Source organism: Eschrichtius robustus, chromosome 2 (assembly GCF_028021215.1).
Source record: "Eschrichtius robustus isolate mEscRob2 chromosome 2, mEscRob2.pri, whole genome shotgun sequence".
In the NCBI taxonomy this organism is placed as follows: domain Eukaryota; kingdom Metazoa; phylum Chordata; class Mammalia; order Artiodactyla; family Eschrichtiidae; genus Eschrichtius; species Eschrichtius robustus.
Window position 1 is genome coordinate 176,613,782 of NC_090825.1, and position 260,235 is coordinate 176,874,016.

The window sequence follows — 260,235 nt, forward strand, 5'->3', positions numbered from 1 at the left end:
GTTCTGGAATCAAGTCAACAGGACTGAAATGTGGAGGGTGAGGAGCCTGGCACTGGGGAAGTCTGGGAGACCGATCCGTGATGTGGCTACCAACTGGCTTCAGGCTGGTAGAAGGCAAGAGACAGGAGAAACTGGTATTGCCACCTCCAGGGACTGGAAGAGCCATAGCGTCTTTGTGATTCAAAGTGGCTGATTCTTGGTTGCCTCCAGAGATGGGGAGCTCACCCCTTATGACCCAAATAAACCCTGGACTCAAATCTATCCCCCTAGAGTCAGGCACAGCTCCATGCCCCATGCCCACACCATGGGGGCCTCCCTCACCCAGGCCAGCCCTTGTTGCTTTGGGCACATGACGCTGTCTCCTTTTAAGACTGTCGTCCAGGGCTTCCCTGGTGGCACAGTGGTTAAGAATCCACCTGCCAATGCAGGGGACACGGGTTCGAGCCCTGGTCCGGGAAGATCCCACGTGCCACAGAGCAACTAAGCCCATGCGCCACAACTACTGAGCCTGCGCTCTAGAGCCCGCAAGCCACTACTACTGAGCCCGCGTGCCACAACTACTGAAGCCAGCGCGCCTAGAGCCTGTGCTCCGCAACAAGAGAAGCCGCTGCAGTGAGAAACCCGCGTACCACAATGAAGAGTAACCCCCGCTCGCCGCAACTAAAGAAAGCCTGTGCGCAGCAACGAAGACCCAACACAGCCAAAAATAAATAAATAAAACTAAATTAAAAAAAAGAGACTGTCCTCCAGTCTCAACACCTCTGGTTTCTCTGGTTATTCATTCCAGGGAAGGGCCTCCCAGAGTGTGAGACAAGGACCCCTGGGGGTCCTGGGGAGGATGTCGATGTTTCTCAGACACCAAGTATCATGGTTTTGCAGAGAGAGAAAGCAGACCCCTTCGACCTCCTCCCATCTCTCTGGCTGCATCAAGGAGAAAGTCTCCATGGGGTGTTGGGGTGTCTTAAGCACAGGCTCGTGGCCTTGCTGAGCAGAGCAGGCAGACTTCCATCGTGGGCCTGGGGCCGCTGAAGTGGCTGGTGTGACTCTAATGGTGCTGCTGGGTTTCCGCTGTGGCTACTTTGACGCTGCATTTCTATTTTGGGCAAGTGATGATGGTTTGCCATATATGGTTGGCCCCCAGTGACCCTGCTGAATGCTGGCTGCAGGGTCCCCAGCCCCTTGGTCCAAAGCAGCGCCCGTGGCTGGGAAGGTGGGGCTGGGGCACACCCTGGGATGATCCCACAGCCAGATCCATGGAGCACAGGGAGCCTGAGGAGCAGGAAAGCTCCCTGCAAACGCTGCCAGCATCAGTAAATTACACCACCACAGAGAAAGACGTCCTCCCCCTTGCTCGCCTCCTACCTGCTTCCTTCACTGGGAATAACCCTTTGCCAGTTGGAGGGTCCCCTTCTGGAATGTTCCCCTTGGACTTACTGTCTCCTGTGTAACGTGAATGGGATTGTGCAGTTTGTATTGTATCACATTCCAGGTAAGTGGTGGTTGTTTTTGACAACCAGAGATTTTAGCATTTTAATACACATAGTTTCCTAGTTTTTGTTGCATAATATTGCATGATATTGAATATCTGTAATTCTTGTAACTGGGCCTCTATTGCCAGAAGTCACATGACATCTTAGAGGCACAGACAGCCTTCTGGGGTACCAGAAAATTAAATTCTGGGCATCTTGCTTCATCACGCTGCTGAGATCAGCTTCATCCTTGTCCAAGCGGAGTCCTCCACTCATAGAAAGAGTTGTAAGGGAGATCGCAGGGCGACAGCTGAGAGCCAGGCCCCCAGGCCATCAAATGCTCATCAAGTTGTCCTCTGAGCTGGAAGCTGGTGCTGCCTGGCCCTACAGAGGAGGAAACTGAGGCTGGGAGGGGGCAGCACCTGCCTCTGGCACAGCTGGGTTGGCGCTGTGGAGGCCCCACTCTTATCGTCCAAGGATGGCTGCTCTGCCAGGAGGCCTCCAGTTCCAGATGATTTTTTTCCTGTGGCCCCAATTTTCCCTTAATGTCGTTGATGATGATAAGGATATTCATAGTGGTTGACATTTTGAGGGCTTTCTTTGCTCCAGGCACCAGCAGCCCTCTCCAGGGGCCAGGTACTGAAATGAGATCCTTGTTGTTAGAGGAGTTGACTGAGGGCGTTGGAATCCCAGTCAGAAGGGTCCACAGTGTTGGCTGGGCTCTGTGGCTTGCTTACCTCCCCGGACGGGAAGCTCACTCTCCTTCCCCTCCCTGTGACCGCGCGGCACTGGCTCCACGCTCCAAGGTGTGGGTTTCCGGAATGGGCAGGGGTGCGCGCCCCGCAACGCCAGGCCTGGGAGCGGCGTGCAGCCCGAGAACGCCGCCGGCCCCCGCCCGGGCCGTGCAGGAGGCGCCTGGGGCCTCGGAGGCGGGGCGGGGAGGGGCCGCCGGCGGCGGCGGCGCGCTAAGCAGACCGCAGGAAGACCGGCGCTAGGACCCGCGGGGGCCTCCCAGGCCGCCGCGCCTCCCGATCCCCCGCTCCTCAATCCCAGCCTTCCCCCCCAAAATGAGGAAGCGGAGCAACTTGCTCCAAGTTGTGCAGCCGGGGCCGCCTTGGGGTGCGCAGCCGGGGCGCGGGGGCCCTCCTGGGGGCGGGCGCGGGGTGCGGCCCAGGGGCGACCCCTGAACAGGTGAGCGCGCCGGTGGGGATGGTGGGGAGAGACGGTGGGACAGTGGAGGGACCCCAAGGGCTCGCGGGTGGGGTTATGCCGGGCGAGCGCGGGAGGGGCCGGTGTGCGAGCGCGAGCGTGCGCGTCCGGGGCGCGCGGCCGGTACGCGGCTGGGGCGGGGGTGGTTAGATGCGACCAGCAGCGGGGTGGGGTGGGGTGGTATTTTTGTGGGTGCGGGTGTGCGCGTCTGCAAGCCCCTGGGTGTGTGTATCCGCGGGTCCACGTGGAGGGATGTGCGCGTGTCTCCGAGCTGCATGTGCGCGGCCCTGCGTGTAGCTCTGCGTGCCCGAGTGGCCCAGCGTCTGGCGCCCAGGTGTCCAAGTGTGGGTTTGTGGTGGGGGGGGCCGGTACACACGTTTCCGAATGTCCGAGAGTCTGTGCGTGTGTTCACACGTGTAGACGTGTGTGCACAACTGTCTCTAGGAGAACCTGCTTTTGCTTGCATACCCGCGTGCCTGTGGTTACCTGTGTCCACCTGTGTGTTTCTGTGTGTTCTCGTGTGTACGTGGATCAGTATGCGTGTGAGTACACGTAGGGCTGGGGATTTCTGGGGGCATATATTCGAGGAGCAGAGACTCACCCCTCCCAACCTGTCCCACTGCCCAGCCACCTGGTGGGGTCCATGGGGGAAGCAGGGGGAGGAAATGCCCGGGCCCCAGCAGCAGTGAGGGACTTTGTGTGTCTGTCCTGGGTCGGCGTGGGGTGGGAGAGGAGACAGGCTCAGCTGGCGGCCACAGGAGCCCAGCAGGGCTGCACTGCTCTGGTCCCCACCCCCTCCAGGGTCAGAGATTCTTAGGAATGACCTTGAATCATCCTCTATTTCCTTGTCCTGTCCCTGCCTACTTACCAGAAAAGAGGAAGAACCAGGCTCCATTAGGTGGCTCCAAGCTCCCCACGCACTGTGTGGGCTGCTGGGGCCTGAGTCAGCCCCTGGCCACTTGCTCTGTGCCTGCCTTGTGCCTCAGTTTCCCTTTGGGGATGATGGCGGGGCCAGGCTCCATGCTAAGGAACTCTCCCAGGGAAAGACCACCTCCCCAGAGGGGCTTGGGGAGCCCCTACAAGCCTGGGGAGGCCGGCTGGCTGTCACCTCCACCTGGCCTGGGCTGGAAGCGGTAGTCATGGCCCCTGGGGCCCCAGCCTCGCTTGAATCTGGGCTCTCCAGCTGGTCTCTGCCCCCTCCCCAGGGGAGCCCTCGCTTCCTCCACGCCTGGCACCCCTCACCCATCTCAGCCAGGATGCCAACGGTGAGTATCCCCAACTTGGGTGCCTGTGCCCCGGCCCTTCCTCTGCTCAGTCCACAGGAGCTCCGCTCCATGGGGAGTGGGAGGTTTACTCTCTGACCCGTGGCCCCTTGGCGGTGTCTGCCAATCTTCCTCTATCACTTGGTGTTGCTCTTCTTTCACCCTTTCCTCCTGCCCTCCTGCCCTGGGCCCCTGCTCTGTCACTCTGATATGTCCTCTGCTCGCTGCTCCCTCGCCCTCTCTCCTCTCCTCTCTCGCTGTGTGCTGTTTGTGGTCTCTGCCTCAATCCAGTCTTTCTCTCTCCTCTGGGCCTCTCTCTCCCCTCACCCCCGCATCTCTCTCATGACCCCTTTCCCCCTCTCGGCACCCCCCCCCCCCCCCGCTAGAGGCGCTGGGCCCCAGGCACCCAATGCATCACCAAGTGTGAGCACACGCGCCCCAAGCCCGGGGAGCTGGCCTTCCACAAGGGTGACGTGGTCACCATCCTGGAGGCCTGCGAGGTGAGTGGGGAGGGGGGGTGTGCTTGGGGAGAGGGGACTCCGCCAGGAAACCACCCCACCGACCCCACCTGGCTCCCTTCCCGAAGAACAAGAGCTGGTACCGTGCCAAGCACCACGCCAGCGGGCAGGAGGGGTTGCTGGCGGCGGGCGCACTGCGGGAGCGCGAGGCCCTCTCGGCGGACCCCAAGCTCAGCCTCATGCCGTGAGTCGTGGGGAAGAGACCGGGACCAGGGCGGGGTCAGCGGGGCCCGGCCAGCCATGCCCAGCCCGCCTTCCCGCCGGCCGCAGGTGGTTCCACGGGAAGATCTCAGGCCAGGAGGCTGTGCAGCAACTGCAGCCGCCCGAGGACGGGCTGTTCCTGGTGCGAGAGTCCGCGCGGCACCCGGGCGACTACGTGCTGTGCGTGAGCTTCGGCCGTGACGTCATCCACTACCGTGTGCTGCACCGCGACGGCCACCTCACCATCGACGAGGCGGTCTGCTTCTGCAACCTCATGGATATGGTGGAGGTGTGGCCGCCACAGGCCCGGGACCCCAGAGCCCATGCCCCCCCATTGCGGAGATGGAGGGATGCCAGGCTCCGCCCTACCCCAACGGCTGGCTGGACATGGGACCCCAGAGGTGTCTGCTCCCCAACGGGGAGAAGGAGGGGCTGGTCTCCATGGGCCACCAAACCCTACAGTTGGTCTGAGTCCTCCAGGTCCCACCTCCAGAGACTGGGGTGACTCCTCTGGGGACACCTAGGAACCTCCAATTTGACACCAATGCCAAGACACTCCCCATCCTCCTGTTTCCTGCTAGTCTGCATCCTTTCCTGTTCCCATGGAAACCAGCCTAAAGAGTCCTGTGGGAACGAACCCCCTCTCCTCCTCCCCAGCTCCCACCCACCCCATCCAGAGATCCCTCCCTAGGAAGGGGATGGGATGCAGGGGTTCCCTCACCCACGGGGTGGGCTCATGGCTGCCTCTGCCCTGCCCCACCCTGCAGCATTACAGCAAGGACAAGGGGGCCATCTGCACGAAGCTGGTGAAACCCAAGAGAAAGCAGGGCACCAAGTCAGCGGAGGAGGAGCTGGCCAAGGGTAGGGGGCCCCGCCCTTCCTTTCAGTGTTAGCCTGGCCTGGGGAGGCAGGGCCCTGGGGCCTGGGCACACGGCCAAGGCCACATCACCTGAGCAGGTCGCTGTGCCTGGCTCTGCAGGCAGAAGACCTGGGCTGCCCTTGGGCCGGGCGGGGCACAATATTGATCTGGTTCTCACACCTGCTGCTTCCCCCCACCCTGACCCCTGCCCCTGTTCCCATCATCCCTGAGCCAGAAACCCTGGGCAGATCCTCGACGCCCCCCACCCTCCCACATCCTCTCCATGGGCAAGTTCTAACACCTGTTAAACCTGGCCCCTCCCCAGGACTTCCAGTGGTTAGGACTCTGCGCTTCCACTGCAGGGGGCAAGGGTTCACTCCCTGGTCCTTCCGGGAACTAAGATCCCGCAAGACGCCCGGCACCGCCAAAAAAAAAAAAAAATCCGGCCCCTCCCTGCCTGGCTGCCCCTGCTCTAGCCCAGCCTCAGACCGTCCAGTCGGACCGCCTCTTTCCTGAGGGGGGAGTCCCCCCCTTCCTCCCAAACCCTGTGGCCTCAGAGGCAGCTGTCTACCGTGAAAATCACCCGTATCACTCCCCTGCCTAAAGGAGGGAGTTCAGGCAGCTCCACTGCCTTCCAGAACCTTCCCCTGTGGCTGAGCTATCTTTCCTGCTTCATCTACAAGGCCCTTCCTCTATTCCACAAGCCCCTGGGGTTGTGTGACTCCTCGTTTCCTCTCATGCCTCTGTACTGTTGTGCCTTCTATTCCTCTCACCTGAAATGCTTTTCCAGCCCTTGAGTAGTGAAATCCTCCATGCTCAGAGCCAATGTGCCCTACCGTGGCCACCCCTTTTGAACCTGGTGATCGTGGCTGTCTCCTTGGAAGCGTCTTGGGGATGGCACCTGGGTGGAGGCTGGTGTCACCGTGCCTGATTGTACTCAAGGGCTCGTGATTTGGAGAGGGGCTTTGGGGAGGAAGAGGAGGAGACCTACAGAATCTGCTGGGGGCGGGGGGAGGGGGAAGAACACAGGGGTGCTTGAGAGAAAGATGAGGGAAGCTGGAACACAGATGATGACTTAGAGCGCTGGAAGATTCTGGAAGGTTCCAGAACCTTTACCAGAAGGTTCTGGAAGCTTTACCAGTCTCTGTTGTATTTTTTGGCCCGTGTGGGTGTCCCTGGGTGGTCGGGGATAAAGGATTGTAAAGAAAGAGCCCACAGGGTCCTTGGAAGGACACAGTCTCCAGATGGAACAGAGAAGTGCTCTGTTGCTTTTGGCCGCCCGATAACTGGTACCAGGAGTGCAGAGCCTCAGACACGCCCTTGGGCCACTGCTGGGGACGTGTGCTGTGGGAGACACGGCCTGGTCTCCCGCCAGGTGGAGCTGCCGTGGGAGGGGCTGGCACCTGGCAGCCCTCTGACCGGGTCTCCCCCCGACAGCCGGCTGGTTACTGAACCTGCAGCATTTGACGTTGGGAGCGCAGATCGGAGAAGGAGAGTTTGGAGGTGAGCGGGGGGCCTGGCAGGGGCTGAAGGAGGGTGGGGGGTGGGGGTCCCAGAGATGAATTCACATCCTCATTTGATACCTACTTGCTGTGCGGCTGAGGACCCAAGGGGTCCTCTCTGTGAAAGGAGGTTCACGACAGCTGGGGCCAGGAGAAAGGTAGTTCAGGCAGGCACCCAGCGGGTGTGAGTCCTTCACAACCCCGGGCTCTTGCGCACGCTGGTCCCTCTGGTCCCTCTTTTGTTTTGTTGTTGTTTTTTTTTCCGGGCCAGACTGCACGGCATGAGGGATCTTAGTCCCCTACCGGGATGGAACCCCCGCCCCCTGCAGTGGAGGCGCTGATTCTTAACCACCAGATTGCCAGGGAAGTCCCTGGTCCCTCTGTTTTGATGCCGTTGCCTGAAGTTATTATCCTGGAAGGCCCCGGGGCCTAGATCAGAGCTCACAGACCTTCTCTGGGAAGGGCTGGAGTGTGTATTTTCCATCTGTCACATCTGCTGAGCTCTGTCCTTGTAACAGGAAAGCAGCCACAGGCTGCAGGGAGGTGAACAGGCATGGCCGTGTGCCAATAGAACTTTATTTATGGACCCTGAAATTGAATTCTGTGGAATTTTCATGTCAAAAAATATTCTTCTCTTGATCTTTTTTCAACCATTTAAAAATGTAAAAACCCATTCTGAGCTTGCGGGCCTTGCAAAAACCCACGATGGGACTGGATTGGGCCCGAGGGCTGGAGTTTGCAGACTGGTTTAGGTGATTCTCTTTGCTCAGGGATCTGGAGCTTGTAGGGGAGGGGTTTCCAGGCCTGGGGACCCACCACTGCATCAGCATCCGTGGGGGTCAGTGCGAGTGGGTATGTCCCTGTGTCTGTCCAGTATCTGTGGGGTCCTGATCTCCTCCCCCACCGGCCCCCAGCCGTCCTGCAGGGTGAGTACCTGGGACAGAAGGTGGCCGTGAAGAACATCAAGTGCGACGTGACAGCCCAGGCCTTCCTGGACGAGACGGCGGTCATGACGTGAGTCCTGGTGAGGGGAGGGCACCCTGGGGCGGGGGTCCAAGCCACCTTCACCCCACGCCCGCCTGCCCCCAGGAAGATGCAGCATAAGAACCTGGTGCGTCTGCTGGGTGTCATCCTGCACCAGGGCCTCTACATCGTCATGGAGCACGTGAGCAAGGTGGGGGCAGGGCCCGAGGGTCGGGCGGGGTGCGGCGGCCGAGCAGCCTCCAGCAGCCCTCACCCCACCCGTGTCTCCCACACAGGGTAACTTGGTGAACTTTCTACGGACGCGGGGCCGGGCCCTTGTGAACACCCCCCAGCTCCTGCAGTTTTCCCTGTGAGTGGGGCTCCCGGGGGCAGGGAGACCGAGGCACGGAGCAGGGAGGAGCCTGGCCTTGGAAGTCTGTGGTCCAGGCACCCGAGCCCCGTGCCCACCACCCCTCCACTCCAGGCACGTGGCCGAGGGCATGGAATACCTGGAGAGCAAGAAGCTGGTGCACCGAGACCTGGCTGCCCGGAACATCCTCGTGTCCGAGGACCTGGTGGCCAAGGTCAGCGACTTTGGCCTGGCCAAAGCCGAGCGGAAGGGGCTGGACTCCAGCCGGCTTCCAGTCAAATGGACGGCACCCGAGGCTCTCAAACACGGGGTGAGCCCCCCTTACCCCCCAGGGCCCTAGCTCCACTGTGCGACCCTGGGCCTGTCTCTTGCCTCTCTGAACCTCCAAGGGAATGGCTCCGCCTCCCTGGTAAGCCCTTGGCCCATAATTGTTCCTTTTAGCCCCAGTCTGGGCCTTGGTCTCCTCATTTCTGAAACAGTCTTGGGCTCAGCAAGTGAGAGCAAGAATAACCTCGTTCTTGCACTGAGTCTGGGTTGGGGGGTGGGGCGGATTCAGAGGCAGGAGCCTATTGGGAGGAGACCTGGGACTAAAGGTCAACCCAGGGGGACTTCCTGGAGGAAGCAGGGGCTGGGGCAGAAGCCCTGAGGGGTCCCTCTCCCCCTGATCTCCGGCCCCACAGAAGTTCTCCAGCAAGTCGGACGTCTGGAGTTTCGGGGTGCTGCTGTGGGAGGTCTTCTCATATGGCCGGGCTCCGTACCCCAAGATGGTGAGCAGGGGCGGGGGGGCGGCGCTGGGTCCCCCGCAGGTCTAGGGGTCGTGATCCTGACCCCCAGCCCGCACCGGCGTGCCCTCTGCCCGTAGTCGCTGAAGGAGGTGTCAGAGGCCGTGGAGAAGGGGTACCGCATGGAGCCCCCCGAGGGCTGCCCGGGTCCCATCCACGCCCTCATGGGCAGCTGCTGGGAGGCTGAGCCCGCTCGCCGGCCGCCCTTCCGCAAACTGGCTGAGAAGCTGGCCCGGGAGCTGCGCAGCGCGGGCGCCTCGGCCCCCAACGGGGGGCAGGATGCAGACGGTCCCACCTTGCCCCGCAGCCAGGAGCCCTGACCCTGCCTGCGGGGCCTCGGGCCCCAGAGGACTGAGACAGTGGGGGGCACAGGGTGGGGACTCGGGCCAGGCCTGAGGAGGGGCAGGGCCAGCGAGCTGCCTGCCCGGCTCACATCACAGGGTCAGGCTGCGTTGGGGTGGTCTCTGGGCAGCCCTTGGGCACCACGGCCCCAGGGAAGTGAAGGATTAGCGCCTGGATAAAGACTGGTTCCAAGGACTGGGTGTCTGAGTCTCTCTCTGCTGCCACTCTGGGGGCCCCGTCACTCACCGGGGGTGATCTGCCTGCGCAGTTGTCTGCCCACTGAGGGGTTCACCCCGCTAGGACCTTGCAGCCCAGAGGGGCATATATTTCCCCTGGGATGGGGCCAGGAGACCCCCAGGCCAGGGATCATAGCCACCCGTGGAGCCACTTGCCATCACCCACGGGTCCGCCACTTCCTTTGGTGGCAAGGACCCCACCGTAGCCCTCAGGGTCCCAGGTGCAAAGGACAGTGGGAGAGTGCCAGCGGCTGCGGACATCCAAGTCCCCTGTCCTGGCATCCTCTTCTCCCCAGCCTTGACCCTTGTCCCCTCCTGGGGCACTCCGGTGTGGCTACGTCCTCCACCTGTCACGACCCAACAGCCTCACCCGGTGACTCCAGGGAACACTCGCTGAAAAAAGCCAGCCACACGGCCTGTGCCAAGGCCCTGCCCCTCCCGTCCACTCTCGAGCGGGGGCTGGGGGCTCCAGGCTTGCACCCCCAGGTTCGAATCCTGACTCGACCCGTAGCTGTGTGGCCCGGGCTTGCCGTGAGCCACTGCGTCAAACTGAGGGCATGTCTGGGATGGGGGATGTTAGTGCTAAACTCGGGGTGTCCTGGGCAAACTAGAGGGGCAGCCCCCCTCCATGGGCCCCCAAAGCCTCCTCTATGATCAGGCGTCTTTTCCGGGGAGACGTGAGGACCCTGAGGGCTCACACCAGTGAAGGACTGAGAGCACACAGCTGGTGCTCAGCTATTACTGTGGCTGTCAGCCATCCTCTCTCTGATGACACTCCCAGACAGCCAGCCTCTAGGCCGCCTGGAGAGGGGGTCTCTGGCCAGCTCGGTGTGGGCCCCTCCCCAGGACCCCCTGAGCTGGTGAGGGGACACCAGGCCACAGCACGGCCTCCCACCTTGACTGCCCCACCCCTGCCTGAGCAGAGCCTGAGAAATGTCTCAAGGTCACACTGACCTCCTGCAGTTCCCCCCCTGAGCCCCGCCTACCCTCTGGCCTCAGTTTCCCCACCAGCACCCGAAGGGGTTTAGCGATTCTTCCTGGGGGAGAAAATGAAGGGTGGGAGGCCGGAGGGGCTGAGAGTGGCCTGGCCCCCGCCTAATCCAGATGGAAGGGGCTGCCTGTCACCGTGGCCCCGCACCGCCCTGGCCTGCCCCTAATCCGGCGCTCTAAGCTGACACAGCGTCTGGACCTTCAGCCGCATCCTGCTAAATCGCCAAAGCCCCCTGCGCCTAACACCCAAATCCCTCCTGCGCCTCTTAACCCACCCGGGGCCAATTCGCTAATTGGGGCCTGTGAACAGAGCAGCTCTTTAGCGTTTCCAAGTGATGAAGCGGTTAGGGGAATTACCTGCCCCCACTCCACAGGGCCCCAGCCCACCGTACAGGCGGGGCAGCTGAGGCCTGGAGAGGCCCCAGGAGCCTCTGGAAACACTCGCCGGCCCTCCGGCCTGGGCTCAGGGCTTCTGGGGCCTCCTTGCCTGGCCGACCCCTTGGGTATCAAGCCCCCTGCCCACCGGGCCGTCCCTCCTCGTCCAAGGCCGCTCGCCCCTGCCCCCGACTTCTCCAGGGCCTGCACCCCTTTGCTGCATGTGAGTGTGTCTGAGCGTGTGCACTCATGCCGTGTGTGAGTGCCTGTCTCCATCTCTTTCTCCGTGTGTGCCTTTCCCCTACAAAGCCAACACTCCCTACATTCCCTTATCTCTACAAAGCCAGCAGAGATGAGATAAGGACTTATCTCTGCTTCCTCTGCACTCACTCCCTAGTCCATCCATGGGCCTGGGTCTCCCGCCCTCCTCCGCCCCTGGGACAAACTTCCTCTGTCCTCCTCCTGGGCCTCATCCTGCCCCCTCTCAACCCCGGTGCCCCTCCTCTCTGTTTTCAGGGCACCCCCTCCCCCGGCCTGAGCCCCCAGGCTCCTTGGACTGGGGAGGGGGGTTGGCAAACCAGTCTCAGGGGCTTCCCAAGGTCCTGCTCCGGCTCTCAGGCCACCGCCTGAGGGACAGTCCCATCATCCACCTGTCCCAAAAACAGGACCTGGGTATACCGGTCCTCTTCCCTCCTCCTCAGACTTTCTCCCTCCAGATCTCTCTCCCGCCTCTCCCCTGACCTTGCTCTGACCAGGCCTCTAGCATCCTCCTGGCCTCCCATCTTGCACGCAATAGCTACTCATGCAAAATGCCATCTGTGCCCCTCCCATGCTCCACAACCTCCCATGGCTCCCCAGTACCCACCCCTTCACACCCAGTCTTGTCAGAATTTACAGCCTGGTACTCCATCTCCCACTCTGATCACCTTCATTGAAAGAGCAACCTTCCCTCCCCTGCTTGAGTTTTCTCACCAGGCTTCTGACCACCTGACATGCTATATTATATAGTTACAGATTATCTGGCTGTCTGTCTCCTCCACTAGGATGCCAGTTCCAAGATTTGTGTCTGTTTTGTTCACTGCTGTGAACAGTACCTGGTATACAGTAAGCTCAATGAGTGTTTACTGAGTGACTGAAAAGTGAACTTCTATTCATACCTCAAAACCCAGCTAAAATGCCCCATACTCCTTTGCCCTGCACAGTGCCCAGGGGGCCAACTGGAATTGCCTTCACCTCTGGGGACCTCAGCTTCCCTAACCCCTGTTGACATCTGTGAATCTGAGAGGTTCTTTTTCTCACACCAGATGATTAAAAAAAAAAGAGCCTTAACAGTGGACATTCATTAAGCACTCGCTGTATGCCAGTCACTGTACGATGCTCTTTCCTTTCATCAGTTCATTGAATCCCTGTGAGAGCCCCATGGGGTAAGTCCTGTTATTGCCGTTTTACAGCTAGGGAAACTGAGGCCCAGAGAGGGGGAGGCTCTTGTTTATATCCTACAGCAAGGGGTGGCAGACCCAGGCTAATGGTGTCCCTTCAACCCCTGGAGCCCGGCCCTCCCTCTGTGGCTCAGAGCAACCAGCACCTGGGCGGGAGGGGCCCCCTCAATTAATCACCTCGTTAATCCTCCTTCCCACCCGACCCCAACCGCCTCGAGTCTGGCTGGGCCAGGCCAGCAGCAGACGGAGCTGGGCCGGCAGGGGCTGTCAGAGGACCTGCTGGGAGCGGTGAGCACTGGGCAGGTGGGCACAGGTGGGCCTGGGTGGGAGTTGGGGGCACAGAGAGCCCCCCAGGGCAGAAGACTGGGGGGTAAGGAAGTGTTCTTAGGGCAGTGTCCCAGTTCCTGCCTTCCTGGGGGTCCTAGACACAGAGACAGAGAGATAAAGGGAGACAGAGGCAGTCAGGGAGAGCTCCAGAGGGAAAGAGAAAGAGAGGCGGGGAGACAGAGACGCAGAGAAAAATGATCAGAGAGAAGGAAGTGGAGACAGGGTCAGATGATCCGACATGGACAGAGAGGCTGGGGAGGCAGAAGGAATGCAGGACCCACTGGAGGGAGGAGCCCCTCCATATCTTACCCCAGACCCAGCAGGGGCCGGGGGCTCCCCCGCCCTCCCCAGCCTCAGTCCCTCCCGTGTCTCACCGCCATCTGTCCTGCCGCCGCCCCGCCAGGTGGGGGTGAGGAGGAGCCATGTTCCTGAGCCCGGGCGAGGGGCCAGCGGCTGAGGGTGGGCGGCCAGGGCCTGGCGAGGAGGCCCCCAAGAAGAAGCACCGGAGGAACCGCACGACCTTCACCACGTACCAGCTGCACCAGCTGGAGCGGGCGTTCGAGACCTCCCACTACCCGGACGTTTACAGCCGCGAGGAGCTGGCCGCCAAGGTGCACCTGCCCGAGGTGCGCGTGCAGGTGAGGGGGCCCCCTGACAACCCGAGGAGGGAGCCGGTGCCAGGTATGAACCCTCCCAGTGCATGGGAAGGCTTCCCGGAGGAGGGGACGTGGGACTGGGGCCTTGATGTTTGACTAGGAATTTGCCAGCTAGAAAGGAGAAAGGGCATTTTTCTAGCCCTCCAGAGCAATGTGTGTGAAGGTGTGGAGGGGTGAAATAGGAGGCATTTCCACAGAGCTGGGTGTTGAGGCAGGCGGAAGCAGAGGCAGAGAAGGAGCTTGGGAAGGGCCTCAAATGCCGAGCTCAGTGGCCGGAACTTCATGCCAAGGGCCAAGAGAGACCAGGAGGGAGGCCAGGGAGCCTGAGGGGGCCTGGGCAAAGGGAAAGGCAAGGAGAGCCTGGATTCAGAAGACTTTGGGGCTGATTTGACGGGGGCCAAGAGGCAGAGATCCTGCTCTCAAAACAGCCGTCTCCTTGGGGCAGGTAACACAATATGTTGGCACTGCAACAGGTGGGGGTCAGGTTAGACAGCAGGCAGAACCCCGAGAGGCTGCGAGACCCAGAGCAGGAAAGAGTGGCCTCGCCTCACCCCACAAGCCCTGACCCAGGAGCACCTCTCTTGCTGCTTCCAGGTGTGGTTCCAGAACCGCCGGGCTAAGTGGCGCCGCCAGGAGCGTCTGGAGTCAGGCTCCGGGGCCGTGGCAGCCCCGAGGCTCCCCGAGGCCCCAGCACTGCCCTTTGCCCGCCCTCCCGCCATGCCACTGCCCCTGGAGCCCTGGCTGGGCCCTGGGACCCCAGCCGTGCCAGGACTCCCGCGCCTCCTGGGCCCGGGTCCAGGGCTGCAGGGGTCCTTTGGGCCCCACGCCTTTGGTCCAGCCTTCACGGACGGTTTCACCCTGGAGGAGGCGTCCTTGCGACTGCTGGCCAAGGAGCACGTGCAGGCTCTGGACAGGGCCTGGCCATCAGCCTGAACGTGGTGCCTGCCCGGCCTTCCCTCCTCAGCCTGTCTGTGGCCACCCACGCCGGGTCCCCCACCCCACCCCCACCTCCTTACCCTGCCTTGCAGGGTAACTGGCACCCAGTTTCAAGAAGGAGGTGGCCAGAGGATCCCTGGCCAGGGGGATGGGTCCCTGGCCCGGTCTCAAGGGAGTCTGTGCCCTCGTGGGGCCTCAGTCTCCTCATCTGTCAAGTGGGTGTGGGTGGGCTGGATTCTGAGGTTCTTAGACTGCAATCAGGAGCCAGTGGGATGTGAATTCTGAGTTGATGAGTCTAAATCCCTCCGCCTGCCGCCCTCTCTCTAAGAAATAACAAGTAACAGCAGTAGCAGTTCATGTTCAACCCGCCCCCTTTCACTGTGTGCTCCCAGTGTGCCCATTGCTTTACCCCACGAGGTGGGCATGGCCACCAGCCCCATTTTTCAGGGGAGGAAACTGAGGCCCAGAGAGGGGAAGCCAGTTTCTTGAGGCCACACAGCCAGTAGGGGGCGGGGCTCTTTTTAAACTCACTGCCTGACTCCATCACCCCAGGCCCCATGCTGGACCCAGGCTGGGTGCTAACAGGGGACTCTTTGCTGAGGCTGGGCGAATACTGTCTGTCCCTGATCCTCCCAGCTACCACGGTGTGGCTTATGTCCCCACTGGCCACAGCCCCCATCATGTCTCCCAGCCCACTGGGGTGGGGGTGGGGTCGGGGCCCTGGTGACAAGGCCAGCATTTGTTCCGTCCAACCCATGTCTCCCACGTGGCGGTCCTCACCTCCCTTCAGCCAGGGGATACAGGGCAGGACCCGCCCAAGACTGTCCGGGTCCGGACTGGGCTGAGAAGCGGGCTCCTGATCCCTCACCCAGGCCTCTGTTGAAGAATCTCAGAACAACCACCACGTCTGGAAGGGGTTACAGTGTGTGTGTATATATAGTAACAGCTTTACTGAGGTAAGATTTCCATAAAGTTAATTACACGTGCTTAAAGCATACCACTTGGTAAGCCTTGACGTCTGTGTACACTCCTGGAAGCCTCGCCACGGTCACGTGACGTGCACACCCCTTCAGCTGCCTCGTGCCTCCTCAGTCCTCTCCCTCCCACCCACCCCCGCCCCTCCCCACACGACCATTCATCTGCTTCTGTCACTGGACATTCACTTGAGTCTTCTAAGGTTCTATAGAAATGAAACCACACAGGATGTCTTCTTTATTAGGTTTCGTCTGGTTTCTTATGCCGAGGACAATTATTTTGAGAGGCGTCCAGGCGGACCCCCTTTTCTTGGTGAGCCCTATTCCGTAGTAGGGGATACACGTCTGTTTATTCATTCCTCTGGTTTGCTCTGGGGTTGGTTCCAGTGTGGGATGATTATGAATTAAACCGCTGTGGACGTTTGTGTACATGACCTACACCTTCATCTTTCTTGGGTAAATACTTGTATATGGATTTTAGCCATTCTCAGGTGTGACACGGCATCTCGCTGAGGGTTTACTTTGCTTTTCCCTCATGACACATGGTGCTGAGCATCTTTCCATGTGCTCATTTGCCATCTGTGCATCTTTGGTGATATGTCCGAATCTCTTATCCATTTCTATATACTAACAGTAAGCACTTGGAAAAGGAAATATTTACATGTTTAAGATACCCTTTAAAATAGTATCAAAACCATCAAACACCTCGGAATAAGTTGGACAAAAGACGTACAGCTGCTTGACACTGAAACTCAAAATATTGTTGAGGGAAACAAAAGAAAACGTGAGTGAATGAAGGGATATGATATACCCGTGGAGTTGGAAGGTTCACAAGGTGTCAGATCTTCCCCAAATGGATCTACAGAGTCAACGCAATCCCAATTAAAATCCCAACAGATCTTTTTTTTTTTTTTTTTTGGTAGAAACTGACTAAATGATTCTAAAATTTATATTAAAATACAAAGAACCTAGAATAGCCAAGGCAATCTAGAAGAAGAACGATACATTTGGAGGACTTACACTATTAGATATCGAGACTTTTGGAAAGCCGCAGTAATTAAGGAAGTGTGGTTTTGGCCCAAGGATGGACAGGCAAGTTGACTGATGGAACCAAAGAAACAGATCCACATGTGAACGGTTGCTTGATTCACACCAAAGGCATCCCTGCACATTGGAGAAGGATGACCTCTCCAGCAAAGGGACCTGTATATGGAAAATACTGAACCTTGATCCCTGCCCCACACCATACACAAACGTTAAATGGATCATTAAGTGTGAAAGGCAGAACACGAAAGCTTTTAGAAAAAAACTGTAGGGGAATGTCTTCAAGACCTTGGCACTTGGCAAAGATATTATAAACGGGAAGTAAGGAACATTAAACAGCAGAAAGACCGGACTTTGTAAAAGTTAAGAACTTCTGTACATCAAAATATACCATTAAGAGAGAGCATAGGCAAACCACAGAGGGGGAGAAGATATTTGAAATATTGACCAGCAAAGGACCCATAGCCTTGGCAATTAGAAAAAGGACAGACACACCAATAAGAAAAAGACAACCATTTTTTGGTTTAATGGGCGAAAGACACTTCGGTAAAGAGTCAATCCAAATAGTCACAACCTTATGAAATGGTATTCAGTGTCAATTGTCATTAGAGAAATGCAAATTAAAACCACAACAGAATATGCCCTATATGCCCATCAGAAGGTCTAAAATTAGACAGTATTTTGTGCTAATGGAACAATTTACACTTCACAAAACTTCGGCCGCATCCACCCAAGATGTTGTTCTGTTTGTACAACAGAAGACTACACGACAAGGACAGACAAGGACCATATACAGAGCTGGGCTGCCAACAGGGACGAATCTCACCAACGTTGCTAAGCGAGTGAAACCAGAACAAAAAGAGGACGTACCGTAAGCTTAGACGTCTGTGAAATTCAAGAACAGGCAAAGACCTCACCTGTAGGCTCTTCACAAAGCTAAACATAGAATTCCCATACGACCTAGCAACTCCACATCCAAATATACACTCCAAAGAACTGAAAGCATTTTCCCCCTCAAACAACAAGAAATCTCGAGATGGGCAATTCAGGGCTGTGGGTGCCGGTGCCCCTGTTCTTGGTGGCATTTGTCCTCACGGTTGCAAGGTGGCTTCTGTTCATTCAGATATTGCAGCCGTATTCCAGAGAGGGGAAAGACGGAAGGACAGGCGCAAAATGCATGTGCCAGCTTTGTCTTTTTTTTTTTTTTTTTTTTTTTTAATGTGGAAAACAATTGCTTTCCCAGAAGCACCACCCATGGGGCATCTGCTAACTCCGCGTTGGCTCCTCAGCTGTGGGGTGTGTCCATGAGGGAGATTCAGTGACAGGGTTGTCCCCAGTTTCCACAAGACATAGGGAAGCAGCCTGTTTGCAGTGGGAAGCAGGGTTAGCTCAAGACAAGGAAGGGGAGGGCATGAGGGATGAGTAACCTCGGCTGCCACCTTCCTGGGCTTCAGTTTCCTCAACTGTCAAATGCGGTTGCAGCAGCTGTCTGGCCTCAGCAGGAAAGTGAAGAGGAAAGCGTTTGGAAATACCCTAGGGAACATTTGCACCTGCTTTCCTTTGCACATGCGTGTACATGGCCCCCTCCCTCCCTTTGTTCATGCCCCCGCTCAGATGTCAAATCCTCAGATAGATCTTCCCAGACATCCCTGGCTACAGGTGCAGCTCTTGTCTCTGTAGGTCCCGTGTTCTCCTTTCTATCCCTCCACACACGTATCACCCCTGAGCCTATGACATATTCACTCATGCATTTACCTGTATTCTGTGAACCTCCAGCCCCACCTGCCTCACCTCATATGTGGTCTTAGTGGGTTCAGTGCTGCATCCCCCCGGCACTGAGCCTGTTGTCAGTGCGTAGGGGTTACTCAATGAATATTTGCAAAATCAGTGAACTGAGGAGGCAGGCTGTGGTACTGGATGTGTCCAGCAGGTGGCAAGGCCTCATCACAGGTCGCCCTTCTAGGCTCATCCAGAAGGTACCTGGATGAAAGCCATCCTAAGATGTAGGACAGGTGTCTTGATCTTCTGGACCAGTGCCAGAGAAATACAACATGGACTATGTGTCAGTTTAAATCTAGTAGCCAGGTGGATGGAAACAGGTGACATCAACGTTAACAATGTATTTTATTGAACCCAGCATATCCCAAATATCATTTCAATGTGTCATCACTATAAAAAGCTATTGGGGGCTTCCCTGGTGGTGCAGTGGTTAAGAACCCACCCGCCAATGCAGGGGACATGGGTTCGAGCCCTGGTCCGGGACGATCCCACATGCCACGGAGCAGCTAAGCCCGTGCGCCACAACTACTGAGCCTGCGCTCTAGAGCTCACGAGCCACAACTACTGAGCCCACGTGCCACAACTACTGAAGCCCATGCGCCTAGAGCCTGTGCTCTGCAACAAGAGAAGCCACCGCAATGAGAAGCCCGCTCACCGCAATGAAGAGTAGCCCCCAGGCTTCCCTGGTGGCGCAGTGGTTAAGAATCCACCTGCCAACGCAGGGGACGCAGGTTCGAGCCCTGGTCCAGGAAGATCCCACATGCCATGGAGCAACTAAGCCCATGAGCCACAACTATTGAGCCTGTGCCTAGAGCCCCTGCTCCACAACAAGAGAAGCCACTGCAATGAGAAGCCCATGCTCCGCAATGAAGAGTAGCCCCAGCTCACCACAACTACAGAAAGCCCATGCGCAGCAATGAAGACCCAACGCAGCCAAAAATAAATAAATTAAATAAATAAATTAAAAAAAAAAGAGTAGCCCCCGCTCGCCGCAACTAGAGAAAGCCCGTGTACCAGCAACAAAGACCCAATGCAACCAAAACTAAATAACAAATAAATAAATAAAAATCATATTAAAAAGCTACTAATGAGATTTTAAAAAGTATTTAGTTAGTTAGTTAGTTGTGCCGGGTCTTAGTTGCAGCGGGTGGGCTCCTTACTTGTGGTAATGAGATATTTTGTATTCTTTTTTGTTCCTGAACAAAGGCCTCAGAATCTGGTACCTATTTTATAACACTCACAGCATAGCTCAGCCCGGAATAGCCACATTGGTTTTCTTTGGCTGTGCCTTGCGTCATTGCGGGGATCTTAGTTCCCTGACCAAGGTCGAACCCACACCTCCTGCGTTGGGAGTGCAGAGTCTTAACCACCAGACTGCCAAGGAAGTCCCTGGAATAGCCACATTTCAAGACTCAATAGCGCCGGCTGTAGTGGACAGTGCATTACTGGAAAAAAAGATGGCAGATGAAACCTCAGGCTTGAAGGCTGTCTCTGCAGATACTGGGCCGAGCCAGGGCTCGGAGGGAAAGCTGCTTTGTCTCTCCCTGTGCCCTTCTTCCCCTGTGTTGTAATGTGGATCTGCCTGTAATGCCTGTGTCTCAAACCCAATGTGTTGAAGAGGTCCCTGATGATATGACCCACTTTGGTGGGTGGTGGGTTCCCCATGGGTGACCTCACCAAGTCACTGAAATGGACGATAGGGTGAATTTGTCTCATGGATGATGTTGATGAGCACTTAATTTTTTTTTTTTTTTTTTTTTTGGCCGCGCTGCGTGTCTTATGGGATCTTAGTTCCCCGACCAGGGATCAAACCCTCGTCCCCTGAAGTGGAAGGGCGGAGTCCTAACCACTGGACAGCCAGGGAAGTCCCAATGAGCACTTGAAATAATTAATCCCAGGACCATGGCTCTCTCCATGTCCTGTTAAGGGATATAACAAATTTCCTCCTTAAAAGGGTAGTTTGAGTTGGGCATTGTGTTTCTCGTAGCTGCAAATTACAACCCAACACTACTGAAGATTTTATCCATCACCTAAAGGAATTGACCCAGAATGATGCATCCAGAGAGGGTTAGAAGAAATCAGGTTTGATAAAAAGCTACTGGGAACCCCATTTATCTGCTGAATGAAAGGATGAAAAGACAATTGATATGGTCATCACCAAAACAATACGTTTCTTAGGCAGAGGGCATTGGATTCCTTCAGTGAATCTCTGCACATCAACTTTGATTTAAAAATTCAACATATTCGTTTAACTTTGAATCACTGCATAATTTTACATTTGCCCAAATTTGGAATCACAACTTTGTTCTTTAAGTATGATGAAATAAAATTTATATTTTAAGGCAGGATGAGAAAACTTATAAAATTCTCTCTATGTCCATTTGGGCCTCCTCCCTCCCTTCCATCTGCATTACACATGAACCAGACCTCCTCAAAGAAGGAAACGCCTGCTCAGTCTTAAAGATCAATTTTTTTCTTGCTTCTGACACTATCAATGTAACTTCTTAAAAGAATAGTGTTCTTTCCCAACTCTGTAGAAGGTCGTGATGACTTACTACTCGCTTTGTATGTGCTTGCCTAGACTATGTGTCTTTGGTGAACTTTGTATAAAATGTCAGTATGTCATTTTGATGAACGATCTTTTGTCTTGAAAACGTATGTGACCGTGCCTTCAACTTTAACAGGTGGAACAATCCTCAGAGCTTCTGAGAGTCTGTCTCCTGGGTTATAATCCTTAGTTGGGCTCGAATTAAATTCTTTTTTCTTCTTAACTTGATTGTTAATTGAATTTTCATTGCCAACTACATAAAAATTCAAAACTTTAATTTGGTAAACGTCACCATACACAGGTAAAAGAACAAAATGAAACAATATTTCCAGCTTATATAGTAGGGAGGATGATATTTATAAAGAGTTGTTAAAATCAACAAGAAGATGCCAATACTCTGATAAAATATGAAGCATCGGTTGGGGAATTTAGCTAATACATATAGGAAAAGATATTCAGCCTCACTAATAATCCAGGAATGTGCAATAAAATGACGGCATACCATTTTATTAGCAAAAGCTGTTTACAATTGCAAACCCTAGTGGTAAAGGGATAAGGTTTTTGGTAAACAGGTACAAGCATTTGAGAAAGCAATTTGGTAAAATGTATCATAAGGCCTTAAAATGATGAGTAGGTACATATGCAAATGACTCAGCAATTTCATTTCTAGGCATTTATCCTACAGAAAATCAAAATGTGGTTTTTTAAAAAATTTTTATTGGCGTATAGTTGATTCACAATATTGTGTTAGTTTCAGGTGTACAGCAAAGTGAATCAGTTATACATATACATATATCCACTCTTTTTTAGATTCTTTTCCCTTATAGGTTATTACAAGATACTCAGCAGACTTCCCTGTGTTATACAGTAGGTCCTTATTAGTTATCTATTTCATACATAGTAGTGTGTATATGTCAATTCCAATCTCTCAATTTATCCCCCCTCCCTTACCTCCTGGTAACCATAAGTTTGTTTTCTACATCTGTAACTCTATTTCTGTTTTGTAGATAAGTTCATTTGTACCCTTATTTTAAGATTCCACATATAAGTGATATCATATGATATTTGTCTTTCCAAAATGTGGTTTATACACTATTAGCGCAAGTGTGCAAAAATGCATATACAGGGATAGTCAGTGTATCCCTTCCCTTCACTTGCAATGAATTTCCGGTCTTCAGTTCTAATTCCCTCCTACGAGTGCACCACTCATGAAGTGACTGCTTAAGCATGCAAATCTGATGATGCAATTGTTTAAAATTGATCCTATGTGCTTCTGGGTAGAGTTCACACTCTTTAGCCTAGCAGGAAATGCATTTTATCTACTTGAAATCCTCCAAGCTTGAAATGCTCCTGGCTCATTCACTCCCCTGTGCCCTGGCACATGTTTTTCTCTGACTCGAGTCTCCCTCTCTGTTCATAAGGGTGTCACTAGAAAACAGATGGCACCCTTCAAGAGAGTGATGGAAGAACGAACGTTCCCTGAGAGGACTATGTGCAAATACGTGGATACATTTAAAGAAAGCCAACAAAGGATTCTGCCGCATTCTGCAGTGGGCAAGAGTGGGAGCGGTTACCACCTTTGACCTGAAGGGGAAAAAGAGGGACTAAATCATGGAACCCAGCAAGAGCTCAACATGACAGCAGCTGAAGCTTTCACTAGACCAAGAGCCATGGCCAAACCATGACCCAGCATGGAGGGAGACAGGAAGACATATCTCTTAATTGTTTCCCCTCCCTTCTGATCTTGTGCTGCGGCTCCCAGTTGTTCAAAGCCAGATGGAAGTCAGGAGGCAAATGACCTTGGTTGGTGTGATCCAGAGAAGTCAGTTTCCCAGGGTAGAGGGTGGGGCAGAAACATGTGTACGGTGGGTTTGGCGGGGCAAAAGTTTTCTACTTGGCTTCAAAAACTCAGCTCAAACTACATCTCCTTTGGGAATCATTCCCAGATCTTTCAAGACTGTCAAGTTCAAGTTTCTTGTGCAAGCTTCTTCTCATCCAGCCTTTTGCACGGTGGTGAAAGAGTTTGTTTATTTGCCATGCTCCATTCATTAGACTACAAAATTTCAAAGACCGTGTGATGTAGTTGAAAGAGGAGATTTTGAATTCTATAGACTCAGAATTAATTCAGCACTCTGCCACTTACAAAGGCTTTGCTTTTAGACGTACTTCCAATTCTTCGAGTAAAATGCTGGTCATGATGATACTCACCCCATGGGGCTGTTGTGAGGACTAGACAGCAAAAGTTTCTTTAAAATAACTCACGTGACTGAGGAGATTCTCAATGAGTGAAAGTGTATTGGATATGTTCTATTGATGGCTGGGCATAAATTTGGGATTAACCTTCCTATGTTTGGAGAAAGTCAAATCTTACAAAGCCAGTCTGACTGGAAATCTTCCCATGTGGCTGAGTGGTGCAATCAAAACAGCAGACAGGCTTCCCCTCCTGAGGGGTTTTCATGAACCCAGGACCACAGCCCTAGCTGCACACAGAGTGGGGAATCAGAGCAAGAGAAGTTCTGACAATAAAAATGTCTTACTAGCAGCCAGTGAAGTATCCATGGATCACAAAGATAATGATAGTGGCTCTTAATCTTTGCACCTAGAATGATATTTCATTGAGTTCAAAGTACTTTCTAATTTCCGTTTTTGTGTCTTCTTTGGCTCATGGTTTATTTGGATGTATGTTATTTAGTTGCCAAATATTTGTGGGTTTTCCAGAGATCTTTTTGTTATTGATTTTAAACTTAATTCCTTTGTGATCAGAAAACATCTTGTATAACTTGGATCCTTCTGAAGGTATTGAGATTTGTTTCATGGTCCAGAATAGTCTATCTCTGTTCTGTGCACAATCGGGAAGAATGTGTATTCCTCTGTTGTTGGGTCTAGTGTTCTATAAATATCAGTCAGGCCAAAGTTGTTGGTAGTGTTTTCCAAGTCTATATCTTTGCTGATGTTCTGCCTACTTGTCCTATTAATTATTGAGAGAAGGGTGTGCTGGTTACTTTTTTGTGTCTCCTTGGCTAGGTTATGGTACCCAGTTGCTAGGTCAAACATCAGTCTAGATGTTGCTGAGGTCATTTTTCGATGTGATTAACATTTAAGTAAGTTGACTTTGAGTGAAGCTGATTGTCCTCCATAATGTGGGCGGGCCTCATCCAATCAGCTAAAGGACTTGAGGAGAATACAGGCTGAGGTCCTTGAAGGAAGAAGGAACTCTGCCTCCAGACTGCCTTTGGGTCTTCATCTGCAACATCAACTCTTCCCTGGGTCTCCATGCTGCCTGCCTGCCCTGAAGACTTGCCAGCTCCCACAATCACGTGAGCCAATTCCTTAAAATCAATCCCTCTCTATATCTCTGGAAACCTTGACTGATGCAAGGAGTACTGAAATATTCTCAAACTGTAATTGTGGATTTATCAATTTCTCCTTGCAGTTCTATCCATTTTTGCTTCATGTATTTTGAAGCTCTGTTATTAGGTGCATAAATGTTTTGGATTGTTATGTCTTCTTGATTAATTTGAACCTTTTATCATTATGAAGTGACCTTTATCCCTCATAACATTCTTTGCTCTTAAATTGACTTTGATAATAATATAGCCAATTCTACATTCTTTTTTTTTTTTTTTTTGCAATTTTTTTTGGGGGGCCACACCCCTTGGCTTGTGGAAATCTTAGTTCCCCAACCGGGGATTGAACTCGGACCCTCAGCAGTGAGAGCGTGGAATCCTAACCACTGAACCACCAGGGAAGTCCCCAATTCTACCTTCTTTTGACTAGTATTGACATGCTATATCTTTCCATTTCCTGTATTTGGTCTTCATACTTAAAGCACATTTCTTGAAGCCAGCATATTCTTGGGTCAACTTTTTTCTCTGACAATCTGTGACTTTTTTTTTTTTTTTTTTGGCTGTGCCACCACACAGTAAGCGGGATCTTAGTTCCCCACCAACCAGTTATCAAACCCAGGTCCTTGGCAGTGAGAGCACAGAGTCGTAACCACTGGACTGCCAGGGAATCCCAACAATCTCTGACTTTTAATTGAGGTATTTATACCAGTAACATTTAATGTGATTTTTACCTTTTTTTTCTTTCTAAATTTTTATTTTATTTATTTTTTATTTAATGTTATTTTTAATATGGTTATATTTGAGTCTATCATCTTGCTATTTATATGCTACTCACTCCATCTTACCCTTTTCTCTCTTTTCCTGCCTTCTTTTGGAGTAATTGAGTATTTTATTATTTTATTTATTTATTTATTTATTTGGTTGTGCCTGGTCTTAGTTGTGGCTTGCTGGCTCCTTAGCTGTGGCATGTGAACTCTTAGTAGTAGCATGCATGTGGGTCAGTTCCCTGACCAGGGATTGAACCCATGTCCCCTGCGTTGGCAGGCAGATTCTTTTTTTTTTCTTGGCAGGTGGATTCTTAACCACTGCGCCACCAGGGAAGTCCCTGTAACTGTGTTTTGACATTTTGTTTGTTAGCTACTTTAGGACTTAGAGTACATGTCTAACTTGTTACAGTCTATCTTCACTTGATATTATAGGACTTTATGTGTAGTATAAGAACCTCACAATTGCGTTATACATTTCCATTTCTCCCCTTCCTACCTTTAGGATATTTTTGTCATGATTTTACTTTTCCGTGTGTTATAACCCCCTCAATATGCTGCTATGATTTTTGATTAAGCAAGGCTGAGAGCTGAGGACCATTGGTCAGCAGCATTCCCAGCTGCAGGAGGAACAGGTCCTTCAGTCCTGAAGGAGGGATCTGAGCAGCATATCTTCTGTGTCATGGACTAAGACTGGGAAAGTCAGTCTGAAAAAGCTGGGTTGGAAAATTGTTCAACACATCGTCTTAGACCATTGGGGATGCTCGAACAATTACCATAGATGGGGTGGCTTAACCACCCATTTGCTTTTCACAGTTCTGGAGGCTGGAAGTCTGAGGTCAGGGTGCCACCATGGTCAAGTTCTGATGAGGAACCTCCTCCAGGTTTCAAACAGCTGACTTCTCCTGTGTCCTCACGTGGTAGAAGGGGAGAGGGAGCTTTCTGGGGTCCCTTTATAAAGGCGTTATTCTCACTAATGAGGGCTCTACCCTCATGACCTAATCACCTCCCAAAGGCCCTGCCTCCTAATCCTATCCCATTGGGGATTTGATTCCAACTTACACATTTTGTGGGAGCACAAACATTCAGTCCATAACACACATCACGTTTATTATTGAGTTGGCTTGGGCCATATATCACACAAATTCATACAAACAGCAGAGTCTTCTAACCTGATGTTTATTCTATCTAAACCAAAGCCACTGGAAGACTAGATTCCAGTCTAGGCTTGAAACAAGTAAAATGTAACTTTAGAGAAAGGATCCTAATCCATTTTCCCCAAGAACCTGTTGATCATATGGCAAAGTCACAATCAGAACGTTTATAATTATATAGCACATAAACACCATCAAGTGCCAGTGGTCATCAGTTGTAGCGGAGGAAGCATTGTCAACTTCTCTCCATTATCTGGGGACTTCATTTCTTCTCTAACATAAAACATGCTGTAGGGACTTCCCTGGTGGCGCAGTGGTTAAGAATCCACCTACCAATGCAGGGGACACGGGTTCGAGCCCTGGTCTGGGAAGATCCCACATGCTGCGGAGCAACTAAGCCCGTGTGCCACAACTACTGAGCCTGCGCTCTAAAGCCCGTGAGCCACAACTACTGAAGCCCGCGCACTCTAGGGCCCGTGCTCTGCAACAAGAGAAGCCACCGCAATGAGAAGCTCACGCACCGCAACGAAGAGTAGCCCCCGCTCACCTCAACTAGAGAAAGCCCGCGTGCAGCAACGAAGAACCAATGCAGCAAAAAAAAACAACAAAAACATGCTGTAGAGGAGAGGACTTGGGATATTGCAGAGACAGCGTTATAGAGAGAGAAAAAGAGTGAGAGAAGTAGTATCAGGGAAGAGAGATAACACATTATGGCTTGGTCCAATAGTAACAATAATAATCATTTAAATATATAAAAATATTTATATAATTTATTAATAAATAGCTATTGTTTTATCAGTGGATAACATTTACTATATTATATAATATATAATTTAATTATATATTATATTGTTTTAAGAATATATTACCAACCTATACTATATTAATTATGGTAGTTTTATTATTTAACAGAATATTATTAACATAAATCAATATATTAATATTACTAATAAATACACATTATCATTAAAACAATTTTACTAGGTATATAATGGATTATACACTTATTAATGTGTTAATAAATAATACTGGTTATTATTATTGTTTTATTGGCAAAGCTACGTCTTGGGCGTGGCGCTGAATATACCGCATTTCCTCCCTTATTTAAGAAAAAGCAGCTCATGCGCCCGAGCTTCTCAGGGAGCGCGCGTGTGCGCCTGGGGCCGGAGGAAGTGCTCAGCTGCAGGTGGCACCTCAGTCCTGCGGAGACACCGCCCGCCCGCAGAGAGCGCTGTGACTAAACTCGCTGCCCCCAGAGGGACGGGGACCCTGGGTCACGCCCGGAGCCTTCTGGGACTTGTAGTTCACGGCCTCGTGGCGCGCAGGCGCACTGCCGGGTCCGTCCTGGGTGCGCGTCCGGGGGCGGCGACAGCGGCGTGAGTTAACTGGGGCGCCAACGGGGGGCGCGGGCGGGCGGGGTGCTGACGGGTCCCCGGGACGCTCTGCACCGAGCGCTTCCGCCACGGCGGGACCCGGGCAGGACCCGGCGGCGCCGGAGCGCTGCCCCACACCTGGGGCCGCAGCACCCGGAAGCGCTTGTCCGGGTCGCGCAGCCGCGCTGGGATGCAAACCCCGAGCCTGGTCCCCGCTCCTGTGCGGGTAGTTAGGCGGGCGGGGGTTGGGACGGGGTCTGGGGCGGGGTCCCGGGCGGGAGGGGTGGCCTGGGGTGTTCCCCTTGGGTTTGCTCCACCCGTCACTCTGCAGGCGGCAAAGGAGAGGCGGAGAGGTCGAGCAGCTTGCCTGAGGCCGTCCAGCACCCAGAATGGCAAAGGCCGAACCCTGCCCTGTGAAAGTGCCCCTGGATGACAGGTCCGTGAGGCAAACTCTGTCGTGAAGTAAATGGAGTTTCCAGAGGCCGGACGTTACAGGGAAACGAGGTAAACCGAACGCCCAGAATCCAGAGTGTAGACTCATTGCGCACTTGGGCAGGGTTCTCACCTGGGGTGGTTCTGCCCCCCGGCGGACACGGGGCGGTGTCTGGGAACATCTGTGGTTATCATGACTGGGGGACCTCCTGACATTGAGTGGGTGGGGGCCAGGGATGCTGCTCAACACCCTACAGCGCCCAGGATGGACCCTCAGAGAACGATCCAGACCCAGTGTCGCCCGTGCCAAGGGGTCTTACACCTTAGCATTGTGATTCTAGTGATAAGGTATCAAGAGTCCACTCCATTGATTCCTGACACACCTGCTCAGGAATGAGCTGACCATTCTGCCAGTGTCCCAGCAACAAGCTCACCGACCTCTCCCCTTCCCTGGGGTTGATTGCACTTTTCCCTGCCAGGAAATCCTCATCAGCCCTTTTCCTGTGGAGAAAGGATGAGTTTCAGTGGTTTGAAAACTGAAAGGGAAGACCCTGAACCAGGTGCCACAGGCCTGGGTGAATGAGGGTCTAACGGGATCACTGACATCAACCACGAGGGAGGGAGGGTCCTGCGAACCACCCAAGGGTGGGAGAGGATTGGTCTGGAAGACCTAGGAAAGGATAGGGGGTCCTGGACCCATTGCCATCAGCTGCAGTTTAAAGTCCCAAGAGCAGAGAGATCAGGGTGTCACAGGGCTCTGCTCCCTCTGAAGGCTCCAGGGGAGGGTCCTTCCTGCCTCTTCCAGCCTCTGGTGGTGGCCGTCATGCATCACTCCAGTCTCTGCCTCTGTAGTCACATGGCCTTCTCCCTGTGTGTCTGTCTCTCTTTTAAGGACACCAGTCATATCGCTTTAGGACACTCTCTGCCCCAGTATGACCTCATCTTAACTAATTACATCTGCAAAGAGCCTGTTTGCAAATAAGTTCCCATTCACAGCTACTGGGGGTCAGGACTGGAGCGTATCTTTTAGGGGACGTGATTTAGCCCATGACACTCTTAGCAGCAGATGTTCCCCCTGGGTAAAAGTATTGTGTGTCCTCGAGGGGCATCTGGTGCAGTTTGGGGGCATGGCTCGGCACAGCATTGTGCACCCACAGTTCCCACCACCCACGTGGAATGAGTCAGAGCCAGCTCTCGGGAAGAGAATTTGCATCAAATCCCCTCTGGTCCCTCATCTCGGAAGCTCAGCGAAAGCTGCCGTCAGTTTTAGATTTTTAAACTTTTCTATTTTATCTCGATTGTATTTCGAGAAGCTGACTGCACATCATGTTTTCCTTGATACTGTTCATAATTCCAGGTCCTTGCTGGAGGTAACCGTGATATCGTTTGGTGTCTATCCTTGCTGGCTTTTTGCTGTATATTTACACGTGTGTGTGTGTGTGTGTGTGTGTGTGTGTGTAGTTAGATTATGTCTAACTCTGGAGCATTCCATCACCCCAAAAAGAAACCCCGTCCCCATCAACAGTCACTCCCCTCCCCCTTCCCAGCCCCTGACAACCAGGAACCCACTTTCTGTGTCTGTGGATCGGCCTGTTCTGGACATTTCCCATCAATGGAATCACACACTGTGTGTCCTTCTGTGTCTGGCTTCTCTCACTGAGCATCGTGTTCTCAGGGTCCATCCACATTGTAGCGAGTGTCAGTGCTTCACTCCTTCTTATGGCCGAATAGTCTTTCATTGTGTGGATGTGCCTTATGGCGATTATCCATTCCTCACTTGATGGACATTTGGGTTGTTTCCACCTTTCACCTGTTGTGGGTTATGCTGCTGTGAACATGGGTGTACAGGTTTTTGTGTGGATGAGGTTTTTTTTCTTTTCTTTTGAGTAGATACCTAGGAGTGGAAGTGGGTCTTATGGCAAGTCTAACCATCTGAGGAACTGCCAGACTGTTTTTCACAGTGGCTGCACCATTTTACATTCTCACTAGCAATGGGTGAGGGTGCCCCATCCTTGGTAACACTCATTATTGTCTGTCTTTTGGGGGTTTTGTTGTTGTTGTTGTTTTAGACAAAGGGGTAATGTGCTATTAAAATTTTATTATAGCGCAGTTTTATTTCTTTGCGGGTGAGCTCTTTACATTTTCTTATTACACCTCTCTTTTTATTTATTTATTTATTTATTTATTTATTTATTTATTTATTTATTTATTTTTATTGGAGTCTAGTTGCTTTACTTGTCTGTCTTTTTGATCCTAACCATCCTGGTGGGGAGATGAGATGCTATCTCAATGTGGGTTTGATTTGCATTTCCCTGATGACTGGTGACCATGAGCATCTTTTCATGTGCTTATTAGCCATCTGTATGTTGTCTTTAGAGAAGTGTCAATTCTTTTTTTTTTTTTTTTTTTTTTTTTTTGGCCTCACCCTGTGGCTTGTGGGATCCTAGTTCCCTGACCAGGGATCAAACTCAGGCCCTCGCAGTGAGAGCTCGGAGTCCTAACCACTGGACCGCCAGGGAATTCCCTTCTTTTTTTTTTTTTTGGAAGTGTCTATTGCCAGGGTGGTACGGAGCGTTCCCGTGTACCTTCACACAGCTTCCCCTTGGGCAGTGTTCTTAGCCTTTAAAAAAAATTATCACCCCCTTTTTAGGCATTTTTTTCCCCTAATCAACCTTTCCCATGAAATTCTTTTTTGGTGGGGGGAGACTACTATTTTTTAAAACTTTAAATTTTTAACGAATTACGGACTCATAAGAAGTTGCAAAGACAGGGCAGAGTCCCATGTAGCCACTGTCCAGCCTCCCCCTCGGTGGCAGCTCATATAACTATAGAAACAGAGGGCAGGGGTTCTCGCTGAAGTCACTTAGCAGGGTTTTGGCCAAAACTGTGCAATGCAGAGACAAACTCGGGAGCCCAAAGATGGAAGCCTAGTTGGGACGAGGGATCAGAGGGGCCTAACGTTTGGTCAAGGACAGAGTCCTGTCACTGTGCAGAATTCCAGAATCAGCACAGCCCAGATCCACCTGGAGCTCTCCCGCTGGAAGGCAGGGGGTCCCCTGGGTATGTGGGGAGCTCAGAATTCCCCACGGGCATTCAGGGCCCCGTGCTCCTGCTTCTCATAAGGCGGGGCAGACCCATCTAGATCCTTCCTGCTACAGCACGGAGCAGTTTGGGCAGTTTGGCCAAGAATCCGGGAGGAGAGAGGAGGGCGGAGAGGGATTCGGCTGTGGGGAGGGAGAGGTGAATCTGATTGATGCAGAGCCTGGGGATGGGGGTTCTGAACTGAGCCTTCCAAAACGTGGGCCTGGGAAGTCCTACTGGGTTGAATTGTGTCCCGCGCCCCCAAATTCACGTCCACCCAGAAACTCAGAATGTGACCTTTTTTGGAAACAGTCTTTGTAGGTGTCATTAGTTAAGATGAGGTCATCCTGGAGTGGGGTGGGTGGAGGGGGGGGTCCCTAAGCCGATGGCTGGTGTCCTTATAAGAAGAGGAGAGAGACGCACAGAGACAGAAGAAGGGGAGGCAGAGACTGGAGTGATGGGGACACAAGTCAAGGATGCCTGGAGCCCCCAGAAGCTGGAAGAGGCAGGAAGGACCCTGCCCTGGAGCCTTCAGAGGGGGCGTGGTTCTGCCGCACCTGAATCTCAGGCTTCCGGCCTCCAGAACTGAGAGAAAATAAATTTCTGATGTTTTAAGTCCCCCAGTGTGTGGTCATTTGTTACAGCCGCCCCGGGACGCTAATACAGAGCACTTCACAGTAGAACTTGTGTGCTTCCAAGACCTTCTGTATCTTCATCCAGAAAATGGAGCCATTAAGGCCCCTGGCCTGTCCTGGCTTCCATGACCATCCTCTGTGGCGGGGGTCATCTCAAGTGGTGGAGGGGATTCTGGGGTCTGGGGACAGGCTGGGTCTGGTGTTCACTCTGCCTTTCCTCTCCCGCAGCCCTTCCTGCCCGGGAAGCTGCTTTTGCCCAGGAGGGTGGAGAGGATGGCTGCTGGGTGCCTGCTCCCCTGGCCCCAGTGGGGCTTCCTCTTCCCCCGAGAGGCACCCAGTATGTCCAGAGGGAACACACCTGTCAGAAGCGGAGTGCCCTTGCTTTGTGGGAAAGGTGGGAGAGTTCACCATGAGCGTCTGGGTCCAGGCACTCGGTCTCCTCCTAAGTGTAGGGAGAGGTGCACTGTATCCCCAGAGGAGGGCTGTGCTTCCTTCCCAGGGCCTGGAGCATCTCTGCTCCACCTGAAAACCCTGCAGTTTCTCCCATAGGGCAGGGAGGGCCCCCCCCGCCAAGGTGCCATCCTCCTTAAAACATATGTTTTAAAATTGTGGTGAAATATACATAACATTAAATTTATCACCTTAACCATTTTTCCTCTTTCAAAAAAATTTTTATTGTGGTTAAATACATATAAAGGTTACCATCTTAACCATTTTTAAGCGCACAGCTCAGTGGCTTTAAGTACATTCACACTGTCGTGCAGCCATCCCCACCATCCGTCTCCAGAACTTTCTCATGTTCCCAAACTGAAACTCTGTCCCCAGGAAACACCGACTCCCCGCCCCCCTCCCCCAGCCCCTGGAACCCACCATCGACTTCCTGTCTCTGTGGATGTGACTCCTCTAGGGACCTCCTGTGAGTGGAATCAGACAGTATTTGTCCTTCTGTGTCTGGCTTATTTCACTGAGCATAATTATTCTCCACATCAGAAAAACAGGGCTGATCCACAGTTCGGTTTCAGGTCCCCTAGGGAAACAAGCCCTTTCTCGTGGACGTTTGCAAGTCTCCCAGATGGTCCCCGCAGCATCCGTGAGATTTCTCATAATTAGAAATCTTGGTCAGGTGTCCTGGATCTGCTCTGGTCCTTGAGTCGAAGTCCTGGTTTTTGCGCCTGGACCCGCTCTCAGGTCAGCCTGGCTGAAACGGCCCACACGGACACGGTCAGGTTTCAGCCCGGAGCTTTGCAAAAAGCAAAGAAGTTGTGTCCCACTAAGACTTTTTTTCCCACCTTTCCCTGATTGGAATGATCTCTCTGTTATGAAATTATAATAATATATTTATATCATTTATTATAATAATCAGAATAATGTATTATAATAATACTATAATGCTTATAATTATTATAATATAAATATATTATTGTATTTAATAAATGCATACCAATAATATTTCACACTAATTTTTTATTACGCATCCTGTGTTAAGAGCCATACAATACAGAGCCATTGACATTTTTTTCCTTGCAAATTCACTCAACCCTTGCAGTGATTCAGCAATTGCAGGGTTAACAGTAAAGCCGCCAGCTGGAATGCAGGGGGCCTGGGGGAGGTTGTAGCAGCTGCAGCCACTGGGGGAAAAAGGCTGTTTTTTTCTGATAGGAGGAACAGGCAACAGGGACACTGAATATGTTTTGTCCACTTCCACGCCGCCCCCTTTGGGAATGTCTGAGCCCTTGCTCCTCCTGGAAGAGGGGAAAGACCAAAGGCATCACCAGTACTTGCTTTTTTTTTTTTAAATCCCCTCATTTTAGCCCAAATGGCCCAAACCTGCCAGGGGATCCAGCACTCCAGCACACCCACTTTCCTGAGGTCGGGTCTGTCACTGTCAAATTCCACAGGTAGCTTTTCCTTCTCAGGACAGCCAGCAGCCCAGCCAGCCAGGTACCATGCATCTGTCATCCCCCACCCCTTCATCCTCCTCCCTTCCCCAAACTCGGCTCTCCCCGAGTATTTCAGGGAGCAGGTGAGTCTGGGGCAGGTAGCAAACCCCACTCCTTACCCCTCTGTGCTTTGTGACGTGGAACTCCAACTCATGGCACCAAAGAACCAGTATCTACGGACCTCAGGTTTTGGATGAGGGTCTCCCTGGTCAGACAGATTGCTCAGTGTGGCTTCTAGGCTCTCTGGCTCTGCGGGCAGCAGAGGCCACGACCCACGTGAACTCATGAGCCCTCATGACCACCCTGTGAGGTTGTCCAGGAAAAGTCAGTAATAGACCCTCCATCGCATGACCCTGGAGCAGCACAATCACGAAGAAGCAGCAGGAGCTTCTCAAGTGGGAAGGTCATACTCACGGATCCAGAAGTTAGAATCACTAGTTCAACAAGAAATGGGGAAAGCATTCCCGGCCGACCCGCGTGCTAGTGGTCCGTGCTGCATTTACTGCGGGCCCGGCGTCTGTCTGTCCCTGGGCTGTAAGCCAGAGACAGGTGCCCACCAGGCACTAGTGGAGTCTGACTTCTGGGTTCTGCTCCATCTGAACTCCCTCCTCTGGACGTTGGTTGGGCAACCCCCCCTTTTTTTCCTTTTGGCCATGCGGGATCTCAGTTCCCCGACCAGGGATCGAACCCAGGCCCTTGGCAGTGAAAGCGCTGGGTCCCAACCACTGCGCCACCAGGGAACGCCCGTAGCCAGTTTATTCTTATCACAGCTCTGCAGGGCAGAAGTCCAAATTCAAGGTGTGGGCAGGGCGGGTCCTTCCGGAGGCTCCAGGGCAGCAGCGGTTCCCGCCTTTTCCAGCTTCTAGAGACGCCGCATCCCTGGCTCGCGGCCCCTCCTGCATCCTCACAGCCAGCAGCGCAGCATCTCCCGTCTCTGCCTCTGACCCTCCCGCCTCCCTCTTATAAGAACCCTGTGATGGCACTGGGCCCCCCAGGGAACCCAGGGTCATCCCTGTCTCAGGGGCCTTAATCCCACCTGCAATGTCCCTTTTGCCACCTAAGGTGACAGGCACAAGTTCCAGTGATTAGGATGTGGACATCTTTGGGGACCTTTAATTCTATGGGCTGAACCAACCCACAAACCCTTTGCTTTGTGATGTGGGTGAAAACACTGCAAACCGCATTTCTGCTTTGCCAGAAGCTTCTGCCAACTGGAGGGGGGATGGAATCTGGAGGAGGGAGAGGGATCGGCCCCTCATTGCTTGCGTGGTTTAGGATGTCTTTGTTACCTCTGTGCATGAATAGTATCCCAGCGTGGCCTAAATATCTTGCATCACCCCTCCTTTCCCTCAGATGGCCACACGTGTTACTCTGCTCTCTTGTGGCAATGGGTGTTTGGTGAAGAATTCAGAAACCAGCCTCATTTTTCACCTTAATACATGAAATGACGTGTTCTTTATGTGTGAGGCTCACAGGCTAGATCTCTGAACACATTATGGCAAACAGACAGGAGTGCTTGAGGGCCATGCCAGGACCCGATCTTAAGGCAGACTTCTAAATTCCATGCTGATTTATTGAAACTCGGTATGCATTATTAACCCATATTTTTAAAAGTATATATTTCATTCTTAATAGTTTATAAATCCAATGAGTAACTTATTTTTGCCTTGAAGCTTTTTTATATGTTAATTCTCTAAACACTCATTTTTATGAAAGCATCTAAAACCTTTTTGAAAACCGTAGAAAAGAAATTTTTATTTTATTTATTTATTTTTTTGGCCATGCCCCACGGTTTGTGGGATTTTTAGTTCTCCGACCGGGGATTGAACCCGGGCCCTCGGCAGTGAGAGCTCAGAGTCCTAACCACTGGACTGCCAGGGAATTCCTAAAAAAGGAATTTTTAAAGTTCTGTCTGTAAATAAAATGACAAACGATATCAGAGTTTGGGCATCCACTTAATGTCAAATGAGAGAATGTTTTCTAAAAGAAGCAGGCATATTAAATGCAGTAGGTGTTTAGCCCCCATCTAGTAAGTGTATTAAGAGTTCTTAGGTCCATCCTAAATTTATATAAGCTTTTTTTGTTGTTGTTTTATATAAGTTAAAGTAGGAATTCAGGGACTTTCCTGGTGGCGCAGTGGTTGAGAATCCCCCTGCCAATGCAGGGGACACGGGTTCCATCACTGCAGGGGGGAGATCCCACAGGCCGCGGAGCAACTAAGCCCACGCACCACAACTACTGAGCATGTGCTCTAGAGCCCGTGCTCCCCAACAAGAGAAGCCACTGCAAGGAGAAGCCCACGCACCGCAACGAAGAGTAGCCCCTGCTCGCCGCAACTAGAGAAAGCCTGCGCGCAGCAACAAAGACCCAACGCAGCCAAAAAAAAAAAAAAGTAGGAATTCAGTTGTCTCAAGGATATCACAGCCTTAAAAAAAAAAAAAAAAAACCGTTTAAAAAAATACTGTGGCAAAATACACATAACATGAAATTTACCACGTACTTATTTATTTATATTTTTACCAGCTTAACTATTTTAATTTTGGCCGCACCGCACAGCTTTAGGGATCTTAGCTCCCCAACCAGGGATAGAACCGGTGCCCCCTGCTTTGGAAGCCCTGAATCCTAACCACTGGACCACCAGGTAATTCCCCCATCTTACCCATTTTTAAATGTACAGCTTGTAACAGGACTGCTTCTCCCAGAGAGCACACTGAGGTCCAGACAGATCCAAACCTTGGCCCTAAAAAATGTGTGCTGTAAAGTTACTTGATATATATTTATTATAATTATTTATGGCTGCATTTAACAAACTTTTCATTCAATTTGATGCTATTTACACCATTGCTGTGTAAAGGAAGCTCACGACAGAAAAAGTTGCACCAAAAATAACCTTCATCTAATTTTGATCTACTTAAGAGTTGTGTGATCATCCACTCTTGCTGAGAAGATTCGAAGGCCAACGTGCTTGGATGGCTCTGATACTTAAGGGTCGCCAAGAGGCTAGGAATTTAAAGTGTTTCTAATTATTAAAAAAAAAAAAAAGTGGTATTAAGTACTTTCGTACTGTTATGAAATACCAGACCCTTGTCGTTTTCAAAATTCCCTGGGGATGCACTAAAAACCTGATCAGACATAAACTTCCTTGTAGTGTAAAATGTACACCTGAGAACTGTGGCATCTCACACCTGTGGATGTGCTGATACCAGTCCTGCGCGGGGCTGTGGCCTCCGGGTCTGACTTCCCACGGGGGAAAGGTCCCTGGGGCCTTCGGTTGCTGATCTCAAGCCCCAGTGGTGGGGGCGGGGACGAAGGGCGGGGCCTCCCCGTGTCAAGGGTCACACATTAAAATCAAGCCAAACGCTGACAGGCAGAATGTGACGTCACTGAGCGTCTTCGTTCTCAAACAAATATATGTTTCCACGGTGACCTCGCTGCCGGGCCGACTCCTGACCCCGGAGGTCACTAGACCCGCTCCTTCCCCCGTCCCATCCTGTCCAGTCCCGGCTCCGGACAAGGGGCGTGGAAACTGAATCAGGACTTCCCGGTCCGGGAGGAGGACAAGGAGGGGCCGCCGAACTGTGGGAGGACGCCGGGTTCGGCCGCCCGAGAGCGGGTTCTGCTCGGAGCCCACGTCCCGCGCGGGCGGGTCGGTCCGCAATGTGTCACGAAGGCCTGTCACTCAATAACCAGAGGGCGGGCCTGGGAGGAATGTCCAATCAGATGCGACGGGGCGGTGCCCGGGGAACAATCAGGCGCTCACAGGCGGGGCTCAGAGAACTGTCCAATCAGGGGCTCCAGGGGCGGGTCTCGGGAAACCGTCCATTCAGGGGCCCGGGCAGTAGCAATGCCCGAAGCACTGTCCAATCAGAACGGTGAGGCGCGAAGCATCTCCCAATCAAGAGCCAGGTGGAAGAGAGTGCCAGGAGCACCGTCCAGTCAGAGCACGCTCCCAGCCCGTGAGCGGGTAGTTCTCGGCCAGTCGTGGCGCTCCTGCGCACCTGCGCCGCGCGGGCCCAGGTGTCCGGTCCCCGTACCTCTCACCTGCGCGGGCCGCGGCAAGGACGCCCGGGAGGGCCGGGAGCCCGGCGGAGATGGTGAGTCCGCGGGACCGGGGCCCGAGACCGGGAGGGGCTTTTACGAACCGTCCGGAACCGGCTGGAAGCGGTCGCGGGGTGGGGTCCCGGCGTCCTGTCCGGTCCCCGCTTGTGGGACCGGTGTCTCAGGACTATCTGGGTGACCTAGATGTGCACAACTGCCCTCCTCCCGGGGGTCCGGGAACATCAGCCCCTGGTCGTCTCCTCCCAGCCGACAGCCTGCGGGGGCGGGCGGGGAGCCTGGGGAGACCTGCTTGGGGGCCCGGGGCTGGGAGGGCGTCTCCTGGTAGGTCCTCCGTCCTAAATGACTCCAGCCCCAGTTCTCATTCCCTGGAGGGACACTACTTGTCAGCTGACCGGACGCCTGAGGGGAAAAGACGGAAATGATTCCTGCTCCCTGGGTTCTCACAAGTGAAGGGAGAAAAACTAACGCAAAGGTCAAGGAAAGCCCACCGTGAGGTGGGGCAGCACCCCTCACCCCCTCCCACCCCCCAAGCCAAATGCACTGGCGACACAGCGGGGACACAGCCAGTGTCCTTTGTTCAGGGAGCACGTTAGTGAGCAGTGGGGGAGGGGTGCCCCTCGTGGTAGCGTGGCTGCACTTGACCCTGAGTCATCTGTGTCTGGGTACCAGTTCAACACAGCCCCTCCCTGGGTTTTTCACCTTGAAAAGATGTATTCACTTACTGGAACCTCAGATTTTCAGCAAGTGTAAAATACATTGAATTAGTACAGCAGGAAACATAAGATAAAGTATTTTCAAAGGAGTGAGTTTCAGGGGAAAAAAAAAATGTCATACATTACGTTTTGTTAAACATTCTTTTAAAATCTCCTCCAGTCTGTAGTAAGTTTCTCAGGCCTGTCCCTTCCTGTACAGCTGCAGAGAAGTGAATACAGTACCACATAGCGTGGTAGGTGAAATTGGTGAATTTTAAAGATTCACCAAAAATACCAGTTATTTAATTTGTGACAGTAGATGATACTGTTGTTTTTTATTATCTGCGATACACTTTGCTTAAATCTGCAGTAAACTGGGTATTGTCCATGGAAGAGGTGGGAATACACGAATGTTACTTAGATAGCAGTTTGTCCTGTCCCATGTGTGGAAGCGTCTATCATTTCTGCTTGGCTCCCCGTGGGTACCCTGTGGTGAATCAGGTCTCCCCCGCCCCGTAGACACAGGCCTGCTTCGGGCTCTGTTCCTTTCTGTAGATTTAGTCGTCCATTCCTTTGCCAATTCCGTCCTGTCAGGAGTTCCTGCTGCTTTGTAACCCTTGCAGTGTGATAGACGGATTCCTGCCTGGTTCTTCAGAGTACTTTGCCTGTTTGGGGGCATTTGTGTGTAAAGTTGGTATTTGTCAAATCCTAAAAAACATCTGGTTTGGCAATTTTATGGAATTTTATAAAGACTGTCTTGGGAGGGTTGATATCTTGGTAACAGTGATTTCTTTTTAGGAACATGTGCCATCTTGTCATTTATTTCATTTTGCTGTGTTATTATCCTTCATGTTTTAAAATTTTTGTTAGGTTCTTTTTATAGCCTTCATTAAACTGATTTTGTACTACTTCAATTTGGTTTTTACCATGGTATGTGTTATCTTTTTTTTTTTTGAGTAATAATTTTTATTGGAGTATAGTTGATTAACAATGTTGTGTTAGTTTCTGCTGTAGGTGTTATCTTTTCCTTTTTTTAAAATTAATTTTTATTGGAGTATAGTTGCTTTACAATGTTGTGTTAGTTTCTACTGTACAGCAAAGTGAATCAGCTATACATATACATACATCCCCTCTTTTTTGGATTTCCTTCCCATTTAGGTCACCACAGAGCACTGAGTAGAGTTCCCTGTGCTATACAGTAGGTTCTCATTAGTTATCTATTTTATACATAGTATCAATAGTGTATATATGTCAATCCCATTCTCCCAGTTCCTTACCCCCACCTCTCCCTTGGTATCCATATGTTTTTTCTCTTTGTCTGTGTCTCTACTTCTGCTTTGCAAATAAGATCATCTATACCATTTTTCTAGATTCCAAGTATATATGCGTTAATATACAATATTTATTTTTCTCTTTCTGACTTAACTTCACTTTGTATGACAGTCTCTAGGTCCATCCACATCTCTACAAATGACCCAATTTTGTTCCTTTTTGTGGCTGAGTAATATTCCATTGTATATATGTACCACATGTTCTACATTTAGGTTGCTTCCATGTCCCGGCTATTGTAAATAGTGCTGCAGTGAACATTGGGGTGCATGTATGTTTTTGAATTATGATTTTCTCTGGGTATATGCCCAGTAATGGGATTGCTGGGTCATATGGTACTTCTGTTTTTAGTTTTCTAAGGAACCTCCATACTGTTCTGAATAGTGGCTGTATCAATTTACATTCCCACCAACAGTGCATGAGGGTTCCCTTTTCTCCACATTTATTGTTTGTAGATTTTTTTTAAGTTAAGTGTTTTTAAAATTAATTAATTAATTTTTTTTGGCTGCGTTGGGTCTTCGTTGCTGTGCGTGGGCTTTCTCTAGTTGTGGCGAGCAGGGGCTACTCTTCGTTGCGGTGCATGCTTCTCATTGCGGTGGCTTCTCTTGTTGCAGAGCGCAGGCTCTAGGCATGTGGGCTTCAGTAGTTGTGGCTCGCAGGCTCTAGAGGGCAGGCTCAGTAGTTGTGGCGCATGGGCTTAGTTGGTCCACGGCATGTGGGATCTTCCCAGACCAGGGTTCGAATCTGTGTCCCCTGCATTGGCAGGCGATTCTTAACCACTGCGCCACCAGGTAAGTCCTGTTTGTAGATTTATTTTTTAAATTAATTAATTTATTTTTGGCTGCACTGGATCTTCGTTGCTGCGCACAGACTTTCTTTAGTTGCGGTGAGCGGGGGCTACTCTTCGTTGCGGTCTGCGGGCTTCTCATTGTGGTTGCTTCTCTTGTTGCATAGCACGGGCTCTAGGCGCATGGGCTTCAGTAGTTGTGGCTTGCAGGCTCAGTAGTTGTGGCTCGCGGGCCCTAGAGCACAGGCTCAGTAGTTGTGGCACATGGGCTTAGTTGCTCCGCGGCATGTGGGATCTTCCCAGACCAGGGTTCGAATCTGTGTCTCCTGCATTGGCAGGCGGATTCTTAACCCCTGCGCCACCAGGGAAACCCTGTTTGTAGATTTTTTGATGATGGCCATTCTGACCGGTGTCAAGTGATACCTCATTGTAGTTTTGATTTGCATTTCTCTGATAATTAGTGATGTTGAGCATCTTTTCATGTGTTTGTTGGCCGTCTGCATGTCTTCTTTGGAGAAATGTCTGTTTAGGTCTTCTGCCCATTTTTTGATTGCGATGTTTGTTTTTTGATTGCGATGTTTGTTTTTTTGATATTGAGCTGCATGAGCTGTTTGTATATTTTGGAGATTAATCTTTTGTCCGTTGCTTCATTTGCAAATATTTTCTCCCATTCTGAGGATTGTCTTTTCATCTTGTTTATGGGTTCCTTTGCTGTGCAAAAGCTTTTAAGTTTCATTACGTCCCATTTGTTTATGTATGTGTTATCTTTTTAAAGTGAACTTTCCAACTTGCTGTTGCTATTAATTAGAAAGGTAATGAAATTTATTTTTATGTTGAATTTTTATCCTGAGATCTTGTTCAGAATCTTATTGTACGATTATCTTTGTGTTCTGTTAGTGTCATACATGTGCAGCTGTTGAGTTAGGCATTAAGACAAGTGTCTCCTGGCATTGCACATTTGCACATTTTCCAGATTGGATTGCTAATGTAATGTTGACTAAGAGTCAGGTCAGCTGTCCACACTTCATTTGTACCTAATTGTCTTGGAGAAAACAGTGAACTTCATACCATTTATATGTTCTTTGGTCTCGTTTGAATATTCTTTTGTCCATTTTCCTTTATCCAGTCGTCCACATTACCATCTATTCCCCACTGGTAAGAGTGTTTTTTTATGTATGACTGTTGAATATTATCAAATGGCTTTCAGCAACTCTAAGATGATTACAGGTAAATCCCGTGAATTGATTTTAGAGTTTTCTGTTGTATCATATAACATCAGTGCAGGAAAATGCATGTGACATACGTACAGTTGACAGAAATATGTAAAAAAAAAGTAATCCTTTGTTAAATGAAACTCAGCCCTAAATGTAGATAGAACAAGCTTTCTTAAAAGACTTGAAATGAACGCCAGTGGCAGGCCCCTCTGCCACTCTCCAAATATGACCAACATGTTGAGTATGTTGAATTACGTGAAGATATATATAATTATATATAATTATGTGTGTATGTATATGTATATATTTGTGTTTTTGATTTTTAGGTGCCAGTTTGCAGTCTTATCTCAAATGGTTATTTTACTGTTCTCCCTTACTCTGCCCTACAGCCATTCATTCATATATATGTATATCGATATCAACGTGTATATACACACACGTGAAAATCTCTGCCCCCTCTTTCTCTCTCTCTCTATATGTATATATCTATATCTATATATCTATATCTATCTATCTATCTATCTATCTATCCATCTATCTATATGTCTACCCCTCCAAATCCCCTTGCTCTGCCACATTTTCCTTAGTAATTATATTTGATTTGCTTATTTACTGCTTTCCTCCAAAAGAATTTAAGATTCACGTGGTTCAGAATTTTTGTTTTGTTAGTGCTGTAGCCCTAGTGCCTGCAAGTACTGTAACCTAAATAAATTTTACTAAATGAAAGAGCCAGAGGTCAGGTCTTCAAACAAAGCGTTTTTGCATGGGCACGGGGCTTTGGCAGGAGAAGCAGTGTGAGATGTAAGGATGGAATAGGATGTTTCTGTTGGCTGCTCTCCACAGCGCCCGGCAGAAGCTAGCTTATCTCCTCATCACAGTGGGAAGTAACAGTCACACTAGCAAAACAACTGTGAGGTGTGTGTGAAAGAAGGACAAGTGTGCCAAGCTGGCACGATGTTATTAATTCATTGTTCTGCGTTTCCTCTGCTGTGAACTCGTTTTAATCATGTCTGCTTTACAGAGTTATTATAAGTATATATGAGCTAATGTGTGCAAAGCTGTTTGTCTTTCTCATATAATGTGTGCTCAATGGCACATTTAAAAAATTAATATTGTAATATAACAAAAAATTTTTACAAAAGGAATGAAAAAAATCCCACAAAAACAAAAAAATAAGATAAAAAATTAATATTGTAAAGTGTTAAATATTTGATGGTTTCAAGCTAGGTGTGTTGGGAGTCCCTGTCTTAGTCAGCTGGGGCACCTGTAAGCTGGGTGGCTTATACACAGCAGACCTTTGTTTCTCACAGTTCTGGAGGCTGGAAGTCCAAGATCAAGGCACCAGCAGATTCGGTGTCTGGTGAGTGCTTCCTGGTCCATAGGTGGCCGTCTTCTCACTGTGTCCTCACACGGCAGAAGGGTCCAGGGAGCTCTCTGGGGTCCTTTTTATAAGGGCGAATCCCATTTCTGGCCACCTCCAAAAGGCCCACCTCCAAACACCATCACATTGGGGATTAGGTTTTGACCTGAATTTTGGGGGGACACAAACCTTCAGTCTGTAGCAGTCCCCATGACCACCCTAGGTTCAGAGATTCACTAGGAGGCCTCCCAGGCTTTGGTGTATAGTCTGCTCATGGCTGTGATTTCTGACTGCAAGAATAAAGCAAAGTCAACAGGACTGGGTACCTTTCTCCCTGCATTGAGACTGTCCTAAGCCCTTTTTGTCTTGTCTGCCTTAGAGTCCCAGCTAAGTCCCTGCTGGGCAATCAGCCTCTGAAGGTCATCTGAAATAGGTTTTCAAAAGAGCTTTTTAGCAAACTGAAAACTTCTACCTAAAATTCCAAAAGTGTATCTTTACTTAAAGATTGCCTGTCTTTTCATTTTGTTTACCACTTTTTTAAAAAAATAAATTTATTTATTTATTTATTTATCTATTTATTTTTGGCTGCGTTGGGTCTTCGTCACTTCGCGCGAGTTTTCTCTAGTTGCGGCGAGCAGGGGCTGCTCTTCGTAGCGGTGCGCGGGCTTCTCATTGCGGTGGCTTCTCTTGTTGCAGAGCACAGGCTCTATGCATGTGGGCTCAGTAGTTGTGGCTCGTGAGCTCTAGAGTGCAGGCTTGGTAGTTGTGGCGCATGGGCTTATTTGCTCCACGGCATGTGGGACTTTCCTGGATCAGGGCTTGAACCCATATCCCCTGCATTGGCAGGCAGATTCTTAACCGCTGTGCCACCGGGGAAGTCCCTGTTTACCTCTTTTTGAACCTCCAGTGGATAAGTCATAGTAAAAAATCATTTATGGAGACCTGATCTTGTTTCTGATACTTAGGGTTCAAATTCCAACCCAGGCACCAGTTGGAAACAGCAAGGAAGCTGTGTCTTATTTTTCTTTGCACTGATGAGGATGATCTCTCTAGCATTTATAAAATGACAAGCAGATACCATTAGTATCCAATTTTTACCATCCAAGCAGGTGCAGTAGCCACAAAACAAAACCATTTTAAGTAAAGGAAAAAAAAAATCCCTCCCCCCCTTTTTTTCCCTCATTGCAGTCAAACCTTGTGTTCATTTCCGAGGACTGCCATAACAAATTACCACAGTGTGGGTGTTCTCTCACATTTCTGGAGGCTGAAGTCCGAAATGAAGGTGTTGGCAGGATCATGCTCCCTCAGAATTCTCTAGGGTCCTGGCTTCATTTCCTGTCTCTTATAGCTTCTGTATCCCCAGGCGTTCCATTGCTTGTGGCAGCATGATTCCAGTCTCTGCGTCCATCTTGTTCCTCTGCTGCCTTCTCTGTGTGGCTCTGTCTTCACATGGCATTTTCCCCGTCTCCTATGGACACCAGTCATTGGATTAGGGCACATCCTAATGACCTCATCTTAGTTTGATTACATCTGCAAAGACCTTATTTCCAAGTAAGGTCACATTTATAGGTATCAGGGGTTAGGATTTCAGCCTATCCCCATAAACGTATTTAGCGTTTACAGGGATAGCGTTATAGCTGGGAAGATCCTTCCTGGCTGGCACATGTGGGTGGGCCAGGAGGCCCAGCAGCTAGGCTGAAGAAAGGCTGGCTATCCCCTCCCCTTTGGTTTGTCTAAAATTTTGCTTCAGCTCTAGGAACTGATTTAACTTTTTTTCTCCTGATGCAGTACAATCTTTTAACATTTTTTGCCTATCCAAAGCTCACTTTTGGGAACTTGGGGGCCCTTTCTCCTCCTGCCTGGAAGAGAGAGCAAAAATCAAAGGTGTTACCTGTGCTGAACTTTGATTTTCTTCTCACTTGGCCTGCATGTCCACAGGCAGCTGGTATATCCAGTGAGCCAGCCCTCCTGGAGTTGGATTGCTTATTTTTACCTCAGTCAACATTTTTTTTTTTTTTGGGCCCCGGCACGGCTTGTGGTATTTTAGTTCCCCGACCAGGGATGGAACCCAGGCCCCAGCAGTGAAAGCGCCGAGTCCTAACCACTGGACAGCCAGGGAATTCCCATACCTCAATCAACTTTTAGCCTCACACCAGACAGTTCAGCTGCCCTTTCATACCCCGGATGACTCCATAGCCACCCTGCCCCAAAGGTTTGCCATCCCCTCCCCCTTCACCCTCCCACTTCCCAGACAGTGCTTTTGTCATATTTTAGTGAATCGGGGTTGCTCTAGCAAATCCCAGTTCTAATGTGTCTGGTGTCCCCAAGGCCACCCCTAGGTCCTGCAGATAAGACTCACGTGACAGCATATAGTTGGAGTCATGACTATGATTTGTTAGAGCAAAAGAACACAGCAAAATCAGGAAAGGGAAAAGGCACATGAGGAGAAATCTGAAGGAAACCAGATGCAGGCTTTTAAGAGTCCTTTCCCAGTGGAGTCACACATAACACACCTGATAGCCCCAGCGATGAGTTGTGACAGCGTGTGAAATACCGTCTACCCAAGGCTTATTGGGGACTCAGTTCCCCGGGGGTTTTTATCAGCTCACAGCTGATCATGTGAGCATCCTCTGCCCAACATGGACCCAAAGCCCAGACTCCCAGGCAAAAAGCAGTTGCTCAGCACTAACAGTGTTGTCTGCACAGTCAGAGACAGGGAGTAATAATAAGGGTGATGTGAAACCTTCAGAAATTAAAGTTCCCACACACTGGCCAAGGCCAACCTTGCCAGCAGTCATTGCCAAGGATAAAGTTAAGGTTTGCAATGTCAACTCCTTTCCTGCACACTACGTAGAGCAAACACTACAGATAACTGTATGGAGAGCATCTCAGCTCCAGAAGCTCCAGAAGCTCCTGTTGTTCCCTGTACAGTAGGGATATTCCTGTTATGCTGCTACTCTGTTGAATATTTACTAAGTACTGGCATCAGGATTATTACATGAGAGTGTTTTCTTTCCCCCGCTCATGGACGTCAGTGGGTTGATGAACTTTTAAAAAACCATGGCTTAAGGGAGGCATGCAGCTCAGTGGTCCCTGTGCTTAGGGGTTGGCCTGACACGCTCATGTGCCCACCAGGGGAGGGACGTGGACGTGAGAGAAACTGAGAGTGCAGCCTCTAGGATGGTTTGTGTGGAATCACTGTCTCCTGGAATTCGAGGCAAGAGAGTGTTTCCTTCGTAGGAAAGCACTGCTGAATGCTCTATGTATTTTATACTCAAGGCTAAATTTGCTGTCAGATGTTTTCTTTTTTAAATTAATTTCTTTTTGTCTGCATTTGGTCTTCGTTGATGCGCACGGGCTTTCTCTGGCTGCGGCGAGTGGGGGCTACTCTTTGTTGCAGTGCGCGGGCTTCTCATTGCAGTGGCTTCTCTTGTTGTGGAGCACGGGCTCTAGGCACGCAGGCCTCAGTAATTGTGGCTTACAGGCTCTAGGTGCATGGGCTCAGTAGTTGTGGCGCATGGGCTTAGTTGCTCCACGGCATGTGGAATCTTCCTGGACCAGGGCTCGAACCCGTGTCCCTTGCATTGGCAGGCGGATTCTCAACCACTGCGCCACCAGGGAAGCCCACTGTCAGATGTTTTTGATGTTAAAGTCCTTTGCAAAGTAGGACTCTTAACCTTATCCTCAAGGTCAGCAAGAGTACTCTTTTATGGGTCTGGTAGAAGAGCTGTTTTGGCATCATGTAACTGTGTGTGTGTGTGTGTGTGTGTGTGTGTGTGTGTGTGTGTGTGTGTGTGAACTCAGAACTGGTGGGCAGCAGCACTGGCTCAGGAGTGTAGGAAACGTATGCAGTTCTAACTTCCTATTTTCATGAAAGTACACAGAGGAAAAGAGTAGAAACTGAGCTGGTGATAACTATTACACAAAAATGTTAAAATTAATACTTCTTCAAAAGAAATATTTCATTCAGCCAGTTGGACTGTCCTGATGGCCTGGAGTTCTTTAAGACAGTATGGCTTGGATGGACCTAGAGTCTGTCATACAGAGTGAAGTAGGTCAGAAAGAGAAAAATACCATACGCTGACACATATATATATGGAATCTAAAAAAAAAAAAAGGTTCTGAAGAACCTAGGGGCAGGACAGGAATAAAGATGCAGACGTAGAGAATGGACTTGAGGATACGGGGAGGGGGAATGGTAAGCTGGGACGAAGTGAGAGAGTAGCATGGACTTATATACACTATTGAATGTAAAATAGATAGCTAGTGGGAAGCAGCTGCATAGCACAGGGAGATCAGCTCGGTGCTTTGTGACCACCTAGAGGGGTGGGTTAGGGAGGGTAGGAGGGAGATGCAAGAGGGAGGAGATATGGGGATATATGTATATGTATAGCCGATTCACTTTGTTATACAGCAGAAACTAACACACCATCGTAAAGCAATTATACTCCAATAAAGATGTTAAAAAAAAAAAAAAAAGACAATATGGCTAGCAGGCCCTTGCAGCAAGTTGGGTTCCCACAGACCCATGGGCCTCTCATATTTGGTGGCGGAAAGAGAAGGAAAAGTTCCCAGTCCTTCATTGTGTTTGTATTCCTTAAACCTCATGCAGGTTGACCTTGGGCTTCACGTGCTTATGGATGTTGTACAGTAAGAAGGAGCTAAAGTCGCTTGTGTCACAAGGGATTGATGGGTCTTAAAATGCAAATATTATTTCATTTGTATAGCATTTTTTTCGTTTCTCCAATGTGGTCTAAACCCTTTGGTTAGAGAAGAATAAGACTTGAATGGTCACAGTAAAAGTGTAGAGATAAGTTCAGTGTGTTAGTGCTCTTAAATGTATGAGGATAATCTATGAGTGTGGACATAAAGTAGGAGGTGTGATGACTGGATCACAGAGTAGATGTTAGGTGACCATGGAATCTTGTTTGAACTTCCTGTGACTTGAGTCCAGTTGCTCAATGCTGTGAGTCTCACCCATGCTCCTGCACATACCTTGGGTGTTTCAGAACTCGGTGGTCTTTGAGGATGTGGCCGTGGACTTCACTCTGGAGGAGTGGGCTTTGCTGGATTCTGCTCAGAGGGAGCTCTACAGAGATGTGATGCTGGAAAACTTCAGAAACCTGGCCTCAGTGGGTAAGAATGACATCATTCCTTCACTTAGTCGTTTAGAGACAAGCATTTCTGGCACATCACTGTTCCAAGAATTGGACTGTGGAAAGGGAATACGTTAACTAATAAGACAGACATGGTCATAACCATCATAGAGCTAGAATCTAGTAGTTTCTCCCCATGAGACTGAGAATCTATGTATTAAGCTGAGTTTTTCTTTCTGTTAAGAAAGCTCCCTTAGCATCATTGGTGGATATAGATTTCATGGGGCCTTAGGGGGCCCCAGTGAGGTCTGTTTTTGAACCTTATGAGAATTTTACTGTGTTTATTAAAGTGCTTACCATTTTGACCCCTTATACTTGTTATTGATGAAGTCTTGACATAGCTAAACTCCTCAGTGTCCTTTTTGGCTAACAGGTACCTCCTTTCGTGTAAGATTTGTTCCCTTTTTGCTTTCAGATGATGAGACTCAATTTAAGGCCAATGGGTCAGTTTCTGAGCAGGATATTTATGGGAATAAAATATCCAAGGAGCATAAAATATCAAAGTTCACTGGAAATAATTCCTTGGCCTCCATCTTAGGAAAAATTTGGGAAGAACTCAGCCTTGAAGATCAGCACACAGATCAAGGGAGACATCCGAGGTGAGTTGCACTCATGAGAGAAAGCAGTATTCCAGGAGGGAATCTTAGTATGTCATAAAGTTTAAAAAGCAAACAAACAAAACACATGTAAGCCTAGATCAAATTTGTTTATTCATAGAGATTTTCATGATGATTTTTTTTCTTAAATGCGACATTGATTTTGAATGATAGAAACAGCTGGAAACAATCAACAGAAGAGCCCATGTTTAAGAAATATTGTTTTTGTAATGGTTGTGGTTGAGCCCCCTTCTGTGGCATTGAGTTCATTCCACTTTAAAAGAATTCAGATAGGGCTTCCCTGGTGGCGCAGTGGTTGGGAATCCGCCTGCCAGTGCAGGGGACATGGGTTCGAGCCCTGGTCGGGGAAGATCCCACATGCTATGGAGCAACTAAGCCCATGCACCACAACTACTGAGCCTGCGCTCTAGAGCCTGCGAGCCACAACTACTGAGCCCATGTGCCACAACTACTGAAGCCTGTGCGCCTAGAGCCTGTGCTCCACAGCAAGAGAAGCCACCGCAACGAGAAGCCCGCGCACCGCAATGAAGAGTAGCCCCCACTCACCGCAACTAGAGAAAAGCCCTCGCGCAGCAATGAAGACCCAACGCAGCCAAAAATAAATAAATAAATAAATTTATTTTAAAAAAAAGAAGTCGGGGAGAAAATCTATCCATCCACTGAAATTGGTGAAAATGTAATTCTCGTACTTACTAATAAATCATTATTAATCAAACCATTGATAACATGCTTCTCATTTTTAACAGAAATCATGTGGTGGAGAGACTCCATGAAAGTAATGATCAATGTGGGGAAGGCTTCAGTCAGACTCCAAATCTTAACCTGTACCAGAAAACTCTTACTGGAGTAAAAAGGTATGAATGCAGTATAGATGGAAAAGCCTTCACGCATCATTCATCCCTCAAGAGTCACATCGCTGTTTGCACTGGACACAAACCGTATCAATGTCAGGAATGTGGGCAGGCCTACAGTTGTCGTTCACACCTAAGGACGCATGTGAGAACCCACAGTGGAGAGAGACCCTATGTGTGTAAATTATGTGGAAAAACTTTTCCTCGTACTTCTTCCCTCAACCGGCATATAAGGATTCATACTGCGGAGAAAAGCTATGAATGTCAGCAATGTGGGAAAGCCTTCATTGATTTTTCAAGTCTTACTAGTCATGTGAGAACTCACACTGGAGAGAAGCCATATAAATGTAAGGAATGTGGGAAAGCTTTCAGTTATTCCTCAACTTTTCGAAGACACATGATAACACACACTGGAGAGAAGCCCTATAAATGTATGGAATGTGGGGAAGCCTTCAGTTATTCCTCAACTTTTCGAAGACACGTGATATCGCACACTGGGGAGACACCACATAAATGTAAGGAATGTGGGGAAGCCTTCAGTTATTCCTCGGCTTTTCGAAGGCACATGATAACACACACGGGGGCGAAGCCCTATGAATGTAAACAGTGTGGGAAAACCTTCATTTATCTCCAGTCCTTTCGAAGGCATGAAAGGATTCACACTGGAGAGAAACCCTATGAATGCAAGCAATGTGGAAAAGCCTTCATTTATCCCCAGTCATTTCGAAGGCATGAAAGGACGCATGGTGGAGAAAAACCCTATGAATGTAACCAGTGTGGTAAGGCATTCAGCCACCCCTCATCCTTTCGAGGACACATGAGAGTGCACACTGGAGAGAAACCTTACGAGTGCAGGCAGTGTGGAAAAACTTTCAACTGGCCCATATCCTTGCGAAAACATACGAGAACACACACTAAAGAGAAACCCTACGTATGTAAGCAATGTGGGAAAGCCTTCAGTTTGTCCGCTTGCTGTCGAGAGCACGTGAGAATGCATCCTGGAGGCAAATCATATGAATGCAAGCTCTGTGGGAAAGCTTTCAGTTGCCACATCTCCTTACAAAGACACATGAGAAGGCACACTGCTGAGAAGCTTTATGAATGTAAGCAATGTGGGAAAGCCTTCAGCTGGCCTGAACTTTTGCAACAGCACGTGAGGACACACACTGCAGAGAAACCTTACGAATGTAAGGAATGTGGTAAAGTCTTCAAATGGCCCTCATCTTTACCAATACATATGAGAATGCACACTGGAGAGAAACCATATGAATGTAAGCAGTGTGGGAAGGCCTTCAGTTGTTCCTCATCTTTAAGAAGACATGTGAGGATACATACTACCAAGAAACACTACGTATGTAACTCGGGAAATCCTCCTGCAAATGAATTCGTGCACAGTGCTTCAGAAAATTCACATCAGGAGAGAAATCTTACAAAAGTTGTAAACCTGGTATTGCCTTTATGAGTCCTTCATCACTAAAGTGGACCCATAGAGAGTGTATTTCCAGTTCTTTTGCAAATAAACATTTAGATGAAAATTAACTGTTGAGGTGCTCTTTTGGCTACAGTACGTAAATTTTGCAGGAAGTGTTTTTTCTTATGTTTTAGAAAATAAAACATTTATCTTTACAGTTTGTTGGACTCATGGGTGATTTGAAGTGTATTTTTAATATATAAGTAGTTTTAATATGTTAGTTCTTTAAATTGTCCTTTAAGAGGTTATTGGAACTATGACACTGTGGTATTTGTTTGGATTTTCCTACTGGCTTAGTGTGGCAGATTCTGGATTGTCAACCATTATATGTTTTCCACCATGGATTGAGAGAATCTTTGTTTATGTAGGCCAGTGGAGCCTTATTCTGTTTTTCTTCTAAATAATTGGCAGAAATTTGTAATTATGCAGAGTTCTTCCAAGTGTACAGTCTCATGTGAATTGTTACTTTCAGCTTTTGCCCTTTGCTTTGTCCTTGCTTGTGATAGCGAATTAAACAGTGGGTTTTAAGAGACTCTTGTGATGTGACCATGAGATACAGAGTTCTGGATTGTGTTATGTCAGCATTGGTAATGTTAGGAGCTACAGTTCCCAGAATCCCTTCCCTTTATGATTCTGTGTTCGAATTTACCAGTAGCCTATTGGCATGAGATTTGGAAGGCAGAAATGAAGCCATTACTAAGTTTTTGCAGCCACATTAAAGTATCAGAGAGAGATGCATAGGGGCTACTTGGAAACCAGCTTTCAGCCCATTTTCCTGATTGTTGGCCTTACCAATCAAGAGTATCATCAAAAGAAATGCCAAGTACTTGATTTCTATTTTTCTCAGAGTTATAGGCTTCCATAAATACCTCCAAGAGCTTGGTGTCAGGGATTCAGTCATGTGGTCAGGCACTCACAATTTGGATTTTCCTACAAACCCTAACATGTCCTGCAGACCACTAATTCAGACTCATGTTTAGTGATCTCTGATGCTGTGATTCCACTCTTCTCTAGATGTTAACATATTTTACAAGGTCTAATTTGTATAGCAAACTCTTTGTTCTCAAAACTTTTAGTGACTCTCTGATTCGTGATTCTACCACAAAAGCTACAATGTTGCAGGAAAACAAAACAGTGCATGGGACTTTATTAAGGTATTGTATTTTCTTTTTTCTTTTTTCTTTTTTTTCCCAGCTGCGCCATGTGGCACTCAGAACTTCCCCGACCAGGGATCAAACCTGTGCCCTCTGCAGTGGAAGTGCAGAGTCTTAACCACTGTACCACCAGGGAAGCCTTACTGTATTTTTAAATGCACTGACTCAGTCCTACGTGAGAACAAACATCTTCCTCGTAAGTTTGGGGAGATGTCTGTTAGAGCTGAATGCAGTTCCTTGATATGGGTTTAAATATTATGTTTGATTCTAAGTCACTAAAAACAGTGTTTTATTTTCAAGAAAAATCTTTTGTAGGTATGTCTTAGAAATGTCTTGTTTACTGTGTTTCCAAATCATTTGTATACTAACTGTATTAGTTTCCTAGGGCTTCTGTAACAAAGCACCACACAACTGGGTGGCTAGGGCAACAGAAATTTTTGTCTCACGGTTCTGGAAGCAGAAGTCCAAAGTTAAGATGTTGGGAGGACCATGCTTCCTCTGAAAGTGCTAAGGAAGGATGTGTTCCAGCACTCTCCTAGCTTCTGTTAGCTCATTGGCTTGCGACAAGCGTAACTAATTTTCTCATGGGGGCTTCCCTGGTGGTGCAGTGGTTAAGAATCTGCCTGCCAACGCAGGGGACACAGGTTCGAGCCCTGGTCCGGGAAGATCCCACATGCTGCGGAGCAACTAAGCCTATGCGCCACAACTACTGAGCCCACATGCCAGAGCTAGTGGAGCCCGCGTGCCTAGAGCCCGTGCTCCGCAACAAGAGAAGCCCGCGCACTGCAACAAAGAGTAGCCCACGCTCAGCAACGAAGACCCAACGCAGCCCCCCCCCAAAAAAAAAATCTTCTCATGGCTTTCTACTTGTGCATGTCTGTCTCTTCATATGGCATTCTTTTTATAAGGACACCATACATATTGGGTTAGGGCCCGTCCTAGTATGACCTCATCTTAACTAATTATATGTGCAACAACCATATTTTCAAATAAGGTCATGTTCTGAGATACTGGAACTTTTAACATACGAATTTTGGGGGGAACACAGTTCAACCCGTAATACTAACAAATGTTATTATTTTTCATGTACTGAGAATATGTTAAAGTATTCCATTGCAATTATGGATTTTAAATCAACTAATATTGTTAATTTAAGCATTATACAGTCTGAGACAGTATTAGCTGGCATATACAAGTTAAGGTGTTTAGTCATATAAACATTTTTATTGTTACATACTTCAACATGTCATTAAATGGATTGCTTATTCATTGTTAATAATAAAAGCTTAAATAATGGTTTTGTCAATGGTCTCTAGCCAAAAGCCACCAGGACCACATTGGTTTGATCAAAGAAAACTGGATGTATTGAGTTAAAGCAATTTGAATGAATGCATAGACAGTGGGATGTACCAGTCAGAGATTGTTTGAAAGAATATATTTTCCGATTTGGGCTGGTGTTTGGTGAACGTAGAAAGCGTAAGTAATTGGGGTTGGCTAAAACTAATTGGTAGAACAGAAGCAGTCAGTTATTTTTCTTAAAGAGCAGTTGATGTCTAACCTCTAATTTTTTTTCCATGCTAACTTAGGTTTTCATAGCACTCCGTAGTTTGATGTGATTTGACAATCATCTGTACCTCCTTCCCTCCTATCATTCAGATGATGACAAGCACGGGGAGCACAGAGTTGCCCAAACTCATGTAGCTCATAAAAATGGAATGTCAGGTTTGAAGGTTTTAGTTCTGCTTAATCTTTATTGGGAAGTGTTGGACATTTAGAACACTGGAAGGCAAGTGTGATTTCTGAATTTTAGAAAAATGGCATCAAGTTTTACAAAAAGACTCCTAACAAAGGAAGGCTTTCCTTTTATGAGATGTGGATAGGACAAGAATACAGGCAACAAGCAGGTCAGTGATTATGGGTGGGGCATTTGAAAACAGATGGGCACCTGTGTTCTTTTCAGGGTGATGGCGTGTTCATTTTGACTGTGTTGGTGTATCTCTGCACTTATAAGAACTCATGGCACTTCACTTAAAGTAGTGAATTTTACTGCATGTATATTAAAAATAATAGAAAAACAAAGCCTTCGTTTGCTAAGGGAATTTTAAAACTCCTGAACCTTGACACCCACCTCACCCCCATCTTGGGATCCTCAGTAAACGCTGAAGGACCTGGAGGGGGTGGGGAGAAGGACTTGGGGCCAAACAGATTCTTGGAACACGGTGTAAAGTTAGGAAACACCCGCAAGGACCACGTCTGTCCTTAGCCTTGCACAACAGGAGAGAAGTGAAAGGGCTCCTGGAATCTTTCTCCGAGTTTATGCCAGGTTCCTCCAGTGAGATCTCTGGGAATGCTCTGGTCTGAACCATAAAAGTGCCCCTACAGTTCTCCCCAACAGACCCGCCTGGGGGCCTCTTAATCCTTGGGCATCAGCGTCATGTCTTTCCTGGGCCTGTCTGGAGGCCATCCAGCTCTAAAATTGCATCAGGCCGGGTCCTGTGAGTTCTTGCTGGGAGACATCATGAGGGTTCTACACTCCCGCTCGTGGAACGTTGCGGCAGCCGCATGGGGCTGGGAGATGACAGAAACACAGCAGTAGCAGAACCTGCGACAAAGCGACAGACGGCCTGTGGCCACAGCAACCCCCGCTTCCTCAGGATCATCAGCTCAGCGCCCACAAGCTCCAAGGCGCACACCAATCTCAAAACCTCCAGGGACGTCAAAGGGACCTCCAGCCATGGCCTGCCCGTCGGCGCGCACGCGCATACACCCACTGCCCCATGATCATCCACCACCGGAGGATTTAGGTTGCAGGTGCGCCAATCCCGCTCAAACTTCTTACTTCCGGTCGCGCCTCCCCCCCACCTCCCCTCTGGGTCGCGCCCCGCCGCGTCGCATGCGCACTTCTACCAATGCCTGCGCTCAGCGTAGTCTCAGCCTCTGTGGCCTGTGGGAAATGGAGATCTCAGAAAAAGACGCCACAGACGCCCAGAGCCCCGCTCCCAGACTCCTCCCCGCATGCAACGCGACCGCCTCTTAAACGCTGCTGGAGACACCCGGGATCGCAGACTTCGCAGAAGTGCGCAGGTGCTCGTGGGTGGGGCGACTGAGAGGCCGCCCAGGGAAAGATGGAAGTCGGGTCACCACCTCTTGCGCAGCAGCAAGACTTATCTCTGTGGCCTGGAGATGTGTAGTCCGCGCCCATCCTCGGAGTCTCCGGGAGGACATTGGGGCCACCCAGGGCGGACAGAGTGGAGTCTTCGGGCACATGAGACCAGCAGAGAGCGCTGCCGAGGGGACGACAGTGCAGGACACATGGCTGCCAGTCGACAAGATAGACACCATTGCTGCCCGCATTGAGTTTCCAGTTGGAAAGCAAAGTGACAAAGGGTAAAGGTAGTGATGAGTGTGTTGCTGGTAGAATCCTCAGCAGTGTGGGGGGCTGGAACATCATAACCCAAGCCACATCGGGCCCCTGACACTTCTTCCACAGGTTGGGTTCTTGTGGTTCTTAGGGAGAGAGGCGTTTTGTACTGTGCAGGTTCAGGAAGCGTGTAGTCCCTGTACCAGGAGGAGAGATAACAAGTGAAATAGATGACGTATCAGATGTTGGTTAGTCCTAAGTAAAGAGAGCTGTTGGGGAGTGGGGGAGTCGCAGAGGCTGTAGGCTGTGTATCTCTGGGAGTGTATTAGTTTCTCTGGAGACATCATCTTTGCCAGTGTGTCTGAATTTGTGTGTCTGTGTCTGAGTGTGTCCACGTGTATGTCCCAGTGACAAAGTTTGTGTGATTTTGTCACGCCACCACATGCATTTGTCTGGGAAGGTTAAGGTGTTTGAGTGGTGGTTCCTGTGTCCTGACAGGAGTGCCGATTGTCTGTGCATCTCACTGCATGGATGACTGTAGTGTTTCTCTGTCTCTGGGTTTTCCCCAGTGTGTGTACTGAAACTTTTGAGATCTACTCTCTTAGCAACTTTTAAATACACAGTACAGTATTATTAACTATAGTCACCTTGCTGTTCATTACATCCCCATGACTTTGTGTGTGTGTGTGTGTGTGTGTGTGTGTGTGTGTGTGTGTGTATTCATTGCTGCAATTCCATCATGTAGAACAGGACCTGGTACATAGGTGATCAATAAACGCTTGTTGAATGACCAGGTTCAGATACTTATATATTCACACACAAACAATGAGGGTTTTGTTCAAAGCTCATAACAGACCCATACAGTTCTCACCCCCTTCCCATGTGGCAGAGTGATGTCCCTTGGCACTCAAAACAAATCCCAAAGGAGGGTCTTTCAGCTGACCTGGTGAGGGAAGGGACCTCACCATGATGAGCCCTCACCGTGCATAACATTCAAAGGCACTCACCATAAGAAACTGCCAGGGGGACATCACCACCACATGATAAGAGCCTGAGGCCCTGAGAGTCAAGGGCCAACATCCTTTGTCAAGGATGCTCCAGCCAGCCACTCTGCTTTAGGTCTCTTCCAAGAACAGGCCCCTCACTACCTGACGATACAGAGGGTTTTGGTTGTCCGTTTGTTTTCAGGGAGGAACTGCATTGGGGCTGCCAAGCTGTGCAATCCCTCTTTAGCTGTCATATTCTCTACTAAGTCTCTCAGCATTCGCTGTGGTTTCCTTAGCACCTAGCTGCCTTCCCAGTGGTAGCCATGGTCGGGGAAGGAAGGGAGGTTGAAGCCTCGGGAAACCTCCCAACCCCTCGCCTGGCCTCAGTACATGGTTACCGGCTGGAAGCGGAAGTGAGGTCCAGGGAGGCCGGACTAGAAGGCAGAGATTTCCGCTACCTTCGGCCCTGCCTGGCGTCCTTTTGGGCTTTTCCGGAAAACCAGAGGCCGCAGCTTCCAACACGGGAAGGATAATCCACTTGAACCTGGGCAGTCGACAAAGGTCAGAACGGCCAGCAGCCTCTGGGGGCAGCTGGTGGGGCGTGGAGGCCGCGTTGTGTGCTGGAAGCAATGAGGGCCTGGAATCTAGTCTCTGCGGGCTTTCTTCCAACTGCATTTTTCAAGGGGCTCAGGTTCCCTGGGGTGGTGTCCCAGGAAGTGAGTGAACTTGGAGGACAAAGGGGAGGGCTCTTCAAAGCCAGCCTGGAGCCTCCGAATGACTAAGGAGCCAGAGTCCAGGTGGCTCTAGGTGTGGACTGCGCATGTGCAGCCCTGAGCCCCAGCCCCGATTGCTCCTGACCCGTGGTGGTCGACTGCGACACAGGGGCTGTGATTGCGCATGCGGCGTCTGTGGGCCCAGCGTCGAGGCGGTGGTGAGACTGTGGTAGGCGTGGTGACCCTGACTTGCTGCTGAGCTGAAGATGATCGAGAGCCAGTTCCTCTGCCCTTGGCCCAAAGTTTGTTAGTAACTGTCCTGGGCCCTGGTTGCCCTTGTTTTCTGTTCCCGGTCACTGCCACATGGCACTGCTTAGGGGAAATAGTCCCAAAATGGAGACAGGTGTGGATCCCTTAATGAAGTCTCTCAGCAAAAAGACACAGAAATGGGCTTGGGAAAAGAATTTGAGAGCTGAAATGGACTTATAATGCAGAAAAATCCCGTCACTGACCGCAGTTTTCCTTGCAACTACCGGGAGATTTCCAAGAGCTTGTATAGGTATCATTCTGCTCATAGGGAAAGGCACATGCTAGGGTATAACTGTGCAAATGACCATATTCCTTTTGCAAACTAGGGGGCAACTCTGATTTCCGGGATACAAAACTCTCATTGGACTATACTATAATAGCAAAATGATAATGCCAAATATATAATCCAATTTACAGTTCTTTCAAAAGAATTATAAACAGCCCCACTCTGTGTCCCAAATAAATGATGGGACACTGATGACAGAAACCCTGTCCAATTCCTAAGTACATGTCACATGAGCTAAAGCTTTTAATTATTGCAAATTGAACCATGAGTAGGATTTTATTTTATTTTTCAAATTTTATTGAAGTATACTTGATTTACAATGTTGTATTACTGCTGTACAGCAAAGTGATTCAGTCATATATATATATTCTTTTTCATATTCTTTTCTATTGTGGTTTATCACAGGATATTGAATATAGTTCTCTGTGCTATACAGTAGGACCTTGTTTATCCATCCTATATATAATAGTTTGCACCTGCTAATCCCAAACTCCCCATCCTTCCCTTCCCCACCCTCTCCCCCTTGGCAACCACAAGTCTGTAGGATTTTATTTTTATGGAGACTCATTATTCTACTTCCCTTGAGTATTTCCTTTAGTAGTGTTTACTTAAGACGCTAGATGATGGAATTATAAGTTAATGAACACATCCTCACTCACTGATGCCCCTGCCTTTCAGAGGAAAAAGAAAATACAGACTACACCCTCCTGCTTTCCCTATTATCTCTCTTATCATGGATTATTTTCTACCAAGACACATATTTCCATCTTTGATGCCAAATGAGAACTGCAAGGACTTGTTTCCTGCTTCTGCATTGAGAGTCTACCATGTGTGCCATGATTGGGCCTAATTTTGTTTTGAGCTTAGAATGGCTGGTGTATTAAGGAGGTTCAAAGACTAACATGCAGTGAAGAGCATGGTCTCAGGGCTAGAAGGTTTTGTTTTGAATCCTGATCCTGTCTTTACCACTTGCTAGCTTTGTAATCTGTAGGCCCCAGTTAACTCACAAAAGGAGATTAGAGTATCTACATTATAGTTTTGGAGGATTACCTCAATTTACGTTAACTGAACTAATTTATGGGAAACAAAACAGTGGCAGATATATAGTAAACATACTAAAATGTTCACATAGTGAGAAAAAAGAATCAGCCCTTGAGAACGGGGATCTACCTGGCCTGGTCTTCACTCCTAGGCTGTGGTGTTTTGCTGAACAGAAACTTTTTTTTTTTTTTTTTTTTATTTCTTGGCCATGCCACGTGGTGGCATACAGGATCCTAGTTCCCCGACCAGGGATCGAAACTGCGCCCCCTGCAGTGGAAGTGCAGTCTTAACCACTGGACCACCAGGCAGGTCCCTTAAACAGAAACCATTTTTTTAAAAATAAATTTATTTATTTATTTATTCATTTATGGCTGTGTTGGGTCTTCACTTCTGTGCGAGGGCTTTCTCTAGTTGCGGCAAGCGGGGGCCACTCTTCATCGCGGTGCGCGGGCCTCTCACTATCGCGGCCTCTCTTGTTGCGGAGCACAGGCTCCAGACGCGCAGGCTCAGTAGTTGTGGCTCACGGGCTTACTTGCTCCGCGGCATGTGGGATCTTCCCAGACCAGGGCGCGAACCCGTGTCCCCTGCATTGGCAGGCAGACTCTCAACCACTGCGCCACCAGGGAAGCCCAAACAGAAACCATTTTAAACAACACTGTCATCAGACAAGGCCACTGGGTGTTATGGAGTAAGGCACAAGCAAGAGCACTCTGTGATCATGTCATCACACAGGATCAAAAGAATTATGCAAATCACAAAAATGATGAAATTTTCTCCTAGTCTAGCTAACAAAACTGACTTGTTTCCTTACAAGTTAATTTTAGCCCCATTCCCTTCTTTTTGCCTTCTAAACAAGAAATATTAAAATTCCCAGTCAGGGACTTCCCTGGTGGCGCAGTGGTTAAGAATCCGCCTGCCAATGCAGGGGACACGGGTTCGAGCCCTGGTCCGGGAAGATCCCACACGCCGTGGAGCAACTAAGCCCGTGCGCCACAACTACTGAGCCCACGCACCTAGAGCCCATGCTCCGCAACAAGAGAAGCCACTGCAATGAGAAGCCTGCTCACTGCAACAAAGAGTAGCCCCTGCTCACCGCAACTAGAGAAAGCCCGCGCACAGCAACGAAGACCCAATGCAGCCAAAAATAAATAATAAAATAAATAAATTTTGTTTTAAAAAAAAGTCCCCAAGAGCTGTCTCAGACTTGATGATTCATTAGGACTGATAGGATTCAGGAAAGCCATTATATCATGATTATGGTGAAAGGATAAGATTAAAAGCAGCAAAGGGAAAAGGCATATATATAGTGAAGTGGAGGAGAAATCAGGAGCAAGCTTCCAGTTGTCTTCTCTCAGCACAGTCACGTGGACAGCACCCAGCAGTGATAGTGACAACATGTGAACTGCTGCCAATCGCAGAAGCTCACCTGAGCTTTGGTCTCCAGATTTTTATTGGGGGGTCATATAGAACCCACATAACTGAGCTTAGCCACTCAGTCTCCAGCTATTTTCCTCAGAGGTCAAATGGATACAGCTTCACCTATGGCCTTATGCATACAAAACAGGCATTCACCTTAAGTCACACTGTTAGCATAAACTATCTAGTCAAACTGATAAAAAGTGTGGCCCAAGACCTCAGGCAGACAAAACAGTCTTACCGGGCAGAATATTCCAAGGACTCAGAACTTATTTCCCAGGAGCTGGTCAAGGACCAGTGCGTTCTTTGAAAAGTGTGGAGATTGAGCAACCAAAGCCTGCTGAGTTAATACTTTACTGCACACTTCCTGGCAACAGCCAACCTGGTGCAAAGCTTCTTTGAAGTGTCTCCCCAAATCATCTGAAATAAGTCTGATTCCCATATGTTCTTTCTAACAGAATTTCTGAGATGTCCTGTTGTTCTTCATGCTATGTGGTCACCCCACTGCATATAAGTCAACAAACCCAATTTTGTTCAACTCCAGGTGTGTTTCTCTTGGGTTCTGGTTGGTGGGCATTGATATAGCCAATATATAAGCTTTTATTCTTATGAATGAATAAGTTGCTTTAATGGGAAACTATTATAAGAAAATTCACATGAAAAAAATTTAAGATAGTTATGTACTATAATCTCAGAACATGTTTGAAAAGACAAAAATTACATTACTGATTTGATAATACATAACTGTATTGGAATATTTTAACATATCCTCTCTCAGTACATGAAAGATAATGTTTTAAGTATACAGCAAACATAAAACCAGTTTTACTTGGATTTTTCTAAGAAATATGTACAGAACCTTGTGTCGGACTTAAAAATATGTATCTTATTTTGCAAGCATGAAAATTTTAATTATTGACCACATATTAAGTTCATTGTTTAGAGACTGCATTCAGCTGTGAATAACAGAAAACTCACACAATGTGCTTCATGCATCTGTACAGTGCCCATCTCTCATGTGGAACTGTCTGGAAACAAAAAGTACAGGGTAAATGCAACCACTCAACAATGCAATCAGGAAATAAAGTCCTATGTGTTTTCTGACATCACAACTGTAACTTTCAGGATAGAGTTAGGGACACAGGGCCACTAGATATAAGAAGATGTTCACTACACAAATTAGACCCAACACAAATATGGTAAGAACTGGAGAAAAGAGAGAATGTCAGAGAAGGTCATCAACCAAGAAAGTATAAAATCAGTGGTGTGGGTGGACATGTTGGAGTTTGCAGGAAGATCCAGATTGTGGACTGGAACATAATAATAATTAGAAACAAATAAAACTAACATTCCACTAGTTACATATTTTAAAATACACTCAGGGGGACTTCTCTGGCGGTCCAGTGGTTAAGACTTCACACTTCTACTGCAGGGGGTGCGGGTTTGATCCCTGGTTGGGGAAATTAAGATCCCACATGCCATGCGGTGTGGGGGAAAAAAAAAAAAAATATATATATATATATATATATATATATATACACACACACACACACACACTTCAAAAGATCTATGGGTCCAAAAGATTTCATAGTGTAAATAACCTTTATATAAGCAATTCATGATGAAAACACTATATACCAAAAGGTATGTAATTTGGCTGACAGGGTATGTAGTGGGTAGAATGGTGCCTTCCCCCTCCCCCCCGCCAAAGATATGTCCACTTAGAACCTGTGAATGTGACCTTATTTGGAAAAAGAGTCTTTGTAAATGTAATAAGGATCTCAAGATGAGATCATCCTAGAGTGCGCCCTGAATCCAATGACAGGTGTCCTTACAAGAGAAGGGGATAAAACACATGGAGGAGAAGGTGATGTTGATTAAGACAGAAATTGGGCTTCCCTGGTGACACAGTGGTTGGGAATCCGCCTGCCAATGCAGGGGACACGGGTTCGAGCCCTGGTCCAGGAGGATCCCACATGCCGTGGAGCAGCTGGGCCCGTGCACCACAACTACTGAGCCTGCGAGCCACAACTACTGAAGCCCACGCACTTAGAGCCCGTGCTCCGCAACAAGAGAGGCCACCACTGTAGGCCTTCCCACTCAACGAGGAGTGCCCCCTGCTCGCCGCAACTAGGGAAGGCCTGTGCGCAGCAACGAAGACCCAATGCAGCCAAAATTAAATTAATTAATTTTAAAAAGACAAATTGGAATGATGCACGCTTGTGTCTACTGGGACTTCCTGGCAGTCCAGTGGTTGGGACTCTGTGCTTCCACTGCAGGGGGTGCAGTTTCAATCCCTGGTCAGGGAACTAAGATCCTGCATGTCTCAAAGTGTGGCCCAAAAAATTAATTAATAAATAAATAAATGATGGCGTCCACAAGCCAAGACACCAGGGACTGCTGTAGCCACTGGAAGTTTGTAGAGCACGTGGATCTGATTCTTCTTCAGAACGCTCATGAGGAAGCAACCCTAATAACACCTTGATTTCCAATTTCTAGTACCCAGAACTGGAAGAGAATACATTTGTTTCTTTAAGCCACCAACTTTGTGGCAATCTGTTAGGGCAGCCCTGGCAAAGTAGTACTTAAAGAATTATTATCTCCTAGCTGTTATTCTCAGAAAGAACTGGAAATAATGTGATAGGGATCTACTTTAAGAATAAGGCACTATGTGTGAAGAAAGCCAACAGTGTATCCAAGACCTTTGTAAGTATTTTCCAATGCTATGCAATTTGTTGTGCACAATACATGTAAACTGCAGGCAGGCCTTCCATCATTGGAACTGGCATGGAGTTTCCCTCCTGAGTGAGTTTCCATGTGTTTTTTTAAGGATAAGGGAGTATAGAAGGCTTTCCCACACTGCTGACATTCAGAGTTTCTCCCCAGTGTGAATTCTCACATGTCTTTGTAAGGATGAAAGCCTACTGAAGGCTTTACCACATTCCTTACATTCATAGGGTTTCTCTCTACTGTGAGTTCTCAAATGTCCTCGAAAAGATGACGACCAACTGAAAGCTTTCCCACATTGCTTACACACATAGGGTTTCTCTCCAGTGTGAATTCGCACATGTGTTCTAAAGTATGAAGGACTACTGAAGGCTTTCTCACATTTGTTACACGCGTAAGGTTTCTCTCCAGTGTGAGTTCGCAAATGTCCCTTAAAGGATGAAGGAGAACTGAAAGATTTTCCACACTGTTTACATTCATAAGGCTTTTCTCCAGTGTGTGTCCTCATGTGAATCCTAAGGTCTGAGGGCCAGCTGTAGGCTTTCCCACATTCCACACATCTATAGGCTTTCTCTCCAGTGTGCATCCTTGCATGTATGATCAGGTAAAAAGAATGAAGGAAGGCTTTTCCACATTCCTTACATTCATAGGCTTTTTCTGCACTGTGAACCTTCACATGTTTTCTAAGAGAAGAGGGAGAAGAGAAGGATTTCTCACATTCTTTACAAGCGTAGGGTTTCTCAACAGTATGAGTTTCTCTATGTGTCCAAAGGTTTGAGGGAGATCTGAAGGTTTTCCCACATTTTTCACATTCATAAGGCTTCTCTCCAGTGTGAGTTCTTATATGGACTCTAAGTTTGGAGAAATATATAAAGGCTTTTCCACATTCTTTACATGCATAGGGTTTCTCTTCAGTGTGAGCTCTTATGTGTGCCCCAAAGGCTGAGTAAGAAATAAAAGTTCTCCCACATTCCTTACATCGATAGGGTTTTTGTCCATGTTGAGATGATGCTATGGGACTCTTGAGGGATGAAGAATCCATGATGGGTTTTTCAAACTTATTGTATTCATAGGATTTTACTCCAGTAGAAAGTCTCTTATGTACAATAAGATTGGAAATCTGGTTGGTTTCTCCACATTGATTACTTTCATTATTTTCTGAGGGTATCTCCACCACACACCATCTGTTAAAAATAGGAATCATATTACTAATGATCTGTTAACAATTCATTATGGCTTTTAATGATTAATATGATTACACTTTTACCATTTTCAGTGAATGTGTATGTTTCTTGCCCTGTTAGAATTGTTTCAAAGTGATATAAGCTGAGTGCTCTGACAGAGGGCTCAACCTGAGGTACCATTTTCACTGTTTTTTAAATATGGGATTTTGTTTCCTGACAATTGTTTACAACTGAACTATGTCTCAATCAACCAACATCTGTATCATGTTTATAAAATTGTCTTGTGAAAATTCTCTGTGAACACTTAAGATCTGACATATATCTACACACATATTAATATCATGGCACTCTCTCCTGAGACCTACTTTCTCTAATGTATGTGTCACTCACCTCAAATGTGTTCTCTGGTTCTTGTGCTGATCTTCAATGCTATGGCATTTCCAGTTTTCTCCTAAAATGAAGAACCAGGAATCATTTCTTCTGAAACTTACTATATTCTGTTCATTTCATATTTCTTCCCCAAACATTCACTGTAAAGGACTTAACCCATTGATTTTAATTTGAGTGCCATAATATGAAAAACAGTAACAAGTTTACTTTCTTTGGAACGAACTGGTGGGATTAAGGCAAGAAAATAAGTAGGAAACATGTACATTTCTTTCCAAGAGCAACCCAAGAGATAAATTTTATAAGGAAAAATGCACTTTTGAGTAAAAAACGAATTGGAGGAGTTTTGGCTACTTCAGGACTTTGACAATAATAAGGATAAGAAGGCAAAATGGTGGGCAATTTACTGGAAATACTTCCATGAAGATTGAGACTTCTGGTGACATAAATGCCCTATTGTCAGGAAGCAACATAGGACAGAATTGGACAAAATGCATATGCCCAAATATAAACTTTAAAAGAGGAAATATGGAAGGTCTTTCAATGTGGGCAAGGCCATTCGTGAGGATGAATGAAAAGTCAAAAAAAAGGGAAGCTAACATATCTGCAAACTTCAACTTCCACAGAAAGAAGAGTAATTTCTTTTTCTAATTAATATTTCCAAATGTAATGTTCCCCAACAAGGGCTGTTCCTCTTAAGGAACAGTTATAACCCTTACAGAGGCTAAAAACATTAATGAGAAAGTAGTAGGTTTCATACATACATGAGAAAGCTGTTAGACTGTATGCTCCATAGTAATGTGACCATGTCTGTCTTACTTAGCAATAAATTCCCACTGTTCAGCCCAAGTTCTAGAGCAAGCTCAATAGCTTGGGGATACCTGTCCTCTAGAGAGTCAGTAAAGGAATGATGTCATCCTTACCCACTGAGGCCAGGTTCCTGAAGGTCTCCAGCATCACATCTCTGTAGAGGTTCCTCTGAGCCGGATCCAACAAAGCCCACTCTTCTGGGGTGAAGTCCACAGCCACATCCTCAAAGACCACTGACTCCTAAAACATCCAACAAATTCTGGTTTAACAAGGTACCACTCTCCACCTGTGTGTGCAGAAGGAAGGGGGAGGCTGACAGCATTGGGGAACCGGGACTGAATTCACAGCAAGTTCATCCATGGTTCTGTGGTCTCCCATCAACTCTAGGGCTCTGTCATCATCTCTTCCCCTCTCTTCAGCGCTGACTTGCTCAGAGATGCCAGCCTGCCTCACAGATTTAACAGCATCTCCAATGAACCCATCTCTCTAGTTTGACTCTGGCTCCTTCCACTCTTCCCCTCCATCTGAAGGGTCCAGAACAGTCCACAATACATTGGAGATATGGAAGAAATACTGTACAAATAAAACAATTATTTTGTCTTTAAAAACATCAGTTCCTTGTAATGAAAATAATTTCATCTTCTTCGTGGTCCAGTACAGGCCAAAGCACGATATGAAACCAAGTCAGGCCTGGATGAGGTTTTAATGAATTAAAACACAGTGAGGGTCCGTGGGCATTTCTTGCTTGCCCCCTCACCAACAATTTGATTCTCAAGAGGACTGATTATGCCCAACCTTCAACCCAGGCCCTGAGATGGATATATTTCCTTGGAAAATTCCATCATAAACTGGCAGGTCCACCTTTATGCAAAGCATTAATATTTACATATCTGTCTCCTGTTCTTTTATAAAACAGCACCTTTTCCTGTCTCTCCATGCTCTCCAGGAGGCAGTCAGTGTATTGACAAGTTGGAGCCCAGCCAAGAGAAGGGAAGCCTAAGACTTCAGACCTCACCACAGTGCCTGCATTCAGGGGCCTGAGTGCTGATAATTATGAGTGATGTCAAAATTATGGGTGGTGCCTCTTCCTCAACTGATGTTACTGATGTCACAAGACACCAGAACAGCCTTGCCTTCCCCAGAAAAGAGTGCCCTGGTCCTTCCTGCCTGTGAAGAGGCAGTTCTGAGCCCACTGTAGAAATGAATTAATTGAAGTCCAGAAGGGTTTGGCTGTGAATCTGCCCAGATCATAAAAGGTATAAAGGGATCAGGTGGCACCTTCCTCCAGAAGGACATCTGCTCCCACTGAAAAGCCAGAGGCACTGACTTATACACCAGCCTCCTAGGGGCACTACACACAGCAGTCATTTCTGCACCCTGTGGCATGCAGACAGGCATAACTGCCCAACCCCTGAGCATGGAATCTGATGGCTCACACGGTCCCCCAACAGCCTGGCTTTTGAGGAAGTGCATCACTCCATCAGCTTCCACACGCAGAGGTGTGAACATAGGCTGCCACACTCCAATGCAGGGGATACGATTTACCTGTTCAATAAACAGCAGCAGAACTAGAATGCTCCAGAATGGGAACACTCTCTTATGAGGCTGGTAAGTAAAGTCAGCTGCTTTGGGCATCCCTAATTACTAATTACCAAGGTACTCTGGTATCTAGCACTGTCTCGAGACAAACTTTTATCCACAGATAAAATTCAACTAACTCTTCCACTACTGTGTATCAGGTGACAACCCTAACCCTAACCCTAACCCTAACTCTAACCAAGGCCCCCTGCATTGGGAGTGTGGAGTCTTAACCACTGGACCACCAGAGAAGTCCCCGTATTGAAATTTTAATAATTTTCATTTTGCCCACTAAATACAAGTACACAGATCGTTTCAGTACATAACCAACATAATTACTGAGATAGTCTGTATTATTTTTGTCATACTTAATGCTAGAAATCTGGTATGGATCTCACACATGGACCCAACTCAATTTTGATAGCTGTACAAGAGCTCAACAGCCATGTGTGGCCAGGGGTGCTCTAGTGGACAGTGCAGATCTAGACTCTGCCTGTCTCCTGGAGAGGACAGTGGAGACTAGAAAAATGGAACATTCTCTTCACATCAGACATCCTTGGGCTCCTTCTCCTGGCAAAGCCCTCTGTCTCAGGCAAGTTGCTTCTCTATACACCTGTAGCTCTGACTCATTCATTTGCTGAAAATCTATTTAGGTGATAATTCCTACTACATGCAGTTATAGAGATACAGCACTTGAGAAACATTCTGAACCACATGGATCTTAAAATCTCACGGTGGAAGACAATAAGTAAGTTGAATATTATCTAGATGAAGGGGTAAGTGCTGTAGGTAAAATACAGGACAATGAAGGCATTTGGAACTAGGAGCATGAGCAAAGGGACTGGGGCAGGGTGAAATCATAACAGTGACATAACCATCTGGGTAACACTGGAAATGGATACTGTGGCTTGGTTTTTTGTTTGTTTGTTTTTAATGCCACTGCATTTTTAAACTATAAGGATTAGAAGCAGAATGTCATGATTTCACAAAATCTCTGGAAAGGTTTCAAGTGCTTGTTAACTTCACCATGTCCCATTGGAGAGACACTAGAATCAAAGTGTCCCCAGCCAAGAGCAGAAGCACCATCTACTCCCAGAAAAAGAAAGAAAGAACAGTACCAATGGGCTAAAAATGAACTCAAGAATCTGGAAAAAGAGAAGTAGAATAAAAGAAGAAAGCACAGAATGAAATGTGAAGTGCAAAATGAACGATATAAAAGGGAGGCTAAAAACACATCTCTTGGGAATTCCCTGGCGGGCCAGTGGTTAGGACTCTGTGGTTTCACTGCCAAGAGCCTGGGTTCAACTCCTGGTTGGGGAACCAAGATCCCACAAGCTGTGCGGTGAGTCCAAAACAAAAAACCGTACAAAGCACATCTCTTAGAACTAATCAGATTGCAACCTCTGACAATTTTTTTCAAGAAAAACAAAGCATGGGCAAATAAAGTTACAAATGAAAAAGCAGGCATAATTAGGGGTGTTCTAGGGATTAAACACGAGAGGAGGGGAATGGTCTAAAAATTTTAAAATCTGAGTACTTCCATACTACTCAGTAGTCGAAAGTAATTTAAAGATAATAAAAGGGTGTTTTCAAACATTCACAAAAAGGAAACAAAAATCCCAAATTGTTTTACAGGCTAGTTTTATTAAATATTAACGAGATCAATAATTCTATGTGCAGAAAACAATTCTTTTTCAGAGACATGCCAGGAGCAGAAGAGTACAAATGAAAAAAACTATCATTAACAAACACAGGTGCAAAATTCTATTAAAAATTAGTTCCCTAAATAATGAGTAATGTGCATAATCAAGCACAACCAAGCTTTTTTTTTTTTTGCCGAGCCATGGGCATGTGGGATCTTAGTTCCCCGACCAGGGATCGAACCCGTGCCCCCTGCAGTGGAAGCATGGAGTCCTAACCACTGGACCGCCAGGGAAGTCCCACAACCAAGCTCATTTTATTTTAGGAATGCAATAATGTTTAAAAATTAATCCATTTTATAACACCAGGAACTCTACTCAGTGCTCCGTGGTGACCTTAATGGGAAGGAAATCCAAAAAAGAGGGGATATATATACACGTATAACTGATTCACTGTGCTATACAGCAGGAACTAACACAACATTGTAAAGCAACTATACTCCAATAAAAATGAAAAATAAATAGATTTTTTTTGTAGTTTTCAGTATACAAAAGTTAATCCGTTTTACTATATTAATAGAAATGCAGAAAAATCATAATTCGTTGTCCTCAAATCCAAAACAATGACTAGCATTAATGGACATAAAAATTTAATACATCAGAACTAGAAGGAACACGGCTAACTAGGGAAGATGGTGCATAAAAACACTTACTGCAATGTTAAAGGAAAAATCTGAAATAGTAAAACAGCTCTCTTGTCAAGAAGACAAGACACACAGAGTACCTTATTCTACACTGGACTGGAGGTCCTGGTGAATCATTTAAAAAGAAAAGAAAAAGGTAAAATGACAGAACAAGAAAAAAGCTGAAGTATCATTATTTGCAGGTAAGATTTTGTAAGTAAAGATTCAAAGATTTTACAGATCAATAATTAAAATCTATGCTTGCACCTAACAAAGACACTAAGAAAAATGCTCAAAAATGAGTTTACTTCTATGTACCAGGAACAGTATTTTTTGTTTTAAAGATAGCATTTAAATTAGCATCAACATTACATGCAGAACAAGTCTAACAAAGGTTTTGTAAAACATGACGAAAACAGTAAAACATTATTAAAGGAAATTAATGGAGAGACATACCAAGACCGTGGATCGCTAAGTTCAATACTGTAAAGGATGTAGGTCCACCCTCGAATTCATCTACAGGTTCAATGTAATTGCAACTCATTCTTTGTACTTGAAATGCTGATTCTAATCCTAGTTTTTTACATGCGAGAAACACAATCCCATGGGCACCAGAATCCATCCATTTCATGAAAAATACCTTGAATGTCTAAAGTGCTATACCCTCCCCCCTGTGGTTGCGATAAACGAATGAGAAATTAAAAGATCCCCTCGTTTAAAGCCTCATAGTTTAGAAAGCTTGGTGAGTCAGTAAAGAAAAAGCAGGGGATACAGGGGGACCCCCCTACCCCGCGACCAAGGGCGGGGACTCTGGCCGGGACCCTGGGGGAGGGGCGTGGAGACCCCGGCCCGCGTCAGCTTCCAGCTGGTTCCTGCCGGTTCGAACCAGCCCCTCCCAGTCTCCGAGCCGGTCAGCGCACTCACCATCTCCGCCCCGCTCCGGACTCTGCCGGAAGTCCTTCCCGCGGCCTCGCGGCCCCGCGACCTGAGCAGGTGAGAGCGATGAGGAAGATTAACCTCGGGCCGCGCGGGGTAGGGGCGCACCAGCACCACTGCCGGCCGGGAACGACCCCGACATGGGCTGGGAGCGTGCCCGCCCCCCGGCCCTGATTGGACAGTGTTCCGGTCCCCGCGCCCGGATTGGATAGAATTGGGATCCCCGCCCTCTGATTGGATGGTTCTCCAGGTACTCCCTCCCCATGGGGACTCTGATTGGGTAGTTTCCCGAGGCGCGCACCCTGATTGCACAGCGCTTCGGGCACCGCCTTTGGAGCCTCTGAGGATGGTGCTACAGACCACGGTGCCCCTGATTGGGCAATTTGAGTGTCTGCACTGACCCTGCCTGGGAGATGGGCGGGGACAGGGATCACGTGGAAGAGCCGGGCGGAAACGTGGATTCTCAGCTTCTGCCCTGTCCTTGTCCGGCCTTCTACCCTGGACGCGAAACTGCCTGCGCTGGATGTGGCCTCCGAGCGGAACTCGCTCCCGGCTGGTCGGACTTGGCGTCAGCCCGCAGCTCGACGGTCCCTCTTCGTCCTCCTTTCTGGTCTCGGATGTCCTGACTCAGTTTCCACGCGGAGCACCCCGTGTCTGGAGGCGGGACTGGACAGGACGCGGGAGGCTGGTGACTTCCAGGGTCAGGGGTGGACCTGGGGCGTTAGGGACCACGACCTCTAGTATATCAGCACCTACACTGAAAATTGATATCATTGTGTCTGAGTTTTCAGGGAAACCGTATTTTTTCCACTTTGGTCTCAAAATCTGATTTTTTTTTTTTTTTTTAATGCACTTAGATCTGATTCTGGTTTGCTTCTATAAGATTTCATTTCTATCATTTTAGCGTTATGATCAGATTTTTTCTTGTCAGTGTTCCCATTTATATTCTTTGTCCTTCCCTCCGTTATTTTCTCTGTTTTTTTTCGTTTGGCCGCGCGGCTTGCAGGATCTTAGTTCCTGGACCAGGGATGGAACCCATGCCCCCTGCAGTGGAAGCGCCCTGTCCTAACCACTGGACTGCCAGGGAATTCCCTTCCCTCCGTTATTTTGTTTAAAATCTGTGTGGAGGCACCCCTCCTCCCCCAGCGTCTATTGCTATAGGTCTGCAGGGGTCCAACACCACCCTCTCTCCATTCTGCAGATCTAATCCATCAATTAAAAAATCAGTGACATTTTCCCTGTAAGAAAACATCCCCTCCTCCCTCTCCCCACAGTCGGGCACCTCGTGTTCTACTCCTTGGTCTCAGTGTAAAAGTCTCTCTCTCACGTGACCTTTTGGGAAGCTGCCCGGAAGCATTATCTCTCCTTTTGTTAATTGCTCTAATAGGAATCTTGCATTTATACTCCTCATTTTCTGTGAGTTTATTTGGTGCTTATTGTCTGTCTACCCGACATAATTTCAGCACTATTGGAAAGAAGTCTATGGCCTTATTTCACAATCTTAGCTGCTAGACACACTGCCATTATTATTATTATTATTATTAAATTTTCTCTGATCGATTTTAGGCAATGACTGCCGGGCCAGGCTGCTACTCATTGAAGGTGTTTGAGAGCACTAAGTGAAGAGGAACTGATATCAGTAGAACTTCCGACCTTAAGGAACAACCAAACCAAACAAATATGTCTATTTTCCCCTCAATTATTTATCATTGCTTTAATCTGTTATAAGATCATGTCAGAATAGACACTGAGCCCTATAAAGGATAGGAATAAATATTGTGATTGGAGGTGATAGCATTGCTTTCTTGAGAAACTAAAGATGAAACAACTATAAAACTGTTAGAACTATTGGCAATTTACTAGTTACTGATTAAATATATACGATTTACATAATAAAATACATTATTGGATTAAAATTGCATTTTCTGGGAAACTATATATTAGATATTGCAGGATAGGCTTAATGCCATGTGCAGGATCCATATAAGAACATTTTAAAGTGTTTCCTGATGAAGTGACAAAGGTGTCACCTTCATGGATCTATAAACAACATTGTTGGATTGAAGACTCCTCAGTTCAAAGATGCAGATCTCTCTAAACCCAGCCATAAAATTTAGAGAAATTTCCAACCAAATTTGCATCAAGAAGTACTTTATGCCTCATAATAAGATAATTGTAAAAGAATTTCTGAAAGTAGTGCAAGGAGTAGGTAGGCAAATGTAAATGAAGAATGAGGAAGAACTTCTGATCAGATCACCAGTTAAAATAACGAATGAGTACAAATAATTGAAATGGCCCTCAGAAACAAGGAATTATCTGACTCAAAATAACAATAGTGCCATTGTTGAGAAATCTTGGAATGAACATATACGCCCTTGAGAGTCTATAAACATACACAAGAATATAATAAAATACTGTATGTGATGATTTATGGCAAGAGATGATTCAATCTCAGCCCTCTTTCTACTACATCCAGATAAATTCCAGATGGGATATAGATTTAAACTTAAAAAAAGAGGGACTTCTCTGGAAGTCCAGTGGTTAAGACTCCACGCTTCCTCTGCAGGGGCACGGGTTCTATCCCTGGTTGGGGAACTAAGATCCCACATGCCGCAGGACATCTAAGCCTTCGTGCTCTAAAGCTCACGCGCCACAACTAGAGAGAAGCCCATGCCGCAACAAAGAGCCTGGGCGCTGCAGTGAAAGATGCCGCATGCCACAAGGAAGATCCCACGTGCCGCAACAAAGACCCAATGCAGCTAAAAAATAAAACTAAAAACATCAGTAAGTATTTCTGTATACTTAGGGAGTGAAAGTCACGACATCCAAAGAGAAACTATAAATAGAATGATGACAAGATTTGAAAAAAATAAAGTAAAAACGTCATAAATGATAAGATGAAAGACATACTAACTTGGAAATGTTTTCAATGCTGTCATAGCAAAAAATGCAATATCATTAATAGTTGTTTTTTTTTTTTTTGTCTGCATTGGGTCTTCGTTGCTGCGCGGGGGGCTCTCTGCAGTTGGGGCGAGCGTGGGCCACTCTTCTTGCGGTGCACGGACCTCTCACTGCGGTGGCTTTTGTTGCAGAGCATGGGCCCTAGGCGCACGGGCCTCAGCAGTTGTGGCTGGCGGGCTCTAGAGCGCAGGCTCAGTAGTCGTGGCGCGCGGGCTTAGTTGCTCCGCGGCATGTAGGATCCTCCTGGGCCAGGGCTTGAACCCGTGTCCCCTGCATTGGCAGACAGACTCTTAACCACTGCGCCACCAGGGAAACCCTAATTAACCGTTTTAAAAGCGCTTATAAATCAGAAGCAAAATGTTAAAGTCCAAGAAAAATGTGCAAAGGCTGTACACAGAAACTTACAAAATCATAAATTACAAAATGTCCTGTAAAGATAACGAAAATAGATTAGTTCCTTAGGCCCAGGATGGATTGTAGGAATAGATACACTTACTAACCACTAAAATTACCATTTTGGTTTCCTTGAAGCGTATTGTTGGGGAAAGGTCAAAGAGATGCTTCTAGAGATGTTCCTTAAGATAGTAAGCCTGAAACAACACCTCACTCATGGAAGAATTTCAGAAATTAGTATTGCCATCAATATACTGAGAGATGCAGCGACTTTTTTTTTTAACTACCTTTTCTTAAATTTGAATGTTTGGTTGTTATAAAAGCTATGGAGGTTGAGTTTGGAATATCACAATCTTTTTTTTTAAGGTTTTAATTTTATTGAAGTAGAGTTGATTTACAATGTTATGTTAATTTCTGCTGTACAACAAAGTGATTCAGTTATATATATATATATATATATATATATATATATATATATATATATATATATATATATATATACATTCTTTTTCATATTCTTTTCCATTATGGTTCATCACAGGATGCTGAATACAGTTCCCTGTGCTAGACAATAGGACCTTGTTTATTTTATCACTGATACATTATTATTGACTAAAGTCCTTGCAGGCTAGTGCTGGAGTTCCAACCTCAGCCACATGTATTTTAATTGGCAAACAACCTGATACCCTATGAACCACATACACCCAAATCTGGTCATATGATTTAAAACCTATTTGCAACAGAACCATCTCGTCATCCTTCTGGGCAACACCTTGGACTGTTGGGAGCTTCTAGATTCAGCCACCCATAACGGAGGTTTTAATTGTGCCAGTTAAGTCCAGTAATGGCAGTTTCAGAGAGGCTGCCATCACCTTTGCTAGCTGTGCACCTAGCACAGGTATTTGAAAGGTATTTGCAAGTCAAGCTCCCAGGCCCACAGTTGCCATCGAATTCTGCAAGTGGCTCAGCCTCTATGGCTCTACCATAGAGCCACAAAAATTGAATGCACATCAACCCAAATGGGTATCCACTGGGAAAGGATATCCCAGTGCCATATCACCCTGGGCAACATGGCCCTAGAACCAAGCTCTCAGGAAGCTGCAGGATTCATCATTTTAAAAGTATGTTTATGGGAGTTCTCTGGCGGTCCAGTGGTTAGGCTCCGTGCTTCCACTGCAGGTGGCACGGGTTCGATCCCTGGTAGGGGAACTAATATCCCACATGCCCCATGGCGCGGCCAAAAAAATAAAAGTATGTCTAATAAAAAACGAATCTAGACTTAGATAAAGAGAATCTTTATTCACAAAGATTGTTGCAACAGGGCCGAGGCTCGGATCTCAGCGATGTGTCAGCCTCTCCAGCCACACAGAAAAGGGCTTTTCTCGTCTGTGTGAGGAGGGGAGGAGGGAAGTTGGGCGAGTGAGGGCGGTGCGTGGACTGCGGGTCAGTGTGGCTGGACTGGACAGGGCTCCCTGGGTGGACTATTCTCTGGAGAAGCTGACCAAGGGCTTGCTCTGAACCTCAGGGTTGCTCAGAAGTGGGGAGACCCAACGGTACCCCCCTCCGGTGGGGAGGGAGCCTGATGCTGTGGGGTAAGAAATGGGACACAGAGAACTTGGTCAAGCCCAGATATACGGGCGGGTCAGGAGGGCGGTAGGTGTCAAAGGTCACACGTCGAACCCGGCCGGCCGAATCCTGCCTTACAGGCGGACGTTTCTTTGTTCTTAAAGAAAGGGCACAGACCCATGGTGACCTTTGACCCCGGGTCGACCATTGACCCTGGAGGTCACCAGGCTCTCCCGGCCCATCTTGTCCAGTCCCGACTCTGGACAGGGGTCTCTCCGCAGGGAAACTGAGTCAGGACGTCCCGATCCGGGTTCGCCTGCCCGGGAACAAGTTCTGCTGGGAGCCCACGTCCCGGGCTCGAAAACCGCACTTCCGCCCGGCTTAGGGACCTGACCAACGTCCCAGCTTATCACTGAGGCCTTAGGGACTATAACACTGTCCAATCAAGGGAGACGGGGGCGGGGCCCGGGAAATAATCAGAAGCGCTAGGGTGGAGCCCGTGAAACTGGGCGGAGGGACGGGGAGGGTCTGAACAACTGTCCAATCAGACCCCGGAAGCTTGTCCGAGCACTATACATTCAGAGTCCTCAATAGGGTGAGTGCCTGGAATACCGTCCAATCAGAGCGCCGGTTCCCGGAGAACAATCCAATCAAGGATTACGGGGGCCGGTTCTGGAGTCCTTTACTAAAGGGCGCCGGGGGCGGGTCACTGAGTAGCGTACACTCAGAAGCCCCGGTGGGGGAGTGCTTGGAGCACCGTCCAATCAGAGGGCGGAGGCCCGGAGCTCCGTCCAATCAGGGTCGGGGGTGGGTGCCCTCCCAACCCTCCCAACCCTCCCAACCCTCCCAGCCCTCCCAGCCCTCCCAGCCCTCCCAGCCCTCCCAGCCCTCCCAGCCCTCCCAGCCCGCGCAGGCGTCGCTCTCGGCGGATGTCGGCGCGCCTGCGCACCTGCGGGGCGCGGACCCAGGTGTCCAGTCTCTGTGGCTCTCGCTGGCCCAGATCGCGGGGCCGCGGGAGGACGCCCTGGACACCCAGGACCTGCGCGGAGATGGTGAGTGCGCCGGCCGGGGCCAGAGACCACGAGGGGCTGATTAGGACCGGTTGGGAGCTGAGGCAGGCCCGGGTCTTCCGCGCCCGCTCCCCTGGATTCTGACCCGAGTCTCCCTCTCGGCCGCGGGGTGCGGTCCCGGCGTCCTGTCTTTCCCGTCCTCTCGTGGTGGTGCGGGGGAGTCCCGACCCGAGTATGCGTCCCTTGGGGGTCCCAGGGAGGACCGGGTGACCCGGGCAGTGGTCAGGGGCGGAGGTGAGGGAACCCGCCGTGACCTGACAGATAAAGTCAAACCCTTATTGGGTAAGGAGAGACTTTATTCCCGTTAAAAAACAAAATTCAACTGAGTACATTTTGAAGCTCTTACTGGCTGTATTCAACAATTCATGAATCTGGCAGCTTCCCATCCAGCGTGTCTATAAGGGCGCTGCCAGGAGCTGCACGGAATGAAAGTCTTCCATAGGCAGAGGGAGCGGGACAAAGAAAGTAGCGAAAGTTGATTGTGGCCAGGTTACTCTACGGAGCGCAGGGGTCTATCAGGCAGATCACTTCACTGTGCTGACCAGGTAATTCCTGACTGACTGGTTTCAGATTCCGTTTCTGGAAGAGGCTGAAACTGTAATTAAGTCTCTGGTGATTTGGGACTTAGCATAACCGATTCCGTTTGGGGCTGTGGTCTTGTTTTTAATATTCCAAAGACTTGGAATAGGAACAGGGCTCGGATCCCACAAATGTGCCAGGGTCTCAGACTAAACATAAAAGGGCTGTGGGTGAGGAGGGTGAGAGCAAGGCTGTTTGACAGAATGGGGCGTTCCTGTGGTCAGCGCATTCTCAGCCCGGGGTCGGGGAGGGGGGCCGGGGGGAGGGTTTGCTCTGCAACTCAGTGCTTCTCAGTGGGGTCGGGGGAAGGGAGTGGTGACCCAAAGTCAGGGGCCTGTGGGTAGACAGGAGCCTAAGTAAAATTTGGGTAAGAAATGGGCAATTGTGAACACTGTGTCAAGCCAGTGTCAAATAAAACTCCAAACTTCCTAAAGGCAGACTTTCATTCAAATGAGTTCCTGCAGGGGGAGAAGGGTCTGCTGCATGAGGCACAGGGGGCTCTGCAGGAAGGGGGACATCTGACCCCAAGATCTGCAGGCGTCTCAAGAGTTGGGCAAAGAGAGTTTTTCTCTTACACAGAGGAGTAAACAACACCAGGAGGGACCAGGTGTGATGCTTGGATAGCAGATCCCTGAGGCCAGCCTGTTCTTAGGGGTCTATTTGCTGGCTGCGGTGAGGCCAGGTCAGGGGGAAGGAGAGGAGCTGAACCAAACTTTGGCCAACAAGCATTTGTTCTGCTTGGTCAGTGGGGGGAACAGTTCCGCTAATCACTGATGAGGTGGAGATGGGGCTTTGGGGGGACTGCGTCTGGCCTTGTCCTGGATAAACAAGGGGCCTCCGTGTGAGTCTTATCTGAGTCAGGTGGGGCACGGGGGCGGTTTCTTGCAGGCTGCTGTTTTCCAGAAGACCAAAGGGTGGGGGGTCCTTTCAGCTTCCATCGAAGTTTCCAGGAGCACAGGGCTCAGGGAAGGTTCAGCATTGTCCCCTGACACCTGTGGGCTGCCTCCTCTGGGTCCAGCTCGGCACTAATAGCTTCCCCTAATCCAGCTTCCGGTTTCAGCAAGTGTAAAATTCTGCATTCTTTCTGCCTGGTTTCTTCTTCTTAGTGAGGGTAGTAAGCATCTCAGGTCTTTGCCCTTTCCTGCTGACTTGTATTACTCTGGGCCTTTGGGCCTTAACCAGAGATGCCTCTGGGGAGAAGTGTCTCAGTACAGAAAATGTTTTCTCTTCCATTAGAATTTCAGGAAATGCAGGCAGTCCCACCCCTTCATGTGAAATGGGTGGAGAGATGGATTTAAAAGATTCAGAGAAATTGTAATGACTCTTCCATGCAGGGTGCAGAGTTCTGACACTGTCTGAATCTGGTCCACTAACTGTTATTACCTGGACAACAGAGATGAATGGAAATTCTGTGCAATGTGACCAGGGCTATTGAGACTTGCTTACTTCTGATTAGATGAGTTACAGCTTGTCATCATGAGGTTATTAGTGAACTGATGCCTATCTTCTGAAAGGGATGAGCAGTAACCAGTTGCTCAAACCATAAAAGTGCCCTAGAATTTCCCTCTCCTACGTTATCCATGAACACAGGAGGAAGCAGTGGTCCTGCAGGTTCTCATTTACACACTGAGACAGGGGTCTTTGTCTCCTGTAAATGACCCACGGGGCTTGAAGCAGGTGCATCATCTGGGGTGGGACAAGCTGAGCCTGTGAGGGAGGTGAAGGAAGGTGCCCTGGGGTCTTGCCCCACCCCGCCTCCCCACCCCCACCCCCCCATTGCAGGTGGCCTCCAGACCAGAGAACCACCACAGAAGGAGGTGTTTATGGCACGAGCATGGGGTAGGGGATCCACCTGCAGAAGGGCTGGGGGTGGTTTGTCAGCTGAGGTTGTGTTGCCCTCACCTGTTTGCTGATCTTTGCTTTTGGCCTCATCCAAGGAGTTGATGAATTGAGTGTGATGTGTGCACCCTGAGTGAGTCTGTGAAGGTCAGACGTGGAGAAGGCTCCTTGGGCTCAACTGCTGCTGAGAGGGTTGATGAATTGGAGAGCTTCTCTGGGTCAGAACTTCAACTTGAGTGTTTTCTCTTGGGTGAGAATTGAGGTCCACAGGAGGGGGCATTTCCACACTGAGCTCTGGCGCTCGGTCCCTCCCCCTGCCCCGGGGGCGCCCAGCCAGGCTGTGTGTCAGCAGGGGGATCCCAGCCCCCCAGCTCGGATGGCTTTAACCTTCTGACTTGGGGTTTCCTTGTGCACCATGGGCAGCAGGCTGCTGATCTGAGTGGCTCACACTTGGCTGCTCTTCCCTTTTGTTTCCTTGATGGAACCTTGTGCCCTGTGACTCAGTGTGAGTACTGAAGACTTTTGTTCCATTACTGGAAGGTGTAGATTTTTATTCCCTTGGTCGGTTGGTGGCACTTCCCAGTGAGCGACCCCCAGGGTGCCGATCGTCCTGGTCTTTTTGGTATTCTTTGCAGCTTTACACCTGTCCCTCATCACCAAGCAGCGTTTTGATTTTGCTTCTGCTGAATCTGCAATAAGTGAATATGACCCGTACCACACCAGTAATGGCACACAGAATGCTTCTACGTGGTTCTTGGCCCCAGTTTGTTTCACACGTGCTGGTTTCAGAGGAGGGGAGTCACCAGGTGGTATCCTCCATCCATTTCTGTGGGGCTTGGGTTGTCTCATGGTTAATTTTGATTTATCAGCAGTGCTATTATTTATACTCCTTGATTTTTGTCTCCAAATGCCAATGCAATATAAATTTTTTACATGTGGAAGGAAAATTGTAGGATTGTAGATTATGGATATTTTCAAAATACTAGGAAGTGTGGATGGAGGGCTAGAGTCTAGTGTTGATTCTACGCCATTTCCAGCACTTGGAGTATTACTGACCAGGGTTCTTGGACTTGAATCAACAGAAATTGATAAGAGGCCAGACAAGAAATTCCAATCAAGGCTTTACTGGGGCTCCTGCTGCAGCACTAGGGAGCGAAAACAAGTAACAGGTTTCCTTGCTCACTCTCTGAGTAGCGGGTGGGGGTGAGCTGGGTTCTCTTATATTGGATGGGGGGGGGGGTCTAGTCCAGCAGTTGGGCCTGAGGGGTGGCTTGGGTGGTGTGCCCACCCCCTTGGTGGTGCTGTGTGCCAGGCGCATGGGCAATACCCTGCTTTTGCTTCGGACTCCTCAGAAGTGGCAGTTGGATTTTTGGTCTTTTTGTATCTTGTTGTTTCTAATTTGCCCCAAGCCTGCGTGCAGTTATTTTTAGTCCCTTATAGTTTCTTTGTATTTTGCTGCTGGAGGAGAGGGTTGTCCAGTTGCAGGCACTGCAGCAAAGCTTCCCAGGTTCCAGCCTGGCTCAGGAGTATCCAGCTTAATTTTGTCCATCGTAATATGTGAAGTGGGATCTCCTTGTGATTGTATATTGGTTTTTACTGATAACCATTGGGGTTGAGCACTTCTTATAAGTGGTGTTCATCTTCTGTGAAATAGTTTTCAGTCATTTCCTCACCTGTAATTCATTTGTATATTTACTGATTTATTATACTTTCTTTACATACTCTGGACATTCAACCTTTTTCATTTCTCGGTATGGCAAATATGTTCTCTCAGATTGTGGTTCATCAGTTCTCTCTATTCTATTTGATGGACACGTCTTAACTTTAATACACTTGACATTCTCCATCTTCCTTTGTAGCTTACTCTATTTTTCCTCTATAAGAAAAATCCCCCGATTGTCAAGTCATAATGCATTTTCCTGTAACTTCTCAATGTGTTCTACTTTCGTCTCTCATAGTTAAGCCCACAGTGAATTGGTTATTGTACATGCAGTTATAAGGAAAAAGATTTCTTATTCCCCTGTAGATATCCAGTGGTCACTGCCCCATCAAAGTGTCATCATCTGGCCCCTGCCCAGCATCAAGTGCTCTGGCGTAGATCCACGTGCTGAAAACATGTGGGTCTGTTTCAGTGCATTGTGGTTTTTTTCCATTGGTGTATTTGTCCATCCCTCTGTTAACACCATCCTGTCCTAATCACTGCAGCTTAAGAAGTTTCAATGTCTGTTACAGAAAATCCCACCACCTTGTTCTGTAGAAAGTCTTGGCTATTTTAGAAGTTTGTCTTCCATTTCAGTTTTTAAAAGTAGTTTTTCTTAAGTTCACACAAAACAGAAACAACCCCCAGAACAAAACCCAAAGCAAACCTTCAATGGAATTGAAGATTCAATGGAATTTTCTTAAACTCTTGACCTGTTTGGGAGAAGCTGACGTCATGGTGACATCAAGTCTCCTTACTGAGAATGTGCCCATCTCTCCAATTATTTTACTGTGGTGTTGTTTGATAACATTTTGGACTTTATCCACAAATCAGTTTATATCCTTAATTAGACATAATTTAGGACTTAAAGAAAATTAGTTTTTGTAGCAATTAGTTTTAAAGGTCTAATATTTAAATTTTTTACTTTTTTTTTTTTTTTTTGGCCGCACCATGCAACACGTGGGATCTTAGTTCCCCAACCAGGGATCGAACCCTCACCCCCTGCATTGGAAGCATGGAGTCTTAATCACTGGACTGCCAGGGAAGTCCCCAAAATTTTTACTTTTCAATTGCTTGTTTCTAGTGATTCAAAATACACCAAGATTTATTTTTATGAGTTTGTATACTGGAAACTTACTAAAAATCTGATTCTGTGATTATTTTCGTATTATTTTGGGGCGTGACATACACAAACATTTGAGCAATGAATAAAGGTAAATGTTTTCTTCTATTACAATATTTTTTTCCTGGTGAAACTTACTCTATTAGTTTCCCCTATTAACAGTTTTTTAAAATCAAGCATGTACTACAGGTCAGCATTAGAGAGATTTCTGTGTCTATTATTATTGAGAGATCAGAGTGATAAATACATTTGAATACTTGAAAAGATTCTCTGAAAAGAAACAAAACTTGAAATGTGGTTTTATGACAAACCATTTAGAAGACCTCAGTTATTAAACAACTAAAAACACAGAACACAGATTTCCCTGGTGGTCCAGCAGTTAACACTCTGCGCTTCCAATGCTGGGGACGCGGGTTCAATCCCTGGTCGGGGAACTAAGATCCCACACGCCACGTGGTGCAGCCAAAATAAATAAATAAATAAATTAAAAGTTAAAAAATAAAAACACAGAAGATAAACAGGCATTTACCAACCTCATTGTCTCCAGCATGTGACATGTGACATAGTAAGGCATCTTTTGCTCCCACCCTGGTATATGCAGGTTAAGAGACAGGCTTTAAATAGGAACCAGCACTTCTGCTCAAATGCATTGGGCAAATTTGTTTTTTATATTCTCCCATTCCCCACACCCTGAAAGCTCTCATGATGAAGCACATCTTGACCCAGAGCAACCCAGTGGTGTACACAGATATCTGTTTAGTAAAGAGGAGCAGTTCCCTGTTGAACAGTAGGAAGGAATGACAAGAAGATTATGTAAAAAAGTTCCAAGACTGGTATTTCAGTTGCTCTCAAGAAATTTATGCTTCAGTGATAAGGAGATAGACGAGATGAAGACTTGATTGACGATGAGATTCCAGTAACATGGATCCTGCGGGGGAATAATTGTTCATCTGTATTTTGCTCCATTGGGATGAGAGTTAAAAGCATTTCATACGCCTTAAAAAAAAATCACATCCACTAGAATAAGATCATTTAACTTAATACTGATTATTTATTATTTCCCATATTTGTCCATTTTCAAAGCTCAACAGGCTCCATAAAGTACAATAGGCTCCATAAAGTACATAGAAGAGTAGAGTGACCTACTCACCTGTTAATTAAGGCAGATGTGTGAAAATAGTGTACTAGAACTACATCTTTCATTAACTGTCAGCTTGCAACATACATTTATTTATTTATTTATTTATTTATTTATTTATTTATTTATTTATGGCTGCATTGGGTCTTCGTTGCTGCACGCGGGCTTTCTCTAGTTGCGGCGAGCGGGGGCTACTCTTCGTTGCGGTACGCGGACTTCTCACTGCAGTGGCTTCTCTTGTTGCGGAGCACGGGCTCTAGGCACGTGGGCTTCAGTAGTTGTGGCTCACGGGCTCTAGAGAGCAGGCTCAGTAGTTGTGGCGCACGGGCTTAGTTGCTCCACGGCACGTGGGATCTTCCCGGACCAGGGCTCAAACCCGTGTCCCCTGCATTGGCAGGTGGATTCTTAAACACTGCGCCACCAGGGAAGTCCCTCATGAAGCATTTTGAACCCAGTTTCCATTTTTCTTTTTTTTTTTTAAAGATTTATTTATTATTTATTTATTATTATTATTTTTTGGCTGCGTCAGGTCTTAGTCGCGGCATGCAGGATCTTTCGTTGCGGCTCTCGGGCTCTTCGTTGTGGCGCTTGGGCTCCTCTCTAGTTGTGATGCACAGGCTCTAGGGCGCATGGGCTCTGTAGTTTGTGGCACGTGGGCTCTAGTTGAGGCGCATGAACTTAGTAGTTGTGGCTCGTGGGCTCTAGGGCGCAAGCTCAGTAGTTGTGGCGCGTGGGCTTAGTTGCCCCGCAGCATGTGGGATCTTAGTTCCCCGCCAGAGATCGAACCCGCGTCCCCTGCATTGTAAGGTGGATTCCTTACCACTGGACCACCAGGGAAGATCCCCCGTTTCCTTTTTAAAGGACGCTCTTTCCTTGCTTTCAAGTCTGAGGGCAAATCATCACATTTAGGGCCAGTTGTGTTTAAAGACTTACGAGATGATAGAAGATATATGTTGGTCTCTGCCCCTGGCTCCTGACACCCCTCTAATCTCCTGGGTGATAGAAGTGCCTTTTGTTCTAATGCGGTGCCTCTGGGCTCTTGGATGCCTCCTGGATGAGGTCAGGTCACTGGAAAGACAAGCCACAATAAGAAGCTTGGAACTGTCAGCACCACCCCCCATTCTCTTAAGGGAGAAGGGCTGAAAATGGAGTTAATGACCATTCCTGCCTCTTTGATGAAACCTCCACAAAATCCCAGTTGTATGGAGTTCAGAGAGCTTTCGGGTTGGTGACCAGGGGGAGGTGTGGGGAGGGTGACACCTAGAGAGGGCATGGAAGCTCCGTGCCACTTCCCACATTCCTCACCCTACTCCTCCCTTCATCAGGATGTTCGTCTGTATCCTTTATCGCATCCTTTATTAAACTGGTAAACGTGGGTAAGCGCTTCCCTGAGTTTTGTGAGCCACCTTGGCAAATTAATGGAACCCCAGGAGAAGGGGTCGTGGGAACCTGTGATCTATAGCTGGTAGGTCAGAAGAAGCACAGGTGACAGCCTGGTCTTGAGACTGGCGTCTGAAGTGTGTGTGTGTTCGGGGGTTGGGGTCAGTCTTGAGGGACTGAGCCCTTAACCTGTGGGATCTCTCCAGGTAGAGTGTGTCAGAACTGAGTGAAAGCATGGGAAACCCAGTTGGAGTCACAGAGAATTGCCTGGTGTGGGGAGAAACCGCCACACACTGGAGACCAGAAGTGTCTGAAGTGAAGTGTTCTCTGTGAAGGTAAAGAGACACACAGGGAAGAAACACACAGTAGGGAAAACTGTTTTATTTCCCAGCACAGAAGAAGGAAAAACTAGTTTTCCCTCTACGAGGCTTCACCACCACATCATCAACCCAGCGCATCCCCGGGGAGGTTCTCCTTGCTGACTCCGTGTATCTGCCAGCTCTCGATTCTGGGCTTTTGAAAGTGGTTCTTTTTGTCTTTTTTCTTACTTGATGGGGCTGTGATAGGAGTTTCAACAAGGATGATAAGGCTTATGGATGGTGCAGGGTAATGGGCAGACTCTTCTCCAGGAACTGTCCTTGGTGGATACAGACAATACCTAGGTAGTGGCAGTTCCTAAATGAGCCTGGCTGACCTGCTCTGCTTTAGGCTGGCACGTGGAGGAGTCTGGGGCCATGTTTCTATTCAGGAAACCTCCATTATTAAGGTGGCTTTGGAATCACCATTTTCACTCTGTTGTATTGAAAGGAGACCAGGGACTTCCCTGGTTGGCACAGTGGTTAAGAATCCACCTGCCAATGCAGAGGACACGGGTTCGAGCCCTGGTCCGGGAAGATTCCACATGCCGTGGAGCAACTAAGCCTGTGGGCCACAACTACTGAGCCTGCGCTCTAGAGCCTGCGAGCCACAGCTACTGAGCCCACATGCCACAACTACTGAAGCCCGCACGCCTAGAACCTGTGCTCCGCAACAAGAGAAGCCACTGCAGTGAGAAGCCCGCGTACCGCAACGAAGAGTAGCCCCCACTCGCCGCAACTAGAGGAAGCCCACACGCAGCAACGAAGACCCAACGCAGCCAAGAATAAATAAATAAAATAAATAAATTTATAAAAAACAAACAAACAGAGTTACAGGTGTAGAAAACAAACTTATGGTTACCAGGGGGTAAGGGGAGGGAGGGATAAATTGGGAGATTGGGATTGACATATACACATTACTATAGATAAAATAGATAACTAATAAGGACCTACTGTATAGCACAGGGAACTCTACTCAATCCTCTGTAATGGCCTATATGGGAAAAGAATCTAAAAAAAGAGTGGATATATATATATGTATAACTGATTCACTTTGCTGTACACCTGAAACTAACACAACAGTGTAAATCAACTATACTCCAATCAAAATTTTAAAAAGAAAAAAAATTTTTTTTCCTTGTGACGAGAACTCTCAGGATTTACTCTCTTAGCTTTCATGTATAACATACAGCAGTGTTAATTATATTAATCATGTTGTACATTACATCCTAGTGCTTATTGAACTTGTAACTGGAAGTTTGTACCTTTTGACCACCGTATCCACTTTCCACTCCCCCAGCCCCTTGCCTCTGGTAACCACAAATCTGATCTCTTTTTCTATGAGTTTCTTTGTTTCTTGAAGTATAATGGACCTACAGCACTTTGTTAGTTCCAGTGCACGAAATAGTGATTCACTATTTCTGTACATTACAAAATGATCACCACTGTAAGTCTAGTTACCAACTGTCACCATGCAAAGATATAATATTATTATTGATTATATTCCCTACACTGTACATTTTATCCCAGTGACTTATTTATTTTATAACTGGAAGTTGTTACCTTTTTAAAATTATATTTATTTATTTATTTTTGGCTGCGTTGTGTCTTCGTTGATGCGCACGGGCTTTCTCTAGTTGTGGTGAGCAGGGGCTACTCTTCATTGCGGTGCGCAGGCTTCTCACTGCAGTGGCTTCTCTTGTTGCGGAGCACGAACTCTAGGCGCATGGGCTTCAGTAGTTGTGGCTCGCGGGCTCTAGAGTGCAGGCTCGGTAGTTGTGGCGCATGGGCTTAGTTGCTCCGCGGCATGTGGAATCTTCCCGGACCAGGGCTCAAACCCGTGTCCCCTGCATTGGGGCAGATTCTTAACCACTGTGCCACCAGGGAAGCCTGGAAGCCGTTACTTCTTAATCTCCCTCAACTATTTCAGTCATCCTCTCAACCCCTTCCCCTCTGGCAACTGCTATTTGTGCATCTATGACTCTGTTTTGTTATCTTTGTGCATTTGTTTTGTTTTTTAGATTCCACATATAAGTGAAATCATATGGTTTATGTCACAAATGGCAAGATTTCATTATTTTTTATGGCTGAGTAATATTCCATTTTATATATATATATATATATATATATATATATATATATATATATATATATATATATATATATATATATCTCCATATCCATTCATCTATCGGTGGACACTTAGGTGGCTTCCATATCTTGGGTATTCTAAATAATGCTTCAGTGAACATAGAGGTACCTGTATCTTTTCCAATTAGTGTTTTTTGTTTTCTTTGGAAAAATACCCAGAAGTGGAATTGCTGGATTGTGAGGTAGTTCTATTTTTAATTAAAAAACATTTTTTTTTATTGGAGTATAGTTGATTTGCAATATTCTGTTAGTTTCAGGTGTACAGCAAAGTGAATCAGTTATACATATACATATGTCCACTTTTTAAAAAAGTTCTTTTCCCATATAGGCCATTACAGAGTATTGAGTAGAGTTCCCTGTACTATAGAGTATATTTTTAATTTTTTGAGGAAACTCCATACTGTTTTCCATAGCAGCTACATGAATTTACATTCCCACCAATAGTGCACAAGGGTTCCCTTTTCTTCACATCTTCACCAACACTTGTTACTTGTTTTCTTTTTGATAATAGCCATTCTGACAGATGTGAGGTGATGTCTCATTGTGGTTTTGTTGAGCATTTCTCTGATGATTAGTGATGTTGAGCACCTTTTCATGTGCCTTTGGGCCTTCTGTGTGTCTTCTTTGGAAAAATGGCTGTTAAGGTCCTCTGCTTATTTTTCAACTGAGTTGTTTGTTTTTGTATGAGTTGTATGAGTTCTTTATATGTTTTAGATATCAACCCCTTACTAGACATACCATTTGCAAATGATATGTCATTTTTCCAGTCAGTAGGTTGCCTTTTCATTTTGTTGGTGGTTTCCTTCACTGTGCAAAAGGTTTTTAGCTTGATGTAGTCCCATTTGTTTATTTTTGCTTTTGTTTCCCTTGCCTGAGGAGACATATCCAAAAAATATTGCGAAGACATGTCCAAGAGCATCCAGCCTATGTTTTCTTCTAGAAGTTTTATGACTTCAGGTCTTACATTTAAGACTTTAATCCATTTTGAGTTTGCTTTTGTGCATGGTGTGAGAAAGTAGTCTGGTTCTATTTTTTGTTTTTTTTGCATGTAGCTGTCCAGTTTTCTACTTATTAAAGAAGCTATCTTCCCCCGCACCCCCACCCCGTTGTATATTCTTGCCTCCTTTGTCATATATTAATTGACCAAATAAATGTGTGTTAATTTCTGGGCTTTCTATTCTGTTCCTTTGATGTATGTGTCTGTTTTTGTGCCACTGCCATACTGTTTTGATGCCGGTAGCTTTGTTGTATAGTTTGAAATCAGAGAATATGATACCTCCAGCTTCATTCTTCATTCTGAAAATTGTTTTGGCTATTTGAGGTTTTTTGTGTTCCCATACAAATTTTGGAAGTGTTTGTTCTAGTTCTGTGGAAAATGCCATTTGTATTTTAGTAGGGATTGCCTTGACTCTGTAGATTGCTTTCAGTAGTATGGTCATTTTAACAATATTTATTCTTCTAATCAATGAGAACAATAAATCTTTCCATTTGTTTGTGTCATCTTCAGTTTCATCGGTGTCTTATAGTTTTCTATGTACTGTTCTTTTACCTCCTCAGATTTATTCCCAGGTATTTTATTTTTTGTTGCAATTGTAAGTGGAATTATTCTTAATTTCTCTTTCTGATAGTTTGTTGTTAGTGTTTAGATACTGAACAGATTTCTGTATACTCATTTTATATCCTGCAACTTTACTGAATTCATTTAATCTAATAGTTTTTTTGTGTGTGTGGCATCTTTAGGATTTTCTTCGTATAGTATCAGGTCACCTGCAAACAGTGACAGTTTTACTTCTTTCTTTCCAATTTGGATTCCGTTTATTTCTTTTTATTGTCTGATCGCTGGGGCTATGACTTCCAATACTATGTTGATTAAAAGTGGAGAGAGTGGGCATCCTTGTCTTGTTCCTGATCTTAGAGGAAACGTTTTCAGCTTTTCACCATTGAATATGATATTGGCTCTAGGTTTGTCATATATACCTTTATTATGTTGAGGTATGTTCCCTCTATACCCACTTTGTTGAGAGTTTTTATCATACACACATGTTGAATTTTGTCAAAAGCTTTTTCTGAATCTACTGAGGTGATCATATGATTTTTAATCTTCAATTTGTTAATGAGTTCTATCACATTGACTGATTTGCAGATATGGAACTATCCTTGCATCTTTGGGATAAACCCCACTTGATCATGGTGAATGATACTTTTTTTTTTTTTAAGATGGTGAGTTCCATATTTTTAAATTAATTAATTAATTTATTTATTTATTTTTGGCTGTGTTGGGTCTTCGTTTCTGTGAGGGCTTTCTCTAGTTGTGGCAAGCAGGGGCCACTCTTCATCGTGGTGCATGGGCCTCTCACTATCGTGGCCTCTCTTGTTGCGGAGCACAGGCTCCAGACGCGCAGGCTCAGTAGTTGTGGCTCACGGGCCTAGTTGCTCCGCGGCACGTGGGATCTTCCCAGACCAAGGCTCAAACCCGTGTCCCCTGCATTAGCAGGCAGATTCTCAACCACTGCACCACCAGGGAAGCCCTGAGTGATCCTTTTAACATATTGTTGATTTTGGTTTGCTAGTGTTTTGTTGAGGATTTTTGTGTCTATGTTATTAGTGATATTGGCATGTAGTTTTTCTTTTTGTGTGTAGTGTCTGTCCGATTTTGGTATTAGGGTGATGCTGGCCTCATATAACGATCTGGGAAGCATTCCTTCCTCTTCAATTTGTTGGTATAGTTTGAAAAAGATAAGGATTAACTCTTCTTTAAATGTTTGGTAGAATTCATCTGTGAAGGTATCTGGTCCTAGACTTCTGTTTGTCAGGAGGTTTTTTTTTGTTTGTTTTTTGTTTTTAAATTACTGATTCAATTACATTACTAGTAACTGGTCCACTCATGTCTTATATTTTTTTCTTTCTTTTTTCTTTAAAAAAAATATTTATTTATTTATTTGGCTGTGCCGGGTCTTAGTTGCAGAATGCAGGATCTTTGTTGTGGCATGTGGGATCTTTAGTTGCAGCATGTGGGATCTTTTAGTTGCGCATGCAGGGTCTCTAGTTGCAACACGTGGGATCTATTTTCTAGTTGCTCATGCAGGTTCTCTAGTTGCAACACGTGGGATCTATTTCACCAGGGATCGAATCCAGGCCCCCTGCATTGGGAGCATGGAGTCTTAGCCACTGGACCACCAGGGAAGTCCCTCTTATATTTCTTTCTGATTCAGTCTTGAGAGATTGCACATCTAGGAATTTATCCATTTTTTTTTATTAGTGTGTAATTGTTTGTCATAATCTCTTATGATCCTTAGTATTTCTGTAGTTTTGGTTATAACTTTTCCTCTTTCTTTTTCGATTTTATTTATTTGGGCTCTCTTTTTTTTTTTTTCTTAATGAGTGGACCAAAGGTTCATCAATTTTGTTTATCTTTTAAAAGAAGCAGCTCTTCATTTCACTGATCTTTTTCGTTGTTTTTTTTAGTTTCTATTTCATTTATTTCTGCCCTGATCTTTATTACATGTTTCCTTTTACTAACTTTGGGTTTTGCTTGTTATTCTTTTTCTAGTTTCTTTAGGTGTAAGGTTAGATTGTTTATTTGAGGTTTTTCTTGTTTCCTGAGGTAGGATGTATCACCATGAACTTCTCTCTTAGAACTGCTTTTGCTGCATCCCATAGATTTTTGGAACATTGTGTTTCTATTTTCACTTATCTCCAGGTATCTTTTTATTTTCTCTTTGATTTTTTCAATAAACCATTAGTTGTTTAATAGCATGTTGTTTAGCCTCCACGTTTTTGTGGGGTTTTTGCTGTTCTTTTCTTATATGTATATATATAAGAATATATTTCTCATACTGTTGTGGTTGGGAAAGATGCTTGATATGATTTCATTCTTCTTAAATGTATTGAGACTCGTGGTCTAGCATGTGATGCATCCTGGAGAATGTACCATGTATACTTGAAAAGAATGTATATTCTGCTGCTCTTGGATGGAATGTTTTATATATAAAAACTATAGTATGTGTGTGTGTGTGTGTATAATTTAAAGTTCATCTGACCTAATGTGTTGTTTAAAGCCATTGTTTCAGTACTGATTTTCTGTCTGGATGATCTGTCCATTGATGTATGTGGGGTGTTGAAGTCCCCTGCTATTGTGTTACTGTCAATTTCATTCTTTATGTTTGTTAATATTTGCATCATATATTTAGGTGGTCCTATGTTGGGTGCATATATATATTTACAAATGTTACCTCTTCTTGTTGGATCAATACTTTTATCATTAAATAATGTCCTTCTTTGTCTCTTGTTACAATCTTTGTTTTAAAGTTTGTTTTGTCTAATTATTGCTATTCCAGCTTTCCTTTTGTTTCCATTTGTGTGGAATCCCTTTTTCCATCTCCTCACTTTTAATCTGTGTATCTTTAGATCTGAAGTGAGTCCCTATGGGCAGCATATATATGGGTCTTGGTTTTGTATCCATTCAGCCACTCTATGTCTTTTCTTTTTTTAATGATTTTTTTCTCTCTAACTGATATTTCTTCATTTAAAAAAATTTTTTTTAATCTCACCAGAATGTCATTCTTTTTTGTTCATTTTGTTAATTTTTTTAAATTTTATTTTTTATACAGCAGGTTCTTATTAGTTATCTATTTTATACAAATCAGTGTATATATGTCAATCCCAATCTCCCAGTTCATCCCACCATCCCCCCCACCACCACTTTCCCCCCTTGGTGTCCGTACGTTTGTTCTCTACATCTGTGTCTCTATTTCTGCCTTGCAAACGGTTTCATCTGTACCATTTTTCTAGATTCGACATATATGTGTTAATATACGCTATTTGTTTTTCTCTTTCTGACTTACTTCACTCTGTATGACAGTCTCTAGGTCCATCCAAGTCTCCACAGATGACTCAATTTCGTTCCTTTTTATGGCTGAATAATATTCCACTGTATATATGTACCATATCTTCTTTATTCATTCGTCTGTCAGTGGGCATTTAGGGTGCTTCCATGACCTGGCTATTGTAAATAGTGCTGCAATGGACATTGGGGTGCATGTATATGCCCAGTAGTGGGATTGCTGGGTCATATGTTAATTCTTTTTTCAGTTTTTTTCAGTTTTTTAAGGAACCTCCATACTGTTCTCCATAGTGGCTGTATCAGTTTACCTTCCCACCAACAGTGCAAGAAGGTTCCCTTTTCTCCACACTCTCTCCAGCATTTGTTGTTTGTAGATTTTCTGATGATGGCCATTCTGACTGGTGTGAGATGATATCTCATTGTAGTTTTGATTTGCATTTCTCTAATGATTAGTGATGTTGAGCATCCTTTCATGTGTTTGTTGGCAGTCTGTATATCTTCTTTGGAGAAATGTCTATTTAGGTCTTCTGCCCATTTTTGGATTGGGTTGTTTGTTTTTTTGATATTGAGCTGCATGATCTGCTTGTATATTTTGGAGATTAATCCTTTGTCAGTTGCTTCATTTACAAATATTTTCTCCCATTCTGAGGGTGGTCTTTTCGTCTTGTTCATGGTTTCCTTTGCTGTGCAAAAGCTTTTAAGTTTCATTAGGTCCCATTTGTTTATATTTGGTTTTATTTCCATTTCTCTAGGAGGTGGGTCAAAAAGGATCTTGCTGTGATTTATGTCATAGAGTGTTCTTCCTATGTTTTCCTCTAAGAGTTTTATGGTGTCTGACCTTACATTTAGGTTGCTAATCCCATTTTGAGTTTATTTTTGTGTTTGGAGTTCGGGAGTGTTCTAATTTCATTCTTTTACGTGTAGCTGTTCAGTTTTGCCAGCACCACTTATTGAAGAGGCTGTCTCTTTTCCATTGTATATTCTTGCCTTCTTTATCAAAGATAAGGTTACCATATGTGCATGGGTTTATCTCTGGGCTTTCTATCCTGTTCCATTGATCTGTATTTCTGTTTTTATGCCAATACCATATTGTCTTGATTACTGTAGCTTTGTAGTATAGTCTGAAGTCAGGGAGTCTGATTCCTCCAGCTCCGTTTTTTCCCTTCAAGTTTGCTTTGGCTATTCGGGGTCTTTTGTGTCTCCATACAAATCTTAAGATTTTTTGTTCTGGTTCTATAAAAAATGCCATTGGTAATTTGATAGGGATTGCATTGAATCTGTAGATTGCTTTGAGTAGTATAGTCATTTTCACAATACTGATTCTCCCAATCCAAGAACATGGTATATCTCTCCATGTGTTTGTGTCATCTTTGATTTCTTTCATCAGTGTCTTATAGTTTTCTGAGTACAGGTCTTTTACCTTCTTAGGTAAGTTTATTTCTAGTTATTTTTTCTTTTTGTTGCAGTGGTGAATAGGATTGTTTCCTTAATTTCTCTTTCCGATCTTTCGTTGTTAGTGTATAGAAAAGCAAGAGATTTCTGTGCATTAATTTTCCTGCAACTTTACCAAATTCACTGATTAGCTCTAGTAGTTTTCTGGTGGCATCTTTAGAATTTTCTATGTATAGTATCATGTGATCTGTGAACAGTGACACTTGTACTTCTTCTTTTCCAATTTGTATTCCTTTTATTCCTTTTTCTTCTCTCATTGCCATGGCTAGGACTTCCAAAACTATGTAGAATAATAGTGGCAAGAGTGGGCAAACTTGTCTTGTTCCTGATCTTAGAGGAAATGCTTTCAGTTTTTCACCATTGAGGATGATGTTTGCTGTGGGTTTGTCATATATGGCCTTTATTATGTTGAGGTAGGTTCCCTCTATGCCCATTTTCTGGAGAGTTCTTATCATAAATGGGTGTTGAATTTTGTCAGAAGCTTTTTCTGCATCTATTGAAATGATCATATGGTTTTTATTCTTCAATTTGTTAATATAGTGTATCACATTGATTGATTTGCATATATTGAAGAATCCTTGCATCCCTGGGATAAATCCCACTTGATCATGGTGTGTGATTCTTTTAATGTGTTGTTGGACTCTGTTTGCTAGTATTTTGTTGAGGATTTTTGCATCTGTATTCATCAGTGATGTTGGTCTGTAATTTTCTTTTTTTGTAGTATCTCTGCCTGGTTTTGGTATCAGGGTGATGGTGGCCTTGTAGAATGAATTTGGGAGTGTTCCTTCCTCTGCAGTTTTTTGGAAGAGTTTGAGAAGGATGGGTGTTAGCTCTTCTCTAAATGTTTGATAGAATTCACCTGTGAAGCCATCTGGTCCTGGACTTTTGTTTGTTGGAAGATATTTAATCACAGTTTCAATTTCATTACTTGTTATTGGTCTGTTTATATTTTCTACTTCTTCCTGGTTCAGTCTTGGAAGGTTATATCTTTCTAAGAATTTTTTTTTTTTTTTTTGGCTGTGTTGGGGCTTCGTTGCTGCGCGCGGCCTTTCTCTAGTTGGGGCGAGCAGGGGCTACTCTTCGTTGCGGTGCGCGGGCTTCTCATTGCAGTGGCTTCTCTCGTGGAGCACAGGCTCTAGGCCTGCGGACTTCAGTAGTTGTGGCGTGCGGGCTCCGTAGTTGTGGCTCACGGGCTCTAGAGCACAGGCTCAGTAGTTGTGGCGCATGGGCTTAGTTGCTCTGCGGCATGTGGGATCTTCCTGGACCAGGGCTCAAACCCGTGTCCCCTGCATTGGCAGGCGGATTGTCAACCACTGCACCACTAGGGAAGCCCCTCTTTCTAAGAATTTGTCCATTTCTTCCAGGTTGTCCATTTTATTGGCATAGAATTGCTTGTAGTAGTCTGTTATGATGCTTTGTGTTTCTGCAGTGTCTGTTGTAACTTGTTTTTCATTTCTAATTTTATTGATATGAGTCCTCTCCCTCTTTTTTTCATGAGTCTGGCTAAAGGTTTATTAATTTTGTTTATCTTCTCAAAGAACCAGCTTTTAGTTCTGTTGATCTTTGCTATTGTTTTCTTTGTTTCTACTTCATTTATTTCTGCTCTGATCTTTATGATTTCTTTCTTTCTATTAACTTTGCATTTTGTTTGTTCTTCTTTCTCTAGTTCCTTTAGGTGTAAGGTTAGGTTATTTATTTGAGATTTTTCTTGTTTCTTGAGGTAGGATTGTATTGCTGTAAACTTCCTTCTTAGAATTGCTTTTGCTGCATCCCATAGGTTTTGGATCATCGTTTTTTCATTGTCATTTGACTCTACCTATTTTTTGACTTCCTCTTTGATTTCTTCAGTGACCTCTTGGTTATTTAGTAGTGTATTGTTTAGCTTCAGCTTCCATGTGTTTGGGGTTTTCTACGTTTTTTTTCCTGTAATTTATTTCTAATCTCATAGAATTGTCGTCAGAAAAGATGCTTGATAACGACTTCAGTTTTCTTAAATTTACCAAGGCGTGATTTGTGACCCAAGATATGATCTATCCTGGAGAATATTCCGTGTGCACTTGAGAAGAAAGTGTAACCTGCTGTTTTCAGATGGAATGTCCTATAATATCAATGAAATCTATCTGGTCTGTTGTGTCATTTAAAGCTTGTGTTTCCTTATTAATTTTCTGTCTAGATGATTTGTCCATTGGTGTAAGTGAGGTGTTAACGTCCCCCACTATTTTTGTGTTACTGTCGATTTCCTCTTTTATAGCTGTTAGCATTTGCCTTATATACTGAGGTGCTCCTATGTTGGGTGCATATATGTTTATAATTGTTATATCTTCTTGGATTGATCCCTTGATCATTATGTAGTGTCCTTCCTTGTCTCTTGTAACAGTGTTTATTTTAAAGTCTATATTATCTGCTATGAGTATTGCTACTCCAGCTTTCTTTTGATTTCCATTTGCATGGAATATCTTTTTCCATCCCCTCACTTTCAGTCTGTATGTGTCCCTAGGTCTGAAGTGTGTCTCTTATAGGCAGCATATATATGGGTGTTGTTTTTGTATCCGTTCAGCTAGTCTGTGTCTTTTGGTTGGAGCATTTAATCTATTCACATTTAAGGTACTTATCGATATGTATGTTCCTATTACAATTTTCTTAATTATTTTGGGTTTGTTTTGTAGGTCCTTTTCTTCTCTTGTGTTTCCCACTTAGAGAAGTTCCTTTAGCATTTGTTGTAGAGCTGGTTTGGTGGTGCTGAATTCTATTAGCTTTTGCTTGTCTGTAAAGCTTTTGATTTCTTTGTCAAATCTGAATGAGATCCTTGCCGGGTAGAGTAATCTTTGTTGTAGGTTATTCCCTTTCATCACTTTAAATATGCCGTGCCACTCCCTTCTGGCTTGTAGAGTTTCTGCTGAGAAATCAGCTGTTAACCTTACAGGAGTTCCCTTGTATGCTATTTGTCCTTTTTCCCTTGTTGCTTTTAATAATTTTTCTTTGTCCTTAATTTTTGTCAGTTTGATTACTGTGTGTCTCAGCGTGTTTCTCCTTGGGTTTATCCTGCCTGGGACTCTCTGTGCTTCCTGGACATGGGTGGCTATTTCCTTTCCCATGTTAGGGAAGTTTTTGACTATAATCTCTTCACATATTTTCTTGGGTCCTTTCTCTCTCTCTTTTCCTCCTGGGACCCCTTTAATGCAAATGTTGGTGCATTTAATGTTGTTCTAAAGGTCTTTGGCTGTCTTCATTTCTCTTTTCTTTAATTTGTTCCTCAGTAGTGATTCCACCATTCTGTCTTCCAGGTCACTTATCCGTTCTTCTGCCTTGGTTATTCTGCTATTGATTCGTTCTAGTGTATTTTTCATTTCAGTTATTGTATTGTTCACCTCTGTTTGTTTGTTCTTTAATTCTTCTAGATCTTTGTTAAACATTTCTTGCATCTTCTTGATCTTTACCTCCATTCTTTTTCCGAGGTCCTGGATCATCTTCACTATCATTCTGAATTCTTTTTCTGGAAGGTTGCCTATCTCCACTTCATTTATTTGTTTTCCTGGGCTTTTATCTTGTTCCTTCATCTGGTACATAGTCCTCGGCCTTTTCATTTTGTCATTCTTTCTGTGAATGTGGTTTTCACTCCAAAGACTGTAGGATTATAGTTCTTCTTGCTTTTGCTGTCTGCCCTGTGGTGGATCCACTCTATGTCTTTTGATTGGAGCATTTAGTCTATTTACTTTAAAGTGATTATGGATAGGTATGTACTTATTGCCAGTTTGTTAATTGCTTTCTGTTGTTTTTATAGCTTTTATTTTTGTCTTTGATTCTTCTTTTGCTCTCCTGTGATTTTATGACTATCTTTAGTGTTACGTCTGGATTACTTTCTCTTTTGTGTGTATCTATTATAGATTTTTAGTTTGTGGTTACCATGAGGTTTATACATAGCAACCTCTCTATATACATGATTACCTTAAGTTCTAACAGCCCTGCATTTTTAGTCCTCCCCCTTGTGTTTAATTTTTTTAAATTAATTAATTATTTATTTATTTTTGGCTGCGTTGGATCTTCTTTGTGGTGCACAGGCTTCTCACTGCGATGGTTTCTCTTGTTTCAGAGTGCAGGCTCTAGGTGCGCGGGCTTCAGTAGTTGTCACTCGCAGGCTCTAGAGCACAGGCTCCATAGTTGTGGTGCACGGGCTTAGTTGCTCCGTAGCATGTGGGATCTTCCGGTACCAGGGCATGAACCCGTGTCCCCTGCATTGGCAGGCGGATTCTTAACCACTATGCCCCCATGGAAGTCCTTTAATATTTTTTGTGTCATATTTTACATATGTTGTTTTCTGTTTCCCTTAACTACTTATTGTGGATATAGATAAATTTACTACTTTTGTCTTTTAACTTTCCTACTAGGTTTGTAAGTGGTTGATCTACTACCTTTACTTTATCTTTGACTTTACCAGTGAAACTTTTCCTTTCTGGTTTTTATATTTCTAGTTGTGGTCTTTTCCACTTAGAGGAGAACATCACGAAAAGGTGATGTTCTGACAGATACTTTTCCTGAGTCTATTGAGGTGATCATATGGTTTTTGTTCTTTATTAATAAGGTATATGATACCAATGCTTTGTTTCTTTGGACCAAACTTTTTAGTCCTGGGATAAATCCCTCTTGGTGATGATGTTGAATACTTTTTATATTCCTCTAGATTTGGATTGTGGATATTTTGTTGAGGAATTTTTTTGTCTATATTTATATGGAATACTGCTCTGTAGATTTCTTTACATGTGATGTCTTTTTCTTGTTTTGGTATCAGGATAATACAAGCCTCATAGAAGGGGTTGGGAAATGTCTCTCCACAATTCAATTTTGTATATGGATCACCTATTACTCATGCTATTCAGCATCTTTTCATATGGTTACTGGCCATTTGTATATCTTCTTTGGAGAATTGTCTATTCACATTTATTGCCCCATTATTTAACTGTATTATTTGTCTTTTATATTCTTATCTTTTATTTTTTTTATTGTTGTCATATGAGTTCTTAAAATATATTTCTGATACAAGCCTCTCATCAGGTGTGTGATTAGCAAACCCAGTTGCAACCCTAGTTGAAGTAACCTTGCCTACTTTGTAGCTGATGTTGTGGGGATTTTTTTTTCCTTCAGATTTTGAGACCATATTTTTTGTTTTAAAAAATCTCTAATTTTTAATTTTGTAATTGTCTCTTTATATCATCAGCACAGTGTGGTCCCATGTTTCTTTTTTTTTTTTAATTTTATTTATTTTTGGCTGTGTTGGGTCTTTGTTGCTGCAGGCGGGCTTTCTCTCGTCGTGGTGAGCAGGGGCTACTCTTTCTTGAGGTGTGTGGACTTCTTATTGCGGTGGCTTCTCATTGCAGAGCACAGGCTCTAGGTGCACGGGCTTCAGTAGTTGTAGCATGTGGGCTCATAAATAAGGTTAGGGTTAGTTGCGGCATGTGGGCCCTGGAGCACTCAGGCTTCAGTAGCTGAGGCACGTGGGCTCAGTAGTTGTGGCACACAGGCGCAGTAGTTGTGACACATGGGCTTAGTTGCTCCACAGCATGTGGGATCTTCCAGGACCAGGGCTCAAACCCGTGTGCCCTGCATTGACACTTAGATTCTTAACCACTGCACCACCTGGGAAGTCCCCAGTATTTCTCCAAAAATAATAATTAGGTTCTTTTTTCTCCCTGTTAAAGTCAATTTGACTCCATTACCATTAGATCCTTCAACAGCTCGTTTGTGGGGCCTCTTCCTTGAATTCCGAGCACTCTGTTATTTATTTGAGAGGCTTTGCTGGCTTGACAGATTCCTGAGGAACCAGGCCTTTTCTTACCCAGTGGATGTGCCAGGCCCTGGGCCCTGGACTGCCTGTATACCCCTAGTGTCCATCTCATCCTGGCAGGGAGTTGTATCTCTGCCTCTGTCGGATATGAGGGGGCTAGACCAGACTCCCTGCTGCTGTTGCCTTCAAGTTAAGCGTTATTCAGATCCAGCAGCACTGACGTTCTGTTTCTGGTTCTTGGAGGTGACAAGGTAGTAATAACTTTTGACCAAGCCAGGTATCCATTTCCATGTTATCTGAATGATGATTTCATTTTTCAGCCTTTACCATATCTTAGGATATACTCTTCCAGTAAAAACAATTCTTTCTAATTATGTGTGTGTGAGTATTTATCAAGTATTGCTGTTACACTTTGCTTCAGTTTCCAGCACTTACCATCACTGAGTAAAATGCATTTGATTGGCTTGTGTGTGTTCATTTCCCACAAGAGTGTAAGCTCAGGAGTCCTAGGAATTGAGTCCAGTTCCCGACTGTCAGCCTCCCCATCCTCCCACACACGGGGGTGAAGAGGGAGCCTTGCTGACACAGAACCTGTGGCTGTTTCAGGACTCGGTGGTCTTTGAGGACGTGGCTGTGAACTTCACCGTGGAGGAGTGGGCTTTGCTGGACCCGGCTCAGAGGAAGCTCTACAGAGACGTGATGCTGGAGACCTTCAGGAACCTGGCTTCCGTGGGTGAGGATGGCTTCCTCCTTGCACTTAGTCTTTAGGGAACAAATATTTCTTACAATTGTCCTTTCTTATTAGGGACAAGGATGGGAACATGTTAGAAAAAAGACAGACACAGTCCAACCTTTCATGAAACCTTCTTAGGGTCAGGTAGCTTTTCCATGAAACGAAGTTTACTGTATTGATTGACTTTTTGTTACTCTTGATCACTGAGGGTCCCGAATTTTATAAATGTGAGCGTAGTCTGCAGTGTCACCTAGGGCAATGGGAGCAGCGTTATGGTTTTCACCCTGTGAAAGTTACACTGTGATCAGTATACATTTGACGTGATAATTTTGCTGCAATTAAACCCACACTTACCCATTGTCAGTGACTTGAGGACCAGAGAATTGGCCCATCTCATGGATGGCTTGTTGTCCTCCATCCTCCCCATGAGGAGCTTTTCTCCACGAGCAGGACAGCAGCCACACACCATCCGATCTCCCAGTGGCAGCTGGGTCAGTGGAGATAGGCTTCGTCTAGGGCCTCTGTGCCTGTGATCACCAGAAGGGCACACCTCTCAGGAGGAGCAGGTTCTGGATAAGGGAGCGGTATTTGGACATACCTGTTAGAAACATGACTCTGTCTTTGAGAAGGTGACGTTTGTCATTAACCTGGCTTCCCTCTTGGAGTTTTCATCCATCCTTGCCCACTTGGAAAGTCTTTCTGTAGCTCCTCTTACAAAGGGAGCATTTGGGAATGTGCATTTTACCCAGTTCCGTCCTACTTTACTTCTCTGAAAATATTGATCTCGACATCAGTCTCCATTCTTTTTGAAGTATCTCTTAGTGAACAAGCTGCCACTTTGACTCATTTTTAGTACGATGGCCAAAGTTCCAAATAGCCAGGGTCCTCAGAGTTTTTCTTTGTTCCCATGTCCATTTTTCCTTATAAAATTTGTTTACATTTTTGGGTCAGTAAATGGAAAGAAATCTGCATATGGTATCTTTTTTTCTTTCCTTTATCCCACCATTTCTTTCCCGAGAATTTAGTTATGCTACCAACTGTTGCAGGTTCTTGCCCTCAAGTTAAAACCAGTGGATCAAGTCCTCAATGGGATATTTTGGAGAATGAACTATGCAGTGAAAAGAAAATAGTAAGATGCACAAGAAATGATTCCTGTTCTATTTTTGGAGAAAACTGGATATTTCATAACATCCGAGGTCACCAAACCCAGGAGAGGGATTTCAGGTGAGTGGCACAGCTACAGGGGAAGGTGGATCTCTGCAGACTGTTAGACTAACTTGAAACTAAAGAAAAGGTATAAACCTAGCTAAACAATTTTGTACTTAGAAAATTTTCACAAGAGAATACTTTCATAAATGTGAGGTATCTGAAACATAATTCAGTTGGAAACAACGACCAGGAAACCCTGTATGTAAGAAACACAGAACGTTATGGCTCTATCTGAGCCCTCAGCCAGAGCATTAAGCTTGTTACATGTTGTCACAATGCAGATAGTGCCTACAACATACCCATTCCTTGAAAATGGCAAATACATAGTGAAAATAATAATGAAAGACCATCAACAAATCATTAATGAAGAAATCAGTTATAATCATTAATCCCTAATACTGTTCTTCCCATTTTGAACAGAAATGGTTTGGTGGAGAATCTCTGCAAAGGTAATGAAGGTCATCAATGTGGAGAAACCCTGAACCAGATTACACATCTTACTGTGCATAAGGGTTATCCGACTGGAATTCAGCCCTATAAATGTACTAAGTGTGGAAAAGCCTTCAGGGATCGTTCTTTCCAGAAGAATCATCAAAGATCTCACCCTGGACACAAACATTATCCATGTGAAGAATGTGGGGAAGCCTGCAGCTGTGTCTCGTGCCTAAATCCTCCTGGGGAAACAGACATTGTAGAGAAGCCCGAAAAACATCAGGATGCTGGGAGAGCATCTAAGAGATATGTGAAGAGTGGCAGTAGTAAACAGTCTTCAGAGTGTAAGAAATCTGGAAAAGCTCTCACTTGTCCTTCATCCTTTAAGGGACGTGAGAGAGGTCACCATGGACAGAAAATCCATGTGTGTAAAGTATGTGGGAAATCCTTTATGTATTATTCCTACCTTGCACGGCATGTGAGAACTCACACTGGAGAAAAGCCCTATGAATGTAAGGAATGTGAGAAAACCTTCCGATATCCTGCATCCCTGGGAGGACATGTGACGATACACACTGGAGAGAAACCTTACGTGTGTAAGGAATGTGGGAAAACCTTCAGTTGTCCCAAATACTTCAGAAGACATGTGAAAACACACAGTGGCATGAAGCCCTATGAATGTACGGAATGCGGCAAAGCCTACAGTTGCTCTTCATCCCTTCGTGAACACGCACGAACACACAGCGAAGAGAAACCCTATGAATGTCAGCACTGTGGGAAAGCCTTCAGGCATCAGCGATATTTTAAAAAGCATGTGAGAATGCACAGCGGAGTAAAACCCTATGAATGTATGGAATGCGGGAAAGCCTACAGTTGTTCCACATCCCTCCGGGAACACAAGAGAACGCACACTGGGGAGAGGCCCTTCGAATGCCAGCACTGCGGGAAAGCCTTCACTCGCCATGCCTCCCTTCGAGGACACATGAGAACGCACAGTGGGGAGAGAGCCTACAGATGTACACAGTGTGGGAAAGCTTTCTGTTGGCCCTCGTCCTTACGAAAGCACGTAAGAATGCACAGTGAGGAGAAGCCCTACGAATGTCAGCAATGTGGGAAAGCCTTCTGGTACCCCGCAAACCTGCGAGGACACATGAGGATACACGCTGGGGAGAAACTCTGAATCCAGGGACCGTGGGAGAGACTTCATTCTCTCTTCAGACTTGTAATGTGAGCAGCACACTGTAGAGGAAACTTATGAAAGGGAAAATGTGGGAAAACCTTCAGCACTTCACTTATTTTGTACATGAAAACTCAGAGCACAACAGAAATCTTTTAACAGAGATAAATATGGTTTTGCCTTGGTAAGTGCCTCATCCTGAATAGGGATCCCAGTGTACTAATTTCTAGCTCATGTTGCTGATCTGAATACTTAAGATAATAATTATCCCTCTATGTCTACTTCATCTGTACTACTTATATTTTGTTATCTCCAACTTTAAATAATCATACAGTCATATAAAGCTTGCCTCATTTCCATTACAGTGTCTTTTTTTTTGACTGCCCTGCTCGGCTTGTGGGATCTTAGTTCCCTGACCAGGGATCGAACCCATGCCCCCTGCAGTAGAAGCACAGAGTCCTAACCACTGGACTGCCAGGGAATTCCCATTATGATGTCTTTTGAACCCAGGGGTGATAAGTGGTTTTCAGTTTTTGTTTTTTTTCATGTGTAACTTGGTATAATTTTTAGATGAAAAGTTTCTGATTCTTACTTTGCATTATCTTCCTAGTATGTGATCATGATATGAGGTCTGTATTGTTGAAATGTCTTTCCTGGTCCACTGTTACAGATACTGGAATTATCTGACTCAATATTTACCCTCCCCTTGCACCTTCATTACTGAAAGGTGTGTCTTCCAAATTGTTTGTTGCTAGCAGATACCATATCTGTGTTTCTCACAGAAATTAGTAATTGTGGAAGATCTTGGAAAATAACATTCTCATCTGATTATGTTTGTAATTTGGCCTCTGTTCATGTCCATGATCTTGGTTGGAAATTGGACATGATAATTGAGTCAAGAAGAGCAACTTGCTGGCATGAAGATGAAAGCTCCTGTCCAGACAGTTCTACTGAATTGTGTTGTCAGCTTGGGTAAGGTGAGAAACTGTATATCCAGAGTCCTTCTGTTAGTGGTTCTGAGTTAAAGTTCTTAAGGTTAGGAAGAAGCATGAGGTCTGGAAAGCATAAGTGTGGAAACCATGATTCTCAGGTCTTCTGTACCATCAGGAGACAGAGATGCATGGCAACCTGGTGAGCCTGAGTTCCAGCACCGTTTTCTGAGTTCTGGCTCTGCCCATGTGGAACAGTCCCAATCAGACACGTTTGATGAACCCAACCCTGTGGATTTCTGACTACAGAATCTGATCCATGATGGGGGTTTATAGAGGTTATGTGTGGAAGCCAGGACCCCTAGAAAATGGAAGAGAAAAAGTTGGCATCTGGTTTGATAACTTACTTGACTGACCTGGCTGGTGATCACGAGCTCCTACCTGGTTGCCCAACAAGCCCCTGTGCACTGGTCTGTCTGTATATGGTGGTTCCAAACCCTGGGAAGAATGATTTCTTCACTGTGCCTTCCAGATCTCATACGAGTTAAGCTGTTGGTGAATTGTAACCTGGAATCGTAAAGACGGGGATCCTGGGAAACATAACCTCCCGGCCTTACCCTCAGTGAAACAACAATTCAGCAGAAACATATCTACCTTTAGATTTCATTGACCTTTCACAGTAGTACCAAGAAATGTAGCACAGTGGGGATGAGAGGGATATGGAGATGGAAGTTTCATTCATTCATTCATTCATTCATTCATTCATTCCAGGGAATATTATAGCAGAAGAGTAAACTATTTCAGATAACACTGGAAGTTGATACCTAAATGTATTATTAAAATATATACAAATCCTTAACCCTGCTGGTCCAGTGGTTAAGACTCCATGCTCCCAATGCAAGGACCATGGGCTCGATCCCTGGTCAGGGAACTAAGATCCTGCGTGCCACATGGCGCAGCCCCCCCCCCCAAAATACATACGTATATACTGACTTCAGTAGTGTGTCCTCCCCTGCCCCACCACCGATTTCATGTCCACCTGGCATCACTGACACAACCTGATTTGGAATAAGGTCTTTGCAGATGTAATCAGGATGTGGTCATATTGGATTGGTGTAGGTCCTAATACAATGATGTGTATCCTTATAAAAAGAGGGAGATTTGGGCACAGAGACCTGCACAGGAGACAGACACGTCTTCACCATGTAAAGACAGAGCAGAGATTGGTGTGATCTCTGTACAAGCCAAGACATGCAAATGATTGTTGGCAACCTCCAGAAGCTAGAAGATATGCCTAGAACAGGTTCCTCCTCAGAGCCTCCAGAAGTAGCCAGCCCTGCTGACCACTTCATTTCGTACAGCCAGCCTCCTAAACCATGAGAAAATAAGTTTCTGTTGTTTAAGCCGTCATGTCTCCAGTGCTTTGTTAGGGCAACCCAAGCAGACTAATGTAGTTCCTAGAGAGGGAGTGGGCCTTGGATATTTGAAGGACAGCCAGAGGCCAGTGTTTCTGGAGCAGAATGAGCTGGTGGCAAGAACAGCAGAGGTGAGAGGAGAGCAATGGCGGTGGGTAGGCACATCATGTCCTGATGCACTGACCTGCCGTGGTGCACTGACATTGGCCATGAGTGACATAGAGCCTAAAAGTGGCCAGATGAGGCAGCTTTACAAAGTCCCTGTGTTACCTTGAGAATAGACTCTAGGATGTTGTCACTTAAGGTAGTGGATCAGATCGGGTTGGTAGCAGTGGCAATGATGTGCCAGGTTGGAGCCCGGATGTAATTTGAAGTTAGAGCCATCAGAATTTCTTGATGGCTTGAAGGTGGGGTGAGAGGAAGAGTCAAGAGTGGCTCTATTTTGTGCAGGAAAAACTGGCATGATGATATTGCCATCAACTGACATGTAGCTCATGAGCAATGGAGAAGAATATTGGTGGAGTGTAAGCAGTTGAACTTGGAGTGTGCTGAGATGAAGCTGAGATCAGGGCATACTAAGGCAGAAGATAAACATATGAGAATTTTATTAGATTTTATTACAATTTTAAAAATATTTTAGGGATTTCCCTGGCGGTCCAGTGCTTAAGACTCTGAGCTTCCACTGCAGGGGGTGCGGGTTCGATCCCTGGTCTGGGAACTAAGATCCCACATGCCCCGTGGTGTGGCCAAAAAATAAACATAAAAGCAAGTTTTAAAAAATAAAAACATATTGTAAGAGAATGTTATTACAAACATTGGTCCCAATGGCAAAAATGTGAAAAAAAAAAAGCTGCTAACAGTTGAATCGGTACATGAAAATGGTATAGTCCTACAAGTATAAAAATAGATTAATAAAAGTACATAAATTACCAAGCTGTGGACAGCAAAACATTTTTGAATAAAAGACACTTGATACGGACTTCCCTGGTGGTCCAGTGGTTAAGAATCCACCTTCCAATGCGGGGGACGCGGGTTCGATCCCTGGTTGGGGAACTAAGATCCCACACGCCGAGGGGCAGCTAAGCCCGAGCGCCACAACTAGAGAAGCCCATGCGCCATAACGAAGACCCAGCGCAGCTAAAATAAAAAATAAATAAAATTTAAAAAGTGGACTGTTAAAGCTAATTAAAAAAAAAAGACACGATATAAAATGATACATACCATTTGATTCTATTTACATACAATATAAAACAGGAAAAATTATTGATGAAACTAAAAGTAAATGAAAGGAAATGATTTTTTAAAGTTTGGGGTATTGGTAACTGTGAGAGGGCGGGATGGGGCTTCTGATGGGGCATAAACCCAAGTGGGGTGTGGGGGGTGTGACAGCAGCCTCCCTGTCTTGTATGGATTGTGACATCATGTGTTAAAAAAAAGGAGACATCAGGCCCAAAATGTAGTCACTTGTGCTGAATCCCATGTCAGCAAGCCAAAACTTACTACCTAGCCAAATTGCACTTTCAATCTTTCCCAGGAGTGTGACCTTTAACCAGTCGATCTGGGTTTTCCTGCTCAGCACTAGTGAGGTAATCCCCTTGATAGGCCCCCTCCATCCCCCTTAGGAGGGCGGCATTGCCTGAAACCATGCATTCTTTGCTAATAATTTCCTTTTCACTTTTGAAAACCTTTCCTCTTCTGAAGCTCAATGGTGCGCCTTTCTACTTGCCAGATGGGACCCTGCCCAGTTCATCAACTGTTCAATAAAGCCAATTTGATCTTTAAATTTACTCAGAGAATTTTTGCTATTTAACAGATTTGGTGGCAGCAGTGGGATCAAAGGACTTTCCAATGGTATTCAGAGATGACCAGAAACAGAGGCGTGGGGGACTTCCCTGGCGGTCCAGTGGTTAAGACTCTGTGCTTCCACCGCAGGGGGCGCAGGTTCATCCCTGGTCAGGGAACTGAGATCCCACATGCCGTGTGCCATGTGGCGCGGCCAAAAAATAATTAATTAAAAAAACACACACACACAGGTGTGGTACCAGCAAACCTTTTTTCGAGTTCACTGTCTTTCTCACCATTTCTGAGGGCTGTGGATAAGTTCCTCTCCTTTCTGAGCTCTGCTCTCTGCTCTACTCCCAATCAAATTGACTTTCCAGTCAGGGGTTAGTGGGTCAGCTTGAGCTGGAAGATGGTTCCATCCAGAACCCTAGTCCCTAGTTCTTAGTTCAGTCTGCAATCTCCTGCTTGCTTGGAATCCCTTTCGCAAGTTGCACCCTGCATTTCCCCTTTACTGGAGTTGCTGATACAGTCCTTTCCCCAGTTGCAGTCTATTGACCCCATTTGCTGGAATCTCCTTATTTAGTCCATGCTGGGATTTTTTTTTAATTTGGCCATGCCCTGAGGCATGCTGGATCCTAGTTCCCGACCAGGGATTGGACCTGTGTCCCCTGCAGTGAAAGTGCAGAGTCCTAACCATTGGACTGCCAGGGAAGTCCCCCATGGTGGGAATTGCTGGTGGTGTACACAGACTTCTGCAGTAGTGTATCTTGGTTGCTGTTGGTTTGTTTTGGTGAACATGTTTATCTTGTTTTGTGTAGATAAAGGCTACTGCTAACATGGATCTCAGAAACCAAAAAGCCACAAAAATTGGTGGTCACAGATCAAGAATTTAAGAGCTGTTAGAACACTTGCCACCTAACTCAAAGACTCCCATGTTGGGAGAAGTTGGTCACAGAACGGGTTGGAATGGCACAAGGTCCCTTGCCAAACTCAAGAAAATTTCTATGCAGTGTGGTACATTGTAAACTACCACAGTTTCCAACTGAGTGGCCTGTCCCTTTTAGGTATTAGTTTGACTCCAAGTGACCGAAAGTATAAGAAAGAAGTAGAAGGAGGGAGGGAGGGAGGAAAGATACATACATACATACATACATACATACATACATACATACATACATACATAAATAAGATCCTTAAATCCACATGGTTAATAAGCATGCCACCTTCCAGTACACCTGTTAGGAACTGTGGTCCCAGAAGCTATAAATATCTGTAAAAATGGCAAAATCTTACTGACAACAACCTACAAATTTTGTGTCCTGAGAACATGGCTTGGGAGCCCCAAAATATGGCCAAACCGAAATGTATATTAATCTCCATTTGCAGCTAGGGTCCTACCAAACTGCTGCCATTCCTCAGGGAAATTAAAACCTAGCGTTACAATGGCTGTTATAAGGAACATTCCAATTAGATAAGATCATTTAAGAAGTGCACTTAATAAAAAATTTTAAAATAATAAAAATTTTTAAGAATTAAAAAGAAAGTGCACTTAAAAGTGAGGGCTTCCATGTGAAACAAACAGAATGGGATACCTATTTTAATTGGCATGTAGGGGCCTCCAAAAGTCAAAAAAATTTCTTAAAAATTCATTACAAAAGGCTAATAGAAAATTAAAGCTATAAGAGGTACCTAAAACAAAACTCATAAAGACAACATTGAACATAGTGGTTATTTTGACAAAACATAATGTCTACCTTTTATAATCTCTTATTATCACAAGCAGACCACTAGAAAAAATATTCGTTCTTTTAACAGAAAAACCAATTTTTACTTTTGCACTAACTTGTCATATTAAAACTTGTTCACCTAAATTTATTCCAATTTTAGCCAGTCCCGACGACACAAAAAAATCCTTTCTAAAGATTCCTTTTTTTCACAAAACTTTTACAACTTTCTATGTCCATTTTACTTGTCCTTTGTTTTCTTTCCCATTTAGAAATAACTGGCTTTAGGACAAAGTCACTTCGTTTTCCCTTAACAAAATGCATTTCCATTCCTTATACATTTTTCTTTTAATTTTCTTTTTTTTTTTTATAAATTTATTTATTTATTGGCTGTGTTGGGTCTTCGTTGCTGTGCATGGGCTTACTCTAGTTGCGGCGAGCATGGGGCTACTCTTTGTTGTGGTGCACGGGCTTCTCATTGCGGTGGCTTCTCTTGTTGCAGAGCACTGGCTCTAGGCGCGCAGGCTTCAGTAGTTGTGGCGCACGGGCTTAGTTGCTCCACGTTATGTGGGATCTTCCCGGACCAGGGCTCAAACCCATGTCCCCGGCACTGGCAGGCGGATTCTCAACCACTGCGCCACCAGGGAAGTCCCTCTTTTAATTTTCTTGCATACAAGGATGTCTTCCTTATTAATCTTAGTAGTTTTAGAAACCTTAATTTATAGTGAAATTAAGAAGTAAGCAATCGTGAACTGTTTGTTATACCAATATTTCTTTTCCAATGCAGTAAAAAGTATCTTACTAATAGATCCAAATATCTTTTGTTTTCTATAATAAGGCAAAAGTAGGTAAACTTAGACTTGTTTAGTATTGAATAACTAATGTTTCAGTATTTTATCTTACTCAGAAATGACATAGACATTCAATGAATTCCCATCATTCAATTTAACGTAGCAAACTCTAAGGGTGTAAATTACCCCCTCAACATTGGTAAGCTATTCTAAATAGATCTAGCATAAAACAATTATCACTTAAAACTTCACATAGGGAAGATGGCGGACTAGGAGGACGCGGAATTCGCGTCTCCGCACAACTAGGGCACCTACCAGGCACCAGTGGGGGACCACAGACACCTAAGGGGATGGGAGGAACCCCCAGTGACTGGTTGTTTCAATTATATTTTTATTTCTCCTAATATATTTTTTATCTTTCTAATTTTGTTTTATTTTTTGTTATTGTACTGCTCCCTTTTTTTTTTTTTTTCTTTTTTCTTTTTGCCACACCACGCAGTTTGCGGGGACCTTGGTCCCCAGGCCGGAGGTCGGGCCCGAGCTCCTGTGGTGGGAGCTCCGAGTCCAAACCGCTGGACTAACAGAGAACCTCAGACCCCAGGGAATATTAATCGGAGTGAGGCCTCCCGGAGGTCCTCATCTTAGCACCAACACCTGGCTGTATCCAACTGCCTGCAAACTCCAGTGCTGAACGTCTCAGGCCTAACAACCAGTAGGACAGGAATACAGGCACTAGCAACACAAGAAACAAATAGATAAACTGGACCTTATCAAAAGTAAAATCTTTTGTGCATCCAAGGACACTATCAAGAGAGTGAAAAGACACCCCACAGAATGGGAGAACATATTGGAAATCATATATGCGACAAGGTTTTATTATCCAGAACACATTAAACAGCCATGCATATCAATAATAAAAATGCAAACAACCCAGTTAAAAAATGGGAAAGAAGTTGAATAGACTTTTGTCCAAGAGTGATATACAAAGGGCCAATAAACAGATGAAAATTTTCTCCACATTGCTAATCATCAGGGAAATGCACGTCAAAACCACATGAGATAACCACTTTGCACCTGCTAGGATGGCTAGAATCATGGCCAGAAGTGTTGTCAAGGAGAAAAGCAGCGGCGGCTGCTCTAGTGGCAGTAGCAGTAGCGCCGGGTCCAGAGAGTGGAGGTGCTCCTAGAGCAGCGGCAGTTCTGACTACAGCGCCGGGACGAGTCCGGTTCGTGTTCGTCCGTGGAGATCTCTCTCATCTCGCTCGGCTGCGGGAAATCAGGCTGAAGCGACTGAGTCCGCGATGGAGAGAGAAAAGGAACAAATCCGTAAACTCTTTATTGGTGGCCTGAGCTTTGAAACTACAGAAGAAAGTTTGAAGAACTACTGCGAACAATGGGGAAAACTTACAGATTGTGTGGTAATGAGGGATCCTGCAAGCAAAAGATCAAGAGGATTTGGTTTTGTAACTTTTTCATCCATGGCTGAGACTGATGCTGCCATGGCTGCCAGACCTCATTCAACTGATGGGAGAGCGGTTGAGCCAAAACGTGCTGTTTGCAAGAGGGGAATCTGGAAAGCCAGGGGCTCATGTCACTGTGAAGAAGCTGTTTGTAGGTGGAATTAAAGAAGATACTGAGGAATATCATCTTAGAGATTACTTTGAGGCATATGGACAAATTGATACCATTGAGATAATTACTGATAGGCAGTCTGGAAAGAAAAGAGGCTTTGGGTTTGTTACTTTTGATAAGTATGATCCTGTGGATAAGACTGTGTTGCAAAGAAGTCAGCAACTGCAGTTGCCGCCGTTCTGTCTTCAGCTTCACGATGTTTCCCTTGGCCAAAAACGCACTAAGTCATCTCCGAGTTTGAGGCATTCCGCAAACAATGGCAAGGCAGAGCCACCAGAAGCGGGCACCTAATTTCCATGACAAATATGGTAATGCTGTATTAGCTAGTGGAGCCACTTTCTGTGTTGCTGTATGGGCATATACAGCAACACAAATTGGAATAGAAGGGAACCTGTCCCCTGTTGGCAGAGTCACCCCAAAGGAATGGAGAGAACAATGATCATCCCAGCTGGTTTAATACTGAATTGTTTCAAAATCAACTCATAATTGATGCCAAGTAAAAGCATTAAAATATGGCGTGATTGAAGAAATAAAGTACATTTGAAAACCTCAACAAAAAAAAAAGAAAGACTGTGTTGCAGAAATACCATACCATCAATGGTCGTAATGCAGAAGTAAGAAAGGCTTTGTCTAGACAAGAAATGCAGGAATTCCAAAGTTCTAGAAGTGGAAGAGGAGGCCACTTTGGTTTTGGAGATTCTTGCGGTGCTGGTGGCAATTTTGGACCAGGAAGTAACTTAAGAGGAGGACCTGATGGATATGGAAGTGGTCCTGGATTTAGGGATGGGTATCCTGGGTATGGAGGAAGACCTGGAGGTGGCAATTTTGGAGGTGGCCCAGGTTATGGAGGAGGAGGAGGAGAGTATGGTGGTAGAGGTTCTGGATCTGGCAACCAGGGTGGGAGCTCCTGGGGTGGGTGTGGTATCTATGGAGGAAGAAATTGTGGAAGTGGAAATGACAATGATTTTGGAAATTATAACCAGCAACCTTCTAACTACGGTCCAATGAAGAGTGGAAACTTTGGTGGTAGCAGGAACATGGGGGGACCATATGGTGGAAGAAACTATGGTCCAGGAAGCAGTGAAGGAAGTGGGGGTTATGGAGGGAGAAGCCGATATTGATCTTCTTCCTATTTACCGTGGGCTTCACTGTATAAATACAAGAGGATGAGAGCCCAGAGGTAACAGAACAGCTTCAGGTGACTGAAATAACAATGTTAAGGAAACTCTTATCTCAGTCATGCATAAGTATGCAGTAATATGGCAGAAGACACCAGAGCAGATGCAGAGAGCCATTTTGTGAATGGATTGGATTATTTAATAACATTACTGTGGAGGAAGGATTGTAAAAAAAAAAAAAAAAAAGTGCCTTTGAGACAGTTTCTTAGCTTTTTAATTATTGTTTCTTTCTAGCAGTCTTTGTAAGTGTAGAAGCATTCCTTGTTTGATAATGTTAAATTTGTAAGTTTCAGGTGACATGTAAAACCTTTTTTAAGATTTTTCTCAAAGTTTTGAAAAGCTATTAGCCAGGATCATGGTGTAATAAGACATAACATTTTTCCTTTAAAAAATTTAAGTGCGTCTGTAGAGTTAAGAAGCTGTTGTACATTTATGATTTAATAAAATAATTCTAAAGGAAAAAAAAAAGAAATGTTGTCAAGGATATGGAGAAATTAGAACCCTGTACATTGCTGGTGGGAATGTAAAATGGTGCAGCCACTGTGGGTAAGAGCTTGGTGGTTCCTCAAAAAGTTAAACATGAAATTAACCCTGTGAGCCAACATTTCCACTCCTGCCTATACTGAAACAGATGCTCAAATACGTGTACGTGAATGCTGGTTGCAGCACTATTCACAATAGCCAAAAGGTGGAAATGTCCTGAATGTCCATCAGTGGCTGATGGAAATGTCCCGAATGTCCATCAGTGGCTGAATGGATAAACAAAGTGTAACCTGTACATAGGATGAGAATAATAGTCATAAAAAGTAAGGGAAGCTCTGACACATGCTGCAACATGAATGAAACCTTGAAAATATGCTGAGGAAAAAAGCCAGACACAAAAGACCAATATTGTATGATTTCATTTAGGTATATACAATGTCCAGACTAGGTAAATCCAAACACAGAAAAAAAAATTTTTTTAAAGAATTTTTTTGGCCATGCCTCGCAGCTTGTGGGATCTTAGTTCCCCCACCAGGGATTGAACCCAGGCCCTCAGCAGTGAAACTGCAGAGTCCTAACCATTGGACTGCCAGGGAATTTCCAGACAGAAAGTATTTTAGTGGTGACCAAGAGGTAGGGTTATCATGGCTATAATGGCCTTATAATTTGTTTTTAAACGAGTATACAGTTCACATACCATAACGTTCACACTTTTAAGTGTAAAACTCAGTGGCTTTTTGTACATTGCACAGCTGTCCAACCATCACTATACAGTGTGAAAAAGGAAATATAACTTTTACATTTCAAAATTCACAGAGACTGACTAAAAGCTGATCTGACATAAATTTCCCTGCAGTATAAAATGCACACCTGAGAACTGTGACATCTCAGTGGCTGTGCTGAGACCAGTTCTGCAGGGAGACTGGGACCTCAGGGTCTGACTTCCCATGGGGTAAAGCTCCCTGGGCCTTGGGTAGCTGACCTCAAGCCCCAGCGGTGGGAGCTTGGACTAAGGGCAGAGCCTCCTGCTGTTAAAGGTCACACATGGACCAAGCCTGACCCTGCGTAGCACATGGTGGTGTCATTGAGTCTTTGTTCTTAAAGGGCACGTTTCCACAATGACCTTGCCCTGGGCCACACCTTGACACTGTAGATCACCAAGCTGATGAAAGAAATTTTCACCTATTGAGGTATGGGGAAGTTATTCGGGCTTATACATGATTTAACTCGAATCTTATGCTAACTAAAATGGCCTGTTTGTGACCTATCAAACACATTGTCTGCTTTAATTATTTTTTGTTGTTGTTGTTTTTTAATTAATTAATTTATTTATTTATTTTTGGCTGTGTTGGGTCTTCGTTTCTGTGCGAGGGCTTTCTCCAGTTGCGGCGAGCGGAGGCCACTCTTCATCGCGGAGCGCGGGCCTCTCACTGTCGCGGCCTCTCCCGTTGCGGAGCACAGGCTCCAGACGCGCAGGCTCAGTAGTTGTGGCTCACGGGCTTAGTTGCTCCGCGGCATGTGGGATCCTCCCAGACCAGTGCTCGAACCCGTGTCCCCTGCATTGGCAGGCAGATTCCTAACCACTGCGCCACCAGGGAAGCCCTGCTTTAATTATTAAAGGGCGCATTGACCAGAACAAAAGATGTCCGTGTTAAAAATAAAGACTAGATGTCTCCCTTCCTGGGACACCAATGCTGGTCCTCCTTCGATGATGACTCCCTTCCCAGGTGCCAAGGCCATAGCTACTCGTTGCCTCTTGCTGCAGCCTATGTGCTGATCTGTTTGTTTTTTGCCGTTTTTTAAAAAAATATTTACTTATTTGGCCGCACCGGGTCTTAGTTGCAGCACGCGAGATCTTCGTTGTGGCATGCGGGGTCTTTAGTTGCAGCATGTGGGATCTAGTTCCCTGACCAAGGGTTGAACCCACGCCCCCTGCACTGGGAGCACGAAGTCTTAACCAGTGGACCACCGGGGAAGTCCCTGATCTGTTCGTTTTTGGAAACTTGAAGGAATGTTTCCCTGCCTTGTTTGCTGTTAAGAGTTCTGACAAGATAGAAAACGGTGCTAAAAACCATGCTTCTCCTGAGCAGGTCCTCTGAGTTATCTGAGAGGCCGTCTTAAGGGCTCTAGTCTTCAGTTTGGCTCAAAAGACTTTTCTGTTCCTATTATAGATCGTTTATTTTTTATTTCCATCAACAAGGCCCTATGACCCGTATTTTCTCATCCTCATTCCGGATATGGAGCGATCCCCGGGGAAACTGAGTCTGGACTTCCAGGTGCAGGAGGAGGACACAGGGGAGCCACCGAGCAGATGCCACAGGGTGTGCCGCGCCCAGAGCTCGTTCTGCACGGAGCCCAATTCCCAGGCGGGCGGATCAGCCACGCGTGTCCCTGTGGCCTGTCATTCGGAGGCAGGGGCGAGGTCTGGTTGAACTGTCCAATCAGCGGCGACTGGGGTCCGGACAAACAGCAATCAGGACAGAGGGGGACTAGGAGGACTGTCCATCAGGGCAGGGGCGGGGCAAGGATTACTGTCCAATCAGAGCCCGGGCCCCGGAGAGGGCGGGCGGCGCGCGCGTTCCCAGCCCGCGGAAGTTTTTCTGCGCTTGTGCGAACTTGTCCTGCGCGGCTGCAGGTGTCGCGTCCCCGTCGGTCTCACCTGCCCAGGTCGGAGGGTCGCCCCGAGGACGCTTCGGAGAACTCGGAAACAGGCAGAGATGGTGAGTGCACCGCTCAGGGCCCTAACAGGGAAAAGGCTGGTTCGAAGGGTCCGGAACTTGCCGAAAGCGACGGACGGGCTAGGGTCTCCCCGTGTCCCACCCACCCCGGAGTCCCGACCCGAGTCTCCCCCTCGGCCGCGGGCTGAGGACCTGCCGTGTTGCTCCGTCACTGCTCGGGGTCCGGGGAGTCCGGACCGAATCTTTGGCCCCGTGGGGGTCGGAGGGAGGACAGGACTACTCTCGACGCGGGCCGTTAGGCGCTGGGGCGTGGGGGACCCGCCCTGGACCTGACAGATAAAGTCAAGCCTGGACTTGTCAAGGAGACTGTATTGCAAATACTGTTGCGATAGCGCCGAGGCTCGGATCTCAGAGATGTGCCAGCGTCTCCAACCGCACAGCAAAGGGCTTTTCTGTGTGAGGAGGGCGAGCGGGAGGGAAGTTGGGCGAGTGAGAGCGGTGCGCGGAGTGCGGGGCCAGCGTGGCTGGACTGGACAGGGCTCCCTCGGTCACCTGTTGTCTGGAGAAGCTGACCAGGGGCTTGTTCGGAACCTCAGTGTTGCTCAGACGTGGGGGCGACACCCCGTCCAGGGAGAAGGCTGACGATGTGGGTTAAGAAACAGGACACAGAGAACTTGGTCAAGCCCAAATGTGTGGGCAGGAGGGCCGGATCTCCTCGTGTCAAAGATAAAATGTCAAAGTGGGGCTGGCCCCTGAATACATGCAGGGAGCATCACAGAGTGTCTTTGTACTCTGGGAACAGATTCACAGTGACCTTGCCCCGAGGCCAACCCCTGACTCAGGAGGTCCGCAGGCCCTCCTGTCTCATGTGGAACAGTAATCAGTATTGAGCTTTATTTGGGGTCTTAGGAATTGCAACTTGGGGGACCCAGGTTTGAGTTGATGGAATACAATTTATGGTTTTGAGGCATAAGAAAGAAAATTTAAGCATAACATTACTCTCTGCCCTTATTGGGCCCTCCCTAATGTGCATTGTGCGTCTGCATTATACATTAACCAGACTTTCTCAGAGGTAGGAATGTCTGCTCCACCGGAAAGATCAAATTTTTTTCCTCGTTCTGCCACCAGCAATGTAACTCCAAGATAACATACCTTTCCTAATCCTGTCAGGGGTCATGCTGATCTGCTGCAGATCTAGACTATGTATTTTTGGTGAACCTTATGTGAGATGTCATTGTGTCATTTTGATATATGCTCCTTTGTCTCAAAAATGTATATGATGGCCTTAGACTTCTAGTAAGTGGAACAGCCCTCTGAGTTTTATGAGAGACTGTCTCCTGGGTTATAATCCTCACATAGGCTTAAACAAAATTTTCTATTTTCTCTTTTAGATCGACTATTCATTAATTTTTCATCAACAGCGTAACACTGAAAGTGTTGTAGGGAGGAGAAAGATTAACAGACTTATTAAAGGAAAAGCCACAGGGTGGTTAAAGTTGCCTGGCATGAGTTATGATAGACTGACACAGGGAATGAAATATTTGTCCTTAAGGAATAGGCTGTCACGAGTTATTTAGGGGAAGGGTCCAATAAGTATCTTGACTTTCTGGGTCATTGGGCAGATGTTCTGGATGCCTGCGTTAAGGCAGTAAGTGGTCAAAAGTTCAGATTCCATCTGGGCTGAGACCTGCATAAGTCCCACTTCCTCAGTGGCCTCCTGGCTCCATTTTAGAGCGCTCTCTTAGCAATACTGACTCCATTTTGATTTTCCCTTCACACCTGTCCCCTGCTGTCCTGGCTCCCGGACTTAGGGGGGCAGCCCTGGACAGGGGGCACTGAGGGGAACTGAGTGGCACTTTTCTGTTCAGGAGAAGGGGACTGCAAGCTGTGGGCTGATGCTGTATCTGTCTGGCCAGGAGTACATTCGGCTTAGAGTCCACCAGGGCAGCCAGGTCTGGCGCCCCATAGAAAGCCAGGCAGTAAAGGGCTGAAGCCACCCACCCGCACTTCCGCCCTGCTCCGTCACGTGGCCTACAGCCCGCCCTTCTCTCAGAATCCAGGCCTGCACCCGTTGTCAATCAGGGCCCAAAAAGGGGGTGTGCCCAGAGACCCGTCCAATTAAGGTGCGAAGTCTTGGAGCCTCATCCAATCAGAGAAGGGGGCGGGCGCATTGGTATACGTGGTGACGTCGCTCTTAGCCGACCTGGTGTTCTGTCGCAACTACTTCAGGGGGCCTCAGGTGTCCCGTCGCTGTCGCTCTAACCTGCCGGAGCTGTTGAGCTGCAGGGCCGCGGGGAGGACGACCTGAATGCGCGGAGAGGGGCTGAAATGGTGAGTGCGTGGGGCTGGCGCCGAGACCGTCTGGGTCTGGTTCGAATTGGCCGGAAGCTGCAGCAGGCTAGGACTCCGTGACCCCGGTCCGGACCCTAGTTTCCACCCTCGACCGCGTCGCGCGGTCCCGGGGTCCTGTCCAGTCCTCGAGTGGGGTCTCGGATCCCAGCTCGGGTGTCTGCCCTCGACCGCAACGTGGGATCCCGTGAGTTCCGACCCAGTCCCTGTCCCGGTGGGTGTTTGAGCGAGGACGGGGCGAGCCCCTGGAGCGGGCGGTCAGGCGCTGGGGTCCCGCCCTGGACCTGACAGATAATGTCAAGTCCAGGGTTGGTCAGGGAGAGTGTTTTGCAATTAATGTTGCGATAGGGCCGAAGCTCGGATCTCAGGGATGTGCCAGCGTCTCCAACCACACAGCAAAGGGCTTTTCTCTTCTGTGAGAGGAGGGTGAGAGGAAGGCGGATTGACAGAACCAGAGGTCCTGTGGTCAGGGCGTCCTCGGCCCAGGTGAGAGGGGATTTGCTCTGCAGCTCAGTGATGCTCAGTTTGGGAGGTGTAGCGGGGAGTGACCCAGAGTCAGGGGCATTTGGGAAGAGAAGCCTGAGTAAAGTTTAGGTAAAAAATGGATGTTGAGCTTAAAAATAAGTTATTTACTAGGAAAAATGGATTTATTTGGGAACAGCAAAAAATTGCAATTCGGGACAGACAAGGTATAGCAAAAGCCATAGGCAAGTCCAACAGACTTATTTATTGGAGAAAAAGGAGGGAGTTGGGAGGGGTTGTATTGATGTAAAGTCCGTGGAGAGATGGAGAATTCAGGTTGATGCTGGTTTCTCATTGGCTAGTTGCTGGGGTAGCCAGTTTCTTGAGAAGATGCAATGTATGTACATCTTTTTCTGTTGAGGCCTGTAATTGTTGATTCTTTCGTGTTTTCAATTTTTCTGTTGGGGACTGTAATTGACATTTCTCCCTGTAATTGATGTCAAGTGGTACTGGGTGAGGCGCTTCCTCTGCACCCACCCACACTTCTTTTTAGTGCGTTTTCTCTTTTTAAATTTTCACATGGGCCATTGAGAACACTAGGTCAACCCTGTGGCATTAAAAAAATTACAAACTTTCCAACAAGAGACCTTTATTCAAATGAGTTCCTGCAGGGGGAGAAGGGTCTGTTGCACCAGGCACAGGGGGCTCTGCAGGAAGGGAGACATGTGAACCTAAGATCTGCAAGTGTCTCAAGAGTTGGGCAAAGAGAGTTTTTCTCTTATACAGAGGAGTAAACAACACCAGGAGGGACCAGGTGTGATGCTTGGATAGCAGATCCCTGAGGCCAGCCTGTCCTTAGGGGTCTGTCTGCTGGCTGCGGTGAGGCCAGGTCAGGGGGAAGGAGAGGAGCTGAACCAAACTTTGGCCAACAAGCATTTGTTCTGCTTGGTCAGTGGGGGGAACAGTTCCACCAATCACTGATGAGGTGGAGATGGGGCTTTCGGGGGACTGTGTCTGGCCTTGTCCTGGATAAACAAGGGGCCTCCATGTGAGTCTTATCTGAGTCAGGTGGGGCACGGGGGCGGTTTCTTGCAGCCTGCCATCTTCCAAAACACCAAAGGGTGGGGGGTCCTTTCAGCTTCCATCGAAGTTTCCAGGAGCACAGGGCTCAGGGAGGGTTCAGCATTGTCCCGTGACACCTGTGGGCTGCCTCCTCTGGGTCCAGCTCGGCACTAATAGCTTCCCCTAATCCAGCTTCCGGTTTCAGCAAGTGTAAAATTCTGCATTCTTTCTGCCTGGTTTCTTCTCCTTAGTGAGGGTAGTAAGCATCTCAGGTCTTTGCCCTTTCCTGCTGACTTGTATTATTCCAGGCTTTTGGGCCTTAACCAGAGATGCCTCTGGAGAGAAGTGTCTCAGTACAGAAAATGTTTTCTCTTCCATTAGAATTTCAGGAAATGCAGACAGTCCCACCCCTTCATGTGAAATGGGTGGAGAGATGGATTTAAAAGATTCAGAGAAATTGTAATGACTCTTCCATGCAGGGTGCAGAGTTCTGACACTGTCTGAATCTGGTCCACTAACTGTTATTACCTGGACAACAGAGATGAATGGAAATTCTGTGCAATGTGACCAGGGCTATTGAGACTTGCTTACTTCTGATTAGATGAGTTACAGCTTGTCATCATGAGGTTATTAGTGAACTGATGCCTGTCTTCTGAAAGGGATGAGCAGTAACCAGTTGCTCAAACCATAAAAGTGCCCTAGAATTTCCCTCTCCTGCGTTATCCATGAACACAGGAGGAAGCAGTGGTCCTGCAGGTTCTCATTTACACACTGAGACAGGGGTCTTTGTCTCCTGTAAATGACCCACGGGGCTTGAAGCAGGTGCATCATCTGGGGTGGGACAAGCTGAGCCTGTGAGGGAGGTGAAGGAAGGTGCCCTGGGGTCTTGCCCCACCCCGCCTCCCCACCCCACCCCCCCATTGCAGGTGGCCTCCAGACCAGAGAACCACCACAGAAGGAGCTGTTGATGGCACGAGCATGGGGCAGGGCATCCAGCTCCAGAAGTGCTGGGGACGGTTTGTCCTCTGAGGTTGTGCTGCCCTCGGCTGTCTCTTGACCTTTGCTTTTGGCCTCATTCAGTGAGTTGGTGGATTGAGTGTGATGTGTGCACCCTGAGTGAGTCTGTGAAGGTCAGATGTGGGGAAGGCTCCTTGGGCTCAACTGCTGTTCAGAGGGTCGATGAATTAGAGAGTTTCTCTGGGTCAGAACTTCAACTTGAACGTTTCCTCCTGGGTGAGAATTGAGGCCCAGAGGAGGGGGCATTTCTACACTGAGGTGGAGCTCAGTCCTTCCCCCTGCCCTGCGGGTACCCATCCAGCTTGGATGGCTTTGACCTTCTGACTTGGGGTTTCCTTGTGCACCGTGGGCAGCACGCTGCTGATCTGAGTGGCTCACACTTGACTGCTCTTCCCTTTCGTTTCCTCCTTGATACAGTGTTCTGCCCTGTGACTCAGTGTGCAAGCATGTAAGACTTTTTTGTTCCATTACTTGAAAGTGTAGGGTTGTTTGGTTTTTGTAGATTTCACCAATTTTATATGTATGTGTATGTGTGTGTACAGTTTTATCATGTGTACATGTGTATAGCCATCACCACAATCAAGATACAGCACTATTCTATCACTATAAAGATAGTTCCTGCTATCCCTTTATAGTCACACAAACCCCACTTCCTTCTCCCCCTCACCCCTAACTTCTGACAACCACTTATCTGTTCTTCATTTCTATAATTCTTCTAGTAATTTTTTAAATATTTATTTGGTTGCACTGGGTCTTAGTTGCAGCAGGCAGGCTCATTAGTTGTGGCATGCAAACTCTTACTTGCAGCATGCATGTGGGATCTAGTTCCCTGACCAGGGATTGAACCCGGGCCCCCTGCATTGGGAGCACGGAGTCCTATCCACTGCACCACCAGGGAAGTCCCTCTTCTAGTAATTTCCTATTGCATACTTTTTTCAACTCTTTCTGGGACTCCAGTGATACTAATGTTTTATCTTTTGTGTTTGTCCCACAGGTCACTAAGGCTCTTCCACTTTTTTTTTGGTCTATTTTCTCTCTGTTGTTCAGATTGGGTAAATTCTGATGTTCTACCTTCAAGTTGACTGATTCTTTCCTCTGTCTTATTCATTCTGTATTGAAACCATCCAGTTTTTTAGTTCAGTTGTTATATTTTTCAGTTCTAAAATATCCATTTGTTTCTTCTTTATATCTTTTCTTTCTTTGCTGAGACTTTCAATTTTTTATTTGTTTCAGGTGTGTTTGTAATTACTCACTCAAGTATTTTTCAGTGGCTTTAAAATCCTTGTCAGATAATTCCATGTGTGATTTTGGTGTTGGTGTCTGTTGATTGTCATTTTTTGTTTGTTTGTTTTATTATTATTTGGCTGCGTCGGGTGTTAGTTGTGGCACACGGATCTTCGTTGCGGCGCGTGGGCTCTTCCTTGTGGCGCGCAGGCTTATTTGCCCTGCGGCATGTGGGATCTTAGTTCCCCCACCAGGGATCCAACCCGCGTCCCCTGCATTGGAAGCCAGATTCTTTACCACTGGACCACCAGCGAAGTCCCTTGCATTTCAGTTTTTGTTGCACTTAGCAGATACTGCGTTGTTTGCAAATTGAAGGTGTTGTGCAACCCTGCATCTGAGCAAGTCTGTGGGTGCCATTTTCAGAGTATTTGCTCACTGATGGTCAGCATTTTTTAGCAATAGTGTTTTTTAATGTATGTACAAGGTTTTTTAGATATAAGTCTATTGAACACTTAAAAGACTATGTGACTTTTACCTGTACAGGGAAGCCAAAAAATTTGTGTAATTCAGTTTATTGCAATATTTCCTTTATTGTGGTGCTCTGGAATTAAACCCACAGTGTTGCCAAGGCCTGCATGTATTTTTTCCTGGTAAAACGACGCCATTAGTTTTCTCTATTAATGATTTTAAAACTCAAGCATGTACTGCAGGTCAGCATTAGAGAGATTTCTATGTCTATTATTACCAAGAGATGAGGGTGAGAAATACATTTGGATATTTGAAAAGACTCTCTGAGCAGAAACAAGAGTTGAAATGTGGTTTTATGATAAACCATTCAGAAGACCTCAGTCATCCAATACTAAAAACACAGAACAGAAGATAAACAGGCACTAAGCATGTGCCATTGTCTCCAGCACGTGACACGTGCCACGTGACATATTAAGGCATCTTTTGCTCCCATCCTGGTATATGCAGCAGAGAGACAGGCTTTAAATGGGAACCAGCACTTCTGCTCAAATGCATTGGGCAGATTTGTTTTTTATATTCTCCCATTCCATACACCCTGAAAGCTCTCATGATGAAGCACTTCTTGACCCATAGCAGCCCAACGGTGTACACAGATATCTATTTACTAGAGAGGAGCAGTTCCCCGTTGAACAGTAGGAAGGAATTAGAAGAGGGTAATGTATAAAGTCCCAAGACTGGTACATTAGTTGCTCTCAAGAAATTTATGCTTCGGTGATAAGGAGATAGACGAGATGAAGACTTAACTAAAGATGAGATTCCATTATTATGGATCCTGCGGGGGAATAATTGTTCATCGGTATTTTGCTCCATTGGGATAAGAGTTTGAAAAGCACTTCATACGCCTTAAAAAAAATCACGTTTACTAGAGTAAGATCATTTAACTTAATACTAATTATTTATTATTTCCCATATTTGTCCATTTTCAAAGCTCAACAGGCTCCATAAAGTATACTGAAGAGTGACCTGTTCACTTGTTGTTAAGGCGGGTGCGTGGAAATAGTGTACTAGAACTACATCTTTTATGAACTGTCAGCTTGCAACATTTCCCCCTCAAGAAAGGTATCAAAAATTGTGCTTTATGGAAACCTCCCTCCATACTAGGAAAGACTATGAAAGATTTTGAGCCCGGTTCCTTTTGGAAAAGACAGTCTTTCCTCATCTCCAAGACTGAGCATCATTCATCACCTTTAGGGCCAGTCATGTTTAAAGGCTTCACATCCACTCAGCCCATCCTCAGGAGCTGCTTCTTGCTGAGCCGTGTTATCTGCCAGCTCTTCATTCTGGGCTTTTGAAAGTGGTTATTTTTTGTCTTTTTTCTTTCTTGATGGGGCCGTTTTAGGAGTTTCAACAAGGATGATCAGGCTTATGGATGGTGCAGGGTATTGGGAGGACTCTTCTCCAGGAGCTCTCCTTGGTGGGTGGAAACAGTCTGTAGGTGACGGCGGTTCCAAGTTGAACGTGACTGGCCCACTCTGCTTTCAGCTCACACATGGTGGAGTGTGCGACGTTACTTCTCTCCAGGAAATCTCTGTTAAGGCAGTTTGGGGAATCACCGTTTTCAGCCTGTAGTCTTGAAAGAAAACCAGACTGAATTTTCGTCTCCTGTAGAAATAGAACATCATGCGTCAAGTTCCATCTCTGGGCACGTGTTGCATCCTTGACAATTGGTTTGTGATATCTCCTCAACCTGCTGGATCTCTGAAACGTTTGTAATTTTGTTCCTTAGGCAATTCATATTCTTTTATTTGCCGAAGTTCTGGTGCTTTTGAGTAAAACTGCCATTAGATTAAGAAGAACATGTTTTTAGCTAGTCTGAATCTATTTTTTAAACAGTTTTTATTGAGGTATAATTTATGAACCGTGAGGTTTCCTGGTTTAAACTGTAAAATTCAAAAGTGTTAGAATGTTTACTGGATTGTGCAACCATCCTCATATTCTAATTTTAGATATTTTTATCACCCAGAAGAACTTGTACCTGCTGGCAGTCACCACTCATTCCAAGCCTCCGCCCGCCCTTGGTCTAGGCAGGTTATTAATCTAATTTCTGTCTCTATAGATTTGTTCATTCTGTACATTTCACATAAATGATATGATACTGCCTGTGGGCTTTTGTGAATCCTGTTAATGTTTTTAAAGTTCATTGATTTTGTGTCGTGGATTAGTACTTCATTCCTCTTGTTGCAAATAATATTCCGTTGTGAGATTACTGTGTTTGCTTATCCAAATCAGTTGATGACCTTTTGAGTTGTTTCCATTTTTTGGCTGTCATGAATCATGCTGCTGTAAACATCTGTGTATTAGTTTTTGGGGTTTTTAAAATATTTATTTATTTATTTGGCTGCATCAGGTCTTAGTTGCAGCACGTGGGCTCTTCTTCGTTGCAGCGCACGGACTTAGTTGCCCCGCGGTGTGTGGGATCTTAGTTCCCCGACCAGGGATCAAGCCTGCGTCCCCTGCATTGGAAGGCATATTCTTAACCACTGGACCACCAGGGAAGTCCCTGTGTATTAGTTTTTGTGTTGGTGTTTGCTTTCGCCTCTCTTGGGTAGATAGATACCTAGGGTGGAATTGCTGTGTTATATGGTGACACTGTGTTTATCATTTTGAGGATCTGCTGGACTGTCTTCCAAAGTGGCTTCATTTTACCTTCCCACCAGCAGTGTGTAAGGTTCCAACTTTCCCACGTCCTCACCAGCATCTGCTTGTCTGTCTTATAGCCTTCCTAGTGGGTAGGAAGAGGTATCTGCTTGTAGTTTTCATTGCATTTCCCTGATGACTAATGTCTCATATTTTCAGGTGTGTGATTAGCAAACCCCAGTTGCAGCCCCGGGTGAGGTAGCCTTGCCTTCTTTGTAGCTGATGTAGTTGGAATATTTTATCATTTCAATTTTCGGAATATATTTTTAATTAAAATTCTAATTGATAAAGATAGTTTGCTTTATATTTCAAGGGTGTAGAGTCATACCATATTGTCCTAAAAACATTAACTCGGTGATTTTTCTCTGTGTTAAAGTCATCTTTGGCTCTAATGCCATCAGATCCTTCTGTGACTCTTCTTCGTGGGGCATTATTCTTGATTATTTATCTGAGAGGCCCTGCTGGCTTGACAGATCCCTCAGGAACCAGGGCTCCTCTTACCCCACAGGTGTCCCAGGCCCTGGGCCCTGGCCTGCGTCTGTGCCCTCGGTGTCCACCTCATCCTGGCAGGGGGTTCGTATCTCTACCTCTGTCGGATATGACGGGACTGGCCCAGGCTTTTACATGCTGTTCAGTCCAGGCGAGAGTTGTTCAGATTCAGCATCCCTGGAAAATCAGTGTTCAAGACCTCCTGACAGTCTGCTCTGGTTCTAGGAGGTTCAAGGAAATAACTTATGAGCAGGCCAAGTGTCCATTTCCATGTCATCTGAATGATGATTTCATTTTCAATATGTGTCATACCTCACAGTCTGCTCTATCTCAGTAAAAACCGTTTTTTTTCATTATGTGTGCATGAGTGTTTATCAGATATTGCTGTTACACGTTGCTTCAGTTTCCAGCACTTACCATCACTGAGTAAAATGCATTTGACTGGCTTGTGTGTGTTCATTTCCCACAAGAGTGTAAGCTCAGGAGTCCTAGGAATTGAGTCTGGTTCCTGACTGTTGGCCTCCCCATCCTCCCACACACGGGGGTGAAAAGGGAGCCTTGCTGACATGGAACCTGTGGCTGTTTCAGGACTCGGTGGTCTTTGAGGACGTGGCTGTGAACTTCACCGCAGAGGAGTGGGCTTTGCTGGACCCGCCTCAGAGGAAGCTCTACAGAGACGTGATGCTGGAGACCTTCAGGAACCTGGCCTCTGTGGGTGAGGATGGCTTCCTCCCTGCACTTAGTCTTTAGGGAACAAATATTTCTTACAATGTTCTTTCTTACTGGAACCAAGGAATAGGAATATGTTGAAAAACAGGCAGACGTGGTCCCCACCTTTATAGAACCTACCTAGAGTCAAATAGCTTTTCCATGACCATAAATATTTCTATATTGAATTGATTTTTATTACTCTTGATCAGAATCCTGAGGCTCCCTAACTGTATAAATGTGAGCGTGGTCTCCAGTGTCACTTTGGGGCAGTGAGAGCGGCGTTATGGTTTTCACCCTGTGAAGGTTACACTGTGATCAGTACACATTTGACCTGATAATCTTGCTGCAGGTAAACCCAAACTCATCCATCCTCCCCATGAGGAGCTTTTCTCCACTAGCAGAACAGCAGCCAGGCACCATCCGATCTCCCAGTGGCAGCTGGGTCAGTGGAGATAGGCTTCCTCTAGGGCCTCTGTGCCTGTGATCACCAGGAGGGCACACCTCTCGGGAGGAGCAGGTTCTGGATCAGGGAGAGATATTTGGACATAACTGTTAGAAACATGACTCGGTCTTTGAGAAGGTGACTTTTGTCATTAACCTGGCTTCCCTGTTGGACTTTTCATCCATCTTTGCCCACTTGGGAAGTCTTTTTGTAGCTCCTCTTACGAAGGGAGCATTTGGGAGTGTGCATTTTGCCCGGTTCCTGCCTACTTTGCTTCTGTGAAGTATCTCTTCTGAAGTATTTCTTAGTGAACAGTCTGCCATTGTGACTCATTTTCCCTATGATGGCTAAAGTTCCAAATAGCTGAGGTCCTCAGAGTTTTTCTTTGTGTGTGTGTTAATTTTGGTTTGGACCCAATTCCAATGTGTGTGTGTGTGCGCGTGCACGTGTGTTAAGGCACCTCACACCAACAAACAATTATTGGACCAGCAGCACATCATAGAATTCAACTCAATCCTGACACCGTCTACCCAGTGATAGCCACAGATTCCACAGCTTAAGGGTTCAGTCCTTCAAGACTTACTCCATATTCCCCCACTTCAGATGCCAATCTCAAGTCCAGGCTTTTACCTGTCCTCCTGACCAACTGGCTATAAATCAGAGGTTCCCATGACCCTCTCCTTGGGTTCAACTAGTTTATTAGTGTAGCTTACAGAACTCAGAGAAACATACTACTTACTAGATCACAGGTTCATTTTAAAAGGATATAATTCAGGAACAGCCAGATGTAAGAGATGCATAGGGTAAGATTTTGAAAAGGGGTTTCTGTGCCTCTCCAGGTGCCAGTCTCCCCACATCTCCACGTGTTCATCAACCCAGAAGCTCTCTGAACTTTTTTTTCATGCCTTCATTACGTAGGCATGGTTGATGAAATCATTGGCCATTGGCAGTGGATTTGATCTCTAGCCCCTCCCCCATCCCCAGAGGTGTTGGGGTGTCTGGGGGTGTGGGTGGGACTGAAAGTTTCAACCCTTTAATCACATGGTGTCTCCATTGGCAACCAGCCCGCATACTTCAGTTCTTTCCAACAATTTCTTTCATTAATATAAACCCAATTGGGATGGAAAGGGCTTTTTATGAATAACAAGACACCTATTTCACCTTTCTGATCCTGAAGCGTTTTCTGGAAATGAGCACAAGAGACCACATATTATTCCATTGCTTTTACTGCTCAGGAAATTCCAAGGGTTTTAGGATCCCCGAGCAGGAAACTGTGGATAAGGACCCGATTTATCTGAGAAATATATGTTGGTCATCTGAATGACCAATATATATATATATATATATATATATATATATATATATATATATATATATATATATATATATATACACACACACACACACACACACACTCACACACACACACACACATATATTTCTGATAAATCACAATATCACACATCTTCTTCCTTCCTTTATAAAATTATTTTAACATTTTTGAATTAGTCTATGGAAAGAAATCTACATGTGGTCTCTTTTCTTTCCTTTATCCCACCATTTCTTTCCCATGGATTTAATTATGTTACCAATTATTGCAGGTTCTTGCTCTCAAGTTAAAACGAGTAGATCAAGTGCTCATTGGGATATTTTGGAGACTGGACTATGCAGTGAAGAGAAAGTAGTAAGATTCACAAGAAATGATTCCAGGTCTTTTTTGGGAGAAAACTGGGCATTTCATAACATGCAAGATCAGCATCTAACTCAGGAGAGGCATTTGAGGTGAGTGGCACTCCCACAAGGGGAAGGGGAATCTCGGCAGAGTATTAGACTCACTTGAAATTAAAGAAAAAGTGTAAACTTAGCTGAACAATTGTCTATTCACAGAATTCTTACAAAACTACTTTTATAAATGTGATGTAGATATGGAGCACCTAAAACTTAATTCAGTAGGAAACACTGGTCAGGAAACCTCGTATGTAAAAAACACTGAAAGTTACGGCTCTGCTTGAGCCCTCAGCCGGAGCATTAAACTTGTTGCACTTTGTCACAATGCAGAGAGTGGCTGAAAACATGCCCATTCATTGAAAATGGCAAATGTGTAGTCAAAATAATAATAACCATCAACAAATCACTAATTAATAAATCACTTATAATCATTAATCCGTAATACTGTGCTTCCTATTTTGAACAGAAATAATTTGGTGGAGAGTCTCTGTGAAGGTAAAGAAGGTCATCAATGTCTAGAAACCCAGAACCAGATTATAGATCTTACTGTGTATAAGAGTTACCGGACTGGAATTCAGCCCCATCAATGCATTAAGTGTGGAAAAGCCTTCAGGGATCATTCTTTCCAGAAGAATCATCAAAGATCTCACCCTGGACACAAACATTATCCATGTGAAGAATGTGGGCAAGCCTGCAGCTGTATCTCGTGCCTAAGCCCTCCCAGGGAAACAGACATTGTAGAGAAACCCGAAAAACATCAGGATGCTGGGAGAGCATCTAAGAGATGCGTGAAGAGTGACAGTAGTAAACAGTCTTTAGAGTGTAAGAAGTCTGGAAAAGCTCTCACTTGTCCCTCATCTTTTCAGGAACATGAGAGAGGTCACTATGGACAGAAAATCCGCATGTGTGAAGTATGTGGGAAATCCTTCAGTTATTATTGCCAACTTGCACGGCATGTGAGAACTCACACTGGAGAGAAACCCTATGAATGTAAAGAATGTGGGAAGGCTTTCACTCGCATCTCACACTTCCGAGAACATGTGAGAATGCACACTGGAGAGAAACCCTATGAATGTAAGCAGTGTGGCAAAGCTTTCAGTTGGTGCACTTACCTTCGAGAACACATGAGAACACACAGTGGAGAAAAACCCTATGAATGCAAGCAGTGCGGCAAAGCCTTCCCCTATCTCAAATCCCTGCAAGGACATGTGAGGATCCACACTGGAGAGAAACCTTATGTGTGTAAGGAATGTGGGAAATCCTACAGTTGTCCCAAATACTTTAGAAAACATGTGAAAACACACAGTGGAGTAAAACCTTATGAATGTACAGAATGTGGGAAAGCATTCATTACTTCCTCATCCCTTCGAGAACATATGAAAACACACAGTGAAGAGAAGCCCTATCAGTGTCAGCAGTGTGGGAAAGCCTTCAGGTATCCCAGATCCCTGCAAGGACACATGCTAACCCACAGTGAAGGGAAGCCATATGAATGTCAGCAGTGTGAAAAAGCCTATAGGTGTCTCATATCCCTGCAAAGACACATGAAGACACACACTGGCGAAAAATTCTGAATATAAAAACTATGGGAAAGCCTTCATTCTCCCTTAAAATCTTATAAATGGAGCAGTCAGTCACAGGAGAGAAACATTATGAACGGAAAGAATGTGGGGAAACCTTCAGCACTTCACTTATTTTATACTTGAAAACTCAGGGTAGAGAGAAAATTTTTTAATGGAAATAAATATGATTTTTCCTTTTAAGTGCCTCATCCTGAATAGGAATCCCAGTGTATTAATTTCTAGCTCATGTTAACTGATCTGAACACTTAAGATAATAACCATGCCTCTATGTTCCTATCATCTTTACTACTTATGTTTTGTTATCTTGGACTTTAAATAGTTATACAGTCATATAATACTTGTCTCAATTCCATTACAGTGTCTTTTGAACCCAGAGTGAAAGTCTTTTTGGTTTGTGGTTTTTTTCATGTGCAACATGGTATGAGTTTAGACGAAAAAAACATTTTTTTAATGAACTTATTTATTTTATATATTTTTGGCTGCGTTGGGTCTTCATTGCTGCGCGCAGGCTTTCTCTAGTTGCGGCAAGTGGGGGCTACTCTTCGTTGCAGCGCACTGGCTTCTCGTTGCGGTGGCTTCTCTTATTGCGCAGCACAGGCTCTAGGTGCACAGGCTTCAGTAGTTGTGGCTCGTGGGCTCTAGAGTGCAGGCTCAGTAGTTCTGGTACACAGGCTTAGTTGCTCCACGGCATGTGGGATCTTCCCTGACCAGGGCTCGAACCTGTGTCCCCTGCATTGGCAAGAGAATTCTTAAGCACTATGCCACCAGGGAATCCCCTAGATGAAAATATTTTTGATTCTTACTTTGCTTTATGTTCCTAATATGTGATCATGATGTGAGACCTGTGTTGTTGAAATGTCTTTTCTGGTTCCTGAACGATACTGGAATTTTCTGATTCAGTATTTATGCTCCCCTTAGTTTATGCTCCCCTTACTGAAAGGTGTGTCTTCCATGTTTGTTGCTAGTGGATACCATATTTGTGTTCCTCACAGAAATTAGTAATTGTGGAAGGTCTTGGAAGACCTTCTGTCTTATCTGATTATGTTTATTAATTTGGCCTCTCTTCATTGTCCATGATCTTGGGTGGAAATTGCACATGAAACATTGAGTTAAGAAGAGCGACTTGTTGGTGTGAAGTTGAAAGCTACTATCCAGATGGTTCTACTGAATTTTGTTGTCAGCTTGGGCAAGGTGGGAAGCTATATATCCCAGAGTCCTTTTGTTAGTGGTTCTGAGTTAAAGTGTAGGGAGGAAAAAGATGCATGAGGTCCAGGGCTTCCCTGGTGGTGCAGTGGTTAAGAATCCGCCTGCCAATGCAGGGAACACGGGTTCAAGCCCTGGTCCAGGAAGATCCCACATGCCGTGGAGCAATTAAGCCCGTGTGCCACAACTACTGAGCCTGCGCTCTAGAGCCCATGAGCCACAACTACTGACCCTGTGTGTCACACCTACTGAAACCCACGCACCTAGAGCCTGTGCTCTGCAACAAGAGAAGCCATTGCAATGAGAAGCCCGCACACCACAAGGAAGAGTAGCCCCCACTCGCCGCAACTAGAGAAAGTCCGCGTGCAGCAACGAAGACCCAATGCAAACAAAAATAAATAAATAAATAAAAAAGATGTGTGAAGTCCAGAAAGCAGAAGTGAGGAAGCCATGATTCTCGCGCCTTCTGTACCATTAGGAGACGGAGATGCATGGCAACCTGGTAGGCCTGAGTTCCAGCACCATTTTCTGACTTCTGGCTCTGCCCATGTGGAGCAGCCCCCAACCAGACATATGTTTGGCATTTGGGGACAATGAGAAACACAGGTACGGTACGAGGGAACGCTTTTGGGTTCAATATCTTTCTCATTGTCTCTGAGGGCCATGGGTAAGTTCCTCCTGGTTCAGATCTCCACTCTCTTCACATTGAGCTTCCCACTCTACTTGGCTTCTCAGTTTGTAATTTCCAGGTGTTTGGAAAATCCCAACTTTTTTTCTGTCCCGGTATCCACATGGGGACTGTTAGTGGCAGCTTGCAGTTCCCCAACCATGTGGAGCCCTGAGTCCACAGTCCCCATTTGTTGAGGTCTGCTGGGTCAGCCCTTTCCCTAGTCGAAGTTTACACAGAAATCGCTGGTGGTGCACACGGGGCCTTTTCTTGGGAAGTCTGCAGTAATTTGTAAGCCCCAGCCCTTGGTTTTGTTCCCAGTTTCCTTACTGGGATCTGCTGGTGGTTTAGTGTATAGTTCCCTATGTATTGGAATTTTCCCCCAGAGTCCACATTGGGACCTGCTGATGGCAACTGCAGTTCTCCATTTGTTAGGAATGAGTCCACAGTGCCCATCTGTGAGGTCTGCTGGTTTAATTCTGTCCCTGTCTCTAGTTCTTTGGTTGCTACTGGTGTCCACAGCTCCATTTCCTTGGTTACCATTGGATGCTGTTAATGTGCACATGAGGTAAAGACTATTTGCTACATGGGAATTTCAGAAGCCATAGCCACAAAAGTTGGGCAAGGGATGCAAATTTCAATGCTGTTAAAGCACTTGCCACCTAACTCAGACACCCATGTTAGGTTAAGTTGGTTACAAAATGGGTTAGATTGATACTGGGTCACCCTCAAACCTCAAGAAGATTAATTTTCATGCAATGAGGTACAGCGTAATACATCACACAACTTCCAACCCAGCATTATGTCCCTTTTAGGTATCAGATTGTCTCGAGAGACCCAAAAGCTTAGCTAAAAATATAAAAACAGTAATACAATGGGATCCTTAAAAGCTAAAGAGTCAAGTGTATCCCCTTCTGGCACACTTGCTTTTTTTTAATATCTAAGAACTGTGGTCCCAGAAGCTGTAGGTATTTGTAATAATGGCAAAATCTTGCTAAGCTTGTTTTGTTTCCTGAGAACTTGGCTTGGTAACTGTCATGTTGGGGGCCCCAAAACATGGCCAGACTGAAATGTGGGTTGCACCTAACCTAACAGACTAGGGTCCTACATAACTGCTGTCAACCCCCAGGGGAATTGCAATGCCCATTAGAAGAACCTAATTGGATAAGATCATTTCAGAGGTGCACTCAAGAGTTCCCAAATGAAACAAACAGAATGGGATACTTACTTTAATTGGCACCCAGAAGCTCCCAAAAGACTTCAAAATTCCAAAAATACCTTCATTAAAAGTTTCCTTGCAAAAAGGTAATGAAAAATTAATGATATAAAAGGCAACATAAAGTCCAACAAGTTAACAGCCTCATATACACCCTCATACCTACCTTGAAAGGAGGATCCCTCCCAGAGTTGATGAGACTCAGAGATTTTCTGGTAAACTGCTGCATTATTCTCTTTAACAGCCTAGGGGAAACTAAAATTAAAATTAATTTAAAACCCTAGACAAGTTCTAGTAAAAATCAGAGCTACGCTCTCCACTTTCTACCCCACTCAGAACCTGCAGATGCGATCCTGGAAAAACTGGCAAAATCGGCTAAGGGTGAAAATTCTTATCAAAGTCAGCACTCCCAAATCTCTGTCTGTACTGCCCAGTCAAGAGAGGGAAATAACACTTCACGGCTCTTCCTTTCCAAAATCCATACCAACTGGTTATTGGTCCTTTTTCTCCCAGGGATAGATTTGCTTCCTTGCATGTCTTGTTTTATGTCTTAGGAACTTGGCTGGGGGACTTCCCTTGGTGGCACAGTGGTTAAGAATCCGCCTGCCAATGAAGGGGACACGGTTCAAGCCCTGGTCCGGGAAGACCCCACATGTCGTGAAGCAACTAAGCCCGTGCGCCACAACTACTGAGTCTGCGCTCTAGAGCCCACGAGCCACAACTACTGAGCCCACATGCCACAGCTACTGAAGCCCAAGTGCTTAGGGCCCGTGCTCCACAGCAAGAGAAGCCACCATAATGAGAAGCCCACGCACTGCAACGAAGAGTGGCCCCTGCTCACCACAACTAGAGAAAGCCCACGCACAGCAATGAAAACCCAATGCAGCCAAAAGTAAACAAATAAATAAATAGGAAAAAGGAAAAGAACTTGGCTTTCTGCTTTCCTGGGACATGCAAGTTGATGGCGCTTTCTTTGGCTCTTTTGTGAGTGACTCTAGATATCGTGAGGATAATATATTTTGTACCTCCTTGGGGACACTTCTTGATTCCAAGACGTTGTTCATATTGCCAGAAATATTCACTGCTTCTCCTGGCTGAAACCTAACACGACATTTGAAAGGACTTAATAACTTTAAACCAGAAATTTGGCCAGATTAGAAGCTGATATGCAGTGCCTGAAAGAAAAAAATTTCGTTAGGCCTTTTACCTTAAGTTAAATGTACCCATAGGGAAAGAAGAACATTCCAGCAAAGGTGGAGAGGTGGAGCAACGCATGATATCATTTACACTACAACCCAATTCTTTGAGGAACTGAGAGCAACTGTACTTACCTTACAAAAAAAAAAAAACAATACACAGCTGTAGAGGCAATCCAATATCTATTTCTTTTTACCAATCCTAAAACCTTCCCTGTTTATCTCAAAAAGCTTTTAAGTTATTGGTCTTAGGAAGCCAAAGTCCTTCTTAGAGGAATTTATATCCTTTCCCTGTGCCTTTGAGATAAAAAATGTTAACTCCTAATCTAGGCCGTATGTTTAAAGTACAAACTTCAGGGATGTATTTGTAATGAGAAGTAAAAGGAAAGGGGGAAAGGTTATTTTCAACTTAGAAAAACAAGAAACCCTTAAAGTGTCTTCTAAGGTCTCTGGATCTGTGTGTTTGTGTATGTCTATGAATGTACATTAAAGATACGGTGTTTTTTTACCTCTGGATGGTATTGACAAAATCAATTTATATTCTAAAAGGAGCTCTATTTAATTGCCTTAAAGAAAATAAGCACTTATATAAATTAAATTCCCAGAAGTGTAGTGGAAACTAACCAAAATGCTTTTCAGGTTCACGTCATCTGGGAGAATATTCGCTAGTGAAGCTAATTTGCATTTGTTGGTTTAATTAAAATAGGCATGTCTTTAGAGTTATCTGCATTAAATATAAAAATTTTACTTAGACGCAAGAGGGAGGGGATATGGGGATAAATGTATACGTAAGCTGATTGACTTTGTTATACAACAGCAACTAACACAACAACGTAATGCAATTATACTCCAATAAAGATGTTAAAAAAATTTTTTTTACTTAAGTTTACCCAAAGTCAAATAACTTCACTTTATCTCTTACAAAATTTGTCAGGAAAAAAAATAATTTGATTTAATTAAATTTTCAAAACTAATCGAAACATAATAGTTGAAAACAAATAAATAGATTGCAAGAGAAAAAGGTTTTAGGTGAATTTTCCAAAAGACTCCCCAAGTCTTTTGGTAACCTAGAATCTTAAAGTTTTCCTAAGTTAAATGATGATTTAAGTTAAATACATGGAATATCCAGGTCATTTCCAAATAAGAAAAAATATTGAAACATTAGTTACTGAGCATAGGTTTATCCACTTTTTGCTTCCTTCTATGGAGGAATTAACGATATTCCATTGGTAAAAATGAGAAATTTTCTATGAAACAGCACGTTTCTAGAAAGTATAAAAAGTTCTTGTAAGTCTGACGATTCTCCAAATGCTAAAGACAGTTGCTTACTTCTTAGTTCTAATTGTTAAGAATTCTAATTAATACATAATAATACATGTAATTTAATACATGTAATTAAAACTACTGAAAATAATTAGGGAAATAATTCTATTTTCGAGGAAAGTAAGATGTGTTTTTTGTTTAGAAACAGTATGAGGTATGAGGGAAATGAAAGTGATTTTGTCCTAGGGGACTTCATTGGCGGTCCAGTGGTTAAGACTCCCTGCTTCCACTGCAGGGGGCATGAGTTCCATCCGTGGTGGGCGAACTAAGATCCTGCATGCCGTGTGGCACGGCCAAAAAAAAAGAGAAAAACAATTTTAAAAAAAAGAGAAAGTGATTTTGTCCTAAAGTAAAGCTGGTTATTTCCAAGAGAAAGAGAACAAGGGATAAACTAAAATGGACATAGAAAATTACAGAAAGTTTGTAAGAATGGAATCGGGGAAAATTTTTGTGTGTGATCAATAAATAAATATAAGAATTTTTAAAATTAGCTTTAATATCGATAGTGTACTTACGTAAAACTGGGACTTCATTTAAATAACTAAGTTCGCTCAGAACTGTAATAGAGCGCTGCAGTACGCAGCCCTTAGCGCTCGGCCGTTACTATGAGCAGTTACCCCCCCCCCCCCACCCCCGCACCCTGTTACCAGGCAACTGTTACCGAGAGACCATTAACGCGGGAAGGTTAGAGCCTCGTTAGAGGTCATGCTCAGCCATTGGTCGGCACAGTGGGCCCCGCCCCAAGCTAGCAGCTGTCAACGGGCGAACGTTAGAGGGCCCATTCAGCCATTGGTCGGTGCTGCAGCGGGCCCCGCCCCAAGCTAGCGGCGGTCAATTGGCCATTGTTAGAGGGCCCGTTCAGCCATTGGTCGGTGCTGCAGTGGGCCCCGCCCCAAACGAGCAGCTGTCAATGAGCAACCGGTGGAGGGGCGTCGAGCCAAGGGTCGCCGGAGTGGTGGTCTTCAGGTGGAGAGTTGGGTAAGAGGCAGATCCTGGCCTCGGGTTGGCGGGTGAGCTGGGGGACCCAGGGAACAGGCTGGGGGTGTGTCCTGCAGGGCTCCAGAGCCCTCACCAGGACCGCCCACTGGCCGGGCCCAGGCCCTGAGGGGGCGGTGAACCTCTCCCCCATCCCCGCCTCTGCGACCTCATGGCAACGGTAGTCTGCGTGGGACACAGTCTGTGGGACCTGGCCCTCGCCGTTTGGGTGGCCTGAGGAGCCCGAGGGCCAGTTGGGTCCTGGGTGCCTGGCTCCCTCAGCGATGACAGCTGGGCAGGGTCTGGGGACCTGGCCCTGAGGGAGCCACCAACCGAGATCTGCCTCCTCTTAGCCAGCCTGGACCTCGGAGGGTGAAAGTTGTGTCTTGGGACCTTGCCTTTTCTTGTCAGAACAGAGAGTAACATTTGTTTGGTGGAGGTTTACAGGAATATCGTGACCTGACCTCAAGAACAAAGGATCAGACACCAAGAAGTTTGCAACAGCTAACCACACCCCTCCCTCACTTTTCCTATAAAAGGGCTTTGCTGAAAGCTTTCGGGGAGTTTGGGGTTTTTCAGGCATGAGCCACCCATCTCCTTGCATGGCCCTGCAATAAACCTTTCTTTGTTCCAAACGCCAGTGTTTTGGTATTGTTTAGCCTCACTGTGCCAAGTTGGGCACACGGACTTGCGTTTCGGTAACAGTTCTCCTTGGGCCTATGAATGCTTGAATGGCTACTGCATAGCGGGCAGTGCCTCTCACATTATCTAGCTGTGCTGCCACCTGTTTACAAACTTACTGAGACACCTTATTGCTCAACTCCCCTAAATTTACATTGTTAATTTAGAAAGGATTTTCCAGGAGGCGTCGATGACTCAGGATTTGCTTCCTTTGGCAGGACCCTACTTCCTGGTGAGGAATAAAGGTGAATGACGCTTGATCAGGAACTGACCCGTAACTTTTGAAAGTATGACAGAATCCACAGCTGCCCAACAAAGAACCTTAGACACTCTAGCCAGAGTTTTTCCTGATAATAGGACAGGCCTCGGTTATCTTACAGCTGAGCAAGGAGGTGTCTGTGCTGTGGCCAACACCACCTGCTACCTGGATTAACACCTGGGAAAGTTGAAACTCAGTTACATGAGCTCACTGAGCAAGCCCCTTGGCTGAAAGAGGTGACTCTTTCAGTGGGGTCTTTCTTTGACTTACTTGATTTTGATTGTTATGGATCTTGGGGAACATGGCTCTGAAGTGCACTCCGAACATTGGGCATTTTCCTGCTTATAATAATAACAATCATCATAATCATCATCATCTTTCTGGTGCACTCTATTCATTTAAGAGCTTTATTTTATTTTATTTTTTTAAATTTATTTTATTTATTTTTTTCTAGTTGTCTGCAGTGAACATGGATTACTTGTAAAATTAGAAAGAAAACAATAAATGTCATTAAAAACGTAAAAAAACTGGGCATTAACTATCCCGCTATGTCCCCTTCATCCGTACTGCATATATTTTGTTATCTAGGTCTTTAAATAATTGTAGTTATATAAAACTCGTCTCATTTCCATTACAATGTCTTTTGGCGCGAGGGATGATAAGTCGGTTTTGTTTTGGGGGTTTTTTCTTTTGCAACTTGGTATAGGCTGACGTCCTTTTAGTGCACGTCGCTTTTTTTTTTTCCCCCTCCCACCCCCGCGCCCAAAGTGCAAATCGCTTTAAGCCCATTGCAGATACTGGGGTTTTTAAAAATTTTTTTTCTTTTACAAATTGGTTTGTTAACACCAAAATAGTTGCTGGCAGTTGAATCAATACATGAAAATGGTATAGTCCTAGAAGGATAATAATAGATTAGTAAAGTGAATGAAGGGCTAAGCGCAGGAAGATTGTAAATATTTTTGAACAAGAGATATTTGATATAAAATGATACATACTCTTTGATTCTATTTACATGCAATATAAAACAGGGAAAATTATTGTATACTTAGCTGATGAAACTAGAGGGAAAAAGGAAATGACCTTTTAAAAGTTTAGGATATTGGTGACTGTGAGCGGACAGGTGGCTCTCCTGACAGGTCATCATAACCACTGGGATGTGAGGTGTAGCCGCAGCCTCTTTCTTGTCCAGTTTGTGATGTCATGACGTTTATTTTGTCATATTTCTGTCGAGTGTACATTTTATGCATTTTTCTGCATTGTGTTTTCAAATATAAAATGCTGTGATATCAATATAACTCACCATAATACCACATTTTTAAAAAGCTATCTCAAATAATCTCAATGCATGGATAAAAAGTGTTTTATACAATTTAACATCCATGACAAATTTCTTACTAATTTAAGAATAGATGAGAACTTTCATAATCTTTTGAAAGGCATCTTCAAAAAATTTTTTCATGATAGAAAGTATGTATAAGTAGTCAAAGGTCACTTATTCAATAAAATTACATACCCATCACCCCTTTAGCAGTCTCCTAGATAGCCTAGCTGGTGCCAGGAGAAATAGGTATTTGAATTATAAAGGAAGAAAAAAAGTATCTTATCTTGTTGCTGAAACAGTTGTGCATATAGAACCTCAAAACCACAGGAGGGTAACCATAAAAACGAAAGTGATTAACAGGTTTTCAGAATGCAAACAATGTAAAAATAAACATCAATACCTTTCTAATCGTTACCAAAAAGAAGCTGAGTGTATAACTTAAAAAGTAACATGTCCAAAAGTAAAAATGAAATTATTCAATTATCAAAATAAGTCTAGTTAATGAAACATATAGAGAGAACCATATGCAAAACATTTTTAATTATATTGAATGACATCAAAGCAGACTAAAATAAATGGAATGATGGAAAGGGTTCTAGGAAAGGAGAGAGCCATGTCACCACGATGTCAATATTTCACAAAGAGCTGTATGGTTGGTTTTTATATATATATAAATTTATTTATTTTATTTATTTATTTTTGGCTGCATTGGGTCTTTTTTAAAATATATAAATTTATTTATTTTTGGCTGCGTTGGGTCTTTGTTGCTGTGTGTGGGCTTTCTCTAGTTGCAGCGAGCGTGGTCTACTCTTCGTTGCGGTGCGCAGGCTTCTCATTGTGGTGGCTTCTCTTGTTGCGGAGCACGGGCTCTAGGCGCGCGGGCTTCAGTAGTTGTGGCGCACAGGCTTCAGTAGTTGTGGCTCGCGGGCTCTAGAGCGCAGGCTCAGTAGTTGTGGTGCACGGGCTTAGTTGCTCCGCGGCATGTGGGACCTTCCTGCATCAGGGCTCGAACCCGTGTCCCCTGCATTGGCAGACGGATTCTTATCCACTGCGCCACCAGGGAAGTCCAGGGATAAGGTTTTATTGTCCAGAATACATTAAAAACTTCACACATCAGTAACAAAAATGCAAACAACCCAGTTAAAAAAACGACAAAGGACTTGACCTGCTGGAAGTCAAAGGCACAGTCATATATTTTCAATTTCATGCATCAAAATGACATACTGATATTTTACATGAAGTTCACCAAAGATACACCGTCCAGGTAAGCATGTACAAAGCAACCCCGCAAGTAACCATGACCCCTTACAAAGTTGGGAAAGAATGCTAATCTTCTAAGAAGTTACGTTGCTAGGGTCAGAAGAAAGGAAAAAAAAAAAGGATCTTTATGGTTGAGCAGGCATCCCATCTTTGAGGAGGTCTGGTTAATATATAAGGCAGATGCTCACTGCAAACTAAAGGGGAGGGAGGGAGGAGGCCCAAAAGGACAGAGAGAATTTTACATTTAAATTTTATTGTCCTGCCTCAAAATATACATTGTATTTCATAAAATGGATAAACAAAATATAGCCTGTACATAGGATGGAGCAGTATTTAGCCATAAAATGGAAGAAAGCTCTGACATGCTGCAATGTGAATGAACCTTGAAATTATTATCCTGAGGAAAAAAGCCAGACACAAGTGGCCAATATTGTATTATTCCATTTAGATGTATAAAATGTCCAGAATAGGTAAATCCAGTGAGACAGAAAGTATTTTAGTGGTGATCAGGAGGTAGGGTTATCATGGATATAAAATAGCCTTATAATTTGGTTTTTTAAATGAAGATATATTTCACATACTCTATTTCACATACGCTCACACTTTTAAGTGTAAAACTCAGTGGCTTTTTGTACATTGCACAGCTGTGCAACCATCGCTATACATCTGAATAAGGAAATATAGACTTCTACATTTCAAAATTCACTTGGACTGACTAAAGCCTGATCGGACACAAATTTCTTTGCAGTGTAAAATGCACACCTGAGAACGGTGACATTTCACACCTGTGTATGTGCTGAGGCTGCAGGGAGGCTGGGGCCTCGGGGTCCGACTTCCCACGGGGGAAAGGTCCCTGGCTTTTGGGTTGCTGATCTCAAGCCCCAGAGGCAGGAAGCGGGGACGAAAAGTGGGACCTCCCCGTGTCAAGGGTCACACTTCAAAACCTAGCCTGACCCTGCCTTGCACGTGTTGACGTCACTGAGAGTTTGGTTCTTAACGGGCACATTCCCCCGCTGACTTCTCCCCGGGCAGTGTCCTGACTCCGGAGTTCACGAAGCCCTGTGTCTCGTCTTTTCTCATCCTCGCTCCGGATATGGAGCGATCCGCGGGGAAACTGAATCTGGACTTGCAGGTGCAGGAGGAGGACACAGGGGAGCCGCCCAGCTGCGGGCAGATGCCACAGGGACCTCCTGGCTGGGAGCGGGTTCTGCACGGAGCCCAAGTCCCGGGCTGGGCAATCAGCCACGCGTGTCCCTGTGGCCTGTCACTCGGGGCAGGGACGGGGCCTGGTTGAACTGTCCAGTCAGCGGCGACTGGGCGGGGTCCCGACAACCAGCCAATCAGGGTAGGAAGGGACCAGGAGGCCTGCCCATCGGGGCGGGGGCGGGGGGGCAACGGTTACCGTCCAATCAGAGCGCGGGCCCCGGAGCGCCGTCCAATGAGGGCGGGCGACAGGCGCGTTCCGAGCCCCCGGAAGTTTCTCTCATCGGTCCGCACGCTGGTGCGAACTTGTCCCGCGCGGCCTCAGGTGTCGCGTCCCCGTCGGTCTTACCTGCCCAGGTCGGAGGGTCGCCCGGAGGACTCTTCAGAGACCCCGGAAGGAGGCGGAGGTGGTGAGTGCGCGGCCCGGGGTCCGAACAAGGAAAAAGCTGGTTCGAACTGGCCGGACCTGCCGAAAGAGGCAGTCTGGCCAGGGTCTCCCCGCGTCCCACCCACCCCCGTGTCCAGACCCAATTCTCCCCCTCGGCTGCGGGGAGGGGGCCCGGCTTCCAGTCCCGGGGTCCCAACTTGACTCTCCCCCTTGGCGGCGGATTGGGGTCCGGGCATCCGGACTGGGCCCTTGGCGGAGTGAGCTTGCGAGGGAAGAAAGGACGGTCAGGAGCTGGGGGCGAGGGAGGTCTTCCCTGGATCTGACAGGTAAAGTCAGGCCCGGACTTGGCAAGGAGACTGAATTGCAAATACTGTTGCGATAGCGCCGAGGCTCGGATCTCAGAGATATGTCAGCCTCTCCAACCGCACAGAAAAAGGCTTTTTCTCTTCCGTGTGAGGAGGGAAGTTGGGCGAGTGAGGGCGGTGCGCGGACTGGGGGTCAGTGTGGCTGGACTGGACAGGGTCCCCTGGGTCTCCTATTCTCTGGAGAAGCTGACCAGGGGCTTGTTCGGAACCTCAGTGCTGCTCAGGTGTGGGGCCGACCCAGCGTTCTCTCCTCCTGTGGGGAGGGAGCCTGATGATGTGCGTAAGAAATGGGATGGGGAAAAGTTGGTGGAGCCCAGATGTGTGAGTAGGTCAGGAGGGCCGGACCTCCTAATGTCAAAGGTCAGAGTCAAACTGGCTCCTGCTTTGTTATAAAGCAGAAACTAACACACCGTTGTAAAGCAATTATACTCTAATAAAGGTGTTAAAAAAAAAAAAAAACTGGCTTCTGCAGTGCCTGCAGTGGTGTCACGGTGTCTTTGTTCTTAAAGGAAGGGCACAGATCCACAGTGACATTGCCCTCCATCCGTCCCCTGACCCAGGAGTTCCCCAGGTCCTCCTCTATCATGTTCAATAATAATCAGTATTGAGGCTGCAAAGAACAAAGCGGTTTATTTGGGGGTCTTAAGAATTTCAATTTGGGGTGCACAGGTTCTGGTAAAACCAGAGTGTTCTGGGGAAGAGAAAGAGTCAGGGGTTTATAAAGCACAAGCCACAAGATTGTTAAAGTTGTCTGGCAGAAATTATGATTGACTCTGACAGACGCGGAGGAAAATTCAATTAACCATCAAATTAAGAAGAAAGGGAATTTTATTCGAGCCAAACTGAGGATTATAACCCAGGAGACAGTATCTCAGAAGCTCTGAGAACTGTTCCACCAGTTAGAAGTCGAAAACACAGTCATGTACATTTTTGAGATGAAAGATCGTACATCAAAATGACATACTGACATTTCACATAAAGTTCACCAAAGATACATAGTCCAGGTAAGCACGTACAAAAGGAGCAGTAAGACAGAAGTTACATTGCTAGCCTCAAAAGAAAGGGAAAAGTTTGATCTTTACGTTTGAGAAGGCGTTCCTATCTTTGAAGAGGTGTGGTTACCGTGTAATGCATATGCTTAAACACTAAGTGGGGAGGGAGGAGTTCCAAACAGACGGAGAGAGCGTTTTATGTTAAAATTTACTTGTGCTTTCTCAAAGTATAAATTTCATTTCATCACACAGGGAAGGAAATATTTGTCCTTAAGGGATAGGCTGTCACGAGTTATTTAGGGGAAGGGTCCAATAAGTATCTTGACTTTCTGGGTCATTGGGCAGATGTTCTGGATGCCTGCGTTAAGGCAGTAAGTGGTCAAAAGTTCAGATTCCATCTGGGCTGAGACCTGCATAAACCCCACTTCCTCAGTGGCCTCCTGGCTCCATTTTAGAGCGCTCTCTTAGCAATACTGACTCCGTTTTGATTTTCCTTTCACACCTGTCCCCTCGTATCCCAGCCCCCGGACTAAAGGGCAGGGACAGCCCTGGACAGGTGGGGATACTAGGAGGGGAGACTGAGTCAGCACTTTTCTGTTCAGGAGAAAGGGTCTGCAAGCTTTGGGCTGATGCTGTGTGGCCAGGAGCAGATTCTGCTCATAGCCCAGGATCCTGGCGGCCAGGTGTGGCGTCCCATAGAAAGCCAGGCGGTAAAGGGCTGAAGGCACTTCCGCCCTGCTCCGGCACGTGACCTACAGCTGGCCCTTCTCTCAGAATCAAGCCTGCAACGTTGTCAATCAGGGCCTGAAGGAGGTCCGTCCAATCAGGGCGCGAGGGATTGAGCCTCATCCAATCAGAGCCGGGGGCGGGCACATCCCCTCCTGCGGGGACGTCGCTCTCCGCCTCCTGGGCGTCCAGCGCGCCTCATGGGGTCCAGGTGACCCGTCGCTGTCCCTCTCACCTGCGCGGGCGGTCGGGCCGCAGGGCCGCGGAGAGGACGCCGTGAGAACCGAGAGCGGGGCTGAGATGGTGAGTGCGCAGGACATGCGCTATGGCCCGCTGGGGCTCGTTCCAACTGGCCGGAACGGGCCGCGGGCCCCGTCTCCCTGTACTCAGTCCCCACTCTACTCTCTACCCTCACCCACGACGTGGATCAGGTGTCCTGTCCCATCCACGCGCGGGGTCTGAGCGCCCTGATCTGTTCCTGGGCCGGGAGGGCAGGGGGTGGGGTCCGAGGGAGCACCAGCGGAGCGGACGCTCAGGCGCTGGTGGGGAGGGGACCCGCCCTGGACCTGACAGATGAAGTCCAACCCAGACTTGTCAAGGAAGGAGCCTGTATTGCGAATGCTTTTGCGATAGCGCCGAGGCTGGGATCTCAGAGAGGTGCCAGCGTCGCCAACCACACAGCAAAGGGCTTTTCTCTTCTCTGTAAGGCGGGTGAGAGCAAGGCTGTTTTTCAGGATCGGGCCTCCCTATGGTCAGCGCATTCTCGGCCCAGGTCTGCAAGGGCTTGTTCTGCAGCTCAGTGTTGCTTGGGGTGGGGCTGCGGGGGGGGCGTTTGAGGTGGGGGAGAGACCCAAAATCAGGGGCCTGTGGGTGAGAAGCTTGATCAAAGGTGGGCTAAGAAATAGTCGTTGACCTTAAAAATAAAAGTCAGTTATTTACCAGCAAAAATGGGTTTATTTGGGAACAAAAAAGAATTGCAATTTGGGACAGACAAAGGATAGCAAAAGCCATATGCAAGTCAAACGAGCTTATTTATTGGAGAGAAAGGATGGAGTTGGGAGAGGTTATAGTACTGAAGCAACTTCCATTGGAGAAAATGGAGAGTTCAGGGTGATGCTGGTTTCTCGTTGGCTAGTTGCTGGGGTAGCCAGTTTCTTGAGAAGATGCCATGCATGTACATCTTTTCCTATTGTGGCCTGCAATTGGTGATTCTTTCTTGTTTTCAGTTGTTCTGTTGGGGTCTCTAATTGACACTTGTTCCTGTAATTGATGTCAGGTGGTACTGGCTGAGGCTCCCCCTTCTCCCCACCAACATCTTTTTTAGTGAGTTTTCTCTTAATTTTCACATGGCCATTGAGAATACTTGGTCAAGCCTGTAGCATAAAATAATCTAAACTTCAAAACAAGAGACCTTTATCCAAATGAGTCCCTGCAGGGGGAGAAGGGTCTGTTGCACCAGGCACAGGGGCTCTGCAGGAAGGGGGACATCTGACCCTAAGATCTGCAGGCATCTCAAGAGTTGGGCAAAGAGAGTTTTTCTCTTATACAGAGGAGTAAACAACACCAGGAGGGACCAGGTGTGATGCTTGGATAGCAGATCCCTGAGGCCAGCCTGTCCTTAGGGGTCTGTCTGCTGGCTGCGGTGAGGCCAGGTCAGGGGGAAGGAGAGGAGCTGAACCAAACTTTGGCCAACAAGCATTTGTTCTGCTTGGTCAGTGGGGGGAACAGTTCCGCTAATCACTGATGAGGTGGAGATGGGGCTTTGCGGGGACTGCATCTGGCCTTGTCCTGGATAAACAAGGGGCCTCCGTGCGAGTCTTATCTGAGTCAGGTGGGGCACAGGGGCGGTTTCTTGCAGCCTGCCGTTTTCCAGAAGACCAAAGGGTGGGGGGTCCTTTCAGCTTCCATCGAAGTTTCCAGGAGCACAGGGCTCAGGGAGGGTTCAGCATTGTCCCGTGACACCTGTGGGCTGCCTCCTCTGGGTCCAGCTCAGCACTAATAGCTTCCTTCCCCTAATCCAGCTTCCGGTTTCAGCAAGTGTAAAATTCTGCATTCTTTCTGCCTGGTTTCTTCTCCTTAGTGAGGGTAGTAAGCATCTCAGGTCTTTGCCCTTTCCTGCTGACTTGTATTATTCTGGGCCTTTGGGCCTTAACCAGAGACGCCTCTGGGGAGAAGTGTCTCAGTACAGAAAATGTTTTCTCTTCCATTAGAATTTCAGGAAATGCAGGCAGTCCCACCCCTTCATGTGAAATGGGTGGAGATACTGATTAAAAAGATTCATAGGAATCGTAGTGACTCTTCCATGCAGGGTGCAGAGTTCTGACACTGTCTGATTCTTGTCTACTTCCTGTTATTAGCTGGTCAACAGAGATGAATGGAAATTCTGTGGAATGTGACCAGTGCTACTGAGACTTGCTCACTTCTTTTTAGATGAGTTACAGCTTGTCATCATGAGGATATTAGTGAACTGATGTCTGTCTTCTGAAAGGGATGAGCAGTATCCTGTTCCTCAAATCATAAAAGTGCCCCAGAATTTCCCTAGGGGGAGGAAGGTGGCCTTGGGTCCTGCTGTCCACCCTACCCCCCTCCCACGCCGGTGGCCTCCAGACCATAGAACCACCACAGAAGGAGCTGTTTATGGCATGAGCATGGGAGAGGGGATCCACCTGCAGGAATGCTAGGGGTGGTTTGTCCTCTGGGGTTCTGCTGCCGTCAGCTGTTCCCTGACCTTTGCTTTTGGCTTCATCCAAGGGAGTTGATGCTCTGAGTGTGATGTGTGCACCCTGAGTGAGTCTGTGAAAGTCAGACGTGGAGAAGGCTCAACTGCTATTGAGAGGGTTGATGAATTGGAGAGTTCCTCTGGGTCAGAACTTCAACTTGAGCATTTCCTCCTGGGTGAGAATTGAGACCCAGAAGGAGGGGGCATTTCCACACTGAGAGGGGCAGCACAGGCGTGTGGAGCTCTGGAGCTCGGTCCCTCCCCCTGCCCCGGGGGCGCCCAGCCAGGCTGTGTGTCAGCAGGGGGATCCCAGCCCCCCAGCTCGGTTGGCTTTGACCTTCTGACTTGGGGTTTCCTTGCGCACCGTGGGTAGCAGGCTGCTGATCTGAGCGGCTCACACTTGGCTGCTCTTCCCTTTTGTTTCTTTGATGGAACCTTGTGTCATGTGACTCAGTGTGAGTACTGAAGACTTTTGTTCCATTACTGGAAGGTGTAGATTTTTATTCCCTTGGTTGGCTGGTAGCACTTCCCAGTGAGCGACCCCCAGGGTGCCGATCGTCCTGGTCTTTTTGTTATTCTTTGCAGCTTTACATCTGTCCTTCATCACCAAGCACCATTTTGTTTGATTTTGCTTCTGCTGAATTTGCAATAAGTGAATATGACCCGTACCACACCAGTAATGGCACACAGAAGGCTTCTCTGTGGTTGTCAGCCCCAGTCTGTTTCACACGTGCTAGTGTCAGAGGTCACCTGGTTAAATCCTCCATCCAGTCGTGTGAGGCTTGAGTTATCTCATGTTTAATTTTGATTTGTCAGCAGTGCTGTTAAACTCCTTGATTTTGTCTCCAAGTGCCAATGCAATATAAATTTTTTTACATGTGGAAGGAAAATTGTAGGATTGTAGATTATGGATATTTTCAAAATACTAGGAAGTGTGGATGGAGGGCTGGAGACGAGTGTTTATTCCACTTCATTTCCAGCACGTGGAGATTTGGAGATTCCAGCTTAATTTTGTTCATCTCAAGTGTGTAAAATGGGATCTGCTTGTGATTGTATATTGGTCTTTACTGATAATCATTGAGTCTGAACGTTTCTTGTAAGTGGTGGTTCATCTTCTGTGAAATAGTTTTCAGTTGTTTTCTCACCTTTAATTCATTTGTATATTTATTGATTTTTTTATGTGTTATTTACATACACTGGACATTCATCTCTTTTCATTTCTAGGGGTGGCAAAGATGTTCTCCCAAACTCTGGGTTATCATTTCTTTTTTTCTTTTTTTTAATATTTATTTATTTATTTATTTGGTTGCACCTGGTCTTAGTTGTGGCATGCAACTCTTAGTTGCAGCGTGCATGTGGGAACTAGTTCCCTGACCAGGGATCGAACCCGGACCCCCTGCGTTGGGAGTGCAGAGTCTTAACCACTGCACCACCAGGGAAGTCCCTATCATTTCTTTTTATTCTACACTTCATGGACAATTCTTAACTTTAATAGACTTGAACTGAATTTATCCATCTCTTCCGTTGTAGCTCTTTTTTCTTTTCATGTTTAGGAAAAATTCCCCCGACTCTCAAGTCATGAGTGAGTTTGCCTGTAACTTCTCAATGTGTTCTACTTTCTTCTTTCACAGTTAAGCTCACAGTGAATTGGTTATTGCATGTGCAGTTACTAAGGAAAAAGATTTCTTATTCCCCTGTAAATACCCAGTGATCACTGCCCCTCAGGTCAAAGTGTCATCATCTGGCCCCTGCCCAGCAGCTTATGCTCTGGCATCGATTCACTTGACAAAAACAGGTGGGCCCGTTTCAGTGCGCTGTTTTTCCATTGGTGTATTTGTCCATCCCTCCGTTAACACCATCCTGTCCTAATCACTGCAGTTTAAAATGCTTCAGTGTCTGTTACGGAATATCCCACCACCTTGTTCCATAGAAAATTTTGGCTATTTTTAGAAATTTGTTTTCCATTTCAGTTTTTAGAAGTAGTTTTTCTTTAAGTTCAAACAAAACAGAATCAAACCATCCCCAAAACAAGCCAGTTTTAGATTTAATGGAATTTTCTTAAAACTCTTAACCTGTTTGGGAGAAGCTGACATCCTGGTCTCTTTTCTGTGGATATGCGCCATCCCTCCATTCATTTCCTTCTAGGATGGTGTTAGTCAATAATGTTTTGAAATCTTTCCATTAAATTGTTTTATATTTTTTATTAAACATATTTTAGAAAGAAAATTAATTTTAATGACAATTAGTTTTAATTATTTATTTATTTATTTTTGACTGCGCTACATGTCATCTTAGTTCCCTGACCAGGGATCAAACCCATGCCCTCTGCAGTGGAAGCTCCAGTCTTAACCACTGGACAGCCAGAGAAGTCCCCTAATGACAGTTAGTTTTAAAAGTCTATGTTAAGAAAAGTCTATTTAAACTTTTACATTTCTACTGCTTGTTTCTTTTTTTTAATTAATTTTTAAAATTGAATACTTGATTTACAATGTTGTGTTAATTACTGCTGTATGGCAAAGTGATTCAGTTATTTCTTTTTTAAAATATTCTTTTCCATTATGGTATGTCATAGAATATTGAATATAGTTATCTGTGCTATACAGTAGGACCTTGTTGTTTATCCATTCTGTATATAAAAGCTTACATCTGCTCACCCCAACATCCCACCCCATTCTACCCCCAACTCCCTCCCCCTTGGCAACCACCAGTCTGTTCTCTGTGTCCGTGATTCTGTTTCTGTTTCATAGAGAGGTTCATTTGTGTCATATTTTAGATTCCACGTATAAGTGATATCATATGGTATTTGTCTTTGTCTGACTTACTTCACTTAGTATGATAATCTCTAGTTGCATCCATTTTGCTGCAAATGGTATTATTTCATTCTTTTTTATGGTTGAGTAATATTCCATTGTGTACACATACCACATTTTCTTTATCCATTCTTCTGTTGATGGACACTTAGGTTGTTTCCATGTCTTGGCTATTGTGAACAGTGCTGCTGTGAACATAGGGGTGCATGTATCTTTTTGAATTATAGTTTTGTCTGGATATATGTCCTAGAGTGGGATTGCTGGATCATATGGCAATTCTATTTTTAGTTTTCTGAGGAATCTTCATACTGTTTTCCACAGTGGCTGTACCAATTTACATTCCCATCAACAGTGTAGGAGGGTTCCCTTTTCTTTTCTCCACACCTACTCTCCAGCGTTTGTTATTTGTAGACTTTTTAATGATGGCCATTGTGACTGGCATGAGGTGGTACCTCACTGTAGTTTTTATTTCATTTCTCTAATAATTAGTGATGTTGAGCATCTTTTCATGTGCCTATTGGCCATCTGTATTTCTTCTTTGGAGAAATGTCTATTTAGGTCTTCTGCCCATTTTGGATTGGGTTGTTTTTGTTGTTGTTGTTGAGTTGTATGAGCTGTTTGTCTATTTTGGAAATTAAGCCCTTGGTCGCATCGTTTGCAAGTATTTTCTCCTGTTGCGTAGGTTGTCTTCACTTTCCTCTATTAATGATTTTAAAAACCAAGCATGTACGGCAGATCAGCATTAGAGAGATTTCTGTGTCTATTATTACGAAGAGCTCAGAGTGAGAAATATGTTTGAATACTTGAAAAGACTCTGAGCAGAAACAAGACTTGAAGTGTGGTTTTATGATAAACCACTCAGAAAACCTCAGTCATCCAATACTAAAAACACAGAAGATAAACAGGCATTTACTAAACTCATTGTCTCCAGCACCGCCTTTGGTCTAGGCAGTTTATTAATCTACTTTCTTTTTCTTTTTTTTTTAAAAGGGAACTTTATTTTTATTTTTTTATTTTTGGCTGCGTTGGGTCTTCGTTGCTGCGCGGGCTTTTCTCTAGTTGTGGCAAGCGGGGGCTACTCTTCGTTGCCGTGCACAGGCTTCTCATTGCAGTGGATTATCTTGTTGTGGAGCATGGGCTTTAGGTGTGCGGTCTTCAGTAGTTGTGGCACGTGGGCTCAGTAGTTGCGGCACACAGGCTTAGTTGCTCCGCAGCATGTGGGATCTTCCCGGACCAGGGCTCAAACCCGTGTCCCCCTGCATTGGCAGGCGGATTCTTAACCCCTGCACCACCAGGGAAGCCCTATTAATCTACTTTCTATCTCTATAGATTTGCTCATTCTGTGCCTTTCATATAAGTGTTATGTGGAGTCTTAATGTTCTTAAAGTTTATTGGTTTTGTGCCACCGATCAGTACAACATTCCTCTTCTGGCAAATAATATTCCATTGTGAGATTATATTGTGTTTGCTTATCCAAATCACTTGATGATCTCTTGAGTTGTTTCCATCTTTTGGCTGTCATAAGTCATGCTGCTGTGAATATCTGTGTATTAGTTTTTGTGTTGGTGTTCGCTTTCACCTCCTCTCTTGGGTAGATAGATACCTGGGGTGGAATTGCTGTGTTATATGGTGACACTGTGTTTATCATTTTGAGGATCTGCTGGACTGTCTCCCGAAGTGGCTTCACCATTTTACCTTCCCATCAGCAGTGTGTGAGGTTCCAACTTCCCCACATCCTCGCCTGCCCTGCCTTGCCTTGTTTGTCCATCTTATATCCATCCTGGTGGGTGTGAAGTATCTGCCAGTAGCTTTGGCATTTCCCTGATGAATAACGTCCAGCATCTTTTCATGGGCTTATTGGCCACTTGTATTTATTCTTTGGAGAAATGTCTGCTCACATTATTTGCCCATTATTTATGCATTATTTGTTTTTCTCTTGTTGCCCTTTATTTTTTATTGTTTTCCTATTAGTTTTTTAAAATGTATTTAAAATACAAGTTTCTTATCAGGTGTGTGATTCGCAAATCCCAGTCGCAGCCTCAGGCGAGGCAGCCTTGCCTTCTTTGTAACTGATGTATTTGGAATTTTTCTATAATTTAGATTGTCAGAATATATTTTGGATTAAATTTCTAATTTATAAAAATAATTGCTTGCTTTGTATTTCAGGGGTCTGATGTCATCCATATTGTCCTAAAGATAATAATTAGGTGTTTTTTTTCTCTCTGTTCAAGTCTCCTTTGGCCCTATTGCCGTCAGATCCTTCTGCGACTCTTCTTTGTGGAACATTTTCCTCCATTTCTGGGCACGTGATTATTTATCTGAGAGGCCCTGCTGGCTTGACAGATCCCTCAGGAACCAGGGCTCCTCTTACCCCACAGGTGTCCCAGGCCCTGGGCCCTGGCCTGCGTCTGTGCCCTCGGTGTCCACCTCATCCTGGCAGGGGGTCGTGTCTCTGCCTCTGTCGGATATAAGGGGACTGGCTCAGGATTTTACATGCTGTTCAGTCCAGGCGAGAGTTCTTCAGATGCAGCGTCCCTGGAAAATCAGTGTTCATGACCTCCTGACAGTCTGCTCCTGTTCTTGGAGTTTCAAGGAAATAACTTTTGACCAAACCAAGTATTCATTTCCTTCTTATCTGAATGATGATTTTATTTTCAGTCTTTACCACCTCAGGTTCTGCTCTCTCACTAAAAACAATTTTTTAAAAAAATTGAAGTATAGTTGATTTACAATATTGTGTTAGGGGACTTCCCTGGTGGTCCAGCGGTTAAGACTCCGAGCTTCCACTTCAGGGGGCGCAGGTTCGATCCCTGGTCGGGGAACTAAGATCCCACATGCTGGGTGGTGCAGCCAAAAAGTTAAAAAAAAAAAATTGTTTGTTAGTTCCAGGTGTACAGCAAAGTGATTTCCTTATACACACACACACACACACACACACACACACATATGTATGTATATATCTATAGTCTTTTTTTCCAATTCTTTTCCATTATAGCTTATTACAGTATATTGAATATAGTTCCCTGTGTAAATCCTTATTGTTTATCTATTTTATATTTGGTAAAAAACAGTTCTTTTTAATTATGTGTCTATAAGTCTACATGTATTGTTACTGTTACACGTTGCTTCAGTTTCCAGCACTTACCATCACTGAATAAACTGCATTTGATTGGCTTGTGTGTGTTCATTTCCCACAAAAGTGTAAGCTCAGGAGTCCTAGGAATTGAATCCAGTTCCTGACTGTCGGCCTCCCTATCCTCCCACACACGGGGGTGAAGAGGGAGCCTTGCTGACATGGAACCTGTGGCTGTTTCAGGACTCGGTGGTCTTTGAGGACGTGGCTGTGAAATGCACCGCAGAGGAGTGGGCTTTGCTGGACCCGGCTCAGAGGAAGCTCTACAGAGACGTGATGCTGGAGACCTTCAGGAACCTGGCCTCTGTGGGTGAGGATGGCTTCCTCCCTGCACTTAGTCTTTAGGGAACAAATATTTCTTGCTATGTTCTTTCTTACTGGAACCAAGGAATAGGAATATGTTGAAAAACAGGCAGACGTGGTCCCCACCTTTATAGAACCTACCTAGAGTCAAAAGCTTTTCCATGACCATAAATATTTCTATATTGAATTGATTTTTATTACTCTTGATCAGAATCCTGAGGCTCCCTAATTGTATAAATGTGAGCGTGGTCTCCAGTGTCACTTTGGGGCAGTGAGAGCGGCGTTATGGTTTTCACCCTGTGAAAGTTACACTGTGATCAGTACACATTTGACCTGATAATCTTGCTGCAGTTAAACCCAAACTCACCCATCCTCAATGACATGAGGACCAGAGAATCGGCCTATCTCATGGAGAGCTTGTTGTCCTCCATCCTCCCCATGAGGAGCTTTTCTCCACGAGCAGGACAGCAGCCAGGCACCATCCGATCTCCCATTGGCAGCTGGGTCAGTGGAGATAGGCTTCCTCTAGGGCCTCTGTGCCTGCGAGCACCAGGAGGGCACACCTCTTGGGAGGAGCAGGTTCTGGATCAGGGAGCGATATTTGGACATTCCTGTTAGAAACGTTAGAAACATGACTCAGTCTTTGAGAAAGTGATGTTTGTCATTAACCTGGCTTCCCTGTTGGACTTTTCATCCATCCTTGCCCACTTGAGAAGTCTTTCTGTAGCTCCTTTTATAAAGGGAGCATTTGGGAATGTGCATTTTGCCCAGTTTCTTCCTGCTTTGCTTCTCTGGTAATATTGATCTCGACATCAGTCTCCATTCTTTTTTGAGGTATTTCTTAGTGGACAGGCTGCCATTTTGACTTATTTTCCCTACCATTGCCAAAGTTCCAAATAGATGAGGTCTTCAGAGTTTTTCTTTGCTTGAGTGTTAAATTAGGTTCTGGACCCATTTCCATCATGTGTGATCTGTGTGTTTGTGTGTTTAGGCTCCTCACAACTGGTCAACTCAATTCTGACAGCATCTACCCAGTGGTAGCCTCAGATTCCACAGCTTAAGGGTTCGGTCCTACAAGACTCACCCCTGGTCTTAACCCGCCCTCATCTGATGCCAGTTTCAAGCTCAGGTTGTTACCAGTACTTGTGACCAACTGGCTATAAATGAGTGACCCCCGTGACCCCCTCCTCAGGTTCAATTAATTTGCTAGTACACTCACAGGACTCAGAGAAACATTCACTTACTTCATCACCGGTTTATTATAAAAGGATATAACTCAGGAACAGTCACATGGAAGAGATGCATAGGGCAGTATATGTCAGAACGACTCGGAGCTTCCATGCTGTCTCCAGGTGCCAGTCTTCCCATTATCTCCATGTTTTCACCAACATAGATGCTCTCTGAACTTCTTTTTGCTGGGGTGGGGGAGGTTATGGAGGCTTTATTACATATGCATGATTGATTAAATCATTGGCCATTGGCAAGTGATTGAAACTCTGGCTCCTCTCCCCTCCCCATAGGTGCTGGGGTGTCCGGGGGTGTGGGTGAGACTGAAAGTTCCACCCTTTAATCACATGGTGTCTCCATTTGCAACCAGCCCCCATCCTGGGCTGCTTTCCAACAGTCACCTTCATGAATATAAACCCAACTGTGACGGAAAGGGCTTGTTATGAATAACAGAACACTCATTTCACCCTTCTGACCCTGAAGCATTTTCTGGAACTGAGGACAGGAGATCAAATATTATTCCATTGCTTTTATCACTCAGGAAATTCCAAAGGTTTTGGGAGCTGTGAGCAGGGAACTGTGGATGAGGACCTGATTTATGTGAGAAATGTATGTTGGTCATCTGAATGACCAAATATATATGTATATATTTCTTATAAATCACAATATCACACATATCCTTCCTTCCTTTATAAAAATATTTTACATTTTTGAATCAGCGTATGGAAAAAAAGTACAAATGGCCTCTTTCCTTTATCCCACCATTTCTTTCCCAAGGATTTAGTTATGTTACCAATTGTTACAGGTTCTTGCCCTCAAGTTAAAACCACTAGATCAAGTGCTCACTGCGATATTTTGGAGACTGGACTATGCAGTGAAGAGAAAATAGTAAGATTCACAAGAAATGATTCCTGCTCTTTTTTGGGAGAAAATTGGGCATTTCATAACATGAGAGATCAGCGTGTAACCCAGGAGAGGCATTTGAGGTGAGTGGCACTCCCACAAGGAGAAGGGGGATCTCGGCAGAGTGTTAGACTCACTTGAAATTAAAGAAAAGGTATAAACCTAGCTAAACAATTGTGTACTCACAGAGTTTTTGTAACACATTACTTTTATAAATGTGATGTAGACATTGAGCATCTGAAACTTAATTCAGTAGGAAATTTCAATGATCAGGAAACCCAATATGTAAAAAACACTGAAAGTTATGGCTCTATCTGAGCCCTCAGCTGGAGCATTAAACTTGTTCAACTTTTGTCACAATGCAGAGAGTGCCAGAAACATGCCAATTCAGTGCAAATGGCAAATACATAGTCAAAATAATCATTAACATCCATCAATAAATTATTAATAAAGAAATCATTATTATTAATCCCTAATACTGTGCTTCCTACTTTGAACAGAAATCATTTGGTGGAGAGTCTCTGTGAAGGTAAAGAAGGCCATCAATGTCTAGAAACCCAGAACCAGATTACACATCTTACTGTGCATAAGGGCTATCTGACTGGAATTCAGCCCTGTAAATGCACTAAGTGTGGAAAAGCCTTCAGGGATTGTTCTTTCCAGAGGAATCAGCAAAGATCTCACACCGGACACAAACCTTATCCATGTGAAGGATGTGGGCAAACCTGCAGCTGTGTCTCATACCTAAATCCTCCTGGTGGAACAGACGTTGTAGAGAAAACTGATAAATGTCAGGATGATGCGAGAGCATCTAAGAGATATGTGAAAAGTCACAGTAGCAAACAGTCTTTAGAGTGTAAGAAATCTAAAAAATCATTCACTTGCCCGTCATCTGTTCAGCGACATGTAAGAGGTCATTATGGACAGAAAATCCATGTGTGTGAAGTATGTGGGAAATCCTTCAGTTATTATTCCCAGATTGCATGGCATGTGAGAACTCACACTGGAGAGAAACCCTATGAATGTAAAGAATGTGGGAAAGCTTTCACTCGCATCTCACACTTCCGAGAACATGTGAGAATGCACACTGGAGAGAAACCCTATGAATGTAAGCAGTGTGGCAAAGCTTTCAGTTGGTGCACTTACCTTCGAGAACACATGAGAACACACAGTGGAGAAAAACCCTATGAATGTAAGCAGTGCGGCAAAGCCTTCCCCTATCTCAAATCCCTGCAAGGTCATGTGAGGATCCACACTGGAGAGAAACCTTATGTGTGTAAGGAATGTGGGAAATCCTACAGTTGTCCCAAATACTTTAGAAAACATGTGAAAACACACAGTGGAGTAAAACCCTATGAATGTACAGAATGTGGGAAAACGTTTATTACTTCCTTATCCCTTCGACAACATGTAAAAACACACAGTGAAGAGAAGCCCTATCAGTGTCAGCAGTGTGGGAAAGCCTTCAGGTATCTGATATCCCTGCAAAGACACATGAAGACACACACTGGTGAAAATTCTGAGTACAAAACTGGGGGGAAGCCTTCCTTCTCCCTTAAAACCTCATTGTTAATGGAAGCAATCACATGGAGTGAAATCTTATGAATGGAAAGAATGTGGAAAAACCTTCAGCACTTCACTTATTTTGTAAATGAAAACTCAGGGCACGACAGAAATCTTTTGCTATAAACATGGTTTTTCCTTTGTAAGTGCCTCATCCTGAATAGGGATCCCAGTGTATTAATTTCTAGTTCATGTTGCTGATCTGAACACTTAAGATAATTAACTATCCCTCCATGTCCCTTCATCTATACCTCATATAAAACTTGTCTCGTTTCCATTACAGTGTCTTTTGAACCCAGGGATGTTAAGTGGTTTTTGGCTTTGGGGTTTTTTTCATGTGCAACTTGGTATAATTTTAGATGAAAAAATTTTTGATTCTTACGTCCCATTGTTTTCCTAGTATGTGATCATGAGACCTGTATTGTTGAAATGTCTTTCCTGGTCTACTGTTACAGATACTGGAATTTTCTGGCTCAGTGTTTACCCTCCCCTGGAGTATTAAACTGAAAGGTGTGTCTTTTCCATGTTTCCTTGTTGCATATATGTCCTCACAGAAATTAGTAATTGTGCAAGGTCTTGGAGGACCTTCTGTCTCATCTGATTATGTTCATAATTTGACCGCTGTTCATGTCCGTGATCTTGGTTGGAAATTGGACATGATGCATGGAGTTAAGAAGAGTGACTTGCTGGCATGAAGATGAAAGCTCCTGTCCAGACAGTTCTACTGAATTGTGTTGTTTGGGTAAGGTGGGACATTGTATATCCAGAGTCCTTCTGTTAGTGGTTCTGAGTTAAAGTTCATGGGAAGAAGATGCATGAGGTCTGGAAAGCAGAAGTGGGGAGGCCATGATTCTTGGGTCTTCTGTACCATCAGGAGACAGAGATGCATGGCAACCTGGTGAGCCTGAGTTCCAGCACCGTTTTCTGACTTCTGGCTCTGCCCATGTGGAACAGCCCCCAACCAGACATGTGTTTGACGTTAGTTCCCTGTTGGGCAGCAGATTCCACATTTGTCCACAAGCTCCCTCATTATGGATCTTCTTTGGTTTTCGAGTGCGCACAGATCCTTGCATGTTCCTATGGCTCTTTGGTGTCCATCAGCCTACTTCTTCAGGCTTCAGAAGATCACCAATGATTTACTCATATCCTGTGACCCCCCCCCTTCATGTCTGATGATTCTCATAATTATGTGATTTCTATAAGAAGCATCTTGTTCCTTTAGGAGAAAGGCTGTTTCCTTCCCACCCAAATGCAGGAAACTTACTTCCCTGGTTGCATTGTTGAAGCTGCACTGACCCTACATTTGTTGTTTCTGGATACTTCTGTGATTGCAGTAAGCACTTTTGAATGTATTTGGCCTATTGTGAGCGTTTTCTCTCTCTCTCTCTTTTTTTTTTTTTTTTTTTTTGACTGTGTTGGGTCTTCGTTGCTGCGCATGGGCTTTCTCTAGTTGAGGCAAGTGGGGGCTGCTCTTCTTGCTGTGCACAGGCTTCTCGCTGTCGTGGCTTCTCTTGTTGCAGAGCATGGGCTCTAGAGCACAGGCTCAGTAGTTGTGGCACTCGGGCTTAGTTGCTCCGCGGCATGTGGGATCTTCCCGGACCAGGGATCAAACCCGTGTCCCCTGCATTGGCAGGCGGATTCTTAATCACTGCACCACCAAGAAAGCCCATGTTTTCTCTTATAGCTGACTGCTCCCTAAGCCATAAACCTACTATATTTACTTACCTTGCATTTATGTGTGTGATTACCCAGTGTTTAATTATTTCATTTTTTAAATGTTTTGTTTGTGTTCATACTTGATAGACCAGAGTTGTCAATAATTATACAATAATCAGAAAAACAAACTGCAAGTTGCTGTCCAACAATCCCCTATGCATTGGTCCATCTGTCTGCATGATGGCTCATAGTACTGAGAGAAATAGCTTCTTCACCTGTACCTTCCAAATCTCTTGCAAATTAGGCTATTGGTGAATTATAACCCGAAATTATAAAGACGATTCTGGGAAGTATACATCCCAGCCTTACCCACAATGAAATAACACAATGCAATAGAACCATATCTACCTTTCATTGACCTTTCATAAGTAGCACAGTAGCGGCTAGAGGGATATGAAGATGGAGATCGTATATATATATGTATAAAATATAAAATACTTCTGATTCCAGGAAACAGTATAAGCAGAACAGTAAAATAACTATTTCAGATAACACTGGAAGTTGATACTTAAATGGATTATAAAATATATAAAAGTATACATATACCGAGTTCAGTAGTGTCCCCCCAAATTTTATGTCCATCTGGAACCTCAGAATATGATCTTTTTTGGAAATAAAATCTGATTAATGGGAGACAGTAGGTCCAAAATGGAGTCACTTGTGTTAGGCAGCCAACCAAGACTTAATAACGAACCAAACTGCAGCTTCAACTTTTCCCAGGAATGTGGCCTTTAACCAGTGAACCTGGCATTTCCTGATCTACAGTAGGAGGTATTCCACTGATAGACTGCCCACGCTTCTGTTCCCCTCAGAAGGGTGACCTTGCCTGAAACAATGCACTCTTTGCTAATAACTTTCCTTTTTCTGTCCCTTCTCTGTTTTTAAAAAACCATTATTTCTGCAGGTCTTTGGACCTCCTTTCTGCTTGCTAGCTGAAATGCTGCCTGATTCATGAGTCGTTTAATAAAGCCTATTAGATGTTTAAAAGTTACTCTGTTGAATTTTTGTTATTTAGCAGATTTGGTGGCAGTGATAGGATCTGAGGTGAACTTCTGATGGCATTTGGGGACAATGAGAAACACAGATGTGGTACAAGGGAACCCTTTGAGTTCACTGTCTTTCTCATTATCTCTGAGGGCTATGGGTAAGTTCCTCTTGGTTCTGATCTCTACTCTCTTTCCCTTGAGCTCTCACTCTAGTTGGCTTTTTAGTTTGCAATTTCCAGGTGTTTGAGTGGAAAACCCCAACCCTTTTTTCTGTCCCAAGATCCACATGGGGACTGTTAGTGGCAGTTTGCAGTTCCCCAACCATGTGGAGCCCCCATTCCACAGTCCCCATTTATTGAGGTTTGCTGGATCAACCCTTTCCCTACTCCACAATTCCACAGAAATTGCTGGTGGTGCACACAGGTCCTTCTCTTGGGAAGTCTGCAGTAATTAGGGTTGGCTGTGACCAACACAACCTGCTGCACCTGGATCAACATTTCTGGGAAAGTTGAAACTCAGTTACGTGAGCTCACTGAGTAAGCCCCTTGGCTGAAAGAGGTGACTCTTTTGGTGGGGTCTTTCTTTGACTTATTTGATTTTGATTGGTTTGGGCCATGGGGAACGTGGCTCTAATGTGTACTCTGAACATTGGGCATTATCTTCTTTCCACTAATAATAATACGTTTTCTGGTGCACTGTATCCCCTTAAGAGTCTTTAATATGTGTTCATAGCTGCGAACCACCAAGCAAATGATCTAAGACTGGAATGTCAGAAAAGAAACAAGAGAATGACCAAATTTAAAATGGAAACCTAAAGCTGTGACCTGTGAATATCACAAGGATTAAGCAAAAAGTGTCATGACATATGGATACCACACAAAGGATCAACAAAATTCACAAAGCTGTGAGAACTACAGGGTAGCAGCTGAGTGGTGCTAATGCCTTAAATTTTGAACACATTTCTCAGTAAAGCTGAGACTGGTCAGAAGAGGGAAATGTTTAAAAAAGGAAACTACAGGCCCCAAATGGAGTCACTTGTGTTCGGCCCCAGCCCCACTGCAGCAAACCAAGTCTTAATACCTAACTGAATAGCAGTGTCAACTTTTCCCAGGAATGTAACCTCTAGCCAGCCAACCTGGCATTTCTTGGTCAACTGTAAGAGGTACTCCACTGGTAGACCCCTTCAGTTTCCCTTAGGAAGGTAACTTTGCCTGAAACAATGCATTCTTTGACGATAATTTCTTTTTTTCCACCTCATTCTTTCATTTTCTGTAGCTCTTTGGAGCTCCTTTCTACTTGCTAGATGAGATGTTGTCCAATTCATGAATCATTTAATAAAGACAATTAAATCTTTTAAATATGATCAGTTGAATTTTTGTTTAACAGTTCTTTTCAGATATACTCAACACAAGTTCATAACAGATTGGAGTAGGTCCGGTCCAACGATGGACGTCCTTTTAGAAAGAGGGAACTTTGGACACAGAGACCTGCACAGAAGATAGATATGTCCTCACCACATGAAGTAAGAAGGAGCAAATTGGCATGATCTGTCCACAATCCAAGGAATGCAAAGGGTTTTTGGCAACCACCAGAAGCTAAGAGAGAGGCCTGGAACATTCTCCCTCACAGCATCCAGAAGGAGCCAGTGCTGCCAACAGCTTGATTTCGGAATGTCAGACTCCAATGCTTTGTTAGGGGATCCTGAGTAGACTAATATAGTTCCTAAGGCAGCAGTAGGCCTTAGGTATTTGTAGGATAGCCAGAGGCTGGTGCACCTGGAGCAGAGTGAAATGATGGAAGAACAGCAGAGGTGAGAGGAGAGTGTGAGGGTGGTAGGCACATCATGTATTGATGCACTGGCCTGCCCTGGTGCACTGACATTGGCTGTGAGTGACATGGAGCCTAAAATTGACCAGATGAGGCAGCTTCACAAGATCCTTCTGTTTCCTTGAGAACAGGCACTAGGATGATGTTGTCAATCAAGGTAGTATGTCAGACTGGGTCGGTAGCAGTGGCAGTGTTGTATGGGGTTAGAGCCCAGACATAATTTGAAATTCGGGCTATTAGAATTTCTTGATGGCTGGAAGTTTGGGTGAGAGGAAGAGTCAATGGTTCCATTATTTTGCACAGAAAAAACAACAACAACAGCATGATTGAGGTGCTATAACTGAGATGCAGGTTGTCATCCATGGAGAATAGTGCTGGAGTGTGATGATCCAACTCTAAGTGTGTCGGAATGGAGATGAGATCAGGACAAGCCGAAGCAGAACATAAACCAATAAGACTTATTAGGTTTACTACAATTTAAATTTTTTTCAAAAACGTTGCTAGAAACATTGGTCCAAAGAGTGAAAGTAACTGCTAGCAGTTGAATCAATACGTGAAAATGGTATTGTCCTACAAGGGTATGGATGACTAACCATTTTCAAAAGAAAGATATTTGATATAAAATTGTATATACTATTTATGTTTTCAAAGAACCAGCTGTGAATTTCATATATCTGTTCTATTGGTTTTTTTTTTTTTAGTCTCTATTTATTTCTGCTCCAATCTTTGATTTCTTTCGTTTTGCTAACTTTGGGTTTTGTTTGTTCTCCTTTTTCTAGTTCCTTTAGGTGTAAGGTTAGATTGTTTACTTGAGATTTGTTTTGTCTCCTGAGGTAGGCTTGTATCACTGTGAACTTCCCTGTTAGAACTGCTTTTGTTACATCCCATAGATTTTGGAATGTTGTGTTTCATTTTCATATGTCTCCAGTTATTTTTTTATTTGCTCTTTGCTTTCTTCAGTCACTCATTGGTTATTTAGTAGCATATTATTTAGCCATCACATATTTTTGGGTTTTGCCTTTTTTTTTTCCTTGTAGTTGATTTCTAGTCTCCTACTGTTGAGGTCAGGAACGATACTTAATATGATTTCAATCTTCTTAAATTTATTGAGACTTATTTTGTTACCTAGCATGTGGTCTATCCTGGAGAATGTTCCATGTGCACTTGAAAAGAATGTGTATTCTGCGTTTGGGGGTGAAATGTTTGTATATATATATACACATATATATATATATGTGTATATATATGTATATATACATGTGTATATATATATATACACACACATATATATATACATATATATATATATATATATATATATATATATAGAGAGAGAGAGAGAGAGAGAGAGAGAGAGAGAGTCCATGTGATCTAATGTGTCATTTAAGGGCAGTGTTTCCTTATTGATTTTCTGTCTGGATGATCTGCCCATTGATGCAAGTGGGGTGTTAAAGTTCCCTACTATTATTGGGTTACTGTCATTTCCTATCTTTTTGTTTGCTAATATTTATTTTATGTATTTAGGTGCTCCTATATTGGGTGCTCCAATATTTACAACTAGTATTGCTTCTTTTTTGTTTGATCCCTTGATCATTATGTTATGTCCTACTTTGTCTCCTGTTAGAGTCTTTGTTAAAGTCATTTTGTTTGATATAAGTATTCCTACCCCAGCTTTCTTTTCATTTCCATTTGCATGGAATACCTTTTTTTATCCCCTCACTTTCAGTCTGTGTGTGTTTTTAGATCTGAATTGAGTCACCTGTAGGCAGCATATATATGGGTCTTGGTTTTTTTGATCCATTCAGGCCTTCTTTTGATTGGGGCATTTACATTCAAAGTAAGTATTGATTGGTGTGTATTTATTGTCACTTTGTTTATTGTTTTCTGGTTGTTTTGTAGTTCTTTTTTGTTCCTTCTTTTTCTTTCTTCCCTTGTGATTTGATGACTATCTTCAGTGTTATGTTTGGATTCCTTTCTCATTTCTATGTGTATATCTGTTATAGATTATGGTTTATGCTACCATGAGATTTTGTGTAACACTCTATATATATGTGATTATTTTAAGTTCATATCTTAAGTTCAGATGCTTTCTAGGAACCCTGGATCTTTACCACCACTACCCTCCCCTCAACATTTAATGTTTTTTTTTTTCTTTCTCTTTCTCTCTTTTTTTTTTTTTTTGCTGTGCCACATGGCACGTGGGATCTTAGTTCCCCAACCAGGGATCAAACCCGTGCTCCCTGCAGTGGAAGCGCCATGTCCTAACCACTGAACCACCAGGGAATTCCCACATGTAATGTTTTGACATCATATTTTGCATCTTTTATTTTGTGTGTATTCTTAAACTACTTATTGAGGATGTAGATGATTTTACTACTTTTGTCTTTTAAACTTCCTACTAGCTTTATAAGTGGTTGATCTACTACCTTTACTGTATGTTGCCTTTACCAAAGAAATATTTCCTTTCCTAATTTTCACATTTCTAGTTGTGATAGTTTCTTTTCCACTTAGAGAAGTCCCTTTAATATTTCTGGTAAAGCTGGTTTAGTGGTGCTGAACTCTTTTAGCTTTTGCATGTCTCAAAAACGCTATCTCTCCTTCAAATCTGAATAATAGTTTGCTGGGTGGAGTATTCTTGGCTATGTGCTTTTCCCTTTCATAAGTTTTTATTTATTTATTTATTTTATGTTTGGCTGTGAGTCTGTTTCATAGACAGGTTCATTTGTGTCATATTTTAGATTCCACATATAAGTAATATCATATGGTATTTGTCTTTGTCTGACTTACTTCACTCAGTATGATAATCTGTACTTGCATCCATGTTGCTGCAAATGCCATTATTTCATTCTTTTTTATGGCTGAGTAGTATTCCATTGTATATGTGTACCACATCTTTATCCATTCATCTGTCAATGGACATTTAGGTGGTTTCCATGTCTTGGCTATTGTGAATAGTGCTGCTATGAACATAGAGGTGCATGTATCATTTTGAATTACAGTTTTGTCCAGGTATATGCCCAGGAGTGGGATTGCTGGATCATATGGTAATTCTGTTTTTAGTTTTCTGAGGAACCTCCATACTGTTCTCCATAGTGGCTGCACCAATTTACATTCCCACCAACAGTGTAGGAGGGTTCCCTTTTCTCCACACCCTCTCCAGCATTTGTTATTTCCTACTAGTGTATTTTTTATATAAATTCGTTTAATTTTACTTATTTTTGGCTGCCTTGCTTCTTCATTGCTGCACGCGGGCTTTCTCTAGTTGAGGCGAGCGGGGGCTACTCTTCATTGCGGTGCGCGGGCTTCTCATTGTGGTGGCTTCTCTTGTTGCAGAGCACGGGCTGTAGAGTGCAGGCTCAGTAGTTGTGGCACACAGGCTTAGTTGCTCCGTGGCATGTGGGATCCTCCTGGACCAGGGCTCGAACCCATGTCTCCTGCATTGGCAGGCGGATTCTTAACCACTGCGCCACCACAGAAGCTCCCTACTACTGTATTTTAAATTTCATTTATTGTATTCTTCAGCTCTGATTGGTTCTTCTTTGTATTTTCTAACTCTTCATAAACATCCTTGCTGTGTTCATCATTCTTCTCCCAAGTTTGTTGAACATCTTTTTTTTTTTTTTAACATCTTTATTGAAGTATAATTGCTTTACAATGGTGTGTTAGTTTCTTTTGGGAGGTCTGACGTCTTCTGCCAGCGTTCAGTAGGTGTTCTGTAGGAGCAGTTCCACGTGTAGATGTGTTTCTACTGTATCTGTGGGAAGGAAGGTGATCTCCGCGTCTTACTCTTCCGCCATCTTGCCCCTCCCCCTGTTGGATTCCTGAACATCTTTATGGTCATTACCTTGAATTCTTTATTCATTTGATTGCTTATCTCCACTTCACTTAGTTCTTCTTCTGGGGTTTTGTCTTGTTCCTTCATTTGGAACATATTCCTTCTTCTCCTCATTTTGTCTAATTCTCTGTGTCTATATCTATGTATTAGGTAGGTCAGTTTCATTTCCCAATCTTGTAGATGTGACCTTAATGTACGAGACAACCTATGGTGCCCAGACACAAACTCCCTTCTGGACATCTGAGTTATATGCTCTGGGGGTGCTCCCTAGGTGGGCTTATGGGTCCTTCTGTTGTGGTGAATCTGACCACTGTGGATTCACTCATAGGTGGGACTGTTCCCTGGCCTGTTTGGCTCTCAGGCTTTGCTGACCCACTGGTGGTCTGGGGCCGGGTCCTGGAGTGACTGGTTGCTCATCCCATGGGGGACTCAGGACAGGTGCCGGCCTGCTGGTGGGCTAGTAAGCCCCCAGAGCTTATAGGCTAGATGGAGGACCCCAAAATGGTGCTTTTCAGCAATGATGTCCTTGTGGTAAAACAAACTCCCCAAAATGACTGTTGCCAGCCAGCATCGGTGTCCTGAAAGGGAATCCCAGATGCCTCCTGCCTCTCTGAGATGTTCTCCAAGATCAGCAAGTGGGACTGAACCAGTCCTGCAGGGAGGCTAGGGCCTCATGGTCCGGCTTCCCATGGTGGAGCCTTGGGTTGCTGACCTCAAGCCCCAGATGTGAGGGCGGGGATGAAGGGCGAGGTCACCCCATGTCAAAGGTCACACGTCTGACAGAGCCTGGCCCTGCCTTGAACGTGGTGACGTCACTGTCTTTGTTCTTAAACAAAGGGCATAGACCCAGGGCGACCTTAAATTGGGCAGACCACTGGCCCGGGATGTCACCAGACCCCCATCCCATCCTGTCCAGTCCTGGTTCCCTGGGGAAACTGAATCAAGACACACACATTGTTAAAAAAAAGACACACATTTGGCTCCAGGAGGGCATGCCCATTCGGGACCAGGTTCAGCTCAGAGCCCAGGTGGGGGGGTGGGCTGGTCAGCCACAGGTGTCCTGTTGACCTGTCACTGAAGAGGCAGGGGGCGGGTCTTGGGAAATTGTCCAATCAGAGCCCTCCGTGAGAGGGCGAGCCCAGAGCACCCTCCAATCAGAGCTGGGGGCAGGCCCGCTGGCACCCTGCGTGGACCTCGCTCTTGCCCAGCTGCTGTGCTCACCTGCCACATGTGGTCCCGGGTGTACCGTCCCCATCGTTCTCACCTGCCCGGGCCGCGGGCCGCAAGGAGAATGCCCCTGAGAGGCAGGAGGGCTGGAAGCAGCCATGGACCCGGTCCTACCCCAGGGCTCACAATCCAAGTCTCCACCCTGCGCCGCAGGGTCAGGTACCGGCGTCCTGTCCGGACCTTACGCGGGGGTCCCGCCCCAGTCCTTTGCTGGGTAGTGGTCGGAGGGAGGATGGGACGACCACTGGTTGCAGGGTGGGGGTGGGGTGCGGTTCGTGTGGCTGCAGGGGACCCGCCCTGGACCTGACGGTTCTGCGTTCACTCTGATCACAGGTTTCAGCAAAGGTAGAATAATGGATCTTTTCCCAATTTCCTTCCACTTAGTGAAAACAAGTGTTTCATTTCTGTTCTTTGCCTCCTGGTGGGGACGCTGTTGTTTTGACTTGTGCTGTTCTGGGGCTTAGTCTGGGAATGCGGCTGGGGAAGGAGTTACACCCGGCACAGGCAGAAAGTCCTGCCAGCACCCACGAGAAAGGGGCCAGGTGGCGGGAGGACAGGCGGGGTGGAAGCCGTGCTCAGCCTGGGCAAGGCTCCCCGTGCTGGGAGCTGCCCCTCCCCACCCCCAGTGTGAGTCAGGCCCTTGAGAACCTCAGACACACGGAGATCACATCAGGCCGTGCCTGGCACCTAACAGCCCCTTCCTAGCACAGGCAGCTAACCTGCAACGTGCTGACAGGGCCCTGGCCTCCTCCAGGCCTGCGGGGACAGGAGGGAAGAGGCTCAGGACTGGAGATGCACTCCTGAGGTGTGGGGCCCCCCTGATACCCTGGGGATTCCACTTCAGGTCCCACCCCCTCTGCCCCCAGCCCTCCAGGGCTCCCACCTCCCTGGGGGGGGAAGCCCAAGTCCTCCCCTGTGGCCCGCTAGGCCCTGCATGACCTGTGCTGTCCCCTCCCTGTCCTCACCCCCTCTCTCTCTCCCCCTTTCCCCTGCATTGCAAGGAGGGGCAGCCCTGCTCCAAGCTCCTGGTCACTCATTCACCTGCTTGTGATGTTCCTGGAGCCCTTGCCAGATCTCCTGGAACTGCAAAGGAACAACAGTGATCACACTGGGAGGTGGTCGATGGAAGTGGGCAGGAGTGCAGACTGAATGCTGTGTGTGCTTCTCCCCAGCTGTGTGACCCTGGGCAAATCATGCTACCTCTCTGGTCCCTGCTCTCATCAAATGGGATACTACCTACCATACTCAAGAGTGGGAGGTAATTAGGGAGACCCCTGGTTTTCATTCTAGGTATGAAGTGGAGGTCAAAGAGGGGCACAACCTGCCCCGGTCCCCTTCCTGCCCTCCCCTCCTCCCTCTCTCCCCCTAGCTCACTCTGCTCCAGACACACGGGCCTCCTCACTATTCCTCCAACACACCAGGCCCGGTCCTGCCCCAGGACCTTTGCACATGCTGTGCCCTCTTCCTGAAACAGCCTTCCCTGTTCTCTCTAGGGTGGCAGGAACTCCTTATCTTCCATGTCTCACTGTGAATGTCACTTCCTCCGAGAAGCCCTTCCTGACTACCTTAGCTCAAAATCTTGGCTCACTTTCACCCGTTCACCTTCTATTTTCTTTTAAGCACTTACATTTTGTGAATCTTGTTTCTCTATTTACTTATTTGTCTCTCTCCTTCCCTTAGAGCTGCCGGGTCCTGTGAGGTAACCACTAGTCAAATGTGGCTCTTTAACCTTCAATCAGTTAAAATTCAGCTCCTTACTGGAGCTCAGTAGCCACATGTGGCTGGCGGGTGCCATATTGGACCCTGTTGATAGAGAACATCCCTATCATTGAGTCAGATCCTGTCCCTCCCCTGCTCAAACACCCCCCAGGGCTCTCAGTCTCCCAGAGTCAAAGCCGAAGTCCTCAGGTGGGTTTTGAAGGCCCCACGGCATCTTTAGCACCCCTCTGACTTCAGTCCCTTTATTCCAGCCACACAGGCCTCCCTGCTAGTCCTTGAACACTACCTCAGGTCCTTTGCTCAGGCTGATTCTTGCCTGAAACAATCTTTGCTGGGACAGTTGCAAAATGATCGTTTGAGCCCTGGAGAACTCCCCCAGCCTTGCCCGTGGGGCCCTTGGCTTTCGTCTCCTTAATTGTCTTAATGGTCCCATTGTCCCAGATTTGGCCAGTAGGAGCCCCTTCCAACTGGCTTCTGGGCTGTAGTGACAAGCCCCCATCATTTTGTGAGCACTGCCTGGCTTTCAGGCGTAACTAGATGCTCCAGGATTACTGTCCCAGCCCTGGGATCATCTTTGTCAACATGCAGATTTCTGAGCTCAAGCCTGGTGCTTCTAGTTAGGGGATTCCTAGGAGAATGAGTAACTTTTTAAATTAAAAAAAAAAAAAACCTTCCTGGTGGGTTAGGGTGGCAGGAAAACTAGGAGGGAGGTGGGTGCGATTATAAGGGCAACACGGGAGACCCTTGTGGTGATGAACATACTCTGTATCTTGACTGTGGATAAATGAACCCACCCAGGTGTTATAATTGTATAGAACTTAATACACACACACACACACACACACACACACACACACACCCCTGAATAAAATAGATTGTATCAATGTTAAGATCCTGGTTGTGACATTGTACTATAGTTTTGCAAAATGTTACTACTGGGGAAAACTTGGAAAAATGCAGAAGAGATCTCTCTGAATTATTTCTTACAACTGCATGTGAATCTACAGTTCTCTCAATAAAAATTTTCAATTAAAAAAGAGACATACTGGGAATTCCCTGGCGGTCCAGTGGTTAGGACTCTGCCCAGTCACTGCTGAGGGCGCGGGTTCGATCTCTGGTTGGGGAACTAAGATTCCCAGAAGCCGCGCAGCGTGGTAAGAAAAAAAAAAAAGAGACATACTAACAGAAACGTAAGAAAATGGTTTCATGATGGGGATGCCAATAATATGAGAGGCCATGAAAAAAAAAATAAAAGAATACATGGGCTGCGGCTTCCAAGCAATGATCGTGTCGAGGTAAATGAATGAATTTCCCCTGTCACTGTCCAATCTGCTTTTCAGAAATAAATGTGAGATTAAAATTCAGGATGAAAAACAAAAAGAAAAAGTGTGACACAAAGAAGCAGCTTCATTTGGGACCCATTGTTTTCAACCACAAATAAGCTATTATAAAATTCCTTAAAGGGATGATCTTACCAGTTATATTCGTGGAAAACACAGCAATAAAACCAGAGATACAGGAAAACAAATGAAACCAAATGGTCACAGACAATTAAAATCGATCACTGATTTCTTTGATCACTGGTTGGCTATCTATATGCTTTCTAGTACAAACTAGGAAACTATTTGCGGGGGGAACTTTTTATTTTGATATAATTTCAAGCTTACAGAAAAGTTGCAAGATCAGTACAAAGAACTCCTGAATATTCCCTTCACCCAGTTTTCCCAACATTCATAGCTGGTCCCTTTTGCTTTTTGATTTTCTCTCTGTGTATATATACATACGTATATGTAAATTATTCATATTTCCCCCCTTAACTCTGGATGTAAATTGCATTCTGTGCCCCTGTAACCAAGCAGGACCCTATGGGGACTTTGCAGGACAAACCGCCCCCCCATGTCCTCCATCTTCCTCTTGTCTGTAAAAAAACCTTCAGCTTCCTAGGCCTTCCTTGAGTTCCTAAGAATAAATTCAATCAGAGAAGGGAGAAAATGCAGAAAGAAAGTAAAACAGCCAAGCAAGACGAAATAACAATGATTTAGCCATTAAAGTCAAGGACCTTCCGTTCCTCCTCAAGGGCTATAGATAATATTCTGAGTCATGTCCTTTGAGTTGTTTTGCAGATACTGAAACCCCCACTAGGTGGATGGAGTTAACTGCACGATGCCCACAAGCAGGTAGACCCCCAGACCAATTGGAACCAGAAGGTTTATGATGTTGATGCCTGATTATCTCACCACCAACCAATCAGAAGAACGTCCACCAGCTGATCACGCACACACAACCCCCTCTCTCACCCCATCTTTAAAACCTTTTCCCTGAAAACTACTGGGGAGTGAGTCTGGGGCTTTTGAGCACTAGCTGCCTGGACTCCTGGCTTGGCGCCTGCAATAAACATTCCCCTTTCCTTCACCACAACCCGGGTCAGTAAACTGGCTTTACTGGCCGCACGTGAGCAGACCCAGTTTGGTTCGGTAACATCCCCTTTATCCTGCAATACTTCAGTGGCTGCTCCGAAACAGCCAACTAGGAGGTTTTGCTAGTGAAAGGGCGCCCTCTTGTGGTGACTATTTTTCTCCACTGAACGCTTTCTTTGTATATTGTGGATACAATTACTTTGTCAGTGTCTGTTTCACAAATATCTTCTTGTGGCTTGCCTGCTTGCTTTCTTCACAGTGCCTTTCAATGAGCAAATGTTTAAAAATTTAATGACCTACTTGATCTTTCCTTTGTGTGTATTTGCCACATTTTGTATCCTAGCTAAGAAATCTTTGCCTAACCCAAGGTCACAAAGATTGTTTTTAAATATTTATTTATTTATTTGGTTGCGCTGGGTCTTAGTTGCGGCACATGGGCTCCTTAGTTGTGGCATGCATGTGGGATCTAGTTCCCTGACCAGGACTGGAACCCGGGCCCCCTGCACTGGAAGCGCAGAGTCCCAACCACAGCGCCACCAGGGAAGTCCCAAGATTTTTCTCCTGTGTTTCTTCCAGATGTTTTAGAGTTTTATCTCTTACATTCAGTTCCATGATTCACTCTGAACTGACTTGTGTATACTATATTATGATGAAGTTATCGTTTCTGAATCGACAGACATGCCCTTAAAAAGAAGACCTATAAGAATTTTCAATTCTCCCAAAATTGAGCCTGTTAATTTAATGCAAATAAGCCAGCTGCAGCCCATCCTGGACACCATCCACTGCACATCTGAGCTTCTCCAAGTGCCTGAGATGACAGTTCACAGCCAGGAACTGCTCGCAGAGCCCCCAGGCCTGCCCCAGCCTCACCTCAGTCACCCTGGCAGCCCTCCCTGTACTAGAAGCATCCTGCCTAGAACCTGGAAAAAGGCTGGGGATGGGTCCCTAAAAGGGGAGAGGGGGCGGTTAGGGCAGGGCAGAGGCTTCTCTGTGTGTGATTGGAATCAAACAGCTGTGCAGGGCCCTGGGGAGGCAGCAGAAGCAGCAGGTACTCACAGCCTCTCCCCTGTCCACATTGGGATACATTATATTTATTATATGTGCTCTTTATATGGTTAATTTTTGTCCCTCCCCACTGGAATCTAAGAAGGATGAGGGCAAGGATTTTTGTGTTCGTTTACTGCTGTCTTCCCCCGTGCAGACAATAGAGTCTGGAATACAGAGATGCTTAATGAGCATTTTTTTTGAGGAATCCCCATGCATTTTTCCCGGGTACACCCAATACAAATACATACATAGGTACAAAAGTGAAAACATGAGCTACATCGCCATCCAGTGGCCACCATAGGATATCACAAGGCATATATTAGTAACAAAAGCAACACGTAGAGAAATGAATAAAATATGACCCCATTTCCCCAAGAAATAAAAGACTTTCAGGGGAGAAACATTCCAACAATGGGAATGTCTTTTTATATGGGTGTGTTAGCATGAGGAACATGTTTGGAGAGATAAGCATTTATTGCTTATGCGAGCGGCCATTGCTTATCAGAGTAACCTGGGCGCTCAGGGATTAGCGGGAGGCCACGCCCCCAGTAGCGTCCCTGGGCTCCTTAGCCGATAACCACGCCCACATAGGCGGATCCCTCCTTAACCGCGCCCAGGAATTTCGGTTTCTGGAATGACCTAGAGGGGAGAGGCTGGACCTTGGGCCCAATCGCGTCCCGCGGGGGAGGGGAATCGCCTTTCTCTGCTCGGCTATTGGAGGATGTAGTTGGCCCGCCCCTCCTCGGGGCTCCACCAGTCCCAAGCCGAGGGCTTGCCTCCTTTTCCGCTCCCGACAGTCCTGGAGCCGGAAGCGGAAGCGGCGGTCGGGGAGTGGTCGTCGGGGACTGCGGTTTCCCTTCCGCGCCAGCCTATTTCTCGGGAGGTAGGTTTTTCCTGTGTCCACCGGAGGTCCTGGCCCCGCGTCTGCTTGTCGGCCGAGGCTGGAGGAGTGGCGGGCGGCGGTGGGAATGGGTCAGAGGGCGGGGCACAGTTCCAAGAGTAGGGGGTGGGGTCATTAAAAGCGCGAATTCCCGGGTCCCGCCCGGGTGGAGGCCTGTGGGATGGGACTGAGCCCCGGGGGTTTTGGTTGGCGCGGGACTTTCTGACCCCCTGGGCCTTAGGACCCGGATCGGACTCACTGTAGGATTTTGGGGAAGGATGGGTGTAGGTGAGATGTAAGTGCAGCCTGGTTTCCATTGGCTCAGAGCAAAACTGAGCTCCGTGCAGAGGGGTCAGCGTTGGGTCTGGACGGCGACGTGGACCCAGGCCCTGTTTCCTTGGGAACCGCAAAGATAAGGTGCCTGTGGATTGTATGTCCGGAAACCCCTTATCTGAGCCCTGCACCTGGGTGGAGATGGAGACGGATTCTTGGTATCCAAGGGAATTATGTCTGACAGGCAGGAGACGGACGTTGTCTTCCTTCTGATAGGACTTCGGTCAGAAGGTGTGCTTTTAATGGACAGAGTATTCAGCGAGGTAGACGGCAATGGCTCAAAAGGGAGCTGTTTTGACACTTTACAGCTGTAGCGTGTTCTTGGAGGATACGTTTCCTGCTAATTTTGCTGGCTTCATCCGCCCTCCCAGCATGATGAATGACAGGGCCGGTACTTTCTCAGCTGATTTTTACTCTCTCGTATCCCGTGAGACCTTCTGCTCAGCTGGGCGCCAGTCGTGAGAGCCTCAGTCAGCTCTCCGGTGATAGTAGGCAGGTTGCTAAGCCTCTCAGAGCCTCAGTTTCCACATCTCTAAATTGAATGCAGGTACGTAACAGTACCTGCATTTAGCAAGTGATGAGTGTGATGTAAATCATCTGTCTAGAGCAGTGATTTTTCAACCCTGGGGCAGTTCCCCCCCCCCCCGGGGACACTTGACAATATCCAGAGACATTTTTGTACCATCTGGGGGTGGAGGTGGGGTGCTACTGGCATCCAGTGGGTGGAAGCCAGGGATGCTTCTCAACACCCTGCACTGAATGGGGCTGCACTTACAACTAAAGTTATTTAATAGTGCAGATATGGAGAAACCCTGTTTAGAGTGAGTGATGCATGATGTGGAGTAGACAGTCATTAGCTACCATGATATCGTTATTATTATTGGTGGTGAGTTTTCACAGAGAAATGATTTTCTTCCAGATCCAAAGTAATTCCTTAATCTTAACAAAACACCATTTCTATATTTGCTTTTTTTTTTTTTTTTTAAACTTTGGGTTTATTTATTTATTTATTTTTATGGCTGTGTTGGGTCTTCGTTTCTGTGTGAGGGCTTTCTCTAGTTGCGGCAAGTGGGGGCCATTCTTCATCGCGGTGCGCGGGCCTCTCATTATCGTGGCCTCTCTTGTTGCGGAGCACAGGCTCCAGACGCGCAGGCTCAGTAATTGTGGCTCTCGGGCCCAGTTGCTCCGCGGCATGTGGGATCTTCCCAGACCAGGGCTCGAACCCGTATCCTCTGCATTGGCAGGCAGATTCTAAACCACTGCGCCACCAGGGAAGCCCCTATATTTGCTTTTTAATGAAATAAGTCAATGAAGTGTACACAAGCAATATACAGATTTTAACACTTAGCCATATTTGCTGCACACATTTGTAAAACAGTATGGATATTTCTCCCCCTCCCTCCCCAGAGGTAGCCATTTCTAATTTGACATGTAGTCTTGTAGTTTATGTGTATATAGGCTTTTTAAAAACGTGTGTGCCCTTAAACAACACATGGTAATTTTTGTGTGTTTTTAAAAACTGCCATAACAGCATCCTACTGTTAGGATTCATCGCCAGCTTTTTTTCTTTTCCTTCAACGTTATTTTTGAGATTTAGTTTTTATACACCAGGGTTTCTGAAATTCAGCACCGCTGACGTTCAGGACCAGATCATTCCTTTTTAGGCGTCTTTTCTGTGCACTGTAGGGTGTGGACCAGCATCCCTGGTCTCCTTGCACCAGATGCCAGTAGCAGCCCCTCCGCAGTCAGTCGTGAGGTTCAAAACTGTCTCCAGACACTGCCGGGGGTCCCCCCAGGGAGCAAAATTGCCCTTAGTGGAGAACAAGTTTATACAAAAAGATGTAATTAGTTCCTTACATCTGCCTTGTATATACCATGACTTACTTAACCATTTTCTTGTTGACGGTGTTTTGGTCTATTTTCTCAATGTTTCACTTTTGTTACCCACTCAGGTCCTTGGAGTCTGTAATCAATAGAATTTGATAAGAGACCAGAGGAGAAATTCAGGAAAGGCTTCTTTGGGACTCGCTGTGAGGGAGTGAAAACAAGCAACAGGTGCCCTTGCTCGCTCTCCGAGCGGGTTGGATGGTTCCTTAAATGGGGGGGGGGGGCAGACCTGGGTCGGGCCGGAGGGGTGGCTGGGGTGGTCTGTCCCCACTGCCGGTGGTGCTGTGTGCGGGGATCGTGCACAGGACCCTGCTTTTCCTCCGGCACCTCAGAAATGGCAGTTGTGTTTTGGCCTTTTCCTATCTTATGTTCTTAATTGTCCCCACTGGGCATGTTTGCAGTTATTTTTAGTCCCTTAGAGTTTCTTTGTATCCTGTTGCCAGAGAAGATGTTTGTCCAAGGGCAAGTGCAAGCACTGCAGTAAAGGGTCCCAGCCTACCTCACTTTCACACACACCACCCATCCTTGCCCTTGAATCCTGTATGCAGCTGTGACAGTGGTCCAGAGAGGCGGTGCACAATCACAAGATCATTAACAGTTGGGTGACAGAATTTTTATCAAGCCCCATGTTTAAAAATCACGACTTACATGGAACACTTGTGTGATTTGTGTCGCTAAGTGAACAGATTCTCCGTTTGAAAAATTGGGCAAAGTATGGTACCAAATGGTATACTGTGAAAAGAGGTCCCATGCCAGTCCCCATGTCACTTGGTTGGGCTCATTGAAAGCCATCACAATTTCCAGGTGCTCGTGGGGTTTTCAGATCTCTGCGTGTATCAACGTGTGATCTTCTGTAAGCCCAAACGACCATTGACGTGTACGTTTTAAATTGTAATAGAAACTGCCAGATTGTCGTTGGAATGGCTCCCAGGGTCTGAGAAGGGCTGTTTCTCCCCCATTCTGGGCAATAGCTCTGAAGTTCATGGTCACATGGAAGGGTTGAGTCAGCCCTCAGTTGTGTTAGCTGGGTTCACCTTACTCACCGAAGCTAGCTTTGCATCTTTTTGAAGTTTCCTTCTATGGCAAGATTCCCTGGCCAGGTTTTGCAGAGCTCACTTTTGCTAAGAAGATTTGATTCTTCTGTTAATTTTAGTCCACAGTTGTTTTTTTTCTACCATGTCTGACTTCTCAGAGTGAATTCTGGAAATTTTCAGTGTCCTGCACGCTGTGGTTTTTCTGTTATTTTTCTTTCACGGAGGCACGTGCTCTCCAATATGATAGCCAGTAGCCACATATCTTGTTTCTATTTAAAGAGTTTAGTGTGTATTTTTTTAAAAACAGCTTCATTGAACTATAACTCACATACCATACAATTCACCATTTAAAGTGTACACTTTAGTGGCTTTTCGTATTCACAGAGTTGTACAACCGTCATCACAGACAATTTTAGAATATCTTCACTACCTCAAAAAGAAACCCTATACCTTTTACCTATCACCCCCTATCTCCCCAACCCCTACCCCAGCCCTAAGCAACCACTAATCTACCTTCTTTCTCTATAGATTTCCTTCTTTGGGGTATTTCATATGAATAGAATCATATAGAATGTGGTCTTTTACGATTGGCTTCTTTCATAATGTTTTCATGGTTCATCCATGTTGTAGCCTGTGTCAGAATTTCCTTCCTTTTTAAGGCTGAATAATATTCCCGTGTAAGGATGGACCCCGTGTTTATCCATTCATCTGCTGATGGACACTTGGGTGGTTAACACCTTTTGGCCGTTGTGAACATTTGTGTACAAGTATGTGTTTGAAGCCGTTCTCAACTCTTTCTCTAGATCCCTAGGAGTGGAATTGCTGGGTCATGTGGTAACTGTATGTTTACTCACTTGAGGAACTGCCAGACCTTTTTCCACAGCAGCTACGCCATTTTACATTCCCACTAGTAGTGAATGAGGATTCTGATTTTTCCACATGTCACCAAGACTCATTGTTATTTGACTTTTTGATTCTAACTGCCCTAGTGGGTGTGAGTGATAACCTCGTCGTGGTTTGGGTTTGCACTTCCCTGGTGGCTCATGGTGTTGAGCAGCTTTTCATGTGTTTATTGGCTCCCTGTGTATCTTTCTTGGAGAAATGTCTCCTTAGCTCCTTTGCCCACTTTTATTGGATAACTTATCTTTTTATTCTTGAGTTATAGGAGTGTTTAAAAATCCATTCTAGATACAATTCCCTTATCAGATATATGATTTCCAATTATTTCCTCCTATTCTGTGGATTGGCTTTTCACTTTCTAGATCATGTAAACACATCCCCAGCCTTGCCCCAACCCCTGTTCAGTCACCCTGGGTGAGCCCTCCAGCACCAGAAGCATTCCTTCTAGAACCTGGAAAAGGTTGGGGCTGGCTCTCTGGAGAGGTGGGGTGTGGGTGAGGTGGGGGTCAGGGCAGAGCGGAGGCGTCCCTGTGTGTGATGGGAATCAAACAGCTGAGCTGGGACACTGTGACACTCCCCTGTTCCTTATTTGTGTACTGTGCCCTTGACATGTGCCCCCATACTGGGATATATTATATTTATTATATATGCTACTTGTTAATATGGTTATTTCCTGTCCCTCCTCACTGGAATCTAAGAAGGGTAAAGGATTTTTTTTTTTTTCCTACTGGCTAAATTAATATATTTGTAGTACATTCACAAAATAGGAATGTGGTAGGAGAAGCACAGAAAAAACAAGCAGATGAACTAAAACTGACTTTTCTTGTAAATATGCATATGATACAGTAAGATCAGTATCACTAATCAAGGTTATCCTCCATAAAATGTATGTGATAAAGAGTCCCTCTCAAACTGTCCCTCGCAAACAACTCTCAAATTGCTAAGCAATAGTTGTTTTTAAATAAAATCAACAAATTGACTACATGCATATTACCTGAGGCCATAGATGAAGAATAAATCTTATTTTTTTTTAAGACATCTAATTGTTTATTTAGCACCTATTATGCAGCAAGTACTGAGAATAAAAGTATAAATAAGACATAATCCTCATCTTTAAGGAAAAGCAAAGCATAAAATATGTAAAATCTACAGAGATCAGAGCTCTGAATCCTATTTTTCAAATCATTTTTCTCTGACCAGAAGGATGGAATCTTCTATTTCCTTAAAAAGTTGTCATACATGCAAAAAGATAGTATATTCCAAAATACATGTAGAGTTTAAAGAAAACCAAAACTCAGCCCCACTGAGCTCCCAGGAGAAGCACCCGCTGAAAGGTGACCGGCCGTGACCCCAGGACACCCACACCATCCCTCCTGCCCCGAGGGGCGAGGACAGAGATGCAGATGTAACCCAAGTACCAGGGAAGGGTAAAGGATTTTTGTGGTCATTTACTACCATACTGTCCAGTTCGGAGAACAGTCTGGGACATAGGAGATGCTTAACAAGTATTTATTAGAGGAATACGCCGTATTTTTCTTTGTGCACACACAAAAAGTCTTTGTAAGGTTATACAAAATGCTGGTGACGGTGTTTGTCTTGAGGGAGGGCTCTTGGGGGATGCGGTATTTGGATTGAGAGGATCTTTTTATTGACAGTGAATTGCCACAAAAAGTCCTTAACCTTCAAAGAGTTAGACCCTGTGCTTTGGTTTGGGCCGATTATCATATTTATTATTTAGTAAAAGAAAAAGATATAGTTGCACAAAAGTGTGTATGAAATGATCCCACTTTTGGAAAAAATTAGAAACATCATAAGAAGAAAATCCTAAATATGGGTGTATCGTTTGACAGCCTTAAAAGCATGAAGAAAAGTAAACAGGATTTCCCTGTTCTGGACGTTTTACGTAAATGGAGTCACACACTATGTGTCCTTTTGTGTCTGGCTTCTCTCACTGAGCATCTGTTTTCAAGTTCTGTCCACATACCATGTGTCAATGCTTCATTCCTTTTCAAGACAGAATAATATTCTACTGTGTTGATGGCACACATTGGGTTTATCCACCCATCTGTTGATGGACACTTGAGTTGTTTCCACCTTTCAGTTGTGAATAATACTGCAATGAACACTGATACACAAGTATCTGTTTGAGTACTTGTTTTCAATTCCTTTGGATATATTCTGTCGACCTAAAACAATAAAACAGCAAAATGGGTTTATTTGGGAACAGCAAAATTGCAATCCCGGACTTGTAATTTATGGTGAGCCTCAGGCAAGTCTGGAGGACAAAAGAGAGCAGGATTCTTCTATAGAGGAGAAGGGGGGAGTTGGGAGGGGCTGTTATAAACAGAGTCCATTAGAGGAAACTGGGGGTTCAGAGTGTAGTGGTTTTTCCTTGGCTGAGTGCTGACGGTCTCTCATTGGCTGGGCTGTTGCCAGGCAAGGAGAAATTCTTCCTCCCCCTGCTGAGTAGTAAAGTAGTAACCTTCCTGCTAGAGATGCAAAGATATGTCTCTTCCTATTGAGTTAGAAAGGCTTAAGAGCTCCCCCTTCTGGCCTCCCGAAATTTTAAGTGAGGATTTTGTTTATTTCCACAATACCTAGGAGTGGAATTAATGGATCATATGCTAATTCTCTGTTTAACTTTTTGAGGAACCACCAAACATTTCCACAGCACCTGCCCCATCTTACACTCTCACCAGACGTGTACAGGGGTTCCAATTTCTCCACCTCCTCACCAATGCATTACTCAAGGCTTTTTTTTATTTTCTGTGTCCTGATGCTCTGACAGCTGGGGCCTCACTGACCCTAGAGGGATCTGCCCCTCCCAGGGGTGGCCAATCCCTAGACAGTAAACAACTCACCCGTGAGTTCACTTTTCACACACAAACCAGCCAGTGCAGAGCTGCATCCCAACCCCTCCTCTACGGGGCTCCCACTCTCGGGGCCACTGTCCCCCGTCCTAGTCACCCCAGCAGCCCCTCCTCCCCAGAGCCCTGGAATCATGCAAACTAGCCGATCCTGAGCCTGCTCACCCTTGCCTGCCCACTCCTTCCCCAGGGAACCGCAGTAAAGCTTCTTGCCCACATTCTCCCTTCATCCCCCTGCCTCCTGAGCATGCCTGGTGCTTCCCTGTCTGGCCCTGTGTGCCCCTTCCCCTGGGGAAGGTCTGTGAGAACACATTATCTTTTCAGTGGCACTCACCTCCTAGACTGCTGGTCTTGCCATAGCTGAATAATAATAATCCCTGCATCTCAAAACAGCCAAGACTTGTTATGTTCCATTTTTAAAATTATAGCTTAATGAAATCTATCTTTTTTTTTTTCTTTTGTAGCTCATGCTTCCTGGGTTCTATCTAATAATTCTTTGTTCCCAGAACTCAACGATAGACCCTAATGTTTCCTTCTCAAAGGTTTGCATTTTACAGATGGGCCAACAGGCACATGAAAAGATGCTCAACATCACTAATTATTAGAGAAATGCAAATCAAAACTGCAATGAGGTATCACCCCACACCAGTCAGAATGGCCATCATCAAAAAATCTACAAACAATAAATGCTGGAGAGGGTGTGGAGAAAAGGGAACCCTCCTACACTGTTGGTGGGAATGTAAATTAGTACAGCCACTATGGAGAACAGTATGGAGGGTCCTTTATTATTTTTTAAAATATTTATTTATTTATTTGTTTTTATTTCGCTGCACCGGGTCTTAGTTTCGGCACAAGGGATCTTTGTTGTGGCATGGGGGATCTTTAGTTGTGGCATGAGGACTCTTAGTTGCGGCATGCATTCGGGATCTAGTTCCCTGACAGGGGATGGAACCTGGGCCCCCTGCATTGGGAGCACGGAGTCTTAACCGCTGGACCACCAGGGAAGTCCCTGGAGGTTCCTTTAAAAACGAAAAATAGAGTTACCATATGATCCAGCAATCCCACTCCTGGGCATATAACTGGAAAAGACAATAAAACTCTAATTTGAAAAGATACATGCACCCCATTGTTCACAGGAGCATTATTTACAATAGCTGAGACATGGAAGCAACCGAAGTGTCCATTGACAGATGAATGGATAAAGAAGATGTGAGACTATATATATATATACATATATATATATATATATATATATATATATGATGTGGTGTGTATATACACACACACACACGTACATATACACCTACACAGTGGAATACTCCTCAGCCATAAAAAAAGAATGAGATAATGCCATTTGCAGCAACATGGATGGACCTAGAGATTATCATACTAAGTGAAGTAAGCCAGACAGAGAAAGACAAATACCATATGATATCACTTACATGTTGAATCTTTAAAAATGATATAAATGAACTTATTTACAAAACAGAAATAGCTTCACAGACATAGAAAACAAACATGGTTACCAAAGGGGAAAGGTGGTATAAATTAGGAGTTTGGAATTAACAGATACTACTATATATGAAATAGATAAACAACAAGGTCCTGCTCTATAGCACAGGGAATTTTGTACTCAATAAATTTGTAATAACCTATAAGGAAAAAGAATCTGAAAAAGAATATAGATAGATAGATATGTATAACTGAATCACTTTGTTGTACACCAGAAACTAAAACTATTTACAACTGTAGTTGTAAATCAACCGTACTTCAATAAATAAAAAGCTTTGTACTTTAGCTTTTACATTTAGATCTATAATTCATCTCAAAATAATTTTTGTTTATAGTGTGAAATTGGGATTAGAGTTTATTTTTATATGGATTTCCAGGTGTTCCAGAACCATTTCTACCTTGAATTGCCTTTTGGCAAAATTAATTGAGCATATATGTAGGGTCTACCACTGGATTTTTAAATTCCATCCCATTGATTGATTCAGCTGTCCTTATGGCAATACAACACTGTCTTGATTACTAGATGTATTAATTTGCTTGGTCTGCCATAGCAAAATACCACAGACTGGGTGGCTTAAACAACAGAAGTTTATTTTTCTTCCAATTCTAGAGGCTTAGAAGTTCAGACTTCTAAGATCCAGGTGTCAGCAGTGTTGGTTCTTTCCGAGGCCTCTCCTTGGCTTGTAGTTGGCTGTATTCTCCCCTTCTCCCCGTGTCCTCACGTTGTTGTCCTTCTGTGTGTGTGTGTGTTTGTGTGTAACCTAATCTCTTTTTATGAGGACACCAGTCAGATTGGAGTAGTGTTGGAGTAAAATGAGGATTAGGGGAATTCCCTGGTGGTCCAGTGGTTAGGACTCAGCACTTTCACTGCCCGGGCCCCAAGTTCAATACCCAGTCGGGGAACTAAGATCCCGAATGCCTCGGGACGTGGCCAGAAAAAAAAAAAAGTTGGGAAAAGAATAAAATGAGGATTAGGATCTCATTTTAACCTAATCACCTTTTTAAAGATCCCTGTCTCCAAATATAGTCACATTCTGAGATGTTGGGGGGTCAGGGCTTTAACAAATGAATTGGGGGGCGCACAATTCAGCTCTGCTGACACTAAACACTATCCTTATACTAAAATTCATAGAACTGCACACTGAAAGAATTAAATCAATTTTACTGTTAGTACTCTAAAAATAAAAAAAAGATGCAACAAATGGTTTGTGTTGGATCTTGGTTAGGACAACCAGCTACAGAGAACACTTGGGGATAATTAAAGGAAAGGAAGATACAGGCTATTGTCAACTAAAAATGCACAACCTACAAGTTGAGAGTTATATTTTATTCGGCGGACATTTGTAGGACTTCAGGCCCAGGAGACAGCATCTCAAATAACTCTTGAGAGACTGCTCTGAAGAGGAAGGGGGGAAGCCAGGATATATAGGAGTTTTTAAAACAAAAGCAGGTAGAACAGAAAATGAAACAGAAAATGAATTTTTCTAATTATAAGTAAAATGGTCAACGGTATAGAAGTTTATAATTTTTTACTCCAACTCAAGTTGGAGGGTATTTTTTTTTAAATTTCTGTGAACTTTATTGACCCTCGCATGATACAGACCCTGTGCTTAAGAACACACTTTGCAGCACTCCCCAGTTATTGCTGTATTTTATAGCAGAAATACACAAGCCATGTTTAAGGAAGAAAATATAAAAATGCTTATAAATAGACGTATGTTTTGCCTAAAGAAAAGTACAAAATGCCACATTCAAACTAAATGCTTCAAATGACCAATGGAAGGGGCTTCCCTGGTGGAGCAGTGGTTAAGAATCTGCCTGCCAATGCAGAGGACACGGATTCGATCCCTGGTCTGGGAAGATCCCACATGCCGCAGAGCAACTAAGCCCATGCGCCACAAACTATTAACCCTGCGCTCTAGAGCCCGCGAGCCACAACTACTGAGCCCACGTGCTGCAACTACTGAAGCCCGTGCGCCTAGAGCCCGTGCTCTGCAATTTGAGAAGCCACCACAATGAGAAGCCCACGCACTGCAACGAAGAGTAGCCCCCGCTCGCCGCAACTAGAGAAAGCCCGTGGGCAGCAACGAAGACCCAACGCAGCCAAAAATAAATAAATTAAGTAATTTTTTAAAAAAATCAGCTGATTTTCTTTGTCTACAGAAAGTAACAAACCAGGAGAGATTGTAGGGGGAGGTGACTCACTTTCAAAAGTCTGTCAAAGCACATCTTCCCCTAGAAGCTTCATCAACAGAAGACGTTTCCAATAAACTCAGAAGAGTAACTTGCCGCTTTACCTGGGAGACGGCTCTGTGTTGTTACCGTCCAGTGACTGCAGGGCATCTGCTAACTATTCACACCACCTCACTTAGCTGGGATCCCGTCTACCAATGAGCATAACCATCACTCATATTAGACTCTGGCGTCAGCGTCAAGTCTTGAAAACACTGTCCATTTGCAAATCTGAAGAACTCTAGATCAGAAAGCTGCTGTCTACTCTGGCACTCTCAAGATCAGACAAGCAGCATGCCTTGGGGAACACTGCTCTATTTCGTTGATTCTTTCTCCAGCAGTGGACAAAACTGATCTTTGGCTTATGCCTCACATAGGGAAACAAACAGCTCCCTCATACAGAATACTCTCCGAAACACAAAATGAAATATTCTCAATTTTTATTGTTCAAGTTAAACTTGCACACTAGCAATTCGGTTCTATTTCCCCTAACCAAAATGTACCCCTTATAGAAATCAACAACAACCCAAATCTACCTTTCATAAAAAAAATCACGACAATTTTAAGGGTTTAAAAACTAGCTCCATTCCATTAACAAACCAAACAATAACCACTCCTCAGACGTCTCTAGCTCAGGCCTCTGTCCTCTCCCTGTAACTCCCAGGCCAGTAGGCCAGCAGATAACTGACCTTCCATCCTCAAGTTTACCCAGTAACTTCGCTTCCAAAAAGGCTTTGTATTCCACCTCACGAACTGCTACTCCAACAAGAGATGACAACGATTCGTATCAACAAAAAAAAGTCACACGTACCCAAATCAGTCAAGAATCGCTGCAAGAACTATTTCCCATTCCAGAGACCCAGAGGTTATTAACCACCTTGGCAAGCAAGACCCTGCCACAAGCCAAGAAGAATACAGACACCTGGCTGACAAACTGGCAGACACCAGCTCCTTTAGGAAAACCAAACAACCTTCCCTCGAGGTCCCGGGGAAGACAACAGTTTTACAAATCAGCAATATTCATGAAGGGTATTTTCTGAAATGAGCAGTCATATGAAATGCTATTAAGTGTTTTGGCCTAATTAGAATATTAAGAGTTTTCAGGTCCAATGGAAACTTACTTAAGCTTTTCTTGCTTTTCTTATGTCAGCTAAAACAGTTCAGTTGCTTTAGGGATATCACAGCCTTTTTGTATTTCAGAATTTTCTAGCGGCACACTAAAAAACGGATCTAAAAAACATTTCTTTGCAGTGTAAAATGCACACCTGAGAACTGTGGCATCTCACAACTGTGGATGTGCTGAGACGAGTTCTGCACGCCCGCTGGGGCCTCGGGGTCCGACTTCCCACGGGAGAAAGGTCCCTGGCCCTTGGGTTGCTGATCTCAAGCCCCAGAGGCGGGGGAGGGGACGAAGGGAGGGGCTTTCCCGTGTCAAAGGTGAACCTGCTTCGCACGTGGTGATGTTAACTGCGAGTCTTTGTTTTTAAAGGGAACATTTCCACAGTGACCTCGGCCCTTGCAGTGTCCCGCCTTTTCTCATCTTCACTCCGGATATGTAGCGATCCGCGGGGAAACTGAATCTGGACTACCAGGTGCAGGAGGAGGATACAAGGGAGCCGCCCAGCTGTGGGCAGATGCCACAGGGTCTGCCAAGCAGGGAGCCCAAGTCCCAGGCGAGCGGATCAGCTTTGCGCGTCCCTGTGGCCTGTCACTCAGGGGTAGGGGCGGGGTCTGGTTGAAATGTCCAATCAGCGGCGACTGGGCGGGGTCAGGCCAACCAGCAATCAGAGTAGGAGGGGGCGAGGAGGATTGAGCGTGGGGGCGGGGCAAGGATTACCGTCCAATCAGGGCCGGGGGCGGGCGCAATTTCGGCTCCTAGGGAGAGGCTGTCCGCCCTCTGCTGCGCTCGTGCGCACGCCGAGTTCGTGCGCGCCTGCTCCGCGCAGCCCCAGGTGTAAGTTCCCCATCGCTCTCACCTGCCCAAGTCTCGGGGCCGCTTGCAGGACGCCGGGGAGAGCTCAGAGCGAGGCGGAGATGGTGAGTGCCCGAGCCGGGGCCGGAGACCAGGAGGGGCTGGTTCGAACCGGCAAGGAACCCGCTGGAAGCTGACGGGGTCCCGGGTCTCCCTCCCCGCTCCCCCTGCTAGTCTCCACCCCAATAAGCCCTCCGCGTCTTGTACCGTCCCCACGCGGGGGTCCCTCCCCGAGTCCTTTGCTGGGTGGGGTCGGAGGGAGGACAGGACTTGGGGAGGGCGGTTGGGGTGGCTGCAGGGGACCCGCCCTGGACCTGACGGTTCTGCTTTCATTCTGGCCTCAGTTTTCAGTAAAGGTAAAATAATGGATCCTTTCCCCCTCTCCTTCCACTTAGAGTAGTAAGTTCCTCAGGTCTGTTCTTAGTCTCCTGGCACGGAGCGTGTTGTTTCGACTCGTGTTGTTCTGGGAAGGGTCTCAGGAATGTCCTGTCTTCCAATGCAGTTGTGGGGAAAATGCAGCAAGTTCTCTGGAATTAATTGAAGAAACCTCAGCTAAAGTTGGAGTGGAAATGGGCCTATAGGGAGAGCTCTCGGCGTCCCCCTCCCTCTCCCCAAGCTTCATCAATTACTCCAAACAGGTGGAGACCACCCTCTACATCTCCAACCGGAAGGCGCATCTTACTACCCAGCAGAAAGAAGAAAACCTCTCTGGGCCAGGACAGCCCAGCCACTGAGAAGCCTCCATATTTTGGACGCCCAGCTCCTCCAATGGACTCCTCGGTTATTACAGCCCCTCCAAACTACTCCTTTTCCCTATAATAGTAAGCGCCCCTTCATTATTCTCTGGATTTGTCGGTGGTCCGTCATAGATTGCAATTACTCCCTCTATTCCTGAACTCACTTTTGCTGGTAAGATAAGTGGCTATTACATTGTTAAACTTGACAGTACACTGAAATAAGGTCGACAAAGAGGCGGATTCATGTCTTTATAAAAATAATAGTGACTCTTCCATACAAGGTACAGAGTTCCTGACGCTCTGGTCCTGTTCCATTTCCTGTTAACACATGGCATTCAGATTAATGAAAATTCTGTAAAACGTGACCTGTAAAAGCAACTAGTGTTCAATTCTGATTAATTTACAAACGGTGTGTTACCATGAGGGTATTAGCTGATAACTGTTACCAACCTGGGTTCTTGGAGCCCTTAATCAGTAGAAATTGATCAGGCCAGGTGAGGAGTTCAGGCAAGGCTTTATTGAGGTTCCTGCTACAGCACGAGAGAGCGAGAACAAGTAACTGGTGCCTTTGCTGGATCCAGGAGGAGGGGCGGGCTGCTCCCTTAAACGGGGTGAGGGTGGGGGTAGGTGGGTGGGTCGGGCCGGAGGGGTGGCTTAGGTGGTCTGGCCACCCCCTTGGTGGTGCCGTGTGCGGGGATCATGCACAGGACCCTGCTTTTGCTCCCGTACCTCGGAAGTGGCAGTTGGGTTTTGGCCTTTTTGTATCTTGTTCTTCTTAATTTGCCCCCACTGCGCATGCGTGCAGTTATTTTTAGTCCCTTAGAGTTTCTTTGCATCTGTTGCTGGAGGAGATGGTTGTCCAGGTGCAAGCACTGCAGCAAAGGGTCCCAGTTCCCAGCCTGTCTCAATACCTGTATTCTGAAAGGAATAAGCAGGATCCAGTTATTAAAACCATAAAAGTGCCCTAGAATTTCCCTCCTTTACGTTATCCGTGAACACAGGTGGAAGCAGGGATCCTGCAGGCTCCCATTCACACTCTGGGGGGAGGGTCTTTGTCTCCTGTAAATGACCCACGGAGCTTGAAGCAGGGGCATCACCTGGGGTGGGGGACAAGCTGAGTGCAAAGCTGAGCCTTCGAGGGAGGTGAAGGGAGGTGCCCTGGGGTCTTGCTGCCCCCCTCACCCCATGCAGGTGGCCTCCAGACCATGGAACTACCACAGGAGGAGCTGTCGATGCCACGATCACGAGGGGAGGGGATCCGCTTCCAGTAGTGCTGGGGGTAGTGTGTCCTCTCTGAGGTGTCCTGTGCTTGCCCTGGGGCTGTTCTTAAATCGTGTGACTTTTGCATTATGTTAATGATGCCAAAATAATCTTGGCTCTCTGTGCACCAATGCGGAACAGAAACATGGAGACAGAGTTTTGAGGAAAAGAAAGAATAGCTTGATTCTTTGCCAGGCAAAGGGGAGAACACAGTAGGTTAGCGCCTCAAGAACTGTGCCCCCCTCGAGAGGGTAGAGAGAAGTTTTTTATACTCAGAACTCTCAGTCTGGGGTAGGTGATAAGGATCAAAGCTGTGAAGGTCTTGCATTTTTTCCTTGCATTATTTCAAAATGGTCACAGCTGGCGTTAGGCAGCCTGGCAACCGGGTCTGGTATCCCTGAAGTTATAGGCCTGTGACCTTCTTTCTGAAATAGCGCTACAAGGGAGTGTAGGGGGAGAAGAGTGCCAGGTGCAGAGTGTAATTCATGTGGATTCCTAGAGTAATCAGCTTTGTGAAGGACAAGTCTAGCTACAAGTGTTTGTTAGTAGTAACAGCTGAAGAATAACCAAGGTTGCTTATCTCTTTCATGCCCATTTGGCTGGTCTGTGCCCAAGCCCGTTTGCTTGTTTCTGTTTTGCTGCAAACTTAATAATAACAATATAAACACCTGTGGACTCACCCCCCAGGTGTACAGGTAGGCCCTGGTACCTGTTGGCATCTCCGCATCCTGTGCTTCTCCCACATCTTCTCTCCCTCCTGTTGCCAAGGTGACCTCTGTCCTGATTCTTTGTTATTATTCATACCTTTACTATCTCTTATCACTAAGCAGTGTGTCGTCTGATTTTGCCCCTTCAGTTTCCAATGAGTGAACGTTAGTTCGTAAATCACCAGTAATGTCACACAGAAGTTTCTCTGGGGTTTTTCAGCCCTAGTCTGTTTCACACGTGCTGGTGTCTGAGGCTCAGCTCTCCCCATTGACTCATGTGTTCCAGTGCCTTTGCTGCCTGGGTTCTTCCAAGTGTTTTGGTTTTTTTTTTTTGGCTGCACCATGGCTTGTGGGATCTTAGTTCCCGGGCCCCTGCAGTAGAAGTGCAGAGTCCTAACCTCTGGATTGCCAGGGAATTCCCCAAGTGCATTTTTTGATTAGTTAGCAATGCTGCGACAGTCATTCTTGTTTTTATCTCCAAGTGCGAGATGTGACTTGAGTTTCTGCACTTCAGAGAAAAAAGCGTGGCTTCGTAGCTTATGGATAAGTTTAAATTTACTCAGAAAATGCTGTTCGTGTCTGGAGTGTATTCTTGCCCGCCTGTTTATTTCTTCCTTGTGGTCCCCATCGTTGAGTGACCTCGATAAATGTTTGTCCACCTCGAGTGGGAGCCAGGGTCTCTTCTTGGTTACGTAGGGTTCTTACCAGACGAGGGTGTGGTGGTTCATCTTCTGTGATGTGTGTATTTGTATGTTTATTGATTTCTTCAGTTTTCTTTAGATGCTCTGGGCATGAATCCTTTTTCGTTTGCAGGCACTGCCAATATTGTCTCCCCGTGTGTGGTTTATCTTTTCATCCCCTTTATTCTGTGCTGGTGAATGGACTCAAGGTTAACAGAAATGAATTGGTCAATCTCCTCTTTTGTAGCTTCTTTTCTATTTTCCTTATATAAGAAAAATCTGTATACAGAAGTCATGGGACACTTGCCTTTAACTTCTTCTGAAAGTACTTCCCTGGCGGTCCAGTGGTTAAGACTCCGAGCTTCCACTGCAGGGGGGCCAGGGTTTGATCTCTGGTCAGGGAACGAAGATTCCGCAAGCCAAGTGGTGCGGCCGAAAGGAAAAAAAAGATCATTTTATGTCCTTCATTAGAGATTGCCTTGGAACAAACTACAGCTCTCCGCACTGTGTCTGTCTGTTTTACTTTCACACAGAACATTTCACTTCTGATACTTCTGGTCACCAGAGCTATAGGGGTTTCCCAGACCCAGCAGTTCTGTGACACCAACCAGGTGTCCTACAACCCAGCTCAGTTCTGACACCGTCCACCTGGAGACAGTGTCAGACCCCACAGGTTAAGGGCTCAGTCCCTAAGGACCGTCCCCCCACTTTAGATGCTAATCAAAAGTAGTTGGTCCCTAGGTTGCCCACAACTTCTGTCTGACTTGGCTACAGATCAGAGTTTCCCATAACCCCCTTCTCAGGTTCAGTTAATTTGCCAGAGTGGCTCTCAGAACTCAGGGAAACATTTGCTTATGTTTACCAGTTTAGTGAAGGATATGATAAAAGATACACACGGACGTCTAGATGAAGAGATACACAGGGCGAGGTCTGGGAGGGTCCCGAGTGCAGGAGCTTCTGTGCCCGCGGACTTGGGGTGTGTCACCCTCCTGGTGTGGATGTGTTCACCTTGAAGCTCTCAGAACCCCCTGCTATTGGGATTTTATGGAGGCTTCTTCACACAGGCGTGATCACTTATTCACTCCGTTTCCAGCCCCTGGCCCCTCTCTGGAGGTTGGGGGGTGGGGCTAAAAAGCCCAAGCTTCCAATCATGGCGCGGTCCTTCTGGTGACCAGTCCCATCCAGGAGCCCACCCAGTTGCCTCCACAGAACAAAAGACGCTCCTGGTGCTCTTATCGCTTAGGAATTTGCAAGGGTTTTAAGAGCTCTGTGCCAGGAACCAGGGGTAGAGATCAGTACATAAATTTTGTATTATTTCGCAGACATACTTTAGGACTTAGAGTTTCTAACAAATTGAAAAGGTGCCATTAAAGTTAGTTTCAATAGTCTAGGTTATCTTCTAAAAATGTCTTTTAGCTGCTGTTACTAGTGATTCACAATGCACCAAGATCTGTGTTTGTATTGCATTTCTGGAAACTTACCAAAAACCCTAAACTCTGATTATAAGCTTATTCTCTGATTCAACTTCTTTGTGGATCTTCCATATGTAATACTTAGAGTTATTTCATGTTGGACTGTATTTGATTTACAATGTGATAGTTTCAGATGTACAGCAAAGTGATTCAGTTATACATATACATATATCTATTCTTTTTCAATTTCTTTTCCCATTTAGGTTATTATGGATTACATATTTTTAAATTTTATTTATTTATTTTTGGCTGCGTTGGGTCTTCGTTGCCCCGCGGCATGTGGGATCTTCCCGGAGCAGCGCTCGAACCCGTGTCCCCTGCATTGGCAAGGGGATTCTTAACCACTGCACCACCAGGGAAGCCCTATTATGGAATATTGAGTAGAGTTCCCCGTGGTCTTGTTGGTTATCTATTTTATACATAGTAGTGTATTTTTTTAAATTAATTAATTTTTATTGGAGTATACTTGCTTTACATTGTTGTGTTAGAGTACTGTGTGTATGTCAATCCCAAGCTCCTAATTTATCCCACCCCCCAGGTTTACCCTTTGGTAACCTTAAGTTTGTTTTCGAAATCTGTGAGTCTGTTTCTGTTTTGTAAATAAGTTCATGTGTATCATTTTTTCAAATAAGAGCCAACATATGAGTGTTATCATATATTTGTCTTTCTCTGTCTGACTTAACTTCACTTAGTATGACAATCTCTAGGTCCATCCATGTTGCTGCAAATGGCATTATTTCATTCTTTTTAATGGCTGAAAAATTCCATTGTATATAGGTACCACATCTTTATCCATTCATCTGTTGACAGACATTTAGGTTGCTTGCGTGTCCTGGCTACTGTAAACAGCACTGCAGTGAACACTGGGGTGATGTATTCTTTCAAAGCATGGTTTTCTCCAGATATATGCCCAAGAGTAGGATTGCTGGGTCATATGGTAGCTCTATTTTAAGTTTTTTAAGGAACCTCCATACTGTTCTCCATAGTGGCTGTACAAATTTACATTAATACCAACAGGGTAGGAGGGTTCCCTTTTTTCCACACCCTCTCCAGCATTTATTATTTGTAGACTTTTTGATGATGGCTATTCTGACTGGTGTGAGGTGGTATCTCGTAGTTTTGATTTGCATTTCTCTAATAATTAGCAATGTTGAGCATCTTTTCATGTGCCTCTTGGCCATCTGTATGTCTTCTTTGGAGAAATGTCTATTTAGGTCTTCTGCCTTTTTTTTTTTTTTAAGATTTTTTTTTTTGATGTGAACCATTTTTAGTCTTTATTGAATTTGTTACAATATTGCTTCTGTTTTGTGCCTTGGTTTTTTTGGCCAAAAGGCATGTGGGATCTTAGCTCCCCGACCAGGGATCGAACCCACCCCCCTGCATTGGAAGGCGAGGTCTTAAGCACTGGACTGCCAGGGAAGTCCCTTTCTGCCTATTTTTTGATTGGGTGTTTGTTTTTTTGATATTGAGCTGCATGAGCTGTCTGTAAATATTGGAGATTAATCCCTTGTTGGCTGCATCATTTCTAAATATTTTCTCCCATTCTGTGGGTTGTCTTTTTGTTTTGTTTATGGTTTCCTTTGCTGTGCAAAGGCTTTTGAGTTTAATGAGGTCCCATTTGTTTATTTTTGTCTTTATTTTCATTACTGTAGGAGATGGATCAAAAAAGATATTGCTGCGATTTATGTGAAAGAGTGTTCTGCCTATGTTTTCCTCTAAGAATTTTATAGTGTCCAGTCTTACATTTAGGTCTTTAATCCATTTTGAGTTTATTTTTGTGTATGTTGTTAGAGAATGTTCTAATTTCATTCTTTTACATGCAGCTGTCCAGTTGTCCCAGCACCACTTACTGAAGAGACTGTTTTCTCCATTGTATATTCTTGCCTCCTTTGTTGTACATTAATTGACCGTAGGTGCGTGGGTTTATCTCTGGGCTTTCTACCCCGTTCCATTGATCTATATTTCTGTTTTTGCGTCAGTACCACACTGTCTTGATCACAGTAGCTCCGTAGTATAGTCTGAAGTTAGGGAGCCCGATTCCTCCAGCTCCGTTTTTTGTTGACCCAAAGATTGCTTTGGCTATTTGGGGTCTTTTGTGTTTCTATACAAATTAAAAATTTTTTTGTTCTAGTTCTGTGAAAAATGCCATTGGTAATTAGTTCTGTGAAAAATGCCATTGGTAATTTGATAGGGATTGCATTGAATCTGTAGATTGCCTTGGGTAGTATAGTCGTTTTGACAATATTGATTCTGTCAATCCAAGAAAATGGTATATCTTTCCAGCTGTTTGTGTCATGTTCAGTTTCTTTCATCAGCATCTTATAGTTTTCAGAATACAGGTCTTTGCCTCCTTAGGTAGGTTTATTCCTAGGTATTTTATTCTTTTTGATGCGATGGTAAATGGAGTTGTTTCCTTAATTTCTCTTTCTGATCTTTTGTTGTTAGCGTATAGAAATGCAACAGGTTTCTGTGTATTAATTTTGTATCCTGCAACTTTACTGAATTCCTTGATGAGCTCTAGTAGTTTTCTGTAGCATCGTTATGGTTTTCTATGTATAGTATCATGTCATCTGCAAAGAGTGACAGTTTTACTTCTTCTTTTCCTTTTATTTCTTTTTCTTCTCTGATTGCCATGGCCAGAACTTTCAAAACTATGCTGAGTAAAAGTGGCGAGAGTGGACACCCTTGTCTTGTTCCTGATCTTAGAGGAAATGCTTTCAGCTTTTCACCATTGAGTGTGATGTTAGTTGTGGATTTGTCATATATGAACTTCATTATGTTGAGGTATGATCCCTCTATGCCCACTCTCTGGAGAGTTTTTATCATAAATCGGTTTTGAATTTTGTCAAAAACCTTTTCTGTATCTATTGAGATGATCAGATGGTTAAAGTGGTGTATCACAGTGATCGATCTGCAGATATTGAAGAATCCTTATATCCCCGGAGTAAATCCCACTTGATCGTGGTGTATGATCCTTTTAATGTATTGTTGGATTTGGTTTGCTAGTATTTTTTTTTTTTTTTTGGCCATGCTGCATGGCTTATGGGGTTTTAGTTCCCTGACCAGAGATCGAACCCAGACCCTCAGCAGTGAGAGCATGGAGTCCTAACCCCTGGACTGCCAGGGAATTCCCATGGTTTGCTAGTATTTTGTTGAGGATGTTTGCGTGTGTGTTCACCAGTGATATTGGCCTGCAATTTTCTTTTTGTTGTGGTATCTTTGTCTGGTTTTGGTATCAGAGTGGTGGTGGTCTCATAAAATGAGTTTGGGAGTGTTCCTTCCTTTGCAGTGTTTTGGAATAGTTTCAGAAGCATAGGCATTAACTCTTCTCTAAATGTTTGATAGAACTCACCTGTGAAACAGTCTTGTCCTGGACTTTTGTTTGTTGGGAGTTTTTTTGTTTTTTGTTTTTTTTTAATTTTTTAATTAATTAATTAATTTTATTTTTGTCTGTGTTGGGTCTTCGTTTCTGTGCAAGGGCTTTCTCTAGTTGCGGCAAGCGGGGGCCACTCTTCATCGCGGTGCGTGGGCCTCTCACTGTTGCGGCCTCTCTTGTTGTGGAGCACAGGCTCCAGACGCACAGGCTCAGCAGTTGTGGCTCACGGGGCTAGTTGCTCCGCAGTATATGGGATCTTCCCAGACCAGGGCTCGAACCTGTGTCCCCTGCATTGGCAGGCCTACTCTCAACCACTGCGCCACCAGGGAAGCCCTTGTTGGGAGTTTTTAAATCACAGTTTCAATTTCAGTACTTGGGATTTTTCTGTTCATATTTTCTATTTCTTCCTAGTTCAGTCTTGGGAGATTGTACTTTTCTAAGAATTTGTCCATTTCTTCTAGGTTGTCCATTTTATTGGCATATAGTTGCTTGTAGTAGTCGCTTATGATCCTTTGTATTTCTGTGGTGTCTGTTGTAACTTCTCCATTTTCATTTCTAATTTTTTTGATTTGAGCCGTCTCCATTTTTTTCTGGATGAGTCTGGCTAAAGGTTTATCAGTTTTGTTGTTTATCTTTTGAAAGAACCAGCTTTTAGTTTCATTGATCTTTTCTATTACTTTCTTTGTCTCTAATTTCATTCATTTCTGCTCTGATCTTGATGATTTCTTTCCTTCTACTAACTTTGGGTTTTGTTTGTTCTTCTTTCTCTAGTTGCTTTAGGTGTAAGGTTAGGTTGTTTATTTGATATTTTTCTTGTTTCCTGAGGTACAGCTGTATTGCTGTAAACTTCCTTCTTAGAACTGTTTTTTGCTGCGTCCTGTAGGTTTTGAATCGTGTTTTTGTTTTCATTTGTCTCTAGGTATTTTTGATTTCTGCTTTGATTTCTTCAGTGATCCATTGGTTGTTTAGTAGCATATTGTTTAGCCTGTATGTGTTTGTGTATTTTACAGTTTTTTCTTGTTGAATTATAATCTCATAGCATTGTGATCGGAAAAGATGCTTGATATGATTTCAGTTTCATAAATTTACCGAGGCTTGCTTTGTGGCTCAGCATGTGTTCTATTTTGGAGAATGTTCCATGTGCACTTGAGAAGAATGTGTATTCTGCTGCTTCTGGTTGGAGTGCCCTATAAATATCAATTAAGTTCATCTGATCTAGGGACTTCCATGGTGGCGCACTGGTTAAAAATCCGCCTGCCAATGCAGGGGACACAGGTTAGAGCCCTGGTCTGGGAAGATCCCACATGCTGTGGAGCAACTAAGCCCATGCGCCACAACTACTGAGCCTGTGCTCTAGAGACTGTGAGCCACAACTACTGAGCCCGCATGCCACAACTACTGAAGCCCCCACGCCTAGAGCCCATGCTCCACAACAAGAGAAGCCACTGCAGTGAGAAGCCTGTGCACCACAATCAAGAGTAACCCCCGGGGCTTCCCTGGTGTTGCAGTGGTTGAGAATCTGCCTGCCGATGCAGGGGACACGGGTTCGAGCCCTGGTCTGCGAAGATCCCACATGCCGCGGAGCAACTAGGCCCGTGAGCCACAACTACTCAGCCTGCACGTCTGGAGCTTGTGCTCCGCAACAAGAGAGGCCGTGACAGTGAGCGCCCTGTGCACTGCGATGAAGAGTGGCCCCTGCTCGCTGCAACTAGAGAAAGCCCTCGCACAGAAACGAAGACCCAACACAGCCAAAAATAAATAAATAAATAAGCATTAAAAAGACTCAATGTATAAATAAATAAATAACTCCATCTGGGCTAATATGGCATTTAAGGTCTATGTTTCCTTATTGGTTTTCTGTCTGGATGATCTGTCCATTGATGAAAGTGGGGTGTTAAAGTTCCCCACTATTATTGAGTTACTGTTAATTTCTCCTTTGATGGCTGTTAGCATTTGCCTTATATATTGAGGTGCTCCTCTGTTGTATGCATATATATTTACAATTGTTATAGCTTCTTAGATTGATCCCTTGATCATTATGTAGTGTCCTTTTTTGCCTCTTGTAACAGGCTTTATTTTAATGTCTGTTCTGTCCGATACAAGTATTGCTACTCCAGCTTTTATTTGATGTCTATTTGTGTGGAATACCTTTTTCCATCCCTTCACTTTCAGTCTGTATGTGTCCCTAGATATGAAGTGGGTCTTTTGTAGACAGCATATGTACGGGTCTTGTTTTTGTATCCATTCAGCCAGTCTATGTCTTTCGGTTAGAGTATTTAATCCATTTACGTTTAAGGTAATTATCAATTTTCATGTTCTTATTGCCATTTTGTTAATTGTTTTGGATTTGTTTTTGTAGGATTTTTTTTGTTCTCTTGCGGTTTGATGACTAACTTTAGTGTTGTGTTTGGATTCCTTATACTTTTGTGTGTGTGTGTATCTATTGTAGATTTTCGGTTTGAGGTTACCATGGAGTTTTGATATAGCAGACTATATAGATACAAGATTGTTTTCAGTTGCTGGTCTTTTTTTTTTTTTTTTTTTTAATCTATTCATGGCTGTGTTGGGTCTTCGTTTCTGTGCGAGGGCTTTCTCTAGTTGCGGCAAGCGGGAGCCACTCCTCAGCGCGGTGCGCGGGCCTCTCACTATTGCGGCCTCTCTTGTTGCGGAGCACAGGCTCCAGACACGCAGGCTCAGTAATTGTGGCTCACGGGCCTAGTTGCTCCGCGGCACGTGGGATCTTCCCAGACCAGGGCTCGAACCCGTGTTCCCTGCATTGACAGGCGGATTCTCAACCACTACGCCACCAGGGAAGCCCCAGTTGCTGGTCTTTTAATTTCAAATGCATTTCCAGTATCCTGTATTTGTACTTTCCTCTTCTCATGATTGCTGGTTTTGATATCATATTTGTGTGTAGATGATTTCCTACCTCTGCTGTATGTTTGCCTTTAGTGGTGAGCTTTCCCATTTGTAATTTTCTTGTTTGTAGTTTTGGCCTTTTCTTTTCCACCTAGAGAAGTTCCTTTAGCATTTGTTGTAAAGCTGGTTTGGTGGTGCTGAATTCTCTTAGCTTTTGCTTGTTTGCAAAGCTTTTGATTTCTCCATTGAATCTGAATGAGAGCCTTGCTGAGTAGAGTATTCTTGGTTGTAAGTTTTTCCCTTTCATAACTTTAAATATATTGTGCCACTTTCTTTGGGCCTGTAGCGTTTCTGCTGGAAAATCACCCTATCGCCTTATGGGGATTCCCTTGTATGTTATTTGTTGCTTTTCCCTTGTTGCTTTTAGTATTTTCTTTTTGTCTTTAATTTTTGTAAGTTAAAAAAATCTTTATTTATTTATTTATTTGGCTGTGCTGGGTCTTATTTGAGGCACGCAGGAGCTTTGATCTTTGTTGCGGCATGTGGAATCTTGAGTTGCAGCATGCAGGATCTTTAGTTGCGGCATGTGAACTCTTAGTTGTGGCATGCAAACCCTTAGTGCGGCATGTGAACTCTTGAGTTGTGGCATGTGGGATCTAGTTCCCTGATGAGGGATCCAACCTGGACCCCCTGCATTGGGAGCATGGAGTCTTAGTCCTTGGACCACCAGGGAAGTACCACTTTGTAAATTTGATTAATACGTGCCTTGGCCTGTTCCTCCTTGGGTTTATCCTGCCTGGGACTCTGTTTGCTTCTTTCCTGTGATAAGGAACTTTTCAGCGATTATTTCTTCAAATATTTCCTCAGGTCCTTTCTCTCTTATCCTTCTGGGACCCCAATAATGCGAATGAATTTTGGTGTGTTTAGTGTTGTTCTAGAGGGTCTCTTAGACTGTCATTATTTCTTTTCATTCTTTTCTCTTTATTCCGTTCCAGGGTAGTGATTTCCATTATTCTGCCTTCCAGCTCACTTATCTGTTTTTCTGCCTCATTCATTCTGCTATTGTTTCCTTCTAGTGTATTTTTCATTTCAGTTATTGTATTGCTCATCTCTGTTTGTTTGTTCTTTAGATCTTCTAGGTCTTTGTTAAACATTTCTTGTATTTTCTTGGTCTGTGCCTGCATTCTGTTTCCGAGATCTTGGATCATCTTTACTGTCATTACTCTGAATTCTTTTTTGGGTAAATTGCTTATCTCCACTTCACTTAGTTCTTCTGGGTTTTTATCTTGTTCCTTCGTCTGGGACCTATTCCTCTGCTGTCTCATTTTGTCTAACTTTCTGTGATTGTGGTTTCCGTTCCACAGGCCGCAGGATTGTAGTTCTTTTTTAAAATTAATTAATTAATTTTATTTTTGGCTGCGTTGAGTCTTTGTTGCTGCGCATGGGTTTTCTCTAGTTGTGGCGAGCGGGGGCTACTCTTCGTTGTGTTGCGTGGGCTTCTCATAGCGGTGGCTCCTCTTGTTGTGGAGCATGGGCTCTGGGTGCGTGAGCTTCAGTAGTTGTGGCACTCGGGCTCAGTAGGCTCGCAGGCTCTAGAGCGCAGGCTCAGTAGTTGTGGCGCATGGGCTTAGTTGCTCCGCGGCATGTGGGATCTTCCTGGACCAGGGCTCCAACCTGTGTCCCCTGCATTGGCAGGTGGATTCTTAACCACTGCGCCACCAGGGAAGCCTGGGATTGTAGTTCTTGATTCAGGTGTCTGGCCCCTGGTGGGTGAGGCTGGCGAAGGGCTTGTCCTGGCATCCTAGTAGGAGGGACTGGTTCCTGCCCACTGGTGGGTATAGCTGGGTCTTGTCCCTCTGGTGGGCAGGGCCGTGTCAAGAGGTGTGTTTAGTGGGAAGCTGTAGGCTCAGGAAGACGTTAGGCAGCCTGTCTTCCGATGGGCAGGGCTGTGTTCCCGCCTTGTTGGTTTTTTGGCCTGAGGCATCCCAGCACTGGAGCCTACAGGCTGTTGGGGGGGCTGCGTCTTGGTGAGAAAATCTCGGCCTCCAGGCGGGCTCACGCCAATGAGCACTCCCCAGAACTTACACTGCCAGTGTCTCTGTCCCCACAGTGAGCCACAGCCAACCGCCGCCTCCACGGGAGATCCTCCAACTCAGCATGTAGGTCTGGCCCAGGCCCTTATGAGGTCACTGCTTTTCCCCCCGGGTCCTGGTGTGCTCGAGACCTTGTGTGCATCCTCCAACAGTAGAGCTTCTGTTTCCCCCAGTCGTGTGGAATTTCGGTGATCAAACCCCAGTGGCCTTCAAGTCCAGCTGGTTTGGGCACTCACCCTCCCGATGCCAGACTCCCAGGCTGGGGAAACGGATGTGGAGCTCAGAACTTTCACTCCTGTGTGCGAACCTTTCCAGTGTAAATATTTTCTAGTTTGTGGGTCACCCAGCCGGTGGGTATGGAATTTGATTTTACCGTGATTGTGCCCCTCCTGCTGTCTCTTTGTGGCTTCTTCTTTGTCTTTAGATGTAGGGTAACTTTTTTGGTAGTTTCCAGCGGTTTTTGGTCAATGGCTGTTCAGCAGTTAGTTGTGATTTTGGTATTTTCATGAGGGGGGCGAGCTCACGTCCTTCTACTCTGCCATCTTGTCTCCAAGCCCCCACTTCATGGGATTTAATTGTAAAATATAGTGTCTGTAGAAAATGCATAAGCCATTGCAGGACCCACCTAAACCTACTAAAGTGGACATCCACGGAAGGACGGCCAGGCCAAGACCTGGATGAATCCCTCACACCAGCCCCCGGTCAACATGACTCCCAGACAGGCCTCCTCTGTCGGGTGAGTGACAAGTGTGTGCCTCCCTGGGTCACTGTGTTTTAATTCTGTCTGCTTTCTTTGGAGTGCAAATGGCATTCTGTCAGCTTTCCGTTACTCAGTGCTCTTAGCTGCCCATGGGATGGCAGTCTGGTCACTTTTGCTAGTCTGTAGGGCCCTGTGATGGGGCTGCACCCTGTTCATTTCTTGATTCTACTGCTAGTAGCCACTTGGGTGGCCTCGAGGGTTTTCTGTTATGACATGTGCTTCTGAAAACTTTGGAAATCTTATACACTTGGATGTCTCGGCCTCATCTTCTCCAAATCGCCCATACTAGACCCCTGTTTCTCAGCCCCCAAACATTTTCTCTTGTGTTTTATGGTTGCCCTTTAGGAGGGGGATCAACCCTGCCCCCCACCCAAGATGGGCTTGGTTGTCAAGATGATGCCACTTGCACCAAGAGGATCAGAAGATAGTTGGCAATCTGGGGAGATGGACGCAGGTGTACGCTCTTGCAGGTGGCCAGAGGAAGAGCTGGTGGGGCCTCCGTCGTGGCTGGGCGTTTGTGAGGTTTGATCTTCCCACCCACAGGACGCATGGCACTCGTGGGCCTCCTTATCCATTCGCATAGACTGGGCCAGGCAGGGAAGAGGGTGGGGCTCTGAAAGCTCTTGCTAGTCAGACCACAGATTAAATCACGAATGGATCCAACCTCTTTATTGTAATTCACCTCCGATGTTTGCTTCATGACTGACACACCTCATCTCATCTAATCGAATATGAACTTGTCTGAGTGTGAAGTTTAGAAGCCTAGTGCCCAAGCAGTGTATTTTAGTTAAGACAAGCAAATGTTGGAAGAGCGTTGGAATCCGCTTAATCCCAGGGCATTGGAGAGGGGCGGGAGACACACTGGGGGATTCCGGGCTCTGTTCAACTATTTCTGCCATGCTTTTGTGCAGCCTTGCCAGGGCTGTCTACCCACATGCAATGAACGGCCCCTTCAGGGAAACTGCCCCTTCCCTGGCTGGTCAACGAATAGTCCTCAGCCAAGCGGTCAGCAGCTCCATGGAAAGCATCTAAATACAAGCCATCTGCTGCATGTGGCTATTTTGGGTATTTCCTGAGTGCCATGTGTGTTGTGGGTCCACAAGACCATTGTCACATGGGAGGTGCCAGGGGCACTGGTTCACCTCTGTCCTGCCAGCACCAGTTCATTTCAGGAAGGAGGCCTCTGGAGGGGTGAGCCTGTGTGGTGCTGCAGGCACAACCCAAGGCATCAGGGCAGCTGGGTGCCCGCAGCCCAGGCTCAGGGCCTGGGAGGGCCTCGGCTCCAGCAGGGCCCAGGGAGTGGCCGTCGTGGTGCGCTACTGCTCTGGAGCGCTAGGAGGGCTACCAGATGCCCGTGGGCAGTTAACGGTGCATGGTAAATTGGGCCTGCCGGCCTACAGACCCCTGGACGTATGAGATGGTGGTGTGTTTGTTCCAGTGGATGAACCTACACTGACGTGTCGTAATCACGCACAGTCCGCAGTTGACTTTGCATGTATATTCTGTGGGTTTAGACAAAGATGCATCCACCTTTGTAGTATCCGACGAAACATGTTCACTGCCCTAAAAACTCCCCTGGGCTCCTCCTACTCACCCCTCCCCCAGCCCCAATCCCTGGCAACCACTGGTCCTTTTACTACCATCTCCATAGTTTTGCCTTTTCAAATAGATTCAGCTGAAGTGATTTTTTAAAATTATTTTATTTATTTTTATTATTTTTGGTTGTGTTGGGTCTTAGTTGCCGCATGTGGGATCTTCGTTGTGGCATGTGGGATCTTTCGTTGCAGCGCATGGGCTTCTCTCCAGTTGTGGCCCGCGGGCTCTCTAGTTGTGGTGCACGGGCTCCAGAGCACATGGGCTCTGTAGTTTGCAGCATGCTGGCTGTCTAGTTGAGGCACGCAGGCTCGGTAGTTGTGGCACGTGGGCTTAGTTGCCCTGTGGCATGTGGGATCTTAGTTCCCTGACCAGGGATCAAACCCACGTCCCCTGCATTGGAAGGTGGAGTCTTAACCACTGGACCACCAAGGAAGTCCCCTGAAGTGATTTTTGAATGTTGAGCCAGCCTTGCATACCTGGGATAAATACCACTTGGTAATGGTGTATAATTCTTCTATATTATTGGATTCAGTTTGTTAATATTTTATTTATTTATTTTGACTGCACTGGGTCTTAGTTGTGGCTTGCGGGATCTTCCTTGAGGCATGTGGGCTTCTTATTGCGGCATGCAAACTCTTAGTTGCGGCATGTGGGATCTAGTTCCCCGACCAGGGATCAAACCTGGGCCCTACATTGGGAGCATGGAGTCTTACCCACTGGACTACCAGGGAAGTCCCCAGTTTGTTAATATTTTGTTTGGGATTTTACATCACCGTTTATGAGAGAGACTGATCTATAGTTTCCTTGTAATGTCTGTGTCTGGTTTTGTTATTAGGGAAATGCTTACCTCATAGAATGAGTTAGTGCACATTCCCTCTGCCTCTGTCCTCTGAAACTAATTGTAGAGAATTAATTTCTTCCTTAAATGTTTGGTAGAATTCACCAGTGAACCCATCTGGATCTGGTGTTTTCTGTTTTGGAAGGTTAGTAATTATATTATTTTTTACTTTACTTTTTTATTGAAGTATAGTTGATTTACACTAGTGTGTTAGTTTCCGGTGTACAGCACAGCAATTCAGTTTTATACACACACACACACACACACACACACACATACATATCTTTTTCAGATTCTTTACTCTTATAGGTTATTACAAAATATTGAGTATAGTTCCCTGTGCTATACAGTAGGTCCTTGTTGGTTATCTATTTTATATATAGTAGTGTGTATATGTTAATCCCAACTTCCTAATATAACCCTCTGTCCACGCCCCTTTCCCCTTTGGTAACAATAAGTTTGTTTCCTATGTCTGTGAGTCTCTTTCTATTTTGGAAATAAGTTCATTTGTATATTTTATTTTCTTTTACTTATTTATTGTTTTAGATTCTACATATAAGGGATATATATTTGTCTTTGTCTGTCTGGTTTACTTCACTTAGTATGACTATTTCTAGGTCCATCCATGTTGCTGCAAATGGCATTATTTCATTCTTTTTCATGGCTAAGTAATATTCCATTGTATATGTACCACATCTTCTTTATCCACTCATCTGTCAATGGAAACTTAGGTTGCTTCCATGTCTTGGCTATTGTAAATAGTGCTGCTGTGAACATTGGGATGTATGTATCTTTTTGAATTACAGTTTTGTCCAGATATATGCCCAGTAGTGGGATTGCTGGATCATATGGTAATTCTGTTTTTAGTGTTTTAAGGACCCTCCATACTGTTTTCCATAGTGGCTGCACCAATTTACATTCCCACCAACAGTGTAGCAAGTTTCCTGAAAGGTTACTGATTGTTCATTCAGTTTCTTTCATAGATACAGGACTATTCAGACGATCTATTTCTTCTTGTGTGAGTTCTGGCAGGCTGTGTCTTTCAAGGAATAGGGCCATTCCATCGAGATTATTAAATTTGTGGGTATAGTTATTCATAGTATTCCATTATTACCCTTTCAACATCCATAAGACGTGTAATGATATCCCCTAGTTCTTTGCTGATAGTAATAATTTGTCTTCTCTTTTTTTTTCCTAGTTAGCGTATGATTTTATTGATCTTTTCAGAGAGCCAGCTTTTGGTTTAGTTGATGTTCTCTACCAATTTCCTGTTTTAAATTTTATTGATTTCTGCTCCAAATTTTAGTATTTTTTTCTTCTGATTACTTTAGATTTAATTTGCCCTTTTTCTAGTTTCTTAAGGTAGAGGTTTAGATTATTGATTTTTGATCTTGCTTCTTTTTTAATATATCCTTTCAGCGCTTTCTCCCTCTAAGCGTTGCTTTCACTGCATCCCTCTCATTTTTTAAGAAATTTATTTATTTTATTTTTGGCTGCGTTGGGTCTTCGTTGCTTCATGCAGGCTTTTCTCTAGTTGTGGCGAGCAGGGGCTACTCTTCGTTGCGGTGCACAGGCTTCTCATTGTGGTGGCTTCTCTTGTTGCAGAGCATGGGCTCTAGGCATGCGGACTTCAGTAATTGTGGCTCGCAGGCTCATTAGTTGTGGCGCATGGGCTTAGTTGCTCCATGGCTCGTGGGATCTTCCTGTACCAGGGCTTGAACCCGTGTCCCCTGCATTGCCAGGCAGATTCTTAACCACTGGGCAGGCGGTTCTTAACCACTGTGCCACCAGGGAAGCCCCTCATCCTCAAAGTTTGATAAGTGTTATTTTCATTTTCATTAAGTTCAAAATATTTTTTATTTCTCTGGAGATTTCTTCTTTGATCCATTTGTTATTTGGAAGTTTGTTGTTTACAAGTACTCGGGGGACTTGCCAGCTACCTTTATGTTATTTCCAATTTAATTCCACTGTGGCCTAAGAGCATCCATTGTGATTTCTATTCTTTTAAATTCATTAAGGTTTGTTTTATGGCCCAGGATATGGTCTTTGTTGGTGACGGTCCCATGTGCACTTGAGAGGAATCTGTGTGCTGCTGTCTTTGGATGACGTCGTCCGTAGTTGTGAATTATATCCAGTTATGGATGGTGCTGTTGAGTTCATTTATGTTCTTACTCACTTTTTGCCTCCAGGATCTGTCATTTCTGATAGAGATATATTGAAGTCTCTAACTTTAATAGTGGATTCATCCATGTTCCCTTGCAGTCGTATCAGTTTTTGTCTCTAGCATGTGGACTCTGTTGTTAGGTGCACACGCACTAAGGGTTGTTATGTCTTCTTGGAGAATTGATGCCTTTATCATCATATCATGCCTCTCTTTATCTCTGAGAATTTTCCTTCCTCTGAAATCTGCTCTGTGTGAAATATAGCTACTCAAGTTTTGTGGATTTTTTGTTTTTCGTTTTTTTTTTGTTTTTTTTTTTGTTTTTTTGGCTGCGTTGGGTCTTCGTTGCTGTGTGCGGGCTTTCTCTAGTTGCAGCGAGCGGGGGCTGCTCTTTGTTGCGGTGCGCGGGCTTCTTATTACGGTGGCTTCTCTTGTAGCGGAGCACGGGCTCTAGGCATGTGGGCTTCAGTAGTGTGGCTTGCGGGCTCTAGAGCGCAGGCTCAGAGTCGTGGCGCACGGGCTTAGCTGCTCCACGGCATGTGGGATCTTCCCGGACCAGGGCTCGAACCCATGGCCCCTGCATTGGCAGGAGGATTCTTAACCACTGCGCCACCAGGGAAGTCCCTCCAGTTTTCTTTTGATTGGTGTTAGCATGGTATGTCTTTTCTCCATCCATTTTCTGTTATTTGCATCTTTATATTTAAAGTGAGTTTCTTGTAGACACCCTATGGTTGGGTCTTGTTCCCTTGATCCACTCTGACAACCTCTGTGGTAAGCTCCACAGGGGTCTTATGTAAGGGGTGCACAAGGGGAAGCAGGGGAGACTGTTGATCACAAGGGCCGCTGGTGAAGTCATACGAGGAACTTACGTTTGTTCATGACTCTGGGGGCTGCCGTCTAGGGCATGCACTCGTGCAAGGGGCGAGTGTCAATTCAAGGACGCTGGAGGCTGCTTGGCCCAACAGAATGGATGCCAAAGCCGCGGTACCACGGAGCAGCTTAGCTAAACCCTCGGTGATCCATCGTGTGATGCCTCGGCATCAGGAATAGCAATCCTCTGAGTAGCAGATGTGTCCAAGGACATAGATACTGAGGCCACTGTAGCACACATTTAACCAGGGCAACAATGACGACGGCCGTGATGAAGACTCCATGGAGTTTGAAACCCTTTTCTCAGCCACTGCTCCTCCAGTGGATGGCAAGACCCACGAGGACAAATCAGGGACCTCAGGGAGTGTGGAGCTGAAATATTTTAGTTCTATTCTGCATGACCTGTGTATCTTAAGACGTCTCCTGGAGGTTGGCCTATGCTGCCTTGAGTTGTTAGGGTTCCTACAGCAAGAGGTGCCCTGCAAGGAACAGACTCACTTGGTTAATCATCACTGTTTGTGCTAGTGAGTCATGCTGTTGCTGCATCAGGCTCTGAGCACGGTGGAGCGTCTGCATGTGGTTGTTTAGGGTGGTTGGTCATTGCTGGCTGGCTTTTTTTTTCTTTTAATTAATTTATTTTTGGCTGCGTTGGGTCTTCGTTGCTGCACGCGGGCTCTTTCTAGTTGCAGCGAGCGGGGGCTACTCTTCGTTGCGGTGCACGGGCTTCTCACTGCGGTGGCTTCTCTTGTTGAGGAGCATGGTCTCTAGGCACACGGGCTTCAGTAGTTGTGGCACGGAGGCTCAATAGTTGTGGCTGACGGGCTCTAGAACGCAGGCTCGGTAGTTGTGGTGCACGGGCTTAGTTGCTCCACAGCATGTGGGATCTTCTGGGACCAGGGCTCGAACCCATGTCCCCTGCATTGGCAGGTGGATTCCCAACCACCGCACCACCAGGGAATTCCCTGCTGGGTGGCTTTTAACATTTGATGTTGTTCCTACGCCCCCGAGTCCCCTGGTGATGGCCAGTCCCAACAGGACAGGGACAGGAATGGCCCTCTCTGTATGTGAGCAGGACAGCTCTAGTGGAAAAGTGTCAGAAGAGTGAAGGGTGCCGGGATCTTAAAAGTAACACTGTTGTAACCATAGGGGTTATCTCTGTGGATATGCTGCAGACTGGGCAGGGTCCAGTGGGCTTGCTCCTGACTGCTTGAGTCAGGTCCAAAGTAGAATCTGAATGAGGTGTCAGTTATCATTTGGGGGCAGTGAGTGTACAGGGTGAGGGGCAGTCTCTGTGTCTTGCATGTAGTTAGTAGCCTTTAGAAAGTACCACCACGAGCGGGGGTGGTTAGTTATGCTGGTTATCCTGATGCTTACCCTCAGGTTGCCCCGTATGGGGTCCTGATTAGGGGTTTTGTTTAGCCCAAGTGAGGCTCAAGGTATTTTGGAGGGAATTAGCACATAGCTGATCACTGCAGGTGATGACTGCAGGTTAGTGACCTGGGGATGTAGGTCTGGCCCCGCGTAGAGACAGAGACAGCGTTGTTTTTGCTTGTAAGGCCGAGGCTGCTGTCAGAGGTTTGCACAAATACATTTGTCCTGGCAGGTGTGGCCTACTTGGTCGTGGTGTTGGAGGGGATTCTGGCGTGCAGCGGGGAGCGGCTTGTGCCTACGATGTGGGTACAAAGGAGGGCAGCAGCTTTGAGTACGGAAGGTGGTGGTGGGAATAACGAGGGAGTCGGATCTGTTGTGGGTGCATCGGGTGGGGAGCAAACGCTGTCATCAGCGCATCAGCCGGCACACACGGCAGCAAGAGGTCCCTGATCATAGGCTCTAGGTAGGTCAAGGTAGGAGCGTTGTGAGGAGGTGCCCCCCGTGGCTGATGGGGGTTAGAATACACGGCTTGACTTGTCATGAAGGCAAAATGATGTTACTGGTGCCATGCAGTTGGCAGGGGACCTACTGTTTTTTGGGGTTTTTTTCTTATTGGGGTAGAGTTGTTTTACAGTGTTGTGTTAGTTTCTACTGTACAGCAAAGTGGAGTTCCCTGTGCTGTACAGCAGGTTCTTATCAGTTACCTATTTTATATATAGTAGTGCCTAGTAAGTATTGTGATAGCGGCAAGGAATTAGCGATTTCACAAAAACAGTCTTCTAGAGGGCCCTCAGCGTCCATCACCTGGAGGCACTGGTGCAGCTCGACCTTGAGGTTGACCATCACCAGTCTCTTCCCTGCTGATGTGAAGGCAGTCTGGGAGGGGAAGTTCCCACTGTCCCACGAGCTTGGGGAGCATGATTTCCCTCGTAATTCTCTTGGGTTGAGACGTCACCCACTGAGACATTGGTGTGCTTGGGGTGGCCTTCCCAGGGGGAGACCCGTGAAGGGCAGAGTGGCTAAGAGGTGTTAAGTTCTGAGCAGATCTGCTGGCGGCCTGTGCAGGGCACAACTACAAGCGCAGGCTCTGCTGGTGGTTGAGCGGATCGGTAAGCTCCATCAGAGCAGTAGGGGTGCATCTTGGGAAGGGCATGCCGTGTCCAAGACCGAGCCTTGTGGGGACCCCATCCATGATGCACACAGATTCCGGGCACACTGATGGGCTAATTGTAGGCACACCTTGTGGCCTACAGCTTCAGAATCCAGAGTTCACCCTGTTAAACCATGGTAGGATCACGACAGCCCAAAACTGCCAGCCATCTGGGTCTGATTCGGTTAACACTGGGAAGGCCGTTTTGCCTGGGATATAACTTGAGGTTTTGTAAGAGGAGGGAGCAGCTTGTTTCAGCATCGTTTCTACTGGCACCATTTAACGTGGAGAGAGGTGAGCTCTGGTTAGAATCTACACCGTCGTGTGCCAGCCGAAGCTCTTCTCACAGGGCCTGCTGCCCTGGCACTCAGCCACCCCGTGGTGCAGTCATGCACGTGGCTCGTGTGTTCCCGCACAGCTCCTGGGGCAGCACCAGGCTCCAGGGGTCCACTAGCAACCCTGCCATCCAGGCTGTACACATTAAGGGCCACAACCAAGGAGAGTCAGATGTGCACTTGGCTTGCTGGGGCCTCCTTTGAGTTGAGAAGTGTGGATACTGTGTGTAGCTGCTTTGGGGCAAGAGGCCGTTTGTCTCTTTGTCTAAAGTCGGGTAGGGACCTGGCCCATGTCTGCTGATAGTGACGCTGGATTCCGGGCTTCCCTTGTGGATTTCATTTCCTAACGACACCGGCATCCACTAGGTGGGGAGCCTCTTGTCTTTTCTCTGAGATCCACGCAAGTTGCACTAGTGGGTCCTGGAGCTATAACTTCAATCTCCTGCAAAACTTTCGATGAATATGGTTTAATAAACCAGCTGTTCAAAAGTGAGGTGAAGCCAGTGGCCTTAAGATTTGCGGCTAGTCCTGGGCCATCATGTGGGCCAATAAAATCTGTATAATCATGATCTCTAAGCAGTTGGGTAGGGGCTTGTCAGCTTGGGGGCTCTCTCTCTATATCACGTTGCACAACCAGCCCTTGATCGACCTGATCAGGTGCGTGGTAGACGGTGAGATGATGGGCAAGGGGAGCATTCGTCTGCTGAGCAGATGTGAACGATGCCTGATGTCAGAGGGCTGAGGGTTCCCTTTACGTGCTCACGGAGGAGTCCGTGGAGAAGACTGGCAGCTGATGCGTGTATGGCGGGGTGTGGAGATCTGAGGGCCGGGGGTTAGGCAGTGTTAGAGCTTGTGGTAATGTCTTTTTGTCCATTTTGGGGACCACCTTTGTTTAAAAGCTTGGGGGGGGGCCTGCCTTTGAGTAGACAGTGGTGTATCTCTCTTTAAGTTTAGCCACTTGGGGCTGCTAAGTTAGTTGGAAATTTTACAAGAGTCCATGTGCCAGAGCCCATGACCAAACAGACTGGGAAGTGAAATGGGTACCTTGATCTGAATCCATGATGCCTGGTGGGCCGAAAAGGATGGGCACATACCTGGTCAAGAAGGAGATCACAGCATTTCTGGAGGGAGTGGCCAACAGAAGTCCAGGGGAGGAATCAATGACAGTGGTTGAATACCCACTACCTCCAGCAGAGGGCGGCAGTGGCCTGATAAAGTCAATTTCTCACCGGAAGTAGGGTCTGTCAGCCCCGGGGTGTATGCATGTGCCTACCTGGGAGGCTTCCAGAGCTTTGTTTGAGAGCAGAGGGGGCAACTATCTACCACCACTTAGGCTGGAGCCAAGGCAAGGGGCCTGTATACCCCACCAGTGAGCACTGTCACTTCCCCGTGGACCCACTGTGTTAGCAGGTGTGCATCTCTGGAGGAATAGCTGTGTCTGGACCTGTGTCGTACTGTGAGAGGTGGCTTACGTCGGGCTCTGGAACAGCTGAGTATCTCCTTCTGGTGTTGGCATGTGTAGGCAGAGCCACAAGTATCCATAATCGGTGTGTGTGTTGCCATCTCTTTCCAAGTGGAGGTGCCCCAAGGAGGCCACTGTCCAGACCAGACTTGTGAGCCCACTGGCTACTGCTCGGGAGTCAGAGAAAATCTGTGTCCTTGGGAGTCTCATTTTGGTGGCCAGTGGTAGAGCCAGGCACACCGCCATCAACTCTGCCAGTCGGGCTGAGCCAGGCAAGCCCTCCTAGACGGGGGATATGCCACTGGCAGGAAAGCACGGCACGGCTGTCCAGCGGGCGGCCTCGTGTACAGTGGTGGTGGTCCTGTCAGTGAAGAACACCAGCTCCCTTTCCACGTCAGACAGTTGGTCCCAAGGGGCTTCGCAACTGTTAGGCCGACACTAACTGTATCTTCATGTCAGAGGGCAAGGGGCTGAGCATGGGGGAAGCCACATCCTCCTGTATTCTGGAAAGGCCCCTGACATCAGGTATAGCCCTTTCCTGAAGGTGTAATTTCCGTTTCAACAGTGAGGCCTGCTGACGAAAAATCAAATAACAATCAAGCTAAGGAAAAAGAAAAGAGAATTTTATTCGAGTCAAACTGAGGATTATAGCCCAGGAAACATCCTCAGAAAGTCTGAAAACTGCTCCATTGATCAGGAGTCAGAGATGCAGTTTTATACATTTTTGAGACAAATTATGTCTCATATTGACAGATTAGCACTGTGTACATAGTTCAATCAAGTTGTGGGGTTTTTTCCCCTTAATATTGCATGTACAGACAAGCCTTTGGTCAGTGCGACCCCCTGTACCCTTGTATAAGATGAAAAAGAAATATATTAGTCATAGAATTACAATATTGAAATGCTGGTGTCTAAAGAAAGGGTCATCTTTTTCTCAAAGGTTGATTTCATCCTGCTGCTTTGAGGAGGTCTGGTTAATGTGTCATATAGATATGCACATGGAACACCGGGTAAAGCTTGCCACAAAGGGAGCATGTCATTTGTTTTTTTGTTTTCTTTCTTAGTTTGATTGTCCTGCCATAGAATATTTATGATTTCCCTCATCATCTTCCCCCTTTTGATCATAAATCTTTTGATAGAAAGCATTAGATGATCAACTATTTGGTCCCTTGGTGCCGAGGTGGTTGCTTACCTGCCTCCGATTCATCATGTCCCTCCATGCTGGGTCTTGACAGCCCGGTCCTTTTTTTTTCTTTTGTGGCGGGGGACGCACTAGTAGGGTGCTTGGCAAGGACTGGTAGCCAATTCAAAGGTGTCCAATAGGACTTATGCCAGTTGTACTTTATGTGCATTGCGTATGTCCATTACCTTGTACAGAATTATAGAAATGACCAGCAGTTTCAATTTGTTTAAGCATCATTATATATTTTATCATAGTAATTTAATGCAGTAATCATAGAAATATATTGATGAAGGCAGGTTTTATAGATTATACATTTGATCAGTCATCTCAGTTTGTTGTACGATCACTGTACGTGTGCTTTTGGCCGTAGACTTAGAACAAGCAGTGATACGTGTCATGAGTAATTTGATAGCCAGGAAAAGAATGGTAGTGCATATAATGAAAATAACAATTGTCTGTAAAGCAAAGCGGAAAATGTTGCCTAGTCCCGAGGGTAGCCGACTAAAAAGGTCACTTAAAGCAGGGGTCCCCAACCCTTGGGACGCGGACCACTACCAGTCCTCGGCGTGTTAGGAACCGGGCCGCACAGCAGGAGGCGAGCGGCGGGCAGGCGAGCGAAGCTTCATCTGCGGCTCCGCATCGCTCACATCACCGCCTGAACCATACCTCCCCGCCCCCGCCCCGGTCCACGGAAAAACTGTCTTCCATGCAACCGGTCCCTGGTGCCAAAAAGATTGGGGACCGCTGACTTAAAGGATCACTCTTTCTTACGTCTTGTAACCATTTTGCTCTTCGGAAAATTTTTTCTGGGCGTGTCTCAACCTCTCCGGAGGTGTTAACAGAAGTGCAACACGTGTGACCAACAGCACAAACGCCTCCTTGTTTGGGCAGTAGGAGATCTAAGGCAATTCTGTTATCTAACACAACTTGGGCTAAGGAATCTAAGGATTTCTGCTGTGCTGCAGTGCTTTTTGCAGTTTCTTCAACCATTTGACCCAACGGTGGCTGATAGGTTTCTAAGCGTATCCCTGTTTACATATACTCCTGCGCTAGGAACCAAGATTCCAAAGACTTTGCCACCAGGTTTCTTTGGTATCCTGCTCGCATGGATCTCCTGACTCTGTAATGGGGAGAAAAAGGAGGTCCATCTGTCTCTTTTTGAATAGACAATGGGGTAACATAACGTCCCGATAAAATAAACCTTCTACTTGACAGCTCTTCAGACATTTATGTGAATACCCTTGGGAAGGTGGGTCAGTTCCAATACCATATATGAAGACAAAACCTGGGGGAGCACAAGTGACTCCTCCCAGAGTGCTTTTGTTGATGGCTTCGTTAACTGGAAGTTCTGTTAATACAGTATTAAACTGTGGGCCATTTCTTTTGCAGGCTTTCCAAAAGCTATCCGTATGATATTGGAGGTGGGGGAGTTGCTGGCATACGTGACTCGTATTTTTCTCTTTAAGACATCTGTTAATTAAGTACGGGACACGGGGACTTCCCCGGCGGTCCAGTGGTTACGACTCCGCGCTTCCACTGCAGGGGGCTCAGGTCTGATCCCTGGTCGGGGAACTAAGATCCCGCATGCCGTGCGGCACAGCCCAAAAAAAGTAAGGGACAGAATGAGAGGGGCCTAGGGTAAGTTGTGTGCCATCTCTAAGAACCGAAGATAGTGCCAGTCAAGGGGTGGACATGTTAGTGTTTTGGAGAATTTGAACCTGAAAAGTTAGGCCAGAGGGAGGTGTGTCTGAGTAAGTGGTAACATTAGGAACATCTGAAAAGTCAGTGACAGGAATTACAAGGGGTTTAATCGGCCTTGTACTGACGGAGGAATCTGATGACAAACCCAACAATCAGTTAACCTCCCCCAGTACCTATACTTTGTGATAGTTTTACTAAAAGAGTTTTCTTTCCACCCTAAACACTGGCCTAAGAACATAGCCAGAAATAGAACAATAACTTTCAATTTCTTTTTCTATTTTTTGGCTGTGCCGCGCGGCATGCGGGATCTTAGTTCCCTGATCAGGGATGGAACCCGTGCCCCCCCTGCAGGGAAAGCGGGGTTTCTTAACCACTGGACCGCCAGGGAAGTCCCATAACTTTCAATTTTGATAGAGAGGAAGACATTTTGATGGAGAGAGGCAGTTTCTTACAGGTCTGGTCTGGACTCTTGGGTTAGCTGTCTACCACTGTTGTTGTGTTCTTCTCATCCTGGTTTGATGGAGCCTCTCTTAGCGGAAGTGGGGTGTCAGAAATAGGAGTTGCAGTTGATTCAGGAGGGGAGGCCCTTTTGAGGTGAGAGATGTGAGTCCAAGAGATTAGTCCTTTAAGTTTTGCCCCACAGGGATTTGTTAGGAGTAGCTGGTATGGACCTTTCCAACGTGGTTGTAAGGAGTCCTTTTCTTGATGTCTTTTCCAATAGACGACATCTCCAGGCTGTAACCCGAGATCCTTAGTAAGGTCTTTGTCTCCCAGGAGCTCACTGTGGAAGGAATCAGTTACTAATTTTTCATTAAGCACTTTGATGAGTCCCTGACAGTAATGTAGAATGTGACCTTTAAGCAGCACTGGTTCATACGTACCTTCATCTAAAGGCATAGGTCGCCGCCCAGTAATTATTTCAAAAAGAGACAACTGACGTTTACCAGAGTGGGTAGAACTAAGGTTGAGGAGTTACCAAGGGAAGAGCTTTTGGCCGTGGAAGATGAAAAGCCTCTGAAAATTTAGCCAATTGTGTTTTAATAGTGCTCTTGGTCCTTTCTACTACCACTGAGGATTGAGGTGATAGGTGCGGTGAAAATATTGCATTAGCGGCCAAATCTTACCAGTGGAGTTAATAATCTGTCCAGTAAAATGGGTTCCCTGGTCGCTATGCAACTCAGAAGGAATTCCCCAAAGTGGAATTATTTTTTTTCCAATAGTAAAATTGCCTACTATTAAGGCTACTGGCCTTCTGCAAGGAAATGCCTCCACCCAGTGTGAAAACATGCAGACCACGACCAGGATGCACTTATAGCCTTCAGAGGAAGGCACGTGGATGAAGTCCAGTTGCCAAACCTACAAGGGTTCCTCAGGGAGGGGGAAGTGGCCTTGCGAGCCATGAAGGGGTTTACCAGGATTACATTTAGGACAGATAGAACATAGGTCATAAACCTTATGAGCTATAGTGGGAGAAGGTTTCTAGATACATTGTTTTCCCTATCGTACCATTTTCTCGGGTGCCCGTGGGCCAGGGAATGTCCTTGCTGGAGTAAAGGCAACCAAGAATAACTAAATTTAAAAAAAAACCACCCAGCAATGACCAGCCACACCTAAACAACCACATGCAGATACTCCGTATTTGTGAGATGGGATCCAAGTAGCCCCCCTTTTTTTCTTCCAGGCCTGCTCTTCATTTTCTGAAGCCAGTTCCTGAGCCTGCAAAAGAAATTTCTTACGTTTCGTCAGAGTTATGATCGAGCAGAGGAGAGCCTTGAAATTGGGCAGGGACAAGACTTCAGGCAGCTTGTCTAGCTGCAGCATCAGCCGATCGATGTCCTTTGGCCTCTGTTGAGACAGATTTGGAATGCCCAGGTATCTTCCTGAGCGCGAGCTGTCTGGGCAATTGAGTGGAGTGTGAGATGAGGTGTCCATTCTTTACAGGCTGACCAGAAGAGGTGAGAAATCCTGTTTCCACAGCACTGTAAAATCACGAGCCACTCCAAAGGCAGGGCAGCTATCAGTATAGACATTGTTTATTTGACCTTTGGCTAATTGACAAGCCCTAGTCATGCAATCAGTTCAGCTTGTTGGGCCGATTTGGTGTCTGGTAAATAAGAACTTTCACTTATTTCTACTGCTGAAGTTACTGCAGACCCAGCTCAATAATGTCCTTTTAAGTAGGATCCACCTGTAAACCAAATTAAATCAGAATTATCAATGGGAACTTCTTGCAAATCAGTCCTTGGAGTTAGAAGATAGTATAATGCAGTCATCTTGAGGTGCTGGAAACAAAGTTGCAGGGTTAAGACTGTTACACCAGCAAGCAGAAGTAATACTGGGTGATGAGAGTAACACTACTTCGTAAGAGGCCAAGCGACTCACAAAACAGTGTTGAGTATGATGGGAACTTAAGAGAGATTCAACTGAGTGAGGAACACAGACAGCCAGAGGAGACCCCATGACAAGTTCTTCAGCAGCTTTGCATAAAGAGGGCAGTCGCTGAAATAGCTCTCATACAGGGTGGGAAGCCCTTCTGCCACCAAATCTAACTGGTGACTATAACATCCTGTGGTCACAGTGCCTCTGAGTGAATGCACCCAGGGCGTGTCCTCTGTCTTCAGGCACAAAGAGGGAAAATGGTAGTTTATAGTTAGGATGGCCCGAAGCTGGAGCACGGGCTAGTGTAGATTCCAGGGCATTTATAGCTTTCTCTCCTTCTGTTCGTCCATTCAATTGGGTCTGGCTGATCAGATTTTTTAAGTATTTTTTAAATTAATTGTTTTGGCCATGCCGCGCAGCATGTGGGATCTTAGTTCCCCGACTAGGGATCAAACCCGTGCCCCCTGCAGTGGAAGCGTGGAGTCTTAAGCACCGGACCACCAGGGAGGTCCCTCTGGCTGATGAGACTTGAGTAACGCATAGAGGTTAGGCCACGAGGGAGAAACTCGGTACCCAATTCCTGCAATACCCAGTTAGACCTAGAAATCCTCTCAGCTGTTTCTTTGTCTGGGGGAGTGAGAAAGCTAGGATTCCCTTAATCCTTTCAGAATCAATCAACAATCCTTCCTTAGATATTTAAATGACGTAATTATCGCACAGTTGGTGAGCAGAATTGTAGTTTGTCTTCGGACACTTTATGCCTCTTTGACACTAATTGTTGCAGGAAGTGGACAGTGTCTCCTGGCAATCCCGTCCGGTTCTAGAACACAAAGGTAAATTATCTACATACTGAATCAGAGCAGAGTCATTAGGAAAGTGTACATCCGCCAAATCGGCTTTAAGTATTTGAGAAAAATAAGTCGGGCTTTCAGTATAGCCTTGTGGCAGAACTGTCCAAGTAGACTGGCAATCTTCCCATGTAAAGGTGAAGAGGTATTGACTTTCTTTTTCTACTGGAATACTCAAGAATGCGCTCCGTAGGTCAACTACTGGGAAATAACAGGTGTCTGATGGGATGGCTGAGAGCAGTGTGGGAGGATTAGGAACCACAGGGTGGCGGGGAATCACAAGAGCACTTAGAGCTCTCACGTCCTGAACCAACCTCCGGGCCTTTCCCTTTGGTTTCTTACTGGTAAAATGGGAATATTGCAGGGACTGGTGCAAGGGATTATAAGTCTTTTCTTAAGGAATTCCTGAATAATAGGTCTTATTCCTTTTAATGCCTCCGGTCTGCGTGGCTATTGTCGGATATTAGGTAGAGGCTTGGAATTATCCATGGTTACTTTAATAGGAGTAGCCATTTAAATTTTCCCAATATCTGAGGATAGATGATGACCATAATTCCTTAGGCACTTGTAACAGCAAATCATTTTATTTTTTTACTGAAGCATAGTTGATTTACAATGTTGTGCCAGTCTCTGCTGTACAGCAAAGTGACTCAGTTTTACACATACAGACATTCTTTTTAAAATATTCTTTTCCATTATGGTTTATCCCAGGAGATGGGATATGGTTCCCTGTGCTCTACAGTAGAACCTTGTCGTTTATCCATTCTAAATGTAATAGTTTGCACCTACCAACCCTGAATTCCCATTCCATCCCTCTCCCTCTCCCTTCTCCCCCCACCACTTGGCAACCACAAGTCTGTTCTCTATGTCTGTGAGTCTGTTTCTGTTTTGTAGATACGTTCATTTGTGCCATATTTAATTTCCACACTTAAGTGATAGGGTATTTGTCTTTCTCTCTCTGACTTACTCCACTTAGTATGATAATCTCTAGTTGCATCCATGTTGCTGCAAATGGCATTATTTCGTTCTTTTTTATGGCTAATATTCCATTGTATATATGTACCACATCTTCTTTATCCATTCCTCTGTCCGTGGACATTTAGGTTGTTTCCATGTCTTGGCTGTTGTGAATAGTGCTACTATGAACATTGGGGTGCATGTATCTTTTTGATTTATAATTTTGTCTGGATATATGCCCAGGACTGGGATTGCTGGATCATATGGTAACTATTTTTAGTTTTCTGAGGAATCTGCATACTGTTTTCCAGTGGCTGCACCAACTTACATTCCCACCAACAGTGTAGGAGGGTTCCCTTTTGTCCACACCCTCTCCAGCATTTGTTATTTGTAGACTTTTTAATGATGGCCATTCTGACTGGTGTGAGGTGGTACCTCACTGTAGTTTTGATTTGTACTTTTCTAATAACTAGTGATGTTGAGCATCTTTTCTCGTGCCTATTGGCCATTTGTGTCTTCTTTGGAGAAACGTCTATTAAGGTCTTCTGCCCATTTTTCGATTGGGTTGTTTTTTTTGTTGTTGAGTTGTATGAGCTGTTTGTATTGGGTTGGCCAATGATATTATGGAAAAACCCAAACTTTTTGGCCCACCCGATATATTTTGGAAATTAAGCCCTTGTCAGTCACATCATTTGCAGATATTTTCTCCTATTCCGTAGGTTGTCTTTTAGGTTTTTTTTGTTTATGGTTTCCTTTGCTGTGCAAAAGCTTGTAAGTTTGATTAGGTCCCATTTATTTTTGTTTTCATTTCTATTGCCTTGGGAGACTGACTTAAGGGAACATTGGTACAGTTTATGTCAGAGAATGTTTTGCCTATGCTCTCTTCTAGGAGTTTCATGGCGTCATGTCTTATGTTTAAGTCTTTAAGCCATTGTGAGGTTATTTTTGTGCATGGTGTGAGGGTGTGTTCTAACTCCGTTGATTTACTGCAGCTGTCCTGTAACAGCAAATCATTAATTTCCTCTTGATTTGTCTGAATTTTGATTTTCATAACCGTTCACTTTTCAGTAATTATGTTCTGATCAGCATCTACAGCTTCTAAATCTAAAATCATTTCACCTATAGGTGAAAAGGCAATACGGGCAATATATGCCTCTAAAAGGTCTCATCCAATCAGATGAATTGGAGCACATTTCACCACAAGGAATACATGTCTTCCTGTGACAGTTCCTAGCTGAACAATTATTGGTTGATTTAAAAACCTGCACAGGAAAGTTTGAAACCCCTACCATTAGAATCGATTGTTTACCCCGAGCGAGAGGGCAGTGAATAAGGGTCGGGTTAAGGACAGAGAATGTAGCCCCCGTGTCCACAGGGCCTTAGAAGTTTCCCCTCTGATAGTTATTTCAGTCTCCCCTGAGGTATTCCTGAGGAGGAGGGGAAAATGCCCTCTCGTAACCCTCAGAGCACCCCTCTTCCTTTTAATTTTACCTTGTTCCAAGTCTTGCTTGAATTTGTGGCAATCCCTTTTAAAATGTACATGTTTTTTGCAATACAAGCAGGTGTGGTCCTTTCAAGCCTGGCTGGAATTTGGGCAGGTGAGTTTTGGAGGGCCGCCAAACTGCTGTAGCTGCACAGTCGTAATCTCGGCAGCTTTTTCCTTCTCTCCTTTCCATAAGGTTTTAGAAAGCTTATCAGCAGTAGTGACAAGGGCATTAGTATGCATAGTAGCCCAATCAAGTTCATGTCTTTTAACCAGGCGTACCAATTCTTCATCTAATCCTTCGAGAAAAATAGAATGTAATACTGAATCATTCTGATGGTTTACAAAACTCTCTGGATCCATGCCAGAGTGTTGTTTGAATGTTTTTTCAAATCTTCCAAAATAATCAAATAGTTTCTCCTGGCCTCTATTTACACTGATGGACCTTTGCCCAATCTGTTGTTTTCTTTTCTCTTTTATTTTTAAAAAATACTTGTTTTATTTATTTATTTGGCTGCGTTGGGTCTTCGTTGTGGCATGCAGGCTCTTTCAGTTGCGGCATGTGGGATCTAGTTCCCTGAACAGGGGTCGAACCCGGGCCCCCTGCATTGGGAGCGTGGTGTCTTAGCCACTGGACTGCCAGGGAAGTCCCATGCCCAATCTGTTTTCTGTGGGAAGATTTTTGGAATAGCCTGATATAAGTTGTGGGCAACTTCTCTACATTTCTGGCGATCTGTAGCTTCACACTTACGAAAATCCTCCATAGGTGCTTTCCAATTTATGTCTTAGAGCCATTCTTTTGCTTTACTTTCAGAGACTAGTCAATGTACGAGCTGGTACAAGTCTGAATATCCAGGTTCGTAAGTTCTTACTGTAAGATCAGATTCCTTAGCAAAAGCTAAAGGGTCTTTGTAAGGGATCTGGAAAATCCTTAGTCAAGTTCCTAAGTTCTGTGCTAGTACAAGGGCTGTAGATAGAGCAGGTTTCCCTCTGCTCATGGGCTTCTCCTTAAACTTGGTGTTGCTTTCATTTTCTATCTCGCATTCAATATATTTTTCTTTTGGTGTTGGAGGAGGGAGAGCAGGAAGGGCAGGGCAGGGCAGCTCAGAAAGAAGAGAACATAAAGAAGCTGGAGACGGAGGTTGAGGCTTTCTCTAATTCAGCCACCACCATTTCTAATCATTTTTGGTTTGTTTCTTACAATGAAGCCATTTTATTATTTCCTCATTTGTGAGGCTTCCAGGTCCCAATTAAAATATGCCTCCTTGTATACACTACCGAATGTAAAATAGCTAGCTAGTGGGAAGCAGCCGCATAGCACAGGGAGATCGGCTCGGTGCTTTGTGACCATCTAGAGGGGTGGGATAGGGAGGGAGGGGATATGGGGACACGTACATGCATATGGCAGATTCGCTTTGGTGTACAACAGAAACTAACACAGCATCGTGAAGCAATTATATAGTCCAGTAAAGATGTATTAAAAAAAAATAGAATTAAAGTATGCCTCCCATTCTGGTTGATTTTATAGCTGCTTTTTCTAATTAAACGTGCTAAACCAATGTAGGTAAATCAAAAGTACCCCATTTTGGCCATTTCAGGGACAAGTTATCTTTGGTTAGGTTTTCCCATTTGGTTAAATACTTGCCAGTATCAGTTCCATGGGTATCATACATAAACTCAGCTGGTGTTACCATAGGTGGCTGTCTGTCCAGGAGCTGTTCAGCCTTCAAGGCACGGCTTCCCATTGTTAATTTGCTAGCCTGATTCAGATATGAGACATGATCTGAACAGTTTTCTAAGGGCAGTGCGATGGATCAGATGTGTGCGGCTTCTGAGTCTAGCTCATCAGGGAGTAGCCCTTGGGTCGGTTTGACTCTGTTCAGTGTCTCGGTTTCTCCTTCCGACAGCCTCTAAAACTGCCGTGGGTGCTCGGAGCATCAGGGGGATCAGCCTTTATTATGCCCCCCCGTGGCGAGCAGAACTGACTTAATGGTTGCAGTGGGATCCCCTGTGGGACCGCAACACGTCACGAGGATCGATCGTCAGACAGACAATAAAAAAAATTTAAAAAAAAAAAGTGGAAGCAAGTTGAGGTTGTGAGTCTTCAATTATTGGGGCCAAGTAAAACCTGTTGGCCGGATCCTGGACAGCTAAATAGGAGCCTTGAGCCTTTGAGATATCAGTATCATCTCTGTAATACTGGGGATGGGAACCATTGTGGCAGGAGCTGTGCGTCTCAGTTTCAACAGCACTGGCACAGGGGAGATATGCTGATGACCCCTCTCTGATGATGGGCTGAAGGCCCCTTGCACGTTGCTCCAGGTGATACAGATACCAATTCATGTTGCATTTCCTGGTGGCACTGCAGGTGGTGCTTGGCCTGGTTCCCAGTTCCTATTCCCTGAGGTCAGTTGCAAGCATGACTCCATCCATCCTGTGATGCCAGTTGTTTTTTTCCTTTGTTGTTTATTTACTTAGTTATTTAATTTTTAAAAATTAATTTATTTTGGCTGCATTGGGTCTTCGTTGCCGTGCATGGGCTTTCTCTAGTTGCGGCCAGCGGGGGCCACTCTTCGTTGTGGTGCGCGGGCTTCCCATTGCGGTGGCTTCTCTTCATATTCATAACTTTGAATGTGTTATCCCATTACCTGTAACCTCCCTGGTTTTGGCTGAGAAGCCAGCTTGTGGCCTTACAGTGGTTCCCTTTTAGGGAACAAGGTGTTTTTCTTGCTGCTTTCAAGCTTTTCTCCTTGTCTTTGACTTTCACCATTTTCACTGTGACGTATCTGTGTGTGGATCGCTTTGCAAGTTTATTCTTCAGAGTCCATTGATCTGTATGTGTAGTTTGGTGATTTTCAATAAATTTAGCACGTTTTCAGCCAGTACTTCTTTGAGTATTTGTCCTGCTTCTTTCTCTCCTGCTGCCATCACCCAGGTATTGGTGCACTAAACGCTGCCCCACATTTCTCTGAGGCTCTTCCACCTTCATTCATTATTCTCTGTTCTTCAGATTGTACCATCTGTCAGTCATTGTTCAAGTTCACTAATTCTTTCCTCTGCCAGTTTCAACTGACTGTGAAGCCCCTCTAGTGAATTACTTCTTATCATATTGTGGGGTGTCAGGCGTGTCCAAGACCAGCCCCAGGTCTGGGGATTCACTACAGAGCTCACAGGAGGACCTGTTTCAGAAAAGCAGTTATACAGTTTATATTACAGGGAAAGGACACATATTTAAATTAGTGAATTAGTACTTAGGGCAGAATCCAGGAGAAACTAGGCTCAGAGTTTGTTATCCTCTCTCAGTGGAGTTGCATGGGCAGAGCTTAATTTGCGACAACAGGTATGAAATATTACTAACAGGAGAGCTCTCCCTAGCCTTGGAGTCAACGAGCCTGGGTTGTTTTCTGTTTTTCTTTTTTTTATTATTTTTGGCTGTGTTGGATCTTTGTTGCTGCGCACAGGCTTTCTCTAGTTGCGGCGAGCGGGAGCTACTCTTCGTTGTGGTGCTTGGGCTTCTCATCGCAGTGGCTTCTCTCGTTGCGGAGCACAGGCTCTAGGCGCGCAGGCTTCAGTAGTTGTGGCACGCAGGCTCTAGAGCGCAGGCTCAGTAGCTGTGGTGCTCGGGCTTAGGTGCTTCACAGCATGTGGGATGTTCCCGGACCAGGGCTCGAATCCCTGTCCCCTGCATTGGCAGGTGGATTCTTAACCACTGTGCCAACAGGGAAGTCACCCGCTCTCACCACTTTTATTCACCATAGTTTTGGAAGTCCTAGCCATGGCAATCAGAGAATAAAAAGAAATAATAGGAATCCAACTTGGAAAAGAAGAAGAAAAACTCACTGTTTGCAGATGACATGATACTATAAAGTAGAAAATTGTAAGGATGCTACCAGAAAACTACTAGAGCTCATCAACGAATCTGGTAAAGTTGCAGGATACATAATTAATAGAGAAATCTGTTGCATTTCTATATACTAACAACGAAAGATCAGAAAGAGAAATTAAGGAATCCCATTTACTACTGCATCAAAAAGAATAAAATACCTAGGAATAAACTTACCCAAAAGACCCGTACTCCGAAAACTATAAGACACTGATGAAAGAAACCAAAGATGACACAGACAGACAGAAAAGTATACCATGTTTTTGGATTGAAAGAATCAATATTTTCAAAATGACTATAACTACCCAAGGCAACCTATAGATTCAATGCAATCCCTATCAAATCACCAATGTCATTCACAGAACAAAAAATTTTTAAATTCGGATGGAGACACAAGAGACCCCAAATAGACAAAGCAATCTTGAGAAAGAAAATCAGAGCTGGAGGAATAGGGCTCCCTGACTTCAGATTATACTACAAAGCTGTAGTCATCAAAACAGTATGGAACTGGCACAAAAAACAGAATTATAGATGAATGGAACAGGATAGAAAGCCCAGAAGTAAACCCATGCACTTATGGCCAAGTAATCTAAGAAAAGGACGCAAGAATATACAATGGAAAAAAGACAGTCTCTTCAACAAGTGGTGCTGGGAAAACTGGACTTCTACACATAACACCATATACAAAATAAACTCAAAATGGATTGAAGACCTAAACATAGGAAGAACATTCTTTCACATAAATTGCAGCAATATCTTTTTTGATCTGTCTCCTAGACTAATGGAAATAAAAACAAAAATAAACAAATGGAACCTTAATTAAACTCAAAAGCTTTTGCACAGCAAAGGAAACCATAAAGAAATGAAAAGACAACCCACAGAATGGGAGAAAATGTTTGCAAATGATGCCAGAGACAAGGGATTAATCTCCAAAATCTACAAACAGCTCATGCAACTGAATATCAAAAACAAACAACCCAATCAAAAAATGGGCAGAAGACCTAAAAAGACATTTCTCCAAAGAAGACATACAGATGGCCAAGAGGCACATGAAAAGATGCTCAACATCGCCAATTATTAGAGAAATGCAAATCAAAACTGCAAAGAGATACCACCTCACACCAGTCAGAATGGCCATCATCAAAAAGTCTACACATAATAAATGCTGGAGAGGGTGTGGAGAAAAGGGAACCCTCCTACACTGTTGGTGTGAATGTAAATTTGTACAGCCACTATGGAGAACAGTATGGAGATTCCTTAAAAAACTTAAAATAGAGCTACCATACGATCCAGCAATCCCACTCCTGGGTACGTATCTGGAGGAAGCCACGGTTCAAAAGGATACATGCACCCCAATGTTCACTGCAGCACTGTTTCACTGTTTACGATAGCCAAGACATGAAAGCAACCTAAATGTCTGTCAACAGAGGACTGGATAAAGAAGATGTGGTGCATATATACAATGGAGTATTACTTGGCCATTAAAAAGAAATAATGCCATTTGCAGCAACGTGGATGGACCTGGAGATTATCATGCTAAGTGAAGTAAGTCAGAGAAAGAGACATCATATGATATCACTTACATGAGGAATCTTTAAAAAACTGATACAAGTGAACTTATTTACAAAACAGAAATACACAGACTTAGAAAACAAATGTATGGTTACCAAAGGGGAAAGATGTGGGGGAAGGGATATATTGGGAGTTTGGGATTGACATATACACACTACTATATTTAAAATAGGACCTACTGTATAGCACAGGTCACTCTGCTCAATATTCTGTAATAACCTAAATGGGAAAATAATTTGAAAAAGAATAGATACATGTATAACTGAATCACTTAACTGTACACCTGGAAGTAACACAATATTGTTAATCAACTATACCCCAATATAAAATAATTTTTTTAAAATCAATGGGTTTTTTTTTGCAGAAGGAGAAACCCAACATAAAATTCAAATTAGAAATCTCAAGGGGTCTTGAAAAGCTGAAACAATATTGATAAAGAAGAATAAAACTGGACAACTCCTATATCCTGATTTCAAAAATTTAGAGCTACAGTACTCAAAACAGTGTGGTACTGGTATAAAGACAGATATATAGACCAAGGGAATAGAATAGAGAGCCCAGAAACAAACACTTTCCTATACAATCAAGTGATTTTTTACCAAGAGTGAAAAGACCATCCAATGGGGAGAGGACAGCATTTTCAACAGACAATGCTGGGAAATGCGATATCCACATGGAAAAGAATGAAGGTGGACCCTTACCTAACATGATATACAAAAATTAACTCTGAATAGCTCAAGGACCTAAATGTAAGACCTACAACAATAAAACTCTTAGAAGAAAACAGGACAAAAATTTCATAGCAATGGATTTGGCAATAATTTCCTGGATATGACACCTGGATATGATACCAAAAGCCCAGGTAACAAAACAAAACAGTAAGGACAAATTGGACTGCTTGAGATTAAATTTGTGCATCTAAAGACATTATCATCAGAGTAAAAAGGCAACACATAGAATGTGAGAAAACATTTGCAAATCATATATCTGATAAGGGATTAATATCCAGAATATATAGAGAACTCCTAAAACTCAACAACAAAAAACCCAAACAACCAAATCCAAAATGAATAGACATTTCTCCAAAGAAACACACAAGAGAGAAAGCGGCGGGCAGGGCTGGTAGGGCAGTGAGCAACCGCCTGCACCAAATGCCACCAGCGCTTCCCCTTCGAGGCGCTGTCTTCAGGGGCAGCAGCTGTGCAAGGAATGTCAGATTGTACACCCTGTTGTGAAGTGCACCTACTGTAGGACTGAGTACCAGCATTAGAGTAAAACCAATACAGTATGCAAGAAACGTGCTCAGAATGCAGTGGTATGGAATGCCCAAACCTCGTCAGCACTGCAACGTAACTGCAGCATTTATTGGCAACAAATGCCAGTGCTGCACAAATTCAGAGAAGAAGTATGGACCACCATATTCTTGTGAACAGTGCAAGCAGCAGTGTGCATTTGACAGGAAAGATGATAGAAAAAAGGTAGATGGGAAATTGTTATGCTGGCTGTGCACACTTTCATACAGACGGGTCCTTCAGAAGACCAAAGAGCAGAGGAAGCACCTGAGCAGTTGTTCCCGTGTCGGCCACCAGGAGGAGCAGTGCAGTGGACTGAGTGGTGGCAGCCATTATAACAGTCAGAAAACACTTTCTACATCTTCAATTCAAAATGAAATCCCAAAGAAAAAAATCCAGGTTTGAGATGATCACAACCAATGGCGATAGCTTTTCCTCAGACCTGGCTTTGGACTCACCAGGCACGGACCACTCTGTCATCATTGCCCAAGTGAACGAAGAAGTAGCCACTCTGAAGAAGATACTGCATCAAAAGGATCAAATGATTTTAGAGAAAGGAAGTTGTTCACGGAGTTGAAGGCTGATTTTCAATACCAAGAATCTCAGATGAGAGCCAAAATGAACCAGATGGAGAAAACCCACAAAGAAGTTACAGAACAACTGCAGGCCAAAAACCGAGAGCTCCTGAAGCAAGCAGCTGCCTTGTCCAAGAACAAGAAGTCAGAGAAGTCAGGAGCTATAAACTCTCCATGAGAGACCACAAGGACGCTCCTGGCAATAGCAACGGATTCCTGGGTTAGGGTGGCAAGGTCGCTGTTCTCCGGGAATTGCAAGCTTTCTTAAGAAATCTCTATTTCACTATAGTTATCCTTCTTTGTGTGACTGCAGTGGGCTGAATGGAAACACCTGGTTTGTACTGTATTATGACTGCATGCTTGAATGTTTGGGGTTTCAGGCTCTCTCTTTCTCTTTTATACTCTCCCTCACTCCCCTCTTTCTATCCCAAACCCTTCTCTCAGTACTACTGTCTCTCTTTTGTTACTTTTGTGTGTGTGTGTGTGCTGGTCACTGCTCAGTGTTATGTGCAAAATGGTATTTTGGTTTTTTTGGTCCATCATTGCATGCTGCCATACCCATGAGCAAATAGTTTGGCATTAATTACATATCACTGCCACCCTCTGAACTTTTGAAAACTGCCACCTTAAGACTTGCTATAGTGGAAGAGACTTTTTCTCTCCAATAAACCTTTTCTTCAGGGTATACTCTTGGGTTTTTTTCCAGGTATATTATGTATGCACTTTGTACTACGTATAGCCAGAGTTTTATTTACTTTTTTAAAAAAGAAACTTTTTCTTGATAAAGGAATAATGGTAGCCTAGCTCATTCTAATTGTAAAAGTGATGCCTCTTAAAAAAAAGTCCTACTCTCTAGCGTTTAGTAAAAGAATCAGATCTTTTCTTTTCTTGTTACCTTGGAGTCTTAAAAACTGATTGCTGGGCTTCCCTGGTGGCGCAGTGGTTGAGAATCTGCCTGCCAATGCAGGGGACACGGGTTCGAGCCCTGGTCTGGGAAGATCCCGAGCCCTGGTCTGGGAAGATCCCACATGCCGCAGAGCACTGGGCCCGTGAGCCACAATTACTGAGCCTGCGCGTCTGGAGCCTGTGCTCCGCAACAAGAGAGGCCACGATAGTGAGAGGCCCGCGCACTGCGATGAAGAGTGGCCCCCACTTGCCACAATTAGAGAAAGCCCTCGCACAGAAATGAAGACCCAACACAGCCAAAAATAAATAAAATAATTAAATTTAAAAAAAAAAAACTGATTGCTGGGGCTTCCCTGGTGGTGCAGTGGTTAAGAATCTGCCTGCCAATGCAGGGGACACGGGTTCAAGCCCTGGTCCGGGAAGATCCCACATACCGCGGAGCAACTAAGCCCGTGTGCCACAACTACTGAGCCCACGTGCCTAGAGCCCGTGCTCCGCAACAAGAGAAGCCCACGCACCGCAACGAAGAGTATCCCCCGCTCACCACAACTAGAGAAAGCCCGCGTTCAGCAACGAAGACCCAACACAGCCAAAAATAAATAAATAAAATAAATTTATTAAAAAAAAAAAACTGATTGCTAAGGTGAAACAATTCAATATATAAGTGTGGAGTTAAGTATCTTCTTACATGCTCTTCCAAGAAATCCTCCAAAAGGCACTTAAGGGCAGAAGGAAAGGCTGTCCAGGTTGTACTGGACATGTCTCTCCCCTACCCCTTTCTTGATTGTTTTATGTGACTGATTTTAAATTCTCACACTGCCACCTCTTTTTAAAAAAATACCTTTGGGCTTCCCTGGTGGCGCAGTGGTTGAGAGTCTGCCTGCCAATGCAGGGGACGTGGGTTCGAGCCCTGGTCTGGGAAGATCCCACATGCCGCGGAGCAACTCGGCCCGTGGGCCGCAATTACTGAGCCTGCGCGTCTGCAGCCTGTGCTCGGGAACGAGAGGCCGCGATGGTGAGAGGCCCGCGCACCGCGATGAAGAGTGGCCCCCGCTTGCCACAACTAGAGAAAGCCCTCGCACAGAAACGAAGACCCAACACAGCCATACATACATACATAAATAAAAAGAATGTAAGCAGACAAGAATAGCATTAAAAAAATAATAATAATAATGCCTTCCCTGCAGAATACAGTACCCCAAAACTGTTGCTTCTCCTATTTAAAAAAAAAAAAAAAAAAAAACCTTTTACTTATATCCGCTGTCATACTGGGCCAAATTCAGGTAACTTTTTTTTTTTTTTACCTGATTTAAAATGGGATAATATTTGGACTCCAGAGCATTTTGGAGGTTAGTATGAGCTGCTGTAGTAGTGGCTGTAAGTCTGACTGGGGCAGTGATATCACTCTACCTCTTCCCCACTCCTCCTCACCCACCCCAGCCTGTACACTCCCTGCTTTTAATGGAAATGTGTTGAAAACAGGTGCTTCTCTCTCAAAAGCAGCTTGGCCCCAGCCTGAATTTTGTCCTGTTTTCCCTTCAGGCACATGGATTTCCTTTTCCAGGTGAGAGGACAGACTGGCATTTCTAGCCATTGTCTCAGGTCCTCTATATGATGTTTGTGAAAGGAACTAGAGATGTGTAGTGTGCCATGAAACAGTAAAACCAGCAACCTTGGAATCATTAATGCAGGGGGCGGTACTAGAGTTAGAGGTAATCATAAGGGCAGGTGACATTTGTACCTCAGTCTACCAAAAGTGTAGCAGCAGTAAGTTTAACTTGCTAGGCGTTTCCTAGGAGCAAATGCTTCTAATTTGTGAGCATTCTCACAAGGGGAGCCATGCACAAAATTGGACAGAGATGTGGAAATGAGGGACTTCCTTCTGGTAAGAGGAACAATGGACCATGTTACTTATATATCACTCTAGTAGAGGATGTAATTTTCCCTTCTAAGAAAGGGAAATGGCAGTGCTAAATAGTTTTGTAACTTTCTGAATGAGAAACTTTTAGGTAAAGATAAACTGTGTGAAAAAAGTTAGTCATTTTTTTTTTTTTAATTTTAAAGACTTGAGAAATTCTGTTACCTTAAGTGACAATGTAAAAACACATTTAGTTTTATGCTAAATCTTTTTTTAAGGTCTTGGCATTTAATATAAAGCAAATCCACACATTTTCTAACTTTCCACAAGTTCCAAAAAGGGAAAGAAGAAACCTCAGTCTTGAAATTTTGGTTTTTAAAAATCATGACACTGTTTTACCATGAAATTGTGTAGCTAACTTTTGGTAACACCTTTTGTTTATTTGTATGTTTCTAATAATGGACCTTTTAAAACACAGGAATGTTTTGGTTTGTACAGACTTTGAAAAATGTGTGTTAATAAAAATTCATATTGACTCAAGTATAAAAAAAGAAAAAAAAAGGAAACATACGAGTGGCCAATAAGCACATGAAAAGATGCTCAAAATCACAAATCATTAGGGAAATGCAAATCAAAACTACAATAAAATACCACCTCACACACATCAGGACGGCTATTATCAAAAAAAAAAAAAAAAAAAACCCCAGAAAGCAAGTTATGGACAAGGATGTGGAAAACCTGGAATCCTTGTGCACTGTTGGTAGGGATGTAAGATGTAAAGCAGTTGTGGAAACAGTACGGTAGTTCCTCAGAAAACTGAAAGAATTACCATATTCTCCCACAATTTCACTTCTGGGTATATACGCTAAAGTACTGAAAGTAGGGTCTCAAAGAGATGCTTGTTTACCCATGTTCATGGCAGCATGATTCACAATCGTTAAAATACGTAAAGCAACGTAAGTGTTCATCAAAGAATGAATGGATACACAAAGTGTGGTCCATCCATACACTGGAATAAAAGGAAGGAAATTCTTTAATACGCTACAACATGCATGAACCTTGAGGGCATTATGTTCATTGCAATCAGCTAATCACGAATGACAAATACTGTATGATTCTACTTATAGGAGGTATGGAGTCAAATCTCATAAAGACAAGGTAGAATGGCGGTCGCCAGGGGCTGGGGGGAGGGAGTATGAGGAGTTATGTTTTTATTGTTTCAGTTTTACAAGATGAAAAGAGTTATGGGCTTGGGTTATGGTGATGGTTGCACAACAATATGAATGTAATACCACTTAAAATGGTTAGGATGGTAAATTTTATGTTATGTGTATCTAACCACGATTTTAAAAAATGGTATTTAGGGCTTCCCTGGTGGCGCAGTGGTTGAGAATCTGCCTGCCGATGCAGGGGACACGGGTTCGAGCCCTGGTCTGGGAAGATCCCACATGCCGCGGAGCAACTAGGCCCGTGAGCCACAACTACTGAGCCTGCGCGTCTGGAACCTGTGCTCCGCAACAAGAGAGGCCGCGACAGTGAAAGGCCCGCGCACCGTGATGAAGAGTGGCCCCCGCTCGCCGCAACTAGAGAAAGCCCTCGCACAGAAACGAAGACCCAACACAGCCAAAAATAAATTAATTAATTAATTAATTTTTTTTAAAATGGTTTTTAGAGGGATATGAAAAGATACAATAAAACTGTATATATCCATTACTTTCCTATAACACTTCTCAACTTTTATTTCTACTCCACTCATTTCTCCACATAATTTTGAAGAAACTCTCAGATATACCATTTAATCCATGAATATTTTGGAATATATATTTTTTTTAAAAACATAATCCGAAGTCCATTATCACAGCTAAAAATAAACAACTTGCGTTTTACCATATTCAAATAAACACGAGCAGCAGTCAGCTTCCCTAATGATCACCACAGGGATATAACAAGATCCACACATTGCATTTTGTTCAAATGTCCCTTTATCTGATAAGGGTTTAGTACCCAGAATATAAAGAACTCTTGCAGCAAGGCAACCTAGTTTTTAAAAATGGGCAACAGACTTGAACAGACATTTCTCTAATGAAGATACATAGTCAGCAAATACACGAGTAGAAGTTCAACATCATTGGTCACTTAGGATATCACGGCATACCCACTATGGGGACTATAGTTTTTAAAAAATAAAACACAGGTTTTCCCAAAAGATGTGGAGAAATAGGAGACCTTGTACACTGCTGATGGGAATGTAAATGGTGCAGGTGCAGCCACTATGGAAAACAGTTTGGCAGTCCCTCAAAAAGTCAAAGAATCACCACATGACCCAGCAACTCCACTCACGGGTATCCGCCTAACAGAGATGAATACTTAGGTGCACACAGAAGCTTGTACACGGATGCTCAGAGCAGCAGGGGGTTTTTTCCCACAACCGAAAGGTGGAAACAACCCCAATGTCTATCGACATACGAATGGATAGGCAAACTGTGGTGTACACACACACAGTGGAATCACACTCTGCCATGAAAAGCAAAGAGGTTCTGCACATGCTGCAACGTGGATGATCCACAAAAACATTATGCTGAGTGAACACTAGACCCAAATGATCACATATTGTGCGACTGTTTTTTTTTGGGGGGGGGGCGTGGCCACGCAGCGTGGCATGTGGGAGGAACCAACCTGCCCCCCCTGCAGGGAGAGTCTTAACCACTGGACCACCAGGGAAGTCCCCCTGTGACTTGCTTTTATATGAAATCACCAGAATGGGCAAATCCATACAGGCAGAAAGTAGACGAGCGCTTGCCGGGAAGGCTACAGGGGAAATAGGGAGCCACTGCTTAAAGGGCACGGGGTGTCCTGGCGTGAGGAAGAGGCTTTCACATTAGAGATGGTGGTGGCACAACACAGTGTACGGACCAAACTGTACGTTATTAAATGGAGAGCTGTACGTTTTGTGAATTTCATCTCGATTTTTTTACAAAGCCACGCAGATCTTTGCAAAAGACCATCTAGATTTGGGGATATTTCCATTGACTGTGTTTGGTAACCTAGGACCCTGTCTTTGGGGAAAAAACATTTTTATTTCTAGTAAATTTCTGTGTTACAGTTGCCCTACTCTCTTTAGAGGTTTAAATGCCACTGCAGGGACTTCCCTGGTGGTCCAGTGGTTAAGACTCCACGCTCCCAATGCAGGGGGCCCGGGTTCGATCCCTGGTCAGGGAACTAGATCCCGCATGCCGCAACTAAGAGGCCACATGCCGCAACTAAAGATCCCGTGTGCCGCAACTAAGACCCAGTGCAGCCAAATAAATAAATATTTTAGAAAAATAAATGCAACTGCACAGCCATGGTCGCATCAGAGGATTCATCTGATCATTTTGCATCAAAAAAAAAAAAAAAAAAAGAAAGGCAGGCGAGACTTATCCTATTCCAAGTACAGACATTCTCTGGAAAACATCCAGATTACAAAATCTGTAATAAAGATCTGGGTATCATACAGTAGGGTCTTGAAGCTGGACTTCATCTGCTTGTGGACAAGAAAAGGGGCTGACAAAAGACAGCTGCCTGACAGCCCAGCAGCGGACCTGGCACATACTGCTGGGCACTCACAGAATGGTCGGTGGGTTCTGTTAAACAATCCGTGGAGCATAAAACCACACCATCGCTCTGATGGGGATGGAGAACACCCATAAGGCCACTGTACAGTCATGTCTAAAAACACAAAAGTACTGTCCAAACCAAAAACAAGACCAGCTCTCAAACCTATTATATCAATAGTTGGAGGAACTTTTTCCACGTTCCCCAATTACAAGTTAGCTCCACTCCATTTTTCCAGCTCTGTAGGTAAGAATTACTAAAATTCTTTCCATACGCTACCCCATGAGTACATCCAATCCACAAATCCTGCTTCCTTGCTCCTTCCACAAACCTGGTGAACACGAGGCAAGATCTCCTGATAAGGTCTCTCACTCCATCCTCCTGAGCTAACATATGGTTCCTCGTGGAGGCACTGCAGTCAGTATGCGGGTGTTATTCAACCATAATCGTGTTGCTGGGTGTGAAGAATGAATAAAGGCTCTCCCACATCTCACACTTACAAGGTGAGTGCTTTTATGTCATGTAATGACGACGAAAGCCTTTCCCACATTCCTTATATTCCCAAGACTTTATTCCATTATGAGTAGTCCCGGGTCTTCTAAGGGCAGAGCAATAAATAAGAACCTTGCCATGTTCTTTCCCTTCATAGGTTTTCTGCTCGCTTGTGACCACTCCCATGTCTGAAAAGATGAGTGACGATAGAGTTCCGCCACATTCCTCACGTGGCATTTACCAGGGAGACATGTTTCTGAAGAGGAGAGACAAGGAAAGGCCGTCCCACATTCCTGACACGGATAGGTTTTGCCTACAGTGTGAGATCTCACATCAACGCTTAGATACGAGACCCGTCTGCCCAGCCTCACACTGAAGGCTGGGGTCTAGACGTGGGTTTCCATGGAAGCCTCCCCGCACTCGGTACATGTGTAGGATTCGACTCCAGCAGGGTGTCTCTGTTTCACAGTAAGACTGTGGTCTCGCTTTAGGTTTCTCCCCACTGATCATCTTCATCACGGTTGTTCCACATATGGACGAGGTACATTAACGATTCACAATCGGGATTCCCTGGTGGCGCAGGGGTTAAGCATCCGCCTGCCAATGCAGGGGACACGGGTTCGAGCCCTGGTCTGGGAAGATCCCACATGCCGCTGAGCAACTGAGCCCGTGCGCCACAACTACTGAGCCTGCGCTCTAGAGCCCGTGAGCCACAACTACTGAAGCCCACGCGCCTAGACCCCGTGCTCCGCAACAAGAGAAGCCCTACAATGAGAAGCCCACGCAGCGCAATGAAGAGTAGCCCCCGCTCGCCACAACTAGAGAAAGCCTGAGAGCAGCAACGAAGACCCAACGCAGCCAAAAATAACTAAATAAATAAAATAAATTAAAACTATATATATATATATATATATATATATATATACACACACAAACACACACACACACTGCATGGCATTAAAAGCAGATAAAATACTGCAGAAAAAAGAGACGTGAACGTAAGGATGGGTCTTTACTGCAAAGATGTGAACTTTGCAATACAGTATCAAAAAATGTAAAGAGCATCTGTGAGCTGTGAAAGGACCCCTAACAAGCAACTACACATGTAATTGGATTCCCAAATGAGAGAAGGAAGCTAGAAGAAAATCTTCTAGCTATAATAATCAAAATTATTGCTGGGAATTTTTCAAAGTGAATGAAAAATATAAAGCCCATATCTAAGAAGGTTGACAATCACCAAGCACAGGAAACAAAGAAATCTACATTGAGGCTTGTCATAATTATATTTCTCAGAACCAGAGATGAGGGAATTCCCCAGCTGTACAGCGGTTAGGACTCCATGCTTTCACTGCCCAGGGCCTGGGTTCCATCCCTGGTCAGGGAACTAAGATCCCACGAGCCATGCAGTGAGGCAAAACAAAACCAAAACCAGAGATGAAGAGAATATCTTCAAAGCACCCAGAGAAAAACAACACATAATACACGGATAAACAAACATAAGGTTGACACATGAGTTCTCAATGGAAATAATGCCAGTGCAAATACATTGCAGTAACGTATTTAAAATGCTCAGAGCAAAACTGTGTGTCACAGAAAATGTCTATACTAAGAGGAAACACCTTCCTACACTATGGAAACTGAGTCAGACACACAAATGCTGAAAGAATCCATCCCCAGCAAACTGGCACTACCAGAAAAGGGAAAGGAAGTCTTTCAGGCAGAAGAGACAGGACGTCAGCTAGAATTGGAGATCTGTACAAAAGCTTGGAAGGTTCTGGATGTGTGGCTACATGGACATAGATATAAGATGGGGGACTTCCCTGGTGGTGCAGTGGTTGAGAATCTTCCTTCCAATGCAGGGGATGCAGGTTTGATCCCTGGTCAGGGAACTAGGATCCCGGATGCCACAGGGCAACTAAGCCCGTGCACCACAACTACTGAGCCTGAGCTCTAGAGCCCGCGAGCCACAACTACTGAGCCCACGAGCCACAACTACTGAAGCCTGTGCGCCTAGAGCCCGTGTTCTGCAACAAGAGAAGCCACCACAGTGAGAAGCCTGCGCACCGCAACAAAGAGTAGCCCCTGCTCGCCACAACTAAAGAAAGCCCACATGCAGCAACGAAGACCCAACGCAGCCAAAAAAAAAAAAAAAAAAAGATTAGATGGTTTTCTTTTTTTTGTCATTTCAGTCTGAGAAATACTTGATTATTTCAACAAAACGCCAATATATTGGAGGGCTAGTATATATCTAGAAGTAAAACACATGACGACCGTTGCAGGAAGACCAAGAGAGTGGAAATGACGTCTTTTCTGTAGCGTTAGTTTTGTTCACTTCCTTTCTGGGTGGCTTACTTCCTTTTAAAGTTAGAACCGGTAATATCCTTTTTCCTCGTTCTCTCTACTGCTGTTCATTTACTGTGAAGCCAGGTTAAGTGGCCCCTCATCTTGGAGAATGTCAGCATGGGTGAGGGTCAGTCCTTTGACCCCAGGCTTCTGGCCCCAATGTCAAGGCCAACAGGTAGGAGCACCACATCTCTGCTGTGAAGGTTAAGCTCAATTCGGGTGTCTACTCCCCAGGTGGCACTGCCACAGTGTGAAATCCTTGAGGGACCTGTAGATGCATAATCTACAATGCACCGATTTCTCTCCAATGTGAAGAAAATTTCTCATGTATTTGCAGTTAAGGATAAAAACAATTGGGACTTCCCTGGCGGTCCAGGGGTTAAGACTCCACGCTTCCACTGCAGGGGGCCCGGGTTTGATCCCTGGTCGGGGAACTAAGATCCCACAAGTTGCGCAGCGCAGCCAAAAAAAAAAGAAGGATAAAAACAAGACTGCAGTTGCACTGTTGAACACACACACACACACACACACACACACTCTTGAAACAACAGAGGCCCCAAGAGCAAATGGATGAGTTAGTCAGATGACTCACAGGTTCAGATATCAGCTTGTGTGAAACAGACTGGGCTAAGACAGAAAACATTTTCAATATAATATCAATAGTGTATTACTGGGAATACCCATTGATTAAAAGTTCAAAAGAAGCAAAATTAAACCAAACACTGTTTGGTGATAAATATGAGAGGGCAGGGGCTTCCCTGGTGGCGCAGTGGTTAAGAATCCACCTGCCAATGCAGAGGACACGGGTTCGAGTGCTGGTCTGGGAAGATCCCACAGGCCGTGAAGCAACTAAGCCCATGTGCCACAACTACTGAGCCTGCACTCTAGAGCCCATGAGCCACAACTACTGAGCCCAAGTGCCACAACTACCGAGCCTGTGCTCTAGAGCCCGTGTGCCACAACTATTGAGCCTGCATGCCACAACTACTGAAGCCCACGCGCCTAGAGCCCATGCTCCACAACAAGAGAAGCCACCGCAATGAGAAGCCTACGCATAGCAACAAAGACCCAACGCAGCCAAAAATAAATTAATTAAAAGAAAAAAAAAGCCAGCCAGCAATGACCAACCACCCTAAACAACCACATGCAGACGCTCCACCGTGCTCAGAGCCTGATGCAGCAACAGCATGACTAACAGTGATGATTAACCAAGTGAGTCTGTTCCTTGCAGGGCACCTCTTGCTGTAGGAACCCTAACAACTCAAGGCAGCATAGGCCAACCTCCAGGAGACGTCTTAAGATACACAGGTCATGCAGAATAGAACTAAAATATTTCAGCTCCACACTCCCTGAGGTCCCTGATTTGTCCTCGTGGGTCTTGCCATCCACTGGAGGAGCAGTGGCTGAGAAAAGGGTTTCAAACTCCATGGAGTCTTCATCACGGCCGTCGTCATTGTTGCCCTGGTTAAATGTGTGCTACAGTGGCCTCAGTATCTATGTCCTTGGACACATCTGCTACTCAGAGGATTGCTATTCCTGATGCCGAGGCATCACACGATGGATCACCGAGGGTTTAGCTAAGCTGCTCCGTGGTACCGCGGCTTTGGCATCCATTCTGTTGGGCCAAGCAGCCTCCAGCGTCCTTGAATTGACACTCGCCCCTTGCACGAGTGCATGCCCTAGACGGCAGCCCCCAGAGTCATGAACAAACGTAAGTTCCTCGTATGACTTCACCAGCGGCCCTTGTGATCAACAGTCTCCCCTGCTTCCCCTTGTGCACCCCTTACATAAGACCCCTGTGGAGCTTACCACAGAGGTTGTCAGAGTGGATCAAGGGAACAAGACCCAACCATAGGGTGTCTACAAGAAACTCACTTTAAATATAAAGATGCAAATAACAGAAAATGGATGGAGAAAAGACATACCATGCTAACACCAATCAAAAGAAAACTGGAGGGACTTCCCTGGTGGCGCAGTGGTTAAGAATCCTCCTGCCAATGCAGGGGCCATGGGTTCGAGCCCTGGTCCGGGAAGATCCCACATGCCGTGGAGCAGCTAAGCCCGTGCGCCACGACTCTGAGCCTGCGCTCTAGAGCCCGCAAGCCACACTACTGAAGCCCACATGCCTAGAGCCCGTGCTCCGCTACAAGAGAAGCCACCGTAATAAGAAGCCCGCGCACCGCAACAAAGAGCAGCCCCCGCTCGCTGCAACTAGAGAAAGCCCGCACACAGCAACGAAGACCCAACGCAGCCAAAAAAACAAAAAAAAAAACAAAAAAAAAACGAAAAACAAAAAATCCACAAAACTTGAGTAGCTATATTTCACACAGAGCAGATTTCAGAGGAAGGAAAATTCTCAGAGATAAAGAGAGGCATGATATGATGATAAAGGCATCAATTCTCCAAGAAGACATAACAACCCTTAGTGCGTGTGCACCTAACAACAGAGTCCACATGCTAGAGACAAAAACTGATACGACTGCAAGGGAACATGGATGAATCCACTATTAAAGTTAGAGACTTCAATATATCTCTATCAGAAATGACAGATCCTGGAGGCAAAAAGTGAGTAAGAACATAAATGAACTCAACAGCACCATCCATAACTGGATATAATTCACAACTACGGACGACGTCATCCAAAGACAGCAGCACACAGATTCCTCTCAAGTGCACATGGGACCGTCACCAACAAAGACCATATCCTGGGCCATAAAACAAACCTTAATGAATTTAAAAGAATAGAAATCACAATGGATGCTCTTAGGCCACAGTGGAATTAAATTGGAAATAACATAAAGGTAGCTGGAAAGTCCCCCGAGTACTTGTAAACAACAAACTTCCAAATAACAAATGGATCAAAGAAGAAATCTCCAGAGAAATAAAAAATATTTTGAACTTAATGAAAATGAAAATAACACTTATCAAACTTTGAGGATGAGGGGCTTCCCTGGTGGCACAGTGGTTAAGAACCGCCTGCCCAGTGGTTAAGAATCTGCCTGGCAATGCAGGGGACACGGGTTCAAGCCCTGGTACAGGAAGATCCCACGAGCCATGGAGCAACTAAGCCCATGCGCCACAACTAATGAGCCTGCGAGCCACAATTACTGAAGTCCGCATGCCTAGAGCCCATGCTCTGCAACAAGAGAAGCCACCACAATGAGAAGCCTGTGCACCGCAACGAAGAGTAGCCCCTGCTCGCCACAACTAGAGAAAAGCCTGCATGAAGCAACGAAGACCCAACGCAGCCAAAAATAAAATAAATAAATTTCTTAAAAAATGAGAGGGATGCAGTGAAAGCAACGCTTAGAGGGAGAAAGCGCTGAAAGGATATATTAAAAAAGAAGCAAGATCAAAAATCAATAATCTAAACCTCTACCTTAAGAAACTAGAAAAAGGGCAAATTAAATCTAAAGTAATCAGAAGAAAAAAATACTAAAATTTGGAGCAGAAATCAATAAAATTTAAAACAGGAAATTGGTAGAGAACATCAACTAAACCAAAAGCTGGCTCTCTGAAAAGATCAATAAAATCATACGCTAACTAGGAAAAAAAAAGAGAAGACAAATTATTACTATCAGCAAAGAACTAGGGGATATCATTACACGTCTTATGGATGTTGAAAGGGTAATAATGGAATACTATGAATAACTATACCCACAAATTTAATAATCTCGATGGAATGGCCCTATTCCTTGAAAGACACAGCCTGCCAGAACTCACACAAGAAGAAATAGATCGTCTGAATAGTCCTGTATCTATGAAAGAAACTGAATGAACAATCAGTAACCTTTCAGGAAACTTGCTACACTGTTGGTGGGAATGTAAATTGGTGCAGCCACTATGGAAAACAGTATGGAGGGTCCTTAAAACACTAAAAACAGAATTACCATATGATCCAGCAATCCCACTACTGGGCATATATCTGGACAAAACTGTAATTCAAAAAGATACATACATCCCAATGTTCACAGCAGCACTATTTACAATAGCCAAGACATGGAAGCAACCTAAGTTTCCATTGACAGATGAGTGGATAAAGAAGATGTGGTACATATACAATGGAATATTACTTAGCCATGAAAAAGAATGAAATAATGCCATTTGCAGCAACATGGATGGACCTAGAAATAGTCATACTAAGTGAAGTAAACCAGACAGACAAAGACAAATATATATCCCTTATATGTAGAATCTAAAACAATAAATAAGTAAAAGAAAATAAAATATACAAATGAACTTATTTCCAAAATAGAAAGAGACTCACAGACATAGGAAACAAACTTATTGTTACCAAAGGGGAAAGGGGCGTGGACAGAGGGTTATATTAGGAAGTTGGGATTAACATATACACACTACTATATATAAAATAGATAACCAACAAGGACCTACTGTATAGCACAGGGAACTATACTCAATATTTTGTAATAACCTATAAGAGTAAAGAATCTGAAAAAGATATGTATGTGTGTGTGTGTGTGTGTGTGTGTGTGTGTGTATAAAACTGAATTGCTGTGCTGTACACCGGAAACTAACACACTAGTGTAAATCAACTATACTTCAATAAAAAAGTAAAGTAAAAAATAATATAATTACTAACCTTCCAAAACAGAAAACACCAGATCCAGATGGGTTCACTGGTGAATTCTACCAAACATTTAAGGAAGAAATTAATTCTCTACAATTAGTTTCAGAGGACAGAGGCAGAGGGAATGTGCACTAACTCATTCTATGAGGTAAGCATTTCCCTAATAACAAAACCAGACACAGACATTACAAGGAAACTATAGATCAGTCTCTCTCATAAACGGTGATGTAAAATCCCAAACAAAATATTAACAAACTGGGGACTTCCCTGGTAGTCCAGTGGGTAAGACTCCATGCTCCCAATGTAGGGCCCAGGTTTGATCCCTGGTCGGGGAACTAGATCCCACATGCCGCAACTAAGAGTTTGCATGCCGCAATAAGAAGCCCACATGCCTCAAGGAAGATCCCGCAAGCCACAACTAAGACCCAGTGCAGTCAAAATAAATAAATAAAATATTAACAAACTGAATCCAATAATATAGAAGAATTATACACCATTACCAAGTGGTATTTATCCCAGGTATGCAAGGCTGGCTCAACATTCAAAAATCACTTCAGGGGACTTCCTTGGTGGTCCAGTGGTTAAGACTCCACCTTCCAATGCAGGGGACGTGGGTTTGATCCCTGGTCAGGGAACTAAGATCCCACATGCCACAGGGCAACTAAGCCCACGTGCCACAACTACCGAGCCTGCGTGCCTCAACTAGACAGCCAGCATGCTGCAAACTACAGAGCCCATGTGCTCTGGAGCCCGTGCACCACAACTAGAGAGCCCGCGGGCCACAACTGGAGAGAAGCCCATGCGCTGCAACGAAAGATCCCACATGCCACAACGAAGATCCCACATGCGGCAACTAAGACCCAACACAACCAAAAATAATAAAAATAAATAAAATAATTTTAAAAAATCACTTCAGCTGTCTAAAGAAGAAAAATCACAGCATATCAAAAGATTTTTCTAAATCTATTTGAAAAGGCAAAACTATGGAGGTGGTAGTAAAAGGACCAGTGGTTGCCAGGGATTGGCGCTGGGGGAGGGGTGAGTAGGAGGAGCCCAGGGCATTTTTTAGGGCAGTGAACATGTTTCGTAGGATAATATAAAGGTGGATGCATCTTTGTCTAAACCCACAGAACGTACATGCAAAGTCAACTGCGGACTGTGAGTGATTACAACATGTCAGTGTAGGTTCATCCACTGGAACAAACACACCACCATCTCATACGTCCAGGGGTCTACAGGCCGGCAGTCCCAATTTACCATGCACCGTTAACTGCCCACGGGCATCTGGTAGCCCTCCTAGCGCTCCAGAGCAGTAGCGCACCACGACGGCCACTCCCTGGGCCCTGCTGGAGCCGAGGCCCTCCCAGGCCCTGAGCCTGGGCTGCGGGCACCCAGCTGCCCTGATGCCTTGGGTTGTGCCTGCAGCACCACACAGGCTCACCCCTCCAGAGGCCTCCTTCCTGAAATGAACTGGTGCTGGCAGGACAGAGGTGAACCAGTGCCCCTGGCACCTCCGACGTGACGATGGTCTTGTGGACCCACAACACACATGGCACTCACGAAATACCCAAAATACTCTAGCCACATGCAGCAGATGGCTTGTACTTAGATGCTTTCCATGGAGCTGCTGACCGCTTGGCTGAGGACTATTCGTTGGCCAGCCAGGGAAGGGGCAGTTTCCCTGAAGGGGCCTTTCATTGCATGTGGGTAGACAGCCCTGGCAAGGCTGCACAAAAGCATGGCAGAAATAGTTGAACAGAGCCCGGAATCCCCCAGTGTGTCTCCCGCCCCTCTCCAATGCCCTGGGATTAAGCGGATTCCAAGGCTCTTCCAACATTTGCTTGTCTTAACTAAAATACACTGCTTGGGCACTAGGCTTCTAAACTTCACACTCAGACAAGTTCATATTCGATTAGATGAGATGAGGTGTGTCAGTCATGAAGCAAACATCGGAGGTGAATTACAATAAAGAGACTGGATCCATTGGTGACTTGACCTGTGGTCTGACTAGCAAGAGCTTTCAGAGCCCCACCCTCTTCCCTGCCTGGCTCAATCTATGCGAATGGATAAGGAGGCCCACGAGTGCCATGCGTCCTGTGGGTGGGAAGATCAAACCTCACAAACGCCCAGCCACGACGGAGGCCCCACCAGCTCTTCCTCTGGCCACCTGCAAGAGCGTACACCTGCGTCCATCTCCCCAGATTGCCAACTATCTTCTGATCCTCTTGGTGCAAGTGGCATCATCTTGACAACCAAGCCCATCTTGGGTAGGGGGCAGGGTTGATCCCCCTCCTAAAGGGCAACCATAAAACACAAGAGAAAATGTTTGGGGGCTGAGAAACAGGGGTCTAGTATGGGCGATTTGGAGAAGATGAGGCCGAGACATCCAAGTGTATAAGATTTCCAAAGTTTTCAGAAGCACATGTCATAACAGAAAACCCTCGAGGCCACCCAAGTGGCTACTAGCAGTAGAATCAAGAAATGAACAGGGTGCAGCCCCATCACAGAGCCCTACAGACTAGCAAAGGTGACCAGACTGCCATCCCATGGGCAGCTAAGAGCACTGAGTAACAGAAAACTGACAGAATGCCGTTTGCACTCCAAAGAAAGCACACAGAATTAAAACACAGTGACCCAGGGAGGCACACACTTGTCACTCACCCGACAGAGGAGGCCTGTCTGGGAGTCATGTTGACCGGGGGCTGGTGTGAGGGATTCATCCAGGTCTTGGCCTGGCCATCCTTCCGTGGATGTCCACTTTAGTAGGTTTAGGTGGGTCCTGCAATGGCTTATGCATTTTCTACAGACACTATATTTTACAATTATATTCTATAAAGTCGGGGCTTGGAGACAAGGTGGCAGAGTAGAAGGACGTGAGCTCACCCCCCTCATGAAAATACCAAAATCACAACTAACTGCTGAACAACCATTGACCAAAAAACGTCGGAACCTACCAAAAAAGTTACCCTACATCTAAAGACAAAGAAGAAGCCACAAAGAGGCAGTAGGAGGGGCGCAATCACGATAAAATCAAATTCCATATCCACCAGCTGGGTGACCCACAAACTAGAAAATATTTACACTGGAAAGGTTCGCACACAGGAGTGAAAGTTCTGAGCCCCACATCCGTCTCCCCAGCCTGGGAGTCTGGCATCGGGAGGGTGAGTGCCCAAACCAGCTGGACTTGAAGGCCACTGGGGTTTGATCACCGAAATTCCACACGACTGGGGGAAACAGAAGCTCTACTGTTGGAGGATGCACACAAGGTCTCGAGCACACCAGGACCCGGGGAGAAAAGCAGTGACCTCATAAGGGCCTGGGCCAGACCTACCTGCTGATGTTGGAGGATCTCCCGTGGAGGCGGGGGTTGGCTGTGGCTCACTCTGGGGAGAGAGACACTGGCAGTGTAAGTTCTGGGGAGTGCTCATTGGCGTGAGCCCGCCTGGAGGCCGAGATTTTCTCACCAAGACCCGGCCCCACCCAACAGCCTGTAGGCTCCAGTGCTGGGACACCTCGGGCCAAAGAACCAACACAGCGGGAACACAGCCCTGCCCGTTGGAAGACAGGCTGCCTAACGTCTTCCTGAGCCTACAGCTTCCCACTAAACACACCCCTTGACACGGCCCTACCCACCAGAGGGACAAGACCCAGCTATATCCACCAGTGGGCAGGAACCAGTCCCTCCTACTAGGAAGCCAGCACAAGCCCTTCGCCAGCCTCACCCACCAGGGGGCAGACACCTGAATCAAGAACTACAATCCCAGGCTTCCCTGGTGGCGCAGTGGTTGAGAATCCGCCTGCCAATGCTGGGGACACAGGTTCGAGCCCTGGTCCAGAAAGATCCCACATGCCGTGGAGCAACTAAGCCCGTGTGCCGTAACTACTGAGCCTGCGTTCTAGAGCCTGCGAGCCACAACTACTGAGCCCGAGTGCCACAACTACTGAAGCCCGTGCACCTACAGCCCATGCTCCGCAACAAGAGAAGCCACCGCAATGAGAAGCCCGCGCACCACAATGAAGAGTAGCCCCCACTCGCCACAACTAGAGAAAGCCCACGCACAGCAACAAAGACTCAACACAGCCAAAAATAAAATTAATTAATTAAAAAAAAGAACTACAATCCTGCAGCCTGTGGAACGGAAACCACAATCACAGAAAGTTAGACAAAATGAGACAGCAGAGGAATAGGTCCCAGACGAAGGAACAAGATAAAAGCCCAGAAGAACAACTAAGTGAAGTAGAGATAAGCAATTTATCCAAAAAAGAATTCAGAGTAATGACAGTAAAGACGATCCAAGATCTCGGAAAAAGAATGGAGGTACCGACCAAAAAAATACAAGAAATGTTTAACAAAGACCTAGAAGATCTAAAGAACAAACAAACAGAGGTGAACAATACAATAAACAATAAGTGAAATGAAAAATACACTAGAAGGAAACAATAGCAGAATAAATGACGCAGAAAACCAGATAAGTCAGCTGGAAGACAGAATAATGGAAATCACTAACCTGGAACGGAATAAACAAAAAAGAATGAAAAGAAATAATGACAGTCTAAGAGACCCTCTAGAACAATATTAAACACGCTAAAATTCGTTCACATTATAGGGGTCCCAGAAGGGTAAGAGAGAAAAGACCTGAGGAAATATTTGAAGAAATAATGGCTGAAAATTTCCTTATCACAGGAAAGGAAGCACAGAGAGTCCCAGGCAGGATAAACCCAAGGAGGAACAGGCCAAGGCACATATTAATCAAATTTACAAAAACTGGGACTTCCATGATGGTCCAGTGGCTGACTCCATGCTCCCAATGCAGGGGGCCCAGGTTCAATCCCTCGTCGGGGAACTAGATCCCACATGCCACAACTCAGAGTTCACATGCCGCACTAAGGGTTTGCATGCCACAACTAAGAGTTCTCATGCCGCAACTAAAGATCCTGCATGCTGCAACTCAAGATTCCACATGCCACAACAAAGATCGAAGATCCTGCGTGCCGCAAATAAGACCCAGCACAGCCAAATAAATAAATAAATTTTTTTTTAACTTACAAAAATTAAAGACAAAAAGAAAATACTAAAAGCAACAAGGGAAAAACAACAAATAACATATAAGGGAATCTGCAGAAGGTGATAGGGTGAGTTTCCAGCAGAAACACTACAGGCCCAAAGAAAGTGGCACAATATATTTAAACTTATGAAACGGAAAAACCTACAACCAAGAATACTCTACTCAGCAAGGCTCTCATTCAGATTCAACAGAGAAATAAAAAGCTTTGCAAACAAGCAAAAGCTAAGAGAATTCAGCACCACCAAACCAGCTTTAAAACAAATGCTAAAGGAACTTCTCTAGGTGGAAAAGAAAAGGCCAAAACTACAAAGAAGAAAATTACAAATCGGAAAGCTCACCACTAAAGGCAAACATACAGCAGAGGTAGGAAATCATCCACACACAAATATGATATCAAAACCAGCAACTACAGGATACTGGAAATGCATTTGAAATTAAAAGACCAGCAACTGAAAACAATCTTGTATGTATATAGACTGCTATATCAAAACTCCATGGTAACCTCAAACCGAAAATCTACAATAGATACACACACACAAAAGAATAAGGAATCCAAACACAACACTAAAGTTAGTTATCAAATCACAAGAGAACAAAAAATCCTACAAAAACAAATCCAAAACAACAAAATGGCAATAAGAACATACAAATCGATAATTACCTTAAACGTAAATGGATTAAATACTCGAACCAAAAGACATAGACTGGCTGAATGGATACAAAAACAAGACCCGTACATACGCTGTCTACAAAAGACCCACTTCATATCTAGGGACACATACAGACTGAAAGTGAAGGGATGGAAAAAGGTATTCCACACAAATGGAAATCAAATGAAAGCTGGAGTAGCAATATTCGTATCGGACGGAACAGACATTAAAATAAAGCTGTTACAAGAGACAAAAAAGGACACTACATAATGATCAAGGGATCAATCTAAGAAGCTATAACAATTGTAAATATATATGCATACAACAGAGGAGCACCTCAATATATAAGGCAAATGCTAACAGCCATCAAAGGAGAAATTAACAGTAACTCAATAATAGTGGGGAACCTTAACACCCCACTTTCATCAATGGACAGATCATCCAGACAGAAAACCAATACGGAAACATAGACCTTAAATGACATATTAGACCAGATGGACTTATTTATTTTTTATTTATTTATTTATACACTGACTCTTTTTAATGCTTATTTATTTATTATTTTGGGCTGCGATGGGTCTTCATTGCTGTGCGTGGGCTTTCTTTAGTTGCGGCGAGTGGGGGTTACTCTTGATTGTGGTGCACAGGCTTCTCACTGCAGTGGCTTCCCTTGTTGTAGAGCACGGGCTCTAGGCGCAGGAGCTTCAGTAGCTGTGGCACGCGGGCTCAGTAGTTGTGGCTCACAGGCTCTAGAGCACAGGCTCAGTAGTTGTGGTGCATGGGCTTAGTTCCTCTGCAGCATGTGGGATCTTCCCAGACCAGGGCTCAAACCCGTGTCCCCTGCATTGGCAGGTGGATTCTTAATCACTGCGCCACCATGGAAGTCCCTAGATCAGATGGACTTAATTGATATTTATAGAGCATTCCAACCAGAAGCAGCAGAATACACATTCTTCTCAAGTGCACATGGAACATTCTCCAAAATAGAACACATGCTGAGCCACAAAGCAAGCCTCGGTAAATTTATGAAACTGAAATCATATCAAGCATCTTTTCCGATCACAACGCTATGAAATTATAATTCAACGAGAAAAAACTGTAAAATACACAAACACATACAGGCTAAACAATATGCTACTAAACAACCACTGGATCACTGAAGAAATCAAGGCAGAAATCAAAAATACCTAGAGACAAGTGAAAATGAAAACATGATTCAAAACCTACAGGACGCAGCAAGAACAGTTCTAAGAAAGAAGTTTATAGCAATACAGTTGTACTTCAGGAAACAAGAAAAATATCAAATAAACAACCTAACCTTACACCTAAAGCAACTAGAGAAAGAACAAACAAAACCCCAAGTTAGTAGAAGGAAAGAAATCATCAAGATCAAAGCAGAAATGAATGAAGTTAGAAACAAAGAAAGCAATAGAAAACATCAATGAAACTAAAAGCTGGTTCTTTCAAAAGATAAATAACAAAACTGATAAACCTTTAGCCAGACTCATCCAGAAAAAAATGGAGAGGGCTCAAGTCAAAAAAATTAGAAATGAAAATGGAGAAGTTACAACAGACACCACAGAAATACAAAGGATCATAAGAGACTACTACAAGCAACTATATGCCAATAAAATGGACAACCTAGAAGAAATGGACAAATTCTTAGAAAAGTACAATCTCCCGAGCCCGAACTAGGAAGAAATAGAAAATATGAACAGAAAAATCCCAAGTACTGAAATTGAAACTGTGATTTAAAAACTCCCAACAAACAAAAGTCCAGGACAAGAATGTTTCACAGGTGAATTCTATCAAACATTTAGAGAAGAGTTAATGCCTATGCTTCTGAAACTATTCCAAAACACTGCAAAGGAAGGAACACTCCCAAACTCATTTTATGAGGCCACCATCATTCTGATACCAAAACCAGACAAAGATACCACAACAAAAAGAAAACTGCAGGCCAATATCACTGGTGAACACACACGCAAAAATCCTCAAAATACTAGCAAACCGTGGGAATTCCCTGGCAGTCCAGGCGTTAGGACGCCATGCTCTCACTGCTGAGAGTCTGGGTTCGATCTCTGGTCAGGGAACTAAAACCCCATAAGCCACGCAGCATGGCCAAAAAAAAAAAATACTAGCAAACCAAATCCAACAATACATTAAAAGGATCATACACCACGATCAAGTGGGATTTACTCCGGGGATATAAGGATTCTTCAATATCTGCAGATCGATCACTGTGATACACCACTTTAACCATCTGATCATCTCAATAGATAAAGAAAAGATTTTTGACAAAATTCAAAACCGATTTATGATAAAAACTCTCCAGAGAGTGGGCATAGAGGGAACATACCTCAACATAATGAAGTCCATATATGACAAATCCACAACTAACATCACACTCAATGGTGAAAAGCTGAAAGCATTTCCTCTAAGATCAGGAACAAGACAAGGGCGTCCACTCTCGCCACTTTTACTCAGCATAGTTTTGGAAGTTCTGGCCATGGCAATCAGAGAAGAAAAAGAAATAAAAGGAAAAGAAGAAGTAAAACTGTCACTCTCTGCAGATGACGTGATACTATACATAGAAAACCATAAAGATGCTACAGAAAACTACTAGAGCTCATCAATGAATCTGGTAAAGTTGCAGGATACAAAATTAATACACAGAAACCTGTTGCATTTCTATACACTAACAACAAAAGATCAGAAAGAGAAATTAAGGAAACAATTCCATTTACCATCGCATCAAAAAGAATAAAATACCTAGGAATAAACCTACCTAAGGAGGCAAAGACCTGTATTCTGAAAACTATAAGATGCTGATGAAAGAAACTGAACATGACACAAACAGATGGAAAAATATACCATTTTCTTGGATTGACATAATCAATATGGTCAAAATGACTATACTACCCAAGGCAATCTACAGATTCAATGCAATCCCTATCAAATTGCCAATGGCATTTTTCACAGAACTAGAACAAAAAATTTTTTAATTTGTATGGAAACACAAAAGACCCCAAATAGCCAAAGCAATCTTTGGGTCAACAGAAAACGGAGCTGGAGGAATCAGGCTCCCTGACTTCAGACTATACTATGGAGCTACTGTGATCAAGACAGTGTGGTACTGACGCAAAAACAGAAATATAGATCAATGGAACGGGACAGAAAGCCCAGAGATAAACCCACGCACCTATGGTCAATTAATGTACAACAAAGGAGGCAAGAATATACAATGGAGAAAACAGTCTCTTCAGTAAGTGGTGCTGGGACAACTGGACAGCTGCATGTAAAAGAATGAAATTAGAACATTCTCTAACAACATACCCAAAATAAACTCAAAATGGATTAAAGACCTAAATGTAAGACCGGACACTATAAAATTCTTAGAGGAAAGCATAGGCAGAACACTCTTTGACATTAATCACAGCAATATCTTTTTTGATCCATCTCCTACAGTAATGAAAATAAAAACAAAAATAAACAAATGGGACCTCATTAAACTCAAAAGCTTTTGCACAGCAAAGGAAACCATAAACAAAACAAAAAGACAACCCACAAAATGGAAGAAAATATTTAGAAACAATGCAACCAACAAGGGATTAATCTCCAATATTTACAGACAGCTCATGCAGCTCAATATCAAAAAAACAAACACCCAATCAAAAAATAGGCAGAAAGGGACTTCCCTGGTAGTCCAGTGCTTAAGACCTCGCCTTCCAATGCAGGGGGTGGGTTCGATCCCTGGTCGGGGAGCTAAGATCCCACATGCCTTGTGGCCAAAAAAACCAAGGCACAAAACAGAAGCAATATTGTAACAAATTCGATAAAGACTTTAAAAATGATTCACATCAAAAAAAAAAAAAAAATCTTAAAAAAAAAAAAAAAAGGCAGAAGACCTAAATAGACATTTCTCCAAAGAAGACATACAGATGGCCAAGAGGCACATGAAAAGATGCTCAACATTGCTAATTATTAGAGAAATGCAAATCAAAACTACGAGATACCACCTCACACCAGTCAGAATAGCCATCATCAAAAAGTCTACAAATAATAAATGCTGGAGAGGGTGTGGAAAAAAGGGAACCCTCCTACCCTGTTGGTATTAATGTAAATTTGTACAGCCACTATGGAGAACAGTATGGAGGTTCCTTAAAAAACTTAAAATAGAGCTACCATATGACCCAGCAATCCTACTCTTGGGCATATATCTGGAGAAAACCATGCTTTGAAAGAATACATCACCCCAGTGTTCACTGCAGTGCTGTTTACAGTAGCCAGGACACGCAAGCAACCTACATGTCCGTCAACAGATGAATGGATAAAGATGTGGTACCTATATACAATGGAATTTTTCAGCCATTAAAAAGAATGAAATAATGCCATTTGCAGCAACATGGATGGACCTAGAGATTGTCATACTAAGTGAAGTTAAGTCAGACAGAGAAAGACAAATATATGATAACACTCATATGTTGGCTCTTATTTGAAAAAATGATACACATGAACTTATTTACAAAACAGAAACAGACTCACAGATTTCGAAAACAAACTTAAGGTTACCAAAGGGTAAACCTGGGGGGTGGGATAAATTAGGAGCTTGGGATTGACATACACACAGTACTCTAACACAACAATGTAAAGCAAGTATACTCCAATAAAAATTAATTAATTTAAAAAAATACACTACTATGTATAAAATAGATAACCAACAAGACCACGGGGAACTCTACTCAATATTCCATAATAGGGCTTCCCTGGTGGTGCAGTGGTTAAGAATCCCCTTGCCAATGCAGGGGACACGGGTTCGAGCGCTGCTCCGGGAAGATCCCACATGCTGTGGAGCAACGAAGACCCAACGCAGCCAAAAATAAATAAATAAAATTTAAAAATATGTAATCCATAATAACCTAAATGGGAAAAGAAATTGAAAAAGAATAGATATATGTATATGTATAACTGAATCACTTTGCTGTACATCTGAAACTATCACATTGTAAATCAAATACAGTCCAACATGAAATAACTCTAAGTATTACATATGGAAGATCCACAAAGAAGTTGAATCAGAGAATAAGCTTATAATCAGAGTTTAGGGTTTTTGGTAAGTTTCCAGAAATGCAATACAAACACAGATCTTGGTGCATTGTGAATCACTAGTAACAGCAGCTAAAAGACATTTTTAGAAGATAACCTAGACTATTGAAACTAACTTTAATGGCACCTTTTCAATTTGTTAGAAACTCTAAGTCCTAAAGTATGTCTGCGAAATAATACAAAATTTATGTACTGATCTCTACCCCTGGTTCCTGGCACAGAGCTCTTAAAACCCTTGCAAATTCCTAAGCGATAAGAGCACCAGGAGCGTCTTTTGTTCTGTGGAGGCAACTGGGTGGGCTCCTGGATGGGACTGGTCACCAGAAGGACCGCGCCATGATTGGAAGCTTGGGCTTTTTAGCCCCACCCCCCAACCTCCAGAGAGGGGCCAGGGGCTGGAAACGGAGTGAATAAGTGATCACGCCTGTGTGAAGAAGCCTCCATAAAATCCCAATAGCAGGGGGTTCTGAGAGCTTCAAGGTGAACACATCCACACCAGGAGGGTGACACACCCCAAGTCCGCGGGCACAGAAGCTCCTGCACTCGGGACCCTCCCAGACCTCGCCCTGTGTATCTCTTCATCTGGATGTCCGTGTGTATCTTTTATCATGTCCTTCACTAAACTGGTAAACATAAGCAAATGTTTCCCTGAGTTCTGAGAGCCACTCTGGCAAATTAACTGAACCTGAGAAGGGGGTTATGGGAAACTCTGATCTGCAGCCAAGTCAGACAGAAGTTGTGGGCAACCTAGGGACCAACTACTTTCGATTAGCATCTAAAGTGGGGGGACGGTCCTTAGGGACTGAGCCCTTAACCTGTGGGGTCTGACACTGTCTCCAGGTGGACGGTGTCAGAACTGAGTTGGGTTGTAGGACACCTGGTTGGTGTCACAGAACTGCTGGGTCTGGGAAACCCCTATAGCTCTGGTGACCAGAAGTATCAGAGGTGAAATGTTCTGTGTGAAAGTAAAACAGACAGACACAGTGCGGAGAGCTGTAGTTTGTTCCAAGGCAATCTCTAATGAAGGACATAAAATGATCTTTTTTTTCTTTTCGGCCGCACCACTTGGCTTGCGGGATCTTAGTTCCCCGACCAGAGATCAAACCCGGGCCCCCTGCAGTGGAAGCTCGGAGTCTTAACCGCTGGACCACCAGGGAAGTCCCTGAAACGATCTTAATGGGAAAATTATAAAATGTTACCAAACGACATCAAAGTAGAAAGAAAGAGAGAGCGCGTGTTCTCGGAAAAGAGACGCAATGCCATCGTGATAGCAACTCTCCCAAACAGATGCAGAGTGTTCACAAAATTCCATTACATCCAACACCAGGTCAGGTTTTTTGGTTTGTTTATGAAAAACTACTTCTAAAAACTGAAATGAGAGCCAAATGTCTAAGAATAGCCAAGTTTCCTACAGAACAAGGTGGAAGAACTTTCCCTAAAACACATCAAAGCATTTAAGTCCGGACAGTAGTTGGGGCCACACAGCATTAGCAGGAGGAGGGACTCACAGACCTGGGGAAAGAATGGACATGGGGCAGGAATCTCCTCCAGGGCAGGCACTGGCCCACAGGGCGATGACAAACGGCTGTCTACGGGCGTGGGGTAGGGGGGTGGGTAACACTGTCAATGTCATGTATAATAATCCATTTAATGCAGATTTTTGGGGGGTTTTTTGGCCGAGCCCCGAGGCATGAGAGATCCTAGTTTCCTGACCAGGGATCGAACCCACACCCCCTGCAGTGGAATCATGGAGTCTTAACCACTGGACCGCCAGGGAAGTACTTTCAGAAGAAGTTAAAGGCAAGTATCCCACGACTTCTGTATACAGATTTTCCTTATATAAGGAAAATAAAAAAGAAGCTACAAAGGAGGAGATTGACCAATTCATTTCTGTTAACCTTGAGTCCATTCACCAGCACAGAATAAAGGGGATGAAAAGATAAACCACACACGGGGAGACAATATTGGCAGTGCCTGCAAACGAAAAAGGATTCATGCCCAGAGCATCTAAAGAAAACTGAAGAAATCAATAAACATACAAATACACACATCACAGAAGATGAACCACCACACCCTCGTCCGGTAAGAACCCTACGTAACCAAGAAGAGACCCTGGCTCCCACTCGAGGTGGACAAACATTTATCGAGGTCACTCAGCGATGGGGACCACAAGGAAGAAATAAACAGGCGGGCAAGAATACACTCCAGACACGAACAGCATTTTCTGAGTAAATTTAAACTTATCCATAAGCTACGAAGCCATGCTTTTTTTTCTGAAGTGCAGAAACTCAAGTCACATCTCGCACTTGGAGATAAAAACAAGAATGACTGTCGCAGCATTGCTAACTAATCAAAAAATGCACTTGGGGAATTCCCTGGCAATCCAGAGCTTAGGGCTCTGTGCTTCTACTGCAGGGGGCCCGGGAACTAAGATCCCACAAGCCATGGTGCAGCCAAAATAAAAACCAAAACATTTGGAAGAACCCAGGCAGCAAAGGCACTGGAACACATGAGTCAATGGGGAGAGCTGAGCCTCAGACACCAGCACGTGTGAAACAGACTGGGGCTGAGAAACCCCAGAGAAACTTCTGTGTGACATTACTGGTGATTTACGAACTAACGTTCACTTCTTGGAAACTGAAGGGGCAAAATCAGACGACACACTGCTTAGTGATAAGAGATGGTAAAGGTATGAATAATAACAAAGAATCAGGACACAGGTCACCTTGGCAACAGGAGGGAGAGAAGACGTGGGAGAAGCACAGGAGATGCGGAGATGCCAACAGGTACCAGGGCCTACCTGTACACCTGAGTCCACAGGTGTTTATATTGTTATTATTAATGTTGCAGCAAAACAGAAACAAGCAAATGGGCTTAGGCACAGACCAGCCAAAGGGGCCTGAAAGAGATAAGCAACCTTGGTTATTCTTCAGCTGTTACTACTAACAAACACTTGTAGCTAGACTTGTCCTTCACAAAGTTGATTACTCTAGGAATCCACATGAATTACACTCTGCACCTGGCACTCTTCTCCCCCTACACTCCCTTGTAGCGCTCTTTATTTCAGAAAGAAGGTCACAGGCCTATAACTTCAGGGATACCAGACCCGGTTGCCAGGCTAATGCCAGCTGAGACCATTTTGAAATAATGCAAGGAAAAAATGCAAGACCTTCACAGCTTTGATCCTTATCACGTACCCCAGACCGAGAGTCCTGAGTATAAAAAACTTCTCTCTATCCTCTCGAGGGGGGCACAGTTCTTGAGGCACTAGCCTACTGTGTTCCCCACTTTGCCTGGCAAAGAATCAAGCTATTCTTTCTTTTCCTAAAAACTCTTTGTCTCCATATTTCTGTTCCGCATCGGTGCACAGGGAGCCAAGATTATTTTGGCATCATTAACTTAATGCAACAAACAGCCCCAGGGCAAGCACAGGACACCTCAGAGAGGACACACTACCCCCAGCACTACTGGAAGCGGATCCCCTCCCCTCGTGATCGTGGCATCGACAGCTCCTCCTGTGGTAGTTCCATGGTCTGGAGGCCACCTGCATGGGGTGAGGGGGGCAGCAAGACCCCAGGGCACCTCCCTTCACCTCCCTCGAAGGCTCAGCTTTGCGCTCAGCTTGTCCCCCACCCCTGCTTCAAGCTCCGTGGGTCATTTACAGGAGACAAAGACCCTCCCCCCAGAGTGTGAATGGGAGCCTGCAGGATCCCTGCTTCCACCTGTGTTCACGGATAACGTAAAGGAGGGAAATTCTAGGGCACTTTTATGGCTTTAATAACTGGATCCTGCTTATTCCTTTCAGAATACAGGTATTGAGACAGGCTGGGAACTGGGACCCTTTGCTGCAGTGCTTGCACCTGGACAACCATCTCCTCCAGCAACAGATGCAAAGAAACTCTAAGGGACTAAAAATAACTGCACGCATGCGCAGTGGGGGCAAATTAAGAAGAACAAGATACAAAAAGGCCAAAACCCAACTGCCACTTCCGAGGTACGGGAGCAAAAGCAGGGTCCTGTGCATGATCCCCGCACACGGCACCACCAAGGGGGTGGCCAGACCATCTAAGCCACCCCTCCGGCCCGACCCACCCACCTACCCCCACCCTCACCCCGTTTAAGGGAGCAGCCCACCCCTCCTCCTGGATCCAGCAAAGGCACCAGTTACTTGTTCTCGCTCTCTCGTGCTGTAGCAGGAACCTCAATAAAGCCTTGCCTGAACTCCTCACCTGGCCTGATCAATTTCTACTGATTAAGGGCTCCAAGAACCCAGGTTGGTAACAGTTATCAGCTAATACCCTCATGGTAACACACCGTTTGTAAATTAATCAGAATTGAACACTAGTTGCTTTTACAGGTCACATTTTACAGAATTTTCATTAATCTGAATGCCACCTGTGTTAACAGGAAATGGAACAGGACCAGAGCGTCGGGAACTCTATACCTTGTATGGAAGAGTCACTATTATTTTTATAAAGACATGAATCCGCCTCTTTGTCGACCTTATTTTAGTGTACTGTCAAGTTTAACAATGTAATAGCCATTTATCTTACCAGCAAAAGTGAGTTCAGGAATAGAGGGAGTAATTGCAATCTATGACGGACCACCGACAAATCCAGAGAATAATGAAGGGGCGCTTACTATTACAGGAAAAAGGAGTAGTTTGGAGCGGCTGTAATAACCGAGGAGTCCATTGGAGGAGCTGGGCGTCCAAAATATGGAGGCTTCTCAGTGGCTGGGCTGTCCTGGCCCAGAGAGGTTTTCTCCTTTCTGCTGGGTAGTAAGATGCGCCTTCCGGTTGGCGATGTAGAGGGTGGTCTCTACCTGTTTGGAGTAATTGATGAAGCCTGGGGAGAGGGAAGGGGACGCCGAGAGCTCTCCCTATAGGCCCATTTCCACTCCAACTTTAGCTGAGGTTTCTTCAATTAATTCCAGAGAACTTGCTGCATTTTCCCCACAACTTCAGTGGAAGACAGGACATTTCTGAGACCCTTCCCAGAACAACACGAGTCGAAACAACACGCTCCGTGCCAGGAGACCAAGAACAGACCTGAGGAACTTACTACTCTAAGTGGAAGGAGAGGGGGAAAGGATCCGTTATTTTACCTTTACTGAAAACTGAGGCCAGAGTGAAAGCAGAACCGTCAGATCCAGGGCGGGTCCCCTGCAGCCACCCCAACCGCCCTCCCCAAGTCCTGTCCTCCCTCCGACCCCACCCAGCAAAGGACTCGGGGAGCGACCCCCGGTTGGGGACGGTACAGGACGCCAAGACCGCACCCCGGAGCGGAGAGCTTATTGGGGTGGAGACTAGCAGGGGAAGCGGGGAGGGAGACCCGGGACCCCGTCAGCTTCCAGCGGGTTCCTTGCCGGTTCGAACCAGCCCCTCCTGGTCTCCGGCCCCGGCTCGGGCACTCACCATCTCCGCCTCGCTCTGAGCTCTCCCCGGCGTTATGCCAGCGGCCCCGAGACTTGTGCAGGTGAGAGCGATGGGGAGCGTACACCTGAGACTGCGCGGTTCAGGCGCGCACGAGCTCGGCGTGCGCACCAGCGCAGCAGAGGTACAAGAGCCCCGACAACGCGGGCCGAAATTGCGCCCACCCCCGACCCTAATTGGACGGTGCTCTTGGGACCCGCGCCCTGATTGGACGGAGTTCCGGGACTCCACTCCCTGATTTGCGGGTTTCCAAATTCTCCCCTGACCCTTGATTGGGCAGCTCTCCAGCCCCTACTTTCAGATGAGAGGTTAGTCCTCCAGGTCCCGCCCCCGCCGTCCCTAATTGGACAGCATCACGGACTCCCTGGGAACCCGAGCAAAAGGCCGGCTGAGGTCACGTGTTGTCGACCTCAGCCCTTACCTACATAGCCTCCTTCCCAGGACCTAGAATCGCCAGCCCGGGACGTGTCTCCGAGTGGAAACCCCTCCCAGCAAGGCGGACTCGCAGTCCGCCCGCCACTCGGTGGCCCCTCGTCGTCCTCCTGCTGGACCTGGATGTCCTGACTAAGTTTCCTTGCGGAGCGCCCCATGTCCGGAGCGGAGACTGGAAGGACGAGAATGGGATAGGGCAGGGGGTGCTGTTCTGGTGACCCTCGGGGTCAGGGGTCGGCCCGATGCGAGGTCATCCTGGGTCTGTGCCCTTTGTTTAAGAACAAAAACTCAGTGACGTCACCGCGTGCAACGAAGGGTCAGGCTCCGTCCCACAGGTGACCTTTGACACGGGGAGGGCCCACCTTCCATCCCCTTCCCCATCTCTTGGGCTGGAGGTCAGCAGCCCTCAGCCAGGGTCCTTTGCCCCGTGGGAATTCGGACCCCCAGTCCCCAGACTCCGTGCAGGACTGGTCTCAGCACAGCCACAGGTGTGAGAGGCCACAGACCTCAGGTGTGCATTTTACACTACAAGGAAATTTATGTCAGATCAGGCTTTAGTCAGTCCATGTGAAATGTGAAACGTTAAAAGCTATTATTTCCTTTTTCAGATTATAGAGTGATGGTTGCACAGGTGAGCGACATACAAAAAACAGTGAGTTTTACACTTAAAAGAGTGAACGTTATGGTATGTGAGTTATATCGCCATTGAAAAAGAATTAAAAGCAGTAATAGCCATGATAACTCTACCACCTGGTCACCACTAAAATGTTTTCTGACTCTAGATTTGCCTATTCTGGATCTTCTATATGTATATAAATCATACAATATTGGCCTTTTCTGCCTGATTTTTTCCTCAGCATGTTTTCAAGGTTCATCCACGTTGCAGCATGTATCAGAGCTTCCTTCCTTTTTGTGACTATTATTCTCATCTTATGTACAGGTTACACTTTATCCATTCATCCACTGAGAGACATTTGGAATGTTTCACCCTTTAGCTATTTTAAATAGTACTGCAACCAGCATTCATGTACACGTATTTGAGCATCTGTTTCAGTAAAGGCAGGAGTGGAATAGTTGGGTCATAGGCTAATTCTATGTTTAACTTTCTGAGGAACTACCAACATCTTACCTGCAGTGGCTGCACCATTTTACATTCCCACCAGCAGTGTACAGGGTTCTAATTTCTCCATATCCTTGACATTTCTGATTTTTTGATTCTACCCATCCTGGTGGTTGCAAAGTGGTTATCTCATTGTGGTTTTGACTTGCATTTCCCTGATGATTAGTGATGAATATTTTCATGTCTTTATTGGCTATTAGTATGTTATCCTTGGATAAATGTCTGTTTAACTCCTTGGCCGGTTTTTTAATTGAGTTGTTTGCATTTTTGTGATTGACACGTTAGGCTTTTTAATGTGCTCTGGACAATAAAACCTTATCACATTTATGTTTTGCAAATATGTTCTTCTATTCTGTAGGGATGTCTTTCCAGTATCCTTTGATGCACAAGAGATTTTAATTTTGATGATGTCCAATTTATTTTTTCTTGTGTTGCTTGTGCCTTTGGTGTCATATTAAGAAATCATTATGAAATCCAAGTTCATAGATTTATCCCTGTGTTTCCTTCATTCACTGGGTTACCCAGGATAGCCCGCGGGCTGGGGATGGGATTCTCATCAGACACTTTCAACTCCTGGAACTGGAAAGAAGCTCCTGGTAAAGCAGGTGTCCCTAGGTAAATTTTTAATGCGAAAGCCCATGAAGTTTAAGGTATATCACTCTTTTAAATGGTAATCATCGATTCCTATGGGAACATACTTTACTTTCATATTTTCATAATTAAGCTACCAACGTAAGTTTTTAATCCTTGATCATTTTAATTAACCACCCCCCACCGTTGTTTAGAAAAACACTGCTACTACTAAACATTTGTTCTTATTTGTAAAGCTTAGAAGTGAGATTTGTGAAGTTCTAAGAAACACTGATTGTAGAAAAAAGGGATTTTATGAAGACACTATAGCCATTTGTGAAGAATTGACATCACGGTGATACTGCTCTCTCCTTTCTTAGAACATGCTTTACCTTTCCATTTATTTAGTTTGATGTCATTCAAGATAATCCTACATTTTTTACATTAGGTTCAATCTTTCATTAGACTTATTTTGACACGAGTGTCATTTCTACTTTTGGACACATTATCTTTTAAATTAAATCCTCAACCTCTTTTCCATAGTGATTAGAAATGTAATGACATTTTTTTTGTTGTTTTTGTCTGTGTTGGGTCTTCGTTGCTGCGCGGGCTTTCTCTAGTTGCAGTGAGCGGGGGCTACTCTTCGTTGTGGTGCGCGGGCTTCTCATTGCAGTGGCTTCTCTTATTGCAGAGCACGGGCTCTAGGCATGCGGGCTTCAGTAGTTGTGGCACGTGGGCTCAGTAGTTGTGGCTCACGTGCTCTAGAGCTCAGACTCAGTAATTGTGGTGCACGGGCTTAGTTGCTCCGTGGCACGTGGTATCTTCCCGGGCCAGGGCTTGAACCCGTGTCCCTTGCATCGGCAGGCAGATTCTTAACCACTGCACCACCAGGGAAGCCCATGATGTTTATTTTTATATTGAGTTTGCATCCAGAAAACCTGTTAATTGTCTTTTTTCCTATGGTTCCCTTATATACTTTTGAGGTTCTATATACACAATTGTTTCAGCTATGAAACAAGATAAGTTACTTTTTTCTTGCTTTATAATTCTTGTACCTATTTCTTATGGCACCGGCTAGGATATCCAGTAGACTACTGATGGGGGCAGGACTATGGGTATTCTTGGTTTGTGTGTAATTTTATTAGACAAGTGACCTTTTGCCAATTGGCAGTTCTCATCTATTCCTTACTAACCAATATTTCAGAAACAGAGGCCTGATTAAAATACAGAGGCATTGATTTGGGATTTGTTAGGACTGCAGCCTGGGAGATGCAGATTCAAGAAGTGCTTGAGGGACTTCCCTGGTGGCGCAGTGGTTAAGCATCCACTTGCCAGTGCAGGGGACACGGGTTCGAGTCCTAGTCCGGGAAGATCCTACATGCCGCAGAGCAACTAAGCCTGTGTGCCACAACTACTGAGCCTGCGCTCTACAGCCCACAAGCTACTACTACTGAGCCCACGTGCCACAACTACTGAAGCCCGTGTACCTAGAGGCCGTGCTCCACAACAAGCCACCACAATGAGAAGCCCGCGCACCGCAACAAAGAGTAGCCCCTGCTCGCCGCAACTAGAGAAAGCCCACACGTAGCAATGAAGACCCAACGCAGCCATAAATAAATAAATAAATAAACAAACATACATTTATTTTATTTTTTTAAAAAAAGCCTCTATACTCCCAGTGCTGGGGGCTTGGGTTTGATCCCTGGTCAGGGAACTAGAAGCCACATGCATGCCACAACTAAGGACCCAGTGAGCCGCAACTAAGACCCAGCACACCCAAATAAATAAATAAATATTTAAAAAAAAAAAAAAGAAGCACTTGAATTGGATTTTGCCTGACTACAAAATGGAGGAAGCTTATAAAGGCAAAACTGCAAGGCCACACTTAGTTACATAAGTTGTTTGTCAAAAATTATAATTAGATCTGGCAAGAAGTAAGGGTGCTTCTTAAGCAAGGATGTGTTGGGGTCTGAAATTGTTACATAGTTCCAAAGGGGGACCTTGAGAACATAAGGTCTCAGATTGGTGAATTGTGTTCTGAATAAAACTGGTCGTGTTCTTGGGTCTGCTCATGTTCAAAGAAAGTTCAAGTTAACAGTGGAGCAGGGACCTATCTAAGACCAGATCCACGATGGCTGCCTGACCCCATTTTTGTATGCCTGAACTAAGACTATTACCCTATAATTACAACTTGCCTTCATCATAAATTATTAAGAAATTAGTCATTCATAAATGTTGACTAGTATAAAATGTTTTTCCACATCTATTGAGAAAACTTGAGATAGTGTTTTTTTTTTATATGGGTTATGGTGCTACTGTGGTGAGTTATATTAATTGACATCATAGTATTTTACTAAAACACACATGAATAAAAATGCAAAAAGTATACATTTGGGGCTTCCCTGGTGGCGCAGTGGTTGAGAATCTGCCTGCCAATGCAGGGGACACGGGTTCGAGCCCTGGTCTGGGAAGATCCCACATGCCACAGAGCAACTAGACCCGTGAGCCACAATTACTGAGCCTGCGCGTCTGGAGCCTGTGCTCCGCAACAAGAGAGGCCGCGATAGTGAGAGGCCCGCGCACCGCGATGAAGAGTGGCCCCCACTTGCCGCAACTAGAGAAAGCCCTCGCACAGAAACGAAGACCCAACACAGCCATAAATAAATAAATAAAGTTAAATATATATATATATATATATATATATATATATATATATATATATATATATATATACATTTGACAGAAATATTATAAGCATCCATGACATCACAAACCAGACAATGTACATGTGACATCCCACTTGGGTTGGTGCCCTGTCAGAAGCCCCACCCTGCTCACAGCCACCAATATCACACTTTTTTAAAAAAAACTGCATTAATTAGTTCAGCGAAGAAATCTTCACTTTTTTTTTTTTTCTATGACCCGCACCACATAGCTTGCAGGATCTTAGTTCCCCAACTAGGGGTAGAACCCAGGCCCTCAGCAGTGAGTGTGGAGTCCTGACCACTGGACTGCCAGGGAATTCCCACCATACAATATGACTGACTCTATAAATGCTGTATATTACATCCCTGGGACTGACTGACTTTAAAAGGACTGGAAGTTTGTTTCATCTCCCTCACCTATTTCACTCATTCTCCTTACTACCCTCCATTCTGACGACCACTTGTTTCTCTGTATCTGTGAGTCTATTTCTGTTTTGTTATGACTCTCCATGTTTTGTTTTCTTCATTCCACGTGAGTGAAACCACATAGCATTTGCCTTTCTCTGCCTGAGTTATTTCACTTAGAATACCCTCTAGTGCCATATATGTTGTCCCAAATGCTAAAATTTCATTCTTTTCTATGGCTGAGTACTATTCCACTGTACATACATGCACCGTCTTCTCTATCCACGCTTCTTTTGAGAGACATTGAGGTTGCCTCTGTACCTTGGCCATTGTAAATAATGCTGCAATGAACATAGGAGTGCATATGTATTTTTGAATTACTGTTTTTGTTTTCTTCAAAAAGTGCCCAGAAGTGGGATTGCTGGATCGTACAGTAGTTCTATTTTTAAGAAACTCCATGTTGTTTTCCATAATGGCTGCAGCAATTGATATTCCCAGCAACAGTGCACTAGGTTACACTTTTCTCCAAATGCTTCACAACACTTGTTATTGGTGGTCTTTTTTTTATTAATTTATTTATTTTTGGCTGTGTTGTGTCTTTGTTTCTGTGCCAGAGCTTTCTCTAGTTGCGGCGAGCGGGGGCCACTCTTCATCGCGGTGCGCGGGCCTCTCACCATCGCAGCCTCTCTTGTTGCGGAGCATAGGCTCCAGACGCGCAGGCTCAGCAATTGTGGCTCACGGGCCCAGCTGTTCCGCGGCATGTGGGATCTTCCCAGACCAGGGCTCGAACCCATGTCCCCTGCATTGGCAGGCGGATTCCCAACCACTGCATGGTGGTCTCTTTGATAATAGCCATTCTGACAGGTGTCATTGACAGGTGTTATCTCACTGTGGTTATGAGGTGCATCTCCCTGATTAGTGATGTTGAGCAGCTTTTCATGTGTCTGTTGGCCATCTGTATGTCTTCTTTGAAAAATGTCTATTTAGGTCTTGTGCACATTTTTTAAGTGGGTTTTTTTTGTCCATATTGAGTTGTACAAAGTCTTTACATATATATGTGTGTGCATATGTATGTGTGTGTGTATGTATGTGTATGTATATATATATATATATATATATGGCGTGAGAAAAATGTCCAGTTTGATTCTCTTACATGTAGGTGCCAGTTTTCCCAACACTATTTATTGAAGAGGCTGTCTTTTCCCCATTGTATATTCTTTTGTCTTTTTTCTACATTAATTGACCTTACATTGTATTTATTTCTGAGCTCTCTATTCTGTTCCATTTATGTATGTGTCTGTTTTTCTGCCAGTATGGTTATTGACCTGGGTCCTTGGACTCTCTAATCAATAGAAATTGAAACGAGGCCAGACGAGAAATTCAGGCAAGGCTTTATGGGGACTCACACTGCTCATCAAATATATGTGTAGTTGGAGCTCTTCCCTATGGGCAGAGCCAGAAGTCAGAAAACTGTGCTAGAACTCAGGGCCAGTAGGCTGCCATTCATCTCTGTCTCCTGATGGTACAGAAGACCCAAGAATCATGGTTTCTTTGGGGACTTCCC

General features: G+C 45.4%; 7 protein-coding genes, 1 long non-coding RNA gene and 2 pseudogenes across 9 annotated transcripts; 9 read left to right on the forward strand and 1 right to left on the reverse strand.

The window, feature by feature from the left end:
• Nucleotides 1–3,919: 3,919 nt before the first annotated feature.
• Nucleotides 3,920–9,455, forward strand: MATK (megakaryocyte-associated tyrosine kinase). The gene is made up of 12 exons (XM_068535036.1): nt 3,920–3,943; nt 4,327–4,440; nt 4,527–4,642; nt 4,729–4,948; nt 5,427–5,520; nt 6,956–7,021; nt 7,935–8,034; nt 8,110–8,194; nt 8,280–8,353; nt 8,468–8,663; nt 9,034–9,120; nt 9,216–9,455. The coding sequence occupies exons 1-12, from the start codon at nt 3,935–3,937 to the stop codon at nt 9,453–9,455; spliced, it is 1,401 nt and encodes a 466-aa protein (XP_068391137.1). The 5' UTR covers nt 3,920–3,934.
• A 3,811-nt stretch (nt 9,456–13,266) lies between these two features.
• Nucleotides 13,267–14,433, forward strand: RAX2 (retina and anterior neural fold homeobox 2). Its single transcript, XM_068535038.1, has 2 exons — nt 13,267–13,482; nt 14,095–14,433. The coding sequence occupies exons 1-2, from the start codon at nt 13,267–13,269 to the stop codon at nt 14,431–14,433; spliced, it is 555 nt and encodes a 184-aa protein (XP_068391139.1).
• Nucleotides 14,434–37,444: 23,011 nt separating this feature from the next.
• Nucleotides 37,445–51,213, forward strand: LOC137760193 (zinc finger protein 555). 2 transcript variants are annotated; one of them, XM_068537267.1, is made up of 4 exons: nt 37,445–37,601; nt 47,958–48,084; nt 48,520–48,703; nt 49,468–51,213. In XM_068537267.1, exons 1-4 carry the CDS (start codon nt 37,599–37,601, stop codon nt 51,032–51,034), a joined length of 1,881 nt encoding a protein of 626 aa, XP_068393368.1. In that variant the 5' UTR covers nt 37,445–37,598; the 3' UTR covers nt 51,035–51,213. The 2 variants fall into 2 exon arrangements, with proteins under 2 accessions (XP_068393368.1, XP_068393369.1); XM_068537268.1 differs by having other exon boundaries at nt 48,643–48,703.
• An 11,860-nt stretch (nt 51,214–63,073) lies between these two features.
• LOC137760195 (zinc finger protein 709-like) lies at nt 63,074–70,383 on the reverse strand. Its single transcript, XM_068537270.1, has 4 exons — nt 70,243–70,383; nt 65,531–65,657; nt 64,611–64,671; nt 63,074–64,220 (listed from the first exon to the last, which is right to left on the reverse strand). The coding sequence occupies exons 1-4, from the start codon at nt 70,243–70,245 to the stop codon at nt 63,179–63,181; spliced, it is 1,233 nt and encodes a 410-aa protein (XP_068393371.1). The 5' UTR covers nt 70,246–70,383; the 3' UTR covers nt 63,074–63,178.
• A 5,730-nt stretch (nt 70,384–76,113) lies between these two features.
• On the forward strand, nt 76,114–102,415 carry LOC137760194 (zinc finger protein 77-like). The gene is made up of 4 exons (XM_068537269.1): nt 76,114–76,226; nt 99,190–99,316; nt 100,363–100,540; nt 100,946–102,415. The coding sequence occupies exons 1-4, from the start codon at nt 76,224–76,226 to the stop codon at nt 102,135–102,137; spliced, it is 1,500 nt and encodes a 499-aa protein (XP_068393370.1). The 5' UTR covers nt 76,114–76,223; the 3' UTR covers nt 102,138–102,415.
• A 6,912-nt stretch (nt 102,416–109,327) lies between these two features.
• On the forward strand, nt 109,328–111,952 carry LOC137760200 (heterogeneous nuclear ribonucleoproteins A2/B1-like). The gene is given in 3 exon segments (XM_068537272.1): nt 109,328–110,331; nt 110,333–110,548; nt 110,977–111,952. Coding segments are annotated over 3 exon segments (1,023 nt in total). The 5' UTR covers nt 109,328–110,076; the 3' UTR covers nt 111,529–111,952.
• LOC137760197 (cytochrome c oxidase subunit 7B, mitochondrial pseudogene) lies at nt 110,604–110,984 on the forward strand (annotated as a pseudogene).
• A 2,427-nt stretch (nt 111,953–114,379) lies between the features above and the next one.
• On the forward strand, nt 114,380–156,030 carry LOC137760199 (zinc finger protein 77-like). The gene is given in 7 exon segments (XM_068537271.1): nt 114,380–114,531; nt 114,533–114,788; nt 125,103–125,229; nt 127,269–127,449; nt 127,862–128,961; nt 154,459–154,583; nt 154,710–156,030. Coding segments are annotated over 7 exon segments (2,685 nt in total). The 3' UTR covers nt 155,454–156,030.
• A 14,950-nt stretch (nt 156,031–170,980) lies between these two features.
• On the forward strand, nt 170,981–227,890 carry LOC137760201 (uncharacterized). Its single transcript, XR_011073251.1, has 5 exons — nt 170,981–171,068; nt 183,320–183,548; nt 184,441–184,623; nt 212,095–212,368; nt 227,531–227,890. It is a non-coding gene; the product is annotated as an uncharacterized lncRNA (long non-coding RNA).
• LOC137755467 (protein FAM76A pseudogene) lies at nt 222,670–223,580 on the forward strand (annotated as a pseudogene).
• Nucleotides 227,891–260,235: the final 32,345 nt, after the last annotated feature.

Excerpts from the sequence above, each read along its gene's own strand:
- RAX2 (XM_068535038.1), top strand. The coding sequence starts at position 13,267 with ATGTTCCTGAGCCCGGGCGAGGGGCCAGCGGCTGAGGGTGGGCGGCCA. Across the intron at positions 13,483-14,094 it reads TGCCCGAGGTGCGCGTGCAG|GTGTGGTTCCAGAACCGCCG; the intron begins GTGAGGGGGCCC and ends TGCTGCTTCCAG.
- MATK (XM_068535036.1), top strand. Across the intron at positions 4,441-4,526 it reads CCATCCTGGAGGCCTGCGAG|AACAAGAGCTGGTACCGTGC; the intron begins GTGAGTGGGGAG and ends CCCTTCCCGAAG. Across the intron at positions 8,035-8,109 it reads GACGAGACGGCGGTCATGAC|GAAGATGCAGCATAAGAACC; the intron begins GTGAGTCCTGGT and ends GCCTGCCCCCAG.
- LOC137760195 (XM_068537270.1), bottom strand. Across the intron at positions 64,672-65,530 it reads CAGGAACCTGGCCTCAGTGG|GAGAAAACTGGAAATGCCAT; the intron begins GTAAGGATGACA and ends TCTTCATTTTAG. Across the intron at positions 64,221-64,610 it reads AACCAGAGAACACATTTGAG|ATGGTGTGTGGTGGAGATAC; the intron begins GTGAGTGACACA and ends TATTTTTAACAG.
- LOC137760194 (XM_068537269.1), top strand. Across the intron at positions 99,317-100,362 it reads CAGGAACCTGGCTTCCGTGG|GTTCTTGCCCTCAAGTTAAA; the intron begins GTGAGGATGGCT and ends CAACTGTTGCAG. Across the intron at positions 100,541-100,945 it reads ACCCAGGAGAGGGATTTCAG|AAATGGTTTGGTGGAGAATC; the intron begins GTGAGTGGCACA and ends CATTTTGAACAG.
- LOC137760193 (XM_068537267.1), top strand. Across the intron at positions 48,085-48,519 it reads CAGAAACCTGGCCTCAGTGG|ATGATGAGACTCAATTTAAG; the intron begins GTAAGAATGACA and ends TTTTGCTTTCAG. Across the intron at positions 48,704-49,467 it reads GATCAAGGGAGACATCCGAG|AAATCATGTGGTGGAGAGAC; the intron begins GTGAGTTGCACT and ends CATTTTTAACAG.